This window comes from Theobroma cacao, chromosome 10 (assembly GCF_053813885.1).
Source record: "Theobroma cacao isolate CCN51 chromosome 10, ASM5381388v1, whole genome shotgun sequence".
Classification (NCBI taxonomy): Eukaryota; Viridiplantae; Streptophyta; class Magnoliopsida; order Malvales; family Malvaceae; genus Theobroma; species Theobroma cacao.
Window position 1 is genome coordinate 23375730 of NC_142648.1, and position 288358 is coordinate 23664087.

The 288358-nt window shown below is 33.2% G+C and overlaps 13 protein-coding genes, 1 long non-coding RNA gene and 3 pseudogenes across 18 annotated transcripts in view; 10 read left to right on the plus strand and 7 right to left on the minus strand.

Annotated features, from left to right (window-relative positions):
- Window positions 1-2876: 2876 nt before the first annotated feature.
- On the minus strand, window positions 2877-9268 carry LOC18586989 (uncharacterized). Its single transcript, XM_088810489.1, has 9 exons — window positions 9025-9268; window positions 8776-8918; window positions 8100-8197; window positions 6379-6578; window positions 5488-6195; window positions 5213-5361; window positions 4577-4804; window positions 3987-4136; window positions 2877-3314 (listed from the first exon to the last, which is right to left on the minus strand). The coding sequence occupies exons 1-9, from the start codon at window positions 9266-9268 to the stop codon at window positions 3075-3077; spliced, it is 2160 nt and encodes a 719-aa protein (XP_088666615.1). The 3' UTR covers window positions 2877-3074.
- A 4684-nt stretch (window positions 9269-13952) lies between these two features.
- LOC18586990 (uncharacterized) lies at window positions 13953-17990 on the minus strand. The gene is made up of 2 exons (XM_018129565.2): window positions 17894-17990; window positions 13953-16256 (listed from the first exon to the last, which is right to left on the minus strand). Exon 2 carries the CDS (start codon window positions 16148-16150, stop codon window positions 14210-14212), a length of 1941 nt encoding a protein of 646 aa, XP_017985054.2. The 5' UTR covers window positions 16151-16256; window positions 17894-17990; the 3' UTR covers window positions 13953-14209.
- Window positions 17991-31236: 13246 nt separating this feature from the next.
- On the plus strand, window positions 31237-31674 carry LOC148760447 (NAC domain-containing protein 101-like). Its single transcript, XM_088810490.1, has one exon. It carries the CDS (start codon window positions 31237-31239, stop codon window positions 31672-31674), a length of 438 nt encoding a protein of 145 aa, XP_088666616.1.
- Window positions 31675-45279: 13605 nt separating this feature from the next.
- LOC148760448 (receptor-like protein 9DC3) lies at window positions 45280-63008 on the plus strand (annotated as a pseudogene).
- A 13879-nt stretch (window positions 63009-76887) lies between these two features.
- On the plus strand, window positions 76888-77708 carry LOC18586996 (uncharacterized). The gene is made up of 2 exons (XM_007010635.3): window positions 76888-77191; window positions 77284-77708. Exons 1-2 carry the CDS (start codon window positions 76958-76960, stop codon window positions 77470-77472), a joined length of 423 nt encoding a protein of 140 aa, XP_007010697.3. The 5' UTR covers window positions 76888-76957; the 3' UTR covers window positions 77473-77708.
- A 29913-nt stretch (window positions 77709-107621) lies between these two features.
- On the plus strand, window positions 107622-108456 carry LOC148760449 (uncharacterized). Its single transcript, XM_088802627.1, has 2 exons — window positions 107622-107897; window positions 107990-108456. Exons 1-2 carry the CDS (start codon window positions 107667-107669, stop codon window positions 108176-108178), a joined length of 420 nt encoding a protein of 139 aa, XP_088658753.1. The 5' UTR covers window positions 107622-107666; the 3' UTR covers window positions 108179-108456.
- Window positions 108457-122857: 14401 nt separating this feature from the next.
- On the plus strand, window positions 122858-124035 carry LOC18587026 (uncharacterized). Its single transcript, XM_007010672.3, has 2 exons — window positions 122858-123427; window positions 123505-124035. Exons 1-2 carry the CDS (start codon window positions 122906-122908, stop codon window positions 123754-123756), a joined length of 774 nt encoding a protein of 257 aa, XP_007010734.3. The 5' UTR covers window positions 122858-122905; the 3' UTR covers window positions 123757-124035.
- A 12497-nt stretch (window positions 124036-136532) lies between these two features.
- On the plus strand, window positions 136533-137042 carry LOC18587000 (NAC domain-containing protein 101-like). Its single transcript, XM_018128858.2, has one exon. The coding sequence runs from the start codon at window positions 136533-136535 to the stop codon at window positions 137040-137042; it is 510 nt and encodes a 169-aa protein (XP_017984347.2).
- A 9832-nt stretch (window positions 137043-146874) lies between these two features.
- On the plus strand, window positions 146875-150701 carry LOC18587003 (Gag-Pol polyprotein/retrotransposon). Of its 2 annotated transcripts, none has more exons than XM_007010643.3 (9): window positions 146875-147047; window positions 147162-147272; window positions 147432-147477; window positions 147584-147638; window positions 148350-148523; window positions 149033-149086; window positions 149268-149333; window positions 150168-150246; window positions 150324-150701. In XM_007010643.3, exons 1-9 carry the CDS (start codon window positions 146994-146996, stop codon window positions 150399-150401), a joined length of 717 nt encoding a protein of 238 aa, XP_007010705.3. In that variant the 5' UTR covers window positions 146875-146993; the 3' UTR covers window positions 150402-150701. The 2 variants fall into 2 exon arrangements, with proteins under 2 accessions (XP_007010705.3, XP_017984848.2); XM_018129359.2 differs by having other exon boundaries at window positions 146879-147047; window positions 148428-148523.
- A 1703-nt stretch (window positions 150702-152404) lies between these two features.
- Window positions 152405-161691, minus strand: SAC3C (SAC3/GANP/Nin1/mts3/eIF-3 p25 family). Of its 3 annotated transcripts, XR_001929884.2 has the most exons (10): window positions 161292-161691; window positions 160904-161004; window positions 159466-159687; window positions 158011-158229; window positions 157843-157928; window positions 157614-157710; window positions 156331-156423; window positions 156082-156236; window positions 155015-155103; window positions 152405-152740 (listed from the first exon to the last, which is right to left on the minus strand). XR_001929884.2 is itself a non-coding variant. In XM_007010647.3 (9 exons), exons 1-9 carry the CDS (start codon window positions 161593-161595, stop codon window positions 152716-152718), a joined length of 1302 nt encoding a protein of 433 aa, XP_007010709.3. In that variant the 5' UTR covers window positions 161596-161690; the 3' UTR covers window positions 152405-152715. The 3 variants fall into 3 exon arrangements, 2 of the variants coding, with proteins under 2 accessions (XP_007010709.3, XP_088658607.1); XM_007010647.3 differs by lacking the exon at window positions 155015-155103 and having other exon boundaries at window positions 161292-161690; XM_088802481.1 differs by lacking the exons at window positions 152405-152740; window positions 155015-155103 and having other exon boundaries at window positions 156078-156236.
- Window positions 161692-162506: 815 nt separating this feature from the next.
- GTB1 (global transcription factor group B1) lies at window positions 162507-172725 on the plus strand. Its single transcript, XM_007010649.3, has 17 exons — window positions 162507-162679; window positions 162773-162859; window positions 163073-163205; window positions 163363-163429; window positions 163987-164134; window positions 164219-164354; window positions 164444-164690; window positions 164787-164972; window positions 165068-165193; window positions 165306-165692; window positions 165762-165869; window positions 165966-166742; window positions 167511-167652; window positions 167786-168957; window positions 169767-169976; window positions 170867-171362; window positions 171967-172725. Exons 1-17 carry the CDS (start codon window positions 162649-162651, stop codon window positions 172365-172367), a joined length of 4854 nt encoding a protein of 1617 aa, XP_007010711.3. The 5' UTR covers window positions 162507-162648; the 3' UTR covers window positions 172368-172725.
- A 123-nt stretch (window positions 172726-172848) lies between these two features.
- LOC18587006 (transcription termination factor MTERF8, chloroplastic-like) lies at window positions 172849-174589 on the plus strand. Its single transcript, XM_007010651.3, has one exon. It carries the CDS (start codon window positions 173026-173028, stop codon window positions 174202-174204), a length of 1179 nt encoding a protein of 392 aa, XP_007010713.3. The 5' UTR covers window positions 172849-173025; the 3' UTR covers window positions 174205-174589.
- A 1130-nt stretch (window positions 174590-175719) lies between these two features.
- On the plus strand, window positions 175720-178195 carry LOC18587007 (transcription termination factor MTERF8, chloroplastic-like; annotated as a pseudogene). Its single transcript, XR_016028813.1, has 2 exons — window positions 175720-177045; window positions 177850-178195. The product of XR_016028813.1 is annotated as a transcription termination factor MTERF8, chloroplastic-like (transcript).
- A 7879-nt stretch (window positions 178196-186074) lies between these two features.
- LOC108663736 (secreted RxLR effector protein 161 pseudogene) lies at window positions 186075-189939 on the minus strand (annotated as a pseudogene).
- A 19612-nt stretch (window positions 189940-209551) lies between these two features.
- LOC148760450 (uncharacterized) lies at window positions 209552-209987 on the minus strand. Its single transcript, XR_016023177.1, has 2 exons — window positions 209706-209987; window positions 209552-209613 (listed from the first exon to the last, which is right to left on the minus strand). It is a non-coding gene; the product is annotated as an uncharacterized LOC148760450 (long non-coding RNA).
- A 4522-nt stretch (window positions 209988-214509) lies between these two features.
- LOC18587025 (uncharacterized) lies at window positions 214510-215395 on the minus strand. The gene is made up of 2 exons (XM_007010671.3): window positions 215094-215395; window positions 214510-215001 (listed from the first exon to the last, which is right to left on the minus strand). The coding sequence occupies exons 1-2, from the start codon at window positions 215325-215327 to the stop codon at window positions 214813-214815; spliced, it is 423 nt and encodes a 140-aa protein (XP_007010733.3). The 5' UTR covers window positions 215328-215395; the 3' UTR covers window positions 214510-214812.
- Window positions 215396-287727: 72332 nt separating this feature from the next.
- The window catches only part of LOC148760451 (two-component response regulator ARR10-like), a 1127-nt gene continuing 496 nt past the window's right edge, over window positions 287728-288358 (minus strand). Inside the window, exons 2-3 of the mRNA XM_088810492.1 lie at window positions 288026-288178; window positions 287728-287915 (exon numbers count right to left, since the gene is read on the minus strand). Coding sequence (XP_088666618.1) covers window positions 287728-287915; window positions 288026-288178 — 341 coding nt within the window. The remainder of the gene's footprint in view (window positions 287916-288025; window positions 288179-288358) is intronic.

A 288358-nucleotide genomic window follows, 5' to 3' on the forward strand; every position in this document is an offset into this window, starting at 1 on the left:
CACCAGACCCGGCACAGGGAAGAGAACGGAAGCACTCGATCGGTGCCAAGGGGGTTTGCGTCGGCAAGAGAAGTGAGAGAGAGGAAGCTCGATTGTTGCGCCACCAAATCCGACGCAGGGAAGAGAGCGAAGGCACCCGATCTGTACCAAGAGGGTTGGCTGTCGGTCAGAGGAGAGAAAGAGAGGGTTAGCCGGCGGCATAGCTGGCTTTGGATGTTCGTCGGTCAGAAGGGAAGCCGGTGAAAGACTAGAGAGAAGGGAGAGAGAGTCGGCGGGTAGAGAGAGAAAGTAAAAAGGGAAAATGAAAGGGGAAAAAAGAAAAGGAGTTTAAATAGTTAGGGCTGAAGCACCAAACGGCGTCGTTTTGGGTAGCAGGAGGCTGTTGGGCAGGAGGCTAACACGGTGCGTTTTGGGGAGTAGGATCCGCGAGCTTCTAGTAGTGGGTTGGCCATTTGGGCCGCTTTTAGCCCACCAAGGTGAATCCCTAACCCTTTTGTGGATTTGTTTTTTTGGCCCATTTAGTATGATTTCCATTTTAAAGAATATTAGGTTGAATTAATCCTAAATTATTATAGAATAAAATTTTAATTTTTTTTCTTTATGATATTTTAAGACTTAGGAGATTAATGCAAATGGAAGAATATAGAAACAATGAAGCATAAAAATAAAATAATAATAATAATATAAAATATTTTTAGAGAATGTTTAGTTATACAAATAATTGGAGCTTAGGAAAATATTTACTACAAATAAATAAAATAATAATAATGAGAATAAATAAAATAAAAAATACGAAAATACCATGATATTAACCACAAGCATAATAAATCGATGATGAGATGATTGGTCAGGATGCGAGAAGTCGCAATCCCGGGCCCATATTCCCTAGGTTTGGAATCCGAATCAAGGTTCCACTAGTATGATGGGAGGGCCTCGATTTCAAGATCCCGAAATTTTTATAAATAAAAATTTAACAATACAAAGTCATTCAATAAAAATAATAAATAAATAATAATAATAAAAATAATGATAAAAATAGTATTAATAATTCGAATATATAGTAAGTAATTAATTTGTGAAAATGTAATATACATGACATTAAATAAATAAAAAATAAAATAAATAAATAAATAAATAAAAACAATTAATTTGAAATTAAGCATTGAATATTAAATGGCATAAATTATAAAAAAATGTAAAAAATAAAAAATAAAAAAATAATAAATATATATATATAATAAGATCTTAGACATTAGGTTTGAATAAAAGATAGCTTATGAAAAACATAATAATAAAAATATATAAAATAAAAATAGTATAATAAAAAAAAAGAAAATTTTTGTTCACTAAAATAACATGGAATTATAAACAATTTATCTAATTATGAAAGGAAAATATAAGAACTTAGAATAAAAAAATGAAAAGTATAAAAAATAATGATAAAAAGTAAAGTAGAAAATGTGATAATAAAAAAGGTAATCAAAAAATAATTAAATATTAATAAATGACCAAAAAATAGATAATTGTATTAGCATAGCATATATATATTGAATCATATCATTGCATATAAACATTTCTATTTTTGAGTTTAAGCCACGATGATGGGATCTTCCGAAAATCTTGCGAAGGCGGGTATTTCTCGAAAAGTTTTCTAGGTGAAAAGATATCCTCGGGTCCCACCAGTATGATGGGAGGGCTCGAGAACCATCTTTAACAAAAGGCTTTTGCCTGAATTAGGTTCATTATGCACAAAAATATTATTTAAAAAAAAAAACGTACGATGACCCCGATGACGGGAATTATTCGTCGAATTTGTGAAGGCGAGTTTCTCGGATAATTCCCTAGGTGAGAGAATATCCCGAGTCCCACCAGTATGATGGGCGGATTCGGGAAAATATCCTCGATAAAAGGTCATTCGTCCGGCATTTTTATCCCATGCCACGCATTTCATCTTGCCTCACATTTGCATGCCATTCTAGGTTAAATATGAGATAAAATAAAAGAATAATAATTAAGAAAATATAGTGAAATTAAAAATTAGAGCCCAATAGGATAATCTAAAAATGGTACCGTTCATGGAACGGGCGTCCCGGGGGTGCTAATCCTTCCCTGGGCGTAACCGTACTCCCGAACCTAGATCTAGAAAATCGTAGACCAATTTAAGATTCTTTTCGGTGGGCTTAAAAGTAATTTAAGTTTTCATCGATTAGAATCAAGTCAATAGGTGGCCAATCGCACCTAGTAAAAAAGATTGGTGGCGACTCCTAGTTTAATTTTTTAGTGAGTTTTCACATCCGCGTTTGGCGGTTGGGTTCCCGGACCCGCACATTTCGACACATCCATATCACTGTCATACTCCAGGTAGCCCTTTTCTTGGGAAATTTCTTTTCTACTCATTTTACCGATTCTGTTGTAGCAAAATCTCCAAAGGCTATGATTGACTTAGTTTGAAGGAACATGATTAGAACAATATGATCTTAGTATGATGAGATTATGTGGACACCTATTATGGATGAAAGACTAGAGATATTTGATCTGATGTGGATACTATGAGCAGCTTGCTTGTTAGTACTTGGTAGGATGGAATGCTAATTGGATGAAGAATTGTTCTTCTGCAACCAAGGTGATGTAGCTTTGTAATAATCATGTTAACTTGCTTACACCTAGACCTGAGGGTGATTGAATATCCATTGAGTGTGATTAATTTGCTCTTTAACATGGATCTTTGATCTTATTCCATGTTTCTTGCTTCATTTTTTGTTGTTGCATCATAACTAATAGTCCTACTAATTGAGACTGATTATGCATACATCATGTAGATGTTGAAACATTTTACAGAACAGGAAGAATTTTCAATGCAATGCAGCATGCTTATGGAACTTACAACTCCCTTCAAAGAATTCCTCCAGAAATCCTTTTCAAGAGAAACGGATGAACAAAAAGATAATTAACAAGCATTAACCATCAAGATTTGGTCATGGTAAAATGAAAACAAAATCGCCTCATATTTTTTTGAAAGGTGAAAAATCGCCTCATCAGAAATATCTTTCAGGACTACCCCTACTGCCTGATGCTTATTCACCATAAAGGGTGGATGCACTTGATTTTCTTGAAATGGAAGGTGATGGTGGAAGTCTTCCACTAAAATGACTCGGGCTGGTAATTTCTATTGTAAAGGTTGAATCATCATCACAGGGAGATGGTGACTGTGACTCACAAGAGTCTCTGCTCACTTTATCTGATTCTGCAGGTGAGAAGTCTCTGAAGCCACATACGCTGTCACAGTCCATTATGTAGTTTAAAGCATAGACCACCTGCAATAGTATCGCTTAATCATAAAGATTGAGCATTTTTAATTAACAAAGATAAAGCCAAATGTTCATATGGTTTTAGCTGTTGAGATTTATGTCCAAAGAGGCTGGTAAAGATTGATCTGGCAGTGCTATCTATGCTCTGGCTGTTTGGGAGTTTTACATGAACATATCAGAACTCCTCGGGAGGGAAATTATACAGTGAAATCATTTGCTAACGTAAGTGTTTTAGGTGTTTAAAGTTTTGCAGCTAAGTTATAGGAAAGATCTTTACGTTTTTAGTTTGTGAATTTTGTCTGTATGATCTTATAATATTCAACAAAAGTCAATGCTGAATAGATTCAAAGGATAGTACATAAGTTTTGCCTGCATTTTACCAGGGATTATACTAGTTCAAGACCCCTAGGGGCATGACTACACCACCTTCTCCACTCCTACTAATTTGATTGTTTGGATTTCTTTAAGACTGGTCTCATATAATGACTGATAACTAAGTATATCAGCACCATAGGTCCTAATGATGGATGAGTAGAACACATATGAAGGAAAAGTTAAGGTTTCGGATATATTGATAGCTGAAGTGTTACAAGCATGTGAATACTTAGATTTTGAGATGGATGTTGCTGAATTACTGTAGCATTGAATATTGAGTTCAAAGACTTATTCAGAACTTACCTTATCCATTGATAATCTCTTCTGAGGATCCTTGCTGAGACACTTTTCAGCTACTCGAACCATCCAAAAGAGTTGATGGACATCATGTGACTCCAGAATCCTGGGGTCAATCAAATCTGGGTAGTTCCGGTCTTTCAGTAGTGGTCTTGCCTGCAAGAAGATAGAACTGTATGTAATGAACCCTGACACTTAAAAAGAATTGTAAACTTTAGTAGTGGAAGACTCTTCTTCTTTCCTTTTCGCCTGCATGTCATTTTAGGTGGATGACTACAAAATTGCAAACAAGGTAACACCTTATTGCAAATTATTGCTAGTGCATAAATTTTCTCACTTCCAGACCTCTATGTGTTTATTCTTTTTTCCTCTTGAAAAGATATATAGCATAATTTCATAGAATCAATTGGAGTTGAAATAATTATTTGACAGGGTTAAGAAAACTTCTTGATGTACTCTTTAGCTGATTGGGTTATTTAATGAACTGCACAACTTAGCAATATAGAAGGTGGCCTTAGTTCATAACAGTCAAAAAATGCCACATGGGGCATATGTTAGGATCTAGTTAAGAAAGTATTGAGTTTTGAGACTTTCACCCATCCAACAAGACTTTTCCCTCCAAGTCTTTTGTCTGTCGTCTTCATTCCAGTGATCAGCTGTAACAGGACCACCCCAAAGGAATAAACATCTGTCTTGGTTGACACTTTGCCGCATTCTGCGTATTCTGGTGCCAAGTATCCTAGAGTTCCAACAACTCTTGTTACTGTCTCCGATGACTGATCCGAGTCTTCTTGTTGAGTTTTTGCCAAGCCAAAATCTCCTAGCTAATGTGGTGAACGGGTTAGGAACTTCAATTAGTTGAGGTCAGAAAATGTAATTGCAGAATAGGAGTTAGTATTGAATTATATCATCTGTATGCTAACTGGTTTTACCTAGACTCAATACATCAAGGACAAGATAAATATTGATTCACCAGAGTGCTTAATTGTATTGACCTGATTAAAAATGTCTCAATTATGCTGCAAGGCTGCAACACTGATAGTTGCTATTTTAAATAATGAACAGTGTTTTCAACAGTCTTATCTGAACGAGAATCCATTAGTATAAGATGCATGACTGAACTAAGGCTAGCCTAAACAAATAAACATCACTGTCTTCAATAAATAGGCAGGGAGATCTAGAAACATTTCCATAGTTACCATATATAGTAGTGAATGTAGTTTGGTCATTACCAGGGGTTCAAAATCATGTGTTACAAGGATGTTGTTTGGCCTCATGTCTCTGTGGACGATATTGTTGTCGTGCAAATATTTTAAGCCCCTAGCAGCTCCCAGCGCTATCTTCACTCTCTTTTCCAAAGTAAGAGGTCTTCTTGTGTGCTCTGCAATCAATTTAGCAAGAAATAATATACATTGATTACAACTGAATCCGAAAATGCAAGATCAGATCTTGGTAATTCATTGTGAAAGAGAAGTAAATCTGAAAGCTCTTCTGAATCAGTCTTTACTTGATAAATGAAGGTCCAGTGAACCATTGCAGACAAATTCATATACGAGTAGCCTGTGGTTTCCTTCAGAGCAAGACCCAACAAGCATGACCAGGTTCTCATGTCTAGCTTTCCGAAGCACTTGAACTTCAGACTTGAATTCTTTCTCTCCTTGGAGGCTTGCATTATATTTATGTTGCTTTACAGCAATCTTCAACCCATTTATCACTCCCTTATAGACAGAACCAAATCCACCTTCTGATAGGAAGTTCCTTGCATGGAACCCATCTGTAGCAGCTTGGAGCTCTGCATAAGTGAAGTCTCTCATCCACCCTATCTTTGGTCTTCTATTCTGGCATATTAAGCAAATTGAATTTTTGAATACCTGATCCCCTGGATTTCTCCCCATCCAATCATCATTGTGGTTATGTTGCTTTTCATTTTCATCTGGACTATATAAGTCTTTCTGGTCTCCACTTTCAATGATGGATAATGGGGAATGCTCTCCTCCTGTTTCCGGTCCTGTAGTTGTAGTGTATTCTTCATCATGAAGATGTGAGGAAGGAGACTTTGACTCATTATAACCTGAAGTTGATGCTCTATTACTTCCACGACTTGAAGTTGAAGCTGAATATGAGGTGGATTTCCTACTATAATGCCATGGATGCTCTCCACTACCTTCACCTCCTTGTTCTTTCACTAAGCTGGTGTTCTCAACCCTTTGAGATTCTGAAACAAAATGAAAATATATTTGAACTCTTCATGATTTCTTGACATGAACATACTCAAGTACATTGCATCATCCCAAAGAAACCTTACTATAAGTTTGCGAGGAGAAAATTGTAGAGTTGCTTCCCACCATGGTTCAAGAGTTAAAAATATCATTATGCTAATGATTGACAAATAACTTACTTCGAGGAGTCTGTGCTTTGCAGGGGCTAGTTGCGGGAATCATTTCAGCATATGTTACGTTACTTTTCCTTGCAGCAGGTGCTTTATAGTTATCCCTAACATTTGGTCCTCTTAACTCTTCAACATTGTTATCTTTCTTCATCCTCACTATATTACATGATAGGTTCTCTAAAAAGTATCTCCGATCATTCTTCAAGTGCCTGTCTCAAAGATAACAGTGTACAGGGTTAAAAATCATTGGAAGAAAACTTTCTAGTGCCTTATTTGTTTCCTCCTTCTTTTCCCTGGTTTTTGAACTTCAATTTGCACTTCTTTCATGAAATAAAAATGGAGTTATTTTCCCTTTTAAGCTTAGCATAATGGTTGGGGATTGGCTTGAGTAACGATATTAAATTTGAATACAGTAAAAGGGAAAAAAATGAAGAAAAGAGTCACTATGACCTCTGTTGTTAAAACTTCAATTCATATGAACTATGAAGCTTTGCTAGCCTTCCAGATTTTCAGTTAAAGAGAAATATTACTTTAAAGCAAGAAGTCAACTAATAGTAACTGATCAAAACAAGAGAAATTTAAGGTACTATCCATTTGCAGCAAGCCAGACTTAGCACTCTACAATCAAGAATTTGCATACCTCTTTTCAATATATTTGTTACCTCCGCTTTTCTGCAGAATAAAAGGGTGTAGAAATCTTTTTCTTTTCTTTCAGCTGTGCTACCCTTAGAAAATTTGGAGAACAGCTCTAAATTCATACATGATAGATCACTAAGGCTGTTGGGAGATGCTATACTGAGCCCAAATAGGCCATTAATTCTTTTAAAAGGAAGTAAGTACTTGGCAGTTTCAGTTTTAAGGTGCTCCTAAAATGGTTTGATCCATTACTGATGGAAGAGATGACATCTAGTTATCAATGTCCAGAATATGTTTATCAAGCCTTAGAGAAGATACTCCTTGGGAAATTGGAGGACTGGAAGCACCTAGTAACAAATGTGGTGTGAGCTTATCTGTTTCCTAAATTTATATTGTTTTGTTGTTTAGATCCATGTAATTCTGTTCAGAAGCTGCTTGTTGCAGGTATCTTTTCTCTGCACTGTATACAACATTACTCTATTCAGTATCTTCTTGTTGGTTCATGATTATGAGAAGAAAACAAGTGAAAGAAAAAGTTCAGTTTCAATAAATGCTGAATGGAAGTAGACCTCTTACAATAAGAGGAGGTGATGTCTTTAGGCCAAACCTATCATAATGAACTTTGCGCAAGTAGGCATTTGTTTCTGACTTGGGTACTGTAACCTCCATGAGAAACAAACTGCAATATTACCACTAGTTTCCTAACTCTGACATTAACTATGCCATCAAGCTTGTAATTTAACATTCTGAATTTAGTGCTTGATCCATACAACTCCACTCATTTTAACCTTCAGTGCAATTTGCAATGTCTCTGTTATCTCTTATGATTTGTACTTGAATCAAATCACTCTTGCATAGCAGGGCACCATGGCCAAACCCTTTTTCCTCCCTTTAACTTGATGCAAGTAATATACAATAAAAATCTTTTACTATCTACTGTTACTTGGGCATGTATTGAGTTTTGAATGGAGTTTTTTAAATTTTTAACTTATTTTATGAGTTAAAAAAAGATCCATTTATCAGCCTAATAACCTGGCACTGAATGAATTCATGAGTTTGATGCACAGTTTGTTTGCAATAATCACATGACTTACCTGTCAAGTACTATCCATGTTGCATGAAGTCTTTTGGCAGCTTTTGAAGCAACTGCCTTTAAAGGAGAACCTGCTCGCATCTCTATCCGGAATTCTATCTGAGAAAAGTCAAGCCATACTACATTAAACACTTTAACCATGACGTGCTGTCACCAAAAAGATGTGAGCATGCTATTGAATTTTATTATCCATAAATATGGCCTATTTGTAATCCAGTCATGCAGTTCAGTTCAGGGGAGGGGATCGTTTTTGTTCAGCTATGTGCATAAAGCTATAAGCACCTCAACTCATCAAGTGATCTCCTACGAGCAGTCAAGAGACCCTTTATCCAGGAAGTCAATTATTTTGAGCAGATGTTTATGTTTCATAAAAATGTAATCAGAATTACTCAGGATCAAAACAAAATCTCTAAGAACTTCAACTGACATATATTTGTTCCTACATGAATCTGTTTTGAATTTTCAAGTTCTAATGTCTTCACATTTATTAGGCAGATAGAATCATAGAAAGCTTCAGATTCTTTATATTAGTAACTAACTATGTTCTTAAGGAAAGATATGTAATTATGCTTTAGCAAATTGCATATGCTGAAACTGCAAGAACTGGTAATGATAGCAAGAACAAGGACTAGAAAAGCAATAAATAGTTATTCCGGCAGTGAAAAATTTTATCAGACCTGCCCCTTTTTGCATCGTTCGGATATTTTCACTATCTCAGCATGCTTTTTGTACTCTTCTATCTTTCTTTCCATTTCTTCTGCAATGATCTTTCTGTTTGTTCCAAACATGGAACTAGGATCAACCTTGATCCTATACCCCACTGAGAAAAAAAAAATGAAAAGGAAGATAAGGAAAAGGAGATAAAAGAAACTGAGCAGAAGGGCAGTTAGCAAAAGCATTCAAATGTGATTCATCCAAGTGTTTACTTATCATATCTATTGTTTTTTCCTTCTCCTTTTCAAGAACAAAGACGCATGAATTCTTACTGAGTTTTCCAGCTCCCATGAAAGATAACGTACTAGGATTATTAACCTGGTGAAGAATTCCAAGAAGTATAAGCTTGTCTCCAGGCTTAAGTGGTAAGCCTAGCAGGGCCCATTTGATTGTGCTTAGACCTAGTTCCCTTGATGCATCCAGGATCACCACCACTCTTTCAGCTTCTGTTGCCATGATTACTTTGGTTGAAGTTTCCAAAACTATTTTGCACAGTGGTATTATGCTTCCAAGAATAAACCAAGTAGAAGATTACAGAAATATTTAATGATCAGTTTACTTGTAGCAAATGCTTTTTCAGTATTTCTGCTAAAGAAAAATCTTTGCACATACGGTGCTGTTTCTCACCATTGCTGCAATTGAATTCAAAGCGTTTCTCTCAGTGAACAACCCAACCATTTATTGCCAGGAAAGCATCAGTAGTCTAAAGCTTTTATAAGTTGTAGTACTATGAATTCTAGTTCAGGATTCTGTTCAAGGTTTTAACTTTTTAACTATATCAGAAACAGAAGAAACATGTACAGCAAAATGAAGGGAATATGATAAGATTGAAAACACTAGAAGGGGAAAAGAAGAAAGAAAAGAAAAGACAAGAAAAGCAGAAAGAACTCTTCTAAAAACTAGTTCCTTCCCATTGATAGTCCACTGATGATTCTGTCTAAAAATTTGAAGCAGAAGGTTTAAAGAAAATTGTAGAGTCGAGGTTGGTGGTGAATCCAAGCAAGCATCTCTGGAATCAATTCAAGCGTATATTCGAATATCCAACCTAAGGCCCTGGAGTTTCTTTCTGTTGTATTGAGAAGATATAGCCTTTGCCTTTGCCTTTGCCTTTGCTTGTATACATCGATGTTTCCTAGGTTTACCTCGATAATATAATTGCTATTTGATGAAAGCTAACATTCCAAAGAAGGCAGGGGTTATCGGTGAAAGCAAAGCCATCTAGGAATCCTCTCCATGGGAATCATTTACTTGGTTTGGTGACTGATGCATACAAGCTTTGTCTGTCCTCAGCTGGACATAGTTATTTAATTATTCAATGTCAAACACAACTTATGTGAAGCTAGTTTTGAAAGTGTGTACTCATGTAGTAACCTATTGGCCCCCTTATTTTATGTACCAAACAAAAAGTTTAAATTTTGTAATTAATCCCTCTGTTTCTAAAAAAATATGGATTTAATTCTTGAATAATAATTAGTGTAAATCGAGTCTTTGTATTTTTCAATATATTTTGACCAAGCTTACATAACATTAATTGAGATAATTTGTTCTTTTTGGTTAATGTGGCGTTAATTATGTATTGACATGACATTTATTGTATTGACGTTGTTATTTTTGAATTTTTAATTATTATTAAAAACTAGCATTCATTAGGTGCAAATTACAAAAACGTCACGTAAGTATTTTTTGCCATGTCAACAACTGCCACGTCAATATTTTTCACAGAATCAACAAGTGCCACATTACTATAAATTTGTTGTCAATCTAATCAATGTTACGTCAGCACATTTTACGGTGAAAAATTGATCGATGTTAGGATTTGGATTGAAATTAATAAAATTAAAAAAATATAAAGACTCAATTTACATAAATTATTATACAAAAACCAAAATCATAATTTTTATAAAATACAGGAACTAATTTAATAATTAAGAAAAAAAAAACAAAAGAAATGCTGCCCTTGTTCTGTACGCGGCTAACATTCTATTTTGGAGGAATATCTTTCTTTCCAGTGAATCCCTACTCAGGCCATCTTTCTATTGGCATGATACACAAGCAAAGCATCATCCTGCTAAACTATTGCCTGTTTATTAGATTAACAATATCTGGGTTTTCTCGCTTTCTGCTTCAGAAAATGATTTCTATGTTTGCATGTATGTGTCATTGTCTTTGCATCTATGCAAAAGAATTAATGGTGAAAATTCTGGGTTCGGACAAGAGAAAACAATTGTTCAGGTTCTGACTGAACTGAATAAACTTTGAATCTTTGATAGTTTAATCGACCTGATGGGACAAAGAATGTTGACATGAATATCAAGTTAAAGTAGCTAGCTCTGGTATTTTCACCAACTAGTTTAGGGGATTTTCACAAGTCCAGATTCATCATAATTGGTAGATGATAATTTCTATGATTGATTGTCTATTTATTTATTTATACATGTTTTAGATTCCTTAATTTGTTCTTTCTTCAGATGTTCAGGTATCTTCGACTTCATCGTAACTGTCCATTCATGTACATTAAGCTAATGCAGCATTTCGTTTCATTGGATCGAAAAGCTGCATCTCATGTTATTGGACAGCTTTTATTTTATTTTTAAGAGTAATATAATAGTTGATATTTTTTGCAAAATGCTTTTTCCCATCCAAGAGCTTCCTTCACAGATCCATAATTTTAATCCAAAAGATATAACTCTTTCACCCGTAAAAGAGACAAACTTATCTTGCTCCGAGTTTAGTTTGATCTTGGTATTTTTCATAAAAGATAAGTTTTGATTTTATTTGTCACGGGTACACATTTTAATCCAAAAGACATATATATTAGGTGGAGGAAAGTTCTTTGTTATAAGCTCTAAGACCCATCTCTTACATTACTCATGCGGAATTTGTGACATGTCATTTAAGACCCATCTCATATGTTACTCATGCGAAATTTGTGACATGTCATTTTTAATTAATGCGAAATTCATAACACTTACATTCACTCTCAAGTTGTAGGCGGAAGGGTTTTTCTATTTAGGTATAAGAGGAAATATTACAATTTGAATTTAAGAATTTTATCAACATCTCGTTTCATCTCATTTTTATTATTAGAGTTAATTATACGACATCAAAATTTAATCGAATTACAATTAACTTTTATACGAATTTAATGAATTAAATGATATCCAAATTAGGGTCAAATTTTTTTTTATTAGATATCCAAATTAAATGATAGCACAAAATTTAATAAAATGTGAGATGTGTTTCATTATCATTCACAAACACTCTTTGTGACATATTTTTACATTACTAACAACTCAGTTGGAGACTTCTTATGAAAATGGTTAGACCAGATTCTGGGCCTGAGCACTGATTAAGGAGATCAAGCAAAGTTCTTGATGATACTACATACTTAGATAAAGTGAAAGGAGGAGGCACTGTCAATAGCATTTACTTAAATAAGTATTGTCACTAGGAATGTCAACGGATCGGATACCTTATAATTTCGAGATACCCAATCTTAACCCTATTAAAAATTAACTACCTTAATCCTATTAATTATTCGAATAATTTAAAAATTACTACCCTAATCCTAACCCTAATACATTCTTACTACCCTATAATTACCCTAACCCATTTAAATACCCAATTAAATAAAAAAATTATTAAAATCTTCTTTATGGGTACCCAATTACCCAATTAACTTTTCTAATCTCATAACTTCTTTTTAGATTTATATGTTATAAGTTTATATAAACAAAGGTAAATATTGTAATTAATAATTTTATGAGTTATAATTTTTACAATATTAATACAAAATAAAAAGTACATATATATATATATATACACACGCATACATAAAAAATATTTTAATATAAAAAATAGTAATTATATTTCTTATAAATTAACACAATATATAAACTATATATATTAAAAGACATTATAAGTTAATTAATAATAATAGTTTCATGAATTAATTTAATTAATTATAAAGATTTATTCTTAAGTTCATGAGATTAAAAAAAAAACATTTAGGTTCTAAAACTATTCTAATCTCAAAAGCTTTCTTTAAGTGTATATATTATAAAATTGTATAAATAATGGTATATATATTATAATTAATAATTTTATAAGTGATAATTTTTGTAATGTTAATACAAAATAAAAAGTAAATAAATGTATATTAAAAGTATATATATAATAGTAATTATATTCTTTTATCATATGATATAATATTCAAATTATTTAAATATAATTAACAATCTAATAATTTTTTAATTTAAATATATTAATGTCATCGTATTAATAATTAAAGTAACCATACTTTTCATATATTTGTTAATTTTTAACAAAAAAATTTGCTTGTAAAGTTGATAAAAATTGTAAATTTTTAATTTAATTATTAAAATAATAATAAAATATTTATAAATATTAATTGAGTTCGGGTAAAGGGTACCCAAAGGGTGGTACCCGAATCCTACCCGAACCCGATTAAGATAGTGAAATCACTATCCGAACCCTACCCAAACCCTTTTATAGAGTATCCTAACCCGGTATAATCGGATAAGGTACCTACAGGTACCCTATAATAGGATACTCGTTGACATCCCTAATTGTCACCATTTTCAGTTAGAACACAAGGGGAAGAAAAGCCTTTCAATTTTAAATAGAACAACCCTTTTTTCATTGATAAATTGTGAGAAACTGAATAGGATGACTGCTTCAGAAATTGCCTGTTACTGTATGAGCTTCTCTTATTGTCCTGAACCCACTAAGAATGCTTTCTTTCTTACTCAGATCTAGGAAATTCAGTCTAAAGACATGATCTTCCAAACCAGATGATTCTTTCTTTCTTCCTGGGATCTTCCAGGGCAGGGCAGGGCAGCACCACTCATCCACAAAGGTAGAGCAAAGAGAAGGGGAAACTTTTAAACTGTCTTGTGAAGAATGGACAAAAGATTTTATCAATGTAATGATGCTAATAACTTATTAAATAGAAAAAACCATATAATATTAAAAATGATATGATATAATAAATACAATGCTGTCAGAAAGTATAGCTATCTTAGTGATATCAATACAATGATTGTAACCATAAAGCATTAAAAAAACAAAAAACAGCAACCGCTAAATCAAGGGTATCCCATGCAAATACTGATCCATATAAAATCAATGCAATGTGGCGCATTTATATTAATATATAAGCTACTTTCTGCAAAAACATGAGCTCTAAAAAGCTTCATAGCAGGACAAAAGCCAGAGCGTAGGAACTAGGAAAAAAGGTCAGTTTCGTTACACATGTTGTAGCTCAAGCAAGTTCCTAGCTTCTAAGGAAAGAATTGAATCCAAATGGGAGACACCAAGACAATTCCCTCATGAAGATTTATTACTTCTCAGCACCCAACAGTGTCAATTCAATAACTATACCGCGTTTTTCTTGTTTCTAAAGTTTTCCTTCAGTGATGCAAATTTCTTCTTGCACTGGTTTACAGTCTTCCCAGGAACGGCAGCTGCTACTCGTTCCCATCGCTGACTGGTTTCTTTCGGGAATGTCTTTAGAGCCTGAACCAGTGCTCTTTCTTGTACAGCAGACCACACATCTTGTTCTGAACTTGATGAAACCCCAATACCAGAAGCCACATCAACAGGATTATTTGCAATTCTACCAGAGTCTTCTGGGCTAACTGTCTTCACAGCACTGCTTTCAGTCCCAGAAGGTGTAGAAACCCCTTCTACTTCATCCCTAGTGGAAAGCGGAGATGCAATAGACTGCGCCGGTTTCCTCTTCTCAAGAAAAGAATCAAAAGCTTTGGCAGCATCAGGCTTCTGGAAGAGGACTGTTTTGGTAGCCTTCAGAATTTCTTCCACAGATCTCCCTGTACCAATGTACTCTGAAATAACCTCCCACCTGCGAGATGTCCCTTTGGGATATTTCTGCATTCCTTTTCTCAAAAGCTCAATTTCTTCCTTGGTCCAAGGTTTCTCCTTCTTTTCAAAGCTGCTCAAGAGGACACTTCCATTGGACTCCACAGAACCATTCAGCTCTGAGCTTTTCTTTTCATCTGGTTTTTTCTCCAAATTGCCACTGTATCCGCGTGCATCTCTGATTATTTTAGCCTGCTCTAACCCTTCTTTGTTCTCCATCTTATCACATAAACTTCTAAGCTGCTCAATACCAAGAGACGTACAAAGACTTTCCACATCATCCTCAGAAAGATCAAGCAAATGCTGAGATAAAGCAGGTGCAGACAGTGTTCTAAGGCGAGTTCGCTCTTTCCGAAGGAGCTTCTTCTCTTTCTCCTTCATTTTCTTATGTTGTAAAGCAGCTTCAGCAGCTCGTTTCTCCTCCTCTTCTTTGCGGCATCTCTCCTCTTCAGCAGCCCTGGCAGCTTCTTCCTCCTGCAACTGCTTTGCACGAAACTTGGCTTCCTTTTTCCTCTGTTTCTCAGCTTTCTGCTCTTCCTTTCTCCTAAGTATTCTAGGGTCTCTTTTATAGGCATTGTCAACAAGTGCCCGTATCCGAGCATATTCCTCCCTCCTAGCCTTCTCAGACAGTTTTGCATTCTGCCTCTCCATCCACCTTTTATGATCACGAGACTCAGCTTGCTCAAGGTCATACTCATCTGCATGTGGGAATTCCCTCCAGCTTTTAAAACTATACCAAAAATTATAGAAATTATCAACATCTTTTAGTGGAGTGCTGTCATCGCCTAATGTTGGGATAGGTTGGTTCACCGACCATCGTCCATTCCTCATGAAAGCTGGGCCAAACACCTTGAAGAAGTCCTGTGGGCCACAGTCAGTTGGAATTTCATCATCAAACTCATCTGTGGAGTCATAAATTCTCCTCCTTACAGGATCAATCAAAATCTCATATGCCTCTTGAATGGACTTAAAGTGATTCTCTATTTCATCCTTCTTCACTTGTTTTGCAGCCTCAGTCTCCTCTGCAAGAAGAAGGGCAGCAAGTTTGTCAGGATGATGCCTCAAGGCAGCTTCACGGTAGCTTCTCCTAATCTGATCCTCTGTGGCAAGATATCTTAAATGGCTCAACCCCAGCAATGCATAGTGATCTTGTTGCTTGCCATCAGCAGCAGATTTCTTTTTTCCTTTGCTGCTATACGAATCAGACGATGGCATATATACTTGTTCCTTATTATTAGAAACATTCTGATCATCAACTTCCGCTGTATCATCCTCTTCGCAGCCAAGGAGTTTAAGAGCAGCACAATGAAAAGCATGGCCAGCAGGTTCATAATTTAAAGCCTTAACAGGAAGGCAATTTGAAGAAACATAGAGTGGCTGTCCATCCACAAGCTCCTGAGAATAAGAAATAAGCTGAATGCTTGTGTGGACCGCCATAATGTTTATGGTGGACACACAAAACCAAAAAAGATGAAGATGCCGATGCTAAAATCTCAGATAGCTTCACTCTAGTTCGTACCTAGTTCGAAACTTGTGTGACAATCTGCAAAATTGCAAGCAGTAAGCTCATGTTAAGGTCACAAAAGATATACAAATGCTAAAATGATGCAACTCGCAGATTAGTTACATGATATTGCGCTGAACACCAGACAATAAGTGGTTGCCTAAAGTATCAAATTGCCTGATCACAGCAAGCAATGCATCGTTAAAATAAAACAAACTAGAAAAATTATATTATACCTGCGTTGCAAAATTTTCCCTAATACTTAATTCACAACCACTGCTACTCTCCCCCACCCCCCCACCCCCAAAATATCTTCTTTTGTAGACAGGTTTGTGTTTAAATTTAAACAAGCTTCAAAATTTCGCACCCTAAGTTGCTAAAGCTGTGCATATAAGCCCTCTTGCCTCTCTTTATATCTTTGGGACTTGGTATGATTCTGAGAACTTGCTAGAAGCAATTTTTACACCTCTCTTGTTCTTCAAGTTCTTCTAAGAATAGAAATACTAATAAACCTACACATATCCATGAAATATCCATAAATTAATCACAGAACCACTTTTGGACCCACGTATGTGAGCGTGTGCATGGAAGATTTACAGATCTTGAACCATTGTCATAAAAACTTAGAAGACCCTTCTCACAAACCCAGTGAAGCCTGAGGTACATGAACATCATATGCATGTTTGTATATATAAATACACACATATAATATCAAAGACAAGATATCTATTATCCATTATATCTAACACACTTTAAATCTCTAATTTCACTATGACATGTTCATGCCTTTCCATTGCCTTATGTATCACAAAGTTCATGCATTATCATCAACTCAAAGTCATCACTAAATACAGACTAGACTCTTTTTCATCTCCAACAAGAAGTTACACCTGAACAATATTACTGCTATTTATTCTTGTTAACATATACATGTCGTTGCTTTTTTGCCAATTGAAAAGCCCAGACCATAACAAATAAACAAATAATTGAAACTTTCACGAAAAATAAAAAGATGCTTAACCAAGACACATCTTTTATGAACCTTTTGCTCCTTAAAAAGGATACATATTGGCATCAAAAGTTTGCAACTCAGTAAAACTCATCATCTAATGGATTATAGGGAGGTTTTATTGATAGGTGACATTCATCTAACACTTGGTGAACGAGCTTGCCCTAAACTCGTTTCAATTATTGAGTTAGCATAAACGAATTCGAAGAGAATCTTAAAAGTCATTTACAAAACGAGTCGAGTTTAAACGTAAGTAAGTGTAGAGAGGAAGGAAACAATCTGAGACTGACCATCTCCCCCTTTCCCTTCAAAACCCATTTTTTCTATTCCTCCAAGCAAGGGAAAGAAAAAGGTTTCAATCAGTTATGATTAGTGTCTCACAGCCAATCATAAAACCAAACAATATTAAAACCTCTATTTTAATTCACGAAAAGTACAATTATACAATAACTAGTACTTCCTACCTTTCCTGTCCCTTACCCTTTCATCTCTTCCATATTCAGACCATTATTTCTCCTATCTTCTACAATCTAAGTTTTAACTGAACTATTTGTTCTATTGCTTGCTTTTCTTTCTTTAGTCGAGTTCCAACACGAAAAATTCGAAAAGTAAGCAGAAGAAAAGATAGCAAAGGAAAATTAAAGAAAAGGAGAAGGGAAAGGGTTACCTTAGCTTAGCTTGGGGCCGCGTGGTGGAGTGCTATGGTGGCGTAGTTTGTTTTGATCGGAGACCCTGAAATTATATAGAGGAAAAGAAGGTATATGAGTCTGCTTAGTTTGGAAGAAAACCAGGGCACGCACTTGGGACACTTGGGCTGGGCTTCACTGGGCTTTTCTAAAGCCCCAATTTTAAGCCTACAAAATTACTTTTACCAGCTTATGTCTCATTCATCACGTAAGTTCAACCTCTCATAAAAGCTTCACTAGGTACTTTTTCTCTTCAAGAATCTGCTACTCTTCTACCTTCTGCTTTCCCTTCCACAACGGTCGATCGACAATACTGCTGCTACCATGTTCGTGGGAATCAGGTTTGAGCTTTCTGATGCTGCGCTAATGTGCTGCTATCGCTTCCGAAAGTCACTGGCAAGTCCATGCTGCATCTTGATCAAGACCTAATCAAGGATTTTGACTTGTATGGAGAGAAAGAACTTTGGGAAATAGGGGATTTGTATGGTGAGTGTAATCTTCAATCTGGTGACGATTTTTACTTCGTTAAAACGTTAAAGAAGAAATCTAAAAATGGTTCAAGCATCAATCACTCTGTTGGCACTACTACGTGGATGGGTGAAGATTCGAGCAAAGCAATAATATATTCCCCATTTTTAGCAGTGCAGCCTCTAGGGTTTAAGAACAGGTTGTGGTATAAGGGTGGAGTGTCGCAACAAGTAAGTTAGTGGATAATGCATGAGTATAGTTTGGTTACTAATTTGGGGCTCAAGAATAAGAATGGTTATATGCTTTGTCGGCTTTGAAAGAATGATCGTGATGAGATAAAAGCTGAGAAAAGAAGATAGCACGTGTTGAAAAAATGTTATTACACATGTTTAAGATGTTTAACTTCAAAAAATTTATATCCTAATGAAATAGAAAGATAGAGATCAAGTTACACGTTATGTTTAAAAAATAATGTTTTACACGTCATGTTCAAAAAAATATTATTACACTTCTTGTTGAAAAAAAAGAGTTATATGTCTTTGTAAAATACAAAAATAGAGATCAAATTACACGCTATGTTGAAAAAAAAATTAAATATCATTTTGAAAAAAAAAATGATCACACACCATGTTTAAGGTATTTAACTTTAAGAATTTATGTCATAGTGAAATATAAAGATGAAGACTAAGTTATATGCTATGTTGAAAAAAAAGCTATCTAAAAGGTTGTTACATGCTATATTGAAAAAAAAAGTTATTATATACTTAAAGTATTTAACTCTAAGAGTTTATCTGTTGGAAAATAGTGATATTTCATAAGGCTTGAATCCCATATTACCTAGGTACAAAAGATGTTAAGTGCTTTATATAAGTAAACTCATTATGAGCTTCTTGTAAGTAGGAAAAGAAAGTGAGTTCGTGCGCATATGATATTAGGCCAAGCCTTGAAAAAATATGAATTTTCCCCCTGCGCTCAAGTAAACACATGGCTTAAGCCTAAGTGATATTTTGTACCTTGATAACTTTATTTTGCCTTGGTAGCTTTATTTTTAATCTTACCTTGACTCAATCTTTTTATCATGGTAAAGAAAGAATTAGTCTTTGATTGAATCAAACTCAGTCCTTTTACTAGGTCTTTTAGAATATTCTATAAAATTCCTTTTACCTAGTTTTCTTAAGGGTAGAATTAATCTTTGATTGAATCAGCCTCAATCCTTTTACCAGATCTTTCAGAATATTCTATAACCTTCCTTTTATCTAGTTTTCTTAAGGATAGTGTTTTATACCTTAGACTTTCTTGTATTATTTTTGTGTTTCGTGATTTTTCCAACATTATATCCTAGTGAAATACAAAAATAAGGCCTAAGTTACACGTCATGTTGAAAAAAAAAAGTTGTTACATGCCATATTTAAGGTGTTTAAATCCAAGAGTTTATATCTTAGTGAAATACAAAGATAGAAATCAAGTTATATGCCATGTTTAAACCATGTCGTATTCAATAGATTTATTACACGCGAAATGCATTAAAATTGTTACATGCAGGCATGACGTGTAACAAGTGTAACAATTCTGGATAGTATTCTAATTTACAAATTTCACTTATATAACTTCAACCCATCAACTTTGGGATTCTGTAAATGTAAATCAATAAACACAAAAACATACATTGATGTCATCTCTGCTATTTAGTTTGTAGATTGACTACGATATGACGAGAAATAGATAGAGAGAGATGTCGATGGTGGTAAAATTAGAGAGAGTTGGATGACGAGAGAGAGAAATTGAGAGCATAGTAGACGGATACTGGATAGTGAGAGAGAAATCAGGAATACAGCAAACAGATGCCGAAGAGAGAAATCGGGAGAAAAAATTGTGATAAATGGTTTAATTTATCTAAAATGGCTTTAAAGGTATTTTTGTCAAGTGATGACAAAAATTAGGGGTTATATTTGAAATGGTCTTATAAGGTTGAACATTTTTCACAATTTCCTCTAAAATTTATATAACAAAAGCAGCACCCTTGAGTGCTAAATTATTAGTTAATTAAGGTTGGCGGCATTTTCCTGGAACAATGCCATTTCGATTTGTCGATTACGTAGCTCAAAAATTCATGATTTCGCAAAGAATGTATGATTGCTGAAGCAGCTATAATTCTCTTTTATCTACTATTGTTGGCTGCTTTGATTTCATGATTCATTGTATCAACTATTAAAGTAAGAGATTAGTAATTAAGTTACATATGAATTATATCAAAACTTAATTTTAAATCATTTACTCTATTTATCTCCTTATTTTGTTATTCTTTAATCATTTATGATTTTTCTTTAATATCTATACTTCGAAGAGATTATTTAAAAATGGAGTTAGAAGTGGTGATAAAGGTAGAGGTGGTGATAGGGGAGGCTTTGGTGGTAGAGGACGTGGAAGGAGGGATCAAAATGGGGGTTGGAACAATGGTGATTGTGCTAAAGATACATCTTTCAGCTGGAACAAAGAGGCAAACAACGGTGAAGGGTGGAAAAGTGATGATGAAGTGAAGTGAAACCAAGGCTGGAATGGTAAAACAGGTCCCAGAGATAGAGCTAAGACTTGGAAACAAGGAGGCCAATCTTCCATTCGGAATCAATCCAACGATGTAAAACAAGGTGGCTGGAATAAAGGCACTGGTTCAACTAATGAAGCAGATGGGCTAAGTGACTCAAACCTTGCTGAACTTTTGGGAATCAAAGAAGTGTTCACCATCTTTGCGGCTTCAAAATGGGCTAACTCTCATGAACTTGATCTGGAGAGCGATTCCACTAATGTTGTTTTATGGGTCAATCACCCATGAAAAGCCTTTTGGTTTCTTCGAAAGTGGATCATGCAGATTGAGAATAGAATAAGAAAGTTGCTCGCTAGTCCATCCACCATGTAAACAGAGAAGCGAACCAGAAGGCTGATGATCTCGCCAAGTCAGGTATACTGAGAACTCTCGACCTGTGATGTGTGTATGGAAATGATAACGCTAATGAATGACCATGTTATACGGAAGACTGTTCATGCTAATTGTTACCTTAAGAATTGTTGGCTTAGATTTTCCTACTGCGTTTTGAAACCTGTTGGAGAATATGGAGACTGTTTCTGAGAACTTTTCTATAGGGAGTTCCTTTTTGTATAGTGAACTTGGTTGCATTGGGATAATCTGTTCTCTGGAAAGAATCATTACTGGGATCTCAATTGCAACCAGGATTGGCATGCTCTGCTTTTCTTTTCACAGGGCATCTTGATAGGGTTCCTTTTGTAAACCCTTCTTATGAAATAACATCTTCTATGCCTTTAAAAAAAAAAGAAAAAAGAAGAAGGTGGGAGTGAAGATAACAACTGGAAGTCATCCAGTTCATCAGGTTGGACCAAATGTTCTAGCTGGAACCATCCAACAGGTAACAAGGAAGTTAATGAAAGTAACAATCAAGGACATGGCTCTGTTGGAGGTTGGGATAACCAAGGAGCAGGCTTTGGAGATCAAGCTAGGACTTGGAATCAATCAAATGCTACTGATGAAGGCCCATCTTTTGGTCGGAATCAAGATTCATGGGGTAAGGCATGCAGCATCAAGTTCTTGGGGACAGGGTAGTGGTAGTTGCAAGGGAGGATGTTAATTATCTTTCAAGTGTGCACATTTTCTTACCAAAGGTTTCAGTGCCGTAGAAACTTTATTTTGTTCTTTTGCACAGTTAGGTTATGAAACCGTAATGCCTCTATGAAAGACCATGTTTATAACCTGTAATGCTTTTCCATTTCCTACTTTGTAGAGCTCAAGAAAGCCCCATTTTTCAAAAAAAAAAAAAAATTAATAATGTGTTAACTAAAACAATTTTTGGACATAAAACGACATGAAGTTTTATCCTTTTACACTGTTTTAATTATATATATTGTTTTCATACCTGTGTAGCCCAAAAAAAATTTAAGACGAAAATTATGGTTATTCTATATTTGTAATGTTTAATTTTTAATCTTAAAATGTTAAACCTATACAAATATATCAAATTACCTTAAAAAATTGTATTTAGACCATATATGATTCATGCAATAAAGCTATTTTATAATATTGTTTTCGTACTTTTGGTTGAGCAGGAATCACTTGTTTCTTAAGTTGCTGAAGATGCTTATACGCACAAGTAGATGTTGCAAGTATTTGAAATTGTTGGACAAGTGTTATTGTCCGTTATCATCTTTACATCAAAAGGAAATGGGAAAATCAAGCGCAAGTATTACTCATGAGACTCATATAAGGTGTTTGAAGCTGTAAGAGCCATCCTTTGGAATGCTTAGGTGTACATGTTCCTATATTTTTTTCTATTTTCAAGCCTTACCTGTAATGGTGCTATGTCGGATGATTGGGCAATTGTCCAGATTTGATGGTGGTTGTACTATTTTTAGAAGGATTTGCAAACATCTGGTGTTTATGGTAGTATAAAATTTTCTTTCTTTAGTATTAGATGAGGGTGCTGTTAGAGCTATAATCCATCCTGCAAATGTGTGATTAATTTTAAAAGGGTGCATAACACCATATCAGTTACCATTAGTGGCTTGAGAGGATACCATGGCATTATATTAACTTGCCTTCGGTACTTATGGTTTACTCTCTTTTTCCTTTGGAGAAGGAAAGGGGAAAAGTGAGATTCATAGACAAATATATGGGTCATGAATCAAACTTGGCCAAGTTATGCCAGAAATCTTTGCCTGCTATGCCAGACAAGCTTTGCTTCTAAAATTTATTGATGATTTTCTTCCTTATATCCTGTTAGTTGTCAAGATCTATTAACAGTGAAGGAAAAGCTCCTGGAGAAAAGAAAAGAAAATACTAGAAAGCAAGGAAAATGAACTAACTTTTTCATTTACTTAAAGTTAGTTTCAAGTATTTATACAAGAGTATTAACAGTGTAAAAAATGAAAATTAAAAACCTTATTACAAGTAAATAAATATTCTATTTATTTACAAGCCAAACATGTATAATCTTATTCACGTGTAACTACTCTATCTAACACTCCCTCTCAAGATGAGTATTATGAGCATGGATGTTCAAAATACTCATCTTGCTATGTAAAAATTGAAATTGTCTTGGTAGGAGAAATTTGGTAAACAAGTTTGCCAACTAATGAGAAGTTTGTATATAGCTTGGCTTGATAAGTCCTGCAATCTCCTTCTCTCTCACAAAATGATAGTCAACTTCTATATGTTTTGTTCTCTCATGAAAAATAGGACTTTTGCATATGCTCAAGGTAGACTGATTATCACAATATAATTCCCCAGCTGAATAAGTAATTCTAAAATCTGTCAACGAGAATAACGACCAAATAATTTCACTGGCTGTCATGGACATTGACCTGTGTTATGCTTCAGTATAACTTTTGGCTACAACACTTTGTTTCTTTGATTTCCAACTTATCAAAGAATCACCAATGAAAATAGCATAACCTGTCACTGATTTTCTTGTAGTCAAATAACCAACCCAATCACTATCACAATAAGCTTTCAGTTTCAGTTTCAGTTGTGAAGATGCAGATAATAAAATTCACTAACTAGGAGAACCCTTCAAGTATTTAAGAATTCTGTAAATGAATATATATTCCTTGGTTTATCCGTAAATTGTGACAAAATTTGAACCCCACACACAATGTCTGGCCTAGTAAAAGTCAAATATATCTGCTTCCCAATGAGCTGCCTATACATCATAACATCTGTCAACAATTCTTTTTTATCAGTAGTTGTTATCTTCTTATTATATTCCATTGGAGTTGAAGCTATCTTAGAACCTAGCAGACCATGTTCAGTAATAAGATCCAATGAATATTTTTTTTTGACATTATAAATTTCCTGTAGGAGATCTAGCTATTTCAATACCTAAAACATACTTAGGTGAACCAAGATCCTTCAGCTTGAATCTAGATCTCAAATACTGTTTCACTTTAATTTCAATTTGTGCATTAAAACTAGTTACTAAAATATCATCTACATACACTAGTAAAGCTATTGTTCAATTTTTTACTCACGTAAGTATATATATCGCAAAGATAATATAGTGATGAGTAGAGTGTCAATCCCACAGGCAATTATTTTAATTCTTATTGTTAAGTACTAAAATTGACACACCTTAATCTTATCCAAGCAATTAAAATTATAATTAAAACTAATAAAGTAAAAAACTAAAAATAAAACTAATCCAAAATCTATTAGCAAATTTACTTTATTAAATTTAAGTGACTATCAGACTTAAGATTATGATATCCATCAATACTTCATCTAATTATTGTCTCTCTCTCTTAACTCAGTTTAATGGATTAAGTTGCTAACCTAGAGTCCTAAATTATTCGCAAGTCTCTGTCGAGTTTTTCATAAAAATATCTCTTCCAATTAATTTATTATATGTCTATGAAAATTAAATTGAAAAAAGATTTATTAAGTTTATGCTCTACTCCTGACTACGTATGGCTTATAGGTGTATGTCTACCCTATATGCAAATCAAACCACCTAATTGACTAAGTGCATTTGATCATACGCTATTTTATTCAAGGTCTACTTAAATCTCCTTCATCAAGATTTAACCTAGATTTCTAATTTAATTTAATTGGTGATTAGATAATCAGAAGCATTAAGAATTGAATAAAATAAACAACTTAAATCCATTAAACATAAGCAAAAGAGATATAAATGAATCAGACTATGTATTGTGTTCAATCATAATATTAGATAAATAATTTAGTTCCTCATCAAGTCACACATCATCATGAAATTAAATTTAAACAATAACATCAAACTAAGAAAAACAAAAGAATAATGAAAAGATAAAACTCAAGAATTATAATCTTGATCATCCAAATTTTCTTAAATCCTTCAAATTCTTCTCAGCTTCAATGACTTTGTGGCTTGATTATCAGCCATCAATATGGTGTTTGGTTTTCTTTTTTAAAAGTCCTCCGAAAGGTTATTTCTATAGGACTTTGAAGTTAGGCCAAGTTGAGTGAATAAAGTAGTTGATTCCAACTAGGATTTCCATATCATACTACATGAGCCAGTACCTCGACCAATTGAATAGCAAAAATCATAATTGCTCTAGGATTGCTACAGTGATTCAAATTTGACAAGATTTTTAACCACCTTCTCGATCGAACTGGGTGAAGTGATAAACATGAAAGTTGTATATTTTTCTCTTATCTTTACAATGGTCAAGAATCATTTCATTTGGAGTTCTGTAGTGGGAGTTATGATCAAAATAAGGAGACATGTGCAGTGAAAATCTACACCTCAAAATTGCTTTCCTTGTTCTTAAAATTTTTCCTTCATTAAACACCTGCAAAAGCATGAATAAATCAATAACAACCTTTCTGAATCATATTAGCACTAAATTAAGCATAAAATTAACTAAGATTAGATTGACTCACCTAAATTAATTAACTTAAAATAATTTAACTAAAACCTACTAATTTCTATGCATTTCAACAAGAACTAAGTTAAATTACTATCAAAATTAAGCCCGAATAACTCTATATCATAGAGTTATCAAGAGCCACGAAATCACCTTTATCAGATTTCTTTGTCAACAAAGAATAATTAGCCTTTAATTGCATAAACCCATACTAAATCAAAGTCTTTATAAATTTGGCATTCCATTACCTTGAGGCTTGTTTAAGGCCATATAATGATTTTCACAATTTGCAAACAAGCTTAGCCCTTGGTGGACACTCCCCCTGAATGACAAATCTTTAAGGTAACTCCATATGAACATCTTCAATAAGGTCACCATTAAAAAAGGCATTATTGATATCTAATCGTGACAAAGACCAATTATGAATAGTAGCCAAAGCCAGAAAAACCCTTACAGTTATCTGCTTAGCAACGGGCTAAAAGTATCTTGATAATCAAAACCTTCTTGTTGATTGTAACCTTTGGCTGCTAACCTAGCCTTAAATTGGTCAATACTGCCATCAGCAAGGAACTTAAGTTTGTATACCCACTTGTAACATACCCACTTGTAACCAATTATTGGAAAATCAACAGGAACAACAACTACTTCCCAAGTTCTGTTCTCTACTAAAGGAGTAAATTCATCTTGCATAGCATTTCTCCACTGAACATGTAGAATAGCTTGTGCAAATGTGGTATGCTTAAGAATAATAGAGAGATTAGTAGTGAAAGTCTTGTGTGTGGGAGAAAGCTGACTAGCTGACAAATGTTTGCTAATAAGGTATGCTGTAACATTAGAGGTCAGTGAAGGTAAATCATAGTGATAAGATTCTAGATATTTAGATAATCATTTGATGCGACCACTTCTCCTAAGATTAAAAGAAGTTTCAAGTTGTGAAGAAAAAAATTCTGGTTGAGAATCAGAAACAAATGATGAATTTGGAAGAACATCAAAATAAGAAGAAATTTCTGATGTTGAAATAAAATAATTTGGTTGAGGAGTGGAAATTGTGGCTTTATGAGGAAAAACCGAATCATCAAAGGAATATGATGGAGGTGATTTAGAACAAAAAGGAAAACATAAATCCGATTTAAGAGAAAATTCTTTGTTGCCTAAATTTTTGAAAAGAAAGATTGTCTCATGAAACACAACATTCTTGGAGATGAAACACTTATGACTTTCTAGATCATAAAGCTTGTAACCCTTAACACCAAAAGAATAACCAATAAAGACGTATGGTTTAGCTCTAGGATCAACCTTTTTCTTGTTTTGTTGTAAAGTAATAGCAAAATATAAAAAACCAAAGACTTTGAAATGTGAATAGGATGGAGGCTTTTGATACAACATTTCAAAAGGAGTTTTGTTGTGAAGAACTGGCTGAGGAATTCTATTAATAATGTGAGTTGCTGTAAGGACAAAATCTTCCCAAAATTTAATAGGAAGAGAAGCTTGAAATAAAAGTGCTCTAGCAACATTTAATAAATGCTAATGTTTTCTCTCTACAATATCATTCTGTTGTGGAGTCTCCACAGAAGACAAATGATGCACAATGCCAATTTTAGAGTAAAACTCTTCTAACTTAAACTCCTGTCCATTATCTGACATTAGAATTTGCATTGATGTATGAAATTGAGTTTGTACCGTTTGTCAAAACTTAGGAATTATGACATTGACATCAGATTTAACTCTCATAAAAAATGGCCGTGTAAACCTAGAAAAATCATCAACTATTGTTAAAAAGAAATGATGTCCTGATAGTGTAGTTGTAAAATATGGCCCCCATATATTTGCATGAATCAATTCAAAAGGTTTTGTGGTAGATTGTGTGTGTGATGGGAAAGGCAATTTGTGCTGTTTAGCTAAAAGGCATATATTGCATTGAAAATCTTCTATGCAATCCACATCTAAACACCATTTATAAATTTGTTTTATTCTTTGTGGTGATACATGACCTAACCTATAGTGCCATATATTAGTCCTATAGTGCCATATATTAGTCCTATAGTGCCATATATTAGTCCCATGGCTCAAAAAAGTACAAGCAAACTTTGAACAAACATCATGTGTCAACTTTGATTATTGTACTTTGTATTTACAGACTTAAAAACATCAAAACCAGATTTAGAAGGAACAGAAAGAGACTGAGATTGAATCTGTACAACAGAATCATTAGTAACAAGAACTTTAGGTTTTTCAAAACACAACTTGGCAAAGGATTGTGCATTCAATTGTCTTTGTATGATATAGAGTCCAACAATGACCTTAGCATGCCCAATCATTGTCAATATAAGAAGGTCCTAAACGAGATAGTGATTGTTAGCAAAGAATAAGCATTTAGTTTTGTCTTTTATAAGTTTGATAACAGAGACTAAAAGAACATTTTCTAATCTTAAGTTTTGAGTAAGTTGAACTGTTCCTAAGTGTCACAATAGCTTTAGTTTTATTAGGCATCTCAAGAAACATATCATCAACAGAATTGAAAGAAATGAAATGATGCAGAGAACATGAAATGTGATCTGAAGCCCATGTCTAAAATCCAAGTGTCATGATTCAATGTAGGCAACATATATGCAGCAAAATTAGCTAAAAGAATATTTGAAGAAATTATACTTGCTAGTGTAGAATTGATAAGTAAAGGTTTGTTCTATCAATGATTTTGCATTATAAGAGTTTTTTTGGCACGTGTTGTATCATCCTGTTAAGTAATTAATGCTATAAGCTTTTGAATTTGTGCTTTAGTCAAGGACAATTGAGATAATGCACTTGTTGCCGTGTTTTCAAAATTATCTTGTCCAGAATTCCCAACTACACTGTTTATTTATGAACCTTCCTTCTTGAAGTTCCCTTTAAATTTAGTCAACTTAAAGTTCTCAGGAAACCCTATAATACGATAACACTTTTCCTTCAAATGCCTTTTCTTACCACAATGTGAACCCACAAGATTAGTATTTTTTTCTTTTTCCTTCTGTTACAATAGCAACCATAGCTGAATTTTCAATAGGTGATTGAGACTATATAATCAAAGACCTTTGTGATTCTTCTCGGATCACAAGACTGTAAACTCGGTCAATACTTGGAAATGGCTTAAGCATCAATATATGTGACCTTAACCTTGAGAATGACTCATTTAAACCATTTAAAAATCGAAACACAACATCTTTATTGTGTTGATCAACATGCTTTTGGTAACAATTGTTCTTACAACCTCCACAATCACATTGGGGCAAAGTCCTAAAATTCTTTAATTCTTGCCAAACAGAATTCAATTCTGTAAAATAAGCATCCATTGACCTAATTCCTTGCAAAATATTGCCCAGTTGAAATTGAAGATTGCATATTCTAGTTTCATCTGGATGGGAAAAACGATTCTTCAATGTCCCCCAATTTTTTTTTTGTTGAGTCCATGTACATAACATTTGATGCAATTTTAGGTGTCAAAGATTCAAGCAACCAATCGACTATTAAGCTATTGCGTCTAGACCAGTGTTCAAATAATGGATCTATTGACTTTGGCTCTTTAATCGTTCCATCTATGAATCTTCTTTTCTTGCGAATTGACAATATAAGCAAGAAAACTTGACTCCAAGATGTATAATTTGTTGCAGGACGCTTAGGATTTTTCACCACCAATCCATGATGATTGAGTGAGGAATATAGTATGGAGAGATAGGATTTTCTGCTGAAGAAATCTCAAATTTGGTTGATGAATTGGCCATTTTTAAGGTTCCGATCGAGGAGAAGCAATGTACGAGTCTGAAATGTAAATTGGATGAAGGAAAAGAAGAAATAGCAAATAAGCTAACAAGATGAGATTTTGATGTGAAATCTAACAAAAATAATTGCTTTGATACCATGTTAGGTCTCAAGATCTATTAATAGTGAAGGAAAAGCTTCTGGAGAAAGGAAAGAAAAATACCAAAAAGGGAGGAAAATGAACTAACTTCTTCATTTAGTTAAGAGTTAGTTTCAGGTTTTTATACAAGAGTATTAACAGTGTGTAAAAATTAAAATTAAAAAAAAACTTATTACAAGTAAATAAATATTCTATTTATTTACAAGCTAGACACGTGTAATCTTACACACATGTAGCTACTCTATCTAACATATCAACTTCGAAAGAGCAAGCTAGTGGTTTTTTGAAATAGTGGATATTTTCAAACCTCTTGGAAGATATTGTTTGAAAATGAAATTCATAATTTTCCTAGTTCCTAGATTGAACATGAATTGTCCCGTGGAAGAATCACCACAAAAGCCCTTTTCATATCTTTCTCTCATGATACAATGATGTAAACAAGTCTTAAGCTTCTTTTTTTTATTTCTGTTAATCGAACTTTTAATCTATTATTTGTTGTTAAATAAACACGGTTTGACTGAAAAATATTGACGTGGGTAAGGATGTGACTTATTTAAACATATATAAATGAATAAATTGGAACATTAACATTTTAATTTTACATGAAAAATGTTAGATTGATACATTTTATGTTACCAAATTGAAATTGAGTAACAATAATAATTCTTGTGAATTAGTCCCAAAAAAAAAATCTGGTCCTTGAAGGAAAAAGAAAATCTGAATATTGCATTAATATAATTGATGATTAGGTAGTAGCTACTGAAATGATTACCAATCACTTTCACCCAATTCGCCATTCTTATGAATGGAATGGAGTTTTTTTGTGTTATTTGACTTCTTATTCTTATTAATGGCTGTTAAACATAGGAAGAAATTAAAATTAAACTTTCCTCTATGTGTACTTCTTATTTATGATCAAATTTTCATTGAAGTAACCAAAAAAAAAAAAAAAAACCTATCTATTGGGTTTTATGTTTATAGAGTTGCTATTCTAATGAAATTGGGTGGAATTTCATCTGTATATTGTCTACAAGAGCTTTAATGAATTGACAATCTTATTGCTTGTAACAACCTAAGCATGGTTTTTTAGGTATTGTGTCATCATTAAAAGCATAACATTAGAATTTTTGAATTTAATTGGGCTAATGACTACAATAATTTAGAAGAAATCCATTAATGTGTTATAAAATGATCTTCAGTTTAGAAACTTAATTAACAAAAGCGAATTAATTTAATATGTCAATGTCAACCAAATTCATACAGGGCATCAAAGTTGTAGTCGCTCTCTATTACTTTTAAATTATAAAATTCAAAACTAAAAGAGTTCAACTCCAACGCTACCACCAGGCGGACAATTACAAGCCAAATCCATTCAAAATCCCCAATCAAGAAAACCTTCACTCCTCTCCTTTCTCATTAATCAAGAAAACCTTTTGCTTTCCCTTCCACAATCATCGATCCACAATCCTGCTGCTGCCATGTTCGTGGATCGTGGGATTCAGCTTTAAGCCTTCTGACGAGTCACTGATATGCTATCTCTTCAGCAAAGTCACTAGCATGTCTATGCTGCATCTTGATCAAGACTTAATCAAGGATTTTGACTTGTATGGAGAGAAAGAACCTTGGGAAATATGGGATTTGTATGGTGGGTGTAATCTTCAATCCGATGAGGATCTCTACTTCTTCACTAAGTTAAAGAAGAAATCTCAAAATAGTTCAAGGATCAACCGCTCTGTTGGCATGGGTACGTGGATGGGTGAAGATTCGGGTAAGCCAATATATTCTCATTTGTCAGCAGTACAGCCCTTGGGGTTCAAGAAAAGGTTGCGATATGAAGGCGGAGTACCACATCAAGTAGGTCAGTGGATCATGCATGAGTATAGTTTGAATATTGATTTGGTTCCCGAGAATGATCAAGGTTACGTGCTTTGTCGACTAAGAAAGAATGACCGTGAGGAGAAAAAGGCTGAGAAAAGAAGAAAGCTGATCACATGAGAGCTAGGGTTTATTGTTTTTTTTTTTGAAAAGAAGGTTAGGGTTTAGGGTTTATAATTTTTGCCTTGTAAACTTAAAATCTATGTAATAAAAGTAGTGCGAAATTCGATTTCATGATTCATTGGATCAGTTGTTAAAGCGTGGCACACGGTGCTGCTTCCAAGGCCGTAAAGGCACCTCAGGGGTGAAGTACTTTTCTTTTTGTTCAGGTTGCTGTACATTATATTTTAATTAGCTTAACATTTTGTTTATAATTATTCACTTGGGAATATGATTTTATTTTTTTTAACATTTTGTTTATAATTATTCACTTGGGAATATGATTTTATTTTTTTTACATTTTAGTATGTATTAAAATCAGAGGGAACCAAAGGTTCACCCCTGGAAAGATGATTTCAAGGATTCTAGTTTGTTACAGACATGTTAAGAGTAATAGCAAAGAATCCCATCCACAAATGTCCCCCAAACTGTACGGAATCGAGCATCGTAACACCCTTGTAACATGATATCTTACCATCCCAAAGACATTCATTACAGACTCTATACATTCCACAACAAAAGCACTGTCTGCATTAATTTACCTACCCTTCATGACCTCCGAAACAAAAACAAGAATACAGAAATCAGACAAACATGACAGAACATCGATTCAAGACACAATTACTGATCCTAAATGTCAGTCTCCTTGAAAATCTATTGAGAAAGTTAGAACTTGGGTATGCTATGCAAGGGAAGATGTTCTAGATAGAGAAATTGTATAATTTTAGAGACTTATTGTATTAATCTGTATTTTATGGGCTCATTAGCAATCTAATATTATTTATGATTTGTTAAATGGTGTGATTTCTCTTTGATTAAGTTTGTGATCGTGGCTTTATATCTAATATTATTTCAGCAATTATGAATTGATTTCAGGTAAGATACTTAATATGCATGGAGACAGAATTTCCTTTTTGCCTCTGAATTTCTTATTTCTTGTCCCATGCATATTTGGTATTCACATGTGTTCATCTGCTTTAGTTATTAGTATTGGGCTTACACATGAGGAGTCTTAAATGGTGTTATTCTAAGCTATATGAGCACGTAACGCGTAATGTGCTTCAATTGAATAAGATTTATCCACAAGACATGTTTTCTCTGATGCCTCATATGCTTAGAATTCCAGTGATGAGTATGCAGTCATCTTGATTCATCCCCAAAAACCCCTGTTCCCTTGTTAATGAATCCAAACAGAAACAGAGAAAAGCAGTGCAGATTTTTTTTTTTTACTTTATCCAGTCATCATTTTTTTTTTTTCACAATGAATTTTAATTCGCATTTGTAATGTCTTTCCTGAATGAGTTCAACCAAGCTGTGTGAACTTGACCATTTGTGGGATTGAACATCTTTCAAGCTTTTCTGTTGTAGTTATGTCTTAGAAGATATTGTTTGAAAATGATTGAAAGATCCTTGAGGTATGGATTCAGATCTTTGTTATCATTGAAAGGTCATGAAAATCTATTGAGAAAGTTAGAACTTGGGTATGCTTTGCAAGGGAAGATAATCTACATATGCAGTTGAAAGATCACATTCCTCTACCGTATGGTAATTATAGAGTATATGTTGAAGGTCTTAACTTTGGCCTTATGGAATGTGATATTCATCCTCTTGCTTTTGTATCCCACATTACCTTAACCTTAATGTTATTGTTCTTAACTTTGGTTGGAATGAAATCAAAGAAAGTCTTGCCAAATCTGACAGTAAAACCAGCTGTAATGAATTAATTTGGATACTCGTAGTCGTTACATGTTGTAATTGATCGATGAATGGCTTTGCTTGCCTCATCAAACTGTAATTTTACCTAATATGGCTCTTTGTAACTTTAGTTTCATCGCAATATGGAATAATAAAAGGCTTTTATTATTTGATTCTGATTATTTAATGCTTGCTCCACCTACATCTTGGACCCTTTAAAACTGTTACCATATGGCTAAAATAAAGAATACGGTGATCAAATTATCCTTAGCCATATGCGATCAATTATAAATTATACAATAGCACATCCTTTAAGTGTGAACTTGTTTCTTAATTAAACATGTCATTTAGATAACCATCAGCTAGGAAAATAGCTTGTAGCTGGCAAATGATTGTTTTAATTAGAAATTATGATATGCTTTTCACTGTTCATCATCTTCATTAAATTTTATATATAAAATATATAGATATTATTTTTAGATACCATTTACATCTATAAATAAAAATTTGAAGTTCTAGATTAGATCCATGAATGGCAAACATTTATTTTACTCATTTAATTACAAGTTCACAATTTTCTCAAAAACAAGTGGAAACTGGAATTCATAATTTTCCTAATTCCTATATATTGGACATGAATTGTCCCATGGAAAAGTCACCACAAAAGCTCTTTCCGTATCTTTCTCTCATGACACAATTATATAATTAAGTCTTTAAACTATAACCAAACTTTTAATTAAGATCTTACTTTTTTATTTGTATTAGTGGAACTTTCAATTTACTATTTATTATTAATTGAACACAGTTTGAATGAAATCACATGCACTTCATGACCTAATCATTTGTAGAACAGCTTCACCTAACGCCGTAACTTGTATGGCTGCAAACCAGCATTTAAGCATGTGTCCATGCAAGTTCGGAAGCACAATCACAAGCAAAGCAATAGCCAAGATTGTAGAAACCTTGGTAACCAAAAGACACAAAATTAACTATCATGGCTGCCAATCCTGCAGTAGCATTAGCAGCACAACGTGCAACGGTTGTTCCAGTATCAATGTGCCAGCAGCTTCGTAGAAATGTGGTAACCAAAACACACGAAACTAAAATCATGGCTGCCAAATCCAATCCAGTAGTGCAATACGAAGCTGGTCTCCTAACATCCACACCACGCCAAGGGCTTCATAGAAATCGGGTAAGTAGTAAAAGAGACAAAACTGTCATGGCTGCCTATCCAGTAACTATACAATTTGCAACGGATATTCCAGAATGCACAGAGTGCAAGCTTGAGAACCTTTCTGGGCAAGTGCTCAGGCTGGATGACAAGACCTTTTGGGAAGGGTCTATACTTGATCTCCCAAGAGAAATTATTGATAAAGCTGAGTTTACGCACATAGCAGACGCTAAAGGGTCAGTTATAGGTTCAGTTGGAGCTCTTGTGTACGTAATCGGAGATGGCACTTCTAAGTGGATCATTGCGGGGAGCAACTCAAAAAATGATCTCAACAAGGTATTGTAATTAATGTATATTTTGAATTCGTAAACATAGTCTTACAACTTTGAAATAATCAGTTAATGCATCAACTGCATGCATGCAGGTCTATACGGAGATGGTTTCCTACGATGTTGTTGATTGGGATCGCATCAAAGAAAGTACTGACAAATGTGGCAACACCGTCCACATTGAAAACTTGGGATTCTCCTCAGATGTTGAAATTGATCAAACCAATGCTAAGCCAACAATGAAAGAAAAATTTACCATAGCTTAATTTGCTTATTCATCAAACTCTGGTCGCCAGGCTGTCAAAAATAAATAAATAATATTGTAATAAATTTGATAGCCAGCAGACTTTGGACTGCTACCAGTGTCTTGATTAATTATGTACTTTTGCTTAGTGTGCGTCTGCAATAAGTAGTTGAAAGGCCTTCAAACTGATGCCAATGTCTATATATGGCTATAGTTGTAACATGTCATCATGATATGGAAAGTTTTTTTTTGAAATGCTATAGTTTTATTCCTTGTAGGAATTCATCGACGCAGTTGCAGGAGTACAAAAAACCTGCTCTGCTTTACAAAAATGAAAAGGCAGCCCATGTTAATGGCTGTCATCCTCCTGCAAGCCCTCATACATCATGGTTTAGCACAACCCTCCCTCCCTACCAAGCTCGCTGGAAGCAAGACACAACCAAGCAAACCCCACAGAAAGGAACAAACCTTACCAGCTTTACAAAAGGCACACAGCCACACAGAAATAGTCCCCATAAACAAATCAGACAGACTCATGAATTATTTACATTAACATTACCAAAGGAAAAAAACAATTTAATTTATTTCATTTTTTAGAAATTTGATCATCAATTATTAACAATTAGCATCAGATTGGATGTTGATCGAAGTGATATGTTTGTTGCCTGGTGGTAGTCTGCATCAGATTCTTTTATCATGGATTCGGCCAGTTTATGGGGGAACCTTCCCATTGTTATTATTGTAATGACTGTTGACATTATTATTTTTAGTTAAATTTTCACATATAACATATCTACTCAAGCACTTTTAAAATGTAGAAAAATCTCAAAATCTTTCTAACATTAATAGAAATTTTTTATTTAAATGTATTTTTCTTTTGCATCATTTTCAGAGCTATTAAAAAATTGGAAATTTTTATCTTTTAATAATATCTGTAGACTTCTTTTTGGAACAAAAAGGAAACAAAATTATTATCATATTAAATTATCATTCTAACAATTTTATTATTCATAAAAACAAAAGTTGTTCATAACTGATGAAAATCCTCATATAGGAATTGTTGTAGTTAAATTGATAAATTAATTAATTAATTAATTTAACCCTATTCTTAATTTATGTCTTTTCCCAAAGGTTTACAATTTTTATTGAAAGGCAAAAGGTTTACGATATTAACATAGAAGATTAATATTTCCACCTACGTAAGTATTAATTTTAGAAAATTGTTAATAATCTATGCTTTTCTACTTCGTAAAATATAAGATTAGCAACTCATCAACAGTAACTCTACATTTGTAGTTTTCTTGTCCTAGCTATCCACAAGTGTGTCCTTTAATGGGAATCTACGTTTGGAAGACTCCTCCCTTCTTCAGAATTCTCTTTCAAATTAAACTTCCACCGCTTTTGTAGACACCATGTTGTATTCAAACACGTTCCTACGGACGGCTTTGAGTGTTTCCACTTTCCCACTGAAATTTCACTACATCATTCTCTAACATCTCATCAATCACCCACGACGCACCCACTCTGCTTTAACCTCTCTCAACCTCCAAGTTTCCCTTTCTTGCACTCTTCTTACTAAGCACTTTGTAAATCTTTTGCTTTCCCTTCCACAATCATCCATCGACAATACTGCTGCTGCCATGTTCGTGGGATTCGGCTTTGGGCCTTCTGACCGGTCGATGATGTGCTATCTCTTCAGCAAAGTCACTAGCAAGTCTATGCTGCATCTTGATCAAGTCCAAATCAAGGATTTTGACTTATATGGAGAGAAAGAACCTTGGGAAATATGGGATTTGCATGGTGGGTTTAATCTTCAATCCGATGAGGATCTCTACTTCTTCACTAAGTTAAAGAAGAAATCTCAAAACGGTTCAAGGATCAACCGTTCTGTTGGTACTGGTACGTGGATGGGTGAAGATTCGGGTAAGCCAATATATTCTCAATTGTCAGCAATACAGCCCGTGGGGTTCAAGAGAAGGTTCCGATATGAGGGCGGAGTGCCGCAACAAGTAGGTCAGTGGATCATGCATGAGTATAGTTTGAATACTACTTTGGTACCTGAGAATGATCAAGGTTACGTGCTTTGTCGAGTAAGAAAGAATGATCGTGAGGAGAAGAAAGCTGAGAAAAGAAGAAAGCTGATTACATGAGAGTTAGGGTTTAGTATTTACTAGAGATTCAATGTAAGAGTTAGGGTTTATTATTTGTTAGAGATTTAAATTCAAGTTGTAAAATATATTTCAATTTATAATATGATTGCAATTAAAGTCATGTATCTCTCTCCGTAGAATTCTGCTATCTCTTTTTAAGGTTTCAATGGATTTTCCTCCAAATCATATGGATCTTCTTGGATTTCATGACATTTTCACAACTTGCAAGGGTGCGAGCTGGTAAAATATGCTAGAAATTGTTCCAATTAAATACAAATGGGTCTGTCGACTAGGTATTATTTATTGTTCGAATTACATACAATTGTTTTGCTGGATTCGATTAGTAATAAACACTACGTTTTTGCAAAGCTCTGACTACTGCATTAGATGACACAGTTCCATGAACATAAATTGCTTTCAGTTTGTGCATTGTTTATCATGTAAATCAGCATTGCAAACCCTGTTCCTTTTTATTCCTTGTTAATGAATCCAAAACAGAAACAGGGACAAGCAGAGCTGATTTTTTTTATTTGTTTTTACTTTATCCAGTCATCATTATTTTATTTTTTTTACAATGAATTTTAAATCGCATTTGTAATGTCTTTCCTGCTTGAGTTCAACCAAGCTGTATGAACTTGACGATTTGTGGGATTGAACATCCATCAAGCTTTTCTGTTGTGTGCGATTAAGTTCCATGGTTATGTCTTAGAAGATGTTGTTTGAAAATCATTGAAAGATCCTTCAGCTATGGATTCAGATCTTTATTATCATTGAAAGATCATGAAAATCTGCTGAGATATCAATTTTTAGGTCAAGCTTGGGTCTTGATCTTGATCTTAGAATATTGTGTTTATATTAATAGTAAATTATCCTAAAATGATTCAAAAAATCGAAGTGATTGCCACCTCTAGTAACATGATTCAGCTGAATGATTATTTTAAAATATTGTGTTTATACAAGATATATAGATTCTAAAATGATTCGAAATTTACTTGAACTCAAAATAACATGAATCTTAAATGATTCAAATATAAAACAATCTGAACCCGAAAATGTCTAGAATAATTCAAATTGAAAAAAATCCATATGAAGATAATCGACTTTGACAAATTTGACTGATTGCAAACTCTTGTAACATGCATCAATTAGATAATCACTTTAAAAAATTAGAAAGTTCTTCCTAAAAGAGTTAAAATTCATAAAACCGTTCAATAATAAAAATTTGAGATGTTTAACATTATTTTCTTCTGTAACATTTTGGAAATTGCTTTAAAAATTTTAGAAATGTCATCTTTGAGCAACATTTTTACAATTGTTTCTAGAACAGGAAGAAAGTAAATCTTAAAAATACATGCCAAAATGAGATTATTAAGTTAACAAATGATATTTTCAATAGTGATGAAAATAGAAATCCTTTGTACGTATTCATTTCTGATTACTGTCCAACATTACTGTTTTCTAAAATGTTAAGTCTGATAGGGGGCCTTACAAGTTTTTGGATTATTGACTGTCTTTAAAGAAATTTGATGAAGTAGATTCATTGGATAAAATTGGTACTGATCAGAATTGCTTACTGCTTGGTGTTAACTTGATAAGATTGACATTGTCTTGATATATTTTGATCATGATTGCACTTTTTTTATATTGGTTACTCTATAAACGATAATGTTTATGCTTTCTATAGAGTACAATAGGGATAGATAGGTACTCTAGCACTCACTTACACATTTGACAAAAGCAGTGCTTGAGAATCATCCGTCTTGGTCATATTTAATTATTTAATATTAGCAGGCAGGTATACTTAACATATCTGAATATGGGACAGGCAGGTTACCTAACTCTGTAACCTGTGTGGCCGCAAACTAGTATATAGGCATTGTGTCTATGCAAGTTTGGAAGCACAAGCAAAAGCAAAGCAATAGCCAAGATTATAGAAATTTGATAACCAAACCTATCATGGCTACCATTCCTGCAGTAGCACTAGCAGTACTACCAGATGCAGCGGGTGTTCCAGTATCAGGTTGCCAGCAGCTTCGTAGAAATTTGGTAACCAAAACACACAAAACAAGAATCCTGGCCGCCAAATCCAATCCAGCAGTGCAGTATGAAGCTGGTGTCCTAGCATCCACACCATGCGAAGGGCTTCATAGAAATTGGGGAAGTAGAAAAAGAGAAAACTGTCATGGCTGCCTATCCAATACAATTGGCAGGGGATGTTCCAGAATCCACAAACTGCAACCTTAGGGACTTCTCTGGCCAAGAGCTAAAGCTGGATGACAATACCTCTTGGGAAGGGTTTGAGACGGCTGCAAAGGAACTCCCAAAACAAATCCCAGAGAAAGGGACACCTAATTTTACGCACGATGCATTTGGATAATTGCCTGGAGCAACTAAAAAATGAACTCAACAAGGTATTGCATTGTATTGTATTCGTAACATACAATAAAATAATTAAAACCAACTCACACCATTAGTCTATCAATTGCAGGTCTATACTAAGATCTTCAAAGACGAAGTTGTTGGTTGGAATGCAATCAGAGAAAGTCTTGCCAAATCTGACGATGAAAGCAGCTGTAATGAATTTGGATACTCGTCAGATGTTGTAATTGATCAAACCAGCTCTACGCCAATAATGACGGTGACACTTTCGAAGGCAAACCCCGAGACGGAGTCACCAGCAGAAGCAAAAACTGAGGAGAAGTCAGCACCACAAGCATAAGCTCGCTTTGCTTGCTCATCAACCAAGAAAATAGCTTGTTGCTGGGTGTGCTACATTTAGGAACCTGATTTGTTTAAATGATTGTTTTAATTAAAAATTATGATACGCTTTTCACTGTTCATGATCTTGGTTAAATTTTGTACATAGAATATACATATTACTTTTAAATACCATTAACATCTACAAATGAAAATTTGTAGTTCTAAATTTTTCTTCCATAATGGATACCATATTGTAGAGATTTTAAGAGAAATCACAGGAAACAAACTAAGAAAATTTTTCAGAAAAAGAAGAACGAAAAACAGAGCTAAAGAAGAGAGAAATTTTGGGAAATCGGCTCACACTATTTTCATTCCCTTTTTCAATATATATGCCTCCTACATATATGGAAAATATTCTTTGGTTCAAATATGACCTAGGGATTGTAAAAACTAGCTGAGCTCACAGAAACAAAACCTAGGTATTTTTGCTCAATAATAACCTAGAAAAAGACAAAAATGAGAAAATGGCTTAATAGCCTTACAAAATGACAAGAATAATAAGAAAAAAACAAAGCACTTGTTAAACGACACTTTAGACAAGCGTTTCATACTTTAAAGAAATAAACAAAATATAAAACAGTGCCATTTTGCCACCTGTTAGCTGCTTTCTTCAAACATAGTTTCTTTTTTCCAACAAAGCTTTAACCAGTTAACAGTCTTGTTTAACTGATTAAAGAGTTTGTTTTTCACCACTTCAAGCTTTAACCAGTTAATGATATTTCTTAATCGGGTAGAGAATTTTTGCCAAACCAGCTAAAAATCATTTTCAACACACCCCCATGATCTTTAGCCTAGTAAACCCCCAGATTAAACCTAAGTCCCTCGAATTTGTCCTTACTCAACCCTTTGGTGAAGATATCCGCAAGTTGTTCATCTGTGTGACAATATTGAAGCAATATTTCATTCTTATTTACTGTCTCTCTAAGTCCATGATATTTAACCTTGATGTGCTTGGTTCAACCATGTTGCACAGGGTTCTTTGCTATAGCAATTACAGACTTGTTGTCAACATTCAACATTATACCTTTTACCTACTCAAATCCCAAGTTTGAGAGAATTTTTCTTAGCCACAGAACATGATTTGCAGCGACAATAGTAGCTATATATTTACCCTTTGCTGATGATTGGATAACTATTTCTCATATTTTAAAGTTCCAAAAAAAGACCTCACAGCCAAATGAGAAGCAAAAACTACCAATACTTTTCGAATCCTCAAATGATCCTGCCTAGTCACTTTCAATATATCCATGAAGATCCCCCCTATTTTCCTTGCAATATTTGAGACCCATAATTCACAGTGCCTGTAACGACCCCTCCTCGATTGCTACCGGCGTCTGAGACCTCCGGGAGATTCCACCAAGTCCCGAACAAGCCTACGAAAATTCCCTAGACATTCATTATGTCACGACCCGGAACTTCCCATGGGTCCTTGACAACCGTCGCGAAGCCTCGACAGACATTCTTCACCCCGAATGCCGATCAAAACCCCACAAGACTTAGCATCAGCTCCCGCATCTCCCCGGTGAGCGACAGTTATTAAATCTCATATTTCAAGAAATCATAAGTCGTTTTCAAGTATAATATTATTTTCTGGCTCACAAGGGCATTTTCGTCATTTTTCTTCAAAAATATCGAAACCCACCAACAACATTGTGTAAAAGCTAAATATGTTCATACATACTTTAAATCAAATAACTAAAGTATAAAATTACTTTTACAATGACACGTGGGCCCCCAACTAACCAATAAGATGCGAGTCTGTGAACTTACAATTTTGTCAATGCAAGGCTAACTGAAGTCCTTGATGTAATCGGCTATCTACCGACTATCCCGAGCTTGAAATGTGGGGAATTTAGGGTGGTGAGATTATAAAATCCCAGTGAGTAAACAGACACCATCTAAACTATTTAAAGGCGAGTAAATGGAGACGAATTAAAATATTTTTTTCCAATATATGTTTCATAACATGAATATTCAGTTTACTCAATTAATTAACATGGCTTATATATCTCACAAAACTTGGCTCCTGCCAAAATCATTCTCGCGGGTACCTTTGTCAAGATATCCCACTAAGACCGCCAAGGCTATTAAAAATTCATATCTGTAATAAAACACATTTTTCATTGAACATCACAGCCGTTCCTTGGCGTTGGCTGAGTCTTACTCTCACGTGGTGGTTAACGTGAAGTGCACTCAAAAAGCCCACCTCAGAAGATACCTTACGCACCTCTACGACCGAGATGAGAATATAAAGGAGTTTACCGTGCCCTTCTGATAGGCTGGTCCACAGAACCCCCCACCACTGCAGTGACTATGGATTATTTTATCTACCACCTGATTTATAAAATATTTTTCTACATGACATGACAATTTATCGCAACCTAACCTCTCAAGGCTGAATACACAGTACAAATAATTCTAACACCAAAAATCAATTTAGCCATTCATGCTCATAAATTGTCATAAGCCATTTAATTTAAAACCATAATTTACAACACAAGCAGCCAGTCTCCAATTACTCTATTTTCAAAACCAGTATTCGATTTTCCAGAAAATTTATAAAATCACAATTTCTCTTAAAACATAGCAATTTACCATTTAAACCCATTTTCATAAAATCACACAATTGTATAAAATTACTATAGATAATTAAGACGATAATAAGTTTACTCACAGTTTTCGAAAACTAAATTCGGGTACTCCAACTATTACTCCTCGGGTGCTATTGTTTTGCCCTTGCCAAAGGATTCACCACCTTGACAAATTGCACAATTAAGAGGTTTACTACTTTGGTATTAAACCACAATAAACTAATTTATACTACTAATGCATGGTATGAAGTGCAAAATATCTAAATTTTGCCTAAACGCGATGTTAGTCTATTTCAGTCTTTTACCCGATAAATAGATATACGCGTTCGTTTAAACTCCAAATTAATTTTTTTCATTTTTCATACCTCAATTGCACCCAAATTGACTTAATGTCTCTCAGTGTGGTGCAAATTATCAATCTCGGTAGCAAATTACGAAAATACCCCTAGTGGGTAAAAAATTCGTATTTTTACTCCGAAAATTCCCATTATTTTTCTAGGCTCATAATTCATCATTATTCATCATAATTCCTCAAATAAACATCAAGATCAGCAGCCAATATTCCCCTAGAAAATTCAGCATAATGGGTTTCAATGGGAGAAAATTATTTCTCTAGCTTATTTTTGCTATATTTCAATATAACCTAACTAAAATCACTTAATTCAATTAAAATCAACCAAAACTCAAGCTCAAAACTCATCCATGGAGGTTTGGCCAGCATGGGTGTCCATACCCACTTTCTAATTTTGCATGAAAATGAGAAAAAAAATGCATGGGTAGTGAAAATCACAAGGAAAATCAATGAAATTTACCTTTTTAATGCTTGATTTCTTGATTTCTCTTGATTTTCCCCAAATTTTTCAGCTAGGGTTCTTATTTCTTTTCTCCCTTTTCTCTCCTGGTTTGGATGGCTTGAAGAAGATGAGAATTCTGAAAATTTTGACCTTTTTAAAGGCTAAAATAATATAATAATATTATTATTTTTTTGTTTTATTAATTCCTTAAATTCTAGCCATCCATTTGTTTCCAAATTTTCACCATACACTTGTCCCACATATCTATAGCTTAGATAAAATTCTCAGACTTATCCAAGTCTTGGTGGAGTAATTTTTGAAATTTACACTTTTGCCCCCATAAAAGTCAAATATGACATTTTTACCCCAAAATCTGAAAAATTGCCCATAGACATATTTTTCATCCCTTATACTCATACCATTCTCCAATTTTTCAAATGTGATCTAAATTCTCTCAAAAGCTCAGATTTGGTTCGCGAGTGAAAAAATTACGATTTTGCCCCTACACTCCAGAAATCACCGAAATTAAACTTTTTCACTGCCAAATCCTCAAATTATACTCCAATACTCAAATCATACTCCAATAAGTTAAATGGAGCCAAAAAAAATCTTTTCTAAAATTTTCATTTTGTCCCCTGGTGGCAAATGACCATTTTACCCCTAGATAGTGAAAATTTCGGTTTGACTCCAAATTGATCCTCAAACTTTGAATTACCATTTTGATTCATCCCTGAACTGTGAAACTCTCAATTTCATCGTAAAATTCCTATTTGAACTAGTTCGAGGCTTAATCGACTTAATGATACCATTAGGGGCAATATCGTCTTTTAACGATTTCTTGAAATACCTAAATATTCAAACATTCTATTGAGCATGTAAATGACGTTGTAATTATTTTATAGAACAGGGTTTGACACATTAAATATGCTCTCATGTACATATGCGATTAATAATAACAATGATTATATTACTAATATTCCATTTCACATAATAACAATTAAATGTCATCCACAAATTTTTCAACAATACATATTCATGAATTAACAATACTTGTAACGTTTAGAAATTTTATATAACTCGACCCTAGACAGCGGAGCGACTCGGAGGGGCTAAGAGATGCCTTTATCTATCCTTAGTAGACTGAACACGTCGATGATTACGCGCTAGGCTGATCTCTGTTTGCAAAAGTGAAAATAAAAAGGGTGTGAGTCTCATAGACTCAGTGATCATCGGCTCCGTGAGTAGGGTGTAAACGGGAAGCAAGCAATAAGGTAGAGATTTTGAATAATAAAAATTGTAAAAGTAGATAACAATATTTAATTCAAACGGAGATTTGTGCCTTATATATATATATATATAAGAAAATATCGAGAATCTCTTGTAAGTCGTAATCAACCATAATGTATATCAAATCAAGTAAGTAAACTTTTGTGCAGCGAGAAGGTTAATAACCATTTTCAAACTATATCAGTAAAATATCATTTTAAACCTCGTGTTCGTAAAAGATCTCTACAATAGAAATTATCTCATGTAATACTCAAATCAAATTAATAAAGTTGGGTAAGCTCCCGCGAAACCAAATAGTAACTGGGTTTATACACAGTTTGCAAATCGCCTTGCACGCCAGGGTAAAATTCATATAATAGTAAAACTAGGGGAGCTGCAGAAAATCGTATAATTTCATTTTCACCATGCAAGAAATAAGAGCTTGAAAACCCAAAGAGATTTTTGTCTCGAGTAAGAAATCAAATAAAATCCGTGGTCCCACTACCAGAAAATAACCTCCAGGAGTCTCGCTCCATTGGATCCCACATGCCATGGCAGTCTCAACGATGTTGGCCGACATCGGAGAATCAAGTGGTTGCAACCGTGTAATCATCTGGTGCCCTAGCCACGCATACATATATCACAGGCCGTGGTCCCCGCCAGGCCTAATCGCTCGTCGGCAACCCAAAGGTTCTCTAGTTAGAGCTCACTAGTGCACGAAAGTCACACTTAACTGAAGTGACAGCCGACCTACTCTCGAATCTCTCGGTTTGTTAAACTATTTTGAAATTACATTACCTCCTTGAAAACTTGTGTCAAAATTATTTCCAAAGCATCCAACATTGGGTATAAAAAAAATCTATCATTTTCTCAAAAGAAATTTATGCATGAATTTCAAAACAATAATTTGCATGGTTAATAAGCAATATAACCATGAATGCACACTGCACAAATATAAGGCACATATTTTGATGTAAAACCGTGTGAAGGGCTTGTTTCCCGATTTTCAAAACACTTTACATATAATTTATACATATATATTGAAAACAATTTTTGAAAATAATTTGCATTCACAATTCCTTAAAATTTCTATCAGCACATGTTATCCACAATTTTGAATCTAAAATAAAATATACATACATTTATACTATTATAAGAATTTTAAAATTGACACCCCCTACTCACCTCACAATAGCAGGATATTACATCGCTATTTCTACTTGCCGGTCGCTCGTCACCTGCTCCGTCACGCCGCTATAATGCATTATCTTTACTTTGAACTTCCTATCAATAATCCAAACTTAATATATTTAGTGCATCAATTTCACTTCTATTTGTCATCCTATCATGAAGCCATATTCCACATCTTAATACATTTTTTTACTGAAATTACTTATATCCTTTGCTCACGTATTTCTTTAGATTATAAACTCCAACAACTTATTTATGATATTAAGCGCGCACTTTAACCTTGCTAAGTAACTTTCGCCCAAATCCGTCTTAATATTATTATAATATTAACCATATTCAAGGCAATCACAATCATTTCAAATCTACTTGATTATTTTCCAATTTCCATCCACATTATTCTCCTTGTTTTTTCCAATTAATATACCATGCAATTTAACACTTCCAGCAAATTTATGTAAATAAATTCCTCTGACAACAATAATTCTTCACAACGAATCATTTCAAAATTTCTTAACTACACTTAAGCACTATTCATCAATTTCATATTTTCTTCTTTGCTTTAATCCTAGGAGACATCATAAAAGAATTTGTAAATATTGTATTAAAGCAAATTAAATTTAATTCATATCACTAATAATCAAAATTTAACTAAACAAGTGGGCTAGCTCCAAATAATCTAACTTCATAACAAGCCTAATAAAAAGCAAGAAAATTTTTACCTATTTGGGCTAGGTTGGCCCAAGCCCAAGTCTCCACCTTTTTTCTCTTTTGGGCCTACCCTTCCTTATTGCCATTGGGCCTCCTTTCTTGTTACTATTGGGCCTTTCTCATGGGCTCTTTCCATTTTTTCCTTATTGGGCTATGCCCATTATTTTTTTTTTTTCTCTTTTTTTTTTCCTCCTCCTCGCTGGTGTCGCACCTTTCTTTCTCTCTTTTTCCTCTCCCCCAGCCGGCCTTATTTCTCCTTCAGCCAACCTTCTTTCTCTCTTTTTATTTCCTTTCTTTTTTTTTTCTCTCATTCTCCTTTATTTCCTTTCTCCTTTATTCTTTCTCTCCTCCTACTTCCTTTCCTTTCTCCTTTCTTCTTTCTTTTTCTTTCTTTTCTCCACGGCTTGGCAGATTTCCTTTCCTTCTTTTCCAGCCAACAACACCAGCTCTTTCTTCTTTCTCTTTCTTTCAGCTCTTTCTTTTCTCTCGAGGTCTTAACTTTTCTAGACCACTCTCTTCCTTCTTTTTCTTTATTTTTCTTCTTTGATTGGCCCCCTACCATTTTTTTTCTTTTCCTTCTTCCCTTTGATCCACATGGCCAGCCCCCACTTCATTCTTCTCCTTCTTTTATTTTTGCATTCAACCGGCCCTTACCTTTCCTTCCATCATACGGGCTGTTACAGTGCCCTTGAAGTACCTTAATGCCTTTTTAACAACCTTGAAGTGCATCTCAGTAGCAGATTGCATGAACCTTGAAAGCAAAGTAGTAGAAAACAATATATCTAGCCTTGTTGTAGACAAATATAATAGAGAACCAAACATGATGTAGTAAACAAAACAATATGCCTCAGCTGTACTATCATTCTTCCTAAACTTTTCACCAATTGTTAATGGAGTATGCATAAGCTTGTAAACTCCATTTTAAACATTTTCAACAGATCTTTTGCATATTTTGATTAATGCACAACAATCTGATTTGAACTTTGTTGAACTTCCATTCCAAGAAATTATGTCATCAAGCCAAGATTAGTCAACTTGAAAACTTTCATCATTTGGTCCTTTAATTCCACCAAATACTCTGCATCCATTGCAGCTCTCCAATTTACATCAAGCTTAGCTTCGATAAAACTTGTTGGATCTGCCACAACTACATTACATTTGTTATAGATATCCTTAAGAGTCCTTATGCCTCTAATTGCTTGACTTTCATCTTTAATATGTATTGAATCATCGTCATTTTCTTGCAATTGATCTCTGCCAACTAAACTCACTCCTTCAAAACTTTTTGCACTCTATTTTTCAAGCTTGCATATTATGCACAACTTCTCAAGTTTCTTTATGTCTGGTAGGCCTTTAACCAAGTCACTAGAGTCCATTTTAACCAATGAGTCATTGTTTACATGACCTATTCATCTGTACCAAAGATTAGAAGTATCATGCTCACTATAGAAAGCTATATTGTCAGCATTCATCATATCCAATGGATAACAATTATTTTTCATTTTAACTGTTAACAACTCAATACTAGTGGGATCATATATGGTACACCACTCATGTTTAAATAGCAGAGCATAATGATTATTAACTAACATCCTTACACTAAGCAGGTTTTGAGTAGCCTCAGGAAACTAATGAACACTTGATATATACTTAACAGTAGTAGGAGCATTAACAGCTACTGTCTCAATACCAAGTATTTTTTAAAAAAACACCATTTCTAATTTTGACTTTAGCTTTAAAATTCTGTCAAGTTCACTGAACAAGCTTTCATTACTTGTAAGATTGTTGGAGCACCCATTATTAATCAACCAAGTGTTGTCAATCACTAATTTAACATCAGTTTAAACCATAAATAACACCTCTTCATCAGCTTCTTAAGCTACAACAACTTTTCCTTCATCCTTTGATATCTTAGCTTTGCACACTTTCTCCATATGGCCTAACTAGTCACAAGTTCTATATTTCACGTTTGGCCTATACCAACAGTAATTTGGAGTGTGATTTTTTTTTTTTTTTTGCAGTGAAGACATGAAGGATATTTGTTCTTTTGCTTACCATCATTAGATTTGCTACCCTTGCCAACAAGTTGCTATAAGCCTTCACCCTTGACCCTTAAGCCTTTGGTCTTTGCAACCAAAGCATTTTCTATAGGATCTACACACTTGAGGGCTCTTCTCTACTCTTGAGCAAGCAGTGCACTAATCAATTCATTCACAAAAAATCCTAGATAGGTCCTTTGAATATTCCAAAGAGGACATTTTAGCTTGAAATCTCTCTGGTAGACTTACTTAGATCTTGTTAACAACTTTTCCTTCACTCACTTCCTTTCCTAGGAGCCTTAATTGATTCACCATCTTCATAACTTTGTTTGTGTAGTCTTGTATATTCTCTTCTTTCTTTACATCTTCAAGATTTCAAACTACCTTTTAAGATTCAGTGCTCATATTTGCCTAGTTTGAACACTTCCTTTATATTCTTTCTTCAAATTGTCCTAAACTTGTTTGGGGTCATCAAGATTCATAATCTTAGCAAAAATAGTCTTTGAAACAACTGAATGCAAACATGAAAGAGCCTTATAATGTTTTGCAACCTCTTTACTATGTTGTTTGATTTTAGCCAATGTAGGATTGGCATGCCTTTGCACGGGAAGATCCCTACCTATTTCCACTACATCCTAAAGATCAAAAACCTTTACATAGGCTCTCATTTTCATTGACCAGAACTGATAATCAGTACCTAAGAAAATAGGAGGAGTAGGAGTAATGAAGCCTGCTATTGCCATTGATGCTAAGATGTACTAATAATTTGAAGAAATTGCAAGGAAAAAAAATTGTATCACAAGTCCTTCAAGAAGAGTGCTCTAATACCATTTAGAGAATTTTAGAGAAATCACAAGAAACAGACTTAGAAAATTTTTCAAAGAAAAAAGAACCAAAAACAGAGCAAAAGAATAAAGTAGTTTTTGGGAATCGACTCACACTATTTTCATTGCCCTTTTCAATATATATGCCTACTACAGATATGGAAAATATTCCTTGGCTTAGATGTGACCTAAGGATTGTAAAAACTAACTGAGCACATAGAAACAAAACTTAGGTATTTTTGCTTAGTAACAACCTAGAAAAAGACAAAAAAAAAAAAAGAAAATGGCTTAATAGCCTTACAAAATGACAAGCTCAATAAGAAAGAAACAAAGCACTTACTAAACGACACTTTAGACAATCGTTTCACACTTTAAAGAAATAAACAAACTATAAAACTATGTCATTTTGGCACATCTCAATTGCTTTCTTCAAACACAGTTTCTTTTTTCCAGCAAAGCTTTAATGAGTTAACAATCTTGCTTAACCGATTAAAGAGTTATAGTTTTCCTCCACTTCAAGCTTTAACCAGTTAACAGTCTTACTTAACCGATTAAAGAGTTTTTGTTTTCCTCTGCTTCAAGCTTTAACTAGTTATGTAACGACCCCTCCTAGTTGCTATCGGTGTTTGAGACCTTCAGGAAAGACCCGCCAAGTCCCGAACAAGCCTGACTAGAAATGCCCGTTAGTTCACTATATACAATCACCATTCCATATTGATACTTAAAACATTATTCTATCATATCATATCTTGAACTATAAACATAATAATCAATTCAATCTTTAAACCATTAAATCACAAGTATATACATCGAAATTCACATCCTTCGATTATTTACTTATATCAAAATCAATATCCATTTACAACTTAATAAATAAAGTGCTACGACTCGACCTCTAATAGCGGAGCGACTCGGGATAAAATGTTATGAGATGCCTTTACCTATTTGCAGTGGACCGTACACGCCGATGATTACACGTTAGGTCGATCCCTGTCTGTAAAAAGAGGAAAAAGAGGGGTGTGAGTCTCACAGACTCAATGATCATTGGCTCCGTGAGCAGGGGATAGATGGGAAACAAGCAAATAACAAATCAGTTGAATATTAAAATGCAGGATTATAAAAATAATTTATTTCAAACGGGAGTTTGTGCCTTATATGAAAAACCAAGGATTTCTTACGCATTATAAACACTTCAATTGGTAAATTAACCAAGACAGATAAAAATTTTTGCTACAAAACATATCAATAACCTTATTCAAGTCAATCATTTGAAATATTGAATTAAAATAATTTTATATAAAAAAAATTCCGCTGTCAAGATCAATTGACATTTTTCTCAAATCAAATCAATATATTCGGCAAGCTCCCATGAAATCGAATGTTAATCAAACTCATATGTAAATCACAAATCGCCTCGCACTCAAGGAGTTAAAATTCATTTCACCATAAAAATAGGGGAGTTGCAGAAAAACCATTAAATTCCACTTTCACCATGCAAAGAAATATGAGTTTGAAAACCTAGAGATGCCACTCTCGAGTAGGGAATGAAAATAAACTCATGGTCCCGCTACCATGTAATAACATCTGGGAGCCTCGCTCCACTGAATCCCACATGCCATGGCAGTCTCAAGATGTTGGCCGACATCGGAGAATCAAGCGGTAGCAACCGCGTAATCATCTAGTGGCCTAGCCACGCATACATATATCACAGGTCGTGGTCCCCACCATGCCTAACCGCCCGTCGATGACCCAAAGATTCTCTAGCTAGAGCTCATTCATGCACGAGGGTCACATTTAACCGATGTGACATCCGACTTACTCTCGACGCTCTCGATTTGTAAAACCATTTTTGAAATCGTTTTATGTCCTTAAAAGCTCGTCTCAAAATTATTTCCAAAGCATTCAACATAGGGTATAATAAAATCTATCATTTTCTCAAATATATTTATGCATGGATTTCAAAACAATAATTTGCATGGTGAATAAGCAATATAATTGTGAATGCACACTGCACAAATATAAGGCACAAATTTTGATGTAAAGTAGTGTGAAAGGCTTGTTTCTCGATTTTTAAAATACTTTACATATAATTTATACATATATATATATATATATATTCAAAATGATTTCTTATATATATATATATTCAAAACGATTTCTTATATATATATATTCAAAACGATTTCTAAGCATAATTTGCAACCACAATTTCCTAAGATTGCTACCAGCACATGTTATCCATAATTTTCATGTTTAAAATAAATTATACGTATAGGTATATATTTACAAAAATTTTAAAATTGACACCCCCTACTCACCTCACAATAGCGGGATATTACATCGCTATTTCTACTTGCCGGTCGCTCATCATTTCCTCTGGCATGCCACTATAGTGCACTATCTTCACTTAAGCACTTCTAAATTGGGCTAGGTGGCCCAAGTCTCAACCTTCCTTTTCTCTTTTAGACTTTTCTTTTCTTATTGCCATTGGGCCCTTTCCATGGGCTCTTCCAATTTCTTCCTATTGGGCCATGCCCACTCTCTTCTTATTGGGCTATGGCCATATATTTTTATTTTTTTCTTTTCTTTTCTTTTCTTCCTTTCTCGTTCCTTTCTCTCTTTCTCTTTCTCATCTCTCCCGCCGAGCAGCAGCACTCTGCTTGTCTTTCTTTTTCCTTTCTTACATGCACAAGCCAGCCACAATTTCCTCCTCTCTCTCCCTCTCACCGTCGGCAACAAGTTCTTGCTTATTTCAACCAAAAATTTTCAGCAGCCAAAGCTACTCATATCCACCTCAAAATCAGCAGTTAAGCTGCTTTATTCTTCCTCCAAAAATAAGCAGCCACAACTGCTCCTTTCCTCCCTAAATGGCAACAAAACCGCCTCCTCAACTCAGCTTCTTCACCCTTCCTTCTCTTTCTTTTTCTCTCTCTCGACTGTTTCTCTCTTTTTTCTTTCCTTTGTTCTTTTGCTTTTCTTTTGCTCTCCCTCACAACCGACTTCTCTCTTTCCTTTTTTTCTTCTTCACATAACCGACTTAACTTTTCTATCTTTCATTTTTCATTCATTTCTTTTCTTTTATATGGCCTTTCATCTCAATGGTCGGCCCCTCCTTACTTTCACATATGATTTAAAATAAAATACTAATAGCTTGACTCTCTCTTTTGTCTCCATAACCGGTTGGTAACAAAAGAAATTGATAAAACTTTGTTTGATTTGGTTTGCAAGTGGGGCCGACAATGACAAGCTTGCTTGTAAATTCTCTATTTTTTTCTTTTCTTTCACATGTGACCACCCATACCATCATTCCTTCTTCTTTTACTATCTTCCTTGACCGACCATATGGTTAGAATGCAAGTCAACAATTGCTTGGAACCTTTAAAGCCACTTTACTTGACTTTTCCTCCCCATTTCACTATTGTCTCATCTTTTCTCCTCATTTTCTTTGCCTTTTCCTTTCTTTGTACATAAGACTTACATTTCCAGCAAATCTTACATGGATGGCTGGCCATGAGGAACAAAAAGAAGAGTCAAAGCTTCCAAGCGTTGTAACAAAATTACTATTTTTCCCTTCAAGGTTCTCATCCTTTTAATTAAGTCCTCTCAAAATCTTTAAATCTCCGATTTCCTTCTATTATCTTCTTTTACATATGTACAAATGAAATATAAAATTTATACCCCAACGCGATGTTCCCATAATATTTAAAATATTATTTACCTTGCGCTATCTTTATTTAATAAAGACACGCGGGCCCCACTAACATAATTTTTCTCCGAAATTTCTCTCATTCTTCTTCTCCCCCACTTAGATTGACCATATACTCCTTCTTCATGAAAAATTTTGACACTGAATAAAATATTAATATTTTAATATTATTTTATTTCAAAAATTTCCTCTTGTCTCCATTTGTCCCCTTGGTACCCAAAATACCTTATTATACTTCAATTGACTTCCGAATCACTTTTTATCTCACAAATTCTTCTCCGATCAAAATATCATTATTTTATTATTATTTTCTCGTGTGCGAAATATTTTATCCCAAACTATTCCTTTCATCTTTCATCATTTCTAAACATTATAATTACCTTCAATTGGCATCCAATAAACTTTATTAGTCACCATATCAAAGTACGGGGTATTAGAAGTTAACTATACTTTTTAACTGGTTCAAGAGTTTTTGCCAAACCAACTAAAGATCATTTTCAACACATATATCTATATTGACTTTTCTTTTCATAGATAATAGATCAATGTTAGGTGATAATCAAATTAATAACATGATTTTTTTTAATGATTCAAAAAATGATCAATGTTAGGTGACAATACAATCTGCAAAGGGTTTTCCATTAAATTAATTTGCTTGCTCATCAAACTCTGGTCGTAAGGCACTACTACTATTGCAATAAGTTTGATAGCCAGCAGACTTTGGACTGCTATCAATAAGTTTAATTAATTATGTACTTTTGCTTAGTGTGCGTATGTTGTATGTAGTTGGAGAGGCCTTCAAACCGATGCCATTGCCATTTCTATATATGGCTATTTGTAATATTTCATCATGATATGAAAAATAACATGGTTTTTATTATTTGCTCTCATCATCTCCAGCTACCTTCAAAACTATTACTGTTGGTTTAATTTAATCAATAATTCGAGATTAAAAAAATAAATAATATGATGATCAAAATATCCAGAGCCATAGGCCATCAATAAATTCTACAAATATAGTGCCCATAACTGTGAAAGTATTACTTAAGTCTTCCTATTTGAAACATGGCACTCTGATAACCGTTAGCCATGAGAATTGCTTGTTGCTGCTTGTGCTACATTCAAGGATATATGTGATTAATTCAAATGATTGTTTAAATTATTTTTTTAGTTAATTGTTCACATACAATATATCTACTCAAGCACTTTTAAAATGTAGAAATATTCTTAAAACCTTTCAAACATTAATAGAAATTTGTGATTTAAAATTATTTTTCTTTTGTATAATTTTTTGTGCTATTGAAAAATATGAAAACTTTATCTTTTAACAATATCTTTAACACACCCAAATGAGATTTTTATTTTCCCTCAGCCACAGTGAATATTTTATTATGTATCCGAAACACATACATAATATGTAATTGGATTAGAAACTCATGAGCTAAATATGGTTTATTGTAGTTCTACATATAGATTATTTTTCCTTATATATCCTTTATGTTTCTTAATATTTAGCTATTGGTGTTTTATGTTTGATCCATCATACTCTGAAATTGTAATAAAAAGAAAATAGAAAAAACTAGAGAGGGGAAGGCCAGAGTTCCATGTCCTGTAAACATCATCCTTTATCTCATGATAAACAAACGAAAAATTCTCTGATTAATAAAGGTTATTAATTTGCATTCTGTTGTCTTTTCTTCCTCCAAATTTTAAATTTTAGGCCTTTTCTTTGGGTTTTAACCCAAATTTTCTTACTTGGTAGTGCTTAATTATAAAAAATAAAAAATAAAACCTTATTATTCATGAAGCCTTATTGTAAATGGTATATATATAGTAAAGGAAGCTAGAACTGAAAGTTCATCAACAGAAGTCATTGGTTAGAGGCATGAAAAGTTAATTGTAAGAATGTGAAATATAGAAAGAAATTGATCAGATTCCAGGCAAGGGTTCCTATTAATTCTTATCGACAACAAAGTACATTGAATTAAGAAATGAAGAAACCTCCGACATCTTTACCTTGAGTAGCTTACTGAAACTAAAAAGAGGGAGAAGCTTCAATATGTGGCTTACATTGAAGAAAGAGTATTTGGCTAATACATTGATTCTAACATGCACTGTTAACATGCACTGTTACATTGATAATTGTATACAATCTGGTTTTAGGTTTCAAATTTCAATTATACTAGTATTATGATTGCGGTTTTGCTTTTTCATTTTTTTATGATATAATATCTAAAAAAACTCTTTGAATTATATTTAGAAAAATTCAAATAAGTTTTTATTCTTTTATCGTATTTAATCAGGCTTTCGTAATTTTATTTTTGATCAAATAGATCCTTATAATTAATGGTTGACTAATTATTATTAGTCAAAATGTCATTTGTCATTTTATCTCACATGTGCTGATGTGGCATGATAACATGTTATAGTGGACGATGATGTGGTGTGCTAATGTGATATGATTATATGGCCACGTTACATTTTCACCATTTATATCGAGGCCACGTGGATATAAAAATAACAAGTGATGTTTTTGACTATTTACAATTAGTTAACATCTCTCCAGAATGTCACAATGTAGAAAGAACTAAGGAAAAATCAAGCTACCCAAAAACAGAAATTGGCAGCAATCAGAGAACAACATGAACAAAGCTAAAGTGACAACACAAAAATAGCAAAGTGAATAAAATAGATTAGTTTTATTTTTAGTTTATTAGTTTATTAGTTTTAAATTTTAATTTTTAATTGTTTGGATAAAATTAGAGTATTATAATTTTAGTAGTTAACAATAGTAATTAAAACAATTCTCTGTGGGATCGATACTCTACTTTATCACTATATTACTTGTTAACGATATGTGCACTTGCATGAGAAATCAATAACATTAACTATTATGTCCTTCTCTACATAATTAATTGACTCAATCGACAATTTATAGTCCTTGAAATATTTGTATCTATCAAGAACTTCTTTCTCGACAGGATTGCCCATCTCAATCACGAATTTATTATCTTTGGAGCTTTTGGATGCATCATTAGCAAATTTCTTTGGAGGATTGCTTGACTCAATCGGGAATCTTGTTTCCTTGAAGCATTTGGATCTTCGACAATCTAACTTATTGGGATCATTTCCAATATCATTGGGGAACCTTGGGCAACTCAATTATTGAGACTTGTTAGAAAACTATTTTAGTGGAAAAATTCCAATATCACTTACAAACCTAACATAGCTTGAATTCTTAAGCGTTTTTGATAATCAACTAGAGCATTCCATTCTAGACCAGGTAATTGTTTTTCCTAGTCTAATCTCTCTAGAATTTTCTTATAATTTTCTTAATAGAACACTTCCATCATGGTTGTATACAGCTTCCTCGTTAAAGTACATATCTCTCTCTAATAATGAGCTTAATAGTGATATCAAGGAATTCCTATACAAATCACTAGAAAAGATTTTTTTAAGGAATAATAAACTCAAAAGTCCTCTTCCATCTTCAATATCCCAACTTGTGAACCTTACTCATGTCTCCTTATCATTAAATAATCTTAGTGACATTGTAGAGTTTGACATGTTCTCAAAACTCAAAAATCTCCAATACCTTGATCTTTCATATAATTGTCTATCCTTAAACACTAATGGTACTAGTGCTGATTATACATTGCCTAATCTTTCCTCTTTGTATTTGTCTTCTTGCAATGTCAGTGAATTTCCCCAATTTTTAAAAGGTTTAAAAAGGTTTCATTCTTTAGACCTTTCCAAAAATAGAATTAATGGCAAGATTCCCAAGTGGATGGGAGATGTGGCGAAGGACTCTTTGAGTTACTTAAATCTATCTCACAACAGATTTTGTACGAATTCTTTGGAAAGAAATTAAAGTTCTTGACCTAAGCTTCAATTTGATTTACGGAGATCTTCCAATTCCATCTTCAACAACAAATGTCTTTTTAACCTCAAATAATAGTTTGAGTGAAGAGATCTCTTATTTGATATGCAATGCGGATTCTCTTGAATTTCTTGACTTGTCTCACAACAACTTGAGTGGAATTATTCCACAATGTTTTAGAAATTTAAGCAAAGGCCTTTCAATGTTAGAACTTCAAATGAACAAGTTTCAGGGAATCATTCCTCCAACTTTTACAAAGGGATGTTGATTGAAGAATCTTAACATAAATGGCAATCAATTAGAAGGGCCTCTAACAAGATCAATCATTAATTGTAGAGGTTTGGAAGTACTAGATCTTGGTAACAACAAGATCAATGATACATTTTCTCATTGGTTGGGAAGTCTTCCACAACTAAAAGTTCTTGTATTGCAATCGAATCAATTCCATGGTTCCATTTGTGGCATTAGGTTCAATCAATCTTTCTCCAAAATCCAAATTTTGGACCTCTAAAACAATTATTTTATTGGTCCACTACCAAATAGATATATAAAAAGTGTCAAGGTTATATAAATATCACAAAAGATAAAAGTGTAACATCATACCTTAAGGTGCATGAAAGTGGTCGCTTCTATAGCTATTCTATTGGAATTGCAATAAAAGGACTGGAGATTGAATTAGTGAAAATTTTCATCTTGTTAACTATCATTGACCTCTTAAATAATGAGTTTCAAGGTGAGATTCCAGTGATCGTTAGAGAGCTTAACTCACTCAAAGGGTTTAACCTTTCTCATAATAACCTTAGTGGTTATATCCCCACGTCATTGGGGAATTTGATTGGTCTTGAATGGTTGGACCTCTTTTCGAACAAGTTGGTTGGGAAGGTTCCGGAGCAACTGCTAGATCTAACATCTCTTTCTTTCTTAATCCTTTCCAAGAATGAACTAGTTGGATGCATACCTCTAAGCAAACAATTCAACACATTCGAAAACAATTCCTATGAAGGGAATGATGGATTATGTGGTCTTCCACTCACAAGAGATTGTAACAACAATGAGCCAACTCAACAACTATCACCTTCAAACCTATAGGAAGAAGATGATAGCTCAAAATCAAACATTGCTTTTGGTTGGAAAGTAGTGTTTGTAGACACCCCATTTTATCCAGGATGTCTCAGCAAAATAAGAAAATAATAATAAAAAATAAAAAAATAATGATAAAGATAAAGGTACAAAAATTGAAATTAATTTTTCTTTAAAAAATTGAAAATAACAAAATTAAGATCCTGATCTAGCAAGTTTTGAAATTCGATTTTAAAAGAGGAAGAAAGTTCTAACCTAAGATCAAAACAAAAATGGATGGTCATAAATATCCCCATTCATTAGCCTAGAAGGGGACACGGGGAAGAAAGGAAAAAAAAAAGGAAAGGGAAAGCAGTACAATGGAGGAGGGGATGATAAAAGAGATTTTGTGATTTTTTTAAGGTGAAATTTTAGTTTTAAGTTGGGAAATTTGAAGGTTTCCATTCTAAGGGAAAAAGAGAAAGAAAATAAAGATTAAGAAAGAGTAATAGGTGGACGTTGACAAAGAATATATATATAGCCGAATAGGGAAGCTTTTCCATTGATTTTAGGGAGAGGAGGAGAGAAAAGGGTGAAGGCAATGAACAAAAGAAAAAAAGAAAGAGAAGAAGTGAGAGTGAAAACGGCGTACAAGAAAGAGGGGAGGATAAGAAGTGAAATAGGGTTTGACTCAATTCAAATCCAACACAAAGCTCGTTGCAAGCTTGACTAGAGGCCTAATTAATGTTTTGGGTCTTAGTAATAAACTTAGTATATATAAAAGGTATGGGCTTCTCATTTACCTTTTTTTGTTTTTGCTCATTATTTTTAGAGTTAATAAAATACAAAAAATATAAATAAATAAATAAATAGTTAGGGGTTTCTCATTTACTTTATTTTTTATTTAGTAATAATAAAAAATATAATAAAATAAATAAAGGTTTTTAAGTTATAATTTCCTAGATTGATTTTTAGTCATAATAGTTTGGAATGGAAAAAAACAAAATAAAACATTTAAAATTCTATAATATATTCATAAAATTGTATAATTATTTAAAAATGAAAATTTTAAAGGAAGTTATAAGCAATAATTTTCTTAAGTTTTTCAAAGTAAGAACAATTATGAGACCTTGCGATAAGTACTGGTTGGTAATCTCATAATTAATTTTTGCAAAAAAGATTTAGTTATAAATAATTATTATAGACTTAAAAGATAATAATAAATAAATATTCAAATTTTTTGCAAATTAAATGATAATATTAAATAAATATATGTGAGTTCGCTGATAATGAAATCTCAAGAAAATTGTAAGTAATAATTTTGAGAGAATTTCTAGGTGAGGAAATCTTCTAAGATTTTGCCAATGGTATGGGAAAATTTTAGAAAGTTTTCAATACAAGGATTTGCATGATAATAATAATAACAAAGTAATAATACAAGTGAAATAAAAGAACTTATAAATAAAAAAATCATAAATAAGTAAAAGTTCTCTTATGATGAAATTTTCAGAAGGTCTAAGTATTAACTTTGAGAAAATTTCTAGATGAGAGTTTTTTCTTGATTGTTGCCATAAGTATTGGAGTATTCAAGAAACATTTCAATATCAAAGGATTTTTATGATTAAATAAAATAATAGTTAAGAAAAATTATTTTGAATATCAAAATAAAAGTAACTTATTAATGCTAAAAAGAATAACACATAGTTAATTAGGTACCATTTTAAATGGATGTTATGAGGATGCTAATACCTTCTTCACACGTAACTGTACTTCCAAACCTAATCTATTTCGTTGATCGAAAACTATTCTTTTAATGAACCTAAGTCAAGCCTAGGATCTCATTAGAAAAATAGATTCATATAGATGGTCAATCACACCTAAAGAAATAAGATTAATGGAGATTCCTATTATGTCGAACGGTTGAGTTTAAGGATAGTGTTGATAGATTATGGATGTGGATTGATGTTTGGGTTGGCTATGGGATATGTTGTTTTGAAACTGGTAATCCAAAATGGTTTGTGACTTTGGTTGAAGGCCAGCATCATAAGAGGCGTAAAAGGTCGAAGATTGGCAATCGCAGTGGTGGAAGAAGAAGAATCTAGTCAGTTCAAATGATGGTCAGGGATTTGTTTTGCTTTTGTATGTTCTCTTGTAGTGCAGTCTGTCAAGTGTGTTTTGCCATGGTGAAGGAGTTTGTCTTTATTATTGCATCAACATCAATTGTCTTTTATTGTATTTAATTATGTATTGAACGATCTATTCTGAGAGTTGACATGTTGTTTGGTTTTAACTATTTATGTCTTAATCTATGACTTTAGTTTCAATTCTTCCTACCTCCCGTAATTAATCTCTGCTACTACTTTCCAAAAACCAAAAAAGAAAAGCTTTCCTCTTTGACAATCTCTTTAAGGTATTATAGAATACAATTTACTCTACAAACTAACAGGTGGCAAAAAACTAAATAAGTTGTAACATAAGATACATGGATGAAGAACTCATGAGCTAAATAAGGTTTACTATGGTTCTGCATAGAGATTATTTTTCCTTATTTGTCCAATAGGTTTCTTATTTAAGGATTGGTGTTTTATGTTTGATCCATTAAACTCTAACATTGTAAGAAATGGGAAATACAGAAAGAAATTTGTCAGATTTTTTGCATGTATACAAGGTTGTTTGTTGCAGTACGCAAATTCAAGTTTATATCACTCTCAATCTTGATTCATCAATTAATAAAGTTATAATTTATTTTGATACTTGACACTTGGTCTGGGCCGGCCCTTGGGTGAAGCCACCCAAGCAAGGGCTTTAGGCCCCCAATTTGGAGAGGCTCCAATTTTAAGAAAGATTTATAATTTTATAATAATTATAATATAATTAATTATATTAAATATATATAAAAATAAAAAATAATTAATAAAATTATTTGTTCTTTCATTTTTTTAATTTTGTGTCTAATAAATCTCAATTTTCTATTACTTTCTTATATATAGAATGCTATTAATTCTCAACTATATTCTTTTATTTTTAATAAACTAATAGTCATATGTATTTAATAATCTCCAACAGCTATTTTTTTCTCACATATTTCTCTTATTTCCAATCAACATATTTAATGATTTTCAAAAGCTATTTTTTTTCCTGTATATAAAACCAATTTTTTTTTTTCAAAGTATAATATCTACTTTTGAAATCTTTCTTTTTTATTTGCTCTTTCTTCCTTTAACTTCAATTTTTCTCCAAAAAATACCCAAAAAGTCCGTTTTTTTATTATTTTCATAAAGTTGTGAGTCCTATTTGCGGTTTGCAATAAGCATTTAACAATAAGGTACTATTGTTCTAATCTTTACAGATTTTTTTACTTTAATTTAGAGTTTTTATTATATTGTTATATTATTTTTATTATATGTGATAGTTGATTTATTTGAATTAGAAATTTTGATTGTTGATTTTATATTAGTCATTTAAAAAATATAAAATAATTATAATAGTTAAATATTTTTAAAATAATGTTAACATTTTCAGTAAGTGTTGCTTCAAGAGAAAGAAGTTTTTCAAAACTAAAATTATAAAATCTTATTTAAGATCAACAATGTCTCAAGAAAGATTAACTAGATTGGCTATATTATCAATTGAAAAAGAAATATTAGAAGAACTTGATTATAAAAATTTAATTAAAAATTTTGCATCTCAAAAAGCTAGAAGAATAAAATTTTAATAATTTTTTTAATTTCAATAAAAAAAAGCCTCATTTGAATATTTTGCTTTAGGCTTTTGAACTTATTGGGCCGCCCCTGCACTTGGTTACCTTCATAATTAAGTTAAAAAATAAAAAAGAAGAAATCAATGTTACTTGCTAAAGTCATCCGTGCTAGCAATTCCTTCATTACATGCAATTTTTGCTTTACTTTGTTTAATCAAAGATTTTGCTTATATATATATTGAGGAACTGAACTTTGCTTAGCAAACTCCAGGTGCTTGAACTATCCATTACTCGAGCATCAAGTAAATGCACAAACTCAAAAAACAGTTCAATAAAAAGTTGAATAGTACCAAATCTAGTTGCCAGCTTGGCTTAACCTTTGACCATGTTGAGAACAACATTATGCATAGTTACCAAATTTAGCTGCCATTGCTTCACACTTATCACTTTGACTGTCCATTATCCCATTAAGCAAAACTTTCCTATAATTTCCCTTGTTCATAATAAAAGTCTTGTTTTTTGTTCAACTTCAATTCATAATTCATCCTTTTGCTAGTATCCATGTGGATTGGAGTTTTTCTAAAGCCAATTTCAAGTCATATTTTCTACCATTTTTTTTTTCTCAGTTCAGAGTGGAGACTGGCACCTCTAATAACTATGGGGGGCAAAATTTGTCATTTCTGCTTGTCTCACTACCCACTTTCAACAAGCAAAATCTTTCCTTCGCCAAACAGCAAGGACAAGCCTTCTCCCAAAAAAACCCCCTCTTACGTTTTACTTTGCCCATTTATTCATTTACTAATTATATAAATGTTTTAAATTCATGAAGTTACCAATCTCTTAAATGGAATTTTTAAGAAAGTTGCAAGTGACAATTTCCTTAAATTTTCCTCAGTGGAAAATAACTATGGGACTTTTAAGAAAATTAAAGAATGAAAAACATAAAATATAAAAAAGGGTATAAACAAAATCATAAAAAACAACATGAAAAAAAAAAAGAACAAGGAAGAATAAAATATCTAATTGAAATAATTTTTATAAAATATCAAATAATTCGAAAAAGGAGCATCTTTAAAGGAGTAAGTGATTTTCTTGACTACTCCTAGGTGAGTAGACTCTCTTTAATTTTTGCCAAAAGTGTTGGAAATACTTAGGAAAAGTCTACAATATTTAATAAATAAAAAATGAAAGAAAAGAAAAAAGAAAAAATTGTAATTAAGGGAAATAAAATAAATATGAAATCAAGGAAAAAAGCGGATAACACAAGTCAATTAATACCATTCTTAAATGGGTATCGTGGGGATATTAATACCTTTTCCCCACATAACCATACTCCTAAATCCTAATTCTATTTTGTAAATTAGAAATATCAATTTTAATGAATTTAAGTTAAGCTTACGATTTCCTTCAAAATGATTGATTCAATTAGGTGACTAATTACACCTAGATAAAAAAAAAATTGATAAAGACTCCTCTACACATTGAGCGGTTGGATTTTCGAACTCACATGTTGCGAAAAGAGGATCTCTAATTGTCATTAAAAAGTGATAACTTTGCAATGATATACATATATTAATGTAACACCCCGTACTTTGATATGTTGACTAATAGAACTTATTGGATACAAATTGAGGTTAATTAGAGTGTTTAAGAGTGATGAAGGGTGAAGGGAATATTCTGAAGTAAAATATTTCGCACGAGAAGCAATAACAATTAAATAATAATATTTTTATTGAAGATAAATTAACAATATAAAAAGTGATTCGAAAGTGAATCAGGGCATAATAAGACATTTTGGGTGCCAAGGAGACAAGTGAAAAATTTTATAATAAAATAAGATTAAAATATTAATATTTTATACAATGTCAAAATTTTTCATGAAAAATGAGTATATGGTCAATCTAAGTGGGGGAGAAGAAGAACGAGGAAATTTTGGAGAAAAATGACGTTAATGGGGCCCACGTGTTTTTATTAAATAAAGCTAGCACGGGTAAGTAAATATTTAAATATTACGGTGATACCTCATTGAAGTATAAACTTGATATTTTATGGATACAAGTGTTAAGGAAGAAAAATGGAAAGAAATTCGAATTAAAAGATTGTGGGAGGATACAATTAAAATGGGTGAAAACTTTAGAAGGCAAAATGGTAATTTTGCCATTAGTTTGGTCAAAGCTTCTAAAGGAAGCTTTGACTCTTCATCCTTATCCCATGGCCAATTCTGATCCTCACCAAAAAGATATTTTCTTCTTCTTCCTCACCCACCCAACGCCATTTTCATGCTCCCATTCCATTTTAACCTTACCACCATGCATTTGAAAAGAAAAATAGAGAAAATCGAATAAGAAAAGAAATGAGAGAAAAGTGGAAGGCTTGGATAGTGAGTGATTCAATAGTAATTGAAAATATATCAAGTGGGCCTCAAGATTCAAGAGACATAAGGTAAGGATTTTTGTGTTTTAAGCTCACAGTTGGTTAAATCTTTGGAGAAATAATGTGTGAATCATTTTGGCAGCTTGACGATTAATGTTTTGAAGGAACAGTGGAGTGCATTTACGGGTCAAACAACCATAAAGGTAGAAACAAATAGTGTTTTAAGTATAGTTGAGAAATCTTGAGAAATAGTTATTGTTGTGTAGTTGAAAAATTGTTAAGTTTGTATGGCATGTTGTTTGAAAGAAATAAAAAAAGGAAGAAGGTGAATGGAGGATTGAGAAGCAAAGTATTGAAAGTTAGATAGATAATGATGCATGTAAACTTGGAAATAATTGAGTGATAGTGAGAATGATTGTTGCTACCATATATGTGGGTTATATGTGAAAATATAAGATGACTTTGAATGAAAATGGCTGGAAAAGGTTAATATGGGTGCTAGAGTCATAAATAAGTTACCGGTAATTATAATTTAAAGAATTACACAAGTAAAGGATAAAGGCAATTTTGGTAAAAAATGTGTCAAGATATAAGTTAGTTGAATAAGAATTCATGATTGAAAGAAAAAGAGAAGTAGAAATGATATACACTAAAAATATTGAATTTGGATTGTTGCTAGGAAGTGCAAAAGTAAAGATAATGTGCTGTGGTGGCGTGTCAGAGGAAATAACGAGCGACCAGCAAGTAGAAATAGCTAGATACGCCTCCGAACTAACAACAATGCAATATCCAGTTATCGTAAGGTGAGTGAACTTGCATTTAAAAGGTTTTGAACAAATGCATATGTGTTGAATGAAATGCTAGAATATCCTTGGTTGACTCTTTTCAAATTTATGCACGGGAACAAGCTTTTCACTAGTGATACTTCTACGTTTTTTTAAACGTATAATGTGATGAATTATTTTTTTGCAATATTATGTTAAATTGCCAATTGTTTTGTGGCATGTGATGTAGTGTTATGCAAAGATTCTTGTTACATGTTGTTACGTGTACCATGCATTGAAATGTAATGTTGAATGATAATTGTAACTGCGCGTGTGCGGTGTGGGAGTGCACATGAGCTGATGACCGGTGGGTGATGATTCCAGCTATGTGAGATGTAGGAGTTCACATGAGATGATGACCGGTGGGTGATGATTCCAGCTATGTGCGGTGTGGGAGTGCACATGAGCTGATGACCGATGGGTGATGATTCCAGCTATGTGTGGTGCGGGAGGGCACATGAGCTGATGACCGGTGGTTGTATACATGTTTACACATACCATAGAAATGTTAGAGAAAATATTATGTGATTGCATTAAATGTTGAAAGTTGAACTCCCAAAGTGTTTTAAAAATGAGTTGAAAAGCAATACGGCATCGAGTTTTGTTCATAATATAAAAAAATTGCATTGTTTATAAACGAGTGCATCATGTTTTCGAAAACTTTCCGTATCGTATGCTTGTTCCCTTCCCATGTTCACTCACTAGGTTTATACTCACTCTTTTTAACTTCATATTTTCATATTCGGAGGTAGTTGAGACCAAGATTGAAGTGTCCGTTTGTATTCGCCATTTGGTAGGTACCATGGCATCTAGTAGCGGTACCCATACCCAGAGTCACTCCGCTGATAGTCAAAGTCTTTTGCATGTGTATATAGTTGCTTAAATGTAAATTGTGAGATTGTTGTGCACTCTATATGTTGATTTGATTAACCATGTCATTTAGGGTTGACGAATGATAACCATATTTTGGAAACGTTATATATATATATATATGCATATACACTTAGTTCTCAGTGTTTAATTTCGAAAGAATATTTATTAGAAATTATGAGTTTTAGATCTTAAAGAAAGAGAAGCTTGCTTGGACCTAGTGGGCTATGCCTATTGGGCCCTTGCACCGGTCATGGCCCGAGAATTGGGCTGTGATAATTAATGACATGTTTATTACTGACAATGATGCTTCTATTATTGAGGATTTTAAAATTTATTTACATTTCATTTTAGATTTAAAGATCTTGGTGACTTGAAATAGAAATTGCTCTTATTTCATAAGGTTTATATTTAACACAAAGAAAAAACAGACATGAAGATTATGATTTTCTAAGCTCTAAAATTGCTGAATTTCCTAAGGAACAAAACTTGAGGCTCATTGAGTTTGTTAGAGAGAAACTACAATATCCTTATTTGTAACAGCACCTCACTGGTCAATTGAAGTTGATTTTCATGTCATTTGTGAGAAACTCCAAGCTAGCACCCTTCTTCCTCATTCCATTTCCACTACAAACCAGCTTGCTAACTTATTCACTGAACCTCTTAGCAAAGAATGTTTTCATTTTTTATGCACCAAATTAGCCATTCAAAAATCTTCATCTTGATATATTTTTACATTCCAATTTTTTAATTTTTTTCAATGATATTATGAATATATTTTTTTATATAAATTGTTATATACATATTTTTTTAAAAATTGTTTTATCTGTTATATATAGACTAGTAAAGAAGAGAACAAAAGTCATCCATTAACAGATTTATCATTTTGTTCAGTTACCACGTTAAAATTTTAAATCTCAAGGAAGAAAGCTTTCTTAAGGCTCTAGTCCGTCAATTGCAATTGCGGCTGCTTGTTTCTTCTAATGTGTCCATGATATCTAATATGTTAAGCAAGAAGAAACACGACCAGAGAAAAATTTTTGATTACAATTCGATTTGCCTACAAAGTAAACCAAGTGCAGACCATTCGTCAATTTGCGTTTTACAAGGATGCATGTTCTTCTCTTCCCAAGTAGAGGAGTCCATTAAAGCTCCAAAAACATAGGGGTTTTTCACAGATCAATCATGGAGCCTACAACAAACCAGAGTTTTCTTGCATAAAAGAATGCTAGAAGTTGAAGCGATTCTATCCCAAACAGTAGCAGAAGCGATCGTCAATATGACAAGCATTATATATTTGTTGAGTTTTAGGTTGACTAGAATTCTAGATCTTATTTGATTAGGATTTTTGTTGGTGTACAACATTGAGTAGTTGTATGGTTTTTAAACTTCTTATTCCACATCGAATCCTAATCACATTCTACTTTAGACTTTTATATTACAAAAGTGCATCTTTAGGCTTTAGAATTGTAAGTAGTGCTTTGAGAGCTCTAGAGAGGGGACACCTTGTAACTTTGTCTTTTGCTCTATGAGGAGCTAGAGTGGTTTGGGTGAGTGTTCTTGGGAGGTTATTGAGGAAGGGTGTGTAAGGGATCTTGGGTTGTTTTGGGGAACCATAAAGGTCAATTTATTATACTTTAAATTCTCAATAATAGAAGAACAGTTTCACTTTGTAAACGTAGACAAGAGGCCGAACCACGTAAATTTTTGTGTTTTTCTATTTACTTGATTTCTCTAGGCTTTATCTTTATTGATTCTTGGGTAATTTTCACAACAAACTGGTATCAGAGTTTCGGGTTTAGTAAATTCAAGATTCAATAAGGATGTTGAAAGTTACTAGGTCTACGAATTTTTCAATTGAGAAGTTTGATGGGAAGACTAGTTTCACGCAATGGTAGAGAAGGATGAAAAATCTCCTTGTGCAGCAAGGTTTAATGCGCCCCTTGCTAGGAAAGGAAGAAAGGTAACTAGATGACATGAAAAATGTTGAATGGGTAGAGTTGGAGCAAAGGTGTGTGAGCATTATTCAGCTTTGCATTGAAAATAACGTGTTTAACCATGTTATTGATGAGGATTTTGGTCCAAGGTTATGGGCAAAGTTAGAAAAGATTTACTTAGCGAAAAGTCTTTCCAACAAGTCGTAGCTTAGGCGAAAGTTGTATCGCTTAAAGATGGAGGAGAATGGAGATCTCATGAAGCAGATGAATGAATTCGATGGGATCATTGATCAGTTGAAGAAAGTTGATGTGAAGGTGAAGGAAGAGGAAAAGGCACTGTTGTTTCTACCTTTGCTTCCAGACTCTTATGAGGTTTTTGTGGAATCTCTAATATGTGGGATGGATACAATAACGTTAGAACAAGCACAAGCAACGTTAATGTCTCGTGAAGCTCGAAAGAAAAGTAAAGAAGAGGATAAAGATCCAAGTGGCTTAGCATTGGTAATTGAGGTTCATAAGAGGAAGTCAACTGGTAAGGGATCTAAGAGTGGCAAGTCTAGATCTAACAATGTTTAGTGCTTTCAATGCAAAGGGTATGGACATATTAAAAGGGATTATCTTACAAAAGGGGATGAAAGTAACGAGAACAAAAGTGAGTGTGCTTTCGTAGCTGAAGGTGATGATTGTAATGTCCTTACAATCTCAGAAAATATGAATGCAAATTATGATTGGTATTTAGATTCTGCTTCTACCACTCACATATGTTATCAAAAAGATTGTTTTGATTTACTTCAAGAAGGGGTAGCTGGGAATTTGACTTTGGGTAATAAGTCAATAGTGAAGGTCATGGGTCTTGAAGTGGTGAAAATCAAAATGTTTAATGGAGTTGTGCACTCTTTGGGTGGTGTGACCTATGTCCCAGAGATGCGTAAGAATCTAATATCATTAAGCCTGTTAAACTCCAAAGGGTATGGATATTTTGCTTGTGATGGAGTGGTAAAAGTCACACAAGGCGACATGATCCTGATGAGGGGGAATTTACATAATGGCTTGTATCGTCTAGAATGTGAGGCCTCGAAGGGATAGGAACAGTGCACAGGAGATGGTAGCTACCAAAGTGAGATTTCATTTGCCAAGGAGGTGATAAAAGGTTCCCATGATGTAGACGATGGTGAAAAGATGAAAAATCTTGTCAATAATGAATTGGAAGGATCGTCGAGGTCCCTTTCCGAAGTCAACTAGTGCCATTGACTTGATGGCTACACAGGTGCATTGGCCGTTTTGTGGAATCAAGTGTTGGACCATGCTTGATTTGGTATGTGTAGTCGTGGTAATTATAAAGGCCAATGATTTGGAAAATCTTATGCGTAGAGAGTTGTTCAAGGTGTTGGAAAGTAGGTGGAGTTAGGAAGTTGCAATTAGGTGCGACTGGTGGAAAAGGTTTAAGGAGTTTGAATTCAAGTCAAAGGTGGAGATTTGTTGAGTTTTAGGTTGACTAGAATTCTAGATCTTATTTTATTAGGATTTTTGTTTGCGTACAACATTAAGTAGTTGTATGGTTTTAAACTTCTTATTCCATATTGAATCCTAATCACATTCTACTTTGGACTTTTATATTATAAAAATGGATCTCTAGGTTTTAGAATTATAAGTAGTGCTTTGAGAGCTCTAAAGAGGGGACACCTTGTAACTCTGTCTTTTGCTTTAAGTGGAGCTAGAGTGGTTTGGGTGAGTGTTCTTGAGAGATTATTGAGGAAGAGTGTGCAAGGGATCTTGGGTTGGTTTGGGGAACCATAAAAGTTAATTTATTGTACTTTAAATTCTCAATAATAGAAGAATAGTTTCACTCTATGGATGTAGATAAAAAGTCGAACCATGTAAATTCTTGTATTTTTCTGTTTACATGATTTCTCTGGGTTTTATCTTAATTGATTCTTGGACAATTTCCACAACAATATTCAACACAAGATGGTTGGGGAGATAAGGTTAGGTTTCAGCTTCACAGCAGCATTTTACACCAGGAGATGCCATCGATAGATAAAGTCGAGAGCCTACAGGGAGTAAGGAACGTTAGAAGAATAAAGGCTCTCGGTCAAACAGGTTCATCCAACTGTGCTAACATATCAAAAAATCCCAAAGATGTGGCATCAAAGTTTTCAACAGCTGAAATGCCAGAGGTGAGTGAAAACGATATATTTCTTGGAATATATCCATATTGCTATCAGATACCCCAAGCTGACGCCCAGTTATATAAGTTGCCCATAGCTAGCCTCGCACGTGCTTAAAACAATGTTGTAATTTAAAGGGTTTTTCTTGTGATTTACAAAACCATGGTTAACAAGGCCATTTAACCCATGGTGTTTGAAATGACTGTAATGTCCATGATATCTGATATGTTTCTAATCCCAACTTTTTCAAGAGTTCGTCGATGCTGGCATCTTAGCTTATTGCAAGTTGTCTCACAAGTGGCAATGCATGCAATTTCATGAGCAAGATCAGAGGCGGAGGGGAGGGGGGCTAGATGGGGGGGCCCCGCCAACCCCCCCCCCCCAACAATTTTTAAATTTTTATAATTTCGCCCTTTCAATAATTTTTAAATTTTTATAACTTATTTTTACTTTTTATAAATTTTATAATTTCGCCTCTACACAAATTTTAAAATTTTATCTAACATAATTTTTTTTTTTTTTGAAATTTTATAATTTTATTCCTGCAATAGTTTTTTGTTTAGTGAAATATCGTACAACAATTAGTCAACAACTAATTTTAATAGGATTAAAACAAAACCAATTGCATTTTTCAAAAAAAAAAATCAATTGCAATAGAATTATTTTCAAACCCCATTACTCCAAAACCTCACAACCACCATTTGCTTGATTATTTTCCTACAAATTAGTTGTGCCTTTTTTATTTCCTTAGATTCTTGTAAAGAATTAAGTTTTTTATTCGATATTTGCTTCCTTGTTGAATTGTTTACTAATATTGTATTTAATTTTTTTAATTAATTTTAGAGAATTGCTTCTCCATTGAATTATTTATTGATAGTCCTTAATATTTTTTAAGGGATTGTTTCCCATAGAGATTTTTGCTATTATATTTGTTAATTTTTGTTTGTTGTTAAGTTTATCTAGAAATTGACATTATTGTCATTATTAAATTATTTATGATTATACTAGTTAATTCTTTTAAGTAAATTATTAAGATTAATTTCTTTGAATAATTTTCAGAATTTATTTGTATAATTTTCATTTGAACTTTTTTTGTCTAAGTTGTTTTATATTATTGTCAAACATTAAATTTCTAATATAACTGTTTAATTTATAAACTTTTTTTTTTATTTTTCTCCCCCTCAAACATAAAATCTTCGCTCGCCATTGAGTAAGATAAACATTTGGTTTCATTTTAGAAAAAGATACAAAGCCCCTGAGAAAGCACAAAAATTTTAAATGATTGTTCCATAGTAAAACGAAAGAACAAAAATCCTCTACCCCTTGTTTGTGCCTTCTTCCATACTTCATGTACAAATTTCTGTCATCTGTGTACTTCATGTTTATAGTAATTGTTTATCTAATATTATGCTATCTCTATATCTAAACAAAGAGTAAAATTAATCATTATCAATCAAAAATATAAAATTAAAAACTCCTCATCCCATCACGTATTTTTTCATTTTTCTCTCTTTCACATTATTTCTATTAAATTACAAGATTAGTTCCATAGATAACCCTTGATTCTCTTGATATTAAAACCTTAATTGAAGATGCCATCGAAGAAGTAACTGTAATCAATCCCATTTGTCTAGATCACCGTCAACAAATGAAGGGGTTCCATTGAGTAACTCTAAAACCAATTATAAGGGTTTTCATCCTATCCAGCCAAAGAAACATAGAGTGAGCACAATAGGCTGCCCATGGGCAATCTCTCAAACCAATTTGTCATGAATACTTTTTACATTTAAGTATTTATCTATTTTTGCTTTATAAATTTTCTTTTTTACCTAAATAATATTTCTTTTTAAACCAAAAATCTCATTTCATAATTATTATTTATCTATATATTTTTCTTCTAAATCAATTTCTTTCCTATTGTTTATTAACCTAACCTATATTCTTTTTTACTAGCTATTTTTTTTATCTTTTCTCATAAATCTATTTAATATTTGCCTCTTATATTTTAGTTTAATTGACTCTTGTGAATTTACCATCATTGAGAGTTTTAGTATTTATTATTATTTATTCATTATCTGCATAATTTCTTTACTTCTTTTGTTTTATATTTTTGCTTAATTAATAATTAGATTAATATATTTTCATTTATTTAAGATTAGAAACATCGAGATTCGATATTGAGACCCTCCCATAATCCTTTACCTAGGGAAATTCATTGGGAATTGTAGCTTCTTACATTTCGAATAGACATCCCATCATTAGTATTAATAATAGAACAATCATTATATTTTTAAATTTATAATTTTATACTATATCATATTCTTTTATTATATATTTTTTTATATACCTATGTAAAATATAAATTAATATAGCTAAATATTTTATTTCTATTACGTACCTAACTTACTTTTTTTAAATATATGTTTTATTTACTTCTGTTCATTTCACTCATTTTCATATGGTTAGCTAATTTAATATTATTTTCACTCCTTATTTAATTTATTCTTTCATGGCAAAATATCTAATATATATATATATATTTACATCTTTCTACCTTTTTTACTTAGCTAAATTAATTCTTTTATAACTAGACATTATTTTACCTATTTAGATCTATTTTTTTACTACTGAACATTTACTTATTTCTTATATATTTATTTTATAACCTAACTCTACTATTATTATTTAGGTTTTTTTACATATTTTACGTTTTGCTTAACTATACCTATTCTTTAGTAGCTAAACATTTATTTTTTTTATTCATAATTTTTTGTATTTTCTTACTTTTATCTTCCTATCCTAAATCATTATTTCATAATATTTTTCAGATTATTTACATTAATCCTATACTTTGAACTATATTTTTAATATAACAAGTTGGGTCAACTATAACAAAACAACCCACATCAGATCCACACAATATCAGGGAAGAGCTTTACTTTGTTTGGGCTAGAGGTGGCCCAAGACGAAGGCGGCCCAAGAAGAAGACAAGCCTATTGCACCAGCCCATTAAATCCTTTTCAAAATGCACCATTTGGTGCTTCAAAGGCCCCTCCAAGTGATGTCGTTTAGGCCTAAATTCACTCTCTCTTCACCTCCCAAAATGACGTTGTTTTTTTAGGCCCCAACCCTAGCTATAATATCTTCTTTATTTCTTTCCACTTTCATTTTCTCTTTTTGTTTTCTCTCTCTACTGTCGGCTTCTCCGCCTTCTCTCTAAAACAAAATCTCATTCCCTTTCTCCACCTTCTAAACCCTAAACCCTAAACTCAAAATCTAAACCTACCTTTCTCTTCACTTTCCCAGCCAGCAGCTCCTTGTTCTCTCTCCCTTTCAACCACCAATTGAAAACCCTAAATCCCGTAACTATCCTGAAAGAGAGGGAAAAAAAAAAGCAAACCCTTTCCCAGTCCCTCTTAGTTTTGAAATTTTTAAAAGCTTTTTCTTTGGATTTCTTGGTTGTGGCTTTTTTTTATTTTTTTTCTTTCTGTTTATGGTAGTGTATATGGCTAGTAAAACTTAGGACTTGATGTTTTTTTTTTTTTTGATCTCTTGATTGTGGCTATTGGTTGCTAATAGAAAGCTAGGATTTTTTTGTTTTGATTTTAGGGTTTTCGATCTCTCAATAAAATCTGCCCCCTTAGTTTGTTTCGATCCGACTTTCCCTTTTAACCTAAAATTTTAAGGGTTCTTATAGAACCTGATTGTCCAAGTTTTTAGACAATCAAAAAGTGAAATCAAGTTCTTCTTAGCATGATTTCACAAGTGAGGGGCTCCAAGTCTAAAGAAAATCTATGGGTGGCAATTGGAGGTGACCCAAATCCGACTGCCCGAGGGGCATTGAATGCTCTGTACAGGCTTGTTTCCTGAAAGAGTTGACTATGGAGGCCATGCATCTTAGTTTTTTTTATTATGATTTATTTATTATTTATTTTTATTTTTTATTTTGGAGAGAAAAAAATATTTGTCTACATCCATCAATAATTTGTCTAGGAAAAGCAGAATAATCGTTCTATGCTACTTCGAACTATTTGGGTTTGCCTAAACTAATTTTCTAGACTAAATCTACTCCTCATCAAAATACCCATTTGTACAAACCCATAAAATCAATATTTTTACCATAGGTGAGTTATAGCAAGTGAGAAAATCTACCCTTCGCAAGCATCAATAATTATGGAACAATAAACCATATTTTCAGAATAAAAAATCTATGGTTTAAATATTCAAGAGAGAAAAATCTCTTTTTTCATTTAAAACCCAAAACCACACTCAAGTCTTTCAAAAATGGTGATTTTGAGCAAAAATGGGTCGGCTTCTTGTTATCTTCCTTTACATCCTATCTTGAGAAGTTTGGATCATTTTCATCAAATCCTAGATTTAAGTGGGAACAAGTGCATTTGAAACTGTCCACTTTTTCTAATAATGTAATGTTTTTCTAATAAGACCTTACTTAACGTAACCACTCCGCCTCAATGGAGTCGCCAAAATGTAGAATGGTTTTTGTAATAGGAAGAGAGGAAGAGTTACAAATAAGTAAAAATATGTGCTAGAGGTAGTGGAGAGGAATATCAGAGCAATCTCTAAAGTATTGAGTGTTGTGGCAGATGGAAGAAAATAGGTGAGCAGTAAAGTAAAGTTGAGAATAGGATGAAGAAGAATTAAGTAGTAGAGAATTTGAGAGAGAATATTTAAGAGAGAGCTAAAAGTGAAAATCTGTCTACATTAGCTCAATAAACAGTTATTCAAGAATAATTTTTAATGCACATATTGGGTAATATTATTGAGAAGAGATTCAATGTACATAATGAGTAACAGTTATTGAAACTCATTATGTGGATATTGAAGTAGTGATATTACTGTATATAATGAGTAACAGTTAGAAACCCATCGTGTGATCATTGAAATAGTGGGTTTTTATAACTCTTAATGCTATAATAAGACTTGTTCTTGAGTAGAAGGTATGAGGGAAAAGGTGCAAGTGAACAAGGTAAAAAGGAGAAACACTTGTATGTCAAGAAAATGTTAAGAGAAGACCTCTTAACTACCTACATATCAGAGCCACCAAGTCAAATTCTCAAAAACATTTCAAAGTGAAATTAATCTATGAACTTTGCCACTTATTCTGAGTTATTTTCACTGTTGTTCGCACAATATAGCTATTTCACTAATTCTAATTGTTTTTATTACTTTTTGTATAGCATGATGCTATTGTAAAACAACTCTTAAAGAAATAATAAGTTAGTAACTAAAATCAAGTATCTACTAGGATCATACAGCCAATGGGAGACTGCATAATAGCTTAGCCACAACTTTAGAAATTTCTCCTTTTTCTTGTTTAATTTGTGGCTCAAGCACATCAATAGGTTAATTTAAACTTGAAATTAGTCCTGACTAGTTCATGTCAAGTTTTATAATGAATTACTTTACGTTGATTAATTTTTCAATTAAATTCAATACTAAAATGAGAAAAGAATACATACTATACTTGGTACTACGTTAACTATCACTGTAAAAAAAATATTATTTACCTTTTTATAAAAGAAAAATGGAAAAAAATTAATATATACTAATGCTCCTCGATAGATCATAAATGTTTTAGATTGTACCTCGGATAACTGTTTTTTTTTCTTTTTATTATTGCTCCCAAAAACCTTTTTGAAAAAAAGAGCTAATTATAAAAAGAAAAATCAATTATAACTAAAAACAATCAAAATTAAATAACTAAAAATATAACACAAACCACAAAATAATTAATTGTTCTATATAAAAGTAAAATCATGCAATTTATTCTTTTAGAAACTTTTATTTTAGTTTAAATTAATTATAAATATTAAGTTTCATTTGTATCCATGCACATACGGCTGTACTTTTGCTTTTGCCAGCGCAAAATAAGTAATAAAAACAAACGAAACCAAGAAAGAGACACATAGCAATAAAGAAGGGGCCGTCTTCACATGAAAGATGGTGATGGTACTATCTTCACATGCAATAAACTTTAATTATGTTTCATTTTAGTTACCGTCTTCACATGCAGATTGCCAGTAAGGCTTTGCTTGGCAAGGTGGAAAAGTGGGTAGAAAATTAAAGTAGAAAGAAAATGGAAAGTAAAAAGAAAGAGAGAGAATTAGTCATTCACATATCTCTTGAGTAACTTCTTATATGGTTGCATTTATATATATATATATATATGTACACGTTTTCCATTTACTTGAAAATAAAAAATAAATGAAAATTTTGTATCTACCGGCGTCTTGCCATCTTATGCTGTCGACTGCAACATTTAATGTAAAACCAATCGTTCCAGATATTTGGTAACCAAAAGACACAAAACAATATAAAAGTCATTTATGAGGCTCCATGATGAAAGTCATCTTATTAACATTCATTTAATTGCTTCTTAATAATTATTATGATTAAGTTGTGAAATTTTAACACTATCTATATGACCTCAAATCCCTAATCAAAGAATATGTTTATTTAATTAATTCACAACTACAATTTATTCGCTTTCCCTAATATAACACTTTCATATCTCAACTACCTAAAAGGCAACTTTCTTCTTTTCTTGGCTTAATGTAGTCTCATTTAAAACTCAGTGTATGATCTCTTAGAGGCAGCTTTAGTCTAACAAATTAAAATAAGGACTCTATTAATAAGTAAAAGAATATTTTTTAATAATATAAAATAATATAACTGAAATGAAAAGTGAAAAAAGTAACATGCTCTTCTTTGTTATTTAGTATTGACTGAATATTAATGAATGCAACTTCTATGGATATTTTGCATGAATCTCTTATTTATTTAAAAAGAAAAAATATTGAGAATTTTTTGTACATTTATATTCGGGCATTTGTCGTCTTATGCTGCAAAACTAGTATATAAGCATTGTGTCTATACAAGTTTTGAAGCACAAGCAAAAGAAAAGCAATAGCCAAGATTGTAGAAATTTGATAACCAAAACTATCATGGCTACCAATCCTCCCACAAATGTCCAGTTTACCAACTCTTCTGGCGAAATACTATATCTGAATGCCGTCAACATCTGGGTTGGGCCTCCGCAGTCTTATATTCCATTGAAAATTCCAGTTGGGCCAACGGTGGGGGTTACTCAGCAAGGTTCAGTTGTAGGCATTGAGTACAAATTCAAGGACAACTATTCGTTGATTGTTGCCTGGATCAACAATGGAGTCTCCAACAAGGTATTGTATTCGTAACATATATAGTCATACAAAACACTGTTTACTAGTTTGAAATAATTAATTAATCTATATATCAACTGTGCTGTGCGCAGGTGTATGCTCAGATCCTTCCAGCCGGAACCGGTTCTCAGTCTGTGCAATGGGCTCGAATCAAAGAAAGTGTTGAAAAATCAGGCAACTCCTTCGACACTGCTAACCTATATGGATACAGGTGTGCTCTTGTAATTGATACAGTCGGCCCTACGCCAACACTAGGGGCAACATTTTCCCAGGCAACATAAGAACGGCAGCCAAGAGATGAAGGGTGAGGCTGTTAAAAATAAATAATATGCGTGCTGGGTGGGTGCAGTACTAGTACTATCGACTACTACAATATATAAATTTGACAGCCAGCATGCCACCACTACTGCATGCTCTCAGTGTCTTAAGTAATTATGTAACTGCTTTGTTTGTGTGTGTTTGTTATATGTAAAATATATTTCAGAGTATATCTAATCCTGTAATGTTTGTTTAATAAGTGTGAAATTATTACTTAAGCCTGCCCAATATTTTAGATATTAATTCATCCACCAACAAGAAATAGTTTGTCCTACATTTATCTACCTCATTTATTTAAATGGTTCTACTCAAGGGTAACATGCATGAATGGCTTAGATAAGCACTTTTCAAAATTATAAATCTCCCTAAAAAAAATTAAAGAAAAAGAAAATTCTCAAAACCTTTGGAACATTAATTTCAAATTGAATTATCATCCTAACAATTTTAATATTCATGAAAATAATAATTTTCATAACTAATAAAAATCCTATGTTGGTAATTTATGTGATAATGAATTAGCCCATATTCGTTATTTCTTTTCCTAAAGTTCTACAATATTAAAATAGAAATTAATATTTTGCTCCTGTTTAAATATTAATTTCTATTAATGTTTGAAAGTTTTAATAATCTATATAGTTTACTAATTAAAGTATGAAATGGTGAGAGTACCAACAAGTCCATATATTATAAATTTTTCTTTAATTTAGTCCCTTTATCTCAAAATTGATTAATTTAATCTTGTATTTTGAGATTTTGTGCAATTGAGTCCCTCTATCCAACACCACCCAAATTAATCATTAATGGTGTGCATGTGGCATTGACAAGTCAGACAATGCTGATGCAGAGTCGACGTATCAAATCAAAAAAAATGACCATGTAGCTTTTGTTTTTCTTTGTTTCTTTCTTTTTTCTTCCTTTTTTGTCCAAAATTATGTGGTTTTAAGCCTATTATTTAAAGCACATTGTTTTTTCATTTTTCTTCTTTCTGTCTCTCTCAAGCCCTCTCTTCTCTCTCTCTACCCTACCCTTCTCTCCCTAGATTTTGGTCACTAGCGGTTAGTCACCGGTGGTAAAAAAATCTAATAAAAAGTACCAAAAAATTCATTTTTTCTCCCTCTTTCCTTTAATCGAGATATTTTTTTCTCAAAATTTATCCCGATTTTTGTAGATATAAAATCATGAACTTATTCAGGATTTTCCCTTATTTGGGATTATCGTTTGAAAATATCCTTCTACTGTTAATTTATGATCCAATTTGAGTATCAATTAACCTTAGTTGTGAATTTTACATAATCTAAAATTAAAATCTTGTTTGGCAAAGCTTAGTTTATTTCTAATCCTAAAGAGTCCTAAAACTACATACCACCTTAATGTTGTTTTCAGTTATTGTACATGAAAATAGTTAGCCGCCATTAAATAGCACTAACTCATCTTTGTGCTATATATTGCATAAAGTGCGCCAATGAGATCAATTGTATTGGACTACCATGATTTTTCTATGAAGACATCTGTTTGGTTTTATGTTATGCCTTGATCTAAAAATGATAAGTGATTATAAAAATGATAAGTGACGTTATGATTAATAATAATTAATCAATCATTAGTTGTAAGAGTCTATTTGATCTAAAATAGAAATACATGAACTTGATTGAATATAATGAAAAAACAATAATTTATTTAAATTTTTTAAAATAGTCAAGTGACTTTTCGAAGTATTACACCTATCGTAACAATGTGCTTGAACTTTCAAGTAAACTATCTCTCTCATCATACTTGGGCAACATTGAAATATCAGTAAATACACAAGGATAAAATGATGAAAATTTGACATCTCTGTTCCATACACAGACAACGAGGAAAGGGGGGAGAGGAATTCCCCAACACTAGAGCCGATGGGCACCTAATTTAGATTTTGTGGTGACTCCTAATAAGAGACAAACCAAGAACTCCAACTTATCTTTAGTCTTTTTCTTCCTCGTGATTCTTTCCCTCTCGTCTTCATATTATACTTACCTTGTCAAGGGCCGTTCTTGTCTTCCCTGCTGCCAAAACCCCATTTCTGTTCTCCTTCGTCCTGACCACCCTTCTCATTCTTTGAAGCTTCTCAGATCATTGCTTTCTCATTGTTAAAGAAGACAAGCTACATTTTTCTAAATATCACACTTGTCTAATAATTTTTTATTACTAACTATATTCTTTCTTACTTTTTATATGATTTATATTTTGATAATCGAAGCCGTTCGATTTTATGCTTCATTTATATAAATAATACATATTACTTTTTAAATTAATTAAACTTATTTAACTACTTTTTTACATAAATAAAATTTTAACATTAAACATAAAATTTTAAAAATAATGTTCTTAATCAATGTGATTAAATTATCAACTTGATTTGAAATTTTATGTAAATTATAGGAAGAAATTGAATTCAATCATTATATGTATATCTGTTATGTTTTGAAGTTTAATTTTATAATATAAATAAATGATTTCTAATTTTCAGAATTATGAGTGAATTTGACAACTACAATATTAGGAAATAGAATGTGAGTGAAGTTAAAATAGTTTTTCGTTTAATAAAATTCAAATGTAGCTCGATTAACGACTAATGATATATTAATTAAAATCATAATTTTATTATAAAATAAAATTTTGAAGCTACAATTTAAGAATTAAGTAAATTTGATTCTCCTCTATGTCTATGAGGCGTGAATATGTCTTACTAACACATTTTAAGTTATAATTTTGAAACATAGATATGAACTTTGAGGTTTGAAAACAAATACATAACTATAATACTACACCGAGTTTACAATTGGATTGCCTATCATAGTATATTTGAATTCGATATTTATGTTATCAATTGTCATCTAATATATATGAAATATGTCTTCCCAAAAAAATATTTTGAAGTTTGTCATTAAATTTTTCACTAACACCCTTAAATTCAAGTAGTTACTCTCATAAGTCTCCGTTGTGCAATTCCATCAACGCAGGGCAGAGTATAACTTCCACCCACGACCAAAATTTCATTCCTTTTCCAAGCCGAATTTCAAATATTTTGCCTAATTACAAGGCCATTAACCATCGAGGATCCAACACATAGAACCGACAGCGGAAGATTTTTCATGGCCGTAGACAAAATCATTCCACCACTATTCCTACACATCATCCCTTATCCAAGTACAAACCAAACCAAAGCTGTAACATTCAACCCCCAAACTTACAATCTCCGCCTTTGGGATGACCTTATCCTTGGTCAGAGTCAAGGAGCCATTGCACGCCATATTAGTTTTTAATAATAGTTGATGGAATGAATGAATTTGAAATATTTTAAAGTATCGAGTATCTAAAAATTTATATACTCATTGTGCACATCATATACACCGGACATTGTGGACAGTGTAGTTACCCCGACTAGTAGGAGAAGTACGATGCTAACCATGTGTGACAGAGGAGGACATAGGATAGGATGCTATATTACGGTCATTTGCTATATGCATTGGACCATTTATAATAAGGATTAACTACCCTTAGATTACCCTAGATAGTGATCAGGGCACTGGAAAATGGCACTATCCCCGAGGCAAGACTCCCTAGGACTTATTATTCTGTACTTCTTAAGCCTACAGTAACGATGTGACTGACCTTTAAGTAAAATCTCTCCCCACTCACATTTGGATATTATTAAAAATCAGAAAATACACAAGGATAAAATGATCAAAATTTGATATCTCCACTCCATACACAGACAAGGAACAAAGGGGGGAGAGGAATTCCCCAACACTTGAGCCGATGAGTACCTAATTTAGATTTTGTGGGGATCCTAATAGGAGACAAAGCAAGAATTCCAACATCACTTATAATCTTTTAGTCCTTTTCTTCCTCCCTCTCGTCTTCATGTTACACTTGCCTTATCAAGGGCCGTTATCGTCCTCCTTGCTGCCACAGCCCCATGTCTTTTCTACTTGGTACCCGACCACCCTGCTCACTATTGGAAGCTTCTCAAGAATTCCAACGCTATCTTGGGTGCGTTCCAAGGGAAAAAGACCCATTCTATATCCACGTTCCCATGGTACTAAAACACTTGCAAACAATTTTGTGGGCAAACAAAATATTATCTAGGAAGAAAAAAAAGTGGAGAAGAAGCAGAGCCGATGGGTAGGAAAGATTATGTGGAGATCAATGTTTAGACACAAAGCAATAATTGTAGCCATCATCACTTTCTGTTTTAGACTTTATCCTCCTCGTGTATCTCGCTCGCCCTCGTCCCATATGGTGTCTAATGGTACCGTCTTCTTCAGTGACTATTACACTTGGCTACTAAAACACTTGCAAACAACCTCTTAAGAAGAGACAAAACAAAACTTTCTTGCCACAACCATCAATTCTTTTTTAGTCTTTATCCTCCTCCTGTGTCTCGCTCGCCTTCGTCCGGCACTACTACTAGCCTTATCAAGGGCCCCTTGGCCTTGCACGCATGCCAAACCCCTAGTCTTTTCTTACTAAAACATGCTTCTCATGAATGCTTTATCGGCATTAATGGCGATGCTCCTACTTTCTCTCAATTTTACACTGATTAGCATTGCTAAGCTTAGGAACTTATTTCGTTAAAATTTTAATTTGAACTTTTTACCACTCTACAAAAATATCACTAGTGAGTTTATAAAAGTAAATTGCACATTATCACTTTCATGACTTTTGTGTAATTTTCCATTTTCATTGACGATTTCTAAAATTCAATTTTTGAATTTGAGATCTTTTAAAAACATTCTAAATCCATTCATTCTATCTATTGCTATTAAAATTCTACATAATTTTAATACCTTGGTTTAGGTCAAAGTACCTTGGTTTGAAGTTAGAGCTTTTGAAAAAAAATGGTTTATGGCTTAAAAACTGAAAATTTGTGAACAAGGTATTAATACCCTTAAATGAGGTATTGGTACTTGTTCATTAAAAAGGACTTCAGGGGTGTTTTAGAGTAAAAGTATCAATATTTACGATCCTAGGTATTGATACTTTTCATCTAGAAATGAATTTTAGATAAAAGTTATCAATACTCCTAACATGGGAATCGATACCTACAGCTAGTTTTTCACAAATAAGTGGGTTTTTTACTTGTTTTCACACATGCAGGAATGTTTGTCACCACTATTCAAGCTTCCTAATGGTTATGCACTCATTTTATTACCCTGGAATATCATCAAATGTGACAAGTTACATAATTGCATCATGTATTTGGTTTCAAAACTAAAAGTGCATGGTTTCAAACTAAAGGCATGGTTTATACCAACTTCTTCAGTACGTATGCTCGTTTCATTCCCATGTTCACTCACTAGGTTATATACTCGCTTTTTTCAAACTCATGCTTTTGGTTTTCATATTTGTAAATCATCTAAAGCTTGAGTCTTGAAGAGGTCTCCACTCACCTTTTGGTAGATTTACATTAAAGGCATTTAGTAGCATTACCGAACCCCGATGTCAACTCCGCTATCTAGTCTTGTATTCATTTTGTATCTATGAGATGTTAGAACAAATAGCGATGTAGCCATGGGGTGATAAACTTTCTACAATTGTATAGTGAATATATATATAAATATATGTGTGTGTGTGTAAATATTGTGGATGATCTTAGCACACAGTTGTGCAATGTATTGATCTTTTTGAATATAGAAATATAGAATGAAGTATATATATATATATATATATATATATCCATGAATAAGTTGAGTTTACATTATATAAAAGTGTGTGACTGTGTATAATTATGAGACTTGCTTGGGTTTAATAGGTTTTGCCCATTAGGCTCTTGCGTCAATCATGGCTCGGATTTGGGTTGTGATATTAGTCAAATTGTCACTTGTCATTTAATATCGTATGGTGTTAATGTGATATACTGACATGTCATAATATATGATGACGTGATATACTTATGTGATATGGTTACATTACTATGTGACATTTTCACCCTCTACGTCGCACCATATGGATATAAAATTTGCAAGTGTTGTTTTGATTAACAGTAGTTAATCAACCATTCAACCACTAGTCATAAAGATCTACTTGGCCAAAATAAAAATACATGAAGTTGATTAAACGCAACAGAAGAATAAAAATTTATTTGAATTTTCTTAAATAATTCAATGACTTTTTAAAATATTATGTCTACTAAAAATGACGTGGCTGAACTGTAAGTAAAGTCTCTCTCCCCTCACAGTTGGACATTATTGAAATATAAGTAAATACTATTTGAAGCTTCTCAAATCACTGCTTCACATTGTTAAACAAGACGGCTAATAAAGTTAAAAAGTTTTACTTTTAATAAAATTCATATGTAACTCGATTGGCTAATCATACATTAATTACAATCATAATTTTATTATAAAATAAAATTTTGAAGATACAATTTAAAAATTCAATAAAATCGGTTCGCTTCTATGTAATCAATTATCAATTAATAGATATAGAATACGTCTTTCAAAAAAAAAACTTTGAAATTTATGTAATCAATTATCAATTAATAGATATAAAATACGTCTTTCAAAAAAAAAACTTTGAAATTTATGTAATTAAAATTTTCCAATAACACAGTTAAACTTTTTTAACTTCTTTTGCCTTTTTTTCACCTCTCTCTCTAATATGTAAGATCTTCATAAAACAAAAGAAGACATCTACAAGTAAAATTACAATTAAATAACCATAATAATAAAATTAATTCATGGAAGAAATCTCAGACAAATATAAAAAATTATGTAAAACTCAGCTCAATCCATGTAAGATGAAGCTTTAACATATTAAGGTTTTTTGCTAGCCATTCAGACCCAATTTTAAAGATGAAAAATTTATAAATATTAAAATCCTACCAAATCTATTAAGGTTTGAAAACAAACACTTAATTGTAATGTTAGCTACACTAAATCTAGAACTGGGCTGTCCATGACAATAAACTTGAATTGACATTTATATAATCAATTATCAACTAATAGATATGAAATACACCCATCTTTCAAAAAAGAAACTCTGAAGTTTATGTAATTAAAATTTTTTGATAACACCGTTAAATTTTTTTTTTAACTTCTTGCGCCTGTTTTTAACCTCTCTCTCTCTCTCTCACTCTCTCTCTCTTATATAAAAAACAAAAAAAAAGGACATCTACGAGTAAACATTACAATTACAATTAAATAACCATAATAATAAAATTAATTCATGAAAGAAATCTCATACAAATAAAAAAAATTATGTAAAATTCAGCCCAATCCATATAAGATGAAACTTGAACATATTATGGTTTTTTTGTTGCTATTCAGACCCAATTTTAAAGAAGAAAACAACTTTTTGTATATATGTGTACATATGTAACAACTTTTGTTACAGCAGCCCCAACAATTTGATAACTATTTTATCTCCTCAGATTTTGTTTTGGAATAGCTCTCTCTTATATTTAGGGCTTTTTGAAAAAATGTCAAATAAATTTGTATAGCTTTGTATATATATGTTGGTTGTAAATTAGAAAATTAATGCAATCAATATTATTCAAATTATTCAATCTTGTTATGGTATCAGAACCTTATCTCTAACTAACTTCCTTTTTTTTTTTTGTCGACTCATACTCTAAAATAACTTCTGATTCATCTCCTGATAACTCATCAACTGCTGCTAATCCTTCCAATCCTATCAAAAATTTAATAACAATTAATTTTGTTGCTCAGCTGCCTCTCAAACTCATGTCACTTAATTATTTTTCATGAAAGGCTCAGTATAATGCTCTCTTATTCGACCTGGATCTTCTTGGGTATCTTGATGGCACACTTGGTGTCCCTTCCACGGTGGCTTACATCACAAAGCGTTCAAACTTGAACATGTTAAAAAAGACAACTAGATTTTTCTAAATATCACACTTGTCGAATAATATTTTTATTATTAGTTATATTCTTTCATATTTTTATAATATACATAACTTATATTTTGATAACCGAACCCATAAATTTTTGCATTATTTATATGGATAATATATATTTTTATTTTTAAATTAATTAAAAATATTTAACGCCTTTTTATATAAATAAAATTTCAACATTAAACATAAATTTTAAAGCATAATTTTCTTGATGGAAGTGATTAAATTATCAACTTGATTTGAAATTTTTGGTAAATGATCAATAGAAATTGATTATTAAGTCTAACAATTATAATTTTTTAAAATTTCATAATCGTACTATAGGTTACAAAGGGTGGTTAGCAATTGCCTAACCCTTATATGAATATTTACCAATAATTTTTTAAGTTTAGTTTATAATATAAATAAATGATCTCTAATATTTAGAATTATGGGTAATTTTGGCAAGTAAACACTACAATTACAATTAAATAATTAAATAATAATAATTAATTCAAGAAAGAAATCTCAGGCAAATTAATCGAAAAAAATTAATATAAAATTAAGTTGAATCCGTATAAGATGAAACTTGAACATATTAAGACTATGCCACCATAAGTCTTCTGTTGTTTAAGCTAAAGACTTATAATGGCATACTAGCAAACAGGTATGAATAAATTTCTAATGGCTTTTAAAAAAAGATTAGTGTTTTTCTTATCAGTCTGACCCAATTTTAAAGAAGAAAACTTTATAAATATTAAAATCCTAGCAAATAACCTGGTGACAGGGACAATACCAATGGTTGTGACACAGAGCAACAACTCTAGCCACCATCAGAGGCGAAGCTAGCCAAATTTTATTGAAGGGGCCAAACAAAGTTAAATAAGAGTTAAAAATTTTAAAACCCTAACATGTTAAATTCAATCAATAATAAAAATATTGATAATAGAAATATGAAACTAAATATAAAACTATAATTTGTAAAATATAAATTGTTAAAAACGATATATAAGATTAATATTTTTTTCTTATATAATGAGAATTATTTAAATACTATATATTTAACAGAATTTCATTTTAACTAAACATAAAATGTAAAGCATATAAAAAAATATACTCAAGTTAATTTTCTCTTACATAATCAGGATTAATAAAAAAAATGATACGTTGATGAAATTTTAAGTAATAATGTAATATTACAACTTATATTTGAGAACTATATAATAATTTATTAATTTTTAAACATTAAAATCATAGAAAATAAAATTTATGTAACATAAAAAAGAACATGGCAAGTAAAAGGTAGATACCACATGTTACATAATAAAAAAGAAAGAAAAAGAATATGGTTAATAGTTTGTAGAAATTTAAGAAAGAATATTTATAGAAACTTATAACATGTGAACAAATAAAATAAAAATAAGAAATAAACAAATATAAATAAAAATAATAATATAAATTAAAAAAATTTAAAGTTGAGTAAGATAGTGAAATCATTTTGTTATTTTTTATTTATATTAATTATTAAATAAAACATTATTTTTAGGAAGCTAGTAATAGAATATATAAAAAATTTAAAAAATTTTATATGTTATGAAAAAAATTTTAAAAGCATGGCCCCCCGACACATAAGGAGGCTCCGGCCTTGGCCACCATCTGTCACGACCCAGAACTCCCATCGAGCCCGTGACAACCGTCGCGACGCCCCGATAGACATTCATTACTAGGAATGTCAATCGAAACCTCGCAAGGCTTAACACAGTTTCTCATTTCCCCTGTGAGTAACCGTTGCCAAATATCGTGTTCTAAAAGATTTTAAGTTGTTTCCAACTTAAAACAAATAAAATAATAATTTTCGTCTCACAGGGGTATTTTGGTCATTTTTCCTCAAAATCTCAAAACTAGCTAAAAATGTAGTATACGGGTGCAAAACACATATTTCATAATCAAAAATAAATTTAGATGTCTAAAACATTCATTTAAAATGAAATTACGACTATTAGAATAAAATAAAAATATATAATAAAATATTCAATTTTCACATAAAATAATATTTTCAGTACACTGCGTAAATAATTTTTGTAGCGTAGAAGCTAAATAAATTCATACATACTGTTATACAGTAAGCTAGAGTATTTAATTTAATTTACAGTAGCAAGTGGGCTTCCGAATAAACAAATGTAAAGAGGACTGTGAACCTACAGTTTGGAAAATGCAAGTCCAAAGGTAGTCCTCTATGAGATCAGCTATCTACAGTCTATTCTGAACCTGAAATGGAGGGAAAGGAGGGTGGTGAGATTATAAAATCCCAGTGAGTAAACAAATACCATTTAAAATATCTAAAGTCGAGTAAATGGAGACAGATAAAATAGTTTAACATACTGTAATTCATCACCTTTCAGGTCATTTCAACCAAATAAAATCAATTCATATAAATTGAGTAATCAACATGGCTTATGACTTTTTTAAAAACTTTGGCTCATGCCAAAATCATTATCATACTCAGTTATCAGGGATACCTTGGCCGAGGGCTATCCAAAACCGAGTCCACCAAGGCTATTAAAAGTTATGTACGCATAAATCATGTTTTTATTTTGAAAACATAGTCGTTTCTTGACGTTGGCTGAGTTTTCCCTCACGTGGTGATTTAGTGTGAAGTGAACTCTAAAAGTTATACCTCGGGAGTTACCCTACTCGCCTCTCCAACCAAGGTAAAATATATTGGGAATTCCGTACCCCTCTAATAGGCTGGTCCACAGAAAACCTGCCCCCTGCAGCAGGTTAAATCCACCATACAATAAAATTTTGACAGCATGATATGACTAATATAATACTATCCAGCCTGTAATTGTAGAACAGAACAATTCATACAGTTCACCAAAAACACAACCCAGCCAGTCATGCCAACACATTAACATAAGCTATCAATTCAAATCATAAATTTACAACACCTCAAGGGTCTCCAATTACTCTATTTTTAAAATCTTCATTCAATTTCAAGACAATTTATGAAATCTTTTCATTTAAACACATTTTGTTATAAACATAAAGGTTTACCATTTAAACTCATTTTCATAAAATTCACCAAAACCGAATAAAAACCACTTTAGATAATTAAGACGATAATAAGGTTACTCACAATGTCTAGCGTGGGGATTTTCAAAATACTCAGACTACTGGTCCTCGGGTGCAATTCCCTTGCCTTTATCGGAGGACTCACCACCTTGACATAGTACAAAATCGAGAAACTTACTACATTGGTACTAAATCGAAATTAAACTAATTTAGACTACTAATACATGATATGGAATGCAAAATGTCCGAATAGTCGTTTAAATACGGTATTCGACCTAATTCGCACTATTCTCGGTGTAATTGGCTAAAACCTCCAATTTAACTCCAAATCGATTTCTTTCACTTTCTACACTCCAATTATACTTAAAATACCTCAATGACTATGGATATGATTCAATTTATCAGTCCGAACCATAAATCGCACATGTCTATACATTAGGTAAAAATTCAAATTTTCATTGCAAAATTTCCCATTAAATTTCTAGCCTCACCAATCAAATATTACCAAAATATCATGAAATATCATCAATTTCAGTCACAATATCCTCCCTAGAAAATTCGGCCAATGAAGAACACATAAGGAATGGGTGATTTTCAAGCTTGATTCTTACACTAAATACCATAAATCATTGAAAACATCCATATAACTTAAAATCCAACCAAACCATCACTAAACTCTCTCTCTCTAAAATTCGGCCTTCATGAGTTTCATCATGCCAACTCAATTTTCAGCCATGGAAATAAGAAAATAAAGCATGGGTATGCTAGATCTCAAGCAAAAATTGAAAAATCATACCTTATCTTGCTTGATTCCTTGAAATTTCCACAATTTTTTTCTTGAAATTCTCTTATCTAGGGTTTATTCTAGTTTTTCCTTTCTTTCCTTTGTCTTGACCGAATATGGAGAAGAAGAATGGGATAAATATGGGCTGATTTTTATAGAAAATAATAAAATATCCTTGCTTGACACGTGTCACATGCTTATTAGTCAAAGGTCAAATGAGGATAAGGGAAGACCATGTGCTGGACAAGTGTCTTGGTGGTGGAAAATTACTGTTTTGCCCCTAAGGTGGTAAAATGACTATTTTACCCTTATGCTCTGAGAAATATCAAAATTAAAATTTTTCACTTTTCAAACTCAAATTATGTTTTAAATAGTCAATCTTGATCAATCTTAGTCAAAAATTTCATCCAACACTCACATCTTAACCTAGAGTGGCAATGATTGTAAAGCCCAATCTTATAAAATACTTGTCATGACATACATATGATGGTTAGCATGTCTGCATGCTAGGAGAGTTCCAAAAAATTTACAAAAGTAGGTATTGTACCTAGAGGTATAACAAAGTTGATTTAAGCCTTGAACTAGATCAAATAGGAAATTTAAGGTGAAATTAAGAGCTTCATAGTCCAAAGATGACTCAAAATGGTAATTCGGAGTTTGAGGATCAATTTGGAGTCAAACCGAAATTTTCGCTATGCAAGGGTAAAATGGTCGTTTGCCACTTGGGGACAAAATGAGAATTTTCAGAAAAGATTTTTTGGCCCCATTTGACTTATTGGAGTATGATTTGAGTGTTGGAGTATGATCTGAGGTTGAGAAATGAAAAAAATTGTAATCCCAGTATTTTTCGGAGCATAGGGGTAAAATGGTAATTTTCCCACCTTAGGGGCAAAACAGCAATTTTCCACCACCAGGACATTTGTCCAGCACATGGTCTTCCCTTATCCTCATTTTGACCTTTGACTAATCATGTGGTGGAGATAAAAGGTTTAAAATTTTTAAAGTTTTAAAAATGGACTAATAAGCATGCAACATGTGTCAAGTAAGGATATTTTATTATTTTCTATAAAAATCAGCCCATATTTATCCCATTTTTTCTTCATGTGGCTGGCCATAGTAAGAACAAAGAGAGGAAAGGAAAAACACAAAACCTAGGTGGGAAAATTGAAAAAAAAGTGTGGGATTTCAAGGAATCAAGCAATCAAAGGTAAAATTTCTTGATTTTGACTTGTGATCTACCTTTCCCATGCATTTCTCCTTATTTTCCATGATTAAATTTCATGTTTTCATGGTGAATTCATGGCTGACCAAATGGGTGTGGAGAGAGAAAGAAGTTGGATTGATTTGATTCTAAGTTATGTTAGTGTTTTTAGTTAGTTTAGCATATTTAGAAACAAAACAACAAGAAAAAAATTCATTTTCTCCCATTACCCATAAGAGGCCGAATTTTCTAGGGAGAATATTGAGGCTGAAATTGATGGTATTTCATGATATTTTGGTGATATTTGATGTTTGGTGAGGCTAGAAATTAAATGGGAAATTTTGGTGTGAAAATCTGAATTTTTGCTCAATGTATAGACATATGTGATTATTGACCCGAGACTGATAAATTGAATCTCATTCACAGTCACTGAGATAATTTAGGTATAATTGGAGTGTAGAAAGTGAAAAGAATTGATTTGGAGTTAAATTGGAGATTTTAGTCGATTAGACCGAGTATAGTGTGACTTAGGTCGAATATTACATTTAAGCGATTAATCGGAAATTTTGCATTACATATCATGCATTAGTAGTCTAAATTAATTTAATTTCAATTTAGTACCAATGTGATAAATTTCTCAATTTTGTACTGTGTCAAGGTGGTGAGTCCTCCGATAAAGGCAAGGGAATTGCACCCGAGGACCAATAGTCTGAGTATTTCAAAAATCTGCACTCTAGACATTGTGAGTAAACTTACTGTCATTTTAATTATCCAGGGTGGTTTTTAGATGATTTCATGAATTTTATGGAAAAATGAATTTAAAAAGGTAAATTTTCATGTTTTATGAATAAATATGTTTCAATGAAATCAATTTATAAATTGTTTTGAAATTAATAATGATGTTGAAAAATAGAGTACATGGAGATTGCTATTTGTTACAATTTGATTGTTTAAATTGATGGCTTATGTCAATGTGTTGGCATGACTGGCTGGATTGTGATTTTGTGAACTATATGAATTGTTCTATTTTACACTTGCAGGCTGGGTAGTATTATATTAGTCATGTCATACTGTCAAAATTTTATTGAATTGGTGGAATATATATTAATTAATCACTGCAGTAGGGGGTTTCTGTGGACCAACCGTTTAGAGGGGCACGATAAACCCCATTATATTCTTACCTCGAACGGAGAGGCGCGTAGGGTATCTCCTGGGGTAAAGTTTAGAGTTCATTTCACGCTAAACCACCACGTGATAGTGAACTCAACCAACGCCAAGGAACGACTGTGCTTTTAAATGAAAGAAAAAAATGTGTTTTATGCGAAATGTGAATTTTTAACAGCCTTGGCAGTCTCGGTAGGATGCCTCGGCCAAGGTGTCCCTGAGAATGGATTTATGGCACAAACATAATTTTTATAAGATTCATAAGCCTATTTACGTATTTTGAATGAAATGTGTTCTAATACTGTGACCCAATTTACGATGATTTACTTTATTGTCTCCATGTACTCAACTCTAGATATTTATGATGATGTCTGTTGACTCATTAAGATTTTATAATCTCACCACCCTCTTTTCACCCATTTCAGGCTCAGTATAGGCTGTAGATAGCTGATAGTGTCGAAGGCTACAGTTGACTCGACTACTTCAAAAATTGTAGGTTCATAGCCTTCTTTCACTTTTGTCATTTGGGGGCCCACGTGTCACTGTAAATTAAATTTCATACTTTAGTTATCTGTACTACTGTATGTAAGAATTTATTTTGTTTTTACTCTGATAAAAAATTAATTACGCAGTGTTCTAAAAATATTGTTTTAAGTTGGAAATGAGAAGCTGATGTTAAAGCCTTGTGGGGTTTCGGTTGGCATTCTGAGTAATGAGTGTCGATCAGAATATCGCGGCGATTGTCACGGGCTCAAGGGGAGTTTCGGGTCGTGACAATGACCATTTTGCCCATAGATTATGAAAATTTTAAATTGACTCCAATTCAGCCCTCGAACTTCAAATCATCATTTTAAATCATTCTAGGACTTTAAAATTCTAAATTTTATCTTAAAATCTCTCTTTGATTTAGTTCGAGACTTAATTCAACTTAGTTGCATCTCTAGATACACTACCGACTTTTGACAATTTTTCGAGACTCTCCTAACATGCAAACATGCTATCCATCACATGTATATCATAACAAGTATTTTATAAGGTCAGGCTTTATACCATCACTTTCAGTTTTAGAGTTTATCCTCCAGTCCTGGTGTGTCTCGCATGTGGGTGTCTATGAAAAATCATAGACAAATAGCATGAAAGAATATTTATTTCCCTTGATTTGACAAATCCCATCGATACCAAACAACCATTAACAAGAGACAAAACTCTCTTGCCACCACCATCACTCACTTCTCTGTTTAGTCTTAATTTATCCTCCACGTGTGTGTTGCTCGCCCTCCTCCTTTTGGTCTTCCACGCATCCCAAAACCCTAAGTCTTTCTCTCACTATAAGATGCTTCTCATCAATGTTTTATCGTCATTAATATAATGGCGACGCTCCATTTTCATTCATTGACGAAAATCAAAGTAAATTTCACATTTATGACTTTTGTGTAATATTTCATTTTCATTAATAATTTTTAAAATTCAATTTTTGAATTTGAGAGTTTCAGAAATTATTCTAAATCCATTCATTCTATCTATTGTTATTAAAATTCTACATAATTTACCACCTCAGCTCCCTATAGACGACATTCCAATGGCATAAATCCAGACATGTGATTGCTCCATAGTGCAAAATTAGGTGCATAAATTTTTATTTCTTAAATAATAAACAATACTAATTAACTATTTGTTTTGTTATTTTTATAAAAATTAATAATATTGTTGGTTGAATTTCTAAAGTTTATATTTATATAATAACTACTAATGCTATTAAAAAAAATATAATTGTTACTAATATTTCTTGTTTGAATCATTACCATTTCCAAATGATAAATTCTCAGAATAAATGAATTTGGAACAAATATCATGTATCCGATGCATGGTGAGTCACAAAGAGTTGAAACTCGTCATATTCTCTTTGTAGCAGATACATTATTAAGCCCTTGTTCTTTCTTCTCTTCGTCATCTTGTTATATATGTAAGGGCTGTGCAACTACTTTCTCTCATATTCCGTAACCCTAAAGTTCCCTACTAGTAAATCAAATATAATTGCTTCCAATTTAAACAATTAATATATAGACTAAATGCTCATTTTAAAATTTAACATTTACAAATTCTTTATCTCAATTTTCAACTTATTATTCTTTTAATAAAAATAAAATTATATTTTTGATTTTATCCATTTAAAAAAATATGTCATTATGATGCAAAGGATTTCCATTCACAGACACATTAGTTTTAGAATTTATCTTCTTAAAGACTTTGGTCTAACAAATTAAAATAAAGACCATTAATAAGTAAAAACTATTGAGCAGGGGCAGATGCTTATTGTCAGTTAAAATCCTACTACGCAAGTATACGTATCAAATAAATAGTATATCAGCAAGCAGAGTATCGATCCCACAGAGAATTGATCTAAAACTTTACTAAGTGCTAAAATTAGAACAATTTAATCTTATCCAAACAATCAAAATTAATTGATTAACTAAAATTACTTAACCAAAATTTAGACTAAAAAGAAAAATCAAAATAATAACTTGAATAAAAATCAAATCAAACAAGTTTAGGATTACAATATCCCTCACACTTCATCTAAATCTTGCCTCTCTTCCTTAACTTATTTCAATGGGGTGAATTACTAACCTAGAGTCCTAAATTATTTGTAAGGGTCTCCCGACTCATCTTATAAAAATATCTATTTTAACCAAAACACTATATCCCTATGTGAATTGAAATTAAAACAAACTCATTAAGTTCAGGTTCTAATCTGACTACATATAGCCTATAGGTATATCCCTATCCTATACGCAAATCAATTAGTATGATCATATACTATCCCAATTTTAGTCTACACTAAACTCCCTTTCCGAAGTTTGTTTAGGTTCCTAAATCAATTTAATTGGTGGCCAAACAATTAAAAGTATTAAGAACAAATTAGAATAAACAATTCAAATCTCATTAAAAATAAGTAAGAAAGAGATTGAAAACTTAGATTACATGTGAGTTCAATTGCAATCCTAGAAAAAGAAAATTAGCTACTCATAATTGCAAAATAAAATAACATTGTATAAAATTCAACCATTGAAAGTAACAAGAACAATAAAAGCCAAGGAAGAAAACAAAACAATAATTGTCGCCTTGATCTCCAAGTTTCAGCCTCAACTTCTAGCTTCTTGAATCTGTCAAAAGTTGTCTCCTCTAATGTTGTTAAACATATCCTATTTATACTAATAAACTTAACCTAAAGTTCTTTAAGTTAACCTAGGGTTTAAAGGACTTATTATTCTGTACTTCTTAAGCCTATAGTAACGATGTGACTGAACTTTAAGTAAAATCTCTCCCCCATCACACTTGGATGTTATTAAAATATCAGAAAATACACAAGGATAAAATGATCAAAATTTGATATCTCCACTCCATACACAGACAAGGAATAAAGGGGGGAGAGGAATTCCCCAACACTTGAGCCGATGAGTACCTAATTTAGATTTTGTGGGGATCATAATAAGAGACAAAGCAAGAATTCCGACATCACTTATAATCTTTTAGTCCTATTCTTCCTCCCTCTCGTCTTCATATTACACTTGCCTTATCAAGGGCCATTATCGTCTTCCTTACTGCCACAACCCCATGTCTTTTCTACTTGGTACCCGATCACCCTGCTCACTATTGGAAGCTTCTCAAGAATTCCAACACTATCTTGGGTGCGTTCCAAGGGAAAAGGACCCATTCTATATCCACGTTCCCATGGTAGTAAAACACTTGCAAACAATTTTGTGGGCAAACAAAATATTATCTAGGAAGAAAAAAATATGGACAAGAAGCAGAGCCAATGGGTAGGAAAGATTATGTGGAGATCAATGTTTAGACACAGAGCAACAATTCTAGCCATCATCACTTTCTGTTTTAGACTTTATCCTCCTTGTGTATCTCGCTCGCCCTCGTCCCATATGGTGTCTAATGGTACCGTCTTCTTCAGTGACTATTACACTTGGCTACTAAAACACTTGCAAACAACCTCTTAATTAAGAAGAGACAAAACAAAACTTTCTCGCCACAACCATCAATTCTCATTTAGTCTTTATCCTCCTCGTGTGTCTCGCTCGCCTTCGTCCGGCACTACTACCAGCATCATCAAGGGCCCCTTTGTCTTGCACGCATGCCAAAATCCCTAGTCCTTTCTTAATTAAACATGCTTCTCATGAATGCTTTATCCGCATTAATGGCGATGCTCCTACTTTCTCTCAATTTTACACTGATTAGCATTGCTAAGCTTAGGAACTTATTTCGTTAAAATTTTAATTCGAACTTGTTACCACTCTACAAAAATATCACTAGTGAGTTAATGAAAGTAAATTGCACATTATCACTTTTATGACGTTTGTGTAATATTCCATTTTCATTGATGATTTTTAAAATTCAATTTTTGAATTTGAGATCTTTTAAAAACATTCTAAATCCATTCATTCTATCTGTTGCTATTAAAATTCTACATAATTTGTCACCTCAAATCTATATAGACATTAATGTTAGAGAAGGTCTATTAGATAAAAACTTATCAACAGTAAATTGGAAAATTGTGGAAGGATCAAATACTTAGCCAACGTACTCTACCTTGCCAACAGATTTAATTTCTCTACAAATCTGTCGTGCTTTTGTTACAGTGGCCCCAACAATCTAATAAATATTTTATCTCCTAAGATTGTTTTGTAATAGCTCTCTCTTATATTTAGAGCGTTTTGAAAATACGTTAAATAAATTTATATAGCATTGTATATATATCTTGGCTGTAAATTAGAAAATTAATGCAACCAATATTATTCAGATTATTCAATCTTGTTATGGTATCAAAGCCTTATCTATTACGAACTTCTTTTTTTTTTTTTGTCGACTCATACTCTAAAATAACTTTTGATTCATCTACTGATAACTCATCAATTGCTACTAATCCTTCAATTCTGTCAAAAATTTAATAACAATTAATGTTACTGCTTAGTTGCCTCTCAAACTCATGCCACTTAATTATTTTTTATGAAAAGCTCAATTTAATGCTTTCTTAGTTGGCCTAGATCTTCTTGTGTATCTTGATGGCACACTTGGCGTCCCTTCCGTGGTGGCTTACATCACAAAGCGTTCGAACTAGAACATGTTAAAAAAGACAACTAGATTTTTCTAAATATCACACTTGTGAATAATTTTTTTATTATTAATTATATTCTTTCATATTTTTATAATACATATAACTTATATTTTGATAACCGAACCCATTCATTTTATGCATTATTTATATGGATAATACATATTTTTTATTTTTAAATTAATTAAAAATATTTAACTCCTTTTTTATATAAATAAAATTTTAACATTAAACATAAATTTTAAAACATAATTTTCTTGATGGAAGTGATTAAATTATCAGCTTGATTTCGAATTTTACGTAAATGATCAGTAGAAATTGATTATTAAGCCTAACAATTATAATTTTTTAAAATATCATAATCGTAGTATAGGTTACAAAGGGTGGTTAGCAGTTGCTTAACCCTTATTTGTATATTTAGTAATAATTTTCGAAGTTTAGTTTATAATATAAATAAATGATTTCTAATATTTAGAATCATGGGTAATTTTGACAAGTAAACATTACAATTACAATTAAAAAATTAAATAATAATAATTAATTCAAGAAAGAAATCTCAGGCAAATTAATAAAAAAAAATTAATATAAAATTAAGTTGAATCCGTATAAGATGAAACTTGAACATATTAAGACTATGCCACCAGAAGTCTTCTGTTGTTTAAGCTAAAGACTTATAATGGCATGCTGGCAAATAGGTATGAATAAATTTCTAATGGCTTTTAAAAAAAGATTAGTGTTTTTCTTATCAGTCTGACCAAATTTTAAAGAAGAAAACTTCATAAATATTAAAATGCTACCAAATAACCTGGTGAGAGGAACAATACCAATGGTTGTGACACAGAGCAACAACTCTAGCCACCACCACTTTCAGTTTTAGAGTTTAACCTCCAGTCCTGTGTGTCTCGCATATGAGTGTCTATGAAACATCATAGACAAATAGTATGAAAGAATTTTTATTTCCTTTGATTTGACAAATCCCATCGACACCAAACAACCATTAACAAGAGACAAAACTCTCTTGGCACCACCATCACTCACTTCTCTTTTTAGTCTTCATTTATCCTCCACGTGTGTCTTGCTCGCCCTCCACCCTTTTGTCTTCCACGCATCCCAAAACCCCTAGTCTTTCTCTCACTATAAGATGCTTCTCATCAATGCTTTATCGTCATTAATATAATGGCGATGCTCCATTTTCATTCATCGACGAAAATCAAAGTAAATTTCACATTTATGACTTTTGTGTAATATTTCATTTTCATTAATAATTTTAAAATTCAATTTTTGAATTTGAGAGTTTTAGAAATTATTCTAAATCCATTCATTCTATCTATTGTTATTAAAATTCTACATAATTTATCACCTCAGTTCCCTATAGACGACATTCCAATGGCATAAATCCAGTCATGTGATTGTTCCATGGTGCAAAATTAGGTGCATAAATTTTTATTTCTTCAATAATAAAAAAATACTATATTAACTATTTGTTTTGTTATTTTTATAATAATTACTAATATTGTTGGTTGAATTTCAAAAGTTTATTTTTATATAATAATTACTAATGCTATTAAAAAAATATATAATTGTTACTCATTTTTTTGTTTGAATCATTACCATTTCCAAATGATAAATTCTCGGAATAAATGAATTTGGAACAAATATCATGTATCCGATGCATGGTGAGTCACAAAGAGTTGAAACTCGTCATATTCTCTTTGTAGCAGATACATTATTAAGCCCTTGTTCTTTCGTTTCTTCGTCATCTTATTATATATATGAGGGCTTTGCAACTACTTTCTCTCATATTCCGTAACCCTAAAATTCCCTCCAAGTAAATCAAATATAATCGCTTCCAATTTAAACAATTAATATATAGGCTAAATGCTCATTTTAAAATTTAACATTTACAAATTCTTTATCTCAATATTTTACTTATTATTCTTTTAATAAAAATAAAATTATATTTTTTATTTTATCCATTTAAAAAAATAAGTCATTATGATGTAAAGGATTTCCATTCACATACACATTAGTTTTAGAATTTATCTTCTTAAAGGCTTTGGTTTAACAAATTATAATAAAGACTATTAATAAGTAAAAACTATTAAGCAGTGGCAGATGCTTATATAGTTAAGGTGTTGGGGCCCCTCCTAAATTTTTAAAATCTTTTATATATTATATATTTTTTCTTCTAATAATCCCTTCAAAATAAATTTTTTTAATAACTTATATAAATAAAGAATAAAAATGAATCCACGTGTCACACTTAATTTTACCTTTCTTAACTCTTAAGTTTCTTTACATCCACACTTTATTCTTTGAAAGGGATTTATGAGCTTGTTAGCTTGGATAAAGAAAGATCACTCACAACTATTATGTGAAGTTAAAAAGAGGTAAAGTTCTCTTTTGTTTACTTCTTTCAATTTATATTATTATTGGTTAAGTTCAACATATTAGTTTTAAAAAATTTTAACTCTTATTTCTTTTTATCTTTGGGCTCCCAAAATTATTTATGTGCATGAAAGTTATAACATAAAAGTTATATATATATATTTATTTATTTATTTATTTATTTATGTATGTATATTCCACTTAGTTTACAACTGAGTTGTTCATGACAACAAACTCAAGTTGACATTTATGTTACTAATTATCAGTTGATAGATATAAAATACGCCTTTGATACAAAAAAGTATTCTAAAATTCATGTCTTTAAATTTTCTCACTAACAGAATTAAATTCTTCATGTGACCTTTTTCTTGTTATCCTCTTCTTTTCTACCTCTCTCTCTCTCTCTCTAATATATAAGATCTTCATAAAACAAACAAAGACATCTACAAGTAAACATTACAATTACAATTAAATAACTATAATAATAAAATTAATTCATGAAAGAAATCTCAGACAAATCGAAAAAAATCTATGTAAAATTCAGCTCAATCCATGTAAGATGAAACTTGAACATATTAAGGTTTTTTGCTAGCCATTCAGACGCAATTTTAAAGAAGAAAAGTTTATAAATATTAAAATCCTACCAAATAAGCTGGTGACAAGGGACAACACCAATGGTTGTGACACTATCTTGGTTGCGTTCCAAGGGAAAAATTATGGGTAGGAAAAAGACTTTAACCGCAGTGACTATTCCACTTGGCACCCATCCATGGTGGCTCACAAAGCGTTCAAACTTGACCATGGAATATCAAACAACCTTGCCAATGTTTGTGACAATATCTTGGCTGCGTTCTAAGGGAAAAAGACCCATGCAACTAAAACACTTGCGGACAACCTCTTAAGAAGAGATAAAACTGTCTTTCCAGAACCATCAATTCTCTTTTAGGCTTTACCCTCCTCGTGTTTCTCGCTCGCCTTCGTCCTGCACTACTACTATCCTTATCAAGAGCCCCTTTCGTCATGCATGCATGCCAAAAACCCCTAGTCTTTTCTTACTAAAATATGCTTCTCATCAATGCGTTATCGGCATTAATGGTGATGCTTCTCCTCTCTCTCAATTTTACACTGATTACCCTGGCAATCAGTTTTAGACTGCATACAATTAATCAGTTTTGGCATTTTGGATTGGAATTTATACCTTCACGTGTCAATGAGATGATTAATACAATTAATTTTTAATGGTGGTTGACAGAATTCATATTTAAATTTACTCTCATTTACTTTTTTGTAATTAAGTTTTTTTTTTATTTATTAGTTTTATAAAATAAATCAGAGAAGAAAATAAAATATAAGTGATGATACTTGTTCAAATAGAATGCTTTTGGGCATTTTAAGTTGTAAGGTTTCGATACTTTCACTTAAGGTATCAATACTTTTCACATAGAAGTCCTAGTGGCCTATAGGCATTGATATTTTCATCATAAAATGCCTTCTAAGACATTTAGTTTGTCAAGTACTGATACCTCATTAAAAAGTATTGATACCTCATTCATAATTTTCCCCAACCACGTCAAATTTTCAAATTTCAAGCATTCTTAGAAAGGGCAATCACCCTCATACAGAGTTCAACTAAATATACTTCAAAATACTCAATCATATACACAATCCAATCATTTCATAAACAGCCAAAATCAACATCAAATTCCAATGTTCAGGTATGCAAGTTGCCATTCAACATTTCATGTACTTCTAAACCAAATATGCATGCTTATGTCCTATCTTAAGATACACATACAGAGCGTTACCATATATAATACATGAACAGAACATGCCTCGGCATTTGAACAGAACATGCTAGGAGCATGTAAGCCTTCATCAAGATGCTAATACAAAACATGCAAAGGTCATGCAACCCATAATGATAGTAATAAACAGAACATGTTAAGGGAGCATGTGACCCATAGTGATGCTATCACAAAATCTCATCCATTTAAAACGGTATACCTATGTCAAGGTTGCCTTCATATTTCCTCAAACACCTAAACATCATTTAACATATACACTCTAAGCATCATTCAGCATATTCAAATTTTGGAGCTTTAAAACAATCAAAGTACTGCTTGCTCTCCATGCACATATTTAAACATATTTAAGTACATATATCCATAACATATATGGATCCCCTTTATGGGTTGATCCTTACATTGATGTATTTTTTAGTGTTTCTTTAATAAAATTTACACGATTGGTTGAGAAAAGAAAAAGAAAATCTAACAAATACACACCAAAATGATATTATTAAATTAATTTATTATTCTAATAATATTTTCAATAGTCATGAAAATAAATATCGTTTATGTATATATATAGGATTATTTTCAACAGTTTTATTTTTTAGTTTTTGAAAATTAAGAGATCATTGAAAGGAGTAAGCAAAAGGTTAAAACTCCATGAGACTGACAAAAGTATCATAATTTTCAGGCCTATACTCTGAAATGCAAGCAGGAGTATAACCTAAAAATTAAGGGATGAGACAAGCTGAGCATATATATGCACGGTTCACAGCCCCATATTCACACTCCTTAAAGGCCCTGTCTCAAACAAATCCCAACCCACAAAAGAAAAGCCAAAAGCAGCTCATTCTATACATTGGGTTCCTAGATTTACATTAACTATACATCTCCCAGAGAACAAAATAAGATTCTCCTACCTCTACCCAAAAAAATTACCCATAAATTTCACCAACCTTCCTCTTTCTCTGCACATAAAGAATAGACATCCAGTACAGACAATAATAGATAGTCTTAAGTTTTTAAAAGTTTATAATAATAATAAAGAAAAGGAAGCAAATAAGTGAATTTTAATAATGTTTTAAAACTCAATATTATGAATATTTAATCATACATATATTTTCCCTAATATATAACCTTTCATGGTTTTTTTTTTTAAATTGTTTTGATTTTATCATCTTCTTAGATGCTGCTTTTGTCTAACAAATGAGAATAAGGACTCTACTAATAAGTAAAAAAAAAAATTTTAATACTATAAAATAATATAACTTAAATTAATGAAAAGTGAAAAAAAAAAAAACCTATTCTCTTATCTTCTTTTTTGTGAATCAATCAAATAATTATCATTCATCAAATTAGAAAAATTCTTTCTCCTATTTTCTTTTTTGTGAATCAATCAAATAATTAAAAAACGCTTTGTCCTATTCTTTTTTTTTCATGAATCAATCAAACAATTTTTTTCTCTTTTACTCACCAAACAAAATAACTATTAATATGTATTGGAGAATTTAGTTTTAGTATGTATTTTCCTGGATAACTAGATTGACCTGAATCTGAACACTTGGCATAACTTTACTAGAATTTTTTGTATTATTTTATATAATATGCTGTGGTCCTATGTAAAAAATACATTACTTAACAGTTTATATATGTATTATTTTAATATGCATTTGAAGATTTTAAATTGATTAAAGTTGATTGTAATTGATTAAGGTTGAAGGAAGGTAAGTCTCAATCAGTTAAAACACTACAATATCAAACAACCTTGCCAATGTTTGTGACAATATCTTGGCTGCGTTCTAACGGAAAAAGACCCATTCCACTAAAACACTTGCGGACAACCTCTTAAGAAGAAACAAAACTCTCTTGCCACAACCATCAATTCTCTTTTAGTCTTTATCCTCCTCGTGTTTCTCGCTCGCCTTCGTCCGGCACTCCTACTAGCCTTATCAAAAGCCCCTTTTGTCTTGCATGCCTGCGAAAACCCCTAGTCTTTTCTCACTAAAATATGCTTCCCTTCAATGCTTTATCGGCTTTAATGGTGATTGGCATTGCTCAGTTAATTAGGAACTTATTTCGTTAAAACTTTAATACAGAGATAAGATAAAAGTGGATCTGTTTGGTATTTTGGATTGGAATTTATACTTTTACGTGGCAATGAGATGAGTAATACAACTAATTTTTAATGGTGATTGATGGAATTTATATTTAAATTTACTCTCATTTACCTTTTTGTAATTGAGTTTTTTTTTATTTATTTGCTTTATAAAATAAATCAGAGAAAAAAAAAATATATGTCACGACCCGGTACTCCATTCGAACCCGTGACAACCGACGCGATGTCTCGATAGACATTCATTACCCGGAATGTCAACCGAAACCTCGCAAGGCTCTCGCATCAATTTTACGTCTCCCCTGTGAGCAACAGTAACTAAATATTTTGTTTTAAGGAAATATAAACTATTTTTAAATAAAAAACAAACAAAAAGTAAATTCTGCCACACAGGGGTATTTTGATCATTTTTACTCAAAAATTTTGAAACCTGATGAAAATACAGCATACGATCGAAAAATATACATTTCTTATCTAAAAATAATTTTAGTAATCTAAATCATCCATTTTAAATGAAATTATGGCTAATCAAACTAAATAAAAATATTAAATAAAATATTCTATTTTCTTATAAAACAATATTTATAGAATCCTGCATAAACAATTTTTGTAGCGTAAGAGCAAAATAAATTCATATATATAATAGCACATTAAACCAGGTATACAAAAATATTCTACAATGACATGTGAGCCCCAATATAACCGAAAATATACAAGACTGTAGACCTTCGATTTCTAATGATGCAAGTCCAAAAGCAACCCTCGACAAAATCGACTGTCTATAGACTGTCCTGAGCCTGAAATGGGTGAAAAGAAGAGGTGAGTTTTTATAAACCCAGTGAGTAAGCAAAGTTCATCTATAACATCTAAAGTCGAGTAAATAGAGACAATTAAAATCATCTCATCATAATATGATTCATAACATTTAAAACTTATTTCAATTCATATAAAACAATTACATTTCATCAAAATAATCAACAAAGCTTATGATTCTCTTAAAACTTGGCTCGTGTCAAAACTCGTACTCGGTGACACCTTGGCCCGGGCATCCAACCGAGTCCGCCAAGACTGTTAAAATAACATATACACATAAAACATGTTTTTACATTTAAAAACATAGTCGTTCATTGGCGTTGGCTGAGTTTCACCCTCACGTGGTGGTTCGGCATGAAGTGAACTCTAAACTTACCTTAGGAGATACCCTCCGAGCCTCTCGTACTAAGGTAAAATATAACGGGATTTACCGTACCCTTCTAATAGGCTAGTCCACGAAAACCCGCCCACTGCAGTAAGCTAATCAAATAACCCACCAAATCAATAAAAATTTTGACAACATGACATGGCTAATATGATATTACCCAGCCTGTCAAGGTAAAACAAAACAGTTCATATAATCCACAAACCACAAATCCAGTCATTCATGCCATCACATTTTCATAAGCCATCAATTCAAATCATATATATATATATATATATATAGATAACACAAGTATATGGTCTCCACTTACTCAATTCCAAAATCATCATTGAATTGCAAAACAATTTATAAATCTCACTCATTTAACCAACACTTAACTTATAAAACATAAAAAAATCTACGATTTAAGTTCATTATTCTTTAAAATCGAATATAAACTACTTTAGATAGTTAAGGTGAATATTTTATTACTCACAAAAGCGGGAGTTTGGAGTACTCCTATTCTTGGTCCTCGGGTACAATATCTTTACCCTTATCAGAGGACTCACCACCTATACATAATACATGACACGTAATTGAATATATTTGTGCCAAACTGTTATAAAACTATTTCAGGCTCTATATGAATGCATGAAATTGAATGAGAATTGTTCGAATAATCACTTAAAGACGGTGTTCTACATGGGTTCAATTATGATCGGACTGAATTTGTATTCGACCTAACTCGAACTATACACTGTTGAATTAACCAAAACATCTTATTCAACTTCAAATATATTCATTACACTTCCAATATTCCAAATACACCAAAGTACCTCGATGAGCTTGATTGTGACTTAATTCATCACAACCGAAATTCATTCCGATTCTGAACCAACGTGCTAATCAGTGTTAACATAGTCCAATAAATCCATCTACATCATTAGGAATCAAATCCAAGTCCATTTACTATGATTTTCTCATTATTGTTCAAGTCATTTACTAAAGGAACTATACTTTTTGATAGCCGTTTTCGATATCCGATACCATAAATCATCAATTACGAGCTAAATAACAGGAAAGACAACAAAATCCATCATCAACATGTCATCTATAAAATTCGACCAAAGAGGGTTGTTGAAGGGCATGTGATTTGTTGAAGGGCATGTGATTTTCTTGCTTGTTTTTTATGCCAAATATCATCAAACAACTAAAAACACTAAGATATCTTGAAATCTAGCAAAATCCACCATCAAAATCTCTCTCCCTATGTTCGGCCAGCAAGTATTCCCTCATGGAAACCTATGTTTCATCCATAGAAAATGAAAAAGAAAGCATGGAAAAGGTAGATCTTAAGCTAAAATTGAAAATTCTTACCTTTGATTGTTTTGTTCTTTGAAATTCAACAAATTTCTCTTGAATTTTCCTCTCTAAGGTTTGTTCTTATTCTTTTCTCTTTGTTTTTTACTTTGGCCAACCATGAAGAGTGAAATGGGAGAGTTTATGTTGAGTTTATAAAGGAAATTATAAAAATATTAAAACTTGACATGTGTCACCATGTGATTGGTCCATGGTTAAAACTTAACAATTAAGCATTTTCTCACCACCACATACAATACCTTCATTATCCAAAGTATAAAATGATAATAGGTAAAATTCATGAGCTTGACAAGTGTCATGGTGGTGTAAAATTTCAAAAATTTCAATTACGTCCTCATGGACACGTGGAATGACCAATTTGCCCTTATGCTCAAAAAAATATCGAAATTGAAATTTTTCACTTCTCAAATTCAAATCATGCTCCAATTAGTCAAACTTGATCAAAATTCCCAACATTCCAATTTTGCCCTCGGGTGGCAAAATAACCATTTTGCCCTTACGTTATGAAAATTCTCGATTGGATTCCAAATTAATCCTCGAACTCCAAATCACCATTTTAAGACATTCTAAAGTTCAATAACTCTCAAATACATCCCAAAATGTCTATTTAGACTAGTTCGAGGCTTTAATCGACTTAATTGTACCACTAGGTACGATACCGACTTTTAACGATTTTTCGAGGTGTCCAAGTATGCAAACATGCTATCAAGTACATGAATGACATGGCAAGTATATTATAGAGCTGGGCTTGACAATATAACTGATGATATTTGTTCAAATAGAATGCTCTTTGGCATTTTAAGTTGTAAGGTATGATACCTTCACCTAAGCTATCAATACTTTTCACATAGAAGATCTAGGGCCCTATAGGCATCTATACTTTCATCATAAAATGCCTCCTAAGACATTTAGCTTGTCATGTATAAATGTATCATTTTTTAATTAATCCTAATTATGTAAGAAAAAATTATCTTAAGTATATTTTTTTCTATGCTTTACGTTTTATATTTAGTTGAAAGGAAACTATCTTGAATATATAGTTTTTAAATAAGCCTAATTATATAAGAAAAAATTATTAATTTTATATATCGTATTTAACAATTTATATCTTGCGCATTATAATTTTTTTTTTTTATAATTGGGGAAGGGGATTCGAACCTTGCTCTTTAGGTAGGGGGTTCATGCACCAACCAATGAACCAAATGCTCGGATGCATATTTAGTATTATACGTTTAAATAGAAATAAAATAAGATTATTGGATGTTGAATTCATTAATTTTTATTTCCAAGCTTGATTAAAGTATAAGTAGGTTGAAAATAATTAAGAAATTCTTTAAAAGAAAAAATGCAAATGGTCCAAATGATTCTCTTACACTTGAGCCATTAAGCCTCAATGCTTCAACTCATAAATAAAAGTAATGTGAATCAAAATATCCAATAGGTAATCCTAAAGAATAGATTTTTTTAATACATAATTTTTAATTGATGAATTTGAATTCAAAAAATATAATCGAGCACAACTTTTCTAAAAAACTATTGTAAGTCTTTATTTTCTTGATTTATATGTTATATAAAATACTTTTATATTAAGAATTTTTTATTACTAGTTAAGTTTAATATATTAGTTTTTAAAATTTTTAACTTTCATTCATTTGTTTCTAATCTCCCCAACAAAAATTGACTAACTCCGCTTCAGTATATATATAATTAACTTCTATATAATTGAAAATAAAAAATAATGAAAATTTTGTACCTACCAGATTGTTGTCATCTTATGCTGTCTACGGCATCATTCAATGGAAAACCAATCGTACCCAAAATATACAAAACAATATAATATGAAAGTGATTTATGAGGCTCGATACTGAAAAAAGTAACGTACTCTTCTTCTTCTTCTTTGTTATATAGTATTGACTGATATTAATGTAAGCAACTTCTAAGGATATTTTGCATGAATCTCTTATTACTTAAAAAGAAAAAAAATGAGAACTTTTTTGTACATTTGTATATACGGGCTTTTGTCGTCTTATGCTGCAAAACCAAAGCAATACCCAAGATTGTAGAATTTGATAACCAAAACTATCATGGCTAATCTTTCCACAAATGTCCAGTTTACCAACTCTTCTGGCGAAATACTATACCTGAATGCCGTCGACATTTGGGATGGGCCTCAGCAGTCTCTTATTCCATTGGTAGTACAAGTTGGGCCAACGGTGGGGGTTACTCAGCAAGGTTCAGTTGTAGGCATTGAGTACAAATTCAAGGGCAACAATTCGTTGATTGTTGCCTGGCTCAACGATGGAGTCTCCAACAAGGTATTGTATTCGTAACATATATAGTCATACAAAACACTGTTTACTAGTTTGAAATAATTAATTAATCTATATATCAACTGTGCTGTGCGCAGGTGTATGCTCAGATCCTTCCAGCCGGAACCGGTTCTCAGTTTGTGCAATGGGCTCAAATCAAAGGAAGTGTTGAAAAAGCAGGCAGCTTCTTCGACACTGCTAACCTATATGGATACAGGTGTACTCTTGTAATTGATGCAGGCGGCCGTACTCCAACACTAAGGGCAACATTTGCCAAGGCAACATAAGAACGGCAGCCAAGAGATGAAGGGTGAGGCTGTCAAAAATAAATAATATGCGTGCTGGGTGGGTGCAGTACTAGTACCATCTACTACTACAATAAATAAATTTGACAGCCAGCATGCCACCACTACTGCATGCTCTCAGTGTCTTACGTAATTATGTAACTGCTTCGTTTGTGTGTGTTTGTTATATGTAAAATATATTTCGGAGTATATCTAGCTCTGAATTAAGTGGAAAGGCCTTCAAGCCTTGTCTATAAATAAAAGGCTTTTATATTATCTAATCCTGTGATGTTTGTTTAATAAGTGTGAAATTATTACTTAAGCCTGCCCAATATCTTAGATGTTAATTCATCCACCAACAAGATATAGCTTGTGGCTGCTTGTCCTACATTTGCCTGCCTCATTTATTTAAATGGTTCTACTCAAGGGTAACATGCATGAATGGGTTAGGTAAGCACTCTTCAAAATTAGAAATCTTCCTTAAAAAAAAAACAAAAAGGAAAAAGAAAGTTCTTAGAACCTTTTGAACATTAATTTTAATTAAATTATCATCCTAACAATTTTAATATTCATGAAAATAAAAATTTTCATAACTAATAAAACTCTTCATATAGGATTTTTGATACTTAATTAGTTGATAATGTATTAAACCATATTCTTTATTTCTTTTCCTAAAGTTCTACAATATTAAAATAGAAATTAATATTTATTCTGGTTTTGAAGAATAATTGCATTGGTTGGTTGGTTCATTGTTGTACTCTTTGTTGAGTTTGGAAAAATCACAGCTCACCTTATGCCTTATAAACTCAAGAAAGGAATGCTTAAATCCGACTTCTCTTGCAAATCTCAGCATCTCTTTCAGATACGCAGACTCTTCTTCTTCTTCTTCTTACGTCTATATAATCTTTTTCAACTTATTTTTTAGAATCAACAAAATCTTGGTCCAAATTAGTTCTTTTTATAAAAGACGTAATTTCGAGTCAAGTGATAAAAGTCATAGAGAAATAAAGGCTAAAAATATTTAAAACTTATATATTGAGCTGAAGCTTTAACAATAAAAAAAATCATAATAGACAATAATTTTATATAACATGTAAGTCGAAAAAAATAAAAAATATATATAATAGTCTTTTAAAAAAGTTTTATTCGACCATGACCTTGTCTTCTCAATATAAATAACTAAATTATCTATAAGAAATTCATCAAAATTAAAGCATGAATAATAAAATCGGTGATAAAACATGTTGAAACAGAGGCAATTACAATTTTAAAACATGTTTTAATCAAAAAAGTCAGAAGCAAAAACAAGCATAACTAATCACTACACGTATCATTAAATAAAATTAAACCTAAATATGTATATAAACATAGTTCTCTCCTTGTTCTTTCTTTCATCGTTGCAACTTGGGAAAGAAATTTGGTGCTTTCACCAGCTACATTCCCTGATTGTTATTGTAATTAAAATGAGCAGATCTTTTAAATTCCATTTAATAATGAAGTTAATTTTCCCTTGTCCTCATTCTGATCGATCAGTTGAAGATGGTCTAAATTTTTCAATGCAAAATGAAAATTGAGCAAAAAAAAAAAAGATATACAAGTGTAGCATGTAGACAATAAAGGTGTCCATGAATCAAGTCGAGTTTGGTCGAACTCGACTAATATCTGTACAACTTAAGACTCGACCCAACCCAACTCAACTCATTTATTTAGTTCATCTAGAATATATAGTTAAACATCTATAAATTAATACCTTTGAGATCATGAAAATTTATCAATTAATCGAGATATTATAAATTTAAAAATTAAATTTTAACTAATTTATACATCAATTAATTAAAAACTAATTTATTAAGGTATTCTTTATCTTTTTTTTCAAAACATTTAACTTAGTACATGTATTGTGCATAGTATTCTCTTACAATACAGAAACACTACACTAGAGCTTCTTAATGCACTAAGAAAAGTTAGAGATGAGGTCCAATGAGACATCAATTTCAAGAAGAAACAAGTAATATTGGAGTCATATTTTAAAAAACCCTCCTAATTGAGTCATGTATATATACTATTTTGATGTATAAGAAAATTATTAATTATATATCAAGTGGAACCTATGTGTTGTTTTTAAACATATCATCTTATAATTTTAAAAAGTTATTAATTTTACCCCATTGGTCTCAAGTCGGGATTGATAAAAAATATTATTTAATCAAAATTATTAATTTATCAAGTATTAATTTATAGAGGTTATATTGTATATATTATTAAATAGAGTAAACCTCTTGTAGTATGACATTTTCTCATATAACATCTTGAGGTTTTTTTTAAATAAAACTTTGTGTTTTACAACTGTTCCCACAAAGGATAAAGTGTTAAATTTTCAACTAAATTTCATTAAAAAGATACTAAAACCCTTACATTTAAAAGTCTTATTTCTTTCCTTTAACCTTAAACCTTGTTCACAAATTAGAAAAAATACACTTTAGATACACCTTTTCGTGAAATAGATTCTCTTGTATGAGTATTTTTTTTCTTGAAAACTAGGCTTCCATTTTTCAAAAATGTACATTCCAGTAGCCACCAAAAGAAACAATTACTTCACATATAAAAAATAAATGTTTTTACAGTCACCATCGGATAAACAAACCTCCAATCATTGTTTTTCATAACTCTATGTTATAGAATTATTTTGTCACTTTTTGAGCATTAAAATCGACCAACTCTTTGAATTTTTATTTGAATTTTTCTCGTTTAGTAGGTTATTTTAAGTTTCATTTTAAGTACTTAGGTACGTTGATTTTAGGTTGATTAGGTCTCTTTTATTGAGAACAGTAATGTGCTTTCATTGCTTTTGAAGGTGATCGGACGAACAAGATTGAATCGGAGCTGAAAAACAAAGTTCAGATTCAACACAGAATGTTGGGCACCGCGACCATTGAAGAATGGGCGCCACGGCCTTGTGAAGGAGGAGAAGAACAGCCACAAATCAGAGAAGTTGGCACCATGACACCGAAAGGAAAAAATGCAAAAGAAATATATAGCAAAGTTGGCGTCGTAGTGTCAAGAAAGCAAAGCTGCAGTGCTGCACGACTTCCCTCTTAGGCATAAATTCCAAAAGTTGATTTGGAGTAGGTTTTTGAAGCTTATTACAAGGCACTTTTAGAGCAACTGAAAGGCACGTTTAAGCTAGGTTTTTTGGAAGAAAAAGCAGCTGTCAAGCACTCAAGAAAGCGAAGAAAAACTTTGGAAGATTAAAGATCAAAAACCTAAAAAGCTTTAATTTCTTTTCTTCTTTGTTCTTCTTATACTTTTCTTGATTTGTATTGATGGTTAAACTGCTTTGGATTATGTTTTTATTATTCATCATGAACTAATTTCTCTATCTAGGATTGCAATTGAACTCAATATGTAGTTTGGATTTTTATTTTCTCTCTTGTTTATGATTAATGGAATATGAGTTGTTTATTCTAATTTTTTTAATGCTTCTGATTACTTGATCATTAATTGATTGATTCGGAAACCTAAATACAACTTGGAAATGAGAGTTTAGTTTACGCCATGGATAAAAGAGCATAAGTTCAAATTCACTTAGTTGATTGGGTAATTTGATTTGCATAAGATAAGAATATACCTATATGTCTTATGTAGCCAAGATTAAAGCCTGAGATTAATGAGTTTGTCTTTAATTCAATTCTCATAGGAATATAATGAATTGGCTAAGATAAATATTTTTATAAGAACATCTGAAGAGATTTATAAATAATTTGGGAGCTCTAGGTTAGCAACTCAATCCATTTAGTAAGACAAGAGAGAGAGATAAAATTCAGATAAAGTATTGAGGGATATTATAATCCTAGGCTTGTTTATTGATTAATTTTCCTAGTTAAGATTTGCCATTAGCTTTTAGATTCAGTTTAGCTATTGTTTAGTTTTAGTTTTGCTTTTAGTTAATCACTTTATTTCGGCTGTTTGAATAAAATTATATTGTGATAATTTTAGTATTTAGCAAAAGTTTGTACAATTCTTTGTGGGATTCGACACTTTATTTACCATTATATTACTTGTTAACGATATGTGCACTTGTGTGGTAAATTCAACAATAAGTTTTTGGTACCATTCATAGGAAATTCTTTTCCTACTTTTTGTTAATATTATTACCAAGCAATCTTAGTCTCAATTCAAACTTTATTTTTTTTTATTTTTAGGTACTTTCGATCGTTGTATGCAAAGACTTTTGAGAGAAAATTCATAAGCTTCAACTCACATCAAAACAATGGTTAAACAACAAGGAGAAAAGAACAAGCCTTTAAGGGAATATGCTATTCCTCTTGTGCAAGGTCTTCACTTTAGAGTCTGAAGACCTACCATACAAGCTAATAACTTTGAGATCAAGCTAGCAATCATTCAGATGATTTTAACTTCAATGAATTTGGAAGACTACCCAATGATGATCCGAATGCTCATATTGTGAATTTTTTAGAGATTTACGATACATTTAAGCACAATGGGGTCACTGATGATGCTAATAGATTGAGACTTTTTTCTTTTCCATTGAGAGACAAGGCAAGGAATTTGTCAAATTCACTTCTTTTTGGTTCCATTACTAATTGGGATGCTATGGCTCAAAAGGTTTTAGCTAAGTTCTTTCTATTAGCTAAGATAGCAAAGATACGGAATGACATCACATCATTTATGCAAGTTGACTTAGAATCATTGTATGAGGCTTGAGAAAAATACAAGAATTTGTTTAGAAGATGTCCTTGTCATGAGTTACCTAAGTGGTTGCAAGGACAAATTTTTTATAATGGTTTGTTAGATCCAATTAGAAACACTATTGATGTAGCAGTAGGAGGAGCACTGATGGGAAAATCTATTGATGAGGCATGTAAGTTGTTGGAGGAGATGGCTTCTAATGATTATCAACTGCCATCTGAGAGAGCGGTGCCTTGGAGATTTACTAGTATTCATGAGTTAGATGCAATTAATGCCTTGACTGCACATGTAGCTACTTTAACTAAGAAATTTGATACTTTTGGAGTTCATGCTATTTAGAGCCCACTTGTGACTTGTGACCTATGCAACAAAGGACTTTCTAGTGATCATTACTCAGTTAATTTTGAATCAGTGTAGTTTGTTGGAAACTTCAATAGGTAGCAAAACAATCCTTATTCCAACAATTATAATCCTGGTTGAAGGAATCACCCCAACTTTTCATAAAATAACAATTAGGGATCTTCACCAACAACAAAGCCAAAATTGCCTCTTGGATTTCAACCTCAAGCTAGAGCTTTTATGCTTGAAAAAAAGCCATCTATGGAAGAGTTATTCATGCAATTCATGGCAAAGGTTGATTCTTTTATTTATAGTCAAGCAACATCACTAAAGAATCTTGAGACACAAGTGGGTCAACTTGCCAATACTATTAATAATAAGACTTAAGGAACCTTACCAATTGACACTAAAGCCAATCCTAGAAAAGAAGATAAGAAGCATTGTAAGGTAATCACTTTTAGAAGTGGAAAAGAATAAATGAGAGAAGTAAGCAAGCAGATTCTCTAAGCAAGCCTGTTGAAAAAGAAATAGTGGTTGAGAATTCTAATGTACAAGCTCAAGAAAATGAGGCTAAGTCCAACCCACCAACACCACCTTTTCCTTAATGTTTTCATAAACAAAAGCTTGATAAGTAGTTTTAGAAGTTTCTAAAGGTATTTAAGAAGCTCTAGCTTAATATTCCTTTTGTTAAAGCTTTGAAACAAATGTCAACCTATGTTAAGTTTCTAAAAGACACTTTGACTAAGAAGAAAAGATTGGGTGAGTTTGAGACAATTGCACTTACTAAAGACTATAGTGCTATCATTTAGAATAAGCTTCTACCAACGCTCAAGGATTCGGGTAGTTTCACCTTTCCATGCACTATTGGCACTTTATTCTTTGTAAAAGTTTTAAGTGATTTGGGAGCAAGTATCAATTTGATGTCTCTGTCTATTTATCAGTTTAGGGAAATCAAGCCTACTACTGTGACCCTACAACTTGTTGATCAATCTCTTACCTATCCAAAGGGTATTGTTGAAGATGTGCTTGTTAAAGTTGATAAGTTTATCTTCTAGTAGACTTTATTATACTTGACATGGAGCAAGATTGAGTTATTCCAACTATTCTTGGGAGACCATGTTTATGTACGACTAAAGCTCTCATTGATGTTGAAAAAGGTGAACTTACATTGAGGGTTCAAGACCAAGAGGTAACATTTAATATTTTTAGAGCTTTGAAGTTTCCCATTGAATCTGAGGAATGTTTTGCATCGAATGTTGTAAGTAGTGTCACAAATGAAGTATTTAATGAAAATTATCCCATTGATCCACTTGAAGCATTTCTAGTTGTTACTTCTGAAAGGGATGATGATGAATTTCTTGAATGCTTGAATTTTTTAGATGTTTCAACATGATTTGGAACTAACATTCAATTTGAGTTTTTGGGCATTCTAGTCTTTTCACTAGCCAAGCCTTTATTGAAGAACCTTCTATCTTAGAACTCAAGCCATTGCCAATGCAGTTGAGATATGATTTTCTTGGTGACTTATTTTCTCTTCCTATTATTATTTCTTCTTCTCTTACTAATGTGCAAGAAGATAAGCTTTTGCAAGTGCCAAGGGAGTATAAGACGGCACTAGGACGAACCATTGTAGACATTAAAGAAATTAGTCCATCTTTATGCATACACAATATCCTTCTTGAGGACAACCATAAAGCCACCATTGAACGTCAACGTAGACTTAATCCTATCATGAAAGAAGTGGTCAAGAAGGAGATCATTAAGTGATTGGATGCATGCATAATGTACCATGAAAAAAGTTGATTAAACGCAACAGAAGACTAAAGATTTATTTGAATTTTCTTAAATAACTCAATGACTTTTTAAAATATTATGTCTACTAAAAATGACGTGGCTGAACTGCAAGTAAAGTCTCTCTCCTCTCACACTTGGACATTATTGAAATACAAGTAAATACACAAGGATAAAATATCAAAATTTGATATCTCCACTCCATACACAGAGAAGGAATAAAGGGGGGAGAGGAATTTCCCATCACTTGAGCCGATGGGTACCTAATTTAGATTTTGTGGGCACTCCTAATAAGAGACAAAGCAAGAATTCCAACGTAACTTATAATCTTTGAGTCCTTTTCTTCCTCCCTCTCGGCTTCATATCATACTTGCCGTATCAAGGGCCCTTCTTGTCTTCCTTGCCCCATGTCTTTTCTACTTGGTACCGGACCACCTTTCCCACTATTTGAAGCTTCTCGAATCACTGCTTCACATTGTTAAACAAGACAACCAATAAAGTTAAAAAGTTTTACTTTTAATAAAATTCATATGGAACTCGATTGGCTAATCATATATTAATTAAAATCATAATTTTATTAGAAAATAAAATTTTGAAGATACAGTTTAAAAATTCAATAAAATTGGTTCGCTTCTATGTGTTAACTAATACATTTTAAGTTATAATTTTAAAATATAAATATGACCTTTGAGGTTTCAAAACAAGCACATAACTGTAATGCTAGTTATACTAAATCTACAACTAGGTTGTCCATGACAATAAACTCAGATCGATATTTATGTAATCAATTATCAGTTAATAGATATAAAATACGTCTTTAAAAAAAAAACTCTGAAGTTTATGTAATTAAAATTTTCCAATAACACAGTTAAACTTTTTTAACTTCTTTTGCCTTTTTTTCACCTCTCTCTCTAATATGTAAGATCTTCATAAAACAAAAGAAGACATCTACGAGTAAAATTACAATTAAATAACCATAATAATAAAATTAATTCATGGAAGAAATCTCAGACAAATACAAAAAATTGTGTAAAACTCAGCTCAATCCATGTAAGATGAAGCTTTAACATATTAGAGTTTTTTGCTAGCCATTCAGATCCAATTTTAAAGAGGAAAAATTTATAAATATTAAAATCCTACCAAATCTATTAAGGTTTGAAAACAAACACATAATTCTAATGTTAGCTACACTAAATCTAGAACTAGGTTGTCCGTGACAATAAACTTGAATTGACATTTATATAATCAATTATCAACTAATAGATATGAAATACATCCATCTTTCAAAAAAGAAACTCTGAAGTTTATGTAATTAAAATTTTTCGATAACACCGTTATATTTTTTTTTTAACTTCTTGCGTCTGTTTTTAACATCTCTCTCTCTCCAATATAAAAAATCTTCATAAAACAAAAAAAAAAAGAAGACATCTACGAGTATACATTACAATTACAATTAAATAACCATAATAATAAAATTAATTCATGAAAGAAACCTCAGACAAATAAAAAAAAATTATGTAAAATTCAGCTCAATCCATATAAGATGAAACTTGAACATATTATGGTTTTTTTGTTGCCATTCAGACCCAATTTTAAAGAAGAAAACAACTTTTTGTATATATGTGTACATATGTATATATCAGTAAATAAGCTGGTGACAAGGGACAACACCAATGGTTCTGACATATTATCTTGGCTGCATTATATCCACGTCCCCATGGTAGTAAAACACTTGCCAACACTTTTGTCCGCAAACAAAATATTATCTAGGAAGAAAAAATGTGGAGAAGAAGCAGAGGCGATGGGTAGGAAAGATTATGTGGAGATGAATGTTTAGGCACAGAGCGACAACTCTAGCCACCATCGCTTTCTGTTTTAGACTTTATTCTCCAGACCTCGTGTATCTCGCTCGCCCTCGTCCCATATGGTGTCTAATGGCACCGTCTTCTTCAGTGACTATTACACATGGCGTCTCATAAAGGAATTAAGATTTTGTTTTTCTTGTCATTCAAAAATTTTAAAATCCTACAATACCAAACAACCTTGTACAAGCGACGACATTGCCAATGGGCAATGGTTGAGACAATATCTTGGCTGCGTTCTAAGGGAAAAAGGCCCATTCTCCTATAACACTTGCAAACAACCTCTTAATTAAGAAGAGACAAAACAAAACTTTCTTGCCACAACCATCAATTCTCTTTTAGTCTTTATCCTCCTCGTGTTTCTCGCTCGCCTTCGTCCGGCACTACTACTAGCTTTATCTAGGGCCCCTTTGTCTTGCACGCATGCCAAAACCCCTAGTCTTTTCTTACTAAAAGATGCTTCTCATGAATGCCTTATCGGCATTAATGGCGACGCTCCTCCTTTCTATCAATTTTACACTGATTAGCATTGCTAAGCTTTGGAACTTATTTCGTTAAAATTTTAATCTGAACTTATTACCACTCTACAAAAATATCACGAGTGGGTTAATGAAAGTAAATCGCGCATGATCACATTCATGACTTTTGTGTAATATTTCATTTTTATTGACTATTTCTAAAATTCAATTTTTGAATTTGAGATCTTTTTAAAAACATTCTAAATCTATTCATTCATGATCACATTTAATATTTCATTCATGATCACATTAAACCCTTATTTAATGTGGGGTATTTTTACTTTTTAAAAACATTCATGATCACTCTACAAATCTCTCATGCTTTTGTTACAGCAGCCCCAACAATTTGATAACTATTTTATCTCCTCAGATTTTGTTTTGGAATAGCTCTCTCTTATATTTAGGGCTTTTTGAAAAAATGTCAAATAAATTTGTATAGCTTTGTATATATATGTTGGTTGTAAATTAGAAAATTAATGCAATCAATATTATTCAGATTATTCAATCTTGTTATGGTATCAAAACCTTATCTCTAACTAACTTCCTTTTTTTTTTTTTTTGTCGACTCTAAAATAACTTCTGATTCATCTCCTGATAACTCATCAATTGCTGCTAATCCTTCCAATCCTGTCAAAAATTTAATAACAATTAATTTTGTTGCTCAGCTGCCTCTCAAACCCATGTCACTTAATTATTTTTCATGAAAGGCTCAGTATAATGCTCTCTTATTCGACCTGGATCTTCTTGGGTATCTTGATGGCACACTTGGTGTCCCTTCCACGGTGGCTTACATCACAAAGCGTTTAAACTTGAACATGTTAAAAAAGACAACTAGATTTTTCTAAATATCACACTTGTCGAATAATATTTTTATTATTAGTTATATTCTTTCATATTTTTATAATATACATAACTTATATTTTGATAACCGAACCCATAAATTTTTGCATTATTTTTATGGATAATATATATTTTTATTTTTAAATTAATTAAAAATATTTAACTCCTTTTTATATAAATAAAATTTCAACATTAAACATAAATTTTAAAGCATAATTTTCTTGATGGAAGTGATTAAATTATCAACTTGATTTGAAATTTTAGGTAAATGATCAGTAGAAATTGATTATTAAGTCTAACAATTATAATTTTTTAAAATTTCATAATCGTACTATAGGTTACAAAGGGTGGTTAGCAATTGCCTAACCCTTATATGAATATTTACCAATAATTTTTTAAGTTTAGTTTATAATATAAATAAATGATCTCTAATATTTAGAATTATGGGTAATTTTGGCAAGTAAACACTACAATTGCAGTTAAAAACTTAAATAATAATAATAATAATAATTAATTCAAGAAAGAAATATTCTCAAGCAAATTAATCAAAAAAATTAATATAAAATTATGTTGAATCCGTATAAGATGAAACTTGAACATATTAAGACTATGCCACCAGAAGTCTTCTGTTATTTAAGCTAAAGATTTATAATGCTGGCAAATAGGTATGAATAAATTTCTAATGGCTTTTAAAAAAAAATTAGTGTTTTTCTTATCAGTGTGACCCAATTTTAAAGAAGAAAACTGTAAAAATATTAAAATCCTGCCAAATAACCAGGTGACAGGGACAATACCAATGGTTGTGACACAGAGCAACAACTTTAGCCACCATCACTTTCTGTTTTAGAGTTTATCCTCCAGTCCTGGTGTGTCTCGCAAATTATGATGCAAATTATATTTTTGATTTTATCCGTTTAAAAAATCTTTGATTAATAAGTCATTATGATGCAAATTAGTTATTCCAAAGCCCTAAAATGATTTTGCACCTGCCTATCTTGGCACTGCTTCAACCTCTCTTTCCTCATTACATTCATGGTACGCATTAGATCAAGATGAGGTACTAGCTTGCTACCTTCTCTCTCTATATACACATACATAGACAATATAAACACCAACGATGAAAATTATTTATCATTTTCTTAAAGGTTGTTGTTGTTGTGAAAATAGCAGAATAATCTCAAAAGAGTTGTCTATGATCTTACACAATCAACAGAATAAAGAAAGATAGAAATTAAGTACATTTGCAAGAACACAAAAAATTTATGCAGTTCAATCTTTTGATAACTTACGTCTACTGACACAATGATAAAAAAGGATTCACTAAAACAAAAATTAAAGAGGTCACAAGAACAATGCTAAACTCACCCTTATTCCTCTTTATCTTTAGACTCCCAAAACTATTTATGTGCATGGATGTTTTATATATATATAACTCAGTCTACAATTGAGTTGTTCATGACAACAAACTCAAATCGACATTTATATAATCAATTATCAGTTGATACATATGAAATACGGCTTTCATACAAAAAAAAAATACTCTAAAGTTCATGTCTTTAAATTTTTTCACTAACAGAATTAAATTCTTCATGTGGCTCTCTCTCTCTCTCTCTCTCTCTCTAATATAATAAGATCTTCATAAAACCAAAAAAGACATCTACAAGTAAACCCTACAATTAAATAACCATAATAATTAAATCAATTTATGGGAAGAAATCTCAGACAAAACAAAAAATGTATAATTAATTCGTTTAAGATGAAACTTGAACATATTAAGGGTTTTTTGTTGCCATTCAGACCCAATTTTAAAGAAGCAAACTTTATAAATATTAAAATCCTGCCAAATAAGCTGGTGACAAGGGACAACACCAATGGTTGTGACACTATCTTGGCTGCGTTCCAAGGGAAAAAGACCCATTCTATATCCACCTTCCCACGGTACTAAAACACTTGCAAACAGTTTTGCGTGCAAACAAAACATTATCTAGGAAGAAAAAAGGTGGAGAAGAAGCAGATCCGATGGGTAGGAAAGATTATGTGGAGATCAATGTTTAGACACAGAGCAACAACTCTAGCCATCATCACTTTCTATTTTAGAGTTTATCCTCCTCGTGTGTCTAGCTCGCTCTCGTCCCATATGGTGTCTAATGGTACCGTCTTCTTCAGTGACTATTACACCTGGCCTCCCATCCATGGTGGCTCACAAAGCGTTCAAACTTGAACATGGAATATAAAGGCATTAAGATTTTGTTTTTCTTGTCATTAAAAAATATTAAAATCCTACAATACCAAACAAACTTGTACAAGCGACTACATTGCCAATGGGCAATGGTTGTGACAATATCTTGGCTCTGTTCTAAGGGAAAAAGACCCATGCTCCTATAACACTTGCAAACAACCTCTTTATTAAGAAGAGACAAAACAAAACTTTCGTGCCACAACCATCAATTCTCTTTTAGTCTTTATCCTCCGCGTGTTTCTCGCTCGCCCTAGTCCGGCACTACTACTATCCTTATCAAGGGCCCCTTTGTCTTGCACAAAACCCCTTACCATGCACGCATGCCAAAACCCCTAATCTTTTCTTACTATTACGTGCTTCTTATAAATGCTTTATCGGCATTAATGGCGATGCTCCTCCTCTCCCTCAATTTTACACTGATTAGCATTGCTCAGCTTGGGAACTTATTTCGTTAAAATTTTAATCTGAACTTGATTACCACTCTACAAAAATATCACTAGTGAGTTAATGAAAGTAAATTGCACATTTATCACATTCATTACTTTTGTGTAATATTCCATTTTCATTGACCATTTCTAAAATTCAATTTCTGAATTTGAGATTCTTTAAAAAACATTCTAAATCCATTCATTCTATCTATTGCTACTAAAATTCTACATAATTTACCACTTCAACTCTATATAGACATTAATACATAGATTAAAAAAAAGGTAAATCTGTTTGACAATTTGGATTGGAGTTTATACATTTGGCAATGAGATGACTAATCCAATTAAATTTTAATGATGGCTAACAGAATTTATATTTAAATTTACTCTCATTTACATTGTAATAATTAAGTTTTTTTATTATTTATTTGTTATATGTATATATATCTTTCTAATTCAAGTCTTTTTCTTTCTAATTTTTAAAATATATCATCCTCTCAAAGGCTTTGGTCTGACAAATTGAAATAAAGACTCTACTAATAAGTAAAGACTATTGAGCAAGCGCGGATGCTTGTATAGCTAAGGGGGTTGTGACCCTTCCCAAATTTTTAAAATCATTTATATATATATAATATATTTTTTCTCTTAATGATTCTTTCCAAATAATTTCTTTATCTTATAAATAATACAAATAAAGAATAACAAAATGATTCCACCTGCCCCACTCAACTCTATTTTCCTTAACTCTTAAGTTTCTTCACACTCACATTTCATTCTTCGATAGGGATTTATGAGCTTGCTAGTTTGAACAAGAAAGGACAGAGACCACTCACTATTATTGTGTGAAATTAAGAAGAGGTGAATTTTTTTTTTGTCTTTTTCTTTCAAATTATATTATTGTTGGTTAAGTTCAATATTAGTTTAGAAAATTTTTAACCCTTATTTCTCTTTATCTTTGAGCTCAACAAAAGTTAATTAGCTCCACCTCTATTATTAAGGCTTTAGTCTAACAAATTTGGTAACCAAAACACAGCACACTAATCTCACGGCTGCCAAATCCAATCCCAGCAGTTCAATATGGAACTGTTGTCCCCAATAACAACATGCCAATGGTTGTGACACTATCTTCGCCGCGTTGTTAATAATATTCTTTGAGTCAAGATATTTTTATTCTCTATTAATGTCAAAATGCAAAAATCATAAAATGTTAAACTTAGAATTATATAATACTCTTCATCACTTCTCTTTTAGATAAAATTTTGATATGTTATCTTTGAGCAATATTTTTAAACTTCTTTCTAGAACAAGAAGAAAGAAAATCTAACAAATACACACAAAAATGAGATTGTTACTTCTAATAATTTCGATAATCATAAAAATAAATATCCTTTGTATATGTATATTGATTATTTGCAATATTCCTTTCTGATTATTGTCCAATATTGCTATTTTCTGAGATTGTTAATTGTACAATGACTTAATGTTGCAGTATAGAAGTCAAATTATAATAGGATTAAAACTCAATGTGAAACATAAAGTTTAAATAAACAAATATATTCTTTGAGAAGAGATTTAATAACAATAAAAATTAGGAAGCAAATAAGTAAATGTTAATAAGATGACTTTCATTATCGAGCCTCATAATTCATGTAGTTTTGCGTCTTGTAGTTACCACATTTCTGAAACTATTGATTTGGTTGTGTTGTGCTTTGAATGTTGCAGTAGACAGCATTCAACTGGCCATAAGATGACAAGAAGCCGATAGGTATAAAATTTTCATTATTTTTCATTATTAGGTAAATGCATGACAGATCCAAACAAAATTATTTACCTGCATGGAATTCGTGTGTGTATGTATATATACACACATGCCTTCTTGTCGTCTTATGGCAGTTGCATGTTGCAAACTAGTATATAAGCATGTGTTTAGAAGCACAAGCAAAAGCAAAGCAATAGCTTAGAATTTGTAGAAACTTTGATAACCAGACACAAAACTAACTATCATGGCTGCAAATCCTGCACTACTTGCAGTACAATATGCAGTGGGTGTTCCAGTATCAGCATCACGGTGCCAGCAGCTTCGTAGAAATTTGGTAACCAAAACACATCACAAAACTATCATGGCTGCCAAATCCAATCCAGCAGTGCGATACGAAACCGGTGTCCTGGTGTCCACACCATGCCAAGTACTTGATAGAAATCGGGAAAGTAGCAAAAGAGACAAAACTATCATGGCTGCCTATCCAATACAATTTGCAACAGATGTTCCAGAATCCACAGACTGCAACCTTAGGAACTTCTCTGGCGCAGAGCTAAAGCTGGATGACAAGACCTTTTGGGAAGGGTTTGATTTGGCTGCAAAGGACCTCCCAAGACAAATCCGAGATAAAGGGACGCCCATGTTTAAGCACAACGCATTTGGAGGTTCAGTTATAGGTTCAAGTGGGGGTCTTGAGTACGTATTCGGAGGAGGAGAATACAAGTGGATAATTGCCTGGAGCAACTCAAAAAATGAACTCAACAAGGTATTGCGTTGTATTGCATTCGTAACATACAATAAAATAATTAAAACCAACTCACACCATTAATCTATCAATTGCAGGTCTATACTAAGATCTTTAAAGGCGAGGTTGTTGGTTGGAATGCAATCAGAGAAAGTCTTGCCAAATCTGACGATAAAAGCAGCTGTAATGAATTTGGATACTCGTCAAATGCTGTAATTGACCAAACCAGCTCTATGCCCATAATGACGGTGACACTTTCGAAGGCAAACCCTGAGACGGAGCCACCAGCAGAACCAACAACTGTTGAGCCGCCAGCAGAACCAACAACTGTTGAGCCGCCAGCACCATAAGCATAAGCTGGCTTTGCTTGCTCATCAAACAGCGGGGTGAGGCTGTCAAAAATAACTAAATAATATTGTGCACTGCCGGCATTGCTGCACTACTACTACTACTACTACTATAGTACTATTGCAATAAATTTGACAGCCAGCAGACTTAACACTGCTACGTTCGAAGCATATCCGTGCTTAGTGTGTGTGTTTGTTATAAGTAAAAGTTCAGTGTAATATGACTCTTTGTAATTTTAGTTTTATCGTAATATAGTATAATAAAAGGTTTTTATTATCTAATTCTGATCACGTAATGCTTAGTCCACCTACATCTCTTGGACTCTTCAAAACTATTACTATAAGACTAAAATAAGAATATGATGATCAAATTATCCGTAGCCATAGGAGATCAACTATAAATTATACAACAGCATATCCTTAAGTGTGAACTTGTTACTTAATTAAGGCTGGCCAATTTAAACATGTCACTTAGATACCATCAGCCAAGAAAATAGCTTGTTGCTGGTTGTGCTACATTTTAGGAACCTGATTTGTTTAAATGATTGTTTTAATTAGAAATTATAATAAGCTTTTCACTGTTCATGATCTTGGTTAAATTTTGTACATAGAATATAGATATTACTTTTAGATACCATTAACACCCATAAATGAAAATTTGAAGTTCTAAATTTGTCTTTCATAATTGATACCATATTGTAGAGATTTTGAGAGAAATTATAGGAAACAGACTTAGAAAGTTTTTCAAAGAGAGAAAAACAAAAAACAGAGCAAAAGAGGAGAGAAATTTTGGGGAATTGACTCACACTATTTTCATTCCCTTTTTAATATATATGCCTCCTACAAATATGCAAAATATTCCCTAATTCATATGTGACCTAGGGATTGTAAAAACCTGCTGAGCACACAGAAAAAAAACCTAGGTGTTTTTGCTCAGTAACAATCTAAAAAAGACAAAAAAAAAATGACTTAATAGCCTTACAAAATGACAAGAACAATATGGAAAAAAAATTTTCAAAGAAAAAAGAACAATAAGAAAAAAATAAAGCACTTGCTAAACGACACTTTAGACAAGCGCTTCACACTTTAAAGAAATAAACAAAATATAAAACCATGTCATTTTGCCATCTGTCAGCTGCTTTCTTCAAGCATAGTTTTTTTTCCGAGTAAAGCTTTAACCAGTTAACTGTCTTGCTTAACTGATTAAAGAGTTTCTATTTTCCACCACTTCAAGCTTTAACCAGTTAACAATCTTGCTTAACTGATTAAAGAGTTTCTGTTTTCCACCACTTCAAGCTTTTAACCAATTAACAATACTTCTTAACCGGTTAGAGAGTTTTTGCCAAACAAGCTAAAGATCATTTTTCAACACACCCTTATGATCTTTAGCTTGGTAAACACCCAGATTAAACATTAGTGCCTCAAATCTGTCTTGACTCAGCCCTTTGGTCAAGATGTCAGCCAGTTGTTCATTTGTATGACAATATTGAAGCAATATTTGATTCTCCTTTATTGCCTCTCTAAGTGCATGATATTTAACCCTGATGTGCTTGGTTCAACTATGCTGTACAGGGTTTTTTGCTATAGCAATTGCAGACTTGTTGTCAACATTCAACATTGTACCCTTTACTTGCTCAAATCCCAGGTTTGAGAGAATTTTTCTTAGCCACAGAATATGATTTACAACAGCAACAGTAGCTACATATTCCACCTTTGTCTATGATTGCACAACTATTTCTTGTTTTTTGAAGTTCCAAGAGAAGACTCCATAGCCAAATGAGAAGCAAAAACCGCCAGTACTTTTTGAATCCTTAAATGATCCTGCCCAATCACTGTCAGTATATTTATGAAAATCCCAACTCTTTGCCTTACAATGTCTGAGACCATAATTTGCAATGCCCTTGATGTACCTTAACACCTTTTTAGTAGCCTTGAAGTTCATCTCAGTAGCAGACTGCCTGAACCTTGAAAGCAAAGTAGTAGAAAACATTATATTTGGCCTTGTTGCAGACAAATATAGCAAAGAACGAAACATGCTTCTGTAAATAGAACAATATGCATCAACTGTACCATCATTCTTCTTGAACTTTTCACCAAATGTTAATGGTGTATGCATAGGCTTGCAGAACTCCATTTTAAACCTCTTCCGTCGCATATTTTGATTGATGTACAACAATTTGATTTGAACTTTGTTGAACTTTTATTCCAAAAAAGTATGTCATCAAGCCAAGATCAGTCAACTCGAAAACTTTCATCATCTAGTCCTTTAATTTCTCTAAATACTCTACATCCATTGTAGCTCTCCAATTCACATCAAACTTAGCTTCAATAAAACTTGTTGGATCTACCACAACTACGTTACATCTGTTATAGACATTTGTACCTCTAACTGCTTGACTTTCATCTTTAATATGTGCTGAATCATCATCATTTTCTTGCAGCTGATCTCTGTTAGCTAAACTCAGTCATTCAAGACTTTCTGCACTCTGTCTTTTAAGCTTACATACTATGCGCAGCTTCTTAGGTTTCTTTTTGTCTGGTAGGCCTTGAAACAAGTCACTAGAGGCCATCTTAACCAGTGAGTCATAGTTTACAGGACCCATTCTTCTGTACCAAAGATCAGAAGTTTCATGCTCACTATAGAAAGATATATTCTCAGCATTCATCATATCTAATGGATAATAGTTACTTTTCATTTTAACTGTTTTTTGAGATTTCAATGCATTAATTTCTTTTATAACTAAGCATTTGGTCATTCACTTTTCAAGAATCTATTTTGAATCAATTAACTTTAAAAAATATCACGTTTTGATCACCTATGTTTAGTAAAATATTTTGATCATTCAAATGTTAAAAGTTGGTGACATAAATAATGTCATATGATAAATAACTAACATGGACCTACCACGTGGTTAAGGTCAACTTAGACAACCGTTAGCTTTGAATGATTGAATGACTAAAACCTTAATTTTAATAAATGTTAGTAATTAAAAAATAATTTTTCAAAATTAAATGATCAAAACAAAAACTCTCAAAAAATTAAATGATCGAATGAATAATTTTCTCTATAAAAGAAATTTTTTTCAAAGGTATGCTTCTATTAACTCAATAAAGCAATAAGTTAGAAAATTAGCTTTTACTATGGTGTATTCTACAGTAAGGCTAACCTTACTGGAGGTCTAATTAAAATAATTTTTTAAAAAATAATAAAAACTTGTTTAACAGGTTTACAGGTAAACAATATAAATAATTTCTAAACTTATCCATTTTATATTAACAACATAGATAATGTCTAAATTAATCTATTTTATTTTAAATGTTATTTAATTTTTATTTTAATTCTATTTTTTACTTTAAAATATAAGAATGTTATTACTTTTAATACTAACATTATATCTAACTAATTTAATTCAATTAAATTATTATTATGACTTGTCACATTAAATCTCACACGTTTACATCAATATTTTGACAATACTTGTTCCACCTTTATAATATTTTACATTAATTCTTATTGCTTAATATTAAGGTTTTTCAACTACTAACTTTCACAATAAATTTTTTTATCCTTACTATTATTCATTTATACATTAAAATTTGCAAGTCGTAAGATACTTTAAACTTGAAAATAAAAATAAAAATATTTAATTTCACCAAAAATTATGTTTATTTGACGTAATTGATTTATTACGTTAAATCTCGCAAATTTATGTCAGTATTTTGACAATGCTTGCTCCACTCTTTCTAATTTTTTGTGTTACTTTTACTATTTTACGTCAAAGTGTTTCAACTACTAATTTTCACTATAATTATTTTTATCTTTACTGTTATTCATACGTAGAATATAATTTGTAAGCCATAAAACAGCTTAAACTCGAGAATAACAATTTAAATGTTTAATTTTTTTCAAAAATTATGTTTATTTGACATAATTGACTTTTTACATTAAATCTTAGATATTTAAGTCATTATTTTGACAATTCTCTTTCAACCTTTATAATATTTTACGTTCATTCTTACCACTTTACATCAACATTTTGCAACTATTAATTAATATTATAATTATTTAATTCTTACTATTATTTATCCATAAATTAAAATTTATAAGCTGTAAAACACTATAAAATTGAGAATAAGAAGTTAAATGTTTAATTTTTTGAAGAATTATGTCTATTTAACATAATTGGCTTGTTGCGTTAAATCTTGCATATGTACGTCAATATTTTGACAATGCTTGCTACACCTTTATAATTTTTCATGTTAATTTTTACTACTTTATGTCAAGGTTTTTCAATTTCATATAATTATTTTTATCCTTACTATTATTCATGCATATATTAAAATTTGTACGTTGTAAAACTGTCATGACCCGAAACTCCTTATCGGGTCCGTGACAACCGCCGCGAAGCCTCGACAGACATTCTTCACCCCGAATGCCAATCGAAACCTCGCAAGATTCTCGTATCAGCTTTTGCATCTCCCCGGTGAGCGACAGTTATTAAATCTCGCATTTCAAGAAAATCATAAGTCGTTTTCAAATATAATATTATTTTCTGGCTCACAGAGGCATTTTCGTCATTTTTCTTCAAAAATACCGAAACCTGCCAAAAACATGGTGTAAAAGCTAAATATGCTCATACATACTTTAAATCAAATAACTAAAGTATAAAATTACTTTTACAATGACACGTGGGCCCCCAACTAACCAATAAGATGCGAGTCTGTGAACATACAATTTTGTCGATGCAAGGCTAACTGAAGTCCTTGATGCAATCGGCTATCTATCGGCTATCCCGAGCCTAAAATGTGAGGAATTGAGGGTGGTGAGATTATAAAATCTCAGTGAGTAAACAGACACCATCTAAACTATCTAAAGGCGAGTAAATGGAGACGAATTAAAATATTCTTTTCCAATATATGTTTCATAACATGAATATTCAGTTTACTCAATTAATCAACATGGCTTATATATCTCACAAAACTTGACTCCTGCCAAAATCATTCTCACGGATACCTTCGTCAAGGTGTCCCACTTAGACCGCCCAAGGTTGTTAAAAATTCATATTTCACATAAAACACATTTTTCGTTGAACATCACAGCCGTTCCTTGGCATTGGCTGAGTCTCACTCTCACGTGGTGGTTAACGTGAAGTGCACTCAAAAAGCCTACCTCAAGAGATACCCTACACGCCTCTACGACCAAGGTGAGAATATAAAAGAGTTTACCATGCCTCTCTAATAAGCTGATCCACGAAACCCCCCCACCACTGTAGTAGCTAATCTTTAATTCACCAATTGATCAAATCTCAATGGCATAACATGGCAATTACATTACTAACCAATTTACCAAGGCAAAACAGACAGTTCATATTTTTTAACACAAGTATAAATTTAGCCAATCATGCCAATTTATCACAAGCCATTTAATTTAAAACCATAAATTTACAACACAAGTAGGCAGTCTCTAATTACTCTATTTTCAAAATCAGTATTCAATTTTCCAGAAAATTTATAAAATCATTTTATAAAATCACAATTTCTCCTAAAACATAGCAATTTACCATTTAAATCCATTTTCCATAAAGTCACATAATTGTATAAAAATACTCTAGATAATTAATGTCACGACCCGGTACTCCCCTCGTGCCCGTGATAACCGTCGCGGTGCCCCGGTAGACACTCGTTACCCGGAATGTCAATCCGAAACCCCGCAAGGCTTTACTATCAGTTTCTCTATTCCCTTGTGAGCAACCATTGTCAAATATCGTGTTATAAAAGATTTTAAACCGTTTCCAACTTAAAACAAATAAAATATTAGTTTTCGTCTCACAGGGATATTTTGGTCATTTTTCTCAAAAATTTTGAAACTAGCTAAAATGTAATATACAAGTACAAAAGACATAATTCATGATCAAAATGAGTTTAAAAGTCTAAAATCTTCATTTAAAACGAAATTATGGTCATTTGAATATAATAAGAAAATAAAAGAAATATTAAATAAAATATTCTATTTTTTTATAAAACAATATTTATAGAGTTATACGTAAATAATTTTTGTAGCGTAAAAGCTAAATAAATTTATACATACTGTAATACAGTAAGCCAAAATATTTAATTTAATTTAATTTACAATAACAAGAGTGCCCCTGAATAAACAAAAGTAAAAAGGACTGCGAACCTACGGTTTGGAAAATGCAGATCCCACTGTAGTCCTCGATGAGATTAGCTGTCTATAGTCTATACTGAACCTGAAATAGATGGAAAGGAGGGTGGTGAGATTATAAAATCTCAATGAGTAAACAGACATCATCATAAACATCTAGAGTTGAGTACATGGAGACAATAAAGTAAATCATCATAAACTGGGTTATACAATTAGAACGCATTTCGTTCAAAATACGTAAAAAGGCTTATGAATCTCATAAAAATCTAAGCTTGTGCCATAAATCCATTCTCGGGGACACCTTGGCCGAGGCATCCTACCGAGACCGCCAAGGCTATTAAAATTCATATTTCACATAAATCATATTTTTATTTTGAAAACATAGTCGTTCCTTGGCGTTGGCTGAGTTCCCCTTCACGTGGTGGTTTGGCGTGAAGTGAACCCTAAGCTTTACCCCATGAGATACCCTACGCGCCTCTCCGTTCAAGGTAAGAATATAATGGGGTTTATCGTGCCCCTCTAAAAGGCTGGTCCACAGAAACCCCCTACTGCAGTGATTAATTAATATATATAATCCACCATACAATAAAACTCATTAACATGATATGGCAATTTTGTAATTCGCAGTTTTTCAAGGCAACCAAACAATTCGCATTTCAATACAATTGCCAACTAGCCAATCATGCCCGATTTATCATAAGTCAATCAATTTAAGCAATCAAATTGTCACAATTAACAGTCTCCGTGTACTCTATTTTTCAAAATCACTATTAATTTCAAAACAATTTATAAATTACTTTCATTGGAACACCTTTATTCATAAAACATGAAAATTTACCTTTTTAAATCCATTTTTCCATAGAATTAATGAAATCATCTAAAAATCACCCTAGATAATTAAAATGACAGTAAGTTTACTCACAATGTCTATAATGCAGACTTTCGAAGCACTTTGTCTACTGGTCCTCGGATGTAATTTTCTTGCCTTTTTCGGAGGACTCACCACCTTTACACAGTACAAAATCGAGAAATTCACCAAATTGGTACTAAATTGAAAATAAACTAATTTAGACTACTAATGCATAATATGAAGTGCAAAATGTCTAAATTTTTCCTAAACGCGATGTTAGCCTATTTCGGTCTTTTACCCGATAAATCAATATACGCGTTCGTTTAAATTTCAAATTAATTCTTTTTAGTTTCTATACCTCAATTGCACCCAAATTAACTTAATGTCCCTCAGTGTGGTGCAAATTATCAATCTCGATAGTAAATTATGAAAATAACCCTAGTGGGTAAAAATTCATATTTTTGCTCCGAAAATTTTTATTATTTTTCTAGGCTCATAATTCATCATTTCTTAACCAATTCTCATAGAATAAAAATCAAACTCATCCTCACTCAATACATGGTAAATTTGGCCATTAATGGTTGTAGGAGAAAATAAATTCTTTTCTTGTTGTTTTGTTTCTAAATATGCTAAACTAACTTAAAACATTAACATAACTTAAAATCAAATAAATCCAACAACTTTCTCTCTCCTAACCCATTTTGATCAGCCATCAATTCATCATGAAAACATGTAATTTAAGCATGAAAAATATGGAAAAATGCTCAAGGAAAATAGATTTCAAGCTTAAGTTGAAAAATCCTACCTTTTTCACTTGTTTTCCTTGATTTTCCACACTTTTTCTCTTGAAATTCCTCACCTAGGGTTTGTTCTTCCTCTCTATCTCTCTCTTCCTTGCTTGGCCGAATATTTGGAGAATAATGGGCTGATTTATGCTGATTTTTAAGCTAAATATTAAATTATTCTAAGCTTGACACATGGCCTTTTCTTATTGGTCTATTTTTAAAATTTTAAAAATTTAAACATTTTATCTCCACCACATGATTAGTCAAAGGTCCAAAATGAGAATAAAGGAAGACCATGTGCTGGGAAAATATCCTGGTGGTGGAAAATTACAATTTTGCCCATGAGGTGGCAAAATTACCATTTTACCCCTATACTCCAAATTATACCGAAATTAAAATTTTTCACTTCTAAACCTCAAATCATACTCCAATAAGTCAAATTATACTCCAATAATTCAAATGGGGTCAAAAAAGTCTTTTCTAAAATTCTCATTTTGTCCTCAGGTGGCAAATGATCATTTTCCTGGATAGTGAGAATTATAAAAAATTCTCATTTTTCATTTAGACCATGAAGATGGCCTAATTGCAAATCTCTTTATACTGTACAAAAGCATAACTACAAATAATACATGATCATTTTTTCAACTTATATAAAAGCAAGAAGTTAGTACTACATTCTTCCCCGTAGGTGGAATATTAGTAGAAAATATAGTAATTTGAGCAAATGCAACTGATAACAAAGGGATCTTTGGTAGTTTTACTTCTATGTCATTTGTTATCCTTTGCTAATTCAACAAGAAGATGTCCAATTGTTTTTTTAAAAAGCCAGAAGATGTCCAATTTCAATTGGTGCTAGAGAATGTATAAAACATTTGTTGCAGAAAAATTCACAACGTAGGTCAATCTGATGATGTAAATGCAGTGATTCCATAGACTAATGTAATGAGAAATAGTTATGTCGAATCAAATCAAGGCTTATTTTGAATCTGCTCACAGATTGTGAAGCAATGATGACATGAAGTGCTTGGTTCTCATCACAAAAAAGAGAATTTCTAATTTAGCATTTGATTTGTAATAGGGGAAGGGACTGCTTTTTATCAAGCAACTCCAGTTTCCCTGTATCTAGGCTGTTTGATCCAAAACCATTGTTTGCTACATGCTATTTGACTTTGGTTATGCTTGAGTCATTAGGTTCTCAACTTTCATATGAATTAAGCACATACATGATTACTACGAATAACACATAATAACATAAATGCATCTCTATTTAACTTAGAGAACAAGCTACTTACAGCCACTACAATATAAAAGGGAAAAAAATGCTAATTTTGCTTATGTGGGTGGGCGTCATATAATACAAACAGCAAAGTGTTTTGTTCAATGCCATTGCTACTAAGCTTTGAAGTGGCATAGTCTCCTCATACACTCGCAGCAAAACTAAAACAATATACATGTGAAAAAGGCCTCTATTTCTTCTAAACACTAAATGCCCATGTCCATGGCCATTGATTAAAACCCTAAGCTAGTGAAATATGTCATGCCTATGGGCGTTGCCTTTGAAGTAGCTCTCGGTAGAGTCTCTTGTCCTGGAAACTCTCTAACTGGGGATGGCTTGCTATCATAAACTTGTCGCAACAAAATCGCCCAGTAATTGAAGGTGAATTTGAGGGTGAAGGAAGATAAACTTGGCCAAGAAACTCACAACAAAATATTACAAAAGAAATCTCTCAATTTGGAGAGAACTCACTCTATCGTAGAGAGTCCTCATCTCCCCAAACTCTTTAATTTTTTTAATTTTATTTTTTATTAACCGGTTGAATGTGTTTACTAGTTTCTTTATTGGTTTTAAAGTAATGGCTACAAATTTAATTTCATAAATTAGATGGTCTTTATTAATTGACCTTACAGTAAAGTAAAAAATAATTACCTTACTGTAGAATTTGCCCACACGCAACAGCCATATGTCGATGTCCAAAATCCAGCTTCAACCAAATTCATACAGGGCATCAAAGTTCTAGTCGGTCTCATTAATCAAGAAAACCCTAAACCCCAAATCAAGAAAACCTTTCGTCCTCTTCTTTCTCATTAATCAAGAAAACCTTTTGCTTTCCCTTCCACAACCATCCATCCACAATACTGCTATTGCCATGTTTGTGAGACTCAGGTTTGAGCCTTCTGACGCCTCGCCAATGTGCTATCTCTTCAGCTAAGTTAATGGCAAGTCTATGTTGCATCTTGATAAGACGTAATCAAGGATTTTGACTTGTATGGAGAGAAAGAACTTTGGGAAATATGGGACTTGTTTGGTGGGTGTAATCTTCAATCCAGTGACGATCTCTACTTCTTCACTCTGTCAAAAAAAGAAATCTCAAAAAGGTTCAAGGATCAACCGCTCTGCTGGCATTGGTACGTGGATGGGTGAAGATTCAGGCAAGCCAATAACATATTCTCGATTGTCAGCAGTACAGGGGGTTCAAGAAAAGGTTACGATATGAAGACGGAGAACCACGTCAAGTAAATCAGTGGTTCATGCATGAGTATAGTTGGATACTAATTTAGTGCCCGACAATGATCAAGGTTACGTGCTTTATTGACTGAAAAGGAATGATCGCGAGTAGGAAAAAGCTGAGAAAAGAAGAGAGTTGATTAATTGAGATCTAGGGTTTGTATTTGCAAGAGATTCAATGTGAGAGTTAGGGTTAGGGTTTGGCCACTTCTACCACACAAGGGTCTTTTTATAAACTTTCTATGAGTAATGAAATTAGAATATTTGCCTTTCAAAAAAAAAACCAAAAAAAGATATGGTTGCAATTAAGGCTATGTCTCTCTCTCGTTCAAACCCATACCCAGCTCCGCTGTAAAATCTTAGTTTCTTTTTTTACAATGGATTTTCCCCCACATTGATGGACGCAAATAATTTAAAACCATTTCACAACCAAATTCCTTGACTTTAGAGGGATTAAATACACTACGCCCAACTATAGGAATCATTCCATTTGGAGATGACAAGCTTTTAATTTCTCGTTACAGCAGAAGCAAAATGAGTTCAAAAGGTGGATGGCAATTTAGGATCTGTGGAAAGGTTTCACAAGTACATATATTCAGGCATCGAATCTTCATCATCTTGTTATGTTGATCCTCTTTATTACTTTCGCCGCCAGTGTGGAATAAACCCACTGTACCATCACAAAGGTAAAGCTTGTTACTGTTACTGATGATGTAAATGATGGTGGATGCTGTAAATGATGTTGACTGTGCTTACTGGTAATTGAGAATAATGTAATTGTATAATGCAGGAATTAATTGAATGGAAGATGTCATAACGAAAGATGAATATCATAAGCAGCAGATTGGTCAAACTGTCCGTTCAAGCAAAGTTTTTTGGGATTATGAGAATCTCATGTTGGTCGATGAGATGTCAACATGGGTCACGAATAATACTTGGCCAAGCTGGGGCCAGAACCTTTACTAGTATAAGCCTGGCTATGCCAGAAGTCTTTGCATGCTACGGTAGACAAGCTTATCCATCGGAAAAAGTAGACAACCTTGGTCTTGCGTTCTGAATTGCTTTTAGCTCATTGATGTATTTCCTTCATTTCCATTTATTCTGTGTTATATCAAAAAGAATTGTAGTTGAAGTGGCAAGGCATTGAGTTAGAACCGGAGATAGACCTGGGTTTTAAACGGTACGAAGTAATAATTAAATATTATTATATTAAATTATCATTCTAACAATTTTATTATTCATAAAACCAAAAGTTGTTCATAACTAATGAAAATCCTCATATAGCAAATTTTTGTACTTAAATTGATAAATTAATTAAATAATTAAACCCTATTCTTAATTTATTTCTTTTCCTAAAGTTTTACAATTTTTTTTTTGACAGGCAAAAGGTTTACAATATTAACATAGAAGATTAATATTTCCACCTAGTACGTATTAATTTCTATTAATTTTAGAAAAGTGTTAATTAATAAGCTATGCTTTTCTACTTTATAAAATATAAGATTAGCAAGTATACACAGGTGTAGGTTGATCCCTAAAACCTGAAGAAAAGGAGGAAAAAACAATTTAATTTATTTTATTTTTTAGAAGTCTGATCATCAATTTTTAACAATTAGATTCCAATTTTTCTCTAATTTTTTATCTTTTTTTATCTTGTTTGTGGGCTATTTTTCAAGATTTTAATGCATTAATTTCTTTTATAATTAAACATTTGGTCATTCTCTTTTTTAGAATTTTTTTTGAATCAATTAACTTCAAAATATCACATTTTGATCATCAACGTTTAGTAAAAGTTAATATTTTGATCATTCAAATATTAAAAGTTGGTGAGGCGAATAATATCATAAGATAAATGAGCTAACCTGGACATATTACGTGATTAAGGTAAACTCATGTGTCCGAAACCTTAGCTTCCAATGATTTAATAATTAAAACATTACTTTTGATAAACGTTAGTAATTAAAAAGTGATTTTTTAAAATTGAATGATCAAAACAGAAACTCTTGAAAAATTAAATAATCAAATGAATAATTTTCTCTATAAAAGAATTTTTTTTTCAAAAGTATACTTTTATTAACTCAATAAGTTAGAAAATTAGCTTAGTAGTACATGAGGAAAAGACAACCCCATAATGCTTAATTAGTGCTAGATTTGGGGATATCTACATTTGTAGTTTTCTTGTACAAGCTATATATCCACAAGTGTCTCCTTTAATGGGAATCTACGTTTGGAAGACTCCTCCCCTATTCAGAATTCTCTTTCAAATTAAACTTCCACCGCTTTTGTAGACACCATGTTGTATTCAAACACGTTGCTACGGCTTTGAGTGCTTCCACATTCCCACTGAAATTTCACTACATCATTCTCTAACATCTCAACCTCCAAGTTTCCCTTTCTTGCACTCTTCTTACTAAGCACTTTGTAAATCTTTTGCTTTCCCTTCCACAATCATCCATCGACAATACTGCTGCTGCCATGTTCGTGGGATTCGGCTTTGAGCCTTCTGACCGGTCGCTGATGTGCTATCTCTTCAGCAAAGTCACTAGCAAGTCTATGCTGCATCTTGATCAAGTCCAAATCAAGGATTTTGACTTATATGGAGAGAAAGAACCTTGGGAAATATGGGATTTGCATGGTGGGTTTAATCTTCAATCCGATGAGGATCTCTACTTCTTCACTAAGTTAAAGAAGAAGTCTCAAAACGGTTCAAGGATCAACCGTTCTGTTGGTACTGGTACGTGGATGGGTGAAGATTCGGGTAAGCCAATATATTCTCGATTGTCAGCAATACAGCCCTTGGGGTTCAAGAGAAGGTTCCGATATGAGGGCGGAGTGCCGCAACAAGTAGGTCAGTGGATCATGCATGAGTATAGTTTGAATACTACTTTGGTACCTGAGAATGATCAAGGTTACGTGCTTTGTCGAGTAAGAAAGAATGATCGTGAGGAGAAGAAAGCTGAGAAAAGAAGAAAGCTGATTACATGAGAGTTAGGGTTTAGTATTTACTAGAGATTCAATGTAAGAGTTAGGGTTTATTATTTGTTAGAGATTTAAATTCAAGTTGTAATATATATTTCAATTTATAATATGATTGCAATTAAAGTCATGTATCTCTCTCCGCAGAATTCTGCTATCTTTTTTTAAGGTTTCAATGGATTTTCCTCCAAATCATATGCATCTTCTTGGATTTCATGACATTTTCACAACTTGCAAGGGTGCGAGCTGGTAAAATATGCTAGAAATTGTTCCAATTAAATACAAATGGGTCTGTTGACTAGGTATTATTTATTGTTCGAATTACATACAATTGTTTTGCTGGATTAGATTAGTAATAAACATTATGTTTATGCAAAGCTGTGACTACTGCATTAGATTACTGTCCAGCATTACCGTTTTCTAAAATGTTAATTCGGATTGGAGGCCTTTCAAGTTTTTGGATTATTGACTGTGTTTAAAGAAATTTGATGAAGTAGATGCATTGGATAAAATTGGCACTGATCAGAATTGCTTACTGCTTGCTGTTAACTTGATAAGATTGACATTGTCTTGATATATTTTGATCTTGATTGCACATTTTTTTTATTGGTTACTCTATGAACGATAATGTTTACACTTTCTATAGAGTACAATAGGGATAGATAGGTACTCTAGCACTCACATACACATTTGACAAAAGCAGTGCTAGAGAATCATCCGTCTTGGTCATATTTAATAATTTAATATTAGCAGGCAGGTGTACTTAACATAGCTGAATATGGGACATGTGAGCCAAAAACAATAATTCAAAAACCATAACGCCAAATCATATGCACTTCATGACTTGATCATATCACTTTGGCCGCCTATGTGGAGTAAACCCACCATCACAAAGGTAAAGATGGCGGATGCTGTAAATGATGTTGATTGTACTTATTAGTAACTGAGAATAATGTAATTGTATAATACAGTTATTAATTGATAATAGTAGGCAGTAGGCTCCTAGAGATGCCATGGAGCATGAGCAATGGGTTTGTCATCTTACTAATTACACATGATAGAAACTACATACATAAGTAAGCATTCTTAAACCTTAGGCGTTAAAGTCTTGCCTTTTATTGGTTTTTCAGGTGATTCTCTAGTTGAGATGCAATCAGCAATATGCATCACCATTGCTCTGCTGCTCAAAAATAGCTACTTCTCATCATGTTCATAGTGAGAACCTCTCATGATGTAGAATTCGCTTCAAAGTGGTAGCCCTAGTAGTGTTTTCTCACATTGAAGTTGATGGAAATTAACTAAGCTTAGTGGAAAGCATAGTCTTATTGGTCGACATGCCTATTTTTTTATAAAAAGTTATATGACAGAGATTTTCCATCATAAATGAGAATCAACTTATCTTCTTTTTGGAGCAATTCTATTCTCTTCTATCTTACTTGCTAGACCACCAAACAAAATGGGGACATGTGTAAATCTTTTCTTCCTGTATATAGCTGTCTTTATCACAATCGTTGAAGGCACTTCCATGGAAGAGAAACGAAGGCAGCAGCAGAGCAGAGGTGGTATGTACTGATGCATTTGATACTCTTCTCGTGTGATTCTGGCCAAGCAGAAGCCATGGAAGTAACTTTGGCTGATTGAGCACTTGGTTGTTCTCTTGTTGCCAACACCATTTTGTGTTGGTTGTATATATCTGATTCTGCAGCTTGTTTTTGTTATCCTGCTTAGACCATGGTCATCTGCTTTGCCTGCAGCTAGAAGCATATGCCTGGTAGGGAGTGCTTCCCTCCCTTTTAACGAAAGCGTGAAGAATCAGGGCATTGAACTATTACAGACAATCATTTGATGACTAATATATATCCTATCCATATCCACCACCTTCCCATGATCTGTATTTGTAAAAGATCCTCACCAAGAATCCATTTCGATTGTAAGATTACAGATTGATAATTATGAAGAAACGTACATATATAAATATACAAAGCAATTGACAAGCATGTGTGTGCTTGCTCATGGTTAATGTTTTTTTTTTTTTTTTTTGAAAGATGCTCATGGTTAATGTTAGGGGGTGGAAACAAGTAGCAAGACTTTAACCCACTTGCACAGAGGCAGGGTTGCTCTGTGTATTGCACATATGAATTAACAAATATTCATCCTAGTTAGTAGACACCTAAAGAATCTAATTGCATTATTAATTAATTAATTAATTAATAACGTGTATACTGCACATATGATAATCTTTGAAATTAAAAAAAATATAAAACATCAATTTTATAAAATAAATTAAAAATTTTTAATGTAAAATACATTGAAATCAATGTTTTTTTAAAATAATTCTGTAAAAGTTCATTGAAATTTAGACAAACAAAAGGAATTGTCAAAAGTAGTAACATTAATATAATTATTATTCTACACACCTACAATATAAATTTTAAACCCCACGAACAAGATTTATAATCGTCGTATATACTTTTAATAATTAATTAAATTATTTAATTTTCATTAATATACTTAATAAGGCATGTCCCAATTCTCCAATTTCTTATTGAAATTTTCCATGTTAACAGACACTAATATTACTTATAATAAGTTTTTCTTTTTAAGAAAATAACATATAATATCTAAAAATGTCTCTTAATTATTCAGACAAATTCAAATACTTTTTTATTCTTTTATTGCTTTCAATTAATTCTTTATTATTTTTTTTGAATCAAATAGACTTTTATGATTAACTGTTGACTAACTATCATTAACTAAAAGATCATTTATCATTTTATACTTACCATGATGACATGCACTACAAAAAATAGGTTTTTGCCAACAGATTCAATTCCGTTAGAAACATTCCGTCGACAATTACTGACGGAATTGCAAAAACATGATGTTCTGATTTATATATATGGTGCATTTCTTATTATTTCAATCAGAGGCGTTACAAAGACCAGTGACATTCTCCAAACTTTTCAAGCGCATTCACAAGTAACAAAAGGCCATCAGAGAAATTATGGACAAGAAGTCCAAGATTGTGAGTGTAAGTAATAAAAATGACTCGATGTATGTTCATTATATAAATTAATATGTGAATATGTCATTTAAAAATTTAATTAATATTTCATTTCTTCTTATATTTGTAGGAATCATATACTTTTGCTTTATCATAGAAGTGCAATCATGATCCATCGTCCCAATCGAAATTCGATTCGGCAAGATGGTCAGAGGCAATTTGAAGAGCATAAACCACTCGAATCCACATTTACGAGTTTGGCACCAGGGAGTCGACTGCTACAATACTTGTTGCAACTCCAACGTTTGAGTTTGTTTGTGGTCTGACCCCAAAAAGGATGTTGTGTTAGCTCCTCAAGCTGAACCCAAGTACTATCAGGAAATGAAGGTAGAATTTAAGGACTTGAATAATGAGGTGTTGGATATTAAGACGAGCCTCAAGCAGCACCTCTAGCACGTGGTGCCTCCATTCAGCCCCGGGTCTTCTTCACAGCATTTGCAACTGTAGCCACAGCTGCAACCACCCCTTTGTTATGATGCGGAGGAGGAACGACAGAGGGAAGATGGTCAAGAGTAATTCGTTTGTCGGTAACTTGGATTCCTTGTATGGATTTTTTAGATGAATATTGACATTTGTATTAATTTTTCGTTTTTATAATTTTCAAATACAATTTGTATTGTTTTTTCATTAGATAATAAATTTTAAATATTTTTAATACATATAAGTAATTTTCAGTAATATTATTTAATTATATTCATTTGAAATGTCAACAGGAATGTAGAAAATAAAAATTGTTTTAAAAAATCTTCGTTTAATCAATATTATCGACCAAATTATCAATGGATTATTAACGGGTTACACTCCATACCAACGAAAATCAAGGCATATTTATTGACGGATTGGTTGTTATTATTGATAGAATTGCACTCTTCACTGATGAAATCTATGAGTTAGGTGTGCACTTGAATCCGTCGACAACTCTATCGATAAATCTATCAACAAATCAATTGGAAAATTTTTGACCAATATGCGACTATATTATTCTGTTGGTGATTTCTGACAAACTTTAGTGATGGAATCATAGCATTATTGACCATTCCTCTGGGCAATGGATCAACTACTTTTCTGAGAAAATTTTTGACGAAATGACCATTAAACCATATGTCGACGAATTATTCTGTCGGCAATTATGTTAGTAAATGCAAATATCGATGAAATAAAAAGCTTTATCGACGAAATATTTTATCGATAAAATGATTATTTTTTATAATGATGGTCACATGATATGTTTTAGTCATGTTAATTAAAATGACAAATGATCTTTTGATTCATAACAATTAATCAACCCGTTAATTATGAAGGTTTGTTTTATCTAAAACAAAGTATATAGATTTGATTGAATAGAAAAATAAAAATTTATTTAAGTTTTCTTGAATGATTCAAAATTTTGTAAGTTTTATCTAAAAAAAGTAAATAATAATCAATACATCTATCCAAAAAAACCTGTACGGCTTCTTGAGGTACTGACGTGTGGCTGAGCCTGCTGTTGCCACATGGTGCTATGGAGAAGTGTTTTTAAAAGGCGGGCCTTCATTTAAATAATAATCAGTTTGAACTTCTTGAGGTTCTGACTTGTGGCTGAGCCTGCTGTTTCTCATCGATTGTTACAATGTCTTTGTTTGTATAAGTTTTTTTAATGATTCGCTGTTAACAAAATTAGTTTGTTTCATGCTGTACAAATAATGCATATTTTTTTTATCATGAAAGTTAAAAGTGCTTTTGCTCTTTTGTCATTGGCTTGGTTGTGCATCTCTTTACTTTAGTATCTTACTCAGATAATTTCAAGTTTGAATGCCTGCTTCATTAATTTCCTTATTGCTTGTTTTGTGATCTTTATTTTGCAGTGAACTTGGAGCAACAAGTTAAGTGTTTATGGGTTTTATGAATTTTTTTAATTTAATTGTTGTGCTTTTTTACATTTACCTCTTTGATGATTTGTTATGTTGGGAATTTTAGTTCAGGGAAGATGCATTTTTGCTTAACTTGTGTCTTTTCATGTATTTTATGATTTACTGTAATGCTTTTCATGTTATCCGTGTCTTCCATGTATTTTATGATTTATTCTTATGCTTTTTTTATCCCCGTAAATATCAAATTGTTCTAGCTGTTTTTCTCTGTGCCCTGTTTTTTTGCACTCAGAGTCCACACAAGTTGCTTATGCATATGTTTTTGTTTCATCTATGTCTTTCATGTGTTTTATAATGGATCATTATACTTTTTATGCTCTGTTTTGCAACAAGGTTCAAACTGCTTTTCCTGTTTTTCAAGCCATTGACTATAGGAGTTGCTTATCAAAATTACTATGATTTCCATTGTTAACTTCAGTTTAGTCTAGATCCATTTTACCTTACTCTACTAATAATCTTTGTAACTACATACTTTTTACTAGATATCTTGCATTTGCTTTCATTAATAAAGATACATTTGTGCTTAATTTGTATCTTTTGTGTGTTTTATGATTGACTGATATACTTTTCATGCTTTGTCTAAATGGAAACTTCATATTGTTCTCCCTCTTTTTTAATCTGCTCTGTTTTTTTTTTTTTAGACAAGCATTATACCAATTGCTTATCGACGATATTATGGTTTACATTATTTATTTCATTTCAACCAAGATTCATGTTTTCTTGATCACTGTCTTACATATATTTTGGCATTTTATGTTAACGCAGATTTCAAACTGTTCTTGCCATTTTTCAAAGTGCAAACATCGCCATTCGATGAGAACTTAATATGCAATTCAAATTAATGTTTGGCATTTTATAAGCTGTTATTGGTTATAAATATGCAGATTATGTCATGTTTGTTTTTTTATTTGATTGTTACCATGTATGAATTTATGTTTCAGCATGCAAATTTTGTAAACAATTCACTGTTAAATATACCCTTTTTAGGGAAATGGATAAAATACTGTTCGCTTTATATGGATGTTTACTGGGTGTTTGAACCTCATGTTTTCATGCTCTGCAGAGATAAAGTCAACCATAGTTTACAACGAATGCATCCATTATTATGAATTTTAAACTTTCCTGCATATTAATGCCCTTCTATTTATAGTGATGTGTACATAATCAGCTACTATGCATGATGTAGTGTTCTATAATTTTTCCATGGTTTTCTCTATTGTTTTATCTATTTTGTTTAACTTGTCTTTTGTTTGCGTCCTATATTTTTTTTTTCATTCAATCATCTAAAATAATTTGCATCTTTTTTTTTTGACATTTTAAATATTATGTGACTTACTTTTTTAGTCTTTATAATTTATTCCCAAAATTTGCTTAAACTTTAATTCATTTATATTGATGTCAATGCATTTCAATGTTTGTGTATCGTTTTTTCAGCTTGTTCGTTGATTTTAAATTTGCTGCCAGTTGAGGCTACCAAAAACAACTTTAAAGCGTCTTCGTTTACTACCCTTTTTATTTCTAGCAAACTATTTTTCTGTCATTTCTGTGGATTGTTGTTGTTGGCAGCAAGTTTTTATGACATTCACATCAACTATAAGGATAGTGGAGGATCATTTTTGCCCCCCGTTTTTCAGATTCACATGAGAAGGTTTTGGTGTTTTGGTTGTTGGGATTAGGTGATCCGCAGTGTACGGCAACCACGTCTGTCGCTTGAGGACGCCTTGCGTATGTGGGTTATTCGACATTGATTTCTCCTTGTCTACTCTTTACTTCCTACCGTCCTTGCTTTTTTATATTTTCTCTTCTGAGAAGTTTATTCATATTTCCTCATTTTTCACCTCTGTTTTTCTTTGTTGATTTCTTTTTTTTTCGCTTTTCTCTGAGAAATTCTCTTCAATTTTTTAGGCCCTTTGTTTTGTTTTGTTTTGTGTATTGGTGATTGCTTTGTAGGAAAAATCGTCTTGGGTGGAAGATGGGGTATTTTATTTTAGGCATTGGCCTGTTTTTTTATGGTGTTTTGTTTTTTACTGTTCGGTGGATTTTTTTTTATTTTGATTGGCCTGATATTATTGCGATATTACTTCTTTGTTGTCATGTTTTACTCTCTCAGTTCGTTTGTCGTTGCTTAAAAACATTTTCTGTGTTAACGGATTTACAGTTTTTGGGAAAAAGTGATCTGAATTAATGCTGTAACGTTTAAGATTAAAACATATGAGATTGATATTTCATCACACTTTGTTTCAGCGGTAGTGACTGGTTTGCTCGAATGCTTTTTTCTTATTTCAGTTATATGTTTTGGTAAAAATTAAATCTCGCATTCATGTTTGGCTTCAATAGCTCCATGTGTTTGTTGTTTTTCATGTTGATAGATTTATTGCTGTTATATGACATGTTCTTTGATTTTTTTTTTTTTTTGTCTTTTGAGTACCTTTTTCTCATTCCTTCATGGGTTTTGTTATTTATTTATTAATTTAAACTTTTTTTTTTCAGGGGATTTAGCTTTGCTTTTTGTTTTAATCTTCATGACTGTTTTCAGTGATTAACTCCATGAGTTTTCTTTATCAGGCAACTTTTTGTATTGTTGTTTGGTAAAAATGGGGTATTAAAGTCATCCATCAGAATATATAATCATGAAAATAAAATTTATATTTAATGCATTAACAGTATTTATATTTTCCATAACTCTTTTTATTCATATACTCCTACGATGAACCAAAAAAAAAAAGAAAAAAAAAGGGAAACTGAGTTAAAGAATGAGAAAAAGTCTGATTGAGTTCTCCTCATATTGAGAAAATCAAGCCTTAATTCCTTAAATAAGGAACAATGGCACAAAAGCCGCATAAACTTATTTGTTGCAGAAAATATTCCTTAGTTTAAAACATCGTTTTATTGTGACAATATCTGAAAATGGAATAGCCAAGTTTTTTGAAAACGCCTGAGTTATTTTTTCCTGCCTAGCAAATATATTCCGATTGTTTGAAATAGATAGTTTTGTAGTTTATTTGTACTAATCAGAAAGGCATGAAGGAAGGAAAAAATATTAGCTAAAATGCTATGATAGTAATGGTGATGGTGATACTTTTCTTCGCAGGGCACACAATTGCAGAGGAAGATCAAAAATGCTTGGATGCCTGCTTGGACCTGGGTACTGCCACAAGATCGAAAAAGCATATGAAGAAAAAGAGAGGAGTTTGAGAGAATCAGTAAGAGAGAGTTGTGAGACAGAGAAAATGATTTTACTTTTTTATGTAATTAAATATTATACACTATTAATCTTTATTTTTAAGGATCTAAAATATTTTTAAGTTTATTGTCTCATTCTACAAATAAAGTCTTGTTTTTGGTCAAATTAATTGTTTGATGGTCTTCAAGGTTAAGAGTTGCAACATTTTGCTCTATCATTGATGGTTCAATTTCGGTTTGAAAAAAATCCTTCTTATTGTTAAGGGAAGGATTGGCAGTCAAACAAAATCGGCAAGCTACAATACAATCTCTTAATCCTTGAGCAACAAGAAGAATGATTTCTCTATCTGAAATTTGGACCATCTCTTGACAGTGCAAGCATTGTTAACTCAATATAAGTAGCGGCGAAGTCAAGTAACTAGGGAACTTTTTCCAAAGCCTACATGCAAAAGCAATGCACTGTCAACGAAGGAGAAGAGTCACCTACCAAAAAATACAAAACTAGATACAATTGATAAATTCCTCAGCTTTCTCATCTACTATCACTTGACATCAATTTACATCTTATTTGTTTTAATTTGTTTGTTACTATTTGAAACTAATTCATTCCATGAGTTTTTCTTTTTAAACATATTATAGTAGAAATTCAACTTGATAGTAATGTTTTAGGTTGAATAGGGTAATATATTTGTTACTATCAATGAGTTCATTTTTTCTTTTTTCTTCCCTTATTGTTGTCTAGGAATATTGGCTTGCCACTCATTACAATATTCGATCAAAAAATGGAGTGATCTTCTTTTGCAAATCTATTATTGATAATTTTATATTTAAGAAATTGTAAAGTTTATGTTCTGGAAAATTACTTTGTTGCCGAAATACAATAAATCTTCCATTATTTTATACCGCTGATTACCACTACTTCACAACATTACATGTTAACAAAGTATATATTTCATCTCCATAGCTACTTATTTTTACTCTCTCTCTTTATATATATATATATATATATAATTAACTGATATCATAACTGATCAACTTATTATATATGATACCTAACTTTTGATTTTGTTTTTACCTCACAAAGAATCCTCCAAGACCACTCAATTATCAAAGACCAACCTCCCCCCCCGCCCCCCCCTCAATAGCAAAATATTCTAGAACTTTGCTTGCAATGATACCTAACAATGCCTTATATTTTTTGTTGATAGATAGCACCATGAAGTGAACACTCTAATGCTAGCTTTTGTGTATATACAAAGATTTACGAAAACACATCATATCATGATCCTCATTTTGTTCAAGGGCACTGAGTTTTTGTTAAGTGGATAGCAATGAATGTACACAATTAAAAACCCTACTTGATATTTTTTGTTCACAAGCAATATTTTGAATTCAACACTAAAATGTCAACTTTTGTAAATGAACAAATATTTGTAAAAACAAATTTGCAAATCATGATCTTAACTTTGTTCGTGGACAATAACTTTTGCTTAAAGTGGTAGCAATGAGAGCAATAAATTCAACCGCATATCATCATCTCGATTTTATTCATAAGCATTCACTTTTTCTTAAATATATGCAAATGATTACATACAATTATAAAAAATAATTATACTTTCTCACAATAATTAAAGCTACAATAATTTTTATTATATATATTTTTTATTATCCACGCTATCATTAATGTATTTTATTTATTTCAAGCGCAACGCATGGATCTAATTCTAGTAACTAAAAAGAAAAAAAAGGGGAATGGAGGCCAGATAAAAGGTTTATCATCCCGTCCATTTCAAGCTTTGTTAAGTCATGTCTCTCTCGCTCAAACTCACACCTAACTCAGCTCTCCTCTTCCCTCACCGCGTAAAATTCCGCTCTATCTTTCAATTCTTTTACAATTTCTGCTTTTAATTTCTATTCTAATCTTTGTTTTCTCTCTAATGTTACGGACACAGAACTCCTTTTCTTTTGCTTTAGGGTTTCAATGGATTTTCCTTGTTAAGCTTTCCTGGGATTTGCAATTCTACCAGCCTTGTCTCTCAGAATTTCAACAAAGTTTCTTGCTCAATCGGCGGCGATAACAACATTGTAAGTGGAATTCCGATTTCTCGCATAATTTTTCATAATTATGAATTTTTTTTACAACTGATTGATTTATTATTTATTATAAATATTTTAATTTAATATACGCTGTTAGGCTCCTATTAATTTTTAATTTATTGTTTTTAATTGCTACTGTTTGGCTAGGTTTATGGCGCAACTGATAATGGCAGCTACTCAACGAACAATGAAGGTATTGGAAATAGACATTATATAAGAAATGGAATGTTGTTTATTTATATGATTTTTTGTTTAGCAGGAAATTAACTTATATATCTGTTCTTTTTCGATTTTTAAAGGTGCGAGAATGGGGAAGAGTGAGAGTAATGAAGGGGAATCATTTTCATCTAAAGAGTAATTAGTACTTGCCTTTCTAATTTGAGTTAATGACTAATGATGGTTGGTTCATTGTTTTTTCTTCCATTTATACTATTTTTGATTGAAATACATTGTTCATTGCTATCACCATAGTCACCAAAATTTAGGTTACTCTGAAAGGTCTTCCATTGCTTGATGGATATATGCGTGCGGCATACTTTTCCATCACTCTAACTCTCTGTCATTGTCATAAGGACAGCCATACTTGGTTGTTCTAGAGTTGCTTCTGATGTTATTAAGACAAAATGTCATAAATTGATTGAGTATACTGATAAAGGCAGCTTGCATTAATTTCTTAATTTTGCGTCAACAGCACTGGTACTATTGGATGTTAGCATCAAATTGTGTTTTAAATTGTAATCTTTCTGTACTAGGTTTATATACATAGGTGTATTATTTCTTCTTCTCTTCTCTCTTTAAATGATAAATAACACTAAATTCAATTATTATTTAGTTATATGACACAGATTTTCATCATAAGTGAGAAATATGCCAAATGACTTATTTTCTGTTGGGAGCATTCAATTCCCTTCTATTTTATTTGCTAGACCAACAAAGAAAATGAGGACATGTGTTGAAGAAAGTTTTTTAAGGGATGAATCTTTGCTTCCTATGGCTGTCTTTATCGCAATACCAGTAGTAAATGATATCTTGCTTTCACATCTGGATTTGATTTGTTTCTTGTAGTTCTGAACCTTGTAATGAAAGAAATGTGAGGGGTGAGAGTATGCAGATCCAATATCTTTGTTTGTTGTTGTTCTTCAGTGTGTTGAAGAAGTTGAGGAGGTATGGAATTTCTGGAGTATTGTCTTACGGGCTACTGAATACAGCTTACTACCTTACAACTTTTCTCTTGGTGTGGTGAGTAAAATAATGTTTCTTGTTAATTCATGAATCTTTACATGATTTCATTTGGCTTGTGTATATTATTATTAACTCTAAATAGCATTCATAAATGCCTTTCTCTGGTCATGGCATGTGTAAATTATTATTTGGATTTGGTTTGTGTCATGTTAATGTTCTTTTCCTATTAACTGTGAGGACACAAATGTAAACATTCTTCTAATCGACCCTGTATTTCTGCATAGAATGCTGAATCGAAGTTATGTTGCATACACAGTGAAAATGTACTATGAAGTAGAGCCAAGCTAAACCAATGTTCCTCTGTAGTGCATGCTATAATTCGGATCAAATGATATTACAAAAAGGGCATGATAACATGTTCCCACTTTCCAACAGCATTGATGTCATGTTTGATCAAGATTAATTATAGAAATTCCCCTATTTCATATATAATCATCTTACTTTGGTGCTCTGAATGCATACTAATTTAGTCATTATAATAAGTAGTAACTGGGCTTGCTTTTTAGGTTTTATATTGCGCCAGTTCCTGGAAGAATGGGTTATATGGCTGCTGTTGAGAGGTAGTATCTCATCTTTTTCCTTTTGATATATATGAGGAAGTCCAAAGGTGCGATGGGATTCGAACCTTGGACCTTACCCCTCCTTAGAAGGGGTAACAACTATTAGGCCGAACCTTGATTGTTTATCCTTTTTATTGTTTATGAGAAACACAGATGATATTAGCACTTTGATGCCTTGCAGATTTCTCAAGGTTATGGCCATGATTTGGGCTGGAAGCCAAGTGACTAAGCTTGTTAGAGCTGGAGGGTGAGTTGATAGAATTCAAATGTCTTACCTTAACTATTACTTCAGAATATTCAGAACAACTGAGACTTTCCAACTGGACTTGAATTGGTACTGATTTGAATCTAATTAAATCCATGTATTTATTTGTCCAACTTCTGCAATGTTAAGTGCTAGTTTCTTTATGCTCCTATACGTTTCAGCTGCATATATGTCATGTAGTTTCAGGAAGGTTAAGGGAATAACCTCGAACCAACTCCATTTCCAAGTCATTGAACTAAGCTCTCTAGAACATGGATTAAATTCATTAACCTAAAGGACCAGTAGCCGTAGGATATACTAAGGAAATTCACAACCTCATAACATACACAGAGAATAAAAGCAGAAGGAACATTTAAATGTATAGTTTTTTATTTTATCTTTTTGTGGGGATGGGAGGAAGAAAGGAGCTTGTCTTATAGAAATGGGTGATTTCCATACACAGTGATTTGGGGGCATTCTTTTGCTGATATGCAAGAATTTAGTCATCTGTTTCAATTGGTGTTGTGGATTATGCTTTAATAACTTCTAGTAATCTAGCATATGCGAACTCCATGTGCCTGTCATATCTATTCCATGCTTATTCTGGTTGGGTGATCATTATAGTTTGTTAAGTCTTCTTAATGGTTTCAGAACACTGTTCTGTCTATCTCTTTATAAATGTAAATATGAAATCAGCACAAGATATTTGCATTTTAAATCCTTGGTAGCCATAAATCAAGTAAATTTCTTTTGTTCTTTCTTGCATCTGACAAAGGTTTCAGAGTGCATGTGTTCTCTGTCAAGAGCCATTTAATTCAATAGGTGCTTTTATGGCAGGGCCCTCGCTCTTGCCCCATTTGTAGACAGAGCATTGTCATGGTTCACAGTCAAATTTAAGTTTGAATCTCAGGGAAAGGTACATGGCATTGGAACTTTGAAATTATCCTATATTGTTCTGTTAACGAGCGTCTGATGCTTTTAAAACATCTCCAGGCTTCCATGGTGATTATAGGATTTTGTTTTGGGCTGGCTTTCATGCTGTTTTTGGTTGTGACAGTGCTTTGGGCATAAAGCTGGCTATTTTTGGTTCTCACCAGCTTACATATCTTGTCAGTCCTAAGTCCTGTTAAATCTTAGCTGTACAATTTTGATTGCAAATATAGAAGCTTAATGTACATGTGCAAGTGTTATATAGTGCCCAAAATTTGGGTAGTTAGAAATGTAATGTACTCTTATTGGAGTTGGTAGAACTGCCGGGAAATTATGCAGGGGACAAAACTTTGTTTATCTTGTATTATTCTTTTGAAAATGACTGTCTCAATGGAGATTGGGGAGATCAATGAAATGGACGTCCTACACTTATTGACTCTTTGCTCTTATTGCCATTTGCTTTTATCAGCAACTTTGCGATTTACATTTCTTCTACCAATGTCCTTTCAGATATTACCATGCCCACCATGATTGATAGAATGGGTTCTTTAGCTTTTATGACCTGTATGCCAGTGTGTCTAAAATGCTTGAGAACATGTTTGAGTTGGCCCTCGCTGTATAACTATGTCTAACATAAAGGCAGACTTCACAAGAGTTGTAAATCCTGCATCAGGCCTTTTTTGTGTTCAACATCTTCTATATCCTTCTGTGTATTTGCATAATCCTAACAGTGCTATCAAGAACTTAAAATAGAGATAAAACAAGCATTTGCAATGTGACTAATTGCAGCGAGTGATCAAGCTTAATATAATATTCATGAATAATAATACTAGTATTTCTTATATATAGTTCTTACAGTCTTAGTTACTGCTATTTTGCGATGCTATTAATTTGCCAATGATTTGAAATAGGCGTAAGTTTGAAGCAAGTCCTATCCATTATTGTCATCAATCAGCAGCCGGAGAAACAAGACTTTCCCATCAGAAACACTTCGACAAAGGTAACAATCTCTCCATGTATCCGAATCCAAAGACGCCAATTCAAGGCACCATCTACAAGCATCCCATCATCTTTCATCCCGATAAATGTTTCATGAGGAACTGGAAGTTGTTTCCACAAGGACGATGATTCGACCTACAATCAACTTATTTCTGAATCTGTACGACCTTGGTAGTCATTGGTGGATGGGTCATTGCGGATACCTAAAGCCACAATGATGTAGGTTACAATCTTTGGGTTTCGTTGGGTACCTCAGCTTAATGGCCTCCATCATCAAAATGACAATAAGTGGGAGTGGGAGCTTTCTCCAAGATCACCACAACCTTGAATATGCAGTCTGTACAACCTGGTGAAGGGATTCCATAACCATAATAAGACCTTGTAGTACTTTCTCATGCACTATGCTCTGTTTAATGGCTTTGAGTTCATCATCAAAATCAAAGGCGACCACACCATTTTCATGGACAAGTCTATGGTTAGTTTTACTTTGGCGTAAACTCCGACGAAATCAAGCGGAGCTAATTGGCCAAGGCCCTTAGTCTCAACTCATGTTCTGCTTGTTGCTTGTTGCAACTGCCAACTAATTCAAGGATCCTTAACCCTCTTTTTTTATTCAAGGAACCCTGGATGGTAGATTGTACCCATGGCCATATCTACATCTTTTTATGCTCTTTGATGCTTGCAATCATTACTATGTTTCTGGAGAAACAAAATAGCTGATAAATTGCAGTACATTCTTCCACAGACATATTCAAAGGAAGCACAAAACGAAAGGACAACATGAAAGTCTGCTCATTAATTTGACAAGTAGGGAAGGTGTGACTGGGAAAGCAGGGGGAGAAAACATCTTCACACCTCGAGCAAATCTGACATCAGGGGAGGGTTGCAGTTTTAAAGTTGTTAACTGTGATTAACTTGAATCAAATTAAGAAGTCCACACCGAATGACTGAATGTAATTCAGATTAAGGAAATGACGCCCTATCGAAAGCAAACGATCTGAATTTTGGATTGTTATTAACTTAGTCATGCAACAAAGATATGCAGTGAAGAACAAAACAACATCAAGGGTGAACAAGGGCAGTTTATATGACTAGTGGGAAGGTTAGCCCAGCTACCACAGTTTATAGTATTTACAACAAAGATATGCAGTGAAGAACAAAATAGCATCAAGAGTGTACAAGGACAGTTTATATGACTGGTGGGAAGGTGCCCATCTACCACAGTTTATAGTATTTACAACAAAGATATGCAGTGAAGAACAAAATAACATCAAGAGTGTACAAGGACAGTTTATATGACTGGTGGGAACATTAGCCCATCTACCACAAATCATAGTATTTACAACGAAGTTATGCAGTGAAGAACAAAATAACATCAAGAGTGTACAAGGACAGTTTATATGACTAGTGGGAAGGTTAGCTCATCTCTCGTTCTTCTGCGAGCAACAATATTTGATCAGAAATGCTCGGCTGCGGTCTGTCTGCAATTTACAAGAGTATATAGACCTGGGTCATTATAGCTTTTTCCAAATGAAGTATTATATAGCTGATGATATATGAAAGCAGAATAAAGACTGGGCGACACCACATCGTCCAGCCCACAAGGAGATGCAGGTCTCTTGATCCCTAATGAGGATGCAGGAATTGGAGAAAGCTGCCATCACAATCACTCTACATGCAAATGTTTTCAATTGACTGGTAATTTTAGGGGCAATCACTCTTACTGTTTCTCTTCAATACCCGATCAACTATAGGTACACATGATCTCAGTTTTTAAGATTGAAACCGGTCACCTATTGTTTCTGTAAGTTTCACCTTTGTTTGTTTGCTGAAAGAGTGAAAGGTGAAAGTCTAAGTTGATTCTAGGATTTTATCTCATTGTGCAAAATAAATAAATAAATAACCAAATCCATTATCTGTTCATTGATATCATAACCAAATCTAGAAAATACTCAGATCATATTTAAGTAAACCATTAAATCCAAATGTATTATGCTCATATTAAAGGCATCTAACAAATTCTTCAAACCTAGTCAAATAAGCACCATGAATCATAAACACAATTTTGCAAAGAAAATGGTTCCGTTTTTCAACATACACAGCTGGGTTTGAAAATCTACATGACATGTGGTTGGCTTTCATTCTCTTTGAATTAGTGATATATTTGGACTTGTATTATATCTTAACATTTTTGGACGCTTGTGATGAACTTCAATACATGTTGGAGATCGTGTGGGGGCAAGGCCCAGGCAAGGTGATTTAGGAGTTATGTTCTTTGCTTTTTGTTGGGTTTGTCTTGCTTATTTGTTTTTGTTTTTTCTTTCTTCTGTCCTATGGGGTGTTTGAGGGATGGTTGAGCCTTTGTTTTCCTTTAGGCCCAAGGCTATTCAACAATAATCTGCATGTAATTTTATAAATCTTGGCTAACTTTGACAATGACTTGAAAGGAAGAAAAATGGATTTATAAAGAAAAAGATGGATTAAAAGAATGAAAAAAATAAAGAAGAGATATGCCTAACATAAATGAAAAGATGAGAATAAAAATAATTAAAAGAAAAAAAAAAAACAAAATGCTGTGGATGATGAGAGGAAAAGTAATTGAAAGAAAAAACAGAAGGAAGGCAACAAATAACATGAGCTTGGAGAGTAATGAAAACAAAAGGGAAACAATAAAAACATAGCAAAATGCTATGTTTTAAAAGCCTTAAAAATGATATGGAAACCAACAATACTAATAATGATATTAAGAGAATAGTTTAGGTGTGAGGAGGTGTATAGCATGATTAAAACAATAATAAAAAACAGAAGGAATTATGATATTCAATCTTAATATATTTTTAACCACCCAGTCTACCCAGTACTTTTTACTTCATTGGTTCTCTTACTGATCCATGACAACATTGTAAACTTTAAAAATATAATATAAATTTTAAAATTTTATATTAGGTATAAATGATCCACATATTGATTAGTTAAGATGTTAAGACATATAATTTTTAATTTCTTCTAATATCTTGACTGATAAGGTTGAAAAGGGAAATCTTTTTCTATTTTTCCTTTTGATGATTTCTTTGAACCAAAATGAGATTGAAAAGGTACTGCAATATAAAAAGACACATTTAAAGTAAGGGTTTCTGGAGAAAAAGTGGCCATCAAGCACTCAAGAAAGCGAAGAAAAACTTTGTAAGATTGAAGTTCGAAGACTTGACAAGCCTTAGTTTTCTTTTCTTCACTGTTTCTTTTTCGACTTTCTTGTATTGTTATTAATGGTTAAACTTCTTTGGATTGTGTTTTTATTATTCAGTATGAACTAAATTTCTTTATTTAGGATTGCCATTAAACCTAACATGTAGCTTGGATTTTTAATATTCTCTCTTTCTTATGATTGATGGTATTTAAATTGTTTATTTCAATCTTGTGATTAATACGTCTAATTGACTAACTACCAATTAGATTGATTGGGTAACCTAATGCAACTTGGAAAAGGATATTTAGAGTAAGCCAAGGACAAAATAGTATATGTTCAAATTCAATTAGTTAATTGATTGATTTGTTTCATGTGTAAGATATGAAGTAGAGTTTAAGCTTAATGAGTCTTTCTTTAATTCAATTTGCATAAGAATATCGTGAATTGGTTGAAAGAGATATTTTTATAAGTAATTCGGAAGATATTTTATAAATAAATTAAAACTCTAGATTAGTAACTCAATCCATTTAAGTAACTTTAGAGAGAGTAGAAAATCCATTTAAGTAACCTTAGAGAGAGTAGAGCACCCAAGCATTTGTCTCATTGGTTGGTGCATAATCCCCCTATCTAAAGAGCAGAGTTCGAATCCCCCCTCCCCTAATTACAAAAAAAAAAAAAAAAACCTTAAGAGAGTAGAAGAGATTCAAATAAAGTGTTGAAAGGAAATTGTAATCCTAAGCTTTTTCTGATTGATTTATCGAGTTTAAATTAACGTTCTTGTTATTAGTTTAATTTCCTTTATTATTTAGTAGTTTTAATTTGTTTGTTTGAATAAGATTAAATTATTCTAATTTTAGTAATTAGTGAAATTTTGATAGCAATTCCTTGTGGGAATGATACTTTACTTTTCATTATATTACTTGTTAATGATACATGCACTTGTGTAATAAATTCAGCTACAATATCACATTAAACATTTTTCTCTATTATAGGAGCTAAACGGGCCAAACGTGACATTATCCCAATTTTGATTCTTTGTTCTAATATATTGGCAATAAAAGTTAAGCAATTGTAATTTTTGCATGTATAATTTTACCAAAAAAAAGTATCTATGCATGTATGATGAGTAATATTAGTTAATTTTTATATTAGATATTAGCTCCTGCTAATATATAAATAACAAATATCACAGGGATTTTGCTAGTTAGTGTAAAAGATTAAGATTATTAAATGTTAGTAAATTATAGCAAGAAACCTCTTATGTTCTTGTTCAAGTGGTTTACTTGTAGGTATATATTATAGCAAGAATCCTACATATATAGATCTTCAAGACACATACTATGTGGTTTGTGCATGTACATATAGTTTATTTCAAATTATTAATTGCAAACTCAACCAAAGGAAGTATATAAAATCTGTAGCTAATGACGAGAGGAAAAAGTGGACAAGAAAGTAAGACAATTGCTTTACCCTTCTTGACTCTAATTGATTGAGTCTAAAGTAATGATATTAAGCATTATGGTATTTTAATGCTTGGATACCAGCAATTGAAAGAATGGAGTTGGTCTCCGAACTTTACTAGACCAGTGACTTTCTATAATAGTACAGATATCAGAATGCATGCTACAAAGTTACCTCTGATATTGCTGTAATCCCAAAATGCTGCAGCTCTGAAAACTCCCCTTGGGGTTACAGAAAGTTGTTTGCTTGGTGGGTAACAACTTATTTCCACCATCATCACTTAAAGTCTTAAGACCGCATGCATGGCAAAAGGATTCCATATCTGATTCCTATAAGAACAAACGCATGCTCAAATCAGAAAACCAGACATCTAAAGGACTAAAACTACAAGTACCTAAAAATCTCACGTATTGGAAACGATACCTTCATCATCAAAAGTTTGGACAAGTGTTCCAAAGGATATGGATGAAGCTTGTAGCAACAATTATTTATATAAGAAACAGCCAGTGCTCGAACCTGGGCGGTTTTTGAAAATGAAAAGAAAAATTGCAGAACAAATAGCAGCAAATACAATTAATATGTTTCTCAGCCAACAAAAGAATAATCATCACACTCTGTCAAAACATAGCTAAAAACAGGTTGTTATCTCCCAACAGTATCTAATATGTAAAGAGTTGAATACTTACAATTAAACCACATATAAAAATTTAAAAGAATCATGTTAGTGTGCAAAGAAGTGCGACAATCCTGGTAAGAAACAGAAAATTTAACAGCAGTACACACTTGACTTTAAATGCTTACGCATGTGCACATGCGCAAGCATATCCTAGACGAGATCAACATGAATCTACGAACTATGGAGATGCCTTATCCCTGGCATTTGCATTGTGTTTGTGTTAGATAGGGACACAGCTCTCCAAAAAGTGGGATGCATATGTGAAACAATTAAATACCGCACGAAAAAGCACAGAGAATTTAAAACGGAAAAAAGAAAAAAGGTAGGAAAAATGAGTAAGGCTGCCCCTGGTGAAGTGAGATTGACTGCTTGTCAAGAGAGAGATGAGAATTTCTGAGATTCAAAAGAGAATGAAGAAACAGGGAGAGCAAGGCTGGCCTAGGTGATTCTAATCTATCTAGCTGCCCCACATTAGAGGAAAAGAGACAGGGGAAGATGCACATAGATCGGGGCTAGAGTTGGAACCAGGGAAGAGAAACGCAATGGGCAATGAGAAAAATATGCTTATATCAAAACTGCTTTGCATCAAGCCACAAGCCTATGACAGATTTTTAAGCCTAATTGGCTGATTGACATTCATTCAAATTTCTTTGAAGTTAAAATTTGAATGCTATTTAGCCTTTTGGCAAATTATTTGCAAGACAATAAATAACAACTTTACCTTTTAACTAATTATATTAATACAATTCCGTAAAAAAAAATTTCTATATTGACTTAATATATTTTAGAAGACTTTTTTTTTCAGTATTGCTTATATTTTTAGTAAAAATCAATAAAATTACATATACATATATTAATATATAAGAATACGTACATTTTTAACTTCTGTATCCTAATTTTTTTGATAACTGTATAACTTAGTGTCCATAGAGTATTGTACTTGATACTATGGTTGAAAATCATGTCTAATAAATAAAAGAGGATGATGCCAGAATGGAAAGGTTATAGAATAATGGATGTTTATGATTACCTCATTTACATAAGGCTCAATAATGCAGTACTGTAGATATGATGCCTCAGCCGATACAGTACAGAGAAAACTCCTATAATTTCCCATCCTATAAAATCTGTTGAAAAATAACTCAATATCTTAGTTCCCTTCCACTTTGAAATTAATTTGTGAGAAAATGTTTAATACATTGCAGCACTAGGTAAGCAAAGAGTTAAAGTGATACGCATTTATAAATCTTCAAGATTACCTTAGAACTTGTCGGGCAAAATGCATTTCTTTAGACTTCATAACTAGAGAAGGTACACGACGAAACCAAAAAGACAGTGACTCCTCCTGCAAATCCAAAGTCCTTGTTCAGAACCAACAAGGCTGAAATTAGGGATATAGACTCACAAAACCAATATATAAAGGTTACCCTTTGTTGGCTCTTAGAATCAAGGTGAAGAAGCACATAAAATGAACGAAACTCAGCTTCATTCTCACTAATAGAGTTGGAGCTGTGATTTGCTTCATACAGAGTATAAAGAGATGCCAAAGTCTTCATAAGCTGCTCCATGTTGAGATATTGCAATGATGAAATACTTGAACTGCCACAATTTTGAAGCCTGTGGTGAGACACTACATGAAATTTTACCTGAGTGATGAAATATATAAAAATTTGGTATCAGGTCAAAATTTTACTCTTCCCATGGTAATAATAAAAAGATAACCGGTAAAACATTCTCATAAACACACATGCAATATAATGCATCTATCCACTTGGGTCATTCATTCGATGTCCTCCACCTCTTCTTTATTTTCATTTTAAAGAGACGTTGCATGCAATAGCAAGACTATTCCTTAAAAACTTATTGATCAGATCAATCAAATCTTACATAAAATTACAACTTATTTAGGTTTTTCTTTCTTTTTACTTTCCCACCTACCTTTTTCTTCATATAGAAAGATTGATTTTTTCCAATCATTTTATGAAAATATCAACTTTCAATTCCTCAAAAAGCCATTATATTTATCATCCTAAAATATAAATATTATGTTTAATACTGTAATTACGCATTAAAAAAACAAATAAATCACTATTTTTGACTTGTTTTAACCCACCATTGTCCTGAAAAACAGAGATTCTTATACCCCAAGTCACTGTCCCCTTGGTACATTTATAAATTGATTTTCAGGACGTTACGATGCACAGAACCATGCATGTAACCACATCTGCTATCATATCTAGTTTAGATAAATTAGTAAAGTGACCATTGAGAAACCCAATCAGACACTTGGGTAAACAACAAAGCCAACTCACAAAAGGTTCTCACAGCACTGAAATCTACATACATACTTCCTGTGCGGATTATATAGCTCTACTGCCATTGCTTTTCTTTTTCTTTTTTTTTTTTTTAATTCTTTTTGAAACGCACGGCTATTACTAATGATGCAAGTGTAATCTTAAAAGTAACAATATCTGAATAGCCAACTCAATATCAACAAGAAAACTACAGGATAAATGAATTAAAATTGCCATTGAATATGATGTAGCTACACTGCCATTACAGATGATGCAAGTATAATGGTAAAAGGAAAAACCAAGATCTGAAATGCCTAATTTACATAGCAACCAGAAAATTACAGGATAAATGAGTTAAAAGCATGGTCTGATGATAGCAACACCCTTTCAATCCGATAGCAGGTGCAATTTTTAAGGTTCATAATGTACTGCAAATGATAAGAATGACATATAATCAAAGGCAATATACATATAACGTTTGGCAAATGAATCCAATCAAGAGAAGAGTATATCAAGCAGTTCAGCTCATGATACTACAACTGGAAAGGTTTAAACAAAGGGTATATACTTCTGCCAAGAAAATTGTACCATTTTCTCATACATGCAAATTGCTCTATCATTGACAATATTCTGCATGCCAAGATCCTGCCTTATTGACCGAGTCCTATCAAAAATGAAGTCATGAACCACTTCAAAAGGATATTCACTCCAGTCCAGTAGGTTTAGAAGGTAATTTAATGTGTCTTCCAATACTGAGAGAGGCCGCACATCTGATGCTTGGACATACTTCAGTGATATAGTTCTGCAAAACTAGCAGGAGTGAGGGTGTATTAACAACCTTTCCCATACAATACCAACTATAAAATGGGACTAAGCAATATAGTTTAGCTTCATTGTTCATCATATCATTTTCTGCATGATTGTGAATTAACTGCAATAAAAGGGCAGCATAGCATTTTAAGGTCTGGGAATTAACTGTGATGTTCAACTCAGTTGACACTTCAGAGGCATTACCTCCCCCGGACCACCCACCCCCAACTGGTAACTCCATCTCTCCCTGTGTCTGTGTGTGTTTATGTGAGTGTATGGGTCCAATGTGGTTAAATGGCTAACAGATATTTTTAAGGAAATTCCAAGTGCAACCCAAAAGTGATCCAGGAAAAAGAAATTGCCACTCATAACACAAGTGAGGATATCTACCAGTCAAGAAAACCTGAGAGACTAATAAGCATGTTTGAGGCAAGTGTTACTCTCTTGTGCTCAAGCACAAAAAATTGGTAATGTCTAGCAAATGGGCCAAACTAATGCTGCTTTTTTCGGCTTTTATCCATCATAGCCCATTGGATAGTTTCCAAAGAAAATTCCTCTCTTTGGTCACTAACCACATCCAATTTAAAACCCCATGGCAGCCATGAGGTACTTTTGCTAAAATGCAGTTCCTTCGATTAAAGTGTTGCAGATATCAAATTTGCTAGAAAAATTGACATACATGAAAAGATTGTCAAATACAAAAGTCAGTTTTGCAACAAAGAGAGAGAGAGAGAGAGAGAGAGAGAGAGAGAGAGAAAGAGAGAGAGAACAATACAGAAAGTTACAAAGCAGAGCAAGACTTGCATCCTACCACGATGTGTTTGTGTTTTTATTGTTCAACAGTTCATAACTCACTAGACTATCCGGAGCATCGAAGGGATTTTGATTAAAAATAAGTAAAAACATTTATCCATTGAATACCACCAAAGTTTTGACATCATGGTTGATATAACCTGCTAGGGTCACATTGATAGCAAATCCATTAAAGTGAGTAAAGACATAAAGACGGATTAGCTTTAGGTAGCACTATGATTTTGTATCAAGTTTCATTATGACCAATGTATTTAACATAATAAATTCCAACCAAGCTCAAAGCAAATGCCTGAATATCTATTGTGAATTCCTTAATAAATTGTATATTAAAATTTGAAAAAATGGTTCAATCAAAGAAACAATACAAAAATCAAAATTTAAACACGTGAAAGACAGAACTTACCTTTTTGACAGCTAAAGCTGCAGATGTTTTCCTAGGATCTCCATTTAACCTTTCAAAAATAGCTAAATCTCGCAGCCGTTCCCGCTGAGCCCTCTCCCCCTCTGTTGTCACAATGATGAAAAAGGTTACATACAACATATTTTGAGAGCTAGCATAAACTAATTGCTACTTAGTTTAATAATTTCATTTGCAAATCGCAGTTGGAAATGAAGCTTCATAGTTTACGTCATTTACTTTACTACCCATATTTCATGAAAAAACAATTATGAAAAATCTGGGAAAACCCAGAATTCAGAACATAGAGACAAGGCTAAATTTGTTGATTTTTTGTTCTATAATAAAAAAAATTGAATTTTAAGGATGAGAAATAAATAAATGAATAAATTACCTGGGCACATGAAAGGGCAAGTTCCAACTATAGAACCAACCTCTTCTCCTGCTTCTGTTTCTCCTTCTTGTTGATTATTCGCATTTGATACGGATTTCCACTTGGGGACATAGCCGGGATTTCTGGTATTGTGAGGGGTAGTGCCAGTGGTAGTTGTGGACCGTGGAACAAAGTTAGAGGATCGGGTGGTTTTCGTTGGATTGGAAGAGTATTGTTGGGACCGGAAACTTGAATGGCCGGTCGAGGAGGAGGAGGAGGAAGGATGGTTTCGCCACTGTTGACGGCGGCGGCCGCTCTCGTCCATGGCGTCTACCGGCCGCTACCGAAGTGCGCTTTCCGAACAAGTTAGCTTTCTTTCTCCAATGTTGGGGTGGGTTAAATTCAAATGGTTTCAGATTTTTTACCTTTTTTTAGTTAGTTTTTAATTTTAGATTTTCTGTAATAAATATTATCTTTGGATTTATTACTTTTATATATTATTAATATTTTATTTTTTATATTTATAATTTTTATAATTAAAATTTTAAGATAATCACAATAGTTTTAAACCAAATATATATATTATTATCTTGGAAATTTTTTAAAAATTAATTTTAATTTTCAATTACATTAAACTATTATCCTATAAGATTGTTGTTATTATTTTATGAGTTAGAAATTATTTTAATTTTTTAAAAATAAAAAATTGGATGTAACATTGGACTGATAAGTAATTGCTCAACTTATTCAAAATAAACCAATTCAAAATTAAAAGAAATTAACAGTAATAATATATTAGATGGCAAATTTTATTTTCTTTATTTTTATATTTTTAAAATAATCTTATTATAGCAGTTAAATTATACAAATTTAATAAATAATTAGATGTAAATATTTTCTTGTTTTGTCTACTTTTTGTTTTGAAGTATTTCAAAATAGTATTCAATTTTTTATTTATAATTTTAATATATTTCATCAATTTTTAATAATTTTTTTAATTTTTGCCATTAAAAGTATAAGATATTAATATTATTAAAAAAATAAAAGTAATACTTGATAAAATATATTAAAAATCAAAACGCTTTTTTATAGTTAAATTTAGGTATTTAGTTTGAAATAATCATTTTAAAGATTAGTATGATTTATACATAATAAATAAATAAAGGTGACTTTAAAAGTTAATTAATATTTTAAAATATTCAATTAAAAATGACTTATTTTACTCCTGCAGACTAAAACTGCATAAACATAAACGTTACCGTAGAAGTGCTCTTCGCCCCGCTTCTTTACTAGGGTTTTCCAATCTGAAGAAAGCAGAGCGAGCGTTTTTTGTTTTAAATTTTCCGTTCTTTTCTTTCTTGATTTTCTCTTCGGAAGTATGGGAAAGAATGTCGTTTCTGACGAAGAAGGTGACGCTCTATTTCTTTTCTTTTTTTTTTTTAAATTTTTTTGAGCGAAAATAAAATCCCTAACGGTGATTTTTTGGGGTTCGATTCGTGCAGATGAGTTGGAGGTCGACGAGGAGGGGGAGCCCATCGAGGGAGACAGACTCAATGACCGCGACCCCGATGACGAGGATGAAGAAGACGGTATATAGCTTCGTTTTCAAGATCCAGTTTCCTGTTTCTGAATTGGGGAACAATTTCGTAAACTTTATCTTCTCTTTTTGTTAATTTTTTTTGGAGGAATATAATGGAAAGGAAACGAATTCTAGGGCTAAATGCCATGACTGGTATCATTTTCTTTTATTTTTTTATTGGTTCAGGAATTCATTATAGTTTTTGGTTTCTTGGTTTGAACAGAGGAAGGGCAGGATGAGTATGAGAATGATGGATTCATAGTTGATGATGTGGAGGATGAAGAAGTGGATGAAGATGAAGAGAGGGAAGATAGCGATGAGGAGAGGCGGAAGAAAAAGAAAAAGAGAAAGAAAAAGTTAATATTTTTCCTTCTATGATGATATGCTATTGCTGCTCTTTCTCTCCCTTTTTTTTTTTTTAATTTAAAGAAAACGAACTTCCTTTCATATCCTCAGCTTGGAAAGGATGTTGGTTTAGCAAATTTTTGATGATGGTTATGTCGACATTTTCAGGGAAGCTGAAGACCTTGATGAAGATGATTATGAGCTCCTCCGGGAAAATGATGTTAATGTACCAAAGGTTGTAAGCTCTGTTCCCTACCTAAAAGGAAAATGATGACTGTTCAGTTTCTTATTTTTCATTGATGTGGAGATTTTTGTTCATTTGTAATGGGTATTAAGGGAGTATTACTGCATTGGTTCTTTTTTGAGGGGGAAAAAAAACTAAACTGAGGTATTTGATTTTTTTTTTCTTAAAGTTTAAAACCAAAACAGAAGCAAATATGCTCAAATCCAGACCAAATTGAACCAAAAGTTCATGTTTAGTTACTTGGTTTTTGTTTTTGGATTTTTGAAAGGGCCATTAATTGGCAATGATTTTATTGTGTTTACCTATTTGAATTAGGAAAACTAATGTTAAATTTTACATCATTTAAGTTCTGTTTTATCATTGTTGATTTAATATTAAATATAACCATATTGAATGGTTTATTTTTGAATTGAAATTCATTAGTACAGTTAAATACCAAACTGGAGATCACAATTCGATTTGATTTTGGTTTTTTTTTTCTTTGCACTGTCCTATTCAAAAATTATATTTAAAAATTTTTGAGTTTTCTTTTTCAAAAATTTTTTCAGGGTAGCAAGAAATTTAAGCGGTTAAAAAAGGCTCAAAGAGACTTTGATGAGGAGCGATTTGGTTCTGATGAGGAGTTTGATGGAAGCATTAAGGGTGGGGTAACTGCTGAGGAGAAGCTTAAGCGTACTTTATTTGGTGATGATGATGGTTAGTATATTGAGCATCTAGTCTAGGATCATTATTATTTTGATTCAATTTTCAATAACTGGTTGATGCATGTAAATGGTTTAGGACAACCTCTTGAAGATATTCCTGAAGATGAAGTGCAAATTGACGAGGAAGAGGATGGAGATATGGGTGAAGAAGATGACATGGCAGACTTTATTGTAGATGAAGATGATTTAGATGAGCATGGAGCTTCTGTTAGGTATAACCTATGTAGTGCATGAATGTGCTGGCTTTTTTTTTTTTATTTAATTTTATGATTCTCTTCAATTAAAATAACTTGTTATGTAGACGGAAGAAGTTGAAGAAAAATAAGTCAAGGCAGGCACCAGGAGTTACGTCATCTGCTTTACTGGAAGCTCAAGAAATATTTGGTGATGTTGACGAACTCCTTCAACTACGGAAACAGGGCTTAGATTCTAGTGAGTGGCGAGAAAGGAGACTTGAAGACCAATTTGAACCTACTGTCCTTTCTGAAAAGTATATGACAGAAAAGGATGACCAAATTCGGATGACTGATATACCAGAAAGAATGCAGGTTTGTTCACATGGTTCTCATAAATGTAGAATACTTTTTTATTTCCTTGAGTTCTCTCAACGTCAGTGGATATTGGCTTCACATTTCTTTTTGTAGATTTCTGAAGAAAGCACTGGGACTCCTCCAATAGATGAAATGAGCATAATAGAAGAGAGCACCTGGATACTACACCAACTTATAATTGGTGCAGTACCTTTATTTGGTAAAGAAGGGCAGGATCTTTCTATAAACAGGGAAGACGTTATGAGATTTTTGGAGCTGACACATGTGCAGAAGTTAGATGTTAGTGCTTACTGATTTGATTTATAATTGTCTTATCTGTCGGTCTGGATTTTTTATTTTTGCCTTGGTAATCTTCCATTCTTTCTTGCTTTCAGATTCCCTTTATTGCGACGTATCGCAAGGAGCAGTGCCTAAGTCTGCTAAAGGATCCTGAGCAACATGAGGTTGATGATGTTGATCAGGATAAGTCTGAGAAAACACCTACAATAAAGTGGCACAGGGTAATTGGACTGGTCATGGAACTATGAAATTTGTTGATTGTGTATATAATCAAGTTCAGAAGTTAGTACAATGGTTTTTTATGCAAATAACAGCTACTATGCATCTATTCAGGTACTTTGGGCAATTCAGGACCTGGACCGAAAATGGCTGCTTCTACAAAAGCGAAAGACTGGTCTTCAGTCGCACTATAGCAAGCGATTTGAAGAAGAATCTCGTCGGGTATATGATGAGACAAGACTTAACTTAAACCAACAGCTTTTTGAGTCAATTCTTAAGGCTCTTAAGGATGCAGACTCGGAAAGGGAAGTTGATGATGTTGATGCCAAGTTTAACTTGCATTTCCCACCAGGGGAGGTTGGTGTGGATGAAGGTCAATATAAGAGGCCCAAGAGGAGATCACAATATAGTATTTGCAATAAGGCTGGCCTGTGGATGGTTGCGAGCAAGTTTGGATACAGTGCTGAGCAACTTGGATCACAGCTATCTCTGGAAAAGATGGTGAGTTTTCTTTGGCAGTTTCTGTTATATTGTACTGAGATCTAATGTTCTTCATTCATTTGATTGTAGAATGATGAGTTGGAAGATGCAAAGGAGACACCGGAAGAGATGGCTTCAAACTTTACATGTGCAATGTTTGAGACTCCACAAGCTGTCCTTAAAGGAGCCAGACATATGGTATACATTGTTATTCTTATGAGCAAATACAGTGCTAGCGTTGGTCATAACATCATGTTCTACCATGTCTGTTAATTTATGGTTTTCTTTTCGTAGGCTGCGGTTGAGATAAGTTGTGAGCCATCTGTCAAGAAATGTGTCCGTGGAATTTATATGGAGAATGCTGTAGTATCAACCATTCCTACTCCTGATGGAAAAATAGCCATAGATTCTTTCCATCAGTTTGCAGGTGTGAACTGGTTGCGTGAAAAACCATTGAGCAGATTTGATGATGCACAGTGGCTCCTTATTCAGAAGGCCGAAGAGGAGAAGCTTCTTCAAGTAACTATTAAGCTGCCAGAAAAATGTCTGGATGAGTTGAACAAAGAATTTAATGTATATCTCAGTAATGGTGTTAGTAAATCTGCTCAACAGTGGAATGAGCAGAGACAGCTGATACTGAAGGATGCTCTTTTTGGTTTTCTTTTGTCATCAATGGAGAAAGAAGCAAGATCCTTGTTGACTAGTAGAGCTAAGAACTGGTTACTTTTGGAATATGGAAAGGTTTTGTGGAATAAGGTTTCTGTGGGGCCTTATCAAAGGAAGGAAAATGATATTAATTCTGATGAGGAAGCTGCACCCCGTGTCATGGCTTGCTGTTGGGGCCCTGGGAAGCCAGCAACCACTTTTGTGATGTTAGATTCATCTGGGGAGGTGCTCGATGTGCTTTACACTGGTTCTCTTACTTTACGGTCTCAAAATGTTAATGACCAGCAACGCAAGAAAAATGACCAGCAACGTGTTTTGAAGTTCATGACTGATCACCAACCACATGTTGTTGTTCTTGGAGCTGTGAATTTGTCTTGTACCCGGTTGAAGGATGATATTTATGAGGTAAAGCTTATCATTCATGAGATGCTAGGATTTTATTTTTCTTTTTATCTGAAATGATATATGTCCTTTGCTTTATCTTTTAGTTTTGTTTTCTTTGTTGAAAAACAATTATTCTTTTTTTAGCACATGATCTAGTTTACTTTGTCTCAACTACTTAGTTAGCTTGCAAATATTTGCTTGAAATGCTAGTCTCATTTTATTAAAGCCTTGAGAAGGTAGATTTTTTTAATCAACTGTGTGAATTGTTGTAGAATATATGATTACTTTTGACTAAAGATTGTTCGCATTGATCATTTCTATCACTTTCAGAGGAACTTGTTATCTTCTAAAGGTAAATCATGCTCATAATTAATAACCTTTTGAACTGTCATAGTATGCGATTCAGACCAAATATCTGCTTCAGGATTCTGTTCTGCTTGTGTTTCACTGTAGTTTATAGAATAAGTTTCAGTTGTCATCCTTTGAGAAAGACCCTGATTACTCGCTGAAAGTACTTGCCTCAATCATCTTGATTTGTTGTGATATCAAATGGAAATGTCATTGTGCGGTGGATGGTACTCAATGTTCAATAGTCTTATATAGTTGGTACTTTCATTACTTGTGGTGCTTATTAAGTTTTTTCCATTTTACCAGATCATATTTTGTTATGTCAAGTGGAATTGTCATTGCACACTTCTAATATATTTTTAATGTTCATTATCTTTTGTTTCTTTTATAGTTGATCCTTCATTCTTTGTGTGCTTATTTAGTTTATTTCTTCTTTACCAGATCATTTTTAAGATGGTGGAGGAAAATCCTAGAGATGTTGGGCATGAGATGGATGAGCTGAGCATTGTATATGGGGATGAATCTCTCCCTCGTCTCTATGAAAATTCTAGGATTTCATCAGATCAGCTCCCTGGCCAGTCAGGTAAATACTTTTTCATATTCACAAGTTTATGTTTGCATGATGATATGCTGTCTTTTGTTAAGGTTTGTCAGGTATTCAAGTTTCCATCCATCTTTTGTCTGTTAATGAAGGTTGTTGTCATAAATGTTGTCAGGCATTGTTAAGCGGGCTGTTGCTGTTGGGCGTTATCTTCAAAATCCATTGGCAATGGTTGCAACTTTGTGTGGACCAGGGAAGGAGATATTGTCTTGGAAGCTTAGTCCTTTGGAGAACTTTCTCACAGCAGATGAGAAATATGGCATGGTTGAACAGGTTTTGGTTGATGTCACTAACCAGGTGGGCCTTGATGTTAATTTGGCTACTAGTCATGAATGGTTGTTTGCTCCTTTGCAATTCATTTCTGGTCTTGGGCCTAGAAAGGCAGCATCACTGCAGAGGTCATTGGTAAGAGTTGGAACAATTTTCACTCGGAAGGACTTTGTAACAACCCATGGACTGGGTAAAAAGGTGTTTGTCAATGCGGTAGGCTTTCTCCGAGTTCGTCGGAGTGGGCTTGCTGCTAACAGCAGCCAGTTCATTGATTTGTTGGATGACACTAGAATACATCCAGAATCTTATCTTCTTGCACAGGAGTTGGCAAAAGATGTCTATGATGAGGATTTAAAAGGTGACAATGATGAGGAAGATGCATTGGAGATGGCGATAGAACAAGTTAGGGATCGACCGAGTTTGTTGAAAAGCCTTCGTCTTGATAAGTATCTAGAAAGCAAGGAGCGCAAAAATAAGAGGGAGACCTTTGAGGATATAAGAAGGGAATTAATTCAGGGCTTTCAGGATTGGCGTAAACAATATAAAGAACCAAGTCAAGATGAGGAGTTCTTCATGATTTCGGGTGAAACTGAGGATACCCTGACAGAAGGCCGAATTGTGCAAGCTACGGTTCGAAGAGTGCAAGGTGGACGAGCTATCTGTGTACTTGAATCTGGATTGACTGGGATGATAATGAAAGAAGACTATGCAGATGATTGGAGAGATATTATTGAGCTGTCTGATAGGCTGCATGAAGGTGACATCCTGACCTGCAAGATTAAATCAATTCAAAAGAATAGGTATCAGGTGTTCCTGGTTTGCAAAGATAGTGAAATGAGAAGCAATCGATACCAGCATGTCCAGAACCTTGATCCTTACTACCATGAGGAGCGAAGCAGCTTACAGAGTGAGCAAGAGAAAGCTCGTAAAGAGAAGGAGCTGGCAAAGAAGCATTTTAAGCCAAGGATGATTGTTCATCCACGCTTCCAAAATATTACTGCTGATGAAGCTATGGAGGTATGTTGGAATTAATGGAACTTTTTTAGTTAATTAGATTGAATTTGAGTTGAATTTTTTTTATAAAGAAAAAATTAATTTGAACTTAACCTTGTTGGTGGTCATATAGTGTTTTTTATAATCTGAAAGGGAATAAAAACCCGATCTTCCCATTTTCCTGTCCCATCTGGCAAAAATATTATTTCCAACCATAATGTATCTTACATGTGCAAGAAGAATTGATTAATTATTAATGGCTATGCTTTATGTAACTGTACACGTTTTAGAAGAAAAATTTCTATTAAATGTACTATCCATGGCCTTTATGAATTTTTAAGATGCTTTTTATTTCTTGATCTGAGCATCAGATATAAGAAGTTCACCTTTCATATGAGGATGTGGTGCATCACAGGGAAGGAAAAGAGAGAATAGAGAGAAATTAGAGGGATAGGGGAAAGGGGGGAAATAGAAACAGTGGGAGGTAAAGGAGAGAACAAATGAAAATCTCAGTTCTCAATTAATCGTCAAAATAAGATACTGAAAGTGAAAATAATATAAAATTGATGTAGCTTAAAAGGTAGGGAAAGGGGCAGAAACATGGAAACCTATGTTTGATGCATGTGCATTGGTAAATAAGCAAGACTAATGCTCATAACCTAAGAAAACAAAAATATATAAAAGGTACTACAATTAAGCAGCTTTTAGATGCATTTGTGATCCTTGCTTCTTTAGTGCAGTTTTCCAAAAGCTTATTTCTTTCTTTTATCTTTAAACCAGTGGGTAACAATATTTTGGCTTTTATTATGTTTGTCTTTTGTTATGTTGGACAGTATTTATCTGACAAGGATCCTGGAGAAAGTATTATCCGCCCCAGTTCTCGCGGGCCTTCTTATTTAACTTTAACCCTCAAAGTTTATGATGGAGTTTATGCTCACAAAGATATAGTTGAAGGCGGAAAAGAACACAAGGATATCACCAGCCTGCTTCGCATTGGGAAGACATTGAAAATTGGGGAAGACACTTTTGAGGATTTGGATGAGGTGAGTCTTTCTTTTTAACATGTGTATCTTAGGTTTCCTGATATAGCCCATTAAACTTTGAAAGGGATAAGATGAGTTTAGTGGAAATTACCATATAAGTATATGGTGCTGACTGAAGAGATAGGGTTAATTGCAGCTGGAGTCTTTATCCACTTGGAAAGACAAAGACTGATCCTAAACTTAAGGATGAACTTTGGAATTAGACCGTAGGAGCACTCAATTTGAATATTTATTATTTTTATTGTATCGTCATACAAGAAGTCTGTTTCTCCATGCTTTAACTCTTGAAGACTTCCATTAGAGGACTCGAAACTGTGATTTTATTATTACTCTTGCTTTGGCAAGCCTCATAGTTGGCCCCTTTGACGAGCAAAATTGATATTGTTGACTTTCAAGCTCTCTCTAGTGAGATTATAATCTCTGTCTTTTCTTTGGGAATACTTTTAGAATATGTTTTTAAACTTAAAATTCCAAGTATCTTTTCTCTCCTAATCTGATTTGTTTGATTTTGACTAATTGACATATTGAAAACTTTCAAACTTACAACTTCAAATGGAATTAAATGTTTATCTAATTTGCAGGACTTTTCTTATCATTCCCCCTTAAAGCAGAATTTTTTATTCTTCTAAAACCATGAAGGCTGCAATATGCTGTGTGATGTGTCATTTTGATAAAAATGAACAAATTAAACCTTCTATATTAACTTTGAATGCTAAAGTCTTCTATATTAGTAGATCTATGAGAGTTACAAGCCATAGTAATCAAAATCTTTTTTTTTGGAGATACGGTTGCTTTGTTCATCTTTTATAGAATTTAGCGTAATATAATATTTTGTGGAGGCATAACAATGCATGTAAAGGATCTGTCTTTTGATTGCATTTAAATTGCAGGTAATGGATAGATACGTTGATCCCCTTGTGTCCCATCTAAAGGCAATGCTGAGTTATCGCAAGTTCAGGAGGGGGACTAAAACAGAAGTTGATGAGCTTCTAAGGATTGAAAAATCAGAGTATCCTATGAGGATTGTGTATTGTTTTGGCATTTCTCATGAACATCCAGGCACTTTCATTCTTACTTATATACGGAGTACAAATCCACATCATGAGTACATTGGCTTATATCCCAAGGGATTCAAATTCAGAAAAAGGATGTTTGAGGACATTGATCGTCTTGTTGCATATTTCCAGAGGCATATTGACGATCCCCAGCATGAGTCGGCTCCATCAATTAGATCAGTTGCAGCAATGGTACCAATGCGAAGCCCTGCTTCTGGAGGCTCTGCAGGGGCATCCATGGGAAGTGGTTGGGGTGGTTCAACCAATGAAGGTGGTTGGAGAGGCCACTCTTTTGACAGGGGTCAATCTTCCACTCCAGGGTCAAGAACAGGTAAATGTTGAGCAATAATGTCCAATTTTTATATTGTGTAAAATATCCATATGATGCATCTAGTTTTGCTTGTTTTAAATTCAGTTGAGTGTGAAATCCCTGACTTATTTTGCAAATCTCAGCATTTAGTTGTTCAACATCTGGAGAATGGCCTGGTTTCAGGGTTTTGGTGATTTGGATTGGCATTAGATTTTTATCTTTCTTAGATCTATCTGTCATGTGCACTGGATGTTTGTTTGACTACAGAAAACCTGGCCAGATTCCACTTCATTTGACACTAAGTACTTGTATCGCTAAATACGTATATTTAGTTTTGACAAATTATATAATTTTTCACTGATTTTTGTGATTTTCTTGAGATAGTAAATAAATAAAAGTTCTTTCTTATGCAAGAAAGTCAGGAATGGTTGTCAATTTTTACTTGTTCATTAAACAAACTATGGAGTTGAGTTTGAGTTTCCTTAGCTACTAAGAAAATTTCAAACATCTCGATTTTACTTCATCCTTTTGTCTTTTGCATATTGTACAGTTAAAGGTTCTTCATCTTTGGTTGCTTGTTTGCTCTTTTTATCAAATTTGTGGCTGGTTTTGTTTGGTACTGTAGGCAGAAATGATTACAGAAATAGCGGTAGCCGAGATGGGCATCCAAGTGGTCTACCTCGGCCATATGGTGGGCGTGGACGTGGTAGGGGCCCATATAACAGCAGCAGAGGACATGAGGGGCAGGATTCATCCTATGATGCTCCCAAATGGGATTCAGGTGCCAAGAAAGGGGATGATGGTTGGGGTAATTTCCCAGGTGCCAAAGTTCAAAACTCTCCAGGAAGGGAAGCTTTCCCTGGTGGGTGGGGTGGTGGTGGAAATGAAAGTGGCAGTGGTAGCGGCAGTGGTTGGGGTGGTGGTGGAAATGAAAGTGGCAGTGGTAGCGGCGGTGGTTGGGGTGGCGACAACAGTGGTTGGGGCCAAGCAAGTGCAGGTACTGACAATGGGGGTTCTGGCTGGTGATCTGGTGGGTGGTTCCAAAGGGCAATACACCTGGTGATTGTTGAAGCCTTGGAATTTTTATTCATTTACATTTCCAAGGCATAGCTGTAGGGTTTAGAGGAAGCTCAACTGATCAAATCTGTGTACTGCACAAGTAGAATGTATGTATAATTTTTAATGGATTAGGTATATAATTTTCCCGAATGTATCTTGTTATTGTCAGTTTTGTTTGTCATTGGAAACGGCAATAGGTTTTGTTTTAAAGTTTTGGGGTGCATCCAATGGGGATGCAGGGATATGAATCAATCTTATTAGACCCAACCTATTCAAAGTTGTATAGGAAGCGTTAGGCATTCAAGCAATAGCTTTTGCTTCCAAATTTTATACTCTTTACTTTGTTATAATATTTGGTTGATTGGACCATCTTGTTTCCTCCTTGTTCATCCTATTAAGAAACTAGTAATCCCTTTCTCTCCCCTCCCTTCCTCTCCCCGCTGTAATTGTCTTCTCTCCTCAAAGTTCCCTCTTCTCCCTTCTCTCCCCGCCACTCTCTCTCTCTTTCTCTCTCTCTCATCACCCATGCCTTAAATGTCCAAGCTACCCCTGCAGATAGGATTGGTTTGTAGGAGGGTTTTGGGAATTTGAGTAAGATTTGACAAAGACAACGAGTAAGCCAGCAATGCACAAGTTTCTGCAAATAAAACCCTTGATTTCGAGTAAAACCCAGTGGAGGGCTACAATCCCTTTGAGAGATCTGCCTTGTCTGATCAGAAATCGCTTCCTTCAAACCGACGCAATCCCTTCTCCTGCTTCAGAACCGCCCCCTTTGGGATCCGCTCTTTCACTCTCTAAACGCCTCCGAATACCCCAAAACAACTCCCCGAATTCCTCATCCGTCCTCAACTGTTTGAAATCCCATGGATTCGAGGATACCCAGATCGCCAAACTGGTTAGGAAACGCCCCGACATCCTCAATTGCAAAGTACAGACAAAGCTCAAGCCCAAGCTTCGATATCTCATTCAAAAGGGTTTTACGGGTAAGCTTTTGCCTGACCTCATTTTGTCGAATCCGTTTCTGCTTTTCCGAGGCTTGGATTCTCAGATTAGGCCATCTTTTGAGTTCTTACGCCCTTTCCTGAATGATGAGGAAATGTTTGTTGCTCTTAAACGAGCTTCGTGGTTATTGACTATTAGTCTGAATTCGGTTTTGCAACCAAATGTTGATTTATTGATTAGTGAAGGGGTTCCTGCTAGTAGGATATCCAAGTTGCTTATATTGCAGCCTAGAGTTCTCTTGCAAAGCCATGACAGGATGGTTTACGCCGTTAAAACTATTAAAGAAATAGGTATTGAACCCAAAGAGACTAGGTTTATACATGCTCTTAGGGTGATTTGTTCAATGAGCAAGTCTAATTGGAAGAAAAAGGTGGAGGTTTTTATGAGTTTGGGATGGAGTAAAGAGGAAGTGTTGAATACTTTTAAGAAAGACCCACTTTGTTTAGCTTGTTCCGAGAACAAGCTTCGGTATTTGATGGATTTTTATGTGAATACTATGAAGTTGGATGCAAGGGCTATAATTGCATACCCGAAATTGCTTGGTTACTCAGTTGAGAGAAGGGTTCACGCCAGGTATATAGTTTTGAAGGCTTTGGAGTCAATGAAGCTGATCAAAGATGACAAGAAGATTGTTTGGGTAATAAAATTGCCTGAAAAGAAATTTTTGGAGGAATATATTGCTAAGCATATAGACAAAGTTCCAGGTTTGTTGGATATGTACCATGGTGCTGTTAAGCCAAGGAAAACAATCAGGGGCAAAAAGGAAAAATTTGATCCCAAATTAGCAAGTTTGGCTCTGTAATTCAGAAACTACCTAGATATTCCTTTTGACTGGTTCATGTTATGGTGCTGCCAGTTTGATCTCAAAATGTCATCTTCGTCACTGTTGTCTTTCCTTTGTCTTGGTATTGATCTACTTAAGGTCATGGTTCTTCTGTTGTTTATGTAATCACTAACCTGTTGCTTTATTTTAAACTCTTGCATTTAGTGGAACTCCAGTGGGTATCCTTGATAGCCTGAAAGAGTCATAATGATTTAGCTTCATATCTTACTTTGGATTGAGAAGAATTTTGTTCTGAAGCTTTCATTTCTGAGAAAGCGTAGGGCCTGTTTAGCTTCAAAACAATTTTCCAATTTTTATTATTTTTCTTGTATTTGATGAAATTAGTTATTCTTTTTTGTTTCCAGTGTTGGAAGTCTGTGATTTCCAGGTCCTTAGCAAATTGGAGAACAATTAAAACATGCTTCTGAAATGATTCCAATTCTTATTCTGAAAAATGGAAAACAAGGGTTTCCAAATCTAGATACTAAACTTAAAACACCTTTTTTTTTTCATTGAAATAAGATAAGATAAATGAAGTTTGACAATGAAAATCATTTTCCAATACTAAATGGGCCCTTATTTTAAAGTTTCTGGGAGTCATCCATCAAAATTATGAGATTGGTTGCTCCTATTAGCAATGTAATGTCAGTGAAAGCTGTAGTTAGTTTTGGCTTATTTATGACTTGCTGTCATTCAAACTCTTATGTTGGCTGTTCTTTTCCATGATGGAATTCAGTGCTGTAGATTTTTTCTTCATAAAGTTGCTTGTAGATCGTTGTTTGTAAACTAACTGTTGAGAACTTGGGTATGTGGTGGTTGCTCGAAAATCTTAATCTTCTATTTATTACAGTGACTCCCCATTTGTATAAAGCTACTGGCTGTATTGTTTTGTTGATCTATCTTGAAGTTAAAGACAGGAAGGACAAGTCAAGTGTTTCATTCACTTGGAATTCCCAGTTTTCAGTGAACAGTTATTTCTGCAAAGCAAGCTGTTTAGTAATTGAAATGCTCTAGTTGTCTTGTGCATTTCTATCATTTCTTTTCCTAAAATCTTCATGTTTCTCTGATTAAAATCTCAGTACATCCTTCCATATATATATATATATATATATATATAAACAGAGATTGAACATGATACATCCCCTTTCACCTTGGCACATCCTGGGTGGGCTCACTGCCAAATGATGATTCATTTTCCCTGGATGTTGTAAGGAAATAGGGAAAGATGTAGCTCATTGATGGTGTCTAATGTCTTATCTGGGTATGCAGTTAAGCAATGTTGCTGACATATGATATATTTGATGTCCAGTTTTGAGCCTTTCCCTTGCATATGTTCCATATGGTTATTGGTACTAAAAGATTGATTAAAAACTATTGAAATATAATAATAAATGGTAATTTTAAATGGGAAAAAATAATAATTTAATCATATTGAAAATAAATAAAACATATGATTGAAATATCTCAAATTACTCTTTCTTTCATTTTTTTTCTTCTCCCCTCCAACCATCCTATCTGGCTTGGTGATGGGGCTGCCCATTGGCCAAGGCCTAATTATTAGTATGGGGATCAAACTTATTGACATAAATCAAATTGGGTTTTAGGAGGGTTTTGGGAATTCAGCCAGCAATGCACAAACTTCTACAGGTAAAACCCTTGATTACCAGTCAAACCCTGTGGAGGGCTACAATCCCTTCCACAAATCTGCTTTCTTTGATCCAAAAACGCTTCCTTCAAACCCAGGCAATCCCTTCATCTGCTTCAGAACCGCCCCCTTTGGGATCCGCTCCTTCACTCTCGAAACGCCTCCAGATACTCCAAACCAACTCTCCAAATTCCTCATCCTCAACTGTTTGAAATCCCATGGATTCGAGGATACCCAAATCGCCAAACTGGTTGGAAAGCGCCCTGACATCCTCAATTGCAAAGTTCACACGAAGCTAGTGCCCAAGCTTCGATATCTTATTGAAAAGGGTTTTACAGGTAAGCTTTTGCCTGACCTCATTTTGTCGAATCCGTTAATTCTTTTTCGGGGCTTGGATTCTCATATTAAGCCATCTTTCGAGTTCTTACGCCCTTTTCTGAATGGTGAGGAAATGCTGGTTGCTATTAAACGATCTTCGTGGTTATTGACTATTAGTCGGAATGCGATTTTGCAACCAAATGTTGATTTATTGATCAGAGCAGGGATTCCTGCTAGTAGGATATCCAAGTTGCTTATATTACAGCCTAGAGTTATCTCGCAAAGCAATGACAGGATGGTTTACGCGATTAAAACTGTTAAACAAATCGGTCTTGAACCCAAAGTGCCTAGGTTTATACATGCTCTTAGGGTGATTTGTTCGATGAGCGAGTCAAATTGGAAGAAAAAGGTGGAGGTTTTTATGAGTTTGGGATGGAGTAAAGAGGAAGTGTTGAATACTTTTAAGAAAGACCCCCCTTGTTTAGCTTGTTCCGAGAATAAACTTCGGTGTTTGATGGATTTTTATGTGAATACTATGAAGTCGGATGTGAAAACTATAATTGCATACTCAAAATTACTTCATTATTCAGTTGAGAAAAGGGTTCACGCAAGGTATATAGTTTTGAAGGTTTTGGAGTCAATGAAGCTGATCAAAGAGTACAAGAAGATTGTTTGGGCAATAGTATTGTCTGAAAAGAAATTTTTGGAGGAATATATTACTAAGCATATAGACAAAGTTCCAGAGTTGTTGGATATGTACCATGGTGCTGTTAAGCGAAGGAAAACAATCAGGGGCAAAAGAGAAAAATTTGATCCCAAATCAGCAAGTTTGGCTCTGTAATTCAGAAACTACCTAGGTATTCCTTTTGACTGGTTCCTAATATATTGCGGCGCTGTCAGTTTGATCTTGTGAATTTATCTTTGTCGCCATTGTCTTTTTCTTTGTTTTGATATTGGTTTACTTAAGGTCATGGTTCTTTTGTTGTTTATGTATGTAATCACTAATCAGTTAGCCTCCAAGCAACTCTTTGATCTATTTTTAAATTTTAACTCTTGCTTTTAGGGAAATTCCTGTGGGTATCCTTAATAGCGTGAAAAAGTCATAATGATTTAGCTTCATATCTTACTGGGGATTGAGAAAAATTATGTTCTGAAGTCTTCATTTCTGAGAAAATTTAGGGCCAGTTTAGATTCAAAACATTTTTTCCATTTTGCAATCTTTCAATTTTTACTATTTTTATCGTATTTGATGAAGTTAGTTGTTCTTTTTTTTTCAGTGTTGGAAGCCTGTGATTTGGAGTTTTCGAGCAAATTGAGAAACTCTTAAAAGATGCTTCTAAAATGATTCTGATTCTTCTTCTGAAAAATGGAAACCAAGGGTTTCCAAATCTAGATACTAAACTTATTACACCTTTTTCAATTGTATATAAGATAAGAAAAATGAAGTTTGAAAATGAAAATCATTTTCCGATGCTAAATGTGCCCATGTGTTTAAGTTTCTATTAGCAATGTAATGTCAGTGAAAGCTGTAGCTAAGAAATATGAACTTTATATAATATAAGATAAGAAATATGAAGTTTGAATCAAAATTATGAGATTGGTTGCTCCTATTAGCAATGTAATGGCTGTGAAAGCTGTAGTTAGTTTTGGCTTATTTACAGGTTCATGTCATTCAAACTCTTATCTTGCTGTTCTTTCCATGATGGAATTGGAAAAGGAATGGAATGCAGTGTTGTAGATTATTTCTTCAGAAAGTTGCTTGTAGCTCATTGTTTGTAAATGCTGAAAAACTCAGGTGTGTGGTGGCTGCTTGAAAATCTTAAATCTTCTTCTGTACTATTGATTACGGTGACTCCTCTTTTGTACTAAGCTACTGGGTGTATTGTTGGAAATCCTGTACGTTAAATGGGAAATAATTGGAATTCCCAGTACTCAGTGAACAGTGATGTCAGCAAAGCAAGGTGTTTAGTAATTGGAATAATCTAGTTGCCTTGTGTATTTTTATCATTTTTTTTTCTAGAAAATCTTCATGTTTATCTGATCAATGTCCCCCATTCATCTTTCCACATATATTCAGAGATTGTGCATGATGAACTATTTCACCAATTATACTTGCACATATAAGTGTTGGGGAAAAAAATTTCTCTAGAAGGTCCACATCAATTTCACTAATGGGTAAACTATTTGACTCCATATTTGAAGAATGTGTTTTTTTTTAAATAAAAATGTATTGAACCAGGCTTACTACTATGATCCCATTAATGAAAAATGGATAGTGGACCAGTTTTGTGGTCAATTTGACTGAAATTAGGGTCATCATTGGAAAAGTATAATTGTTAAGAATAACTGATCTTGTTTGTTGCAAAATATAATACAAAATAGCCCCTGTACAGCCTCATCACCAGGCAACTGAGACAGCAAATCAAACAAAAAGAAAATCTGAAGCTTGTGATAGTGAGAGTACACCTACAAAATCCAGTTGCTGCAGTAGCACTCAAAAACCTGAAACTGCTGCAACATTAGATCCTTGGTGTCCACAAAGAAACAACATATACAACCCCCAAACATTCAAGAGGTTAGGGGACCTCCTGACAGCAGCCTAGGATAGCTCCACCCGATAAACCCAGTACGATAAATCCACAACTTGGCAGCTAGCATCATCTTCAATGTTAGTAGCCGGTGAAACCCTGCTGGATTGAGCAGCTTCAGAATTAACCCACAACAGATCTTGAGGTGCGAGGTTGTCAGCTGCCTCATTTGCTGGTCGAGGTATATGTCTTATTTGCCTTAAGTGAATCATATCAAGAAGTTTCATAATTTAAATCGCATGCCTCCTTAAGTCTCCAAGGAACCTCTTGTGGCTTTGGATCCACTTAACCGCATTGTAAGAATCGGATTCAAAAGGAGCATATCCAGAGTTACCTCCATCTTCATTCCTCAATATATCCTCCCGTACCTGACTCACCAGGGTTACCTCTAGAAGCCCCATCAGTGTTGAATTTGACATATCCAGCTTGAAATTTATTGCAATGCACATTCAAGACAGTAAATAAAAAAAAATCTAACATTAACTGACCAACAATATAAATGAATTCCACTATATTACTAAATATTGCAGTACAAGTTAATCATTTAATTAGATGGTACAATAAACAAACAGATGTGCAACACACATATAATTAAATAATTAATTATATAATTACAGAATTGCTCATGATTAAAAAAAGTAAAAAAGAAAAATGTTACCATTTGCCACTGGGAAGCTATCATAAATTAGTTGGGACATACTTATTAAAGAATAATTATGCTAAATTCTGTAAAAATATAAACACAGCTTTTGAAAAACTTTATCAAACTATAAAATCTATAAAGAGTAGATTTCCATATATTTTATATGATTATTTTAGTGGCATAGAGAAGGTATACATATTAATTACATGTTCACGTAGTATGAATTCTACTATAGCAGTCCTATAGAACTTAAAAACTTTTTTAAGAAATTATGGTCAAAGTTAAGCTTGTTTGACCAAATAAAAAATCAGTATAATGGGTGGATAGAGAAATTTTTTTTTGATTTTAAGGTATTTATTTAAAAAGTTAGAAATTTCTTTATAATATTGATTTGTATTGATTTTATACCAAAAAAAGAGAGAATTGTTTAAAATAATTTGAAATATGTATACAAAATAAGAGTATTAACAGTGTATTTGGTTTGCAAGAAGGAATAGTGTAAGAATGAAATAGTTATTTCGTAAAAATAAAATAAGAGATGAATAATCATTACGTAATTTGGTTCATAGGACTAGAATAAGATGAGAATTGCTATTATAAATTATTCTAATGTTTGGTTGATAAGAATAGTTTTAAAAATAATTAAGAAAAAAATGATAAATGATAAAAAAATATTATTTATTATTATAGTTAATTTTTAAATTACAATATTTATTATTTTAATAATTTATTAAAATAATAATAAATTATTATTTAAATGCTAATATGGTTATTTATTTTAATTTACAAAATATTAATAATTTATATTTCATTTAAAATATTGATAATTTATTATTAAAATAATAAAATTATTATTTTATTTTATTGTTTATTTTAAAAATGTTAAAATATAAAAAATTTTATAATTAAAATTTTAATTTAATTTTTAAGCTTAAAATATTAATTTTTATAATTTATATTTATTTTGTCAATTAGTACAACAATGAACAACTAAATACTTAAATTAATAATGCCCTGAAGGGATATGTCCCCCTTTCCAAAAATTGAAATTAATAAAGCCCTGCAGCATCACGTGGGTACACCAGTTTGTTGGAATCTACAAAATTGTTCCTTGGGGTCTCAATTCCTTTGGCAAGCTCTCAAAATTTCCAACATTTACATCTAATTGTAACATAGGTCTTTTCCCCATCTTCCAACCAATGCCCTCTCCTTATTTGGTGTCAACATTACAAAATTTGGATCAGCTTGTTCTGTTCATAACTGGCCTCTGTTATATTTTTTACATGGAGGCCAAATTTTATAAGTTATAGTTTCAGAAATGTAATCTCTAGTTGCTAAAATGCCATATACTTAGATTTCAAATTCACATATTAGTATTATTATGCTTTAATGTATAATAGGAATGTCATATACCGATATTTTACCATTGTGTCATTATTACACAATAGGAATCCCATGTTTTAAACATATGGTGAGCACGTAACAAAATCTTCTTTCTCCTTTTATAATTTATAATCAAAACTTAAACTTTTTTATTTAAATTCATTTTAATTTAGTAAGAGAATGAGAGAGGCAGTTGGGCAGAGAGAGAAAGAAATTTAAAAAAAAAGAAGAATAAATTGCATTTTATATAGTATGATAATTCTTAAAATAAATGAAAGGCATTTTTGGCTACTAATTTCTAGCTACCAGGGGGCTTTGGTATTGACTACTAATTTTTGGCGACTAATTTTTGGCTACTAATTATTTTACTCTATTCCTTGCCTCTTGGAATAGCCAATGCCAAGGGGGCTTTGGTATTGACTATTTCATCTACCTTAATGGCCATTTCAAGGAATAGTCATGCCTTTCAACCAAATAAAGTGTTCAAGAAGGATGAAGGATAGAGAAGGAAGGACTATTCCATTCCTCCAATCAAATATGTTGTAAGTATTTGAAAAAAGAAAGAATTTAAATTTAGGATGTGTGTGCATCTATGTATATTAATATATAGCCGATGAGCATTTTCTTGAGTAATTATTTTCATTCTTTTTATTTCAATAGTTTTTTATTAATATTTTTGACATTTTATTATGGTTTTTAAATTTTAGCACATGCATGCATAATCACAACAGCTCTTAGATATCAACAATTGTACTGTTGACAAAAAGAAGGTGAAATATTACAACTCCCATTTGAATCTCTAGCACACAATAAACCCCAGTTCTTATGTGATTGAAACTTTTTCTTGAACCTTAGGGGCTGTTACTGGGTTCATTGAAATCACTTGTTGATTGTTTGTAACCACCGTGGCTGGTAGATTGGTCTCTGCCACCTGGATGGTGGGTGTCTGGGTGAGAAGAGAGGGTTTGACTATTTGAGAGAGAGATCAAAGGAAGAGAAACCCATCGGTTGGTATGCTTACATGGCAATGTCACATCAACAGAGACATTACATATACTGCAAAATGGCGAAGCAACTAGCCTTGTTCATTTTAAAATGGAATTAGCATTTGAGAATTATAGTAGAATTTTGTTTTCAACGGCATTAATGTACAAAGAAAGTTATACTTAGGGATTTGTTTTTTGATAATTTACTATATTTTTAACAAAAACCTTAAATCAAAATTGAGAATCGAATATGATGATAATGAAGATTTAATTTGATGCTTTTTTGTTATTTTCTTTAATTTTTTTAAAATTGTTCACCCAATTATTTTTAAACACATGAGAGGATGAAAAGGTAAACACATAATTTCTAAGAGGTAAGTTTTATTGTCATATGACATTGATGTCATTAAAATGACACATCAATAAGTCACGTGGTAGATGTTATGACATGAAAGTGTCAATTGTACCATCAACTAACGGAAATTAATCAATAGTTAGTTAGAGAAACTTATTGGATTTAAAATAAAAATTTAAAAACATACTTAAATGTAATAAAAGTATAAAAACTTAATTGATTTTTATTTTTACTATAATTCAAGAGCTTATTTGAATATTTAGCCAATAAGACTCAACTTTTCCTTTGAGTATACATACACTCAAGCCTTGACCATTTCAAGGCTATCCAATTTTTAAAGAGTCAATTAATTATGGTAAGAGTCAAAGATAAAGTATCATAAAATCCTTATTAAAGAGGAGAAACCAATTCTTATAATATATTTAATTTGACTTAATTATGTATTTAGTATTGAAATTGTAGTCAAAAGTTCGATTTGTTATTTATAGTTAAAAAATATGCAATGTCGAATTTGAATTATGATCTTGTTTACCAAATTGCATATTTTACTCTCTTTATTAGTAAAAAAGTGTGACGTAACAATACCACATCATTGCAACAGCATTACCATGTCATTGAGTGGGTCAAGTTGTCTGTAGTTCTTGATATATAAAACAAATTTACATAATAGAAGTAAGTTTTTTGTTTAGATTATTTTAAATTATGAATTAAAATAAAAATTTAAGAAATATAGAAAAAACCAAAAAAAAAAGTGCTGGAAACTTCTCTCTCTTTATCTAATTATCTTGAGGCTATCTATCATGTTAATTAACTGCTTCACTTAGTAAATCTATCAGATTGAGAGCATACAGTATGTTTTATTTACTTATTCTTAATTGTGTACAATCTTATTTTCACTATATAAATATATATATTACTTTGGTTAGAGCTAACTCCCCAGCACTATAGTCCATACAAAGGCACGACAGAGATTTTTGGGTTCCTAACAGCCACTATAAGAAGCCCCCTAGCCGGTAGCCACTGGCGTATATCCTTGTTGTTAAGCCAAATTAATGTGTTAAATATCATAAACCAATACAAAATTTGACCACGAACCGATTTTATTTTTAAATATTGACATCAGATCATCAAATAAATACACATCATTGGAATGGGGAACTAACCACACTCAGACTTAATGCTACTTTATATGCATATTTAGGTTTAATTTAATTTAATGCTATGTTTTGTGATTACTGATACTTGTTTATGGCTCTCACTCCTTTTGGTTAAACTATGTTTTAGACTTTGAACATGTTTTATCACCGATTTTATTATTCATGTTTTAGTTTTGATGTTAATTACATTTATTTATGATTGTTTAGGCATATATAGGGTTTTTATGAATTCCTATCTTTAAAACAATTAGGTAATGGCATTAAACAAATAGGGTTTGTTATTTTTATTAATTTCAGATCTAAAAATTTTGAGTGTGTATGTTTAAATCATGATTTGAATTCTGGTTTTATGATTAATTAGTTAGAACTTAATGTCCAAGATTCATTTAAATGTTTGATATTTTTACTTGATATAACATTATGCTTTAGCAATATTTTGCTAATTTTGTTGATTTAATTTATATTTTTCACTACAACATTTTTGACCTGTGGTTGCAGAAAAAATTATAACCATAAGTGAAAAATCTACTCCCTTATGTTAAGGCTACACGTAGGAAAAGTGTAACGTTAGCCAATGTATGAAAAAGTTTAGCTGCACTTTTTTATAAGATTTTGCAACATAATTAAAATGCAACCATATAGTATATGGCTACAATCCTAAAACCTATGACAACATTTAAAATATGCAGCTAAAATATATACATAACAACACATACAACATTCTAAAATGCAACAAAAGATACATCATGTCAAAGTCAAAAGTATAAACCATGCAACTTTTATAGCAAACTTCAGTATTTATTGATTATCAAACATTGATTTTACAACAAATTTTACAAAAATATATAGTCATTCAATCTCAAAATTTACACTAAATTTAACAAATTTTACACAAAGAATGCTCCTTAATCCAAATATGTTACTTTAGCAAAATGGATGACTCCAACAACTTTGCTAATCTTAAAATAAGAAAAGTAAAAGAACATGAGATTATAAAATATAGTATAAAATATAGTATAAAATAATCCTAAGAATCAACTCAAGGAAACATAGACAAAGTCTTTTTCTTAACATACATGCGATCAAGCTCATCATCCTTCACATCACAAAGCTTTGTTCTCCTAAGATGAAGTTGTAAGTTCAAATACAACAAATCAGAATTTAACAAGAGAAATAAAGTACACAGCCATGCCATATTATCAATATAAATACAACAAATAAATAAACAAATGAAGTTTAAAATATGTCAGACTTTATCATAACTAGGAAAAAAGGGAAAGGAATTGGAGAAATTTGTCTTACTTTTACTCTCTATGCTTGGTTCAAGAGTGAGACAACTTCAATATCCATCTCATGGAATTTTTTTGAGCCCTGCTTGAACAAATATTTTGTCTTTAACTTTGCATAAAGCACACCAACTAAATCAAGCCATTATTTACGACAATACGAAGATCTGATTTAGTGTCTAATACAAAGATCTGAAAAATATTGAAAAGAAATGAAAACTAACCAAACCAATTACCCACGAGCAAACAGAAAACCTAGTATAAGTTAAAAGAAAATGCTAGAGTTAATCCATCCACAATATTTATGACTAGTGACAATGGTTTATTGGAACTTTTTATCAGTAATTAATATCTTGAATGTGAACATAGAAACTTTTAGAGATAACCCAGCGTAAGAATAAAGAAACAATTGAAGTCAACTATGTTAAACCATATCAAATATGTTTACAAATAGCAATGGAAATAAATAGGAATTGATACTGACCTCCAACCATAGCAATAATAAAAATAAGAAACCTTTTCTATGAGATCTTCTGACCCAATGCAATTCCCAACAATGGATATAGGGTTAATGAATTGCTTGTGTTAGGGAACCCATAAGATATCTATTTATAAACTTCCTCCCATGAAGGAAATCTCATATCTCCCAAGCTCCAAAGGAAATCTTTATCTTGAATTTGAATTAGACTTCATCTATACCACTTAAACTAATATTATCATATACTTAAATCAGAGAGATAAATATTCTGTAGATATAACAAATACATGATAAGACCACAATTGAATTTTAAATTTAAATTAAATCTAAAATTCCAACATTCTCCCACTTGGTCCAAACATTTGTTATTTTAATATCTATATAATATATTAGTTTAATTTTCTAAATTCTTAAAGCAAAAAGAATAAATTACATGAATCATGGCGGTAAGTCCTCTATGAATGCTTTTCAAAAAAAAAAAAAGTTCTCTATGAACAAGTATTACCTTCCATGTATTACAATGCAAAAATCCTTTTCACAAAAAGCTCAATATGTGGTATATAACTTTGTGGATAAACCTCAAATGTTTCTTCCAGGTTCTCAAAAGAAAATTGTTATTCTCATAATAATTGTATACAATTCAAAAGAGAATAATTAAAAATTTAGAGTTTCACAATATAACATGCTAGCATCTCAATTCAAATAGTATATGACAAGATAGAACTAAGTCCCATTAGCGAAACGTGATCCTTAAACAACTTTGGTGGCATGCCTTTTGTCAGAAGATCTGCAATCATAAACTTAATGTGAATGTGTTCAATGAGCACTTTATTTGCTTTTATGTGCTCTTTGACAGGTAAGTATTTAATGCCGATGTGTTTACTTCGACTTCCACTCTTATTGTTCTTAGCAAAGAACACAACCGATGAATTGTCACAATACAACTTTAATGGCTTCTCGATAGACTTAGCAATTTGTAGCCCAGATATGAAACTCTTTAACCAAATGCCTTATGATGTTGCCTCAAAACAAGAAACAAACTTTGCTTCCATGGTAGAAGCAACAATTAGGGATTGCTTAGCACTTCTCCAAGATATAGCTCCTCCATCAAATATGAAGTTATATCCAGATGTTGATTTACAAGAGTCAACACAACTAGCAAAATCTAAATCTGAGTATCTAACTACTTGCAGATTGTCGAATCTTGCATATGTAAGCATGAAATATTTAGTTCCTTGAAAGTACCTCATAACCTTCTTTAAAGCTTTCCAATGATCTAATCCTAAGTTATTTTGATATCTTCCCAACATTCCAACTGCAAATGCAATGTCTACTCTAGTACACACCTGAGCATACATTAAGTTTCCAACAATTGGAGCATATGGAATACTTTTCGTACTTTCCCTTTTAAGATCATTTTTGGGACATTGGTTCAAATTGAACCTATCACCCTTCACAATGGGTGCAACACTGAGTGAACAATTTTTCATCCAAAATCTCATAAATTACATTTAAATAGCCACATACACATACAAAAGACCTTGACTATTAGTGGAGTGACTCTGGCATGGATACTGTCATGGGGTGTTTTGGTAAACCTACCATAAGATGAATAGGAGGAAGCACCTTTACCTAAGATCCGACTATCTTCAAACCTGAAAATTAAAACATGAAGTTGAAAAGGGTGAGTATAAACCCAGTGAGTGAATATATGAAGGGAACAAGCAAACAATAAGAAAAGTTTTAAAAAACATGATGCACTTATATTGAAAACAATGCAATTTAATTTAATTTCTTGTTAAAAACCGCTCAATTCAACCCTTGATTATTTAGTGCCTTAGTATTGAAAGATCCATGATCAACAATGAAGTTAAAGAGTGAAAACCATAGTAAAGTTCAAGCAAGGCTAGCATAGCATATCGAATCTCACTGCAGCGGAAGGGCATTCTCGCTGCAACTACGCTATAGCGAGAGTGAATTTTTGAACCAACCACCTGAGAGTTTCTCGCTACAGCGAAAATCTGGGCTAGTTAAACCCCCAGCACCAAAGAGTTTTTCGCTGCAGCAAGAATGAATTTTGCTGCAGCAAGAAATAGGGCAATGAATTAAAAGAATTCTTGTCACAACGAAAATTCATTTTTGCTGTAGTGAAAAATCAATTGGAAAGCATTTGTCAAATTTTAACATTCAATATACAATGCAAACACATAATATTTTCCCTATCCTCTCTATGGTAAGTGTATACATGCATACAACTCCTATCTCACCAACTCATATGCACTCCCACACCGCACATGGCTAGAATCATCTTGTGCACTCCCACACCACACAAAGTAATATGTCATCAGTGTGTGCACTCACATAGCACACCACCATCGCCGTCATGTGCACTCCCACACCGTACATGGCATATATCATCAGTGTGTGCACTCACACAGCACACCACTATCACCGTCATGTGCACTCCCACACCACACAAGGCATATATCATCAGTGTGTCCACTCACACAGCACACCATTATCACCATCATGTGCACTTCCACACCACACGCGCACGGTCACAATTATCACCCAATAGTGCCATTCAATGCATAACATACACATCAACATATTGTAGAAACACATGAATTCATCACATTCATTTTTCACAATATAAAAACGTTTCATCAAGGGCTTGTTCCCATGCAAATTTTAAAGAAAAACCAATAAAATATTTCAAGTGGTTCAATCAAGCATATAATCATTTAATCCAAAACATTTTAATACAAGTTCACTCACCTTAATGCCACCTTATAAGACTAACGCCCACAAAGTCTTAATCCAGGTAGTCTTAAAATACCGTTAAAACATATATTTACCAATAAGCCAAAACAACCTCCATCAAGTCATAATTTGTATTTAATAATTCTAATAAATATACACTATACAATCTACACCCTAACTCAACTTTTAACGTAGAATTCTAGTCTAATTCACAAACCCATTAAACTAATTGTTCAAGTTTGAAGTTCTTTTACCTTGGTGCTTGAAGCTATAAAGAGCAACCAAACCTAGCAAATTTTAAGGAAAGGAAATTTGAAGAAACTTAGAAAATAAAGTCAAAAAATTACAAACCCATAAATTCAAAAATTCAAGAGTTGAAAATATATACCTTTTAACCTTAAAAATAAAGATTTGAAGCCAAAAATCCAAGTGTTGTTGAAAGTGGAGTAGAAATAGAAAATAAAGGAAAGGAAGAGAGATTATTTCTTTTTCTCTCCTAGGGTTTAGATGTGCTGAAAATTGGGGTTAGAAGCTACAGTTTTGATGCCCAAGAAGTTAGGAGAAGGAAGGAGTAAGAAAAGAAAAGGAAAGAAAGGAAAACAAGGAAAAGAAAATGAAAATCTTGATTTTTATGGTGGAGGAACAAAAATGGTGTTGGGAGGAGATGAAGGAAGAAGATGGTGCCTTGGACACAATGGCTGGCCATGGGATAAGGATGGAGAGTCAAAGCTTCCTTTGCAAGCTTTGACCAAACTTTATGAAAAATTACCGTTTTACCCTCCAAGGTTTTCACCCTTTTTAATTGTATTCTCTCACAATCTTTTAATTCTAATTTCTTTCCATTTTTCTTCCTTAACACTTGTACCAATAAAATATTAAATTTATAATTCAACGCGGTAACACCGTAATATTTAAATATTTACTTACCAGTGCTAGTTTTATTTAACAAAGACACGCGGACCCTATTAACATAATTTTTTCTCTAAAATTTCCTCATCTTTCTTCTCCCCCACTTAGATTGACCATATTTCTCCTTCATGAAAAATTTTGACATTGAATAAAATATTAATATTTTAATATTATTTTATTAATAAAATATTATTTTATTTTAAAATTTTCACTAGCCTTTTGGGGCTCCAAAACATCTTACTTTGCCCTGATTCACATCTGAATCACCTTTTATCTAGCAAAATTTTCTCTAATAAAAATATTATTATTTTATTATTATTTTTCGCGTGCGAAATATTTTATCTTAAAATGCTCTTTTCACCCGTCTCCATCCTTTGGCACTTAAATCAACATCCATTGACCCTTTGTCTTGTTGATAAGGTCGTATTGATTTCTATACGAGGGTACTAGTTGTCACAGTAATGGCCCAATGTCACGCAATACATAACAATAGGTCACGTAATATATAAAAACCAGTCACGCTATACCTAAAAACTAGTGAACAAAAGCCTCAAAAGAAGAGATAAATTGCACAACTCAGTCACGCACCAACAGTCTCGCAATACCTAATAATAAGTCCAGAAAATTGTGAGAAATGACATTCATGATAACCATTCACGTTATGCCAACATAACCATTCACATACTGCTCCAACGTCACGCAATACATAACAACACATCACCATATACATACAAACCAGTCACGCAATATCTCAACACAAGATATGCATTGCACAATTCATGCAGCGCCTATAACTCAATCTCTCAATATCTAATAATAGGTCACGCAATGCCTAACATCCACTCACGAAGTTATTTAGTATAATATAACTTAAACGAAGAAAAAAGAGGAAATTGTGAGAAATGAAAATTCAAATTTTATTCATTAGATTCTCGAAAATAAAAGGAGATGATAAAAAAAATGAACTGTAGTTCATTTCTTCTTAAGTTCATCTACTATTTCATATATCTCAGCGAGAATCTTGTTGTTAGCTAGGATATTTGTCTCCAGGTCATATGTCCTAGCCATCAGCTTGTCCATCAGGGCATGCATCTCTTGCTGGATTTACTCCACTTGCTCCCTTAGGGCAAGCATCTCCGGCATGTCCTCGTCCTCAAAGGTAGCCCATTCCCCAGTCTCGACTCTTGGATCTTTGGATGCCATTATACAATTATTTGATTTTTATGATAATTGAATTTGATTAAAATGGTTAATAGTTCCCTTTACTCATAGGCATGAATGCTGACTCTTCATTTTCTACACCGATATAAGTGTAATTCAGGGGGGCTGAATTATTTATTAAGTACCCGTTCAGCCTAGCGTTTCATCACCTTATCTACCTCTTAAAAAAAAAAGCCATGCCAAATATCATTTTTCGAGAAATTCTTCATAAAAAGTAGCTTTTTTTAAGAACAAAATTTTCAAAAAAAAAAGCTTAAAGAAAAGCTCGAGGGAAGAGCTTTCTCTTCTCTTCTTTTAAAAACATATTAATTTTTCAAAAAATTACCCTCTCTCTATCAATTTCTCTCTGCAAATTACCATTCTTCAACGTAAATCGCGATTTTCCTTTCCTTTACCTCTCTCTACAAAAACTACTAAAAAAAACAAAAGACCCAACAACAGAATATCAAAATCTAGAATTTTTTTGTTCTTACAGTGATTAAGAGAAAAAAAATTCTAAAATTCAAAACTGCAATAAGATACTATTTAAAGGTTTTCTCTCTTTTTCACTACTCAAAAGGATTTTAATGTTACATACATTATTTCCTTTTTTCTCTTCTTTTTTCAGAATTTAAGCATCATGGTCCAATTACTTCCTAGATCACCCAAAATCTAATACTATTGCTACCATATAAGTATGAAAATTGTTCCATTTCTTTATTGATTTATTTGATTTTAACATCTGAAATATATGTAAACTTCATGCATTACATTATAGCTTATTAGGTGATTGAAGATGACATAAATCTCCTTTATGGTAATTTTAATCAAAATTAGAGCTTATATAATTTATTTGTTAAACAGTTTACTAAACAGCTTTAGCCTAATTCCTTCTAATTTTACAAAATTTGTTATTAAGGGGGTTGAATCAGTAGATAATCACCTTTAGCATTAGGTAGATAAAGTCACGTAATGCCTACAAACAAGTCATGCAATGCTCAACAAATATTCAGTCTCATAATATTCAGTCACGTAATGCCTACAAATAAGTCACGTAATGGTCAACAAATATTCAGTCACGTAATATTTATTCACGTAATGCCAAATAAACAGGTTATGATTCCTAATATCTAGTCACACACCCTAATATCCAGTGACGCAATGCCTAACAAATATTCACGCATCACCTATAAACTGATTGATTTCGCTACTCCTAGCCAGATTTAAGTTTCCAAACTCATATAATTTACCCATCAACTTTTGCATTCTATGAATAATCCTAAATAAACCCAATAACCCATAACAAATACCTTGATGTCATCTCTGCACTTTGGGATCGTGACAAAGTTGGATGGCAATATAGACCTCGATGGCGTTGGAGAGCTAGACGGCAAGATATATGCCCCGATGATGTTGGAGAGCTAGACGGCAAGATATGTACCCTAATGGCGTTGGAGAGCTGCACAGAGGGATCCCTAACTTGAGATTTAATTTTGAAATTTTTATATGAATGGCGGGAGAGGAGAAAGAAACTGGGACCACTTAATTTGGATTAAATGGTTTAAAGGGTATTCTTGTGAAGTCCTGCTAAAAATTATCTAAAAATAGTTAAAATTATACTGACAGTCATTTCTGAAGTGATCTTATTACAAAGGTCATTTCTCACAATTTTCTCTTACAAAAACGAGGGTTTTGTGAACGGAAAAAATTTCACCAGTAAACATCCGTCGACACTACCGACGGATTGGTGATCGATTCCCAACCAACATTCCTACTGCAAAGAGCCAATGGAGTACCGATGGATTAGAAATGGAATTTACAATAAAATTAATCAAATTGTAAAAAACACAAGAAGTTGTGTGGTTTGCTTGTTATCTACATCCACAAAGTAAAATAGTTCCTCAACTTTTAAGTAAATAAAATAACAAAAAAATTTCTCTCAATAATTTTCCAAACTAACCTAGAGTCCTTTTGTACACATAACTTTCAATAACTTAACAAGAATACTTACACACACTCTAACTCTACTTATAGAAAAACTTATAAGGTGTTCTCTTTCTAAGGCTCTTAAAAACACTATCTATCTTCTAAAGCCTAGAGACCCACTTTTAATATAAAAGTCAAATTAGAATAGGATTGAAGCTCAATGTGAAAAATAATAAAACTTATAATTATACAACTACTTAATGTTATACACACACTACAATCTTCATCAAGTAGAATTTGGAATTTAGTGCCATGTTGATGCTCTGTCTTTGTTTTTTGATGTTGTAGTAGGGTATTAATGCGATTCAGTTAGTGGAATGATGTTCTAGTTATTGTATGTTTTCTCTAATAAAACTTGATTTGTTTTAGGTGAGGGCATGTATTAGTTTTGAATATTTCCGGTGGCTGTATGGTATTCTTTCAAGTGTGTAAGCACTATATAACTGGATCTATCTGGTCTTAGTGATTTTCTGTATTTTTCTAATCCTTTGTAATCAGTTTTTATCAATACAATTGATGATTGAGAAAAAAAATTGAAATTCTATTCTTAAAAACTCAACCATTATATTAAAAAAGGTGAATACATTGGAGTTGTGAAATAATTAAATAAGCACATATATTCTTTGAGTAGAGATTTGAGGTCAAATAGATAATCCTTCAGAAGTTGATAATAATAAAGAAAATGAAGAAACTAAATGAATGTTGATAAGATGAATTTTATTATCGAGAGTGTCATAAATGACTTCATAGAGTTTTGTGTCTTGTGCTTACATAATTTCTAAAACTATTGCTTTGGTTGTGTTGTGCTTTGAATATTGTAATAGAAGGCATGCAATAACTGAACAAGAAGCAGGTAGGTATAAAATTTTTATTATTTTTTATTTAAGTGTATGCAAGGCAGATCCATGCAAAATTATATATGTGCATGGAAGTGGTATATATAAACATACAACTGCACAATGTTGTATGCACTCAACAATTGTAATCAATTTCAACTATAAAATATTTCTTCTATATATACATATATGCAATGGCGGATTTAGGATTTTGAATGATAGGTGGTTATAAAGTAATTATACAAGATCATGCATCAGGTTAATAATTTGATTTAGAACAAAAATTAATCACTTTTAAAATAAAATAAAATTATAACATATAATTTTATTTACAATTTGAATATAAGTTTTCAAATTTATTAATATTAATAAATATAAAGCAGAAAGAAAAATTAATATTAGATTTCCACATTAACCATTGTACGTTGTACTCAATGTACTTTAATACTTTCAAATTCATTGATAACTAAATCTGTATAGATGGTTTTATTAATCACTTTGCACCTACTTAATTGGAAAAAATAAGATAAGATTATTGAAATTTTCTAAATATTTTAATCACATTCTTGTTCAGTTTTTCATATTAACGTTTGACATATTAAATAAGTGCTCAAATTGAATCAATAGATTGTAAGAAAAATCAAAGTAAAAAATTATATTCTTTAAGTAGTTAAACAATGCATCTTTTAATCACACAGGACTATACATATTGTATACAATAATACAAAATATTCTAGTAATGTTACGCTAAAAAAAATGAAGGGCTTTTAGGAAAAGTGCATACTGCATAAATTTTCAAATCGAATCAAAAGATTGTAAAAAAATCAAAGTAAAAAAGTAAACTCTTTAAGCAATTATACTTTTAGGCAATTAAGCAATGTATCTTTTTACTCCATAAGAGCAAAAACAAACTAATTTCAAATTTAGACAGTTAAGCAATACATCTTCTAATTCTATAAGGAAATTTGGGTTTACTCTACAAGGAAAAAAGAAAATAATTTCTAAAATGAATTGAACCCAAGCCTTCAAAATTGAACTTGAATAACTTACCACTATGCCAAGCCAAATCAATTGATTTGAATAAGGGTGGTAAACTTATATATTTGCAATTTTATACTCATAAAAAAAAATTAAAAACCGAGGGGTGGTGATCGCCACCCCTTTGCCTTTGCCATTGCATATATGCACTTCTAAACTTAATTAGCTTATTTTGTAGATCGAAACCTATCCTTGTGAATGAATCTAAGTTAAGCTTAGAATTTCATTAAAAGGTATAAATTCACTTGGACGGTCAATCACATTTAAAAAAAAAAAAAGATTGGTGACGAATCTTCTTTCATGATTGAGTTTACGGACTCACATATTATGATATTACCGCTTAACTCGAAATTATGTCTTCTATAAAAAAAAAAAACTAATTCGGATAAAGATTTTGCCCATTCTAAATGATAGGTCGAAAAAAATTATACTATTATCAATCAATTAATTAGCAATCATCCCATCTCATCCTTCCTCATCTAACATGAAATTCATTTAAAAGAGTGAAAAACAAAAACACTAATTTCTAAAAAATCATTCATTTCATATTTATTTATTTACTATATAATGAATCTCATGTACAAAGAGGTCTAGAGTTTGCCATGTGACGATGTCAATTTTTAATTAGTGAAGGGCATTCTTCAAATTTTGATTTGATCCATGAGTGCCCTGCCATTTGCTTATTTGCAAAGGGTGTTTGTGACTTTTCCTTTATAATGTTGGGAACATTTTCGCCAATTTTCTTTAAATTGGAGGGTAATTTCAAGCTTTTGGTTCTCTTTTTTTTTCTTTCCTCCCATGAGCTCCCGGGTTTTCCCATCATCTGGAAGCTTCCTCTCCTCTCTCTCTATCTCTTAGGTTTTTCCGCCTGTTCATTATTCTTTCCGTCTGTCACTTGCTCTCTCTTTATCTTTTTTATTCTTATTTCATTCTTATTCTTTTGTTTCTCTTTTCCATTGTTCTGTTCGGTTAGATTTGTGGATTTGTTTTTTTATATATTTTTAGTTTTATTACTCATAATATTTTTTTTTTCTTACCTGGTATTGCGTAAGTATTGTTCAGATTTCTTTTCGCAATTTTTAAGGGTTCTCAATTTAATGGCCCTACCTTGATTTTCCTCTAATGATTCAAATTGTACTGAAGGGTGATGATGAATGCGTCTGTAAACATTTTAATTGCTTTTATTTTTAATTTTTTGATGGTAGACAATAGCGACATTCTTTATGGACATTGTTAATTCTTCCCATAGCTATGCAACAGAAGGAACATCAATCAGTGAATTTTGGTACTAATTTTGTAATTTTCAAGATTTAAGTTGCTGTTTGTTCTCAAATAATCTTTTCCTTCCACTTACTTTCAATGTGCTCTGCTGATGTGTGGTTTAGAACCATGGTCTGAAGCTTGTCTAATTACTTTTGTTCCTTTCATTGCTGGCCGTTTGTTGTTTACAAACGATGCTAGTTTATGTACTAGTTCAGCACCATAAGACGACAAAAGCCCGTACATAAAAATGTACAAATTTCTTATTATTTTTCTTTTTAAGTAAATGAGAGATCCAAGCAAAATGTCATTAATAACACAAAGGAGTTTGTTACTTTTTTCCATTATCGACCCTCATAAATGACTTTCATATCATAGTGTTTTGTATCTTTTGGTGACCAAATTTCTAAAACGATTGGTTTGGTTGTGTTTTGCATTGAATGTTGCCATGGACAGCATAAGATGACAAGAAGCCGGTAGGTACAAAATTTTCCTTTTTTTTTTTTTTAAGTAAGCGGAAGTTGTATATATATATATATATCAAAATACCATATAAAAAGAGACTCAAAGAGAAATGTGAATGACTAATTCTCATTAATTCTTTTCGTTTTCTTTCTACTTTTCCACCCACTTTCATGTTCCCACTTTCCATTAATATCAAGCAATACTATATAACAAAGAAGAATATGTTACTTCTTTCATTATCGAGCCTCATAAATGACTTTGATATTGTTTTGTGACTTTTGGTCACCAAATTTCTAAAAAGATTGGTTTTGCATTGAATGTTGCAATAGACAGCATAAGATGATAAGAAGGCAGTAGGTACAAAATTTTTATTATTTTTTATTTTCAAGTAAATGGAAGTTGTGTACATATATATCTAAATACCATATAAGAAGTCAATCAAGAGAAATGTGAATGACTAATTTTCATTAATTCTGTTTCTCTCACTTTTTTTTTTTCTACTTTTCCACCCACCCTCTTTCTTGTTCCCACTTAGTTCATTTATTTTTTATTTTCAAGTAAGTGGAAGTTGTGTACATATATATCTAAATACCATATAAGAAGAGACTCAAGAGAAATGTGAATGTCTAATTCTCATGAATTCTTTTCATTTTCTTTCTACTTTTTCACCCTCTTTCATGCATGTTCCCACTTTGCATTAATATCAGTCAATACTATATAACAAAGACGAGTATGTTACTTTTTTCATATCGAGCCTCATATATGACTTTGATATTGTTTTGTGTCTTTTGGTTACTTAATAACTCTATGGTATAAAGTTATTTGAGTTTAATTTTGATAATAATTTAGGTTAGTTTTTGTAGTAATGCATAGAAATTAATAGGCTTTATCTAAATTATTTTAAGTTAATTAATTTAGGTGAGTCAATTTAATCTTAGTTAATGTTATACTTAAATTGGTGTTACTGTGATTAAGATAGTTTGTTATTGATTTATTTGTGCTTTTGTACATGTTTAATGAAGAAAGACTTTTAATGGAAGGAGAATAATTTTGAGGTGTAGACCTTCATTGTACATGTTTTGGTATTTCGACTCTAACTTTCTCTATAGAACTCCAAATGAGATGATTATTAGATAATTGGAAAGATAAAAGAAAAAGCTACAATTTTTATGTTTACTACTTTGCCCAGTTGGATTTGGAAGGAGTTTAAAAATCTTGTCAACATTAAAGCACTGTAGTAATCTTAGAGCAATTACGATTTCTAATAATTAAATGGTTGAGGCCACAACCTTGATGGAGGTAGGCTACAGCTCATGTACTCTAATGAGGAAATCTTAATTAGAATTCATTTCTTTCTTTACTCAACTTGTTCCAACCTCAAAACCCTATAAAAACAACCTTTCAAATGACTTTTAGAGGCACAAAACACCATATTGAGAGCTGAGAATCAAGCCACAAAATCATTGAAAAAGTATCATTGAAGCTCAGGAGAAATCAAAGGGATTCAAGAAGTTTTGGAGATCAAGATTACAATTCTTTGGTTCTTTTATCTTTTTGTTATTCTTTATATTTTGGTTTTGATGATTAAACTTTATTTGATGATGATGTGTGACTTTATGAGAAACTAAATTTTTTATCTAAGAAAATAGTTGAACTCAATACGTAGTCTGATTTATTTATCTTTCTTTTGTTTATGTTTGATGGGTTAAGTTGTTTATTCTATTCTGTTCTTAATGCTTCTAATTGCCTGATCACTAATTAAATTGAATTAGAAACCTGAGTTAAATCTTGACGAAAGATATTTAAGTAGACTTAAAACAAAATAGCGTATGATGGAATGCACTTAGTTGATAATTTAAAATTGTGAGGATGATAATTTAATTTAAATTAAATTAATGTTCGAAACATTTTGAGAATTTTCTTTTTCTTTAATTTTTTTAGGAAGATTTCAAATTTTGAAAAGTGCGCATCTAACCCATTCATGCATGTTTCCCATGAATGGAACCATTTAAATAAATGAAGTAGACAAATGAAAGACAAGCAGCAATAAGCTATATTTTGTTGGTGGCCATGAATATTTAAAATATTGGGCAGACTTAAGTAATAATTTCACACTTATTAAACAAACATTAGGTGATCACATAATATAAAAGCCTTTTATTGTTTTTCCAGATTATGATGGAAAATTACATATAGCCATATATAGACATGGCTTGAAGGCCTTTCCAACTAATTCAGAGCTAGATATACCCTGAAATATATTTTACATATTGTAGACACTATATTTTTTCCATTATTGATATTACCCACTTGTTTTAGGTGTTAATTAAACATTATAAAGTTATGAAGACTAAAAACAAAATAATAATAACAAAAAAAAAATGAATGAAATGAAAATGAAATAAAGAAAGAAGGAAAGAAAAAGAGGTTGTATGACTGGTAGGGTGCGTCGCACCCTACCAGGCACAATATGCTGTGCCAGTTTATACGCTTAAATTATTCAAAAAAATTCAAATAAGTCATACGCTTTTATTATGTTCAATTAATTTCTTATAATTACACTTGCACATATAAATGTTTGCAATTAGTTTAATATAAAGTCTTCATGTTTTGGTGTTGACTATTCCTTGATCTGCCTGAATAACCATTTCAAAGAATAGTCATTCCTTCCAACCAAATAAGGTGTTAAAGAAGGATTAAGAATAGGAGAGGAATGACTATTCCATTCTCCTAATCAAATTTGCTGTAAGTGTTTGAAAAATGAACTAATGAAATTTGGGATGTGTGTGCATCTCTGTATATTAATATATAGCCGACAAACATGTTTTTTGGGTTCTTATTTTCATTCTCTTTATTTCAATAATTTTTCATTAATATTTTGACATTTTATTATGGTTTTAAAATTTTTGGCACATGCATGCATATATATACATATATTGTTTATGATAATCAATTTTTTTTTAATTATATTGAGCATTGTTGTTGTGTTACTTGGCTTGTGTGATGTGAAATGTGCTCAAAATTAATTGCAAAATACAAGCAAAAACTACGTGCAAGTATACATGATTGCGCAAGTAATGCAGTGATAAGTTGAGTTTATTGATCCCTCGAGAAGTTGGTTTACTACTTGTTGCTAATTATTAAAATTAAAACAAGCTAATTTTATCTAAACAGTAAATTTTGAAAAATGATTAAAAAGTAATCTAATTAAATAATTCTAATCTAAGAAGTGCAAATAACAAATTGAGATGGAAGTAATGGTTTAATAGTCTAGGATAATGGTATCTTTTGATATTTCACTTGGAATTGAGTTTGCTTAATTACTTAATCTTAATGGAAATTGATGCTAGCCTAGAATCCTAAAGCATGTGTAATTCTCTGTTAAGATATTATACAATTACCTAACTTAATGAATCGCTATATGTCTATTGGAAACAACTAAATTAAGTTTTTAAAGCCAAGGTTCTAAAAATTAACTATATGTGGCAACTAGGCGTTTGTTTACCTTGATTGCGCATCAAAACACTTAAATTCATTTCTAAGTGTAGTGAACACACATTACCTAAATCAAGATCTAATTTAGATTAACTCTCTCAATTATCGTCTAAATATTTAAACACATTTAAATGGTAATCAAGCAAATAAATGGACAATAAAATCAAATTTGAGTAAGCATCAATGTTTCCATCCAAGCTACATATTAAAATCCACCATAACCGTAGATTAAGAGTTTTAGCTCAACATATTCAAAAGACAAACACAAATCTCAGCAAAATGAAGCATTTCTACAAAAAAGAGTTTGAGAGAAAATTAAATCTAGAGTGAGAAATTTTTTGGAGCGGCTTTTTCATCCTTCAATCTCTTGATTTCCTCTTCTTTTTCCCTCTTGTTTCCAGCCTACTTTTGCTCAGATTAGTGTCTGAACCCTCTTCTTTTTAGCTTTAAAAATGATGAGATTTATACCCCTTTTGATGGCCATTTGATGTAAAATTAAATGGCTATCAATGTGTAGATTGACATGTCAGCACCTACGCATCCAAGGTTCTATTTTTTTTGTTGTCCTCAACATGCTGGGCAGTACAATTGGCACCTAGGCACCCAAGTTGCTATCAATATTGACTGTAGTCTACTGCAGTTAGTCAAATTCCTCTACATTTTTTACCACGATCCCTTTTGAAATGGTGAAGTTTTGAACATCAAAGTTGTAGCTCTTCCTCTTGGCTTTCCATAGGTCCAAGAATCATGTTGATTGAAGTTTTTTAGCTAAAGTAATGTTCAAAACATTGCAACATGTTCGAAGGCCTTTCTTAAGCAAAAGTGCATGATCCTTTGCAAATTTGACTTCCAAGCTCTTTTGCACCTTCACCAACATATAACACAATCAATAGAAGGTATAAACAAAACTTAATAACATGGAAATAAACTCAAATTACTTGCTTAAACTGCTAAGGCATGCATAAAGTAAATACTAAGAGAAATGTAAAAGCAAAGTCTAAATTAATTAAAAATAAAAGGGCATTAATCATTTTTAGGCTTAAAAGAATGTAAGATAATTTTATAAAATAGAGTTATCAATCATTAAGAAAAATACATAAAATCAATTATTATTATTGTTTAAAAAAATGAAAATGAAGCACAGTACTTGTTGGAAGGATAAAAAATTCACTTGTTAGCCAGAACATAATCACAACAGCTCTTAGATATCAACAATTATAATGGTGACCAAAAGAAGGTGAAATATTACAACTCCGATTTGAATCTCTAGCATACAATAAACCCCTAGTTCTCATGTGATAATCTTTTTTATTTTCTTTATTTCTTTCTCCCCATGATCATTGGCTGTAACCACTATGGTAGGTAGATTGGTCTCAATCATCTATGTGGTGGGTGTCTAGGTGAGAAAAGAGGGTTTGACTTTTTGAGAGAGAGATAAAAGGAAGAGAAAACCATCGTTTGGTATGCTTACATGGTAATGTCTGTTAGTTTTGAAATTATTATACTTTTGATTATGACAAAATGATCAAATTTGCTTAAACATTATTTGAGTGATCCTTGACAAGTTCTTAAAATGATTTAACTCCCATACATTTATTCTTACATAGACACAAGCTTGATGTGAGACCCTATCAAGCTCGATTAAAAAATGAGTTTTTTTACCCCATTTGGTTAATATTGATCAATGTTAGTGTTATTTGAGGTTGAAAAGTAGAAATAATTTGATTTTGGTACATTTCGGAGTATAGGGGTAAAATCGTAATTTTTTCACCTCGAGGGCAAATCGGTAAAATTTTCACCCCAGCACTTGTCAAGGCCAAGGGATTTTATTCATCCTGTAAATGGATAAACATGAGAAATGTGTGGTGGAGAGAGATTGCTTAATGGCTAAGTATGACACATGGACCAATGAAATGGTGACATGTGTCAAAATCTCATCCATTCATTATTTTCTTTATAAAAGGCATAAAAATCAGCCCATTTCTCCCATAGTGATCAGCCAAACTAGAAGAGAAGAGAAACCAAGGAAGAACAAGCCCTAGGTGGGAATAATCAAAGAGATAGTGTTGGAATTCAAGGAAACAAGCTAGGTAAGTTCAAATTGCTTTAATTCTCCTTGATACCTAGCTTACCCATACTTTTGTTCTTGATTTCCATGGTTGAATATTGAGTTATCATGATGAATTCAATTATGAAAAATGGGTATGGAAGAGGAATTATTGTTGGAATAATTTGATTTTAGACTATGTTAGTGTTTAGGGATAGTTAAGCATGGTTATGAACAAAAACACAAAAGAAATATTCAATTTCTCTAGGGTTCCTTGTTGGTCGAACCATGAGGGCTGAATATCAATGGGGGATTGTTTTTCTTTCAAGGAAAATGGCTTGGAAATATGATGAATTAAGGTGAAACGGTTATGTAGAAAAATTTCGGTGCTAGTGCACCAAATGATTGAATTTTTCAATAAGGAACTGTGAGGGTTCTAATGCTGAATTTAGCTTTATTTAAATGGTATGTGGTAAATTAAGGTATTAGAGGAGAAATGAATTAATTTGGAGTGAAATTGGACACATTGGCCAATTTATCGGATGAAAAATCGACTTAGGCCACTACCGGGTCTAGATGGCTACTCGTGCATTTTTCATTTCATATCATATATATATCGAGCCTGAAATAGATTATGACTGTTAGACACAATTTAATTGGAATATGTGTCATGGATTATGGCTAGGTGGTGAGCCATTGCATACGGGTAAAGGACTGTACCCGCAGACTGAAAATAAGAGTATTTCTACTCTTAATATCGGTGAGTGGACTTGCATTTCAAAGTTGTTTTGGGGAATATGAAAGATTCTATCCAACTTGTCTTAGAAAATGTACCTTGGGAACAAGCTTTTAGTAAAATGATTTTATATTATGAAAATGTGATATACAATGGTTTATGTGTTATCACAATATGATAAAATGCATGATATGCATTGGATGCTTCTTTACATGTTGATTTGAACCCGACTATGTGCGAGTAGGAGTGCACATAAGCCGTTGCTGACCCGGCTATGTGTGAGTGGGAGTGCACATAAGCTGTTGTTGCCTCCTTAGCGAAGGGGGGGATGCTCCGTGATCTCCCACCTCTCCGCCCAGGAGCTTGGAAGAGGAGGGAAGGGACTGCTCTGTTGCTTCGTGATCCAGAGTGAAGTGCACCTCTTGCCGAGTGAAGGGGGGGGAAGCTTGGAAGATGAGGGAAGGGACTGCTCCGTTGCTTCGTGATCCGGAGTGAAGTGCACCTCATGCCTAGTGAAAGGGGGGAAGCTTGGAAGAGGAGGGAAGGGACTGCTCCGTTGCTTCCTGATCCGAAGTGAAGTGCACCTCTTGCCGAGTGAAGTGGGGGGATTCATCGTGATCTCCCACCCCCTAGTGACAATAGCATAAGCCGTTGCATATGAGATGATGATGATGGGATGATGTGCATGATGATGATGATGGGATGGTGTGCGTGATGATGATGATGGGATGGTGTGCATGTTGATGATGGGTATATGGTTGTAAATGCAAATATGTAAGCATTTGTTTTGTTGAAATTTGGAAGTTTACATGTGTTACATGTTGCTATTGTTATTTTAGCAGGATGACTTGTTTTAAGGGAAAAATGAGACTTTTTCCTTGATGTTCTGGTTCTCGCTGTAGCGAGAATGAAGTTCGTTACAGTGAGAAACTTTCTGTCCATTTTGCTAACTTGTGGGTTTTTGCCATATATCCCATTTCTTTGGTACCATAATTGAGTATGAATTTTTGTAAAGTGATTTACTCATGTTGGGTTTACATGAGGGGTTTAAAGGAGCTAAAACAATTGCATGGTTTTGAGAAAATGAATGCATCATGATTTCGACAAACATTCCTTATGGTATGCTTGTTCCCATCTTGTTCACTCACTGAGTATTGTACTCACGTTTTATAAAAAATTCATGTTTTCAGATCAGGTGACTGTTGGACCCTAGATCGAGGAGTCCCCGTAGTGCATCTCCTGGGTATGTGTCTGGCATTCGATAGTAATCCCTTTTATTGTAAATGTCTCCGCTGGAACTCATGGGTCTTTTTGTATTGTGAATACAATCTAACAATGTGAATATGTGTATGCAATGTAAATTGCTAAATACATGACTGGTATAATGCATGTATATTATTATCGATAATGCCATTGTGTTTTGGCTATGTTCACACCCGAGAAAAGGTGTGTGTATGCATGATATGATAAATTTGTTAAGCAAAGGTAAATGGATAGGCTTGCTTGGGCTTAGTGAGCTATGCTCATTGAGCTCATGCGCCGGTCATGACCCGAAAAATTGGATCGTGACAAAGTTGGTATCAGAGCCCTAGGTTGTTTAGGTCCTAAGGTGTTATGGTCAAGTCCAGCGGAGAGTCGAGTTTTTATGTGGGATTTTTAATTATAAATTGTGAGCCGTGGCACATTTCATAATCGAGGAACCGCATAAATTCTCAATCTTAGAAACCACCTTATCTCTTTAACTGTGGTTAATGACAGGTGTTTGCTCTTGTGTAGGTAAGAATGCCACCTAAGACACGGGCCACCTTAAGATAAGTAGGGGAGCAAGATGCCCCTACTGAGATGACTAATAGGGCACAGGCACCCACCCCGTAGGGGCGAGGTAGGCGTGGCAGGGTCGCTAGGCCGATGAGAGCGAGTAAGCCTGTGAATAGGAGAGAAGAATTCTTGGTGGTACCCACTTCTTTAAAGGAGGTGTTTGTGACTGAATAAGAAAATAAATCCTACGTAGCTCGAATCAAGGATAAAAATACCTTAGTGAATTTAGTGGTGTTAGACACCTTAAGGAGCTTAAGGATCAGTTAGAGGATCCTTATGGAAAGAAAGAAAAGATGTTTACCAAAGGCATAGATGAAATGTTAAGGTATGAAAATAGACTTTATGTGCCGGACAATGATGAATTGAGGAGAGAGATATTAGAGGAGGCGCATATGGCAGCCTATGTGGTACATTCAGGAGCTTGGCAATGAGGTTGAGTGATACTGCTTGCCAAGTGCTCTGATAGGTACCCTTTGTTGCTCGTCGCGGAAGGGAGAAAAGGCTGCCCTGAAGGGTGGAGCCACCCCTAGTGACAATGTTGGTATTAGGATTTAAAGGAGGTGACATGCGAAGCTGAGGATGAGATGCGGACAAGGCATCCACACCTCTTCGATATGTAAAAGTAAGTCACTCTACATTGAATTTAAATTCGGGGACCGAATTTTTATTAGTGGGGAGAATGTGAAACCTTGTCAAGCTCGATTAAAAAATGAGTTTTTTTGCCCCATTTGGTTAATATTGATCAATGTTAGTGTTATTTGAGGTTGAAAAGTAGAAATAATTTGATTCCAGTACATTTTGGAGCATAGGGGTAGAATCGTAATTTTTTTACTCGGAGGCAAATCGGTAAATTTTTTACCCCAGCACTTGTCAAGGCTAAGGGATTTTATTCATCCTGTAAATGGATAAACATGAGAAATGTGTGGTGGAGAGAGATTGCTTAATGGCTAAGTATGACACATGGACCAATGGAAAGGTGACATGTGTCAAAATCTCATCCATTCATTATTTTCTTTATAAAAGGCATAAAAATCAACCCATTTCTCCCATAGTGATCAGCCAAACTAGAAGAGAAGAGAAACCAAGGAAGAACAAGCCCTAGGTGGGAAAAATCAAAGAGAAAGTGTTGGAATTCAAGGAAACAAGCTAGGTAAGTTCAAATTTCTTTAATTCTCCTTGATACCTAGCTTACCCATGCTTTTGTTCTTGATTTCCATGGTTGAATATTGAGTTATCATGATGAATTCAATTATGAAAAATGGGTATGGAAGAGGAATTGTTGTTGGAATAATTTGATTTTAGACTATGTTAGTGTTTAGGGATAGTTAAGCATGGTTATGAACAAAAACACAAAAAAAATATTCAATTTCTCTAGGGTTCCTTGTTGGTTGAACCATGAGGGCTGAATATCAATGGGGGATAGTTTTTAATTTCAAGGAAAATGGCTTTGAAATATGATGAATTAAGGTGAAACGGTTATGTAGAAAAATTTCGGTGCTGGTGCACCAAATGACCGAATTTTTCTATAAGGAACTGTGAGGGTTCTAATGCTGAATTTGGCTTTATTTAAATGGTATGTGGTAAATTAAGGTATTAGAGGAGAAATGGATTAATTTGGAGTGAAATTGGACACATTGGCCAATTTATCGGATGAAAAATCGACTTAGGCCATTACCGGGTCTAGATGGTTACCCGTACATTTTTCATTTCATATCATATATATATCGAGCCTGAAATAGCTTATGACTGTTAGACATAATTTAATTGGAATATGTGTCATGGATTATGGCTAGGTGGTGAGCCATTGCATATGGGTAAAGGACTGTACCCGCGGACTGAAAATAGGAGTATTTCTACTCCTAATACCGGTGAGTGGACTTGCATTTCAAACTTGTTTTGGGGAATATGTAAGATTCTATCCAACTTGTCTTAGAAAATATACCTTAGGAACAAGCTTTTAGTAAAATAATTTTATATTGTGAAAGTGTGCTATACAATGGTTTATGTGTTATCACAATATGATAAAATGCATGATATGCATTGGATGCTTCTTTACATGTCGATTTGAACCCAGCTATGTGCGAGTAGAAGTGCACATAAGCCGTTGCTGACCCGGCTATGTGTGAGTGGGAGTGCACATAAGCCGTTGTTGCCTCCGTAGCAAAGGGGGGGATGCTCCGTGATCTCCCACCTCTTTGCCCAAGAGCTTGGAAGAGGAGGGAAGGGACTGCTCCGTTGCTTCATGATCCGGAGTGAAGTGCACCTCTTGCCGAGTAAAGGGGGAGAAGCTTAGAAGATGAGGAAAGGGACTGCTCCGTTGCTTCGTGATCCGGAGTGAAGTGCACCTCTTGCCGAGTGAATGGGGGAAAGCTTAGAAGAGGAGGGAAAAGACTGCTCCATTGCTTCGTGATCCGGAGTGAAGTGCACCTCTTACCGAGTGAAGGGGGGGATGCTTCGTGATCTCCCACCCCCTAGTGACAATAGCATAAGCCGTTGCATATGAGATGATGATGATGGGATGATATGCATGATGATGATGATGGGATGGTGTGCATGTTGATGATGGGTATATGGTTGTAAATGCAAATATGTAAGCATTTGTTTTGTTGAAATTTGGAAGTTTACATGTGTTACATGTTGCTATTGTTATTTTAGCAGGATGACTTGTTTTAAGGGAAAAAGGAAACTTTTTCCTTGATGTTCTGGTTCTCGCTGCAGTGAGAATGAAGTTCGTTACAGCGAGAAACTTTCTGTCCAGTTTGCTAACTTGTGGGTTTTTGCCATATATCCCATTTCTTTGGTACCATAGTTGAGCATGGATTTTTGTAAAGTGATTTACTCATGTGGGGTTTACATGAGGGGTTTAAAGGAACTAAAACAATTACATGGTTTTGAGAAAATGAATGCATCATGATTTTGACAAAGATTTCTTATGGTATGCTTGTTCCCATCTTGTTCACTCACTGAGTATTGTACTCACGTTTTATAAAAAATTCATGTTTTCAGATCAGGTGACTGTTGGACCCTAGATCGAGGAGTCCCCGTAGTGCATCTCCTGGGTATGTGTCTAGCATTCGATAGTAATCCCTTTTATTGTAAATGTCTTCGCTGGAAGTCATGGGTCCTTTTGTATTGTGAATACAATCTAACAATGTGAATATGTGTATGCAATGTAAATTGCTAAATACATGACTGGTATAATGCATGTATATTATTATCGATAATGCCATTGTGTTTTGGCTATTTTCACACTCGGGAAAAGGTGTGTGTATGCATGATATGATAAATTTGTTAAGCAAAGGTAAATGGATAGGCTTACTTGGGCTTAGTGAGCTATGCTTATTGAGCTCATGCGCCGGTCATGGCCCGAAAAATTGGGTCGTGACACTTGACTCTTGAAGTTATTGAACTATATTTATAAGCTTGTATGACTTACGTGTATGAGTGCTTATGATTTTCATTCATTAAAGTCTGATTTAAATATTAAAGGAAAATCTAGATGCACTCATTAAGAGGGAATTTTGAATATCATTTTTAATGATGACAAAAAAAGAGAAAATGAAGACTAAGTTAAATAGAGTTTGATATGTCTTAATGTTTAATTTATGTGGATATTATAAATATTTTATTGCAAATCTTTAAAGAAAACTAGATACATTAACTAAGGGGGAGCAGCTCATTATGCATAAAGATTTGAAGCATTCATATTGAACATAGATATTGCACTCTTAATATAGGAGTGTTTTGTCATCATCAAAAATAAGAGAGAGAATGTTGACTCCATGTGTTTTTGATGATAACAAAACATTCCCATTCATAGGTGTTTAATTATATTATTTAAGTGTGTAGGAGAAAGCTTAAATTCATCAATATATTTGGTATTTGAAAGCAAGTTAAGATGTTTGTTTAGTTGCAAGATGGGTTAATTGGTTAAACAAGCAAAGAAGAAAGAGCCTTAACGAAGACAGATCAGTCTTAACCGATTAACACAATTCCTTAATCAATTAAAGCAATTTTGGGTGCTACACTAAGGACAGACAGAAAGGTCTTTACAGGTTAACACAAGGTTTAATCAGTTAAGTGGGTGCTGGATTCAAAACAGAAGGTTTTTAATTGGTTAAAAGAAAGGAGTTAATTGGTTAAAGGTCAAAGTTAAATTGTCAAGAAGCACCAAAATTCAAAATCAAAATATTGATGATCGTCTAACGCACCAAACCAAGAGACTTAAAGCTGAAGAATTCTTAATTGGTTAGAGCCCATTTTTATCAATTAAGGATGAATGGAAAGAAGCTTCAATCAATTAAAGAGAGCGTTAATCGGTTGAAAAGAGGCTAGCCAAAAATAGTTCTTGAAAACAAAATGTTATTAATCAATTAAAGTTGCCATTAATTGGTTAACACAGAGAAGTAGTGTGCAAGTCAGAGAAGACTTAACGGTTAAAGCCTGCCTTTAACTGGTTAATGAAACATTGTTTGTACATTTGAATTTAAACAGAAAATGACAAAATAGCGGCCAGAAATGGCTAGTTTCTGTCTCCAACGGCCAAAAGTGATTTTTCAAGTATTTAAAGCCTCTCAAACAGTCAAAAATCATATAGAGAAGCCATCCAAAGTGATTTTGAGCTTAAAAGATCAAAAACCTTCTCTTTTCACTTGTATTTCACTCCCATCATTTGAAAAAGTGTTTGAGCTTAACTTGTACATCTTAGATCAGCTAGGTGATCAATTGTACTTCATCTTTTCTCGATTTCTTGTTTACGTAGAGTGTGAGAGACATTCCAAATGGTAGATCAAGTTTGGGTCAGCTTGGTTGTTGTTGCAGGTTTTAACTTAGTCTTAGAAAAGTTAGTTTTGGGTTTTGATTGATCTTGTGAAAAACCATTGTTAAAGGTTGTGGTTGAGCCTGTGAAAAACCATTGTTTTATCTACTTACTTTTAGTTTCTTCTTACTCTTAACACTTTAATTATTCTTGCAGCAAGCTTTAAACTTCCATGTTCAAATTCCCTTAATAAGCTCTTTACTTGGAAAGAATTTTCATGTCATTCCAAAAGTGTTTCACCCCTCTCTAGCATGCTTTTTGTGACCAACAACGCCACATCAACAGAGACATAACAAGTAGTGCAAAATGGCAGAGCAACTAGCATTTTTTATTTTAAAATAGAATTACAATTTGAGAATTATAGTATAATTTTGTTTTCAACGGCATTAATGCACAAAGAAAGCTATAATTAGGGATTTTTTTTTGCCTCTTTAGATAATTTACTAAATTTTAGGCAAAAACCCTTAATAAAAGTTAAGAATAGAATTTGATGATAATGAAGACTTAATTTGATGCTGTTTTGTCTTTTTAATTTTTTATTTTTCAAATTCCTCACCCGATTATTTTTGGACAAGTGAGGGGATGAAAAATTAAACACACAATCCCTAAGTGGTAAGTCCTATTGCCACATCATCTATCATATGGCATTAATGTCATCAAAATAACATGTCAACATGTCATGTGGTAGATGTCGTGATGTAAAAGTGTCAATAGGACCTTTAACTAGTGAGAGGGGCAAATTTAATCCAAATTGTACTACTATCAATCAATTAATTAGCAATCATCCCATCTCATCCTTATTCATTTAAATTGAAATTCATCCAGAAGAGTGAACAACAGAAAGACCAGTTTCTAGAAAAGCATACAATTCATTTAAATAAAATATAAATAAACAACGACATAATTAAATAAAATTCTTGAATTTCAAACGCAATAGCATCCTTCTTATCCAATTCCATTCATCAGCATATCAGTTTCTTCTCCCTAATCTCAGCAGTCCGAGCCCTTATACTTTTTATCTCAACCCATCCTTCTTGGCAAAATCATCCCCAAGTGCCCACCACCACCCCTGGCCTCCCACTCCCTCCCTCCCTCCCCTATACTTTTTATCTCAATTTTATTAAAATGTTTTTTGTCTCCGAATTTTTTATCATTACATAAGGATCTGAGCATACACCTGCGCACAGCACAGTTGATATATAGATTAATTAATTATTTCAAACTAGTAAACAGTGTTTTGTATGACTATATATGTTACGAATACAATACCTTGTTGGAGACTAAATTGTTGGTCCAGGCAACAATCAACGACTTGTTGTCCTTGAATTTGTACTCAACACCTACAACTGAACCATTCTGAGTAACCCCCACCGTTGGCCCAACTTGAATTACTAATGGAATATAAGACTGCGGAGGTCCATCCCAAATGTTGACGGCATTCAGATATAGTATTTCGCCAGAAGAGTTGGTAAACTGGACATTTGTGGGAGGATTGGTAGCCATGATAGTTTTGGTTATCAAATTTCTACAATCTTGGCTATTGCTTTGCTTTTGCTTGTGCTTCAAAACTTATATAGACACAATGCTTCTATACTAGTTTTGCAGCATAAGGCGACAAAAGTCCCGTATATAAAAAATTACAAAAGAATTTAAAAAATGCAAACTCTATCCACTCCACCTTTCCTATTCGTTGCTACATGATAGCCTTTATTCTTCCTAGAAGCTAGCTTGCTTGACCTGAGCAAATAATTTGCTTCTTTGATGAGGACTACAGTCAATGTCGTCCTGTCTTTGCTATCTCGTCGATGGTATTTTTGGGTTTGAATGTTTATTCCTGATCTAACTTGTTTAAACTATTCATACATACTTTTCTTAGTCACAAGCAATATTTCTCAAATTTGGGTTTGAATTAACCCACTATGGAAAATTCGTTGTAAGATTATTTATGGCGATGTAATTTTTAAATTAGCTACAGTGTGAAGTGAAAAATTACATAATTGTTCTCCAGACTGAGTAAAGGGGCGAGACTGATATTGATTATTGAGATATTTACTAATTTTTTTTTAAAAAAAGGGAAAAATCCCTTTACAAGAGTACACTAGATGCAAGCAAATTATTAACAACGAAAACAAGCTAGATTTAATACTTTTTTTATTAAGTGGAGACAACCATGCAGGGGTTGATGTGATGGAGCACCAACTCAAAATTAATTGGTTGATTTGAGACAGTACAAAGAGAAGAAAGCACATTCTACCCGATAGGAGAAGACAGCCCAAAGCATCTTTTATACGAGATAAAAGCTAGTGTAATTGTCCTCTTAATTCTCACCATCCTTTATATAAGATAAAAGCTAGTGTTATTGTCATCTCAATTCTCACCATCCTTTAAATAAGACATCCATTATATTGGATTGACGTTTATAACAAAGAAGAGTTTGTAATTTTTTTTCCAATATCGAGCCTCATAAATGACTTTCATATCATATTGTTTTGTATCTTTTGGTTATCAAATTTCTAAAATGATTGATTTTGCATTGAATGTTGCAGTAGACAGCATCAGATGACAAGAAGCTGATAGGTACAAAATTTTCATTTATTTTTTATTTTCAAGAAAATGGAAGTTGTGTACATACATATATATATATATATATATATATATAAATACCATATAAGAAGTGACTCAAGAGATATGTGAATGACTAATTCTCATTAGTTTCTCTCTCTATTTTTTTTTTCTACTTTTCCACCCACCTTCTTTTGTGTTCCCACTTTTCCCCAAATCCTCTTAAAAACTTAAGATTGGCACATCAAAAAATTTATTATATACGATGACTTGGTTTGCTTTTATTGCTTATTTTGCTCTAGCAAAAGCAAAGATGTATGCCGATACAAAAGAAACTTAATAATTATAATTAATTTAAACTAAATTAAATTTTTTTTAGAAGAAAAAATTGCATGATTTTACTTTTATATAGAACAATTATATAGGTACAAAATTTTCATTAGTTTTTATTTTCAAATAAATAAAAGTTGTGTACATATATATCTAAATACCGTATAAGAAGTAACTGAAGAGATATGTAAATTACTAATCCTCATTAATTCTTTTCATTTTTGCTACTTTAACACCCTCTTTCATGTTCCAACTCTCCATTAATATCAGACAATATTATATAACAAAGAAGAATATGTTACTTTTTTCATTATCGAGCCTCATAAATGACTTTGATAATGTTTTGTGTCTTCTGGTTGCCAAAATTCTAAAACAATTGGTTTTGCATTAGTAGTATAAGATGACAAAAAGCCGGTACGTACAGAATTTTCATTATTTTTTATTTTCAAGTAATTGTCATTAATTCTGTTCCTCTCACTTTTGTGTTTGTCTTTTCATTTTCTTTCTACTCTTCCACTCACCCTCTTTCATGTTTCCACTTTTTCACCTTGCCAAGCAAAGCCTTATCGGAATCCTGCATATGCAGACGGTACCATCAGACATTTAATGAAAGGGCCCCTTCTTTATTGCCATGTGTTTCTTTCTTGGCACACCAAGAAATCCGATGACTTGACTTTTAATTAATTATGTTATATTTCGTATTATATTTTAGTTATTTAATTTTGATTGTTTTTAATTATAATTAATTTTTCTTTTTATAATTAGCTCTTTTTTTATAACAATTTTTTCGAAAACAATAATAAAAAGAAAAAGCAAGTTAGCAAAAATAACAATCATCCGAGACCCAATCTAAAATATTTATCATCTATTGAGGATCAGTTGTACATCTTCAATATCTTTTTCTTTTGTCTTTTACTAATAGGTAAATGATATTTTTTTGAAGTATAAGAGTTTTTTCCTTTTACTTTATTCTCTCAAACTTTTTCCCTCGTACTTTTTCCCTCACGCCTTTTCCCTCTTATCTTGTACTCAATAAGTCTTATTATACTATTAATGGTCATAAAAGCCCACTACTTCAATGGCTATATGATGGGTTTTTAACTGTTACTTATTATATACAATAAAATCACTACTTCAATGTTCATATAATGGTTTGAGAATTTCACTAATTTTAGTGAATTGATTTGAAAATTCTTGATTGGGAGATCAATGTAGTAAATGTAGGTCAAGAGGACTGAATCATTATAAATCATTGCATTTTGTCTACTTTCGTTTGTTTTCTTTTTACTCTTAACACTTTAATCATTCTTTCAGCAAGTTTTAAACTTCCATTTTCAAATTCCCTTAATCAGCTCTTTATTGGGAAACAATTTTCGTGTCATTCTAAAAGTGTTATTCACACCTCTCTAGCATACTCTTTGGGACTAACAATGTTACATCAACAGAGACATAACAAGTAGTACAAAATGATGGAGCAACTAGCATTTTTTATTTTAAAATAAAATTAGAATTTGAGAATTATAGTATAATTTTGTTTTCAACGGAATTAATGCACAAAGAATGTTATAATTAGGGATTTTTTTTGCCTCTTTAGATAATTTACTAAATTTTCGACAAAAACACTAAATCAAAGTTAAGAATAGAATATGATGATAATGAAGACTTAATTTGATGCTTTTTTGTCTTTTTAATTTTTTTTTCAAATTCCTCACCCGATTATTTTTGGACAAGTGAGGGGATGAAAAGCTAAACACACAATCCCTAAGTGTAAGTCCTATTGCCACATCATCTAGCATATGGCATTAACATCATCAAAATAACATGTCAACGTGTCATGTAGTAGATGTCGTGACATAAAAGTGTCAATAAGACCATTAACTAGTGAGAGGGGCAAATTTAACCCAAATTGTACAACTATCAATCAATTAATTAGCAATCATCCCATCTCATCCTTACTCATTTAAATTGAAATTCATCCAGAAGAGTGAAAAACAGAAACAACAGTTTCTAGAAAAGCATACAATTCATTTAAATAAAATATAATTAAACAATGACATAATTAAATAAAATTCTTGAATTTCAAACGCAATAGCATCCTTCTTATCCAATTCCATTCATCAGCATATCAGTTTCTTCTCCCTAATCTCAGCAGTCCGAGCCCCTATACTTTTTATCTCAACCCATCCTTCTTGGCAAAATCATCCCCAAGTGCCCACCACCACCCCTGGCCTCCCACTCCCTCCCTCCCCTATACTTTTTATCTCAATTTTATTAAAATGTTTTTTGTCTCCGAATTTTTTATCATATTTTTTTATAAGAAATTTGTATGTACACTTTAGTTTGAACAAAATTTGCTGCATTTTTACAAGAATTTTGCAGAAAAATTAGCTTTAATATTTCTATATAAAGAATAATAAATTAAATTCTTGAAAAAATATCACGAAGAAAAAAAAAAGAAAAGGAAAGGTAAAAAGGCTGGAGAAAATATCGGAATCCAATTATTGATAATTGATGACTAGTTGACACTAAGAACAACGAGTTTAATTAAAAGAGCTAAACTAAACATTAAGAATCAAATTATATCATTGTAGAACTTGTCAATTTTATAATTTAATTAGTAAACAACTGATTATTAAAACTTTCAAACAGTAATAGAAATTAATCTGTACACCGGTGTAAATATTAATTTTTATTTTAATATTGTAGAACTTTAGGAAAAGAAATAAAGAAGATGGTTTAATTCATTATCAACTAAAGTACCAAAAATCCTATATAAAGAATTTTTATTTTCATGAATATTAAATTGTTAGAAGGATAATTTAATTTAACAATATGGTCAAATGGTTTTTAGAAACTTCTTTTCTTTTTTTAGGATGATTTATAGTTTTAAAAAGTGCTTATCTAACCCATCCATGCTTGTTACCCTTGAGAAAATGGAAGATATCTGAAAATTAACTAAAAATAATATATTTATTGTATATAAAAAATTTAATCAATAGCATGAATGGTAAAAAGTTTATCATAATTTGGAATTAAAACAATCATTTAAATAAATGAAGTACACAAATGTAGGACACGCGGCAAGAAGCTATATTTTGTTGGTGGATGAATTTATATGTAAAATATTGGGCAGGCTTAAGTAATAATTTCACACTTATTAAACAAACATTACATAATCAGATAATAGAAAAGCCTTTTATTGTTTTTCCATATTAGGATGGAAAATTACATATAGCCATATATAGACATGGGTTGAAGGCCTTTCCAATTAATTCAGAGGTAGATATACTCTGAAATATATTTTACATATAACAAACACACACACAGCACATACATAATTATAGAAAACACTGATAGCAGTACTGGCGGTATGCTGGCTGTCAAAATTATTTATTGTAGTAGTAGATAGTACTAGTACTGCACCCCCCAGCACGCATATTATTTATTTTTGACAGCCTCGCCATTCATCTCTTGGCTGCCGTTCTTATGCTGCCTTGGTAAATGTTGCCTTCATTGTTGGCGTACCGCCGAGTATATCAATTACAAGAGCACACTTGTATCCATATTGGTTACCACTGTCGAAGAAGCTGCCGGATTTTTCAACACTTTCTTTGATTTGAGCCCATTGCACAAACTGAGCACCGGATCCGGCTTGAACGATCTCAGCATACACCTGCGCACAGCACAGTTGATATATAGATTGATTAATTATTTCAAACTAGTAAACAGTGTTTTGTATGACTATATATGTTACGAATACAATACCTTGTTGGAGACTACATTGTTGATCCAGGCAATAATCAACGACTTGTTGTCCTTGAGTTTGTACTCAACACCTACAACTGAACCATTCTGAGTAACCCCCACCGTTGGCCCAACTTGAATTACCAATGGAATATAAGACTGCGGAGGTCCATCCCAAATGTTGACGGCATTCAGATATAGTATTTCGCCAGAAGAGTTGGTAAACTGGACATTTGTGGAAGGATTGGTAGCCATGATAGTTTTGGTTATCAAATTTCTACAATCTTGGCTATTGCTTTGCTTTTGCTTGTGCTTCAAAACTTGTATAGACACAATGCTTATATACTAGTTTTGCAGCATGAGACGACAAAAGTCCGTATATAAAAATATACAAAAAATTTCTCATAATTTTTCTTTTTAATTAAATAAGAGATTCATGCAAAATATCCATAGAAGTTGCATACATTTATATCAGTCAATACTATATAACAAAGAAGAATATGTTACTTTCTTCAAAATCGAGCCTCATAAATGACTTTCATATCATATTGTTTTGTATCTTTTGGTTATCAAATTTCTAAAACGATTGATTTTGCATTGAATGTTGCAGTAGACAGCATAAGATGACAAGAAGCTGATAGGTACAAAATTTTCATTTATTTTTTATTTTCAAGCAAATGGAAGTTGTGTACATACATACATATATATATATATACCATATAAGAAGTGACTCAAGAGATATGTGAATGACTAGTTCTCATTAGTTTCTCTCTCTATTTTTTTTTTCTACTTTTCCACCCACCTTCTTTTGTGTTCCCACTTTTCCCCAAATCCTCTTAAAAACTCAAGATTGGCACATCAAAAAATTATTATATACGATGACTTGGTTTGCTTTTATTGCTTATTTTGCTCTAGCAAAAGCAAAGATGTATGCCGTTACAAAAGAAACTTAATAATTATAATTAATTTAAACTAAATTAAATTTTTTTAAAAGAAAAACTTGCATGATTTTACTTTTATATAGAACAATTATATAGGTACAAAATTTTCATTAGTTTTTATTTTCAAATAAATAAAAGTTGTGTACATATATATATCTAAATACCATATAAGAAGTAACTGAAGAGATATGTAAATTACTAATCCTCATTAATTCTTTTCATTTTTGCTTCTTTAACACCCTCTTTCATGTTCCAACTCTCTATTAATATCAGACAATATTATATAACAAAGAAGAATATGTTACTTTTTACATTATCGAGCCTCATAAATGACTTTGATAATGTTTTGTGTCTTCTAGTTGCCAAAATTCTAAAACAATTGGTTTTGCATTAGTAGTACAAGATGACAAGAAGCCGGTACGTACAGAATTTTCATTATTTTTTATTTTCAAGTAATTGTCATTAATTCTGTTCCTCTCACTTTTGTGTTTGTCTTTTCATTTTCTTTCTACTTTTCCACTCACCCTCTTTCATGTTTTCACTTTTTCACCTTGCCAGGCAAAGCCTTATCGGAATCCTGCATATGCAGACGGTACCATCAAACATTTAATGAAAGGGCCCCTTCTTTATTGCCATGTGTTTCTTTCTTGGCACACCAAGAAATCCGATGACTTGACTTGAATTAATTATGTTATATTTCGTATTATATTTTAGTTATTTAATTTTGATTGTTTTTAATTATAATTAATTTTTCTTTTATAATTAACTCTTTTTTTTATAACAATTTTTTCGAAAACAATAATAAAAAGAAAAAGCAAGTTAGCAAAAACAACAATCATCCGAGGCCCAATCTAAAATATTTATCATCTATTGAAGATCATTTGTACATCTTCATTATCTTTTCCTTTTGTCTTTTATAAATAGGTAAATAATATTTTCTTGAAGTATAAGTGTTTTTTCTTTTTACTTTATTCTCTCAAACTTTTTCCGTCAGGCCTTTTCCCTCTTATCTTCTACTCAACAAGTCTTATTATACTATTAATGGTCATAAAAACCCACTACTTCAATGGCTATATGATGGGTTTCTAACTGTTACTTATTATATACAATAAAATCACTACTTCAATGTCCATATAATGGGTTACAATAACTATTACTCATTATGTGCATCAATGATTATTCTTGAGTAACTATTTCTTGAGCTAGTGTAGACACATTTTCACTTGTAGCTCTTTCTCAAATTGTCTTCCATTTAGTCTTTCTTTGTCCTATTCTCAACTTTATTTTGCTAGGCACCTATGTGCTTCCACATGCCATAACACTCAATACTTTAGGGGTTACTCCAATCTTCTTCTCCATTACCTTTAGCATATCCTTTTACTTATTTATAACAGTTCCTATCTTCCTATTACAAAAACCATTCTACATTTTGGTAACCTCATTGAGGTAGAGTGCTTGCATTAAGTAAGATATCATTAAAAAAACTTTGCATTACCAGAAAAAGTTGGCAATTCCATTAGCAACCAAGATCACTACTAAAAAATTAGGTTTTATCGACAGAAAAATCCGTCGGTCAAGGTGTGCATTTGGTTGATAATTTTAATTACCAACGAAATTACCAATGAAAAAATCTATCAATAATCATTCGAAAATACCCTTGGCGATAATAAGTTTCAATAAGTATTCTAAAATTCTGTTGGTAACATCATCGACTAAAATTTTCATCGATATTTTTATCAGTAAAAAATTCGATCTATTGGCCAAAAAATTCATTGATGATGTCAAAATTCGTCGATAATTTCAATGGGTAAAGTCATTGACTGAAAGTTTTATTATCGAAAAATTCGTAGGTAATAAACTGATGGATCTTGCAGTCAACAAAGTCATCGGTAATTTACTAACAGATTACCTATATAATTCCAGATGGAATTCATAACTAAAATTTTTTACATGTTCCATCGATAATGTGTTTTATTCCATTGGCAAAAAAATAAGATACATTTATATTAAAAGAATTTTGTTGATAGTAATTAACTTTCTATAATTTTTTTTTATTTTGTGTTCCTGCATTGAATAATAATAATATTAATATATTAAAAGTAATAATTTTGTTTGAAAAATTACTCCAAATGTATTATATAATGGAAAACACATACCAAATATTTTGAAAATTAGAAAAGAAATGTTATCTCAAAGTCAATGAAAAACGTTAATGTAAGGAATCTATAGCACAACAACAAGGAATTACAATTGTCCATCGGCTAAATCATTAAGAAGGGGAGATTGTTGTTGTGACAGAGGATGCGACTGCTATGATGATGAAGACCAGCCAACTAGATCTAAAAGCCTCTAAAGGATAACCTTCATGATGGACTTAATATCATGCACCTCAATTTTCAACTCCTTCAGATCACTCTTCATTTCTCGATAGCCCTTAGGTTCAGATGATGAAACACATGTAGCAACAATAGAAGGCATCGGACCACAAGCAAGCTCAGATGTCACAACTGGAGCAAATAGTGTAATAGGTCGTATCTTGGTGCTAAACCCGTAGACGTGGGTCCAAGTGGTTTACAACCCTGCAATTGCCTTAGACCATGCTATTGGATTGAACTCCGATTGGGGTGATGGTTCATTACTGTTGTTCTGCAATATAACAGATGTATATGATTCCTATAAATGGAAAAGAAAATGACATTATGTATTAATGAAATTGTTAAGTAACATGTACACATATTCAATAATATAATTCAAATAAACTGACTCATTTCTATTACTTACACTAACAGTCTTCGACTTGTTGTTGACAAACTCTCGAGTATCTTTCTATCGAGTATCTTTCTGTTGCTTAAAAGTGTACTCGAAAACCTCAGAGAATATCCTCAGTCTTTGCAGCATCTCAGATTACAATCACAATAAGAAAAAAAAAAGCATCATCACCAATATGCATGTTTCTGCAATATTCAACAACACAATGACAACATGTTTTAAAATTGTAAAATAGCAATAACACATAACACACTCAGAAGAAAAACAAACGCATCATCAAAACGTATGCGTGGCTTCACTTCGTAGTCATCAACATAAAAAAGACAGCATCAAAATGCTCACATTATTGACTTTAAGAGTTAAGAACACATACCATTTTCTTCTAATGTAAAGGAAAAGGTAAAGAACCTCCTGTGTGCTTTGCTATGCTACCGTTTTTCTCTATCAGACAATTTTGCTGGGCCTTCGCGAATCGACATTACCACTCAAGCGTGGCTCAGACATTATCGACTACTTGGTCCCAAACCTCTGCAGTGATCTCAAGACATGCCTTCCTTTTAGTCAAAAGGATATCATGATGAGTGCCCACATCCCTCTTGGCTTTCTTGCGCTTGTCTGCTAATAGATCTGTTAATTGGTCTTCGTAAATCTTCTCCCATATGTTGTGCATCGTCAAAGCATTAGTATCAGCCCACATAAAATACTCTTATATTAAAATATATATCAATATTGTTAAAGGAAACTTGGATAAATATACAATAACAATATGATACCTCAAATTTATGCCACATAGCATCTTTCACAACGGTAGGAATCAACCTTCAAGTAGGCCAAGGCCCACTAAAATGACTCTTGATTATTCTCGTGATGGTTGGAGTCACTTCAGTTGTCACGACCCGGAACCTGCCTCAGGCCCATGACAATCGCCGCGACGTCTCGATTGACACTCATTATCCGGAATGCCAACCGGAACCCCGCAAGGCTTACATATCAGTTTCTTTCCTTTCCTGTGAGCAATCATTGTTAAATATCGAGTTTTTAGAAAATATATACTATTTTAGATAAAAAACAATCAAAATAAAATTTTCGTCACACAGGGGTATTTTGGTCATTTTTTCTCAAAAATTTCAAAACTGGCTAAAACGTAATATACAAGTACAAAATACATAATTCATATTCAAAATGAGTTTAAAAGTCTAAAATCTTCATTTAAAACGAAATTACGGTTATTTGAATATAATAAAAAAATAAAAGAAATATTAAGGGAAATATTCTATTTTCTTATAAAACAATATTTATAGAGTTATACGTGAATAATTTTTATAGCGTAAAAGCTAAATAAATTTATACATACTGAAATACAGTAAGCCAAAATATTTAATTTAATTTACAATAACAAGAGGGCCCCCGAATAAACAAAAGTAAAGAGGACTGTGAACCTACGGTTTGGAAAATGCAGATCCAATGGTAGTCATCGATGAGATCAGCTATCTACAGTCTATACTGAACCTGAAATGGGTGGAAAGGAGTTGGGTGAGATTTTGCAATCCCAATGAGTAAACAGACATTATCATAAATATCTAAAGGCGAGTAAAATGGAGGCAAGTTTAAACAATAAATTTCAACCCATTTCATAATGTTTTCAATTTATTTCTTAAACCATAAAATATTTGTAATTTACCAAAACAATTGTTAAGGCTTATGTCTTTTATTAAAACAAGGCTCAAGCCAAAACTAATCCTCGGGGATACCTTGGTCGAGGCATCTAACTGAGTCCGCCAAGGGTGTTAAAATATTCACACGTGAAACACATTTTTATTTTTAAAAACCAGCCGTTCCTTGGCGTTGGCCGAGTTACACATTCACGTGGGGGTTCGACGTGAAGTGAGCTCTAATACTACCCCAGGAGTTACCCTCCTTGCCTCTACAACCGGAGTAACTATATAACTGGGTTTACCGTGCCCCTCTAATAGGCAGTCCACGGAAACCCGTCACTGCAGTGACTAACCCACCAATTTTAATAAAATTTCGACAGTATAACGTGGCTTTTATTTATTTATCCAGCCTGCATAGTAAAATCAACTTACATAACTTTCCCATATGCACTCACAAAATATAGCCACATATACTCATTTCTCATAAGTCATTCCTAGGAAAATATATATTTTTCAAGTCAATTTGCAGCCTCCAATTACTCAATTTCATAATCAATACAATATATTTTTATTTATCACATTTATTCCTAAAACATCAAAAATCCCGTTTTCATTTCATAAAATACATAAAGGGCATTTAAAAATAAACTCTAGATAATTTACAATAATAATAAGTTTACTCACCGTTTGTACAAACTAAAAACTTTCTAAGCGCCCCGATCACTACTCGTCGGGTACGACTTCTTTGCCTTTTCCGGAAGGCTCTCCTCCTAGACACATTACAAAAATTTACACAATTCATCACATTGATGCTAAATCACTATATAATTAAACTTAAATCCTATACTAATGCATGGTATGAAATGCAATAGCCTAAAACGGCTTAAACGCGGTATTAACCTATTTTTGGCACTTTGCCCGATAAATTGCTAACGCGCTCCATTTTAGCTCTAAATCATCCCATTCTCTCTCCAACATTTCTAACCATTAAATATCAGCCAATAACCTTCTAAAAACAACAAAATCAGCTCACTCCCTTCCTTGAAAAATTCGGCCAAAAATGGGACATTAACTCGGTTAATTTTCTACTTTGTTTTTCTATCACGTTTAATCGTTTTTCATCATTTTCTCTTCATTTCCCTTAGAATAAAATCAATTCATCATCATTGTACAGCATTGAGCATCCAGCCAAGAGTGGGTATTGTGAAAATTTAATGATTTCTTGCCCAATTTAATTTCTAAACACATTTAACTAACTAAAACTATCAATTTAACTAAAAATCAAAACCTAAAAATTTCAATTTCTCTCCCCTAGAATTTCGTCCAGACCTTGATATAACTTTTTGATCTCTCTCCTCAAGCATGCTAAATGGAAATAAAGGCATCGAAAAGGTAGAAATCAAGCTAAAATCGAAAAATCTTACCGTTAGACGCGTAAACGGTCGAAAACCGTGAATTTCCCTTTGAATTTTCTTGTTTCTCTTTGGTTTTTCTTTTTTTCTTCCTTTCCTCTCTATTTCCTCTCTTTTTCTTCCTTATGGCCGGCCAGCACTCAAAATTTGGGTTTAAATGGCTGACTTTTCATTAAAATAATATTATTTCATTAAAAAAAATGCCACGTATCACTTTCCCGTTGGCCCATTTTTAAAATTTCATCCATTTGTTTCCAAATTTTCACCATACACTTGTCTCATATATTCATAGCTTAGATAAAATTTTCAGACTCATCCAAAGTCTCGGTGGAGTAATTTTTGCAATTTACACTTTTGCCCCCGTAAAAGTCAAAAATTACATTTTTGCCCCAAAAATTGAAAAATTACCCATAGACATATTTTTCACCCCTTATACTCATACCATTCTCCAATTTGTCAAATTTGATTTAAATTCTCTCAAAATCTCAAATTTTGTCCGTGGGTGGCAACATTACGATTTTGCCCCTACTCTCCAAATATCACCAGAATTAAACTTTTTCACTTCCTATCATTAAATTATACTCCAAATAGTTAATCTTGGTCAAAAATTTCACTCCATGATCAAATTATTATCTTAGGTGGCAAAATGACGATTTTGCCCTTGAATATCAAAATTTCTAATTTTACCCCAAATGAACCCTCGAACTTCGAACAATCATTTTTAGTCATTCCTAGACTATAAAATATTAAATTTCATCCTACAATTCCTATTTGAACTAGTTCGAGGTTAAATCAATTTAAGTGTACCGTTAGGTACAATATCAGGTTTCGTTTATTCTTAGGTGCTTTTCTAGCGTAATAACATGCTACTCAATGCATGTATGTCATGACATGTATTTATAGGGTCGGGTTTTACTTCAGTCTCTGCAAAAGTACTGCAAAATCAGTACATCTTTATTAAAAACACATTAATGAAATTACTACATATAATGAAATAAGCTGATAACTATAAATTGCCTTTCTCTGACTGGATGCAAAAAGATTCTTCAATTTGGATTGGTAGGAGTGGGCAAGCCTACACTAGGCCCTCAGCGCCTAGACTACAATACAGAGTTTGACACACCTACAGTGGTAGTCGGAGTTGGTGACATTTCCTTCGGATCGAATGGAGTAGTCGTCGATGTGGACACAGGAGTGGACATCGATGGCATTAATGGCTGAGGTGGCATCGAAGGTCGCACAACTAGTGGTGAAGACTGAAGAGGTGGAATCGAAGGTTGCGTAGCTGAATTACTTATGCCACTCGACTGTGCTCAAGGGCTAGCAATAATCTTGTATTTAACCATGACTAAGCAAAAATCTGCCATCACATTATCGTCTAACCATTATTATGAACTAACAATAAATGTAATGCATAGTCATTAATATTAAGTACTATCAATAAATGTAATTCCACGATCATAAGAAAGATGTTAATAATGGTTGATGTCAAAACAAAATGACATATATAAATAAATCAGCATAAAAAGTTACATCATGTTAACATCTTTACATCAGTTAAATATATAGCAACTTCCTTTGATGCAGACACCATTATTCATTGTGGAATGATTTTCTCTATATTCCAATGTATGGGACTTGTATCCATTCACATCATAACCTTTGTAACACATCGCCATACGACCAGGATCGTGCGACATGTTGACCAGACGAGAATCAATTTGATTCGCATGTTAGGCCATTTACGAGAAAGTGACATGCCATATAATTATTTCAAGTGTTATTTTAACACTTACGATTAGATTGATGAATGATAACTTGCATATTGTTTAAACCAATTTCGGAAGGTTGCATCATGGATTTTCTCCAATTCCTTTTCGAAAACACCATATCGTTCTTTTTTCACCATACCATCCAATATCCTAGATAGAGGAGGAATATATAGTGAATTAATACCATTAACTTTTCATAATTTTCTAAACTTGTAATCGACTTAAACTTACTCAATGTATGGTAATATCTCTTCGCAATTCATAAGTACATATAGTTCTACAGTGTAGAACTCATCCTTCTCTAGGTATTGTTGTTTCTCAAATAAATCTAAAGGTCGACCTAGATAGGTGAAAATAAAAAAATCATCAGATGCATCAATGTCTCCACCATCATCATTTCATGGGACTTGAAGTACATTAAGCAAAACGTTGATATTTCCTCAATGAGATAAGCTTCACAAATGGATCCTTCAACAAATGCTCGATTATGATTTTTTTTAGATGATGCAAGAACGTGAAGATCAACGTGATTGTTAGATTTTTATATTAACCCTAAAATAATAAGTAAATTACATGTGTGGCTCCCAATACCTCTTATAAGGATACATCCATCGATAATGGACCCGTCCTCCAACCCTAGCTTCGTATGCCAAGTGGATTGACAAATGCTCCATTGAGTCAAAAAACCTAGGGGAAAAATTCTCCAATTTGCATACGGTTTCCACAATTTTTCTTTCTCGTGCATTGATATGATCAAGTCATAGTTTGATTGCATATGTATTATGAAAGAAATGTGAGATCTCAACAATTGCACTCCAAATAACGTGAGGAACCATATCATGGAATGTAATTGGGAGCAAATGCTACATGAAAACATGACAATCATGACTTTTCATCCCATAAAATTTGCACTCTTACTTATTCACACAATTAGCAATATTAGAGGCAATACCATTTGGCAGTCATAACTGTTTCACCCAAACACACACAGCCTTCTTTTGCTTGCAACTGTAGACACTATAAAAAATCATAATAAAATTATATTAATTAATAAATTATAAACAAAAAATGAATTAAAAAAAAAGAAGGGATACGACTGGCAGGGTGCGGACGCACCCTGCCAGCCACCACCCTCTCCCTGCCAGACACAAAAAATTCGCATTTGGCAGAGTAGTGGGAGCGTGCCTCCTTTAGCCCAGTATAAAGGAGGCATTGTAGCAACCCATGAGGGAGGAGCCAAGAACGAGCAATCAAAGAAAAACCCTAAGAAATCCTTAGCAACCTGCAGACCAAAAACCCTAACTTTCTAGCAGCCAAAAAATCACAATTCCACAAATCAAAAAAATATACCCAAAAAATACCAAAAAACAATCAAGCAAAAAAAATACACAATGCAAAGAGGAGAGTAACTGTTTTTGGGGGATTTTCAGTTAGGATAGATTTTGATTTTTGGGGTTTTTGTTGTCGCCGGATAGGAAAGCTTTAGCGGGAAGTTTTTGCGTCGTCGCTAGTGGGTAGCCAACGGTCTTGGCTGTCGTCAGTGAAGGAGGAGGGCACAAAGGGAGAAAGAGAAAGAAACTCGATCAGGTGGTTACTGAATGGAAGGAGAAGGAGAAAAGAGAGAGAGATTCGAACACCGTTAGGAGAGATCTAAGGCTGTTGGGGTGGTCGTCGGTTAGAGAAGAGTGAGTGAAAGAGGGAGATCGGTTTCTTTAGGGTGGCCGGCGGCTGCAAAGTCAAAAAAGGGAAGAAGGGCCAGCGACTTGTGAGAGAGAAAGGTGAGAAGAAGGGAAATGAATGTAGAGAGAAGGGAGAGAGTTTTATCGATAGAGAGAGAAAATGGTGAAGGGAAATGAGATAGGAAGGAAAAAAAAAGGGTTTTATAGCTAGGGTTGCAGAGCTCAAAACTACGTCATTTTGAAACTCACAAAAAAATCCTTTCTAATCTCCCTAAACGGCGCCATTTTGCTGGTGGAGTGTTGGAACCAAAAGGGGCCGGACGGAGCTTTAGGAACGGGCTGCAGGTTGGGCTGACAACTTGGGTCCACTTGACCCACAAAGGTAAACCTTTTTATTTTTCTCAAATTTGTTGGGTGATTTAGGTTGATTTATTATATTGGGTCTTAGGATTAATGTTTAAATAGGTATGATCTAGATTTAATAGTTTTAACTTGATGTTCTAAACTATATAAGTATTAAAATAAAGTATCAATGGAAAATATAAGAATATATATATGAATATGTACACGTAGTAAATAAAAATGTTTGAGAAAAAATATATATTGAAACTTAAGTAAACGAAGCATATATGCAAAACAAGAGTACATTGCTAAATAAAATATGTTTACAGAGATAGATTTGGAAAACAAATATATAAAAAAAATAAAATAAAAATAATAATATATAAGTTAATGAGATAAATGGTAAGTTAAAGATTTATATAGATAAAATTAAGGAATCGAAAATTATTATATCAAGTTTTAAAATAATTACAATAAAATAAGTATGAGAATCGATTTTAGAAAATGAACTCTGAAAAATATACTATAATATTAACCACAAGCATAATAAACCAATGATGGGATGATTGGTCGGGATACGAGAAGTTGCAATCTCGGGCCAATTTTTTCTAGGATCGAAATTCGAATTAAGGCTCCACCAGTACGATGGGAGGGCTTCGATTTCGAGATCCTGAAATTTTTTATAAAAATAAAAAAATTAACAACACAAAATCATCAAAAAAATAATAAATAAACAAATAATAGATAAAAAGGAAAAAAATGAAAAATAAATAAAATAAAATAATAATGATAATAATTCAGATATGTATATAATAAATTTGTGAAAAGGTAATATCCATGACATTAAATAAATAAAAAAATAATAAAAACTATTAATGAGGAAAACCCAAAACACTAAATGATTTAAAATCAAGTATTAAATATCTAATGGTATAAGGTATAGATTAATAATATTATGTAAAAATAATAAGATAAGAAATATCAAGGAATATATAGGAGAAACTTAGAATATAAAAAAATAAAATATAAGAGACTAAAAAAAATAGAAAATATGATAATATGAAATAAAATGAAAATAATAATAAAATAGATAATTGCATTACCCTAGCATATATATATGTTGCATCATGCATATCATTGTATATATATATTTTTGTTTTCGAGTTTAAGCCCCGATGATGAGATCTTCCAAGGATCTTGCGAAGGCAGGTATTCCTCGAAAAGTTCTCTAGGTGAAAAAGTATCCCCGGGTCCCACCAGTATGATGGGAGGGCTCGAGAAACATCTTTAATAAAAAGCTTTTGCCCGAATTAGGTTCAATATGCACGAAAATATTATTTTAAAAGAAAACGTACGATGACCCCGATGATGGGAATTATTCGTTGAATTTGTGAAGGCGAGTTTCTCGGATAATTCCCTAAGTGAGAGAACACCCCGGATCCCACCAGTATGATGGGCGGATTCTAGAGAACGTCCTCAATAAAAGGTTATTCGTCTGACATTTTTATCTCATGCCATGCATCTCATCTTTCCTCACATTTGCATTCCATTTTAGGTGAAATATAAGATAAAATAAGAGAATAATAACTAAGAAAATATAGTGAACTTAAAAATATTAAAGCCTAATAGGATAATCTAAAAAATGGTACCGTTCATGGAACGGGCATCTCGGGGGTGCTAATCCTTCCCCGAGTCTAACCGTACTCTCGAGCTTAGATCTAGAAAACCGTAGACCAGTTTAAGTTCCTCTGCGGTAGACTTAAAATTAATTTAAGGCTTTGTCTATTAGAATCGAGTCATTAGGTGGCCAATCGCACCTAGTAAAAAAAGATTGGTGACGACTCCTAGTTTTAGAGTTTTCACTCTTGTCTAGCGGTCGGGTTCCCGGACCCGCACGTTACGTGTCACAACCTGAAACTCCCATCGGGCCCGTGACAACCGTCGCGACGTCTTGATAGGCACTCATTACCCTGAATGCCGATCGAAACCCCTCAAGGCTTAGCATCAACTTCCACATCTCCCAGGTGAGCGACAGTTATTAAATCTCACATTTCAAGAAAATCATAAGTCGTTTCCAAATCAAAGCAATAAAATATTTTTTTTGGCTCACAGGGGCATTTTCGTCATTTTTCTTCAAAAATACCGAAACCCGTCAAAAGCATGGTGTAAAAGAGAAATATGTTTATACATACTTTAAATCAGATAACTGAAGTATAAAATTACTTTTACAGTGACACGTGGGCCCCCAACTGACTAAGAAGGTGTAGGGCTACGAACCTTTACTTTCTAGGATGCAACTCCGAGATTAATTCTTGTCTTAATCAACTATCAACAAACTGTCCTGAGCCTGAAAAATGGATAGGAAGAGGGGTGAGATTATGATTACATAATCCCAGTGAGTAAACAGACACCATCTAAACTATCTAAAGTTGAGTAAATGGAGACGAATTAAAATATTCTTTTCCAATATATGTTTCATAACATGAATATTTGGTTTACTCAATTAATCAACATGGCTTATATATCTCACAAAACTTGGCTCCTGCCAAAATCATTTTCGCGGGTACCTTCGTCAAGGTATCCCACTAAGACCGCCAATGCTGTTAAATGTCCCATACCCATAAACATGTTTTTGCATCTGACACACAGCCGTTCCTTGGTGTTGGTTGAGTCTCATTCTCACGCGGTGGTCCACGTGAAGTGCACTCAAAAAGCCCACCTCAGGAGATACCCTACGCGCTTCTACGACCGAGGTGAGAATATAAAGGAGTTTATCGTGCCCCTCTAATGGGCTGATCCACGGAACCCCGCCACTGCAGTAGCTAATCTTTATTTTATCTACCACCTGATTTATAAAATCCTTTTCTGCATGACATGGCAATTTTTCGCAATCTAGCCTCTCAAGGCTGAATACATAGTATATATAATTTTGATACAAACACAGACTTTGCCATTCATGCTCACATATTGCTATAAGCCATATAATTTAAAACACAATTTATAACACAAGCAAGCAGTTTCCAATTACTCTAATTTCAAAACTAGTATTCAATTTTTCAGAAAATTTATGAAATCATTTTATAAAATCACAATTTTTCCTAAAACATAGCAATTTACCATTTAAACCCATTTTCTATAAAATCACACAATTGTATAAAACTACTCTAGATAATTAAGACAATAATAAGTTTACTCACAGTATTAGGAGTAGAAATACTCCTATTTTCAGTCCGCGGGTACAATCCTTTACCCATATCCAATGGCTCACCACCTAGCCATAATCCATGACACATATTCCAATTAAATTGTGTCTCACAATCATAAGCTATTTCAGGCTCGATATATATGCATGATACGAAATGAAAAATGCATGGGTAGCCATCTAGACCCCAGTATTGGCCTAAGTCGATTTTTCATCTGATAAATTGGCCAATGCGTCCAATTTCACTCCAACTTGCTCCATTTCTTTTCCAATCCCTCAATTCACCAAGCACAACTAATTAACACACAATTAGGCAAAATTTATCTTCACTTTTCTTCTTAGAACTTTCGGCCAACAATGGTACACTAACTCCATGATTTTTCCTACTTAATTTTCTCTCCATAATTCATTAATTCCTACACTAAAAACTATTATTTATTAATCAAATCACCTAGAATAACGTCCCATTCTTCCTCATTATTCACTTAGAGAATTTGGCTATTGATGGATTCCAAACCTTTGGTGGTTTTCTTCACTTGTTTTCATGCTACACATCATTAATCACCTAAAAACACTAATATACCTAAAAATCAAACCAATCCAAGATCATTCTCTCTCCATACCCATTTTGACCAGCCATGAATTCATCATGAAAACATGTAATTTAACCATGAAAATTAAGGAAAAATGCATGGGTAAGGTAAATCACTAGCAAAATCAAAGAAATTTTACCTGTGCTTGATCAAATCCTTGAATTCCAACACTTTCTCTTTGATTTTTCCCACCTAGGGTTTGTTCTTCTTTGGTTTCTCTTCTCTTCTGGTTTGGTTGATCACTATGGGAGAAATGGGCTGATTTTTTGCCTTTTTATAAAGAAATAATAAAATAATAAAAACATGACACATGACATTTCTTTATTGGTTCAAATTTTAAATATTTGACTTTTAATTCTTTAATTCTCCACCACACATTTCTCATGTTTATCCATTTCCATGATGAATAAAATCCCTTGGTCTTGAGAAGTGTCGGGGGTGAAAATTTACCGATTTGTCCCCGGAATGACAAAATTACCATTTCGCCCCTATACTCCAAATGATATCAGAATTAAAATTTTTCACTTCTAAACTTCAAATCATACTCCAATACTCAAATCATACTCCAATAAGTCAAATGGGGCTAAAAAAAATCTTTTCTAGAAATTTCCATTTTGTCCCCAAGTGGCAAGTGATCATTTTGCCCCTAGATAGTGAAAATTTCGGTTTGACTCCAAATTGATCCTCGAACTCTGAATTACCATTTTGAGTCATCCCTGAACTGTGAAACTCTTAATTTCACCTTAAAATTCCTATTTGAACTAGTTCGAGGCTTAATCGACTTAATGGTACCATTAGGGGCAATATCGTCTTTTAACGATTCCTCGAACTTCCTAAATATGTAAACATTCTATTGAGCATGTAAATGACGTTGTAATTATTTTATAGAACAGGGTTTGACATTACGACAACTGGTGACTCCACTGGGGACCATTGAGAGTCGAACCATTAAATGATAATAGGTTATCCAAAGCTTTAAATAATTCGATGTTTCCTTAGTGTTGATGATTTGTTCTGCATATTTTGTTTAATGCATTTGTTTATTTCGCATTTGTTACTTTATTGCTTTTAATAATTATGGGGATTTAGGATAGAGGGATGTGAGAATGTTACTCCGAACTCGATGTTTTCCTTCACACACACATCACATTTTGCATTCATGCATAAACCCTCCACCCGGGTTATGTCCTTTTTAGGAGGGAGTTTAGTAGCTACACTCTCATGAGGTGATAACCTCCACACGGGCTAGTGAAGACTCCCACTCAAATCGAACCTAGTTCGATTGAAGCTTGTAATGGGTAAAGACCGGGGTGCCTTACTAGTCCGCGTGGATGATAGTGAGGAACGATTTGGGAACCCTAGCTCTGTTTATAAACCCTGCTCAGTATATAGAATACCAAAAGTAGCTTAACCCTAGGTAGGGCCATACTCGTGAGAGTATACTCTATAAATAGGTACACATGAAGGAATTTCTTCCACTCCCTTTATTTTAAATTTTGGCACGAGATAATAAAAAATCTAGAGTAAATAATGTCTAATAACGTTAGTAATACCCATGATATTGCTTATTATTCTCTCATTATTTTTAACTCTCCACTCTTTCTTTTTACCATACTAACTTAAGTTTATTTTGCTTGTCAAGTGCATGTTGCATGTTCATCTGCATGCATCGTAATTGCATATAGGAGAAATATTGGCTACATAACATCCAACCTAAGAGATCTCGGTTACATCCATGGCATCGTCATCAGCAGGTCCACTCAACATATACAGAAATGACTATGAGATAGAGTTACAGATGGGGCAGATTCAACAAAAAAAAGGAGACTGTTTGACCCAAGGACATATCTCAACTTTACCCAAGAGAGTTCACTTGGACCTTCAGCAGAATAACTTCACAGAGATGATAGGAATTTGGGAACAATGGAGACGTGCTCACCGAGATAATTTTCAGAGCAAGTGTGGACACATTGCATGGCTCCTATATGTACTTGTTGATGACCAGATGCTCCGAGCCATCGTTCAGTTTTGGGATCCTTCATACCGTTGCTTTGTCTTTAACAAGGTGGACATGACCCCTACCATAGAAGAGTACTCCTCTCTACTCCAGATAGATCACATGCAGCCTGACAAGATCTATTGGAGGGCCCAGAAGACGGGACACCGGCAAAAATTGGCCAAGTTGCTAGGAATGACTACGGTAGAAGTGGATCAGCATTTGAAGAAGAAAAGAGACACAGAATGCCTTTCGTGGAGTTTCTTGAACGGATATTTAAAAAAACACATGGAGGATGAACAAGGTCTCCTAGCTTTCGTGATGGTAATCTATGGCTTAGTGGTCTTCTCGAAGGTTCTAGGTCATGTGGAGGTATCGGTCATAGACTTCTTCGATCAGGTGATAAGGAGCAATAACCCGGCCCCATCCATCTTAGCTGAAACCTTCAGATCCTTGAATTTCTGTCGGCGCAAAGGCGAGGGACGATTCATCGGATGTGCCCAACTCTTAACCATATGGATCAAAAGCCATTTCGAATGCAAATAGAGCAAATTTCGGAAGCTTTATTTGTCTGCGAGTTGCCCTATCCTTGAGTTATGTGAAAGTGAATGGCCCGACTACAAGAGGAAAGAAGAGTGGGTCACGAGGCTCTGGAGGTTAATGAGCGTTGAAGTGACTTGGAGAGTTCCATGGATGCCGCGAATGCAAGTAATGTATAAATACGGGGACAAGCCATGGGTGCCACTGATGGGACCATGGGGAGCCATTAGCTATGCACCGATAATAGTACGGAGATAGTTCGAATCTGAGCAATTCGTGCCCATGACTCACTAGCTCAACCAGTTAGAGTTTACATATGGAGAGCCGAAAACGCTAAAGAAAATTGAAGAAATTGCACAAAACTAGAAGAGAACGTGCCGAGTGGATCAAGAGAGGGTTACAGATGAAGTGACCATAGGATATGATACTTGGCACGACCAAAGGGTGAAAAATGTCGTATGCCCCCCTAGAAATCCATCAAAACATCCCATAAACCCAGAACCTCAAGATGTCCTGCTAGAGAGCGAGTTGACAAGAAAGAGACTTGAAAAGGAGATGATGAATATGAAGCAGAGACATGAGGATGAACTAGAAGAAGTGAAGAAAGAGACGACAAGAAAGGTACTGATGGCTTTGAACGAGCGGGATGAGTGGCAAAGCAAGTTTGAGGAAGTGAACGTGGCAAATTCTTCTCTGATCGCTAAAATGCAAGAACTCCAAAGTGTCAACAATGCTTTACAGCACAAGGTACGAAGACAAGAACAAACTATCCAAGAGTTGAGAAATGACTGCGGCTTGATGGAAACTGCCATGGAGGGCTACAAGACACAGTATGAAGCAGTAAGGTAAGAGTATTTCCAAATGAGGGAAAGAAATGATTTGTGCACACAAAGCCTTCAAAGGAAAGAAGCTGAAATGCAATGGATACTGAGACAGATGAGAGAAGTGGCATTTAGAGCGCGAGTAATGGCAGACAAGATCGAAGAACTCAGGCGAAAGATTCTTCCGAGGGATGAATTAAGTGAGCGGTTGATCGATCACCTTAGGATGGTTAGGGACGAATATGACAAAGTTGGTTTTTCCTTTTGGTAGTTATGTAATGGTTTTAGACAATAATGTAATCGGATATTTCAGTTTTATGGATGTAAATTTTCTTATGGTAAATGTTGGATGGCCAATATTTTTTCTAATTTTCTTCTTCTCTTCAAATACATTTCACTTGCATTATAGTTGCATGATTCATATAAATAATAACAAATGACAATGCATTCATCAACATAAAATTCTAACTTATCCATTTGACCCACAAAGAATAAAATTCTAGAGAAACGAACCCTACACAGATACAACACAAGAGCTCACTCTAAGATCATGGGAGACGAACACTCGAAGAGAATGGACAAGATCGAGAAGAAGCAAGAAGAGATTATGGGTCAGTTGTCAAAGATTTTGGAGTTGAAGTCGACAGATAAAGGGAAGAGAGTGGCGGGGAGTTCTGGTGCACCAGAAGATGTTCAACAGACAGAAGCCAATACAGACCCTGTATATCCACCAGGATTCGCACCACTACCAGCAAGGAATGCGCCTATCCTCATGCCATCGATAGGACAATATCTGTTCTTTGGGATGCCAATGCCTACAGGGCCACGACCGACTTATGCCCAACAGAGGCCAATTGGAGGGGCAAGTCCTTCAGACCCCATCTCTGTACCTGATCTGGACGATCCAAAAGAACAAGAGAAGCTCAAGTGTGGATCTGTTGAATCGAAGGACAATCTCGATATCCACTAGAAATTTGACCTTTTGGAGGAAAGACTATGCATGATAGAAGGAATGGGAATGTATTGCTCTATGGATGCAATCGAACTCTGTCTCGTTCCAGATGTGGTTATACCCCCAAAATTCAAAGTTTCAAACTTTAAAAAGTATGATGGAACCAAGTGCCCGGTCACACACATCACCGTGTATTGCAGAAGAATGGCTGTATATGCCCATGATGACAAGCTCTTGATACATTGCTAAGATAGCCTCACTGGTGCTGCAGCAAAATGGTACGTCCAACTGGACCGCAATTGAATCCACACATGGAAGGACCTTGCTCGGGCGTTTGTAGCTCAGTATAAGCATGTTACAGATATAGTTCCGAATCGCCTTTCTTTACAAAACATGGAGAAGAAACCCATTGAAAGCTTCAAAAAATATGCTCAAAGATGGAGGAATATGGCTTCTCAAGTTCAGCCACCATTGACTGAGAAAGAGACCATCGTGATGTTTGTTAACACCTTGCGAGCCCTTTACTATGAACGATTGGTCAGTAGTGCCACAAAGAACTTCGCTGATATGGTGATTTTATGAGAGATGATAGAGGCTGCCATTAAGCAAGGGAAGATAGAATGAGGTGATGCGGCACACATGAAAAAAGGAGGAACTTTTAAGAAGAAAGAAGGAGAAGCCCAAGCCATCACTTCGGGACAACCCCGAAGAGGAAGCTACAACCCTTACCAGCCATATCCACCATACCCCTATTACCCAGTTGTGAATAACGCTTCACAAAGCCCATACCTATATCCACCTATGCCAAATGCCTTTTCTAACCTGTACCCATATGTTCCCATCCAACGGACACCTTACCCCACAAATATCCACCCACCTACTTCCACACCCGTTACAGCTTCAACCACACAACAAACAACATCTTCAAATAACCATACTGCTGGTGAATCAAGAAGATGGTGAAACAAGCAAGAGAAAGTGCAGTTTGACCCAATCCCAATCCCATATGCTGAACTCTTCACTCAGTTAGTTACAATCATCTTGTGGCACCTTTATACATAGAGCGATTAAAACCTCCATTCTCGAGATGGTATGACGCTTGCACCCATTGTGATTATCATTATGGAATCGAAGGTCACTCGATCGAGAATTGTACAGCAGTTAAATATAAGGTGCAAGGGTTGATCAAGGCAGAAATCCTGAATTTTGAAAAGAAGCCGGAACAGAATGTTAATAACAATCCACTGCCAAATCATGCTAGGGCAGGGGTAAATGCAATCGAAGGGGAGGTGTATATTAAAAGGAACATTCGGGAAGTGGAAACCCCCATGGAGAAAGTGCTTGAAGCCTTGGTAAAAGCCGATATGCTCGAGGTTTGGTCGAAATGTCCTGATGTGAATGACTCGGGAGATATCCAAGGACCATACTACTTATATCACAAAGGATGTGCGGGGCATTTAATTCGAGATTGAAGTTCTTTCCGAACGGAAGTGCAAAGGATGATGGACAAATCAAGGATTGAATTCTACGTGGAAGCCTTAGGGCCAGTAGTAAACATGATGGCCAAAGATTCCACCCACCAAAGGAAGATAAAACCTTTAACCATTTTTTATGAACCAAGAAGAGAGTTTGTGGAAGACAGAACCCATGCCAAAATGACCATCGAAGTTGCTAAACCTTTCCCTTACAAAGATGACAAAAAAGATGACAAAGTTGTCCTGTGGAACTACAATTGCAATGTACAAGTTTCAAATGCGGGGAAATGGATGGCCGAATCTCAAGATAATGCTGCAAATATAACTGGTGTTGGGGGGATTACCCGCAGCGGACGTTGCTATACACTAGAGGCATTGGAGAATCTCAGGAAAGAGAAGGGAAAAGAAAAAAAGCAAAATCTAAGAGAAAAAAAAATGTAATCTCAGGAATCGATAGATGGCTCAAAGGGGTCGGTGACGAAAAAAAAAGCTACCGAGTTCCTCAAGTTCATTAAACATAGTGAGTACAATGTGGTCGAGCAATTGAACAGGTTGCCTGCTTATATTTCACTACTATCTTTGCTCCTCAGCTCGGAACCACATAGGAACTCTTTGATGAGGATTCTGAACCAAGCATATGTGGATCATGACATTTCAGTTGAAAATTTGGACTATATCATTAGGAACATTTCAGTGGGTAACATAATATCCTTTAGCGATGAAGAAATCCCTTCTGGAGGTAGGGGAAACTACAAAGCCTTGCATATCACTACCAAGTGTAAAAGCTGTACCATCGCAAAAGTGCTGCTTGATAACGGATCATCCTTGAATGTGATGCCTATGAGGACCTTGGCCCGTTTACCTATTGACATGTCTTACATGAGAAAGAGCCAAATGATTATGAGAGCCTTTGATGGGACAAAGAGAGAAGTAGTAGGGGACATTGAGATTCTGGTAGCAATCAGCCCGTGTACCTTTACCATTGAATTCCAGGTTATGGATATCGCTTCTTCATACAATTATTTGTTGGGAAGACCTTGGATCCACATGGTTTGGGCCATACCTTCATCGCTTCACCAAAAGGTCAAGTTCATCGTGGACGGGAAGATTGTATGTGTTAACGGGGAAGAGGACTTACTCATAAGCAAGCCAACGGATACTCCTTACATGGAGGCGACGGAAGAAGTGCCTAAATGTTCCTTCCGATCCTTCGAGTTTGTTAATACCACATATGTTGGAGAAAGAACCACACCACCTATTTCGAGGCTTTCCAAAACCACCGAGATTGCTGTCAGTCAGAGAGTAGGTAAAGGATACCGAGCGAGGGCAAGACTGGGAAGAGAACTGCAAGGCATTAAAAGGCCCATACGTGCTACCAAAAATGAAAGAAGGTTTGGCTTGAGGTATAAGCTGACTAAGAAGGAAAGAGAAGAAATGATAGCCGAAAAAAGAAGGGAAAGGTTGGCTCACTTTAAGGGGCACAGGTTGGAAAATCATAGAATGATATATCCTCATCTCTACGAGATATTTCGGTTTGGAGGCTGCATCTTTCTTGAATCACTCACCATTGGGAGTTGAGAATCAGTGTCAGCATTAGGGGAAGCTTTTTTTTATTTATCAATATGTGTAACGGAGGAAGACGAAGAGCAGCTAGGAAATGTGAAGGGGATCCTTACTACATACCTCGGACCACTTGAGCTGAAGTTGAGCAGCTGGACCACCATGAGTTTACCAGTCACTTGTGATTCAATTTCAAAGTAATGCAAACTAAACATCCGGGCTTATGCCCAAGATCATTGGAAATTTTATGTATCGGGCTTTTTATCATTTATCATTCGAATAAATTGACATCCATAGTGCATTTTTCATATCTCCCCTCATGATTCACCATTTCCATTCTTGTCATCTCATCCCTTTATTTTAACTATTTATCTATACAATAGCTCTACATCTTTTAATTTCCTTTACCTTCCAAGATTCCAAATAATGAATGCGAAGATGATAGTGACAGTGGTTTTGAGGTTAATTTTTAAAAAGGTACAAGTGTCAGTGAACTTGACGATACAGAAAACATGGAGGATTATGATTTAACTCCGGACTTGTTAAGACTAGTAGAATAGGAGGGGAGAGAAATTGTCCCACATCAAGAGACACTGAAACGATTAATTTGGGGAATGAAGATAATAAGAAAGAAGTTAGAATTGGTACGACGTTAGTGCCAATTGAAAAAGAAAACTAATAAAACTACTTCATGAATATGAAGATGTGTTTGCATGGTCCTATCAAGATATGCCAGGACTCAATACAGACATTGTAGCCCATCAAACTGCCTTTGAAACCTGAATGCAAACCAATTAAGCAAAAGTTGAGAAGGATGAAACTTGAAATGCTGTTGAAGATTAAGGAAGAGGTGAAAAAGTAGTTCGATGCAGGATTCTTGAAAGTAGCTAAGTACCCCGAATGGGTTGCAAATATTATCCCAATGCCTAAAAAAGATGGGAAAGTAAGAATGTGTGTGGACTATCGAGATTTGAATAGAGCTAGCCTAAAAGATAATTTTCCTTTGCCTCATATCGACACCCTCGTTGACAATACTGCTCGCCATTCCATGTTTTCCTTTATGGATGATTTTTCAGGGTATAACCAAATTAAGATGGCACTAGAGGACAGAGAAAAAACTACCTTCATAACTATGTGGGGGACCTTTTGTTATAAGATAATGCCATTTGGTTTGAAGAATGCTGGGGCAACTTATCAACTAGCCATGGTACCTCTTTTTCATGACATGATGCACAGAGAGGTTGAGGTGTATGTGGATGATATGATTGTAAAAGCTCGTAAAACAAAGGACCATGCGACCAATCTTGAAAGGTTATTTAAGAGGTTACAGAAGTTTCAACTCAGATTAAATCCGACAAAGTGCACTTTTGGAGTCAATTCAGGAAAGTTACTTGGTTTTGTCGTCAGTGAAAGAGGAATAGAAGTTGACCCGGATAAGGTTCAAGCAATTCGTGATTTGCCTCCTCCAAAAACGCAGAAAGAAGTTAGAGGATTCTTGGGAAGGTTGAATTATATAGCCCGGTTCATATCATAACTCACACTCAAATGTGACTCAATCTTCAAGCTCCTTCGCAAGCACAATCCCGGGGCATGGAACGAGGAGTGCCAAGTTGTTTTTGACAAGGTTAAAGAATATCTGTTGAGTCCACCAGTGTTGGTACCACCTGTGGCCGGGAAACCCCTCCTTTTTACCTGACAGTAAATGAAAGATCCATGGGATGTGTGTTGGGACAGCATGATGAAACTAGTAAGAAAGAAAAGGCAGTTTACTACTTGAGTAAAAAGTTCACTGAGTACGAGTCCAAGTATTCCTCGTTGTAAAAGATGTGTTGTGCTTTAGCATGGACGGCGCATCGACTCAGGCAGTACATGCTATATCATACCAGTTTGCTCATTGCGAAGTTGGATCCTATTAAATACATTTTCGAGAAACCATCTTTATCAGGTAGAGTGGTAAGATGGCAAGTGTTGTTGTCTGAATATGATATTGTATATGTGTCCCAAAAAGCTATCAAAGGAAGTGCAATCGTAGATTTTCTGGTGAAAAGGGTGGAGGAGGATTATGAACTAATGGATTTTGAGTTCCCAGATAAGGACCTAATGTCGGTTTGTCAAACAAATAAGGAGGAATCAAAGGAGAAAGAGAATTGGAAAATGTTTTTCGATGGAGCTTCGAATGCCTTGGGGCATGGCATAGGGGTCGTGTTAGTGTCACCAGAAGGAGATCATTATCCCGTCATAGCTAAACTCAACTTCTATTGCACAAATAATGTGGTTGAATATGAAACTTGTTTCATGGGTCTTCAAGAAGCAATCGAGAGGAAAATTCACATTTTAGAAGTGTATGGGGATTCTGGTTGGGTTATTTATCAATTGCGAGGAGAATGGGAGGCACGTGACTCAAAGTTAATCCAGTATCATAAGTATGTTTCAAAACTGATTGAAAATTTTAATAAGATTTGCTTCACCCATTTGCCCCGAGAGGAGAACCAAATGGCTGATGCATTAGCCACATTGGCAGCAATGTTCAAAGTTGGTACCGATGTCAAGATTCAACCCATCATGATTACTCTTCGAGAGTGCCCCGCACACTGCTCCAGTGTAGAGGAAGAAGTAGACGGGAAATTGTGGTACCATGATATTGTGCATTATCTCAAGTTTCAGCAGTATCCGAAACAAAACTCAGAAAATGATAAGAAAATCATTAGAAGGTTGGCAATGAATTTCTTTTTGGATGGGGACATCTTATACAAGAGAAGTAGGGATCAAGTGCTTTTGAGATGTGTGGATTCAGCCGAAGCTCGGAGAATAGTTGAGGAAGTCCACGAAGGAATTTGTGGGGCACATGCAAGTGGGCATATGTTGGCAAAACAGGTCATGAGAGCAGGGTATTACTAGCTCACCTTGGAAACGGATTGTATAGATTTCGCTCGAAAGTGTCACAAGTGTCAAATATACGCAGACAAAATCCACACTCTTGCAAATTCACTGAATGTACTGACATCACCATGGCCATTCTCAATGTGGGGCATGGATGTGATTGGGTTAATAACCCCGAAGGTATTAAATGGGCATCGGTTTATTCTGGTGGCAATTGACTACTTCACTAAGTGGGTAGAAGCAGCATCTTATGCCAATGTGACCCAGAAAGTGGTATGTAATTTCATCCAAAAAGAAATAATATGTCGCTATGGTCTCTCAAAAAGGATAATCACAGATAACGCTAGTAACCTCAATGGTTCGATGATGAAAGAGGTTTGTACCAAGTTCAAGATCAAGCATCACAATTCAACGCCTTATCACCCAAAGTTGAATAGAGCGATAGAAACAGCCAACAAGAACATCAAAAGGATAATTGAAAAGATGACAGATGTATACAAAGATTGGCATGAGAAGTTACCCTTTGCTTTGCATGCTTATCGCACAATAGTCCGAACTTCCACGAGAGCTACGTCGTTCTCTTTGGTATATGGGATGGAAGCAGCTTTGCCAATTGAAGTAGAAATCCCTTCCCTAAGGGTCCTTAAAGAAGTACAGTTGGAAGAAGCCGAATGGGTTAACGCTCGTTATGAGAAATTGAATCTCATAGAAGAAAAAAGGTTGACTGCACTTTGCCAGGGGTAGTTATATCAAAAGAGAATGATGAGGGCATATGGCAAGAAGGCACATCCTCCACAGTTCCAAGAAGGAGAGTTAGTATTGAAAAGAATTCTCCCGAACCAGCAGGATCCTAGCAGGAAATGGACGTCGAATTGGAAAGGACCATTTGTAGTGAGGAAAGCTTTTTCAGGAGGAGCACTAATTTTGGCAGAGATGGACAGAAAGGAGTTTTCCAACCCAGTGATTGCTGATGCTGTCAAGAAATATTTTGCATAAAAAAAAATTTCAATTTGAAAACCTGAAAAGGCGACTTGAATCTGGGAAATGTGTTTAGGGCGAAAACCCGAAAGGGTGGTCTAGACACGAAAGAGGTCCAAGTACTACAACGACTTAACACAGAAGGGGTGAAAATCATGATCTGAGATGTTCAGACAAAAGACAAGGGAGTTGACGATTGTGCCTGTTTCGAGATAAAATTTTGAGACTACTATCAATGTCTATCGAAACAGTCATTAAGAAAGAACTGTATCCCTTTTGTATTAATTGGTTTTCCCCTGTTCCTTGTCATTATGCCTGATTGTAGAAACTTCCCTTTTTTCTAATGAAAAATAGCCTTTTTGCTCCCAACATTGTCATCATTTCCATTCTGCCAAGAGATGAGATATGAGTACATTGCATTGCATTTGTCATAAAAATTGGAATGATATTTAATAAAGAGCATGATAATGTAAAGAAATGTTTGCAGTATTTTGAAAAATGATCATAATTGACGGGGAATGAAATGGAGTCTGGTAATATAAAAAAGAAAGAGAAAAGACTAAGAAAAGAGATAAAGAAATGGAAATAGCAACAGAATGGAGAACAGTAAAAATGTACTATAATATTAACCACAAGCATAATAAACTGATGATGGGATGATCAGTCGGGATGCGAGAAGTCGTAATCTTGGGCCAATTTTCCCTAGGATTGGAATTCGAATTAAGGCTCCACCAGTACGATGGGAGGGCCTCGATTTCGAGATCTCAAAATTTTTTATAAAAATAAAAAAATTAACAACACAAAATCATCAAAAAAATAATAAATAAACAAATAATAGATAAAAAGGGAAAAAATGAAAAATAAATAAAATAAAACAATAATGATAATAATTCAGATATGTATATAATAAATTTGTGAAAAGGTAATATCCATGACATTAAATAAATAGACAAATAATAAAAACTATTAATGAGGAAAACCCAAAACACTAAATGATTTAAAATCAAGTATTAAATATCTAATGGTATAAGGTATAGATTAATAAATATTATGTAAAAATAATAAGATAAGAAATATCAAGGAATATATAGGAGAAACTTAGAATATAAAAGAATAAAATATAGGAGAATAAAAAAAATAGAAAATATGATAATACGAAATAAAATAAAAATAATAATTAAATAATAAAAAATGACAAAAATAATAATAAAATAGATAATTGCATTAGCCTAGCATATATATATGTTGCATCATGTATATCATTGCATATAAATATTTTTGTTTTCGAGTTTAAGCCCCGATGATGGGATTTTTCAAGGATCTTGCGAAGGCGGGTATTCCTCGAAAAGTTCTCTAGGTGAAAAGGTGTCCCCAGGTCCTACCAGTATAATGGGAGGGCTCGAGAAACATATTTAATAAAAGGCTTTTGCCTGAATTAGGTTCATTATGCACGAAAATATTATTTTAAAAGAAAACGTACGATGACCCCGATGATGGGAATTATTCGTTGAATTTGCGAATGAGAGTTCCTCGGATAATTCCCTAGGTGAGAGAACACCTCGGATCCCACCAGTATGATGGGCGGATTCGGGAAAACGTCCTCAATAAAAGGTTATTCGTCCGACATTTTTGTCTCACGCCATGCATCTCATCTTTCCTCACATTTGCATTCCATTTTAGGATAAATATAAGAAAAAATAAGAGAATAATAACTAAGAAAATATAGTGAACTTAAAAAAAATTAAAGCCTAATAGGATAATCTAAAAAATAGTATCGTTCATGGAACGGGCGTCCGGGGGGTGCTAATCCTTCCCCAAGCGTAATCGTACTCCCGAGCCTAGATCTAGAAATCATAGACCAGTTTAAGGTTCTCTTCGACGGACTTAAAATTAATTTAAGGCTTCGTCTATTAGAATATAGTCATTAGGTGGCCAATTGCACCTAGTAAAAAAAGATTGGTGACGACTCCTAGTTTTAGAGTTTTCACTCTCGTTTGGTGGTTCCCGGATCTGCACGTTACGGCAGCAACACGCCTCCAAATCTTGTCGAGCCTTTATATTGTCTTTCGTCTTCCCCAGAACATCCATCATCATGTTGAATATATTATCAAAGACATTACACTCAATATGCATGACATCCAAGTTGTGACGAATAAGATTTGTACTCCAATATGGTAACTCCCAAAAAATGCTTTTCTTAATCCAATTATGGGTTTGCCCAAAACCCAGTAGCTTATAGTCACAAACCTTTACTTTACATGTGATATTTGGAACTGCATCCAATTGTTCCAATATATCAGCACCGAATAAATGAGGAATTGGAATATCCTTTTCTGTTGGTCCTTAGGTGGTGCTAGAGAGGGGTGAATAGAACTTTCTAAATGTCACTAAACTTAACTCCTAATTTAGAGCTTGTTAAAGGTAGATGATGAGAAGTTGAGAACTAGAAGGAAGAATGATTTAAAGAAAAGTTATATGAAGAAATAAAAAAGGGTAGACAATGCACAAAGATTTATATTAGTTTAGTCTCTTTAACTTACATCCACTACCTTGATCTTCCAATCAAGGATTTTCAAATCAATTCACTAGAATCAATGGATTTCCCATGCATCCACTAGGCTTTTATAATGACTTTTCATAGGCTCAACCACAACCTTTCAACAATGGTTTTTCACGAGATCAACCAAAACCCAAAGTCTAACTTTTCTAAGGTGAGTTAGAACCTACAACAACAACCAAGCTAACCTAAGCTTGATTAATCCCTTTAGAGTGCCTTACACACTCTAAGTAATCAAGGAATATAGATATGAAGATGTACCTATGATCACTAGCCTGATTTGAATGGTATAAGATGAGGTGCTAAACTCTATTACAAAGATTCGAATGAAACACAAGAACAATTGAGAGGACTTTTGTTATTTTTGGCCTTTTTTGTTCCTGGAAGCATTTTATAATCTTCTTAGCCATTAGAGAAGCCTTTTATACTTGAAAAATCAACTTTGATGGATGTTAATAGCTTTAGACCATTGAAAACAGTTTAAAATCCTTTCTAGCCGTTAGTTTGTCTTTAGACATTCAAATTCAAATTTTATAACAGTAAGCTTTTACTTGGCTAACCATACTTCTTAGTAGATTAAGTCTTTTCTGTCTCGCAATCTGCTTTGCTCTATCAATCGATTAAGTAAGACTTTAGCCGATTAAGAGCTTACTATCTTTGAACTAGCCAATTTCACTTTTGTATTTTAGCTGACTAACTCCCTTGGTTATCTGACTAAGAGGATTCTGTTTGTAGTTCATTTGTAACTCCTTATTCTGATGAGTTTTGATGTTTGCTTTCAAGCAATTAATTTTTCCTTGACATACATTTTTATGTTGCGCACTCAAGCAGTATAGTTAGACATTAATGAATGGGAATGTTTTGTTATCATCAAAAACTTATGGAGCCAATAATCTCCCTTTTTTTTGATAATGACAAAACATCCCTTGATTAATAGTACAGTGTCTATTCGTTCCTTTTATACTGCACATGATGAGGAATTGCACCCTCTGAGTGTGTGCTCCCCCTTTATTTATGCATGATATTTTCAAGTTAGTTTGTTTCCCAACTCTGCAGGCCAGCTAATTTCTATATATTTCTCAATGCAGATAGCAAGCATTAATTCAGTACTCATGAGACATTTAACAAAACATATTCATGAGTTAACATACAAACTTGCATAGCTATTCGTAATAAGTGACAAGATATCATTAACATTGTAACAAAATTTCATCAATATATCATCATCAACAGACCATATCCATGCTAAACCCAAATGTCATCAACAAGCTAACTAAAATAACAAAATAGCATAAAAAAAAGTTATCAACATCCAAGCACTAACTATCAGCAGTTAATAACATATGTCATCAGCAACTAAGCATCATCAAAGTCAAATTCTTAAATCATTGTATTATTACTTCTATTTTCTCCCTCTTTTTGTCATCAACTAAATAAGGGTGTCCTTATGCAAGGGCTAATTCAAGAGGAGTTAGAAGGGGTGGATTCATCAGTGCCAAAGTGAACATTAATGGGTTTGGGAGATAAGAAGGGTGATGATTTTCGGGGTGAGGAATCAGAGGAAGTAGTGTTTGAGACTTAGAGAGGGTTCTAGCTAGAAGATTTAATTGAGGATCTAGCTTTGTCAGTCAACTTGGAAGACATTTTTTTTTTAGGAACTTGGTTTTCTTTCCCATTGTCTTCTTTCATTTTCTAGTAGGTTTGATTGGAGCCTGATCAAATGTAGTTGTTTTCCGTTTCCCTTTGTTAGTAGGTTTACTTTTGCCTGCAGTGTGAACTGAGTTAGGTGAAGTCCTTACAAGTGCGGGTGTTTGTGTTTTGCTTTTTGCTGCTTCTTTTTCAACTTTCTCTTCCCTTACCATTTGATGGAAACGCATCCATAATTAAGATTTCCTTAGAATTTGTTGAAGATTGATTAGTTTTCTCTACTTCATCATGTTATTAAAGATTAAAATTTTTGATGATGTCATCAAGATAACCAATTACTTTTGTATCATCATTGTGTTCTTGTTCTTCTTCAGGTTCAGGAGTAGGCTATTTTTTACTGTGATAGATTCAGTTTCACCACCTTCAATTTGAGGTGTAGGATTCTCAGTAGTTTGTCCTTCTAGTATAAGACTTTGGGCTGCTGAAGTGCCTTCAGATGCAAGACTATATGGTGTTCTTCCTTTTTCTTTCATAATAGTGGCCAGGCTTTGTAATTGATATTCAATTTTCAAATCTTGTCAGACTGATCATTTAGCTTGACATCTATTCTCATCAATAAATTTAAAATCATTTCATTGGAAATTTGAAAGGAGGTTGTCTTGGTTTGAGCAAAAGGAGTATTCTCATTTCTTAGGTTGTCTTAGGGAGTTTTAATAAATTTTTCTCCTTCAAGTTTATATCCCATTTTTGGTAGACTTCCCAAATAAATGGCTTGGTCTCTACTTTTGACCTAATCCATTTGATATCTTATACTCCAAATTCCCTTCTTCCTTACCAATGAGGTAATAAGGTTACCATAAACTAGACTGATTTTATCTACACGGCAAGTTCCCCTCATTCTCCCAATCATAAACCTTCTAAGGTTGAGAGCAGTTGCATTGAATGCATGTTCCATCAGCCACATGTCTTGAAGATTTACATAGCTAAAACAACCGCTTTGTCCATGAATTGTTGATGCAATAAAATAATGTAAAATCCTAGTTTCAGGACTTTTGATAAAGCTTGCATAACTCTTAGAAGAGTACCTTTACTTTTTCCCAATAATGATTTCCCATAGAGTTGAGGGATCATATTCCTTTAGAATCTCATAATCTCCCACATTACATTCAACTTTTAACAAGTTCTCCAAATCAGTAGTAGTGAGCACAAATTCCTTTCCATTCGAAAACACATTAAGTGTATCGTCAACAAAATCCTTTGGATCATCAAGCTTTGTTTTGTCTAATGCAATGCTAGAGTAAAATTCTTTGACAAAACTAGCACTATAAGATCTATTCTCAAAAACACTTAATTTCTTTAATTTGAGTTCCTCAAAATATTTAGATAAACCTCTTTTGATATCAGGAACTTCATCAAAATTGTCCTAATCAATGAATTTTCCATAGGATATAGGTGCATTTTCTATTTTCTTAAATCTTTGCTCATGAATTTTATTTCTAAATTTTGAGGATGCGAAGCTACCTTTTTTGTTGAGGCTTCCCTTTTCAGCCTCTTTCTTTGATCCCGATGCCTTTTCTTTCTATGTTTTTCCTATTTTTTTTAGTCACTAGTATTAGGTCATTCTTTTTCCCTTTCTTTTGACCCTTAGGTGATGGACTGTCCTCCATAGGACGTTTCCCCTTTTTTCTTTCCCAAGTGTCGCTTGGCAGTGAAGATTTAGCCATTGTTCTTAGTGGTTTTTGACTTAGGGTTTGAAGAGATGTTTGGAGAGTTTGAGATGAGGAGTTTTGGTTTTGAAGGGGCGGTTCAAGAAGAGAGAATATGAAGGGGATATGAGAAGTTAAGAGAAGTTATTAATCTCCCTTTTTAAGTAAGGTTAGACATCTCCTTTTCAAAATTCAAAATTTTGGCCCCTACTTTTACTTTTTCAGTTTTCAATAGTTAGATAGTTTTTCTTTTCCCCATTCTCCCTCCATTTTTTTTAATTATTTTAGTTTCTTAATTGATTAAGTTTTACATTTAACCAACCAAGTCAAGTACTTTGAATATATCAATCAACACAGAATGTTTTTAATCAATTAGATGATTCTCTTAACCAACTAAGTCTCCACTGACTTGTTTAATTTATTCAATTATGCAACTAGTAACTTAATCAGTATATGCCTTTAGTTTAAGAAATATTTCTGACAAATTACTTAAGTTGTGTAAGGTGAACTTAAAAGATTTACTTAAAGCTCATTTACATTAAGCATACCTAGATTTCTTCCAATTTTGCAAAATCGTTCTACACTTAAGGGTTTTGTAAGGATATTAGACAATTGATGCACGGTATCAACAAATTCAATCTTAATATCTCCTTTAAGTATATGATCTCTAATAAAATGATGTCGAATTTTAATGTGTTTGGTTCTAGAGTGCTAAATTGGATTCTTTCAAATGTTTATAGCACCTGTGTTATCACAAAATATGGGTATATTATGCATGGTTACTCCAAAATCCTTTAACTATTGTCTAATCCATATAAGTAGTGCACAACAACTTCTTAAGGATATGTATTCTACTTCAACTGTTGATAATGCAATAGAGTTTTGCCTTTTACATGACCAAGATACAAGCATATTTCCAAGAAATTGACAAGTGTCGCTAGTGCTTATCCTATCTCTTTTAGTTCCAACAAAATCAACATTAGAGTATCCAATAAGTTTAAAGGATGATCTTCTTAGATACCATAATCCTAAACTTTATGTGTCCAAGAGGTACCTAAAGATTCTTTTCACAACAGTCAAATGTGATTCTTTAGGATGTGATTGGAATCGTGCACACAAGTATACACTAAATTGTATGTCAGGTTTGCTAGCAGTTAAGTAGAGTAAAGAGCCGATCATACCTCTATAGAGCTTTTGATTGATACTATTTCCTTTTTCAGCGTTATCAAGCTTGATGGAGGGACTCATTGGTGTGCCGATTGACGTCAACTTCATTGCATCAAACTTTTTCAATATTTCTTTTGTGTATCTTTCCTTATTGATAAAGACACCATCCTCACATTGTTTAATTTGAAAACCAAGAAAGAATTTCAATTCACACATCATGCTCATTTCAAACTGACCTTGCATTTCTTCAGCAAAGTTCTTGCACAAAACTTCATTAGTAGCACCAAATACAATATCATTCACATAAATTTGAACTATGATTAAATCATTCTAGCATTTATGAATAAATAGGGTTGTATCAACACTTCCTCAAATGTAACCTTTTTTAACTAGAAATTTTGAAAGTCTTTCATACCAAACTTTTGGAGCTTGTTTTAGTCGATATAAGGCCTTATGCAATTTACAAACATAGTCAGGCTTTTCATAATCTTCAAAACCAGGGGTATAATCTTCAAAGCTAGAGGGTTATTTGACATAAACTTCTTCTTAAATAAGGCCATTGAACAATGCACTTTTTACATCCATTTGAAATTCATAAAACATGCAAATGCAAGTAATAATCTTATGGCTTTTAACCTGGCAATGGGAGCAAAAGTTTCATCGTTGTCAATACCTTCTTCCTGATTATATCCTTGAGCAATTAGCCTAGCTTTGTTTCTCATAATATTACCTTGTTCATCTACCTTGTTTCTAAACAACCACTTTGTACCAACAATTGGGTGATTAAATGGCCTTGGAACTAATGTCTAGACTCTGTTTCTTACAAATTGTCCAAGCTTTTTTTGCATGGCCAATATCTAGCTCAAGAAGTTTAAAATTGTACAACTACTTAACATTGTAAACACACTAAAATTTTAATCAAATAAAATTTCAAATTCTAGTCAACCAAAACCTCAATTATTTTATTAAAAAATGATATATTGTAATTATGAAATAATTAAATAAACACGTATGTTCTTTGAAGAAGATATTTGATGTCAAATAGATAATCTTAAAACTTCAAAATTCAATAATAATAAAGAAAAGAAAATAAATAAATGAATGTTAATAAGATGACTTTCATTATCGAGCCTCATAAATGACTTCATATATTTCGTGTCTTGTGGTTAACAAATTTCTGAAACTATTGGTTTGGTTGTGCTGTCCTTTCAACATTAAGTAGACAACATGCAACTGGCCATAAGATGACAAGAAACCGGTAGGTATAAAATTTTTATTATTTTTTATTTTTAAGTAAATTTGTCAAACCCTATTCTATAAAATAATTACGACGTCATTTACATGCTCAATAGAATGTTTGCATGTTTAGAAAGTTCGAGGAATCGTTAAAAAACGATATTGCCCCTAATGGTACCATTAAGTCGATTAAGCCTCGAACTAGTTCAAATAGGAATTTTTGAGGTGAAATTAAGAGTTTCACAGTTCAGGGATGACTCACAATGGTAATTCGGAGTTCGAGAATCAATTTGGAGTCAAACCGAAATTTTCACTATCCAGGGGTAAAATGGTCATTTGCCACCTGGGGACAAAATGAAAATTTTGAGAAAAAATTTTTTTGGCCCCATTTAACTTATTGGAGTATGATTTGAGTATTGGAGTATAATTTGAGGGTTTGACAATGAAAAAGTTTAATTCCGATGATTTCTGGAGTGTAGGGGCAAAATAGTAATTTTTTCATCCACAGACAAAATTTGAGATTTTGAGAGAATTTAGATCAAATTTGACAAATTGGAGAATGGTATGAGTATAAGGGATGAAAAATATGTCTATGAACAATTTTTTAGTTTTTGGGGCAAAAAAGTAATTTTTGACTTTTACTAGGGTAAAAGTGTAAATTTTAAAAATTACTCCACCAAGACTTTGGATAAGTCTGAGAATTTTATCTAAGATATGGATATGTGGGACAAGTGTATGGTGAAAATTTGAAAATAAATGGATGGCTAGAATTTAAGGAATTAATAAAACAAAAAAAATAAATAAAATAATATTATATTATTTTAGCCTTTAAAAATGTCAAAATTCCAGAATTCTCATCTTCTTCAGCTGTCCAAACCAGGAGAGAAAAAGGGGGAAAAGAAATAAGAACCCTAGCTAAAAAAATTTGGGGGAAATCAAGAGAAATCAAGAAATAAAGCATTAAAAAAGTAAATTTCATTGATTTTCCTTGTGATTTTCACTACCCATGCATTTTTTTCTCATTTCCATGCAAAATTAGAAAGTGGGTATGGACACCCATGCTGGAAAAACCTCCATGGATGAGTTTTGAGCTTGAGTTTTGGTTGATTTTAATTGAATTAAGTTATTTTAGTTAGGTTATATTGTAATATAGCAAAAAAAAGCTAGATAAATAATTTTCTCCCATTGAAACCCATTATGCTGAATTTTCTAGGGGAATATTGGCTTCTGATCTTGATGTTTATTTCAGGAATTATGATGAATAATGATGAATTATGAGCCTAGAAAAATAATGAGAATTTTCAGAGCAAAAATATGAATTTTTACCCACTAGGGGTATTTTCGTAATTTGCTACTGAGACTGATAATTTGCACCACACTGAGCAACATTAAGTCAATTTGGGTGCAATTGAGGTATAGAAACTGAAAAAAATTAATTTGGAGTTTAAACGGACGCGTATATCGATTTATCGAGTAAAAGACCGAAATAAGCTAACATCTCGTTTAGGCAAAATTTAGACATTTTGCACTTCATATCATGCATTAGTAGTATAAATTAGTTTATTTTGGTTTAGTACTAAAGTAGTAAACCTCTTAATTGTACAATTTGTCAAGGTGGCGAATCCTCTAGCAAGGGCAAAAAAATCGCACCCGAGGAGTAATAGTTGGAGTACTCGAATTTAGTTTTTGAAAACTGTGAGTAAACTTATTATCGTCTTAATTATCTAGAGTAGTTTTATACAATTGTGTGATTTTATGGAAAATGGGTTTAAATGGTAAATTACTATGTTTTAAGAGAAATTGTGATTTTATAAAATGATTTTATAAATTTTTTGAAAAATCGAATACTGGTTTTGAAAATAGAGTAATTGGAGACTGTCTGCTTGTGTTGTAAATTTATGGTTTTAAATTGAATGGCTTATGACAATAAATGAGCATGAATGGCTAAACTGATTTCGGTGTTAGAATTATTTGTACTGTGTATTTAGCCTTAAGAGGCTAGGTTGCGATAAATTACCATGTCATGCAGAAAAAGATTTTATAAATCAGGTGGTAGATAAAAGATTAGCTACTGTAGTGGTGGGGGGTTCCGTGGGCCAGCCTATTAGAGGGGTACAGTAAACTCTTTTATATTTTCACCTCGGTCGTAGAGGCGCGTAGGGTATCTCCTGAGGTGGGCTTTTTGAGTGCACTTCACGTGAATCACCGCGTGAGAGTGAGACTCAGCCAACGCCAAGGAACGACTATGTTTCAAAATAAAAATATGATTTATGCGAAATATGAATTTTTAACAGCCTTGGCGGACTCGATTGGATACCCTTGGTCCAGGTGTCACCGAGTACAGGATTTGGCATGAGCCAAGTTTTGAGTAATTCACGAGCCATATTGATTATTTGGTTGAAATGAATATTCGTGATATGAAAAATTTGCTGAAGTTAATTATTTTTTAATTGTCTCCATTTACTCACTTTTAGATAGTTTATATGGTGTTTGTTTACTCAGTGGGATTTTATAATCTCACCACCCTCAATTCCACACATTTCAGGTTCGGGATAGCTGGTAGATAGCCGATTGCATCAAGGACTTCAGTTAGCCTTGCATTGTCAAAATTATAGGTTCACAGACTCGCATCTTATTGGTTAGTTGGGGGCCTACGTGTCATTGTAAAAGTAATTTTATATTTTCGTTATCTGATTTAAAATATGTATGAACATATTTAGCTTTTACACCATGTTTTTGGCGAGTTTCGATATTATTGAAGAAAAATGACAAAAATGCCCCTGTGAGCCAAAAAATAATATTTTATTATTTTGATTTGGAAACGACTTATGATTTCTTGAAATGTAAGATTTAATAACTGTCGCTCACCGGGGAGATGCGAAAGTTGATGCTAAGCCTTGCGGGGTTTCGATTGGTATTCGGAGTAATAAGTGCCTATCGGGACGTCGCGGCGGTTGTTACGGGCCCGATGGGAGTTCCGGGTTGTGACAAAATTCATGGCAGATCCATGCAAAATTATATATGTGAATGGAAGTGGTATATATACTTTTATAGTTTAAACTAAATGTGGAATATAAAATTTAAAATTGTACAACTATATAATGTTGTAGACACTTAAAAAAAATTATAATCAATTTCAATTATATATATATATGTATATATATAAAAGAAGTTATTAAAGAGATGTGGAACTTTGATGGAGAGTATACTATGTTACATTTTTACTTTTAATTAATTTCAATTATTTTGTACTTAAAAATAGTTTTTATATTATTAATAGATTCCCCATTTTGCAGGTGTAAAGTAACCTTTTTAGAGAAAAATGATCTCTTCTATTCTCTTTCTCACTTTTGTTTTTCTTAGCAAAGAAGTAGTGAAATTCATTTTATTTCTACTTTTCACTCACCCACCAAGCAACACCTTAGTATCCACTCGCATGGAACGCCAAGTGATATACTCATTGAAAAATTTTAGCCTTTATATTTATATTTCTACTTATGATAAGTTTTCACTTTTAATCCTTTTTGTCAAAGGAAATTAAAATTCTTTTCATACTCAAATACATATATCTACGAAAGAGAGCAGTGCGAGTTGAAAAATGCTCCTATGATAAAAATGCTTTAATCATCATTAAAAATGATTCCATTATCTAAATTGTTCATCCAACCCAAGGTGAAGAAACGAAAATCTTCAAGGCCACTTTAGAGTCCAATTCTATTATCAAACTCTTAGAATTCACCCAAGGTGAAGAAACGAAAAGCTTCAGGGCACATCTTATTGCCACCAGCTCGGTAAAGTTGGGAGTCTTGGCATCCTAGGAGTCCGAAGAAGGAACCAATGATGGACCCCTTTTTGTCACGTATAGATCACCTCCACATCCAGCAGGACCCAACCTACTCCTAACCGACCCATAAACATTAAGTTTTAGTATCCCGAAGCTGGGAGGAATCCACTTGTCCACCATCCGAGGATTCCTCAACAAGGTTACGGTATTTGCATTTCAGACTCATTTCACCACCCATGTTCATCCACCACATCATTTCCTTCTTTTGCTCCAATTCAAGACAAGGCCCTCATCTTAATCAAGAAGACCATCTCATCACCATTCCATACAGAGGCGGAGCCTCCTTTAGCTTTCGGGGCGTCATGGCCCTCAAAATTTTTAAAATTCTTTTACATCATATAAAAATTTTAATATAATCTTTTAATGGATCCTTCAAAATAATTTTTTATTTAATAATTAATATAAATAAAGAATAATAAAAAATATCTCACATGCCTTACTCAATTTTAAATATCTTTTGTTTTCTTCTTTTAATTTATATTATTATTTTTATTTTTATTTATTTATACTATTTGCTCATATATTCTAAGTTTCTATAAATTTTCTTCTCCAAATTTCTACAAACCGTCAATTATATATTTTTTTATTGTTATGTCATATATGTGTTTTATCTTCTATTTGCTATGTTCTTTATTTTCCTATTATGTGAATTTAATTTTCTATCATTTTAATCTTTAAAAATTAATAAATTAATATGTAGTTTTCAAATATAAACTGTATGTTGCACTGTTGCTTAAAATTTCATTAATATATCATTTTTTTATTAATCTTAACTATGTAAAAAAAATTATATTGAATATATATTTTTTATATACTTTACGTTTTATATTTAGTTGAAAGGAAATTATTTTAAATGCATAGTCTTTAAACAATCTTGATTATATAGGAGGAAATTATTAATCTTATATATCGTATTTAACTATTTATATTTTATGTATTATAGTTTTATATTTAATATTATAAGTCTAAATAGAAATAAAATAAGAATATTGGAAGTTGACTATATTAATTTTTTTTTTCAAGTTTGATTAAAGTATAAGTAAGTTGAAAATAATTGACAATTTTTTAAAAAGAAAACGTGTAAATTGTTTAAATAATTCTCCTACATTTGAGCCACTAAGCCTCAATGCTTCAACTAATGAACAAAAGCAATTTAAATCAAAATATCGAAGACTCAATTCTAAAGAAATAGATATTTTTTAGTATATAATTAATAATTAATAAATTTGAATTCAAGAAATTGACCACAACTTTCTTAAAAGATTATTATAAGTCTTTCTTTTCTTGATTTGCACTTTATATAAAATTATTTTCTATTATCAATCTTTTAATTATTTGTTAAATTCAATATATTAGTGTTTAAAATTTTGAACTCTTATTTTTTTGTCTTTGACCTCTCAATAAAAATTAGGTAGCTCCTCCATATGGTTGATTTGGGATTTGATTGCTTGTGGGTTTTGGCAAGCAAAAGATTGCGATAGGCTAAAAGCAATTGCACCATAGCTCTTGAAAGCAATTCAAAAGCCACGATGTTCAATAATCCTTTATGATTTGTTAAAATTGAAAACAAGATATATAGGACATAAAGCAACCTTTTTGAGAAAAATGATCTCTCCAAATCATTTTAATGACATGGCCCTTCTTCCCCAAATCATTATCCTAAAAAACTTAAGACTGTTCAAGTTTCCAACATAGCGTATAACGATCTGTCATATCCGAACCTAAAAATTAAATGGGAACTAATTCAAAATTGAATGAGTTGAACTTGACCCAACATACCTCGTAACCACCTCTCTCGTGGAGAAAAGAATAGCTCACACCACCTGAAGAATAGAATAGCTCAGCACCATCCACAAGAAAAATGGGCCCTATCCTCCCCATATTTTGCAAGTGAATCAGTAAGAGAGTTAGCCCCACGAGGTGTGTGTACGAAGGAAACGTCTCCAATCTTTTTAATGAGTCTGTCAATACTATTAAAAATGATCCAATGATTCCATTTCCTAAATTGTTCATCTCCAACCCAAGCCAAGGCCACTTTAGAGTCCAATTCAATTATCTCATTCTTAGAATTCCCCCAAGGTGAAGAAACGAAAATCTTCAAGGCACATCTTATTGCCACCAGACTCGGTAAAGTTGCAATAGGCTAAATGCAATTGCATCATAGCTCTTGAGAGCAATTCAAGAGCCACGATGCTCAATAATCCTTTTTGAGTTGTTAAAATTGAAAACAAGATATATAGGACATAAAGTTTTCCCAATTTTCTACGATATGAGAAGCCGTTGGGACAAATTAAGTAGAAAGACAAAGAACGGCCCTATTGATAAGGCAAGTAGTACTGTTGGACAAGGAAGATCAGGACTAGAGTGACTTTTCCACATAATCTTTGGTCCACATTTTACTTTGTTGATGATTATTGTTTGTTTTATAATTTTGGGCAGTGTCAAGAGCAGTAAAGACTGAAATAAAGAGTGTTGCCTATTATTAGGTGGTTGTTTGGAAATATTTTAATATCATTGGTGTTGTCGCTTCTCAATAGGCTATTCGGTAGGGCACTAGTACTAAGATTTATGTCAAGACAGACAAACACTTTAATACCCTTAATATCTATATCTTTAAATTTTATATTCAATTTAGTTTAATTTGATGTTGCCCTTGTTTGGTTTCGTTTAATGGTTTATCATGTTGGTGTTATTTTCGAGTTTAACAATTCAAAATTTAATTGGACACACACATGGAGATTTCATTAGAATTTTGTTATTATGAATTAAAAATTGTGATCATCAAATTTTCATTGTAACACAGACGAACCAATTAGTCCACAAGATAATTACTAGTAAATGGAAAGGACATGGTAAGACCTGATATTTTTGACAGTGTTAGAGACATTATAAGAATGAGTTTCATTCTTATTCAGAAAAATGGTTATATCGAAAAATATGATAGATAGTAAACTTGTCCATGGACTCAACTTGGGCCGAGCTCTGAACAAGATTTTTAAGACCCAAGTCCAGCCTGAGACATTATTATGTTAGCAAGATATATTTTAAATTATTAAAATATTTAATTTCTTTTTTTTTTAACCCTAAATACTCAAATTTTTTTCAAAAAGAGAGAGCATTGAACCTATTATTTTCAGACTTGCTCCTAGAGTGATTTCAAAAAGAGAGAGGATTAAACCTATTATTTTCAGACTTGCTCCTAGAGTAAGATTGGAGGCCTACATCAAAGAACATATTAGGCCACTCTGTAAGAGTAGTGTGATAACAACTAAACAATATAAATGGACTGTGACAAAAACCACTTTTATGAAATGCCATTTAAATTTCAAGGAATGCTAATTTCAAGAAAGGTGAGTAGGTAAAGAAACTTGTTGAGCAATACGTCGAGGCAGCTCAACAAAAGGAAAAAGGAAGATCATCTATGGCATCAATTATTTCAACTTTTATCTAATTCCTTAGAGAGCTATTGCTCATTTATTAATTCTTTAGAGCCTCCATCCCCTATTTGTGTTTTTGTTAGTAAATTGTGAATGATTGAGGGATATACTGTGACAGAAAGGTGACATGTGCATTATGTAAATCAAGACTTCTATATAAACAAACTTATAACTAGGTTTGCCTTGTTGTATATTTGCCTTCATAGCCCTTGAGATTTATTCTGAGCAATTTAATTATGTTTGGCCAATAGAAGTTGTTAAGAAAATGTAAATTTGTTGTTGAGATTTTCAATGTCAAAGACAATGGTATGTGAATTTTTATGCTTATTTTATTTCTTTGGTATTTTCTTTAGGAAAAGAGCAAATGCATCACCTGCAGTACTATTTGCTACCAGGCAAAACTCAAATCCAGATGTGGGTAAGTCCATATATATTCGAGGAAGTCGATAGATCCAAAGCTTGGTCTTTAATTCCATTTTCCTCAATTAAAAACCAGCACTTGAATTTCATCCTTTTGGTAGCTAAATTCCGTTAGGAATATCCCTAGAGTCACTTTTCTTCTTTGTCCCTTCTTAATTTCAATGCCTACACTACCATTTTCCTTTCTCTTCTGCTAACCTTAATTTCTTTTCTGTAGTGAAATAAAAGATGATTGATAAGATAGGTCTTGTGTACATGCTCTGGTTGATGCATTGTATGAAAAGTAAATTTCCTTGTCTTAGGTTTAACTTTTTTCTAAATTTTCAAGCGATTAATATTTGTGGCATGAGAGTTAATACAGATGTTTGAAATTTACTCGAAAATTATGATTGGAAGTTTGTCTATCTAGTGGTGATTGTGAAAACATTTATTTATTCTGTTTTTTTTTTTGTAAAAAATTTTGTAGAAATATGTGAAACAATTGTTTCTTTTGTAAAAAATTTCTCATAGGGCTCTGTTTTTATGTTTATATGCATATTTAGGTTTAATTTAATTTAATGCTATGTTTTGTGATTTTTGATACTTGTTTATGCCTCTGACTCCTTTTGGTTAAATTATGTTTTAGACCTTGAACATGTTTTATCACCGATTTTATTATTCATGCTTTAGTTTTGATGTTAATTACGTTTATTTATGATTGTTTAGGCATATATAGGGTTTTTATGAATTCTTATCTTTAAAACAATTAGGTAATTTCATTAAACAATTACGGTTTGATATTTTTTATTAATTTCGGATCTAAAAATTTTGAGTGTCTAAGTTTAAAGCATGATTTGAATTCTGGTTTTATGATTAATTAGTTAGAAATTAAGGTCTCAAATTCATTTAATTGTTTTGTACTTTTACTTGATATAACATTACGCTTTAGCAATATTTTGCTAATTGTGTTGATTTTATTTATATTTTTCACTATAACATTTTTGACTTGTGGTAGCAGAAAAATTTATAACCATAGATGAAAAATCTACTCCCTTATGTTAAGACTACACGTAGGAAAAGTGTAACGTTAGCCAATGTATGAAAAAGTTTAGCTGCACTTTTTTATAAGATTTTGCAACATAATTAAAATGCAACCATATAGTATATGGCTACAATCCTAAAACCTATGACAACATTTAAAATATGCAGCTAAAATATATATATATAACAACACATACAACATTTTAAAATGCAACAAAAGATACATAATAGCAAAGTCAAAAGTATAAACCATGCAAATTTTATAGCAAACTTCAGTATATATTGATTATCAAACATTGATTTCACAGCAAATTTACACAAAGAATGCTCCTTAATCCAAATATGTTGCTTTAGCAAAATGGATGACCCCAACAATTTTTCTAATCTTAAAATAAGAAAAGCAAAAGAACATGAGATTATAAAATATAGTATAAAATAATCCAAAGAATCAACTCAAGGAAACATAGACAAAGTCTTTTTCTTAACATACATGCGATCAAGATTATCATCCTTCACATCACAAAGTTTTGTTCTCTTAAGATGAGGTTGTAAGTTCAAATACAACAAATCAGAATTTAACGAGAGAAATAAAGTACACAGCCATGCCAAATTATCAATATAAATACAATAAATAAATGAAGTTTAAAAAATATCAGACTTTATCATAACTAGGAAAAAAGGGAAAGGAATTGGAGAAATTTGTCTTACTTTCACTCTCTATGCTTGGTTCAAGAGTGAGACAACTTCAAATATCCATCTCATGGAATTTTTTGAGCCCTGGTTGAACAAATATTTTGTCTTTAACTTTGCATAAAGCATACCAACTAAATCAAGCCATTATTTACGACAATACGAAGATCTGATTCAGTGTCTAATACAAAGATCTGAAAAATGTTGAAAAGTAATGAAAACTAACCAAACCAATTACCCACAAGCAAATAGAAAACCTAGCATGAGTCAAAAGCAAATGCTAGAGTTAATCCATCCACAATATTTATGACTAGTGACAATGGTTTATTGGAACTTTTTATCAGTAATTAATATCTTGAATGTGAACATAGAAACTTTTAGAGATAACCCAGCGTAAGAATAAAGAAACAATTGAAGTCAACCATGTTAAACCATATCAAATATGTTTACAAATAGCAATGGAAATAAATAGGAATTGATACTGACCTCCAACCATATCAATAATAAAATAAGAAACCTTTTCTATGAGATCTTCTGACCCAATGCAATTCCCAACAATGGATATAGGGTTAATGAATTGCTTGTGTTAGGGAACCCATAAGATATCTATTTATAAACTTCCTCCCATGAAGGAAATCTCATATCTCCCAAGCTCTAAGGGAAATCTTTATCTTGAATTTGAATTAGACTTCATCTATATCCCTTAAACTAAATATTATCATATACTTAAATCAGAGAGATAAATATTCTGTAGATAATAACAAATACATGATAAGACCACAATTGAATTTTAAATTTATATTAAATCTAAAATTCCAACATTCTCCCACTTGGTCCAAACAGTTGTTATTTTAATATCTGTATAATATAATAGTTTAATTTTCCAAATTCTTAAAGCAAAAAGAATAAATTACATGGCAATAAGTCCTCTATGAATGCTTTTTTTTAAAAAAAAGTCCTCTATGAACAAGTATTACCTTCCATGTATTACAATGCAAAAAATCCTTTTCGCAAAAAGCTCAATATGTGGTATATAACTTTGTGGATAAACCTCAAATGTTTCTTCTAGGTTCTCAAAAGACAATTGTTATTCTCATAATAATTGTATACAATTTGAAAGAGAATAATTAAAAATTTAGAGTTTCACAATGTAATATTGTAGCATCTCAATTCAAATAGTACATGACAAGATAGAACTAAGTCCCATTAGCAAAACATGATCCTTAAACAACTTTGGTGGCATGCCTTTTGTCAGAGGATCTGCAATCATAAACTCAATGTGAATGTGTTCAATGAGCACTTTATTTTCTTTTATGTGCTCTTTGATAGCTAAGTATTTAATGCCAATGTGTTTACTTTGACTTCCACTCTTATTGTTCTTAGCAAAGAACACAACCAATGAATTGTCACAATACAACTTTAATGGCTTCTCGCTAGACTTAGCAACTTGTAGCGTAGATATGAAACTCTTTAACCAAATACCCTATGATGTTGCCTCAAAACATGAAACAAACTTTGCTTCCATGGTAAAAGTAGCAATTAGGGATTGCTTTACACTTCTCCAAGATATAGCTCCTCTGTCAAATATGAAGTTATATCCAGATGTTGATTTACGAGAGTTAACACAACTAGCAAAATCTGAATCTGAGTATCCAACTACTTGCAGATTATCGAATCTTGCATATGTAAGCATGAAATATTTAGTTCCTTGAAAGTACCTCATAACCTTCTTTAAAGCTTTCCAATGATCTAATCCTAAGTTACTTTGATATCTTCCTAACATTCCAACTACAAATGCAATGTCTGCTCTAGTACACACCTGAGCATACATTAAGTTTCCAATAATTGAAACATATGGAATATTTTTCATACTTTCCCTCTTAAGATCATTTTTGGGACATTAGTTCAAATTGGACCTATCACCCTTCACAATGGGTGCAACATTGAGTGAACAATTTTTCATCCAAAATCTCTTAAGAACTTTATTGATATAGGCTTCTTGAGACAATCCCAAGAGACCTTGAGATCTGTCCCTATGAATCTTATATTGCCAATGACATAAGATGCCCCACCCATATCTTTCATATCAAAATGTTCAAGGAGAAATTGTTTCACTTCATGCAACAACCACAAATCATTGGTTGCAAGTAAATATCATTCACATATAAAATCGGAAAGATGATTTTACTCCCACTAACATTGCGGGATATACATTGATCCATAACATTCTTTATAAAACCAAAAAAAGAGATTACATTATGGAATTTTAAGTACCACTAACGAGAAACCTGCTTAAGTTCGTATATAGACTTCTTATGCTTGCAAACTAAATGCTCACCTTGATAAAAAATAAACCCTTCAAATTGTTTCATGTATGCCACTTTGTCTAAATCTCCATTAAGGAATGCCATTTTCACATCAATTTGATGTAATTCTAAGTCAAAATGGGCAGCCAATTCCATGATAATAGGGAACGAATCTTTTCTAGACAAAGGAGAAAAGGTTTCTCGATAGTCAATTCCTTCCTTTTGTGTGATTTAGCAACAAGTCTTGCCTTGTACCTCTCAATGTTACCTAATGAGTTTTTCTTGGTTTTGAAAATCCATTTACAACCAATGGGTTTGGCCCTATTAGGCAACTCTACAAGATCCTAAACTTGATTATTCGCCATAGAATCCATTTCATCATTCATGGCATCATACCACAATTTATTTTTACTACATTCCATTGCTTGTGAAAACGTTTTAGGGTAATTATCAACACCAATGTCATATTCAGATTCTTGAAGGTACAAAACATAATCAGTTGAAATTGCTAACTTTTATTTCCTAGTTTATCTCCTTAATGTTGATTCAACAACCTCTTGTGGAGGTTGTTGCACAATTGAAACCACTTCATGTGGAGGTAATTGCTCTTGCTCTTGAGGAGAAGTTGGATCTGCTAAAATATTATCAACATGACTTGGAATTTCAGCAATTGGTTGATCAACATCCATAAAACTTTGATGGTCGTTATTTATAATAACTAATTTTCAACTTGATGTGCGAGTTATATCAAAAAGAGGATTTTCCTCAAAATCTAAGTTCTGAGGTCGATCACTCCTACTAAGACATACGAACCAATTAGTCCATAAGATAATTACTAGTGAATGAAAAGGACACGATAAGACTTGATGCTTTTGATAGTTTTAGGGATATTATAAGGATGAGTTTCAGTCTTTTGTGGAAAAATGGTTATATTGAAAAATATGATCCGTAGTAAAATTGTCCATGGCCTCAACTTGGGTCGGCCTCTAAACAAGATTTTTAAGGCCCAAGTCCAGCCTGAGACATTATTATGTTAGAAAGATATATTTTAAAATATTAAAATTGTTATGAAAAATAACTTAAAAGAATAAATAAAGATAACTGAAAGAATAATTAAAGAGAAGAAACAAAGTATTTAGGGAGAGAAAAGAGATCTTATTGAAATGTGTGTTTACAAATGAACTGATGAGGCCTATTTATAAGCAAATAACCCTCTTATCTTGATAGAATTTACAAGATGAAGATAACACTTAGAGATTAGATGGATTAAATCCTAATCCAATTTAATTTACGTCAAATTTAGATATAGATAGAATAAATGGATATTCACAAAAATATTCATAACAAAAATATTTAATTTCTTGTTTTTTAACCCTAAATACCCAAAAAAAATTTCTAAAAGAGAGAGAGGATTGAACCTATTATTTTCATACTTACTCCTAGAGTGAGATTGGAGGCATACATCAAAGAACATACCAGACCACTCTATAAGAGTAGTGTGATAACAACTAAACAATATAAGTGGATTGTGGTGAAAACCACTTTTATGAAATACCCCTTAAATTCCAAGAATGCTAATTTCTTAATCAAGGAAGGTGAGAAGGTAAAGAAACTTGCTGAGCAATACGTCGAGGCAGCCCAATTAAAAAGGAAGATTTTCTATGATGACAGCTATTTCTACTTTCTTCTAATTCCTTAGAGAGCTATTGCTCATTTATTAATTCTTTAGAGCCTCCATCCCCTATTTCTGTAAATCAAGACCTCTATATAAACAAACTTATTATTAGGTTTGCCTTAGTTGTATATTTGCCCTCAGATCTATTAAGATTTATTCTGAGCAATTTAATTATGTGAATTTTTATGCTTATTTTTATTTCTTTAGTCTTTTCTTTTGGTAAGGAGCAAATGCATCACCTACCGTACTATTTGCTACCATGCAAAACTCAAATCCAGATATGGGTAAGTCCATATTCGAGAAAGTCGATAGATCCAAAGCTTGGTCTTTAATTCCATTTTCCTCAATTAAAAACCATCACTTGAATTTCATCCTTTTGGAAGCTAAATTCTGTTAAGAATATCCCTCAACTCACTTTTCTTCTTCATCCTTTCTTAATTTCAATGCCTACACTGCCATTTCCCTTTCTCTTCTCTTAACCCTAATTTCTTTCCTGTGGTGAAAGAAAGATGATTCATAAGATAGGTCTTGTGTACATGCTCAGGTGGATGCCTTATATGAAAAGTAAATTTCCTTGTCTTAGGTTTAACTTTTCTCCAAATTTTCAAGTGATTAATATTTGTGCCATGAGAGTTAGCTCAGATGATTGACATTTACCAGAAAACTATGATTGGAAGTTTGTATATCCAGTGGTGATTGTCAAAACATTTATTTATAATTTTTTTAAAGAATTTTGTAGAAATATGTGAAGCAATTGTTTTTTTTTATAGTTCTGGAATTTACAATTTTGAAAAATGAAGATGAAACTATTGGGTCTACAGTGAGAGATCCTTCAACTATTGCATATCCACTTCGGATGGCGCTCGAGTGAGGGCACACTGAGTAGTAGTGGTCTTTGGTAAAGCAATGACATCTCTGATGGAAGTTGCCTTTTGGTTCTTTTTACATTTCTTATAATAATTTCTTTCTAAATATCTAATGCTTTCATATTTTTCATTAGGCTCTGTTTTTTTGTTTAAAAGCATATTTAGGTTAATTTAATTTAATGATATGTTTTGTGATTATATATAGTTGTTTATGCCTCTGACTCTTTTCGGTTAAATCATGTTCTAAACTTGTAATTGCCTCTGCTTCAACATGTTTTATCATTGACTTTATTATTCATGCTTTAGTTTTGATGTTAATTACATTTATTTATGATTGTTTAGGCATATATAGGGTTTCTATGAATTTTTATCTTTAAAACAATCTCGGTTTGATATTTTTGATTAATTTCAGATTTAAAAATTTTGAGTGTGTACGTTTAAAGCAGGATTTGAATTCTGGTTTTATGATTAATTAGTTAGAAATTAATGTCCTAGATTCTTTTAATTGCTTTGTACTTTTACATTATGCTTTAGGAATATTTTGCTAAATTTTTTTATTTTATTTATATTTTTGATGATTTTAAAATGATTAATAATCCGGAATGGTTGTTAATTGATTAGATTTTCATGCTTTAGGGTTTGTTTGTTATAAATTTATGATAATCTTGCTAATTTTTTTTATTTTTAATGGATTTTTCTTATGATTTTATATTCTGATTTTTGTAGTTTTGGATTGCTATATATGGATTCTATTATGTTATTTACATATTACATGTTCTTTTTTATATTGATTAAATGTATTAGTACTTGTATGATCAGGATTGGCTGGAAGCATGTTATGATTATATAAACTAGGTTAATTTATGCACTCAAATGAAATTTAAATTGTTATTTTTTTAAAGATGGATAAATTTTGTGGCTTGGGCAGAGTACATGATTAACACCTTCCCACTTCTTTGTACTACCTTCGCATCCATCTCTTGTGGGATGTGATAGAGGTTAGGTTCTTTACAAAGATGTAGTCACTCTTTTGAGTACGAATAAATCCTTGTACTATGTTATATGAGGACTTAAGTGTTAATGTTTTTTTTTCCCTCAAACAAAAGGAAAATAACTACAGAAGTCTCACAATAAGCATTGATTTGGAGTAGACCATAACCGCCTGGAAGCACCTAAAAAAATCGCCTAGTGCAATATTACAATACACAAAGTAGCTGAAAAACATATGAATACAATACAACCCTCCAACAACATCCAAAGAGAACACCCAAAACACGGGTTTACAAGCATTATGTAGCGCAATATAGTAAATGAAAAGTAACAGCTCTTTTACCTATGTAAGTGAAACACTCCCAACCTACAATTACCAACATGCATTAAACGTTGGGATGAGCCTTGTAGCCAATTGGGATTGGTTAAGACTTGATTCCAATCATGCAATAGTATTATTCATGTTGAATGATTAGAGGTATTCCTTCCTCAATAAGACATCAATTATAATGAGTTATAAGTATAATTGGATGAAGTCTATGAGATTAATATGCCTTGCAAGGGAACTGTAATGGGTTGCAGTTATGAGATCTTTATGCATCAAAGCATAATCTCAAAATGTTCTTAGTCAATGTATCATTGAGACTGGACATCAATGATGCTTGGAAACTGATATATTCTATGTTCCTTACTTTGGAAGTAAACAATTGATCTCATAGATTAAAGTATAAAGATACTTGGAACTAAAATGTAAGTACTTGCCTTGAAGAGCAAGTTCACTGAACATGACCCGTAATGAAAAGTGCATTTGGTAATTTATTATAGTGTCTATGCAATACTTCTCATGTGTCAGTTGTGTAAATACTCTCCAGACTTGAGACACCAGGTTGGCTTATGTGTGGAGTGTTATGCTTTAATTTCATCCCTACGGGTGCCTAACCAAGGATGCCAAAACAGAATGCTTTTCGCTATAGTATGAAGCATGTGAAGGCAAATGAGTGGTCAAGATAGAAATAATCACCTTAAGTGTTTTAAAGGACATATCCTATCAGTTGTTGGTTAACATTAGCTTATTGAAGTCCTTAGCCAAGGCAACATGGAGATTATGAAAAAGGTTTCATAACTCTCTATAAAGCTAATGCTATAACTGTAAGAACAAATATGGAGGTCAATAAGAGTAGACACTGTACCAAGCTCTTATGATCTCCGGGGTATATGATGAAGGAATGAATTATTTTGATAGACTGTACACTAAAAGGTTGTCAAAAAACCCTTTGACTCTCCTAACAATTGCGTGGCCATGATGCATTTCTAGATGCCAATCTTAGTCTATGGAATTGATTATAAATTAATTGATTGAAATTTATATTAATCAATTAAGTCATTAATTAATTCCATTGCCAACATGTTAGGAACTTAATGGGTTACACACAATTATTGTATTTGAATTAAATTGGGAGAGTGATGATTTAAGTTAGACTTAAATCACATGCTAGGTAATTAATTTTTATAAATGTAATTAAAAGAGTTTAATTAAGTTTTAGGCATAATTATAAATAGTTATAATTATAAGGCCTTGATTTCAAAATATAAAAGAAATTAATTTTGATTTTAATTTTTAAGGACTTAATTGAAAGAGTTTAATTAAGTAATGGGCTCAATATTATAATATGTTATAATATTGAGGGTTTAATTGCAAAATTGAAGTTATTTTAACCTAACTATATAAGTCGCCTTTTAACCATTGTCCATATGAGAGTTGTTCACAATTGAAGAAAGCCTAGTTTTTGTTAAAAAAAGGAAACGCGTTTTCTTTCTTTGCCACCATTCCCTTTGTGTGAAAGAGAAAATTGCTTATAAAGCAATTTTCGAGAAAGGTTCGGTAAGATTGTGAAAAAAAAGAAAAGGACAATTGTTGTCCTCTTTGCTAGCACAAAGTGTAGTTAAAAACTCCATCTTTTGTTAAAGGTTCAGGTGCAATGGTGTGTGCTACCGTTGGAGGCCAAGCACTTAATTGGTTAGGGTTTTTGCTCCTCATGGTGTTTGTGAAATTGCTTTAGAAAGTGCCATTGTGATTACGAAATTACTTGGCAAGGTAACTTTTGAATAACAATTTATTTTGTGCTTTTATGTGTTAAATATCACCAAGGTGATCCCTGAGTGGAGGCACGTTTTGGTTGTTTAGTTATAAAATTTTAATTTTCTTTCCACTGCGTATTTTGAACATGCCTTCCATAGCCAAACCCATCAGTAAACATATTGGTTCAATCCACCTTCATTTTTGTTAGGGAATTTACAAAGTAGTTAGCATTTCTGTGCATGTAGGTGACATCTTTAATCTATTGGATTGAATAGAATACTACAAGATCACACTGATAAGGATAACTTGAAGTCATCACAATCAATCAAGGATAATCAACTAAATCAATCCTCACAATCATCATAATCAACTAAGGATAAGCAGTTGAATTGGGCACGCCAGGATAAGAAGTTGTAAATGGTAAGTTTAATGGGAAGCTAAGCTAGTTGTGACAAATACAAGAGAAAATTGAATTTGTGATGAATGATGGTTCTGTAGCTTTGCATTCACTATATTTATAGTACATGCCAAGCCTCTTAGGTAAGGAGATATGACTAGTATAAGATTAATTTAAATCACAAGATTGGCTAGGATAGGATTACATCAAAGTACATGATAAGTATACAAAAGTTATCCTAGATTGAATTTTAAATGTTGTGATTGTGAAGATTGGTTCAGTTACTTATCCGATCCTTGATTGATTGTGATGAGTACTATGAAGATTGGTTCAATTGCTTATCTTTAGTTGATTGTGATGATAACGAAGATTGATCAGTTGCTTATCCTTGGTTGATTGTGATAACTTCAAGTTATCTTTATTAGTGTGATCTTGTAGTACTTTATTCTATCCAATATGCTCCTGCAAGATGGTGGCTCCATTAGAAACACTAATCTTGGATAAAAGGTAATGAAATCTGGATTTGGATAATGATTTGGTGAGGGCATCCACTAGTTGTTGTGTAGTTGAGACATGTCTTACCTGAAATTGTCCTTGGTTGACTTTTTCTCTAACAAAAAAAAAAAATTCTAGTGTAAGACGTTTCATTTTAGTATGGAATACTAGATTGGCACAAGTAATTGTAGTAGTTAAGTTATCACAAAGGATAGTTAGAACTATCATAAGTTTGCACTGGTGTTTTGAGAACAAAGATTGAATCCAAATTGTTTTGATACTGCAATTGCAATGGCTTAATATTTAACTTTCATTGAGGATTGAGCAATAGTCTTTTGCTTCTTATAACTCCATGCAATTAGAGCACTACCAAGATAAATGATGTATGATGAGGTTGAACTTCTGTCATCTGGATTACTAGCCTAGCCAGAATTTAAAAAGACAGTAAGGACAAGCTTAGGTTCATTCTTTATGAACTAGCCATGGAACATAGTATCTTTTAAGTATCTGAGTAATCTCTTAAGAGATGTTTGATGTTATTAAGTTGGTTTCTGCATAAATTGGGAGAGCTTGTTAACAACATAACCAATTTCAAGTCTTGTAAGGGACAAGTATTATAGAGCACCAATTGTTCTTCTGAATTTAATAGGATTGACTACAAAAGAGCCATCAAGTAGTCTTAAATTGATAGAAGTGGAGAGTTGTGTGCTGGATCCTTTTGCATTAAACATATATGTTTGCTGTAAAATATCATTGATATATTTATGTTAAGTCAAAAAAAGACCTTTGGAATGAAGAATGACTTCAACATCCAAAAAGTAGATCAATTTGCCTAAGTTTTTAAGAGAAAATCTATCTGACAAGCCTTGAAAAAATTGTGATAAAAAAGAATTGTCATTGCTTGTTAAAATTATATTATCAACATATACTAACATGAAGATAGTAACATGATCTCTATTGAAGATAAATAATGAGGTCCCAGCAATTGAATTTTGAAAGCCATAAGACAGTATAAATGAGTTGAGAAATCTATACCATGCTCAACAGGCTTGTTTAAGGCTATAAATGGCTTTTTTGAACTTGCAAACATAGTCAGAGTGTGTTTTGTCTACGAGAATAGGTGGTTGGTTCACATATACTTCTTTAGTGAGATCATTTTAGAGGAAAACATTATTTACATCTAGTTGATGGAGGGGCCATTGTTTGGATATTGCTAAGCATAATACCACTTTGAATATGACTGGTTTGATAATTGGACTGAAGGTTTCAGTGAAATAAATTATAGGCCTTTGTTTAAAACCTTTAGCTGTTAATCTAGCTTTATGTCTAGAGATTGAGCTATCAGGATGTCTTTTGATTTTGAAGATCTATTTGCATCTTATCACAGGTATGTAGACAAAAAGAGGAACAAGTTCCTAAGTACCATTTGCATTCAGACCTTTGAGATTTGAAACATTGTCTGTTTCCACTAGAAGGTCTTTACTTGCATGAGTGGCATAAGTAGGTTTAATAGCTTATAATGTTTATTATAATGTTTGACAAATTCTTATTTGATTTGGAAATTCTGAAAATCTTCAAATATCTTGTGTAGAAATGTCATTCAAACTCAATTTTAGATCATAATTTGCTAGTTGTAGGCCAAGATACAATCAAATAGAGGTCAAAACCTTTTTGTATGTTCACTTTTAGAATCACTACCGGGTCAAAAGTGGGTTTATAGTGATTGATATTGACTGTGACTTTAGGAGATTAAGGGAAAAGTTAGTGGAGAGGTTAGAAAGTCCTTTGTCTGAACAATAAATCTGGGAGACTATTTTGAGCTGCAATGGGAATAAGGCCCCAAGGTCGGATGGGTTCAACATGAACTTCTATAAGAAACAATGGCTAATCATTAAAGAAGTAGTGATGAAGTTTATCAATGATTCCTACAAGGGTAGGTTTTTTAGTAGAGGGATGAATTTGACTTTTTTAACCTTGATTCCAAAAAAAATAAAGTAACCCAATCGAGCTGAATGATTATCACTTATTAGTTTGGTTAAAAGTAAGTATTAAATTGTGGTGAAAATGTTAGATAACAGAATCAGACAAGTAATTGGTGAGGTGATTAGTGTGAATCAATTCATATTCATCAATGGGAGACAACTTATCTACTATATTCTAATTGCCAATAAGATCATAGATATAGTAACAACATCATTAGACATTGTGCACAATGGGATCACCTTAGCTAGCAAAGGGGAGTGAAAATGGTGCTAAGCTTGTGGCCAGAGGATGGCATAAGCGTTATGTGAGGTCGTTGGCCATAGGCATTGGATCGTATCATGAGGGTTAGTTACCTAAAGATCACTTTTAATAGTAGGGAGTGGAATACATTATCCATTAGCTTGATGTCCATGGGACCAAGTTTATACATTGTGCTTCATTAGTTAGCTCCACTTAACTACATTTGATGAGTTATGTAATAAGGTTGTAATGATTTTGACTTAAATGACAAATTCAGTTTTTAAAGTATGTTTTCAAAGGGAATAGTGTGGAATGTTTTGAAAGATGCTTTGTGGTTAGATGCATATGGTTGTAGTTGAAAGCCATGGAAAAATTTTCAAGTATTTTAAACTTGTAAATTTGGAAGAAAGTATCAATACCTTTGAATAAGCTATCGATACTTGTTCTTCAAGGTTGTTTGAAAAGTGTTTCTAAAATGAAAGTATAAAAAACGTTTGGCAAAAGTATTGATATTTTCAAGATAGAATAGGTATAGGGATCATTCTGTTTTACAAGTATCAATACCTATGGTTAAAGTATTTATATTTGTAACATTTTTTCTCAAATATGTGGACTTTCAACTATTTTACTTGTAGAAGCCTTACTACCTCAAATTGAAACATAAGTATGCATAGAACTAACTGGGGGAATTGTACGCGCATTCATGGATTTGGTTTTATACCAAAATTTCATGTTTCTAAGGGAAATTGCATAGTTTTTTAAAAGTTTCTTAGTATAGTTGCTTGTTCCCTTCTTATGTCTTTCATTGAGTTTATGCTCATTATTTTCAAATTGCATGTTTAGGCTTTCAAATCTAAAGGTAACTAGATCGTTGATTGAGGAGTCCTACCCATACCCCTTAGCTGGTAGGTATTATCATGGCATTTAGTAATAGTTATCCCACACTCAAGGTCATTCCATTGTATGATCATGGGTCCATGTACGTGTTAGAAGTCTTGTATAGACACTGATGTAGCCACAAGTTGGTAGTGGACTTTGTGGATATTATGTACATATATGTATAACATGATACTTTGGAGATATGATGTGAGTAAATGATGGTTACATGATTAGGAATACAGAATACATGACAGTGAAGCAGGTTTCACATGTGTATGACTGCGAGGTTTGCGTGGGCTTAGTAGGTTATGCCTATTGGGCCCTCGTATTGATCATGGCCTGAAAATGGGTCATAACAATTTTATATGAGAAAAAAAGGAATCTTAGTGTGTTATGTGAGAAAAATTTATACCACAAACAGTTTATGTAGAGTTCACACATGAACCTAATTAAAATTATGAAGAAGTCTTTGTGAGACCAAAGGTGTCCAGGTTAAGTCGAACCCAATTGACACCTTTATAACTTAGAGTTGGATTAGGCCATCCATTTATATTATATTTATTATTAAAATATTAAAAATAAATTTTATATCAATATTTTAACATTATAAAATTAAATTAAATGAAAATAAAATATTCATTTATATAATGATATCTCAAGTCAAACTCGAGTGTCAAATATCTTGTTCAAAGCTGGACTCAAGCCAAAACCAAGCTTACGAGCTTGCTGAGCAACTCAATCTAGGACAAGTTCTATCACCACTTTTATAATAAATTTGAAATTTGAATTCAAATTTCCAATTTTTTTTTTGTGTATTATTTAAAAGTAATCTTAAGTGTTACTAAATTTTAACTTTTCGTGTCTCAGAAAAATAAAATTTAACGTTCTAAACAAATGAAAATAAAATTTATGTAAAAAAGAAAAAAAGAAATAGAATTATTTAAATCAAGTCGAAAGGTTTCTTGATATTGAACCCAACCAATGTTGATATATGTAAACTTAAAATCAATTAGTCTTTATATATTCTTTTTTGGTTAATTTACTCTAAATATTTTATGACCAATTAATTACTGATTTGGAACAATTTCAAATGTTTTTCTAGAAACGAATTATAAAAATTGCCAAATTAATAACTTTTAGCGATTTGACCCTAAGAAATGTTTAGGCATTTCACATGCCTTAGAAATATCTTGAACCAAATCTTATTCTTAGAGCTTGTTTGGCTTAACCTTTTTTTAGCTTAAAAGCTATTATGAAGCTTTTATGAAAATAATAGTTTTTAAAATTAAACTAAAATTGTTTGATAAGTTATTTGGTAAAATAAATTATATAAGTTCTAATTTTGATTAAAATTACCATAAAGGGTGTTCATTTCATCTTCAATCACCTAATAAACTAAAGTGAAACAAGTCTGCTTCGAGTTTATATATGATTTTAAATGTTAAAATCAAAGAAATCCATAAAGAAGTGAAACAACTCTTAAACTTATATAGTAGTAATGGTAATAGATTTTATTGATCTAGTAAACAATAGGACCATAATACCTCAATTCCTCAAGAAAAAAGAGAAAGGTAGAAACATTGTATATGATATTAAAATCGTTTTGATGAAGAAGAGAGAAAACCTTTAAATAAGAGAAAAGATAGAGATTGTTCAATGGTTTGGGATTTTTGGATAAAAATGTCGTGAATTCAAGCTCTAACAAGCCTTCTGAAATGTTATATTTGAGATTGGAGGATAAAGTTCAAAGATGTGCAGTGTAATTGTATACCTTGTGAAATAGGGAGCTGGCTTTGTGCTTTGTTTTAATTTCTTGTTTCAATGATGCTATGTTTTGTATTTCTCTTGTTACTAGTTTGTTGCAAGGGTATTAGTATTTTATCAATTTTTATTTTCATAATTCCCAAATTATTGCTTGCTTTTAACATTGGTTATTGTTTGAAAATCAAAAACCTAAGTAGGTAGTTTATCCAAATATAATGATATATATAAGTAATAGAAATCCATCAACACAGTTCGATTCTTAATTACTTTGTGGATAATTAGTAGAACTTAGTTTAAGAACAGACGAGATATAAAAGTGGTGGGAGGAGAGAGCTGTTAAGGAGAGGAAAGACTTTCTAATAATTTATTAATAGTATGACTTTGGCGTACGAGAATCACGCTCCTACAACTAAACAAAGTTTCCAAAGGTTGCCAAACTGTTTGTTCTGAAAGTTCTTCTGTTAAATAACTCATGTCAACTAAAACAAACGAATAAACAATCTTTTTCTAGCTAAAGTTTAGTGAACTACCATATTAAGCAAATTAATAAATAGATTGTTTTTTATATGTAATACATCCCTACATGCCCAAAAATACCAAACTATGTATCATATATAATATTTATGAACAAACCTAACATTTAAGATGAAGTTATACCAGTTTTGAAACGGGAAATTTTTTTTTTTTTAGCCTTTAAAAATAACGTGTTTTTGTAAATAAGCCTCTAGATAATTTTAATTGTTTTTAGCCAAAAAATTAGATTTTGGGACAAAAATACCCTTAATGAGCCATCTTCTGAATTATCGTCCAACTACAAACACAGATAATTATTTTCCTTAAAAACATCCATTTTTTTTCACGAAGCTTGTGCAAAACAAAATAATGTTGTATGTGATGATTTTTTAGAGATTTTGGACATGGCATTTAGATAATAGGAGAAGAGTGATATTAAACCGAACGAGGAACCGGTCATGATGAATCGAAAGCTTGGAGAATGATGTGAAACCAAAAATCCCTGATACAGTGGTGAATAAAAATGAGAAAGATGTGAATTGAAAGCACGAAATGGTCGTGCTACAGCAGACCATATGTGAGACCGTTGTGGTAGGGAGGGGTTTAGAGTTTGTGAAACGACATGTTGGGAATGTGTGACATGACATGGTGGGAGTGTGTGGCAGAGCTGTGACATGGCAAGGTTTAGAGTTTGTGACACGACATGGTTGGAATGTGTGACACAGCTGTGACACGTCAGCATTCTGAGTTGGTGACATGCCATGAAGGGAATTTGTGATACGCTAAAGTTCAGAGTTAGTGACACACCATGGAGGGAATCTGTGACAAGCCAGCATTCAGAGTTGGTGACACGCCATGGAGGGAATCGGTGACACTTTAACATTCAGAGTTGGTCACACGCCATGGAAGGAATCTATAACACCTCAGCGTTCAGAGTTGGTGACACGCCATGGAGGGAATTTATGACACGTCAGCATTCAAAGTTGGTGACATGGCATAGAGGGAATTCGTTAGACATCAGCGTTCAGAGTCGTAACATGCCATGGAGGGAATCTGTGACACACCCTAATGTTTAGAGTTTGTCAGACTCCATGGAGATTCGTGACACAACAGGGTTTAGAGTGTGTGACACGACATGGCAATTGATGGGTGACACAACATGGTTTGAAAAAGGAAAAAAAAAAAGCAAGCAAATAATGAGGAACCGATTGGACTTCAATTGAATGAATTCAATAAAGGAATATTTATAGAGGAAATTGTGAGGCCATTTCATTTTAATTAAATATTTTATAGAAATCGCAAACGTTTGTGTTCTTCCTCATTCCTCATTCCTCATTCCCAAATATAGCAGAGTGCTCGACTTTTTTCTTTTCAAGCTTGACGACATCACAGCAACAATGTCGGTTATCAGTGAAAAGGTCAGTTAGTCTGAAAATAAAACTCCTTTTAAAACTTTCTTCTATTCGTTGAATTTTTGCTTGGTTTGTGTGATGTGTTCGTGTTTTTTCAATTTTTTTCAATTGTTTTGTTTAAACTATTTTCTTCCCGATTTTATGGTCATACCAAAGTTTTAAACTACAACAGATATGACGTATAGTGGGTAAACTACTTTTTGGGGTTTTTAGCATGTCAAGAAATTGGTTATTTTATGGCAGTTTGTGTAACGGGTCAGTAATTACACTGATTAGCATGTCACATGCCATGGGTATTTTAGGCTAGTTCGTGTAAGGACATAGTAATTATAGTGATTGGCGTGTTAGCGTTGTCGTGTTACTACATTTTACGTTATATGCATGGCGTGTTACCACAGTTTTCGTTATATGCATGGCGTGTTACCACAGTTTACAGTTATATGCATGGCATGTTACCACATTATGGGTTAACTCACTAGTGCATGTGTGCCATGTTTTGCAGATGCAGTCCAAACAATATGAGGATCTTGACAGTTTGCTTATTATGTCGAGGGAGAAGTGGGTGTTCAATGTCGTTATTAACACCCACTGTAAGTGGTCCTAACTTCATTACATCAACAAGACCCTCCAAGAGAAATGGGAGTATGATGCAGTGAAATGTACGTGCTTCGAGTTGCTGCTGGACGTATATCCGCAAGGCTATTTCTCCGCTGGTCTCTTGCATAACATCATGATTCGTCGAATCACTATGATAGATTCAATAGAGCATGAGCTATGGTTTGCGATTGGGAAAGCAAGGTGCATATATCAAACCAGGAGTTCTGCTTTATCACTGGACTGAAGTTTGGTCGAATGCCGAATGTGTTCACACGATCGTACTAGGTTGTTGCGGACGGAATTCATGTGTGATACTGGAACGGGCAGTAGAACGTTAAGCTGCAAGCCTTGCTTGATACATTCCACGGAGGTAACTTTCAGCGACCAGGAGACGCGACCAAAATGGCACTCATCTTGATCGCAAAAAACATTTTGTTTGGTCAAGACTACCGTAGACGGGTGACGCCTTGGCTCTTCTCGTTGGTGGAGGACATTGACACTTGGAATGTCTTTCCATGGGGTCAATACATTTGGAGGCTGACCTTGGACTACCTTTTGAAGGGGTTCAAAGTGCCTTCCTCGAATGTGCAGAAGACTCATTTACGGTACAACATTTATGGATTTGAGTGGGTGATACAGGTATTGTCATATAACATTTTTCATTTTCCTTTTGACATAATAATTTATGGTTGCAATCGTTTATCATTTACGGTCTGATAATGGTTACATTTGACTTGCAGTTCTGGGTAATGGAGGCAATTTTGGCCTTACGAAATATAGTTTCCCCATCTACTCTGAAGGATGTCTACCCACGCATGTGCAGATGGCAATGCAACTAGAAGCCAAAAAACTTTTATAAGGCAGTTGAGATGTTGGTGTCATCTCGACAGGTGAGTGAACAGCTACTAATTTCTGCTGTGAATTTGTATAATAAGTTTCCCTAAAATTTAATCACAATCCCTATTTTACAGTTGTGGGCAGTGGAAACCTTAGAGCCCACCCTAGATGAGGCTAGTCGGGATTATTTTGTGGACATTGATGTCTCGTTATCTGAGGGTCACCAATACGTGTCAATAGGGCACATGAAGGATCAGGCGGATTGGGGATTAAGTGCAAGGGAAAAAAGAAGAAACTTGAAGCACAAAAGAGCCACCAATTCCATGAAGCGGAGGCGCACCGCCTCCGCTATCATTGATGAGCTTTAGGTCCCCGAGTTGATAGGGGAAAGTGACGACCATGGCAATGGCAGTGAAGAGCCGGTAAGGACGGTTCTAAAGGTTTGTGTTCAACAATTCCATATGTGATTATCGAATAACATATTTGTGTTTACAGTTGGACCATGCGACGACAACTCCACAACCACCGATAAATCCTCCTCAGACTCACAATGCTAACTAGGAGCTAATAAGGATGATTATAACGGTTTGTGTTCAACAATTCCATATGTGATTATCGACTAACATATTTGTGCTTGCAATTGGACGATTGGGCGATAGCTCCTTAACCACCAATCGGTCCTGCTCAACCGCAAAGTGGTAATGAGCCGTTGGTAAGGATATTAAAGTTCAACGGATAATGTTCAACAATTTCATATATGATTATTGAATAACATAGTAATATTTGTTATTGCAGTTGACCTAATCCACAAGAGTCAATGATGAAGTAGTCACGAAGCATCAACTGCAACGAATCATGCACTGGTATGAAAAAGACATGTCAAAATCGAAGGCTTCAATTCAATTGTTGACTCTGGCAATGCAAACGTTTGAGGACAGTGTCGTTGCTCAGATTCTGGACTGCCTGAAATCACAGGTACATTATTCTATCTTCGTTTATATATTGGTCATTTACGTTTAGTAAGTGTAGTTCTATTTTTTATTCTTGGTTTATGGTTTGTGGTATTATATGAGCTAACAGATTTTCCCATTTGTCTCGCTATGTAGGGCGATCCTTCATCTGACGATGCTGGTGAGGACCACGATAATGCTGATGATGGGCACGATGATGAACCTGGTGTGTACATTCATGATGATGTTACTAGTGTTGAGGGAGACCCTATTCCTAAGGTCGATCCGGTTATCGATGCATCTGCGGGAGGGGAAAGGGACCTTCACTCAGTCGTGGTGAAAATAGAGGATGTTCCTCAAGCCGATGCATTAGTGGAGCCAGCAGCAGGAGGGGACCACCTTTCTCAGAGCACTCTTGAAGCCAACGACTCACTGTTGTCGTCACTAAAGTTATCTGATGTCCATCATCGTCCAGCAAAAATTTCAGACCCAACTGAGCGAGCTCGGGTGAAAATGGCAAGTAAATACAAGGCAAGCCCATAAGTCGACCCTTTAGTGAGCCGTCGAAATGTAAAGAGCACAACGGTTGAAGCATACGAAGCTTTCAAGAAAGACAAGTGCGAGAGGTAAGCTCATAAATAACATTGCAAATATTGTTTTTTAATGAAACATTAATCCACTAAGGCTTTTCAAACTTATTTCGTTACATATGCAGGCGTAACGTCGGGATCTTAGGGGATCAAGGGGTTGAATTTTTCACAACATTAAAGGATCCCAAGGAAGAAATGAGTAGTGAACATATAGACGCATGCCTCAACGTACTTTGTAAGCGGATGACAGGGCTGAAGTCGAAGCTGTACACTCCCCGTGCATGCGTGGTTGACACGATATTCTTTGTAAGTTTATTTGAAAATTTTTCATTTCTGAAAATATTAAGTTTTTGATTGCATTAAGTGTAAGCTAATGTATACATACTTCACAAGACACCATCCATATGCTACACACCTCATTTCTAACTGAAGACGCCCGATCGACTATGGTAATTCCTGATGAGTTGAGGGCGTACGTGGAGGGTGAGAAGCCGACATACGGGAAAAAATGGGAAGATGTCGATTTCATCCTCACACCTTGCAATGTTGGTGGGTATTGTGTGGTAGAGAAGATCGACTTGGTGAGGTGGACGATCAAAGTGGTGGACTCCGCGAGAACTTTGAATGTTAAGGATAACGGATTGCAAGTGGCTCAGATGACACCCCTTACGACATTTATGCCAATCATTTGCCGCCAAGTCGATTATTTCAACAAAACAAGCCGGACGACACGAGATTTGACGTCGATGCCATTGGACATTCATTTGCAGTGCATCGGCAGGATGATAGTGTCAGTTGTGGTATGTTCATGATAGGGTACATTGACGATATCTTGCATTCAGAATCGATCAGAGTTAAGCAAAATATGATTACAAATATGCGTTGCCAATACACTCTAGCAATTTTTTCCAACAGTTATGAGAGCGAACCCTGAACATATTGACCCTTGTCTGTACATTTTTTGTATATACAATAAATTTTATTAATTTTAATATTTTTTTATTTTATACATTACTTTTCTTTCTCAATTCAAACACAATGCTTTTAAATTTTAATATTGCAACCACGTGGCGTGTCACACAATTCGGGCATAACGTCTCACCCCTGAAAACTAGAACAAGTTAGCGTGTCACGCCAAGTATCTGGTTCCATTTAGCGTGTCACCACAATTGGGGCGTGCCGTGTCACCCCACAATACAGCAAAAAGTCAGCAGGTCACTAGAGAAATCTGTATGCATTCAGCGTGTCACACCAAGTATCTGGTTCCACTCAACGTGTCACCACAAGATGGGACGTGCCGTGTCACCCCACAATACAACAAGAAGTTAGCGTGTCACCACAGAAATTTGCAAGCACTCAGCGTGTCAAGCCAAGTATCTGGTTCCATTCAGCGTGTCACCATAAGATGGGGCGTGCCGTGTCACCCCACAAATACTGCAAGAAGTCAGCGTGTCACCACAGAAATCTGCATACACTTAGCGTGTCACGCCAACAATCTGGTTCCACTCAGCATGTCACAACAAGATGAGGAGTGTTGTGTCACCCAACAATACTGCAAGAAGTTAGCGTGTCACCACAGAAATCTGCATGTACTCAACGTGTCAGCTTAACATAATATATTTTTTAGGAATTTTCGTCCTTATATTTCAATTTTATTTTTAAAATGTTTTAATTTAATAAAAATTAATTATTATGATTCGTAGATCAAATTTGATTGGATGATCCATAAATTTTTTAAATTTGTTTGGTCAAGTCATGTGTTGTAATTTTAAATTTCATATCATATGTTTTTAATTAGTTCAAAATTTTCTCTTTCTAGACTTGCATTCTTTGAAGCAAACTCCTTGGTACAATATTATTATTATTATTTTGTTAATTGATTGGCTTAAAGTTTTATATAGAGGTAACATTATAGGGACTCACAAGTTTATTAAGTGTTCAAAACTACGGACAAAATGAAATGAATAATCAAATAATATATCTACAAAATTAATAAAAAAAAATAAAGACTTATCTACAACAAGAAACTAACAAACACAAAATCCAAATATGAATGAATGTAAGATACAGCAAGAGCAAATTGTGACAAAGGTATTGCACATGGGTTACACATTTAGTTAAGTCGATAAGCTGTCTTCATCCATAAGACATCCTACGTTTTCAGACATTATCCTTTGTATTGGACAATTGTTGCGTGTGTGACCGGTTTGTCTTCAACTTGAACATGCTTTCGGTTAGCGCACTTGTGGAGGCACTGATTGACTTGGAGATGGTGTTAGATTTGTGGATGGAACTGCAAATGGTGATGGGCAATTCTATCTATTATGGCCATATCTCTTGCATTGCGAACATCTCCGTGCTCGATTGCCTTTACCAGTCGATGGTATCTTTCTCCTCCTAGGTTTTCCTGCTTGGCCTAACCAAGGTGGTGGAAAGACGACAATTTGTTTCACATGAGGGGGGATGTCCCACTCACTAGGATGGCCTACCGAGCGAATGGACCCCGCATAACCCTCCACCAAAATGGTTGTTTTGTAGTAGTCAGCGCAGAATTCAATGGCTTCATGTTTGCATTTACTGAAAAATACAATGAACTCAATGTTCAAGCACAATGTAAATACTATGTCAATTAGTGTTCAAATAAGAAATAAAGATATTCTGACCTTATTGCTGCAATGGTATGGCTGCATGGCAGTAAATCTATTTGGAACTCACAACATGAACACGTCTTTGTGGACAGGTTTACAAGTCCGTCCATCTTCCCATCTTTAACTTCGAACTTTACTCGATTGATAAGTTTAACCACAAAGTAATGTGCATCATTGAACCCTTTGCTCAACTGCTTGGCAACCCAAGGGTTGAGGGGCATGGTCACCTTGATGGCCTCCTCGTACCGGTCATGGAACCAATGCTGGAACATGTCTCTAATGAACTCGATCAAAATAGTGATTGGCATTTGTCTTGCATGCTTCAAGCATCAGTTAACACATTCCACAATGTTGGATGTCATCATTTGGTATTGCCTTGCCGATGAACAGGCACGTGCCCGTCTCTGAGGGCCTATTCTCATAAAGTCAATGTGGTTTTTCACGTGAATTTGCTTGAGCTAGTTCATATGTTTATTGAAATCAAAAACCTTATAGCAATCTCGAGCAAGGGTGAAAATCATAGAAATGTTGTCACGCTTGAACTTGTTTTTAAAGTTTTTCTTCATGTGGTACTCGCATAAACCGTGGTGCGCTTCTGGGTATGCATTTTGGATTGCTTTCTTAATACTGAAATGCTGATTAGAAATGAACATAGTATTTTCAGGACAACCAACCGCATCACGCAGCTTGCTAAGAAACCACGTCCATGAGTCTTTATCCTCAACATGGCCGATGCCAAATGCAACTGGATATACGCACTTGTTCGCATGTTTGCATACAGCGACAAATAGAACACCCTTGAACCTGCCTTTCAGATGTGTCGCATTAATTACAATTGTAGGACGTATTACATCCCTAAACTGCTGAATACAAGCCCCGTATGCCCAGAAACAATATTTCAATCTTTTTACCTCATCAGTAGCCACTGCAGTGACTGTGTCGAGATTTTCTTGTTTCAACATATAAAAATATGAGAGTAGTAGTTGAAATGACTCCTCAAGGGGACTGAAAACAACCCTCTCTGCATATTCCTTTGCTTGCCAAGCATTACCATGCAGGCATTCCAATCCCCATTGAACCCTCATCTCATCAATTATGTCCTTAAGTCTCAATGCTACTCCATTAGCCTAAAGCTTGTGTGACATAAGTTCACTAATTATCTTCACACTCGCGATTGCAAATTGCCCTTGCAAACCATCGACAGTACACGTGTGTACTTTGTGGAACGTCTGAACTTGCCAATATTCTCCTTCTTCAGGTAACTTCGTTGCACGCACATTGAACTTGCATGCCTTGTCCTTGCAACCAACCTCATAACGAGCTTTACATGACCTTTTTACTCTTATCCCAAACTGTTCTTTTAGAGCCAACATGTTCAAAGCTCGTTTCAACTCGGCCTTCGAGGAAAATATTCTTCCTTTGTATAAGCGATCATCGACAGATGTTAACTCCTTAATTGTAATTGTTTGGAAAGAGAACCTTTCTGCACCTGGAATTACCCATGTGTGAGATATCCCTACATTTCCCTTTTCCTAATAATTGTCATGGAGCAATGTACTAGGAGAACGAATCCCATTCTCATCAGCGATGGGGTTATTGTATATGGGGTCATCACACTGAACATCTCCTACATCAACACCTCCAACAGGTTCCGTTTCGCCTTCAACATTATTGCAAATTGGAATGTCACTATCACAAAGCCAATCCTCGTCTGAACTTTCATCATGCCATTCATTAGGCCCATCATCCGAATTGTGATCAAATCTAACTTCACCGGTAGGGAACAAATGCTCATTTCCCTCATCACATGCAGTATTATCCTCTAGCGTCGCATTGCCACCCTTCAACGTCATAATGTTATACTCAAGTGTCACATTCTCATTTGAAAATGCCATTACATCCTATACAATTTCACCCGATTATTGCATTTATTGGACAAAAGTAACTAATTGGTTCGATGCACATCCTGATCGAAATTATGCAGCCAACTGTTTTGTGAATGTCGTGTGTCTACCGGGCTGCACAAACTCTCGTGCATACGTCAATTGCCATTATTGTGGGTTACAGATCGAATGCTATGGTATATGTGAAGCATTGCATATCTCATTTTGATTGAGTTGGTTACCATGTTGTTCAGCTTTTTCATGTAACATAACATTTGTTTGGCATCCCTTAAAACTGACATACATAGCCAGAACATTCCTTTGTTCTAGCAGAATTAATGTAACATCTTCATTGTCCTTGATAATTGGCCGTAATAGCTCTCCAGGTGTACTGATCAATGCATGTAACTCAATCTCGTCAATTTCTGAATTTACCCCAAAAACATCTTCAACTAGCTTCATCAATCCCACATATGACAAATCACTCCTAACTCCCCGCATTCGTGACTCACCACCCTTGTAAATGCCATCCACCCACTGACCACTGTGTTTTATCACAAGTCGCACAATTGAAACCCCACTAAAATTTTGAAAACAACAATAATGTGGTAACACGCCATGCATATGACGTAAAATATGGTAACACACCATGCATATAACGTAAAATGTGGTAAACACGCCATGCATATAACGTAAAATATTGTAACACGCCAACGCTCGCCAATGACTATAATTACCGTGTCCTTACACGAACTGGCCTAAAATACTCATGGCGTGTGCCATGCCAATCAATGTAATTATTGACTTGTTACACGAACTGTCCTAAAATAACCAATATCGTGATACGCTAAAATAACGCTAACACATGTTATAGATGCATGGCATGTAATAACTCTGGGCAATGTTTTTAATCCATATTCTAATTTACACCAAATGCTTCAGAAATTTAAGTGTTGTAGCAATAAACCCAAACCCAATAACATACTTGATGTCATCTTTGCTATAGGGTCTGTTAATCTACGACAATATGGTCAGATGCTGAGAGATAGACCACAGCCCGATGATGATGGTGCTCAACAGAGAGTTGACAGAGCTCATACAGTTCAGAGAGTTGACAGAGCTGATGACGATGGTGCTCAATAGAGAGTTGGCAGAATTGAGACAGTTTAGGGAGTTGAGAGAGAAAGATGAGTAAGCTCAAACAGTTGAGCATTTATTTTTTGCTATTTTCTCTCTAGCGGGAGGGAGATATTGAGACCCTAATTTGAAATGATGTTTTTAAGAGCATTTTGATCTACTTATACTTCTTTTTAGTTAGAAACAGATAGCTTTATATGGGTGATTATTTTTGAGATCACCTTATCGCGAGGTCCATTTCTCACAATTTCCTCTTTTGAAAAACCTACTTGTTGAACACAAATGATGGGCTTGAATCACTCTCCGCCATATAAGAGTGTTCTGGCTGCTGGAAGGAGTAAGTTGCTAAGATTCGTGGACTGCCAAGTGGCCCATGATCGCTTAACTACAAACAGAGGCGGTCCAAGTTAAGCAGACAAAAGCAGTAGATGGGTTGAAATCTGAACATGAGGATTAACAAAGCATTCATCAACTGGTTGTCATCCATCTCCGAAACGATATCATCACGCTTCAGGCTGTGATGGAAGCTAATGTCGTTTGTGATTTCATTGTGCCATTGGACGCCAATTCTGTCTCACCAATATTACTTGTTAGGCCTGTGGAACCTGGATATTGCACATTATTTGTACAGTCCACAATAAACCCTCCATAATTTGGAAATCCACCTACGTGAATGTTAACTAGTTAAGAGATAATTAAGCAAGTGATGATGAAAAAGGCGTCGTTCCAAACAACAAATTATCAAAACTAATGAAAGTAGTGAATGTAGTTTAGTACCCAGAAAAAGATTTGGGGTAGAAGCAACAGCAAAAGGGGACGGGAAAGCTACATCTGTTTCAGGTGCCAAAAATGCATTTGAGGATTGATAAAATGGGGCACTGCTAGGACTACTAGCCTCGGAGCACACACCATGAAAGTATGGTGACCGAGATTATGAGGCTGAATATTCATGCCTAAGCAGTAATTATAATAATTAAAAGATTTGAAATCTGGGGTTTGAAAGTTTGGATCATCCAAACAACTACAAGGAATGGATTGATCATATGGTTTCTCTAGATCCAGCAAGCCACCATACGGTATTCTATGCTGTGACATTACCGCATTCCCTCCTCTAATCGGGTCGAGAAAGATAGAGTTGATGTCCTCCAAGGAGTGAAATGGATTAAAGCTTGGAACAGCTTCACGATCAGCAAGAACATCGCCAACTTCCCCATTTCTGCAGTTTCTAATTTCCTTCTTGAATCCCCCTTTTCATCTTTGCCATTATTTTCATTTCTTACTCTTGGTTTGAATGTAAACACCACAGTAGAGATTTAGCATTAATGCTGTGAAAGAATTGAATTTTGCTTGTAAGAGCAAAGTAAGGAGGTAAAAAAGAAAAAATTGACCGGAATTTTTTGGTTTCTGTACAGAAAATTCATGAAGAATTTTCTTTGTACACTAATAATATATTCTTCTAAAGCATACTAGACACCGGTGATTTCTCATATCCAATGCTTAAATATTACAAGGGGTAGCTATTATGAGTCATGGGAGAGGAGCGGAAAACGGTGCAGAGATGGCTTGATAGTCTACATTCCTTGTTTGTGGGCAACTTGAGCAAGAGATTATCATGGGCTGCGATCAAGGGAACATTTGAGGAATATGGTTCGGTGGTATATGTTTTCATCCCTTGAAAGGTTTTGAAGGATAAGAACAGAAAAGCCAACTATGCTTGTACAAAATATAGGGAGAGATATGAAATGGAGATGGCGTTGAAGTGGGGGGAGCATCAATGGATGACTGGAAGACGAATAATGGTAAGGAGGGCCGAAACAATGTAGAAGGGTAATGGAGGGAGAGAAGGAAGTCAAGGCCAATAAGAAGTGAGCCGGAAGAGGTCAAAATGAGTGCTTTCAATAGCAGGTCGTACAGCGAGGTAGTTGTTGGACCAGGAAAGACAATAGCGAAAAATCATGGAAAGGAAAGAGGAAATGATAAGTCACAACCAGAGGTGAGAATGCAGGATACAAAAAAGAGAAGGGAAGTTATATCACAAAGCAAGAAAGAGACAGGAGGAAAACGAAAAACCAAGCAGCATAATGGAGCGAAAATGGTCACAATCAAAACTAATATTCCGGAGGAAGAGATGCTTTGGATTAAATGTAGTGCAATAGGGAAGCTGAAGGTTAAAGCAGAGTGTGAAAGGATCCAAAAAGGATTAAGCAGGGAAGGTATTCATGCTCAGGAAAGGATCCTTGATGATCAGTCGGTGCTTGTGACATTTGAAGAATTGGGCATTGTGGAGGCCATGCTTGACCATTATTTAGAGCAATTCGATGGGTGGTTTGAGTACCTTGCACTGGTTAGTATAGCAGATGCAAATCAGGGGTCAAGGATATGGATTAGATTGTGTAAAATCCTTGTGCAAATATGGCACATTAATACGTTTAAGGCTATAGGAGAATGTTGGGGGAGTTTATAGCAACTGACAAGAGCACATTCAAAAGGGAGAGATTCGATGAGGCTTTCATTCTAGTTAAAGTTAGAAGCCGATCGATGATCCCAGATTATGTCACCATCAAGGTGGAAGGTAAGTTCCACATAATTTGTATTAGTATAGTTGGAAGTGAATCACAGTGCAAGTTGGAGGCTTATTGGAAAAGGAAGGAGAAATTACTAGAGGAGACTAGTGGTGGATATGGCGTTGATAGCAGGGTAGTGGCGTCATTGGTTCACGGCGATGGAACCTTTCCAGTGAATAGGAAGAGAGGTACGGTGATGTCAGATTGTGTAAAAGAATTCAAATTAGAGGGTGATCTAACAAGTGAAGGCAGAGAAGGTCCCAAGGAAAGGGTGTTCGGCCAAAAGAGAGTAGATGGTAAAAGTGACAGGTTGCGTGTTATAGACACCAGGGAAGATATGGGAGAGAAAAGTGAGAAAGGAACCACCGAAAGTGTAAAGCAAGTGAAAGAGTTAGTGGTGTTATCGAGATATAAAAAGGTCGGAAGGGAGACCGGTACACTAGACTCAAGGATGGAGAAAAAAAAGGTGAGGGTAAAAAATGTAAAGGGACAGAAGAGGAGTCATAGTACAAATACTAGAAGAGAGAATAAGAAACCTTTTGGAATAATAATGGGGAACGGGCTGAAAAGAAAACTGCTAGGAGAAAAGAAAATAGTAAAATAGATATGGAGGATCAAAGCCTAAGTGGAGAATGGGCCAAGGAAATTCAAATAGGACCGCTTGAAGGTAAAAAAGAAATTGACAAGCTTTCGAGTAATGCTAAAATGGGCTCCTCAAGCCGAATCCCAAGGAAAAAAGAACTTGAGCCGGGGAAGGTGAGTGTTGTTGCTTTGATGGATCAAGTGAAACAAGGACCAAAAGATCAGGTGAAACAAGGAACAGAAGGTCTGAATTTGGTAAATGATGAAAAAGAAAATCAGAAAAGTGAGATGAATAAGGAAGTAAGGGCGAAACACGATGATATATGGGGAAATGAGGAGTACAGATTACGGATGGGAAGAAAGAGACTCACCAAGGTATGAAAAAGAACAAGCTATAGTAGAATTTGAGGAGGAGAAATCCGAATGGGTAAGGAGCAATGCGAAAATAAAGAAGTCAATTGATGGTTTTAGTCAAGAGAGAGATTTTGAAACAGACATTAAAGATAATGATGGTTTGGTAGGGTGGTCAAGCGTTAAGTTAAAGAGAAGCTATAGAGGCAAATGTCAAATTAAGAGATTTTCTCTTGAAAGCCAAAAAGGACAAAATAGAAAGAAGAAACCAAAAAATAAGAATAGTTGGTGGAAAAGTCAAGGGAGTTACACTAGTGGGACTCCAAGAATTGGGTCAAAAATAGGAGGAGAAGCTTAAAGGAGCAAATTGAAGATGAACTGGGGGTTGAAACAAGTGAGCAGGTAATTCAGGGGGACGAATTGGTGCCTGATGTTGACATAAGGAGGAGAAATACTGCAATCAAAACGGTAGCAGAGGAAATATGGGAACTATGTGCAAAATTGGATTTGACCTTCAAAGAAGAGAAAGAAGAAGTCCTTCAAAAATCGCTGAGTTGGAGGCAGCAGATAACGGGCGTGAGTGAGCAAGGCTTGAGTCATTGGAGGTAACGGTTGGGATGAGGCTTCTAACCTTGATCAAGATGATAGGGAGAAGATGATTGTTGGCTTGGCTGCTTTATCATGATTTCTTGCAGGAAATGAGTTTCTTTTAATCAAGGTCTTTTGACTCAAGGAAAATGCCGTCGTAAGGCTTTTAGGGGCAGTTAGCATAAGGTCGATGTTTTTTTCTTTGGTATTATCCTGAAAGCTTTAGCCCGAGAGTTGTTTGTTTAGGGGCTTGATTTTCTTTGATTGGAGCTGCCAAAAGCTTTGGTGAGCAGCTATTTCTCTTTTGTAAGTGTACTGGGTTAGTTTCTCACCAAAGCTAGTCTTCTTACGCCAATAGAAGTCTTCAACCATCCTGGTTCAAGAGTTGTTATCACATTTTAGCTATTGGTTCAAATAATAAGCCATCTTTCAAAAAAAGAAAAAAGTTCTCTTTGTGGATGAATACCAGCTAACACTTTCTATATCAAAACCTTGTTGATTCATTTCAGCTTTGCACTTCTTCAACGACATTCTATATTTCTGTGACACAAAAAGATAAGGATCATAAGGAGGAGCATGGACAATTTGCTTTCTGGTTGGTATTACACAGACAAAATTTCACTATTATCTTCAGCCGCAATGCAAATTAATATGCGTATAAGACTATATATTGTTACCTGCAGATGACTAGGGACATGTTCCCCGAGTGAGTCCCGGTTCATTCATAATTTCAAGTATCCTTTTTCGATGCACCATTGAACCTTATAATCACAAAGAAATAATCTCTGTTTTAGTAACAGCTAGGATATATAGAATATATAGTCATTATATACAGATATAGACCCTTAATTCACCCTTACATAGCAACTAATTCTACTTACCCTTTGACTGTCTGAACCGCTTTTACAAACTTGGCGTCAAGCTCCGAGGTCCATACCATCCTCTTTTCTTCTGACAACTAGAAGAGGCATCCTCTAATGGAGTGTTGTGCTTATCATCTTCAACTGTAATACTAGCATTGGAATGTTCCAAAGGCTTTAGATTTTGGTGGTCCGATGATTTTTGGGTGTCCGTAGATTGTTGAGAACCCAGGTGTTATTGAGAGTAACGCGGTGCCAAATAGTATTGTTGATTTCCCGCACCCCAACGGGTTTTATGATGTAATCTACAGCACCATAAATTAGACCGTTGACTATGTTTTCTAGACTGCCATCTCCCGTCACCACTGCAATAATTCCAAAGCATGCATGATCTAAACATTTCGAGTAAATTATATAGAATCTGCTTGCTTGATATAAATTAATGCTTTGAAGGAAAATAATTAATTTTACTTACTGATCACCGGTAAATACATCTCAAGTTCTGTAATCTCCAGAAGCTTAAAACCCTTAATGCTAGCACTATCAACATCAACAAGCACAATATCAAATTCATATTTGTTTGCTCTCAATATCTCTAGAGCTTCAACTGCCGATGTTGTTGTTTTAACTGCATATCAAAACGGGAGGTTTTCAAAAATCAAGATAACTGATATATTCTTTTGGACGTTTAATTTCTTGCTAGCAAAGGAATTACAAACAAATAAATTTTAAAACATATATATCCATATTTTTAAAAAAAAGACAATGAATAACTTTCAGACAATATTCTATTACATGATTTTCCAAT

What these genes read in the sequence shown, in the direction of transcription:
- LOC18586989 (XM_088810489.1), bottom strand. Translation starts at nt 9,268, where the DNA reads ATGGCAACAGAAGCTGAAAGAGTGGTGGTGATCCTGGATGCATCAAGG. An exon ending in ACATGGATAGTACTTGACAG is followed by an intron (nt 6,579 to 8,099) that starts GTAAGTCATGTG and finishes TCTTTGAGACAG; the next exon opens with GCACTTGAAGAATGATCGGA. An exon ending in GGAAAAGTCTTGTTGGATGG is followed by an intron (nt 4,137 to 4,576) that starts GTGAAAGTCTCA and finishes ATCTTCTTGCAG; the next exon opens with GCAAGACCACTACTGAAAGA.
- LOC18586990 (XM_018129565.2), bottom strand. Translation starts at nt 16,150, where the DNA reads ATGGCGGTCCACACAAGCATTCAGCTTATTTCTTATTCTCAGGAGCTT.
- LOC148760447 (XM_088810490.1), top strand. Translation starts at nt 31,237, where the DNA reads ATGTCTATGCTGCATCTTGATCAAGACTTAATCAAGGATTTTGACTTG.
- LOC18586996 (XM_007010635.3), top strand. Translation starts at nt 76,958, where the DNA reads ATGGCTACCAATCCTCCCACAAATGTCCAGTTTACCAACTCTTCTGGC. An exon ending in ACAATGGAGTCTCCAACAAG is followed by an intron (nt 77,192 to 77,283) that starts GTATTGTATTCG and finishes TGCTGTGCGCAG; the next exon opens with GTGTATGCTCAGATCCTTCC.
- LOC148760449 (XM_088802627.1), top strand. Translation starts at nt 107,667, where the DNA reads ATGGCTAATCTTTCCACAAATGTCCAGTTTACCAACTCTTCTGGCGAA. An exon ending in ACGATGGAGTCTCCAACAAG is followed by an intron (nt 107,898 to 107,989) that starts GTATTGTATTCG and finishes TGCTGTGCGCAG; the next exon opens with GTGTATGCTCAGATCCTTCC.
- LOC18587026 (XM_007010672.3), top strand. Translation starts at nt 122,906, where the DNA reads ATGGCTGCAAATCCTGCACTACTTGCAGTACAATATGCAGTGGGTGTT. An exon ending in CAAAAAATGAACTCAACAAG is followed by an intron (nt 123,428 to 123,504) that starts GTATTGCGTTGT and finishes TATCAATTGCAG; the next exon opens with GTCTATACTAAGATCTTTAA.
- LOC18587000 (XM_018128858.2), top strand. Translation starts at nt 136,533, where the DNA reads ATGTTCGTGGGATTCGGCTTTGAGCCTTCTGACCGGTCGCTGATGTGC.
- LOC18587003 (XM_007010643.3), top strand. Translation starts at nt 146,994, where the DNA reads ATGTCTCTCTCGCTCAAACTCACACCTAACTCAGCTCTCCTCTTCCCT. An exon ending in CTACTCAACGAACAATGAAG is followed by an intron (nt 147,478 to 147,583) that starts GTATTGGAAATA and finishes CGATTTTTAAAG; the next exon opens with GTGCGAGAATGGGGAAGAGT. An exon ending in AGTTTGAATCTCAGGGAAAG is followed by an intron (nt 150,247 to 150,323) that starts GTACATGGCATT and finishes AAACATCTCCAG; the next exon opens with GCTTCCATGGTGATTATAGG.
- SAC3C (XM_007010647.3), bottom strand. Translation starts at nt 161,595, where the DNA reads ATGGACGAGAGCGGCCGCCGCCGTCAACAGTGGCGAAACCATCCTTCC. An exon ending in TTGCCCTTTCATGTGCCCAG is followed by an intron (nt 161,005 to 161,291) that starts GTAATTTATTCA and finishes TTGTGACAACAG; the next exon opens with AGGGGGAGAGGGCTCAGCGG. An exon ending in CCAAACTTTTGATGATGAAG is followed by an intron (nt 156,237 to 156,330) that starts GTATCGTTTCCA and finishes TTGTTCTTATAG; the next exon opens with GAATCAGATATGGAATCCTT.
- GTB1 (XM_007010649.3), top strand. Translation starts at nt 162,649, where the DNA reads ATGGGAAAGAATGTCGTTTCTGACGAAGAAG. An exon ending in TGTCGTTTCTGACGAAGAAG is followed by an intron (nt 162,680 to 162,772) that starts GTGACGCTCTAT and finishes CGATTCGTGCAG; the next exon opens with ATGAGTTGGAGGTCGACGAG. An exon ending in TTAAAGGAGCCAGACATATG is followed by an intron (nt 165,870 to 165,965) that starts GTATACATTGTT and finishes TTCTTTTCGTAG; the next exon opens with GCTGCGGTTGAGATAAGTTG.
- LOC18587006 (XM_007010651.3), top strand. Translation starts at nt 173,026, where the DNA reads ATGCACAAGTTTCTGCAAATAAAACCCTTGATTTCGAGTAAAACCCAG.
- LOC18587025 (XM_007010671.3), bottom strand. Translation starts at nt 215,327, where the DNA reads ATGGCTACCAATCCTTCCACAAATGTCCAGTTTACCAACTCTTCTGGC. An exon ending in ACAATGTAGTCTCCAACAAG is followed by an intron (nt 215,002 to 215,093) that starts GTATTGTATTCG and finishes TGCTGTGCGCAG; the next exon opens with GTGTATGCTGAGATCGTTCA.